This window comes from Carex rostrata, chromosome 25, assembly GCF_964058835.1.
Source record: "Carex rostrata chromosome 25, lpCarRost1.2, whole genome shotgun sequence".
NCBI lineage: Eukaryota > Viridiplantae > Streptophyta > Magnoliopsida > Poales > Cyperaceae > Carex > Carex rostrata.
This window is the reverse complement of record NC_135942.1, coordinates 5,881,019-6,128,534: the sequence shown is the minus strand read 5'-3', so window position 1 is coordinate 6,128,534 and position 247,516 is coordinate 5,881,019. Positions and strand designations below refer to the sequence as shown.

The 247,516-nt window shown below is 34.8% G+C and overlaps 18 protein-coding genes, 1 long non-coding RNA gene and 1 pseudogene across 36 annotated transcripts in view; 11 read left to right on the top strand and 9 right to left on the bottom strand.

Moving 5' to 3' along the window:
• The first annotated feature begins 12,586 nt into the window (after window positions 1-12,586).
• Window positions 12,587-14,576, top strand: LOC144543670 (uncharacterized). Its single transcript, XM_078292019.1, has 4 exons — window positions 12,587-12,776; window positions 13,482-14,199; window positions 14,343-14,408; window positions 14,505-14,576. The coding sequence occupies exons 1-2, from the start codon at window positions 12,724-12,726 to the stop codon at window positions 13,891-13,893; spliced, it is 465 nt and encodes a 154-aa protein (XP_078148145.1). The 5' UTR covers window positions 12,587-12,723; the 3' UTR covers window positions 13,894-14,199; window positions 14,343-14,408; window positions 14,505-14,576.
• A 14-nt stretch (window positions 14,577-14,590) lies between these two features.
• On the top strand, window positions 14,591-16,816 carry LOC144543671 (uncharacterized). Of its 2 annotated transcripts, XM_078292020.1 has the most exons (4): window positions 14,591-14,986; window positions 15,433-15,741; window positions 16,018-16,063; window positions 16,643-16,816. In XM_078292020.1, exons 1-4 carry the CDS (start codon window positions 14,957-14,959, stop codon window positions 16,663-16,665), a joined length of 408 nt encoding a protein of 135 aa, XP_078148146.1. In that variant the 5' UTR covers window positions 14,591-14,956; the 3' UTR covers window positions 16,666-16,816. The 2 variants fall into 2 exon arrangements, with proteins under 2 accessions (XP_078148146.1, XP_078148147.1); XM_078292021.1 differs by lacking the exon at window positions 16,018-16,063.
• Window positions 16,817-20,697: 3,881 nt separating this feature from the next.
• On the top strand, window positions 20,698-25,260 carry LOC144576084 (Thioredoxin superfamily protein). Its single transcript, XM_078326336.1, has 5 exons — window positions 20,698-21,081; window positions 21,427-21,500; window positions 22,474-22,548; window positions 22,996-23,022; window positions 24,855-25,260. Exons 1-5 carry the CDS (start codon window positions 20,807-20,809, stop codon window positions 24,926-24,928), a joined length of 525 nt encoding a protein of 174 aa, XP_078182462.1. The 5' UTR covers window positions 20,698-20,806; the 3' UTR covers window positions 24,929-25,260.
• Window positions 25,261-26,646: 1,386 nt separating this feature from the next.
• Window positions 26,647-34,126, bottom strand: LOC144576130 (RNI-like superfamily protein). 5 transcript variants are annotated; one of them, XM_078326404.1, is made up of 17 exons: window positions 33,971-34,126; window positions 32,684-32,783; window positions 32,531-32,596; window positions 32,063-32,176; window positions 31,595-31,668; window positions 31,283-31,376; window positions 30,952-30,994; window positions 30,687-30,749; window positions 30,088-30,302; window positions 29,615-29,735; window positions 29,170-29,270; window positions 28,920-29,033; window positions 28,454-28,627; window positions 27,969-28,115; window positions 27,449-27,597; window positions 26,860-27,036; window positions 26,647-26,806 (listed from the first exon to the last, which is right to left on the bottom strand). In XM_078326404.1, the coding sequence occupies exons 1-16, from the start codon at window positions 34,041-34,043 to the stop codon at window positions 26,873-26,875; spliced, it is 1,812 nt and encodes a 603-aa protein (XP_078182530.1). In that variant the 5' UTR covers window positions 34,044-34,126; the 3' UTR covers window positions 26,647-26,806; window positions 26,860-26,872. The 5 variants fall into 5 exon arrangements, 3 of the variants coding, with proteins under 3 accessions (XP_078182530.1, XP_078182529.1, XP_078182531.1); XR_013518603.1 differs by having other exon boundaries at window positions 26,647-27,036; window positions 27,449-27,610; XR_013518604.1 differs by having other exon boundaries at window positions 26,647-27,036; window positions 27,969-28,066.
• A 6,950-nt stretch (window positions 34,127-41,076) lies between these two features.
• On the bottom strand, window positions 41,077-44,916 carry LOC144576083 (heme oxygenase-like, multi-helical). Of its 2 annotated transcripts, XM_078326335.1 has the most exons (7): window positions 44,412-44,592; window positions 43,888-44,008; window positions 43,673-43,781; window positions 43,014-43,310; window positions 42,383-42,785; window positions 41,994-42,263; window positions 41,077-41,712 (listed from the first exon to the last, which is right to left on the bottom strand). In XM_078326335.1, the coding sequence occupies exons 1-7, from the start codon at window positions 44,440-44,442 to the stop codon at window positions 41,291-41,293; spliced, it is 1,653 nt and encodes a 550-aa protein (XP_078182461.1). In that variant the 5' UTR covers window positions 44,443-44,592; the 3' UTR covers window positions 41,077-41,290. The 2 variants fall into 2 exon arrangements, with proteins under 2 accessions (XP_078182461.1, XP_078182459.1); XM_078326333.1 differs by lacking the exon at window positions 43,888-44,008 and having other exon boundaries at window positions 44,412-44,916.
• Window positions 44,917-50,105: 5,189 nt separating this feature from the next.
• Window positions 50,106-52,894, top strand: LOC144576082 (hypothetical protein At1g04090-like). Its single transcript, XM_078326332.1, has 2 exons — window positions 50,106-50,416; window positions 51,070-52,894. The coding sequence occupies exons 1-2, from the start codon at window positions 50,293-50,295 to the stop codon at window positions 52,650-52,652; spliced, it is 1,707 nt and encodes a 568-aa protein (XP_078182458.1). The 5' UTR covers window positions 50,106-50,292; the 3' UTR covers window positions 52,653-52,894.
• Window positions 52,895-53,031: 137 nt separating this feature from the next.
• On the bottom strand, window positions 53,032-62,631 carry ABCC5 (multidrug resistance-associated protein 5). Its single transcript, XM_078326331.1, has 12 exons — window positions 60,138-62,631; window positions 59,132-59,452; window positions 58,969-59,055; window positions 58,304-58,768; window positions 57,523-57,789; window positions 56,851-57,015; window positions 55,329-55,623; window positions 54,926-55,140; window positions 54,445-54,750; window positions 54,295-54,358; window positions 53,961-54,200; window positions 53,032-53,427 (listed from the first exon to the last, which is right to left on the bottom strand). Exons 1-12 carry the CDS (start codon window positions 62,172-62,174, stop codon window positions 53,321-53,323), a joined length of 4,569 nt encoding a protein of 1,522 aa, XP_078182457.1. The 5' UTR covers window positions 62,175-62,631; the 3' UTR covers window positions 53,032-53,320.
• Window positions 62,632-85,891: 23,260 nt separating this feature from the next.
• On the bottom strand, window positions 85,892-112,616 carry ILA (putative protein kinase regulator ILITHYIA). Of its 2 annotated transcripts, none has more exons than XM_078326329.1 (60): window positions 112,296-112,616; window positions 110,791-111,155; window positions 110,278-110,412; window positions 109,603-109,984; window positions 109,132-109,278; window positions 108,534-108,718; window positions 108,310-108,436; window positions 108,118-108,191; window positions 107,675-107,751; window positions 107,535-107,571; window positions 106,933-107,099; window positions 106,325-106,508; window positions 105,728-105,805; window positions 105,318-105,437; window positions 105,150-105,209; window positions 104,733-104,855; window positions 104,347-104,446; window positions 104,095-104,276; window positions 102,597-102,899; window positions 102,105-102,221; window positions 101,748-101,849; window positions 101,506-101,655; window positions 100,952-101,116; window positions 100,399-100,575; window positions 99,824-99,946; window positions 99,662-99,742; window positions 99,197-99,313; window positions 98,691-98,863; window positions 98,318-98,395; window positions 98,090-98,237; window positions 97,605-97,727; window positions 97,219-97,275; window positions 97,012-97,122; window positions 96,365-96,556; window positions 95,689-95,862; window positions 95,204-95,314; window positions 95,050-95,119; window positions 94,887-94,965; window positions 94,330-94,603; window positions 93,828-93,950; window positions 93,101-93,214; window positions 92,908-93,014; window positions 92,778-92,829; window positions 92,379-92,485; window positions 92,000-92,059; window positions 91,793-91,907; window positions 91,415-91,525; window positions 91,199-91,336; window positions 90,788-90,910; window positions 90,440-90,511; window positions 90,098-90,210; window positions 89,578-89,736; window positions 89,279-89,375; window positions 88,745-88,927; window positions 88,186-88,380; window positions 87,406-87,579; window positions 86,955-87,087; window positions 86,536-86,614; window positions 86,257-86,295; window positions 85,892-86,133 (listed from the first exon to the last, which is right to left on the bottom strand). In XM_078326329.1, the coding sequence occupies exons 1-60, from the start codon at window positions 112,408-112,410 to the stop codon at window positions 86,130-86,132; spliced, it is 7,881 nt and encodes a 2,626-aa protein (XP_078182455.1). In that variant the 5' UTR covers window positions 112,411-112,616; the 3' UTR covers window positions 85,892-86,129. The 2 variants fall into 2 exon arrangements, with proteins under 2 accessions (XP_078182455.1, XP_078182456.1); XM_078326330.1 differs by having other exon boundaries at window positions 104,095-104,267.
• Window positions 112,617-121,860: 9,244 nt separating this feature from the next.
• GPAT9 (glycerol-3-phosphate acyltransferase 9) lies at window positions 121,861-127,751 on the top strand. Its single transcript, XM_078326723.1, has 12 exons — window positions 121,861-122,110; window positions 122,203-122,260; window positions 122,598-122,716; window positions 122,931-123,030; window positions 123,303-123,398; window positions 124,101-124,197; window positions 124,988-125,075; window positions 125,420-125,516; window positions 125,762-125,847; window positions 126,163-126,282; window positions 126,668-126,766; window positions 127,373-127,751. The coding sequence occupies exons 1-12, from the start codon at window positions 121,998-122,000 to the stop codon at window positions 127,416-127,418; spliced, it is 1,119 nt and encodes a 372-aa protein (XP_078182849.1). The 5' UTR covers window positions 121,861-121,997; the 3' UTR covers window positions 127,419-127,751.
• Window positions 127,752-127,924: 173 nt separating this feature from the next.
• LOC144543750 (NDR1/HIN1-like protein 12) lies at window positions 127,925-129,061 on the bottom strand. Its single transcript, XM_078292143.1, has 2 exons — window positions 128,622-129,061; window positions 127,925-128,437 (listed from the first exon to the last, which is right to left on the bottom strand). The coding sequence occupies exons 1-2, from the start codon at window positions 128,947-128,949 to the stop codon at window positions 128,088-128,090; spliced, it is 678 nt and encodes a 225-aa protein (XP_078148269.1). The 5' UTR covers window positions 128,950-129,061; the 3' UTR covers window positions 127,925-128,087.
• A 3,945-nt stretch (window positions 129,062-133,006) lies between these two features.
• Window positions 133,007-135,830, bottom strand: LOC144543572 (mediator of RNA polymerase II transcription subunit 15a-like). 2 transcript variants are annotated; one of them, XM_078291877.1, is made up of 4 exons: window positions 135,574-135,830; window positions 134,806-134,917; window positions 133,564-133,642; window positions 133,007-133,411 (listed from the first exon to the last, which is right to left on the bottom strand). In XM_078291877.1, the coding sequence occupies exons 1-4, from the start codon at window positions 135,687-135,689 to the stop codon at window positions 133,407-133,409; spliced, it is 312 nt and encodes a 103-aa protein (XP_078148003.1). In that variant the 5' UTR covers window positions 135,690-135,830; the 3' UTR covers window positions 133,007-133,406. The 2 variants fall into 2 exon arrangements, with proteins under 2 accessions (XP_078148003.1, XP_078148002.1); XM_078291876.1 differs by lacking the exon at window positions 133,564-133,642 and having other exon boundaries at window positions 133,007-133,223; window positions 133,321-133,411; window positions 135,574-135,828.
• A 6,572-nt stretch (window positions 135,831-142,402) lies between these two features.
• LOC144576355 (mediator of RNA polymerase II transcription subunit 15a-like) lies at window positions 142,403-146,971 on the top strand. The gene is made up of 7 exons (XM_078326722.1): window positions 142,403-142,663; window positions 143,054-143,165; window positions 143,668-143,770; window positions 144,257-145,141; window positions 145,391-145,458; window positions 145,780-145,854; window positions 146,172-146,971. Exons 1-7 carry the CDS (start codon window positions 142,545-142,547, stop codon window positions 146,859-146,861), a joined length of 2,052 nt encoding a protein of 683 aa, XP_078182848.1. The 5' UTR covers window positions 142,403-142,544; the 3' UTR covers window positions 146,862-146,971.
• A 6,633-nt stretch (window positions 146,972-153,604) lies between these two features.
• On the top strand, window positions 153,605-159,595 carry LOC144543881 (mediator of RNA polymerase II transcription subunit 15a-like). Its single transcript, XM_078292334.1, has 7 exons — window positions 153,605-153,772; window positions 154,217-154,328; window positions 155,340-155,442; window positions 156,744-157,691; window positions 157,943-158,010; window positions 158,117-158,191; window positions 158,515-159,595. The coding sequence occupies exons 1-7, from the start codon at window positions 153,636-153,638 to the stop codon at window positions 159,502-159,504; spliced, it is 2,433 nt and encodes an 810-aa protein (XP_078148460.1). The 5' UTR covers window positions 153,605-153,635; the 3' UTR covers window positions 159,505-159,595.
• A 7,886-nt stretch (window positions 159,596-167,481) lies between these two features.
• Window positions 167,482-217,652, top strand: LOC144576354 (mediator of RNA polymerase II transcription subunit 15a-like). Of its 6 annotated transcripts, XM_078326715.1 has the most exons (17): window positions 167,482-167,672; window positions 168,167-168,272; window positions 168,759-168,861; window positions 169,880-170,024; window positions 170,517-170,628; window positions 171,104-171,206; window positions 209,735-209,879; window positions 210,030-210,141; window positions 210,619-210,721; window positions 211,957-213,120; window positions 213,336-213,403; window positions 213,723-213,797; window positions 214,122-215,486; window positions 215,611-215,994; window positions 216,189-216,374; window positions 216,631-216,719; window positions 217,218-217,652. In XM_078326715.1, the coding sequence occupies exons 1-17, from the start codon at window positions 167,536-167,538 to the stop codon at window positions 217,435-217,437; spliced, it is 4,617 nt and encodes a 1,538-aa protein (XP_078182841.1). In that variant the 5' UTR covers window positions 167,482-167,535; the 3' UTR covers window positions 217,438-217,652. The 6 variants fall into 6 exon arrangements, with proteins under 6 accessions (XP_078182841.1, XP_078182844.1, XP_078182847.1 ...); XM_078326717.1 differs by lacking the exons at window positions 167,482-167,672; window positions 168,167-168,272; window positions 168,759-168,861 and adding an exon at window positions 169,191-169,207; XM_078326718.1 differs by lacking the exons at window positions 168,167-168,272; window positions 168,759-168,861; window positions 169,880-170,024 and having other exon boundaries at window positions 167,485-167,672.
• LOC144543573 (uncharacterized) lies at window positions 167,974-210,111 on the bottom strand. Its single transcript, XR_013508016.1, has 2 exons — window positions 210,000-210,111; window positions 167,974-168,136 (listed from the first exon to the last, which is right to left on the bottom strand). It is a non-coding gene; the product is annotated as an uncharacterized LOC144543573 (long non-coding RNA).
• On the bottom strand, window positions 173,351-176,274 carry LOC144576357 (uncharacterized). 5 transcript variants are annotated; one of them, XM_078326727.1, is made up of 5 exons: window positions 175,901-176,202; window positions 175,304-175,415; window positions 174,723-174,825; window positions 173,635-173,812; window positions 173,351-173,497 (listed from the first exon to the last, which is right to left on the bottom strand). In XM_078326727.1, exons 1-4 carry the CDS (start codon window positions 176,035-176,037, stop codon window positions 173,682-173,684), a joined length of 483 nt encoding a protein of 160 aa, XP_078182853.1. In that variant the 5' UTR covers window positions 176,038-176,202; the 3' UTR covers window positions 173,351-173,497; window positions 173,635-173,681. The 5 variants fall into 5 exon arrangements, with proteins under 5 accessions (XP_078182853.1, XP_078182851.1, XP_078182850.1 ...); XM_078326725.1 differs by lacking the exon at window positions 173,351-173,497 and adding an exon at window positions 176,209-176,274 and having other exon boundaries at window positions 173,573-173,812; window positions 175,901-176,042; XM_078326724.1 differs by lacking the exon at window positions 173,351-173,497 and having other exon boundaries at window positions 173,573-173,812.
• LOC144576358 (mediator of RNA polymerase II transcription subunit 15a-like) lies at window positions 180,309-182,880 on the top strand. Its single transcript, XM_078326730.1, has 4 exons — window positions 180,309-180,389; window positions 180,539-180,606; window positions 181,990-182,064; window positions 182,394-182,880. The coding sequence occupies exons 2-4, from the start codon at window positions 180,547-180,549 to the stop codon at window positions 182,673-182,675; spliced, it is 417 nt and encodes a 138-aa protein (XP_078182856.1). The 5' UTR covers window positions 180,309-180,389; window positions 180,539-180,546; the 3' UTR covers window positions 182,676-182,880.
• On the top strand, window positions 199,864-205,639 carry LOC144543880 (mediator of RNA polymerase II transcription subunit 15a-like). The gene is made up of 6 exons (XM_078292333.1): window positions 199,864-201,361; window positions 201,686-201,753; window positions 203,161-203,235; window positions 203,568-203,789; window positions 205,363-205,476; window positions 205,610-205,639. The coding sequence occupies exons 2-6, from the start codon at window positions 201,694-201,696 to the stop codon at window positions 205,637-205,639; spliced, it is 501 nt and encodes a 166-aa protein (XP_078148459.1). The 5' UTR covers window positions 199,864-201,361; window positions 201,686-201,693.
• A 1,081-nt stretch (window positions 217,653-218,733) lies between the features above and the next one.
• Window positions 218,734-222,974, bottom strand: LOC144543959 (putative indole-3-pyruvate monooxygenase YUCCA9 pseudogene; annotated as a pseudogene).
• A 21,597-nt stretch (window positions 222,975-244,571) lies between these two features.
• The window catches only part of LOC144576352 (NAD(P)-binding Rossmann-fold superfamily protein), a 6,360-nt gene continuing 3,415 nt past the window's right edge, over window positions 244,572-247,516 (top strand). Inside the window, exons 1-8 of the mRNA XM_078326713.1 lie at window positions 244,572-244,769; window positions 244,876-244,972; window positions 245,077-245,141; window positions 245,476-245,561; window positions 245,671-245,755; window positions 245,841-245,911; window positions 246,481-246,612; window positions 247,278-247,393. Of these exons, the coding sequence (XP_078182839.1) occupies window positions 244,676-244,769; window positions 244,876-244,972; window positions 245,077-245,141; window positions 245,476-245,561; window positions 245,671-245,755; window positions 245,841-245,911; window positions 246,481-246,612; window positions 247,278-247,393 (746 nt within the window). The 5' untranslated portion in view covers window positions 244,572-244,675. The remainder of the gene's footprint in view (window positions 244,770-244,875; window positions 244,973-245,076; window positions 245,142-245,475; window positions 245,562-245,670; window positions 245,756-245,840; window positions 245,912-246,480; window positions 246,613-247,277; window positions 247,394-247,516) is intronic.

The following is a 247,516-nucleotide window of genomic DNA, read 5'->3' as shown; positions in this document are numbered from 1 at the left end:
TTTTGATTTGAAGAATTTTGTGAAGAAAAACGGATTAAAATTCATAATAAATCCAGGAATTTAAAATTGAAATACATTACTAAATAATACAGTACCGTCGAGTCCATAGAAAAAGGTAACATAAAATTCATACAGCAACAACCAGTTCAAATATCAATTATACAAACCGTTACAGTTAAAACATAAAATACTACAACAACATACAATTGGGGTCTAAGCCTTGCGAGACGAGGAGCTTGCTCCCTTTTTTTCCTCAGCCCGACGGACGCACGCAGGACACTCCCACGTAGTGAGACGAGCGTCGTTCAGCAGATCTGCATGCGGGTCCATGCAATTGGGATGAACAACTTTGCCACATTTATAACAGAAGAACATATCCACCATATCTCCGTTCAGCTCACATAAGCAGCACTGTCCCCATCCAGGTGGAGGGACCCTGTCCACCCAGCCTTCCATCAGCATTTTTCTAATTGATGGATCAAGAGTGCTCAGAAATGCTTCTTTATTTTTGGGTGAAAATAATCTTTCCAAATTCCTCATCGCGTAGGCTTCAGCCGTCCAAAAATTATTAATGAGTGCTCTTTTTGCTTCGCGTTCGGTTTCAGTTCTTCCTCTATTTTTTCCAACTTTGGGTGCCATTATAACTAGGGTTTCAAGTGACAGCAATTGATTAGGAAGGCTAATTATGTGCGTAATTAAATACTAACTGTACAGTAATCAACGGCTAATTAGAAAATAATTAGAAAATATATAAAAAATAATTGAAATAAATATTTTAAAAATAATTAAAAGAAATATTTAAAAAATAATTACCAAAAATATTTAAAGAATAATTTAAAAAATATTTAAATTACCTGTAGCTGTAGTCGCCCAGAAAATCGCCCGAAATCGCCTGAAATCGCCTTGAGCGCTTTCTCCCTTCTTTTTGCCTTTGAGGTGGAAGGTAGACTGATGTTGGAGTGAGAAGAGAGAGAGAAAAAACGAATAAATAGGCATCCCTAGTGGACCGCCCGTGGCCCAGGCGGTCAGGACCCTAGCAAACCGCCCCTGTCACAGGCGGTCTGCTGGGAGTGTGGGTCGCAAATAGTGAAGAAATTGTAATTACTTGAATATAATTTCTTAGTTTGAATGTAATTACTTGAAGTATACTGTTAAGCTTTTAATTATATTGTTGAACTTTAATTGTATTGTTGAACTTTAATTGTATTGTTGAACTTTAATTGTATTGTTGAACTGTGTTATAATAATGAAATGCAAAGTGCAAACAACATAATACCAACATGAACATAAAATAAAAAAACGTAATGTCAACATAATACAGCAGTCCCATAGTCAAAATACTACAGTCAGAAATATATCACAATAAATAAAAACTCTACAATCATCATCTTCGTCTCCTTCCGGATAGAGACAACCTAGGAGCCACCGAGGACGTGCCAGCTCCACTCGGATCCACAGGATCTGCACCCTCTGCAGGCTCAGCTCGTACTCCCCACCGTCTAACTCTAGGCATACTACATTTGCCAAAACATATTAATCAAAACATACAATTTATATAAATTTTTTTTAATAAGAATTGAATGTATATAATCCCAAAATAATTGCATGTATATGATTTAAAAAAAAAAAAATTTGTTGAAAATAAATAAACTTTACAAAAAAAATGCATATACAACTCTGGGTTTACTTTTTGGGTGTATATGCAATTTTTTTACAAAATTAATTTTGCATGTATATGCATTTTTTTTGTAAAAAAAAAAAATTTACAAAAAACAAAATTAATTTTTAAACAAAAAAAATGCATATACATGCACATGCAATTTATTTACATGCAATTATTTTGGGTTTACTTTTTTTAGATTTATTGAAAATCACTGTTTTTGCATGGTCCACAATTTTGATATACATGCAATTCTTTGAAATTTTAAACCGCACAAAATTTTTGCAGACCTAAATTTTAAAAATAAAAAAATGAGATATACATGCAATTTACTTACAATAAAAAATATATATATGTCATTTTTAAACAAAATTACTTTTACTTCAAATTATTTTGTATTGATATATACATATTTTTCATGAACTATCACAAAAATAATTTTCAAAAAATAAATATGCATATTTTTAAATCATAAACCCAAAAAATAAATTCTTAAACCGTTCAACCATTTGAACCATAAATTTCAACCCTAAATTTAACTATAAACCCTAAATTTTACCCTAAATTTTACCATAAATTCACAATTGACAACTATAAACCCTAAATTGAACCATATGACATTCAAGCAATTTTACCATAAATCATAATCCTCAATTCGAGTAATTGAACCAATTCAAGCAATTGAAGCATCTAATTTAAGCAATCAACCAATTCAACCATCTAATTCAAGAATCCAATCGAACTAATTCGACCAATTCAATCAATTCAACTAATTACTCACATTTAACCCTAAACATCGAATCAAACCAAACCGAATCACATTACATCATTTAATCACATTTAAGTGAAACCCTAAACCCTAATCGAATCAAAAAGAAGAAAACTCACTTGTTCGATCGAGAGAGAAGCGAATCGAGGCGCGAGGCAGTGACGAGCGTGGTGCGAGGCAGAGAGGGGTCGACTCGGCAGGGCTTCTTTCTTCTTCTTTTTTCTCTTTTTTTCTGTTTTTTTCGGCAGAGAGGAGGGGGGGAAGAGGCAGAGAGGAGGGGGAGGGGCTCACGGGTTTAGGGTTTATTAGATGGGCAGTGGGGCGCCAGATGGGGGGGCGCCTCACGGGCTTTTTTGGGCCGCCCGAAGCCCAGGCGGTCAGGGCAGATTTGATAAAAATTTGGAGACAGGGGCATTTTTAAAATTTTGATTTGTTTTAGAGATATTAATAAAAATCGCCGCTCAAAATTCAAATGATGATCACGTTGTTTGGAAATGCCACACTTCTTTAAAATTTTTAATAAAATTGGCATAATGCACACTTGCACAGTGAAGAATATTGACACAGGAATAAAATTAAGAATATGAAAGATCAACATACCGCCACCCGATTTTTTTATTTATATCCAAAATTTAAATTAAATTTCAAAAAATATCCGGTGTCTCTGTTTTTCCAAAAATACTCAAACCGGAAATTTTTTTTCCGGAATTAACCTCTAAAACCGGAAATTTTTTTTCCGGAATCTTGATTCTAAAACAGGAATTTTTTTTCCGGTTTTAGAATCCAAATATATTTTTTCCGGTTTTCCAATTAAATGTTCGGATAAATTTTTTTCAAAATCGCAGTGAATTCGTTTATAAAAACCGCGAAGTGTCGTCTCTCGCTTTCACTCTCAGCTCTCTCATAGTAAGTTATTTAATTTATAATTATTTAAATTTATAATTATTTAAATTTAATATATTTAATTTTAAATTATTTAAATTTAATATATTTAATTTTAAATTATTTAAATTTAATATATTTAATTTAAATTATTTAAATTTAATATATTTAATTTTAAATTATTTAAATTTAATATATTTAATTTAAATTATTTAAATTTAATATATTTAATTTTAAATTATTTAAATTTATAAGTATTTAATTTTTAATTATTTAAAAATATAATTATTTAATTTTAAATTATTTAAATTTAGAATATTGTCCTATTAATTAAAAAAAATTCAAAATGGTATAGAATAATTTAAAAATTTCCAAAATAGTTTAGAATAATTTTAAAAATTCTAAAATGATTTAGAATTGTTTTAGGTACCTTTTTCCTTTTCGGATCCCTTACGGAGCTCTGACTGTCTGATCGATCGGCTCTTCGATTGAGGTTATTTTATTTTCTTTATGTTAATTTTAATTTTAATTATAATTAATTAGTTCATTCGAAAATAATTTTTTTATTTTTTATAATATTGTCCAAAAAATTTAGATTTTTTTAGAACCTTCCAAAATGGTTTAGAATAATTAAAAAAATTCCAAAATAGTTTAGAATGTTGCCCTATTAATTTATAAAATTCCAAAATGGTGTAGAATAATTTTAGAATATCCAAAATGGTCTAGAATATTTTTCAGAGACCGGACAATTTTTAATTACTTATATGTTGTTATTTTTGAAATTGCCAGACCAATCGAAACTTAAAATGACAACTATTTGTATCAAAAAATTTATTGGAGGGGAAATGCAATACAATGATGACGGGGTCTATTACAGTACCCGAGCTAAATACTCATTACCGCTAACCGTGAACCACAGTTTTGATTATCTTCGGAATGAGATTTATAAATTTGTTGGGTACAATTCTAGTCAAGCAAATCTGGAAATCCAAGCCAGGTTTAACATGTCCACCGATGGAAAATCTGGAAATCCAAGCAAATTTGTTGGGTACAATTAGTACCGGTAATGAACCAACAATCGTTAGAATTAGAACCGAACTATACCAGTCATATTCCTGAACCTCGTTCCCGACCCAGTACCAGTCGGAATCTTATGGATCCCGACCCAATACCAGTTAGATCCCGACCTAGCACCGGTCGGCACTCTGTGGATGTACCAATAAGACCCCGACCCAGTATCGGTAGCAACTATGTGGATCAACCAGTTATACCCCGAACCAGTACTAGTCGGAATCCTGTGGATCTCGACTCAATACCAGTCAGATCCCGACCTAGTACCGGTCGGCATTCTATGGATGTACCATTGAGACACCGACCCAGTTCTAGTGCGGTCCGCAGACAGGTACGTGATTATTCGCATGTACTTGTGGATGCAATTGATTCTGATAGTTTGGAGAGTGGAGATGAGATGCTCTCCGGTGAGTCATCGGGTTCCGACGATGATATTGGATAGCCCAACCAGTCATAACCACAGTCCCGTCAAACGCAATCCCATCAATCATTGTACCCGATAACTGGTCGGGAAAATATGACACATCCGGTTGACAGTTTCAATGACATATCCGGTTTTCGACATGCGGATGTCGATTTTTTTGGCAGATAAAAAAAACATTCGATAATCCATTGGCTAAGGGTGTAGTTTATGAGTCGAAAACGGCTCTAAGGATAGCAATCAATGAGTTTCATCTTGAAAAGAATTGTGAGTGCAAGGTTCTTAGAAGTGAACCTAGACGTTACGAGGTAGTGTGCAGAGATGTTTTTTGTAAATTTAAGATGCGCGCGAAGCAGAACGGTCTTTCAGAATCTTGGATTATTACCAAAAAAATTTGGACATTATTCTAAACCATTTAAAATTAAATAATTAAATAAATTATAAATAAAAATATAGGGGAGGGAGCAGCGTGGGGAAGAAGAGGACCCACGGGGTCTTTATGTAGGGTAATCCCGAGTCCGGAATTTTTTTTTTCGGATTTGGGAGCTAATTCCGGAAAAAAAATTTCCGGATTCTAAAACCGGAATTTTTTTTTCCGGTTTTAGAATCGAGATTCCGGAAAAAAAAATTCTGGTTTTTGAGGTTAATTCCGGAAAAAAATTTCCGATTTGGATATTTTTAGAAAAACAGAGACGAAACAGATATTTTTTTGAAATTTAATTTAAATTTTGGATATAAACAAAAAAATCGGTACCGCCAGACGCCAGTATATATGTGTTGAGATAAGCTTGATAATTAATTCAATCTTTATTTTATCAGTTCTATAGTACCAAATTGATAGAAAAGATTGTATCTTTTTCTATTAGTTCAAAACAGTAAACTGTTAGAAGAAGTTCAACTTTTTTTTTATCGGTTTACTTTTTAAAATTGATATAATAAGTGTCACATTTTTTTCTATCGGTTAAGAACTGGTAGAAGAAAATGATATTTTTTGTTTTTTTTAATGTAGAATTAATTGATTAAGTTTGTCAGCTTCTAATATCGGTTTTACACTTGAAATCGATACAATAAGATCATTTTGAATTATAACTTAAACTGAAATTTCTGCAATTCTTACTAAGTTCCCGCTCCTCACAAACACTCTCCCTCTTCATTGTCTGGATCGCCTTTTCTCTCAGATCTTGCATCTTCTCTTCTCCATCTGGTGTCCTATTTTATCCCATATATGATTCTCTCAACCTCTAGCTGCTTGATTAAAATATGTTGATTTGATTGCTAGATTTGTAACTTACAAGGATTAATTATTTGTCTAATAAGTTTGTTCTTTTGAAATAGTGTGGATTGTTGCATGTTGGCATAATGAAGGTAATTCTATATATGTTATATAATTTGTTAGTCGATTTGAGCACTGGTTTTATAACTTATAAGGATTATTTGTCTAATTACTTTTGTCTTTAAAATTAGTGTGGCATTGCTACTCGTTGGCATAATGAATGTATTTTTTATGTTGAAATTAATTTTATTACTTACAATTATTTTTCAGAAACTTCAATTGTAGTTTTGAGGTCCTAAACGATGTTTTTTTGCAAGTCTGACTACATCGACCATACAATGAAGGTAAATTTTGAATTAGCTTCAAAATCGACATATCCTCCTCACGAGTTTTTCGAAAAATGATCAAAATAGAGTTTCTTATCCAAAGTTATGATCAGTCAAAGTTACGACAGCTAGAAATTGAACCTCCTCTTTTATCGCGTTGACTACTAGCAATGGTCAAACCATTATTATATGACTTTTTTGTTCGTTAGAAAGCTGTAGTTTTGCAGTAGTGAGATCTTTGAATGGATCTTGGTTCTTAATAAGATTCTTACCATTGATATTTAAAAAAAAAAAAATTGGTTTTAGTACAAAACAGTTAGAAAGGGGTAGTTCCATTGTTAGCGTTTAGAATACGCTAGAAATTGTGTCTCTCTTCTATTGTGCTGACTACTAGCAGTGGTAAAACTATTATTATGTTTTTTTTCGTTAGAAAGCTATAATTTTGTATCTCACGCCGCAAGTTTTTTCAGCCCCGTCCATCTCCTTTCTTCCATTTCTCCGCCAGCAAGCCTCCTCAGTCTCGTTCTCGCCTCCCGCTCCCCCTTGGGGGAGCGAGGGATCCACACCGACACCCTGCCTTCTCCGCCTGCAACCCTGCCTTCTCATCTTTCTTTGCACTCCCACCACCGCGGCACCCTGCCTTCTCCGCCTACAACCCAAATAGAAAAAAAAAAAAAAAAAAAAAAAATGTCTCATTTCCTTTGGTCGCTAGCCAGTCAATATTGAAGGCTATCGGTGTCTACCACTAAAGGATATGGTTTGTTTATTTTGTTGTTTTAGTTGTTTGTGTTGTTAGATGTTGATGTTTTTTAGATGTTGATGTAGTTTGAATGATGTTTTGGATGTAGAATGATGGATGTATTTTAAGTTTTAATTAATAAAAATTATACTTGTCAGCCATTGTCAATGTTTCAAAAAAAAAAAAAAGCTACAATTTTGTAGTAGTGACATAAAGATTTTTTAATGGATGTTGGTTCTTAACAAAATATTTACTATAGATATTTCCAAAAAAAAAAAAAGATAACTTTATTAAAAGGAGGTTGGAGTATTTTTATTTTTTTTTGAAATTGCTTGGAGTCTTGTTAATATGTGTTTTTATGTGACGGGAGATTGAAAAATGGTGAAATCATTTGTTTAGTTTAATCAGTGTGCAAACACAATGCTCGATTCAGGTTCTCAATTCGGACCTGTTCGGCAATATAAAAATTTTGTGGGAATGAAAATTTTGATTTATCAAAACCAAAGTCATTTAATTCATGAAAATTTTTAGAATATAGATGTTCGAAAAATGCATAAAAAATTTGTAAAGATGTTGATTTTTTTTTCTTTTTATATAATATGTAATACTAGAATTAAACTATATTAAGTGTATTGATACTATTTATTGATTTTGATTAATATAGTTTGTACATATCAGATTATGAAACAAAATAATTGAGTGAATTGACAACACACTACTCAGTGAACTGAGCACACACTTAAATTTTAGTCTTGTGTTTATTCAATTACAATTTCTTATACTTTTAAATTTTGATTTGTTTAATTATTTTTAGTTTTGTGTTTGATAAATTATTATTGTACTGTTGGAATGTTATTTAACATTATTATTAGTCTTGTGTTTCAATTTTATATTTATATATTCTAAATTATTTTAGCTTAATCACAATTTAATGAATTTAATAATGGAACAAATGAGAACTTTGATTAATGAACAGTGAGAAGGGAATAGGAACAGATTATTGCTCCATTGTATTTAATCACAAATGAGAATCAGAATTTTAATAAATTATTGTTTGCAACTTTGACTCCATTGTGTTTAATTAATTTATTGCTCCAGCAAAGAGATCAAAATTTGGAGAAAAAAACGGAGGTGGAAGTTTTTTTTCCAAGACAAGAGATAGAAACAAAATTCACAAAATCTATTCTCCTTATTAAAGAGCTTAATGTCTAGATATTGTAAGAATCCTGATTTACTGTTTTTTTTTTTTGAAATGATGCTCAGCCGTTGAATTTCCAGATTACACATAGATGAATTTTTCAAATTATGAGCTTCAACACTTAAGTATGCACTGGTCGCGCCGCATATGATCACAGTGCTGCGCCGCATATGATCCCAATGCCCGTAGACCGCGCGCCGAACCCATGGAACGGGCCTCTGAACCACGCATGGCACCTGCGGACCGAGCCTGCGCACCCTTTTTCTTTTCTTTTTTCTGCTGAAGGCGGGATTCGAACCCAGTTGGGTTCTGTTGGTGCCAAAATTCTTACCATTACACTAGAGTTCACATGTGTTATCTTGTAGATAAATATAATATTTAACTTTTTTTCTCTACAAATTTGATTTAAATTATCTCTCCTCCTTATTAAGGAGCTTAATGATTTATACTACATAATTTGCTTCTGTTGCTGTGCACGGGCACGATTACTAGTATTACAAATGAAAATTAAAACTAGACAACGGAACACCTTACCAGAGAAAATACCCTTGATCTCATTTTTTTTCTCTAAGTTCCCATAGTATTTACTACAGCCGAACAGGTCCTTCAGGTTCCAACTTTGAGTAAAGAAAAGTGCATAGGAAGACGGACCAGAGAATTCGTTGTTTTTGAGATAACGTTGTTCGAGAATATTCAGAAATTTTGCTAAACAGTATTTCAAGCTGTTGGAGGAAAATTTATATCCAATGGAAGTTTCTTAACTAGACTTTAAAGTTGTTATTCTTATTAATTTGTTTTTGAATTTTGCACAATTCTTTCACCTAATTTTTTTTTCACCTTTTCAGCTCTTTCAAAACTCAATCCTCTTGAGACCTTTTCTTTTAAATTTACCTAAGGTTTTATATCAAAACATATATGTTATAAACTTTTGCAAATAATATATAATTAAGGACATGATTTTATTCTATTATTCAAAAAAAAAAAGTTCAACTTTATGACTCCTATTATGATTCTATGTATTCTACATAAATTTGACTCATTTTCAAGATGAGGCTAGAACATAATAGAGCAAAAAATTAAAATAAAATATTATTTCATAATTATTTAAATGTGAGTATAATTTAACAAAAAAAAATAGAAAAACATGTGCGTAAGTGCATTTTTATGTTAGGAGGGCAAGTGCACACCTCTACCATCACCTATCAATGTCATGTAATAACTAGTATTATACCCGTGCGTTGTAACGGGGGACATATTATAAGAAACAAATATATCAATGAAAATAATAATTATCTAAAAATTAAAACACATATTAATAGAAAATTTATATGATTCTGTATTTTTAATTAACTTTAATCGTGATCTCTGATAACAATTTGATGATATGATGATTTTTTATTTTTAAGTACCAATGATATCAAATAATAGCTCGATTCGAATATAATATCAAATATCATACAACAATTCAATATCAACATATAATATGATATCAAAAAACATAAATAAAAAGTGTTATCGTGTGTATGTATAGGATATATACACACACACATATTATAAGAAAAATATATATTCACACACACGTTCCAATTTATATTCTTCTTTGTTTCCAATTTAGAACACACACACACACACACACACATTGATATATTCTATATCGGAAATATATTCTAAATTGCCCACACCAATATGTATAGAAACAAAGAAAGAAAAATAAGGAAATAAAAAAAAAATTCCATTGTGATCCGTATAGAAACGAAGAAGTAAGGAAACAATAAATAAGAAAATGAAAGGTGGAGTCTTCTCAATTGAAGAGGAGAAATATGGAAACAAAAAAAGGAAACGGATAAATATATCGCTAAATTTCAGAATTTATTCAATTTTAATTGTAACGTATCATGTGGCAGCATATGTGGTGGGTATGTTTTTAACTAAATTTAGACTTCTATACATAAAACAGATGCATTTAATCAAAAGAAGACAAAATATGTAATTGGAGAGCTGAGATCAAATTTGAAGTTTCATCTCTCAATCGTAGCCGTTGGCAGATCGGACACCCAACGTGCTTAATAATAGAATAGAGATATATCTCTACAACAAAATTGTCATATGTTAAGGGAAATTTCATGTGTATTCCTAAAAAAAATATCGAAATTACGTTTTTTCTCTCTAAAATTCATAAGTCATATTTAGCCTTCTAAATTTAAAAAACTCACAAATTTACCAAATTTATCGACTTTTCAATTATAACTCATAATGTGCTCATTTTATTATTTATTAAAAATTAAAATTATGTAGTCTCTATAAGAATAATGTTCTATTTTCTAGCTTTAGGATAAATGGTTCATTTATCTATTGTGATGCATATGCATATGCTTGTGTGTGCATCACAAGTAAGAAAATGAACAATTTGCTCTAAAAATTATCCAATTAGAAGAATAAATACATATTTTTATATTTTAATAAAGGATGAAATAGGTAATTTATAAATTTAAAATGAGTTTTAATAGAAGAGTCATAAATTAAGTGAATTTGTGACTTTTTGAAATTTAGAAGGATAAATATGATAGTATGAATTTTAGATGAAAATACGTTTTATGAGTTTTTGAAGGGGGTATCATGAAATTCCTTAATTTAAACATTGCTTCAATTTTTCTGTTTGATATCAATAGGATTTGATCCACATTTATCTAGTAGAAAATTAATAAATATTTCACAATTCACATAAATTTGGTTGGCAATTTTTTTTACATAATTAATATGTTATTATTTAAGATTTAGTAGTATGAATTTCTATTTGAATAACTTAAAAACTAATACTTGTTAAGTTTAAATTGTCATTTATTTATAATGATTTATATTTAAACAGATAAAAGTTAACCTTTATTACTTTTGTATTCTTTTTTTTTTTATATATATGTTCGACAAGGTAGCCCGGATCTCTTAAAAGCAATTCAATATTTGAGTTTGAATCCGAACAGTCCGATCAGAATTCTAATTAATCCGGCTCAAATTAAAATTCATAGGATCTCTTTAATATTCGTATAAATTTTGATCGTACGGTTCAGATTTAGACTCAGACTTTTAAGTCACTTTAGAATATCAGAATTCTCAGGGGCGGACCCAGCATGTAACAGGGGAGCAATCGCTCCCTCCCTGAATTTTGAGTTTTAATGGCTTTGTTCCTCCTGGAAATTTTTTTGTCTCCATTTGAATGTTTAATTTGTTATTCAAATTAAATTTAGTGTTAAAATTAAAATAATTTTTTTAAATTATGATTAGTAATTATAATTATAAGTTAAAATATCAGAACATTATGACGTATAAGTCAAAATATTATTTATTTATCGATTACTCAATTAGTTAATAGATTTAAATCCGATTTTTCTTATTCGTCCTACGAAAATCTTGAATCCGCACGTGAAAATTCTGACAAGCCAAGCCGCACCGACTTGTTTTTGTCCATTTGTTTGTTTTGAACCGTAACTACGTACATGAATATGCTTGGAAATGTAAAAGCCCTGTAAATAAATTTCAACGCCTCATTCGTATCCTCTGCAATAACGGAACGTCCGTTAATAGATCTGGACTGTTCAATTGAGATCCACACTAATCTTAAAGAGTTCTTTGCATCATATATAGACGTACTGGATTGAATCTGATCTTGATCGGACGGTTGAGATGCATTAAAGTCAATAGATTCTCTCTGAAGTTAATGCAGAAGATGCGGACTCGTTGAACGCGCGCCTTCCCAAATTTGCAAACGCCAAGCAGAGCGGCGCGGCCGTATTGTTAGCCTCATCCATAAATGATAGAGAGAACAATAGAACTTTCCGGAACTTTTGCAAGACTACAATTTGACAGTTTTGGCAGTTTCCTCTCCAGTCCGCATGTTCTGCATACTTCCAGTTAACTCGGATTATGGCAGCTAGCGGAGTGGTCCGAAGCACCATATCTGCCCAACTAACTTTCTAACCGTGCGATATAATGCTTCTCAATTTCCAGAAAGTTTGAAAATCAAGTCCGTTAAGTGCTGTTGAACTCTCCAGTACTCTGATAAATGGAGACCTCTTTCGTCAGTCCCAAAGACATATATATGGCTAGCGTTACAGGCTTACAGCGTATGCAATTAGATGAAAGCCTTTCTGATAATACAAGTTCTAGGTGCATCCATCATTGAGCTTTTTTGCATGTTTTTTCAAGCATATATAAGCTAGTTTGATTTTTCTGTGTTCATCATATTGAGGTATATATGGGTCTTTTGATTTTGATTCTCTTCAAAAGATGAGGAAGCATTATATTCTTGCTCTCTCTCTCTCTCATATCATTATCATCTCTCTTATTCTGTTGCATACAGGGCTTCTTACATCTCTCTTGTACGTACTATATGGATTTAATCAGTCTAGACCTCGACATCGGCAGCCCAATGACACTTTCCATGTTAGTTCTCTCTCTCTCTCTCTCTCTCTTTCTCTCTCTATCTATCCATGCATGCATGTATGTAGAGAGATATTACTTTTACAGTTCTTTAGTTTCTTATCAACTTTTCTATTTTTTTATTTTTTTTATTTAAGAGAACAAATTTTTAAGATAGCTATCACACGCTCAGCTTTTTTTTAGCATATCGGTTTCCTATCAACTCTTTTATATATATTCCAGATCCTTCCTATTTATGGTAGGGGTGTCAACGAGCTGGCTCGGTCCGAGCTACATCCTAACTCAGCTTGTTAATTCTGGACCGAGCTACAGCCGAGCGAGCTGGACCTAGGACATCCGAGCTAAAACCTCAGCTTGAACTCGTGACAAGCCAGCTCGCTGGATCTGGCTAGATCTTGTTTTAAGAAGAAAATAAATTATACAAACTTTTTGGATCGAGCTGAACCGAACTAGACAGTATAAAATGCACACAAATTCATACAAATTGACAAATTGATGCCTAGCCGAGCTGGCGAGCAAGCTAGGTCCCAGCTTGAACTCGTTAATTATGAACCAAGTTAGTGGCAAGCTCGTTCGTTAACAGCTCAGTCCAGTAACGAGCGAGCGACTCAGGTGCGAGTCACGATCGAGCTATGAGCTTTTTTGCCACCCCTATTTACGGATAACTGCTGCTTTGCTGACAAGATGTCTACATGTGTGTATATATAGGCTAGATCAGTTAGAACCACTGGAGTTGATATGGGAAAAAGATCCCGTTGAAGAGCCACTCTGGGGCTCACCGGCATCAACTGTGACATCTCAGCTGGCAGCGCCACTGTTGGCACCAAACGAGGAGGAATCGATTCTCGTAGGTGAGGATGAGATGGCAGCATGGCTTCACTACCCAATTGACACGGCTGATACTAGAGTCGATACGAATAGACAAACAGTGGCAGGAACCGGTAATTTACCGCTGCCTGTGTTGCCAGATAAGGCTGTGGAGTCGGGTTGTCAGGTCGTGCAACCTGTCTTACCAGAGAAAGATGCAAATTCAGACTGTCAGCTGGGCCCCTTGGGACAGGTGAACTGTAAAAGCAAGGTAAAGGCCGGCTTTGAAGGACAACACATTGAGGTTTGTTGAATGCATATGCTTCAATATATTCTCCAAGATTTATTTAACTCACTAAATTGTTTGACTGATCCAAATATAAATGCCAAATTTTAATTCTGTTAAACAAGTCTGGCCAATTTAACCTAGTATTTGATTTGATATTAAATAAATCAAATCATCAGTAATTTTTTTCCTCAACAGCAAATTAAACAAGATTCTCTTATTCAATCAAAGTTATCAACAATTGGTTCCAATGAAAAGAGAAAAGATGCCTCTCCCCGATCAACATTGTCAAGAAAGTCACGCACAACTGAAGTTCACAATCTTTCTGAGCAGGTATATATATAAAATGAATTTCTTTCTGCTCAGAAATTATGCAGGAAATAGATCTCATGCTCCAATCTGTACTTAATTTGTTGTTTATATATATGTTGATGCAATTAGTAAATTTTGCATTTACTTGAATTAATTTGACACAGAAACGAAGAAGTAGGATAAATGAGAAGCTGAAGACATTACAAGGACTCGTACCGAGAACCAACAAGGTTATACCTGTGTGAAACTTTTCTGTTGTTAGGTACTATTCAATTTTTGTGTATGCAATTAAGCATCTATATATTTAATTTGCTGTCTTTTTTTAGTTGGATAAAGCGTCGATATTGGATGCAACAATTGTTCATGTGAAGTCCCTTCAGAAGCAAGTCAAGGTACTTCCTATAAATTTTGATTCGTTCAAATAGGTGTCGGTAGACAAATGCATGCTCTGTAGCACAATTATTTGAACAGATGAACCTCTAAAGTAAATGAGTAATTAACACAATTGACAGTATAAATATTATTGGTTTGGGGTCCAAGTTATATATATTGCTTAATTTGATCTTTAGTTAAAATTCTTCAAATTGGTTTGGTTCATTCTGATGCAACTTCAAATTATAATGGTGTATTAAGGTCTCAGATTAGTTGCTTGCTTTTTTTTTCTTCCAATTTTGGGAATTATCACTGGATACCCCAATTTTCATATCATTTTTGCCCTGATAGTACTTTATTCAGGCAATAATACGTGTGCGCGCACACACACTTGTATCGTGTATTTATGTGTGTCCGTCTGACATCAGAATTGGAGGTACGTCAAGTAGTATAGTTTGTTTGTTTTTGTTCCTCCAAAAATATGTTAGCCGGTACTCTTTCAAATTTGTTTGGTTCATTCTGATACAACTTCATACCGAATTGGTGTACTAAGGTCTCAGATTAGTTGCTTAATTTCTTTCAAATTTTGGAGTTAACCCTGGATGGCCAGATATTAATATCATTTTCGCCATGATAGTACTTAGATAAGGCTTTAATATACGTGCTTGCCCACACACATTCATTTCGTGTATTTTCGTGTGCACGCTCCTGTATTTACAATTCCCGACTCCCTCGAGGGAATTGTTGCCAACATCATGATTCAGCACACTAATTAAAACTTGGAACCGCCAGTACCTTGTTTTACTATGTACATTAATTTACAATATGCTAATTTTGACAGTAAATCTAACAAATCATACCTTCTTATATTTTTTGATGTAGATGTACTCCAGGAGATGTGCCATGAGGCCACCGATGTTTCCGATTGGACCACCATACATGCAATCCATGCCATCCATTCGTATGGGCATGGACCCGAATATGAGTGTTGGCATGAACATGGCCACGCGCATGCAACCGGGCATTGCCCCACTTGTATCTCCAATACCGTACCTGCACATCAATCAAACAATTCAAGCTCCAATGTTGCAAATGCCGCCTCAGCACATGGCAGCGGAGTTTTTTCCGTATTCGCATGCTGGTGATCCATATCATTTTCCCAGTATGGCACCAGGACAAGTGTCTCCTCAGGTAAAACCGTAAAACACAATTTTACCCTGTACGTAGGTGCCTTCTTCATATTTCGTTTCAGGGAATTGGAATTTGCATCGCATGGTAGTTCATATTCAGTGCTGAAGTTTTCAATATTAAATATAATATATACAATTTGGACTTTTAACTTTGATGGCAAAGCAAAGAAAAATAAAGTTAATGTTCTGGCCCTTTGTAATTTTCAGAACTTCGAAATTCTTTCAATGATGGTACAAAAACTTTTGTTTTTTGTTTTTTTTTTCTCATTTTTTGTAGCATAGTACTGCAAACAAGATGATGGCAAAAAGAAAGCAGTCTGAAAGTAAGCATAATTTAACCTGCTTTTTTATTTCCCTTGTGATAGTCAATTTTGTAGATGTTGGTTTCCTCTCCTATTTGGATGTGAATTTTCTGAATTATAGTTCTGTAGTAGAAATGTAAGAGCAGTCTTTGCTAAAATACAGATAAAAATGCACTAATTAGGCTTGGTACAGAGACGTACCAGAATGATAGTTGTTTTCTGAATAAATTATCAATAACATTTTTTTTCCTTGTGTTAAATTTTGACTATTTCAATGAGGATATGCATGTTAAACTGGGCCTAAACATTAACTTTTCTTCCTAAAAATTGAAAAATTGTATCAACAGAAACTTACCAGTACCGAATTGTTTGGTACATACCCCTTTCAAGTGGACCGTTCAATCAAAACTGAATGGTTCAGACGAAAAAACAGATCCCCAAAAGAAAAAAAAACAAAGTGTGATATGAACTGCATGATACTATGATCTTGATAATATAGCCCGTATAACTATGGTAGTAGCTGTGGATGCCATTGATGTTATGGCAGTAGATGCAGACCTGTATAAGCATTATCATAATGTATTCTTTCTGATTTTGTAGGTAGCAATGAGTGCTCAGTATAGTCATGCTCTTCATGACGTTTCTAAACCGGGTTATTTTGCATCGTGAGTAGCCTCCAAAAATGTGAGGCTTGAATTTTGTAGAATACAGGTAGTGCAGAGAGAAACCGGCTCTAGGAATAGTAGATTGCCGATCGAGAAGAACCAAGGCAGAGCTTAGTATTACATGTATTATATGTAAACATCATTACATATTATACTCTTTTTTGGCAAGGTTATCTATGTTTTATATTTTTCTTGTGGGACAATGCTACTATAATGTGTTATATGTAATGATGTTTAATTATGTTATGCGCACGGTTCCTTAGACTTGTACATGGATGCTGAAATTCTAAAGTACATACCTCTTCAACTTCTGACAGACTAGAGAGGATCTGAATCGAAGCAATGGTCTCCATTAGAACCAGTATCTGAAGAAGAAACAGTGTAGAACCCTGCATTGCAACCAATTTACTAAATTGGAGATTATTCTCGAATTTCTAATGGAAAGACTAAAGGGAACTGAACCGAGAGAAGAAGAGGAAGATCATAGGAGAAAACTAGTTTACCTTTGTCAGAACTCTTCTCTTAATCACTTGATACAGCTAAATTTCAACGAGAAGCACTCTCAATTGAGGAAGGCGGGAGGAAGACGATGAGGTTCCGTTCATAATTTTGCCTTGGTCAAATACCTTCTCTTTGCACATAATTTCGCCAGCTTCTATTTCTTTTTAAAATCACGTCGAAAAAAATCTCTGCGCTGCTACTCTCCTCTCCGATCGCCAGATCTTGTTAGAAGGGAATAATTTGGTCAACAAAGTCTATTGTTGTGTTGTTGTGCAGTCTCTCCTCTAGAGTTGGAAAAATGGCACGGCGGACCGGAACGGCACGGCACGTGTGACTATTCCATGCTGTGACTCGCGTGTCCCGTGGTGTAACCATTCGCATGCCGTGATCAGCTTTTAAAAAATTTGACACGGCACATCACGTGAAAGATCTGATCACGGCACGTCACGTAATCACGTAAGTCACGTGTAGTTAGGACTGTTAGATCAAATGGTGAATCTTGAATAAGCTAACTTAAATTATGAAAAACATAATTAAACGTAAGAAACATAACCAATTACGTTTGGACACAACATGCAAATGACTCGTGTGCCGTGACCATTCGCGTGCCATGACCATCCATCAACATTTTGGTCACGGCACAACATGTATCACTGTTCACTTAATCACGGCACAGCACGTTTTTTCCACTCTAATCTCCTCTTGTGACTTGTGAGCCCCTGAAGTGGTCAAGTATTTTTTTTTGAGTAAATTTTGTGAATTTGTATCCTCTTCATTAACTCAAAAAAGAATCTTTTGAACTAGTCTAGACCGTTCGATATGCTTTAAGATCCATGCGGACTAGATCCACACTAATATTAAAGGACCCCTGAATTATAGGTTGTGGTTGGATTGACTCCATTTAAAATGCTTAGATGCATTAACTCAAAAGAGGCTCTTTTGAGTTAATGCAGATGATGCAGACTCAAATTTTGCTGGAGGTGAATGAACTTTGCTATTTGTTACGAATTGGTCACTCAAATTTGATTTGTCTCTTGTTAGTTACTCAATTTTGTTATTTGTTTCAATAAAGTAACTCTATACTTTTATGTCCAAAATTTTAATGAAATATGATCATTTTGTTCAAAATATTAACGGGATATGTTTATTCCATTCAAAATACTAACAAAATGAGTATATTCCGTTAGTATTCTGATAGAAAAGTATAAATTAACTTGATTAAAACAAATAACGAAGATAAGTAACTAAAAATAAACAAATCAAACTTGAATGACTAATTAATTTGTGATAAATAACGAAATTTATCCTATTATTTATATTAAAGAGGTACTATGAATTATTACTAAGCTAACAGTCCGCATGTAAACTCAAATATTGAGTTGAGGATTCAGACTGACTAACGAGTCCGGATTTTCTGAAGTGACTCAAATTTTGAGTTTACATCGGAACTGTCTGATCAAAAATCCGGTCCAATTTAGTCCGGGATGAAATGTACGAGGTTTTTCGGGCCAAAAACAAATCTGACGGTCGGGATCTAAACTCGAATTTATTACCTTTAAGGGTAGCATCTAACAGAATTCACATCCTCTCAGGTTACTAGACTGAGTACAATTGAATCGGATGGTCTAAAATTGTTCTTTTTAACTTAGCACGAATCTCGAAGCTCAAATAGTACTGCCCCTCAGTCATCCGAACAAGAACCGGATAAAAATAAATCTGGACCGTCCTTTTCAATTGTTTTGAGTCAGGTACCTGGGAGGATACGGATCCATCTAACAGACCGAATTTTTTATTAATAGAAATAAAATAAAATAAATATTTAAAAAGAACACAACTTTAAAATTTTTGCGAAAACTAGGTAGATCGGGTTTTGTAAACCCGTCCCGCCGGACGGGACTACACAACCCGTCCCGATTAATCATCATTAAGCCTTAATCAACATCTCGAAAAAAAAAAAAAAAAAAAAAAAAAAAAATTCTGGACGGGTTTAAGCATCCCGTCCCGCTCCGTAAAAAAAAAAAAAAAAATGGACGGGTTCTCTTAGCCCGTCCCATCCGATTGTTGGAAATTAGATCAATAGTACTATAATCAACCATAGATAACCTTTTGTTGGAAATTTTGTAAACCACCAATTCCTGACTGATACTTTTCATTAGAAAATAATATATAATGCATAACTGGCTTCAATTCAATCAAACTTAACTTCAATTTAACTAAAGTACTAAACTAATAAGCATATATACCACTTAACTTACATAAGGTGATTTCAATTTGGTGCTTTTCTTAGCCCAAATAGCAGGGATAGCAGGGATAGCAGGGACTTTAGAGTGTAATATGGTTTAGATCATAAGGTTCTTTGTAAAGTTAATGGATTGGATTATAAAAAATAGCATACGGGGTGTCAGATGTTGGTAGAAGATAGGTTTTCTTCAACATAAGAAAAGTTACTTCATTCAGGAATTTCATCAAATAGGTTGTAAGCAATGTAATTATTACAAAAATAAACTTGTCCAATGGATCAGAGAAATTTTGACTTATGTTTGAAATTTCAAAACCTTTTCCACAAATTGCAACTGGGTCCACTGTAGTACGTAGAGACAATTAAAATGTTTTGAGTAAGATATATAATTATAACAAGTTTGCAGCTATTACCAAACTACAAGCACCTAATACATAATTACTGAATCGATTAATTATACCTCAGCCTTATTCCTTGTCAAGTATTCTGTAACCAATGGAAAGACGAGAGCGTATCCTCTTACAAATTACCACCACCTCTTTAAAGCGCTCATCGATGGGTTTGCGGATGTCCCCCAAGCTCCATGACTCTTCTTCATTTATCACGCAGCACTTGTCAGCAGATGAAGATCCTCTTTTTCTATTATTATATTCACCAAAAGCAAGTTGAAAGATAAAAGAGGCAACTCCTTTGTCTTCATACTTTTTAACTTTTCTGGTCCAACCCACCCATAAGCATGGTATTGTACCCTTTACAAATCATTTCATGCAACAACTCCTTTGCCATCACAATTTCACCTTTCTTGAACAACGCATATATAAGAATGTTGTAAATCACAACATCGGGCTCGCAGCCTTCGGAAATCATTTCATGCATCAACTCCTTTGCCATTGTGCCTTAGTCGCAGAGGGTGGTGGTACTGGTTTTGGTTTGTTGTTGATTCGGAAGGGTTGAAATTTGGAATTGGGGATGGCATAGCCGAAAAGACAGGTCACGGCGAGAAATTGACCGAATTTTTTATTAATAGAAATTGGAGCGGGACGGGATGCTTAAATCCGTCCAGGATATTTTTTTTTTTTTTTTTCGAAATGTTGGTTAAGGGTTAATGATGATTAATCGGGACAGATTGTGTAGTCCCGTCCGGCGGGACGGGTTTACAAAACCCGATCTACTTAGTTTTTGCAAAAATTTTAAAGTAGTGTTCTTTTTAAATATTTTTTTTATTTTATTTCTATTAATAAAAAATTCGGTCTAACAGACACCCCCAGATCCATCCATCGGATCCCATACCTCCTCTCCCTCTCCCGTCCTCCATATACCTCTCTCTCTCCGTAGGTCCCTCCCTCCCTCCCTCTTTCCATGGCGGAGAGTTTTTGCGCTTTGGCGCGTGCAAGGGCGTCTCTTTGCCCTCACGTCAAGCACGCACGGTTCAGCAACCACCTACGTCTTCCCTTCGTTTCCGTTCATCTCACCCGCCCATCTCGAATTCCGGGATCTCACGTTTCCCGAGGTCGAATACTAACCGTCCAATCGATGTCTTCCTCTTCGCAATCATTCGGTGCTAGAATGGAGGAGTCGGTGAAAAAAACGGTGTCAGAACACCCCGTCGTAATCTACTCCAAGACTTGGTGCTCGTGAGTTTCAAATTCTCTTGCTCTCTCACGATTTTCTTTCTAGCTCTACATATTTATAATTATCTACCTTTAGGACTTTGGGAAGTTGGTTCCCGGACTGTTGCTTGAGAAATTTGGCATCGTTTGGACTTTTTTTTAATTAATAAAAAGGATCTATAATTGATTGCAAATATGCAAGTTCTAGATTGCTAGGGTGTCCAATTGCAGAGCTGAAATTTCTGTATTTTGCCAGTAAATCGTGTTACTAGATAAGGGTTTGGCTACTCTATTAATTGAATTACCAAATTTGTAATGTTGTAGAGTTTAACACGAAGGTTAGAGTTTAATCTTAACTTTGAATTGAAGGTATTCATCAGAAGTGAAATCACTTTTCAAGCGTATTGGTGTGGAACCCCATGTGATTGAGCTGGACCAACTGGGTACAAATCTATTTAATTTTGCAATTTAATTTTACTTGACTTTTATAGTTTATCTTTATGGTGCCTTATGATCTTTGTTGGTGGAACTGTTATTTTGGATTTAATCAAAATAATGCAGACCAAATTAGCTAGCTTATACCAGATTGGAGTAATTGTTGTCTCCTTTAAATAGACAAAATGGTACCTATAAGAGGTGCATTTGAGATCCTGCAGATTACAGTGTGCCTGATGGAACCATTGTTGTGGGTTTAGTCAAAATAATCCACACCTAATGAGCTGATACTGTATTGGAGTAATAATGCGCAGATTACAATGCGCCTGATGGAACTATTTGGATTTAGTCAAAATAATTATCATTCCCTTACTAAATAAAGTGATACTTAGCTGGGCTATAAGATGTTCTATTATTAAATAGGTGAAGGCCTAGAATTACAATTTCTGGGAGTACTTGCTGTACTGTTTTATGAGACACGCATAGCAGCCTCAATGTCCAACGCAGCTTTTATCAGATTACCCCAAATTTTACAATTCACATTTTAGATATAGTTTATTATAGTATGCAATAAAATAGGAACCAAGCCATTCAATTACATGTACAATACAGAGAAATAGGCAGAGGAAATAAGACCCGACTGTGAAATGTTGCAGTACATACTGGCTCTTACATACTGGTTTATTATTTGGATAAAACAGTATCGAATATCTGATTCTCCAATCCCAAACAAACAGTGACAGTACAGAGTTAATGGAGTTGTTCATTTATAGATAGGAGCAATGAACATTTTCTCTCTGACAAATGTTGGGAAAAGAATAATAATGTGGTGACTAATACAATTTGTTTATTTTTAAAAAGTAACAACCTGACAAATAGTGAAGAAAAGGAAAAAAAAAAGATAAGAGGAATTTTACCTTCATTTGGTGTTTAGCATATTTTAAGCTGATGAGCCTTGCATGATTAATTTAAACTTCCCAGGTGCACAAGGCACACAGTTGCAAAGGGTTTTGGAAATGCTGACAGGACAATCCACTGTGCCTAATGTTTTCATTGGTAATTTCTTATTGTTAAGTTCTATATTTTGATATATGAAAAGTGTGCCGTACCAGGTGATCCCTTGGGGGTACTGGAACTGGACCTGACTGGCATGATTCTTGCTGATATGCCTTTAGCCATGCAATTAGGACTCACTTTAAGAAAATTATAGTGATGTATCCTTCAATTTGCATATTTTAATTGAGCTAATCAAGAAAAGATGTGTATTTGATTGTATAACAAGTGGTCTCTCAAAAGAAATGGAGACCAGTGATAATGAAAATCACTGTTTATCAAAAAGAAAAAAAAAACTGTCCTTTTTTATTTTCTTATAGTTATTGATTCAATCCCAGTCAGTTCAATTCTGGAATGATTATCGGCTTACATACCAAAAGGTCATTCATTGACTTACCACAATGATCACTTTTATTGTTTTATTAAATTATTGCTTAAAATTCTTTTCAGGTGGAAAGCATATAGGTGGTTGTTCAGGTAATTTTTCTCAGTTCCTCTGTTTAAAGGAGACTAATCCTATAACTGTGTCATAGAAGCACCATCTGCTTGTGCACTGCAAGCAGGGTAAATATAATAGTTCCGAATCAAATCTCCTTAAAAAGAAAGTGTGAGGCTATGGTACTATGCATAGTGCACTTTGCTCCGTACTATGAATCTATATCTTCATTTTCAAAGTCCAAATAGTCAATTCAAACCTGTCATCATGATCTCCATATGAAAATGTACTTGGTGGCCAAATTTTACATTTTTAGAATTTTTTTACTATCCTTCTAAGGGAAAAATTTAAGAGGGAAGATTTCCAATGTACCCATCAAAACTTTTGAAATAGCCAATTTATCCATCAAAACATGAAAATATCCTATTTACCCATTCAAACTGAACTTCTTTTCTTTTATCCCCATCTCTTCATAAATATATTATTTGTCTTTTATTAAAAATCAAGTTGACTAATTTACCCCCGTCTTCTTCTCTGATCTAATTAATTTAACTATTTTAATCGGAGAGAACTCATGAAGACAGAGGAGACAACAATTAATTTGACTTTGAATTTGCCAAAAAGAAACTCAATAGAAGAAACAAAACAGAGAGTAGACAACCTTTTCTTGTCTACCATCATTTCTCTGCGAGGAAACAAGAGTGTGTGCGTACGTGGGTTGGGGAGGGGGTTGTTCTGGATGAAGATAAATCAAAGAAATTGCATAGTGCTACTTCGTTCGATATAATTTCAGAAGCTTCTTCCTTCGTTAATAATCAATGGGCAAAATGGCAAAATAAAGTTAATCTTCAAGTAGCCTTTGACCCCAAGCACTAATTACTGTACTCTATGACCTTCTTCGTTGAACACAAAGATCAACTGGAACGGTTCCCTTCCAGAAGCAAGGTTCTTTCTCATTTCAGAATATCATTGTCTCAATAATTTAGTTGAAATTATATCTGATAATCTTACCCAATTCACATAAAAAAAGCAGCCAAAACACTAGAAAAGATCAGAGAGGGCTTTAGCCATAATGCTCATCCTAGGATCATTGCAATAATATCCATCGCCATTTTTTATACCGACAGGTTGGTTATAGGCTAGATGATAAGCAAGACTGCTCTCTGATTGAAATAGTCAAATCAATTAGCACATGGAGGATATCAGAGAGAAGGGTAAATTAGTCAACTTGATTTTTAATAAAAGACAAATAATATATTTATAAAGAGATGGGAATAAAAGAAAAGAAGTTCATGGGTAAATAGGATATTTTCATATTTTGGTGGGTAAATTGGCTATTTTAAAAGTTTTGATGGGTGCCGCGGAAATTTTCCCTTCTTTTAAATAGGTACAAAATCACTTTATCTAAATATTCTGAATCATCTGAAAGTAGTGATTTTGTACCTATCTAAAAAAAATAGTAAAAAAAAATTTAAAACATGTAAAAGTTGTCCTCCAAGTGCATTTTCAAATGGGGATCATGTTGAGCAGTTCAGATCGACTGTTTGGACTTCGAAAATGGAGAAATGCATTCATAGTACAGACAAAAGTGTGCTATGCATGGTACCATAGCCTCACTAAAAAGATTATTTTTAACTCATGGTGGCCTGCTGGAGTTCCCTTACGAATCGTAAGCTTTCGTTATTAGGTTAGCCATGCACTTCACATGTTTCTATCGATTCACATGGCATCATCAAATGATACTAGTCTTCGACAAGAATCCACAATGCACTAGAATGCTTTTGTGGACGCTTTAATATTTCAACTTAACAAATACAAAATCCATATCAAGAAGCATTTCTCTTACTGATGTAAATTTTGTAAAATGATGCAGATACAATAAAGCTACATCAGGATGGAGAACTAAAAAAATTGTTATCTGAGTTGAATATTTCTACAAAGAACTGATAAATTGAGGGCTCGAATCAGCATTAAAGCTACATAATCAGAGGAAGAGTTTAATTATGGGAAGCTATTGGAGTAATTGTTAATTGTCTTCTTTGTGCTTTTCTTTAGCATTTTGTAGTCTGCACTCTTGTTTTGTGTTAGGTCAGCACTTGCTTGATTATTTGACCTGGTTTAAAACATTTTCCGGTGAATTACCTTAACTAATATATTGCATCTCTGGTTTAAGGCTTATAGAATTTTAAGAACGCTGTTAGTTGTAATAAACTCTTGAAATGTCTGTAACCCTTTTTGATGTAAGATTTAAGAATATTTTAAAATCAAAGAGCACCTTATATCTGGATGACTTGAATTAGCTTTGCTGTGTGTGCATACTGGTACGGTTGTGCGATGGAAATGTCTCTGGATGGTATCGATAGTTTACAGAGTCCCGTAAATGACTTGTTTAGTGATATTGGTTTTTCACTAAACAAGTCATTTGGTTTGATTGTTTTTTACTTTATTTTAATTTTATAAGATTAAATCCAAATTATTTTAGAGTATAGTAAATCTAAATTAATTTAAAACAGAAATGTCATGTATACCTCCTGAAAACCTCGAAATTATATATTTTCCCTTCTAAACTTTATAGTATCGTATTTATCTTTCTAAATTTTAAAAATTCACAAATTTATTCAATTTATTATTTTTTTTCTTATAAAACTCATTTTAAATTTATGAAGTTTTCATTTTACTCTTTATTAATAAATAAAAAAAAATGTAGATATGAATGAAAAATGTTAGTTTTCTAATTGGCAGGATTGTCAAAACAAATAAAAATTAATTTCTCTACTTTCGAGTTTCGACGCATATATGGTGGCATTTAGGCATATTTTGTGTATCAAAAGTAGGAAAACAAACATTTGTCCTCGTAAACCAATCAATTAAATCAGTAAATCTGCCTTCTAAAAACAGTATTTTTTTACTATTTTTTTTTACCTAACATTTAGGCATATTTTTTTACTACAACGAATTCTCCCTTATTTATAGACAGACAAGTAACGAATATATTTGATATAATTTGAAAACAAATTCATTTTGATCATGCAGCTCCGACACATGCTTCACTCTTAGTCATGCATCGAACAATTTGAAAAGATAATAATTTAATTTTATCGGCGTTTAATCAGTCATCAAATAATTCAAACTGCACCAAATTTTAAGACAATCTATCTAAAGTCTTAAAAGCATCTCTACAATTTTGTTATTTTTTATTTTTTTATACATAATTATTATGTCCCTTGTCGTAGTTGTTAAACAAGATTGGTTATTATTATATCATTTCCAATTCTCTCACTGTTACAACAGGTGAAAACTAAATAGTATTCTCTTTAGGTTTCAGAGCTCTTTATCATTTCATCCATTCAATTCTATTATCACTCTAGTTATATACTTGTATTATAGCGGATGGTACTTGACTGAACCTGGCTGAAACGGACGGCCCAGATTTACTCTCAACCGGTGATTACTCGGGATGACATAGGGTGTAACAGGTCAGTTTAAAAATCTGGACTGAGAGTAAATCTGGACCATCTGTTTTGGTCAGGTTCAGTCAGGTACCTGGGAGGATGTGAATTCTATTATAGCCAAGACCTCCGGAGGTAACAGGTCAGCGCTACAAGGTACGTGTTAGTAATTTTGGCCCCTGAATCCCCTAAACCTAACAATTTTCCAACCATAGAAACAACAAGGAAAAATTTCTTTTAGTACAAAAATATGAGGTTCAGATGACAATGTTAGGTAAAAAGCCGAGGTAAAGTATTCCTTGAAACTCCCAAATATGTGGGTCCACTTCAAGGTTCAAGAAGAGAAGTTTACGTTCTTTATTTCTCGAAGTTCACGCTATTTTTAATATATATATAACTTACATTAGGGATTACATGACTTGTCTACACCAATGCCTTGTATCTAAGGATCATCATCATGAATAAACATCTCAGGATGGATTGGCCGACGTGACAAATTCACAACAGGGTTGCCCCTCTGCTGAAATTTTGCAATTTCTGATACCATTTCCGAGTGGAATAGCTTGGCATTATTTGTCAAATCAAGCAACTCAAGTTTTCCCCTCTCTGGACACAAGAAAAAAAAAGAAGAAGCAAATTAACTACCAGAAACCAATAAACCTTGATAAAATTAAAAGCGTACAACTGCAAGTCATGATGAATATAACAATGTTGATTGAGGTGCATGTGTTGAGCTAAAATCTGGTTTAGACTGATGTTAAAATAAAGAATTGGTGGTCCAGATTGATTCTGGGTCCTGATAGCCTTTCCTTTTCTTTTTGAATTACCAGTCTTGGATTTTATTTCATGCTGCTGCTCCCACTTGACCAAAAAACAAACATGACCCTAGAATCCTGACAAGGAGGCATCAAATAAAATCCAAGACTACTCCTAGCAACCAGGACAGCAAAACCAAGAAGAGAGAACAACATCACTAGTCTTAGAGAGATAATAATGAAACAACCCCAAAAATATGCACCTTTGAAGTGTGCATCCAGGGCATTGAAAATCACAGGAACAGATTGAGGAGGCATGATATTAAATGCTGCATTGATTGACACTAGATGTGGGGCCCGGCAAATTATCTCTGAGATGAAATTTGCTGCCTCAACCCTACCTCGGTTTTTACTGCCAAAGGTAGCTGAAATTCAAATTGAGTACTTGTAATAGTAGAATCATTCAGTAGGAACTCAGTTAAGATCCTTAATTTGGTCTATTAATACAGCTCAAAAACTAAGCTTGAGCAGTATAGGGACCGACTGTGTGATGTGCTATAAGAGAAATCAATGGGGCTTTCTGATCAGTTCTAGTTGTTTAAGCCTAAGTTAAGACCATGACTCCCACAAAAAAATTCAGTTAAAAAATAAAACAAGACAAGTGAAAAGTTCAGGTTTGTATAAATTTAACGATTGCAACTTTCCCAACCTTAGTACAAGTTGTACTATGGAAATCCTTCCAAAAAAAAAAAAAAAGGAGAAGAGAAGAGAGAAAATAGTTACCTGACATTGATATGAGAAAGAGAGACCTCTCGAGGCATATGTAGTATGAGATTCCTAAAGCCCGACTCCCCCAAAGAAATATCTTCAATTTTTAATTCCTTCACATGTGACTCTCCCATCAGTTTTGCCAAATTTTCAGCCACAGTACTGAATTTTGTAATAGACAGAAAATTTGGGTATATGAGGTAAAACACTTAGGGTCAATCCCAGTAAAACCCTGACATACTGAATATACTACAAGAAACTTTGATCTTTCGTTTCAAGAGGCAAGATGTCAAATTAATGGGTTTAGCAAAGGACACATATCTACAAAACTAGTTTCTGCCCCCCCCCCCCCCCCCCCCCCCCCCCCCCCCCCACCCACACACACACACACAAAAAAATTCAAAACAATAATTAGAAAATATGGCTCTATGATATTTAACGGTCTTTCACAGGTAAATATGTTGCCAATAACAAAAAGAAGTAATAGGAAGAAAAGGGACCTTCCAAGGCGGTTATCTGAAAGGGAGAGCTTGTTAAGGGGCTCTTTACAAACAGGAAGGCAGTGTCTGATTAGTTCATGAAACCCCTTCTCTGTTATAGTGCAACTCTCTAAAGACAGATCTGAAAGAGGCTTCTCTTTTCCAAAGGCCCACACAAAGAAAGGGATCAGATATCTGCACATGACATTTTACATGAGATCGCAAAAAGAAACAATTTGAGCAACAACAACCAAGCCTTTAGTCCCAAACAAAGAACCAATTTGAACAACATATTTAAATGTCTGAAGCCAAACTAACTGCACAACTTGCTAGCATTACAATCCTACCATACGTATGGCCAATTTTGATAATCGTTCAAATTAGATTTTTCTCATTTAATTGCTTAATCAAAGCTTAAAATTACAGCAAACTAGCTTTCCATTGTCCATATGCAAACTTCGTTGCAAAAAATTAAATAAACATGTACCTGATTCCCTCATCAGTGAGAGTGTTGTCGCTTAGATCCAAGCTTGTCAAATTAGGCATCTTTTGTAGCAAAAAACAAAGTTCTTCTGCATCAGTCTGCTCCAAACAGTTGCTCCTGATACATTATATACAAATTTATAAGCTTACCCTCAAAAGGTTACAGTGTTGGTAAAATAGGATTTATTTGCAAGGCTTGTGTTAAACACAATGTAAATATAAAGAAATATGATCATTCTTGTAGAAATTAGCACCTCAAATTCAAGGCAGAAATGGAATTCAAGCAAGTAGATGGTTCAGGCAGTGATGAAAAATTACTGGAAGTCCTGATCATATCTGATAGCCATCTCTTAATCTGCACCAATTCAAATTAACACAAATCAACCATTTACAAATAACATTGTGTAATTTTCATATCTTAAAATAAACCATATCCACATCAGTAGTCCGTATTATTTATACATATGATCATATATTAACCCAGATTAAACAGAAACCGCAAATTTCCTCACACCTCAATGGGCCATACGTTACCAGTACAACTCTAATTTTCATATCTTAAGATAAAACATCTCCTAGTCAGTAGTTTGTAGTATTTGTACATATGATAATATATTAATTCAGACAAATTTCCGCACACCTTAATGGGCCATATGTTACGACTACAACTCTTAACATGAAATACACTGAGAGACTCACATAGTTGTCTGACATCTCAAGTGAATGCAGTTTACATGATGATTGAAGTAGTGATTGGAAGATTGGTCCTGCACTAGCTTGCTGTAGCTTGGTATCCCGAAAACACACTAATTTCAAGTTCCTATTTAATAAGACAGGGACAAAATATAATGAATACACATAACCACTCAGAAACCATCATGCATCATCATCTCAATTTGATATTGTTTATGGAGCTTTGACCAGAATTCAAGTGTTTACGTCTCAATTTCTAAATAAAAAATAAATATATTGTAATGATCATTTGGCATAAATTATAGTATGCCAACCAATGATTATTTGTAGATTTACAATGTGAAACAGCACTAAGCCAAGGAATAATCGTTGCAAGTTTGATTTGTGGAAATAGTTAATTATTTGCAAGGGTTTGCAAATTTGAAAATTGCATGGGCTTATAAGCAAAGAGAAGAAAGGAATAACAAAAAAACAGTTACCTTCCTGATGACAATAGGGACAAGAGGCCAGAAGACCTGGTCTCGAAAAAGCGGGAAGAAATAAAATTCAAAGTTCGCAAGTTATGGGCAGATCCCTCAGTGCATATGCTGTCATAAACCTGGTTCATGGAACCAGGGGGAAGCTGGCAGTGAATGAACTGTAGACAGTGTAACGTGAGTCTGTTCTGGTTTATAAGCATGCATGCACCATCAATCTGTTCCATAAAAAATTGAACAAAAATAAGCTAACGGTTTACTTGGATAAGACACTTATTAAGTTGGATGTTTGAGCGTAAGTTGACTCTAAAATTTCATGTTAGTCAAGGGAAAAGTAGACAGCTTGGAGTTATTGAAGCAAAATTGCATGCTGGAAGCTTAGTTGCGTATCTAGTTTCTACTCAAAGCTCAACTTGGTCTGATTCTATTTTATAGCAGGACTTCCATGCACTGTGCCGGTCAGAAACGGTAGGAGTACGGAGTACCACTATAAGTTGATTCAAGACCTCTGTAAGAACAAAAGAAGCTGCACCGAGTACCATTCTTGATAAAAAAAAATGTCTACAAATTAAAATCTCTTTATTCTACAAATCAATGCTTGCCTGATTTTGTGCATTAATTCTTATGAACGTCAACCTTTCCAATTTGCAACCTATGAGCAGTTCCTGCAAATAGACATGTATTCAAATGTTAAAAATTTCAGTAAGTGCATCTCAACTGCCAGAACTGTTCTTTTCTTAATTCTTAAGATCTAATTTTAGAAAAGAAAAATGTAGATATATTTTGTTACAAAAAGAAGAAACATGATGGTAATTTATGTAATTATTTTAACTTCTAATTAACTTTCCAAGATTTAGAGGAACTTACAGCCATTTCCTGGACACAAAGCACATTATGTAGTCTCAGGTATCTACATGCATAAAACAGAAAATAATACATGCTGTTATAAACCTAACAATATATCAAATCTCAAATATGAACCGTGCGTGCTTCTGGTGCTTGGTGCTGCTAACATGATCTGGCCCTCCGATAGGAGACCAACAATTCTTGGGCACCATCTAACTGTATCAGGTCCTTAACTGGAGTTATACTGGTAGCACGGGCTGATAGATATGGGATGGTTAATACCAACCAGATCTTACTTCTTGTCATTCTCTTTCTTTTATGTAGCTTTTGGTTTTCTGTAACACTAGAATACCTAGAATGGGGCCCAAATCTGATGCAGTGGTATGACAATTTCTTCCAATCGTCAGAAAATCTCTGCTCATGACCAATGGCATCCATTATTTTATCTGCATACACAAAACACTAACCTTTATGATATTCCAACAGAAACTGGAACCAAAATTCTCTCCTTGTGGCTGGTACAGTGGTACTTAGACCTAGACATATTAGTTACTGGTCCTGAAGATGACATGTACAGAGCATCTGAGAAAGAAACACTACACAACCTCACAGGACCCTACAACTAAACCCAATACCAGCATAGTAATCTTAAATAATAAATTACCTGATACAGTCAGTTCACAAATACTACCAGAAAAGGTGGGAAGTGATGCTGTCTCTATGGCTTCCTCAAAGCACCTAATACAGGGAAAAGATAAAAGTTTTAATAATATTAATGACCATGACCATGACAATGATTACCACTATGACAATAACAACAGCAATGATCACAATCATCATCATCATAGTAAAAACATCATGACGTCAACACGAACAGCGACGATGATAAAACTTGTATTAATGTTGAATTTAATAACTATTGCTAAATGATTATCACAATAAAAATAATAGCATTAAATGATTATAACCAAAAAAGGGTATAATGAGTCTAATTATTTCCTCTTTCCAGTAAATGCATTATTGTGCAACTGGGGTAAATTGCAGGATAAGTATACTTGTTTTCTCATGCTACTTGTAATGTTAAAAGTCGAACTAAATTTGTGCGCAAAATAGTTTTCTCTTTTAGACGTACTCATTGAGATGCTTCTCACAGTACAGCTGATGCCAGTCTGGAGTTCTAGAATTGCATTGCTCAGTCCATCGCTTTTTATATAGCTTCTCCCATGCTTGGTCAAGGATCTTGTACCTAACAAAATAAACAAAATTTTGTTCAACAAATTTGAAAAAGGTTCAGCTTAAAAAAAGTCAACTTCCTAAATCCAAACTCCACCTCTCCGTGACAGTCACTTTTCCTACCCAAAAAACCCTGTATCATGCCTCATTCTTTTTCCATAGAGGAGACTGAAAAGGGGGATACCTCAAGAAATATTTTGAAAAACCAAGCATACGGAACTCAGTAGGATACTTTTAGAGTAAAATGATGAGGAGGAGGGGGAGGGGGGGGCTCACTCCATATGTTAAATTCCTTTCAGCAATCAAAATTCTGGAAGCTCTTTACTTAAAATCATCCTAACTAAAATTTAGTATTGAGTTACCTCACCTTCCTCGTTTTCTAGGATTGGAGTTGTCACGAGCCACAGGTTCCTCAGCACAGTTGCCTTTTAATCTGCAAATATGATGTCACACTATCTTTCAGTTGAAAAAACAACAAGGAAAAGAAATGTGAAAGAGATGGAAAGATTTTCTCCCTTACATTTCATGTAGGGTATGTAAGGCAAGAGGAGTCAAATCCATTACTAAGGTCTCGAGAAGATCAAATGGTAGCTCAAGCACATCTTGCAAATAATTACATCCTAACAAAATTATAAAAAAATGAAAAAGTAAGTTATAATAATAAAGTGATGGTACAACAGGACAAAGCTTTGTGGGGATAGAGCACTTGGAACGTAAAGTGGATAGCAAGGTGCTGGGCATTGTGGCAAGAAAGAAACCAGTGTCTTTCAGGGAAAATCGAGGTATGGAAATGCTGGCACTGGAAACTGTGGCTGACATCTCAGTATGGCCGTGTCACTGTTGATCAACCGAAGCTCTTTGATTGTAGGAGACTTTGATGTAGGCTAAGCGTTTTATTTTGTATCTTGGTTTGCTGTTTCTTTTTATTTATTGTAAAGACTGAACTTGTACCATTTTGTATAATTAATACAACCCATTAGATGGCACTTCGCCGTCTAACCTTCAAGAAAATATCAGAAACATATATAATCTGGAACGGAGACATCATTTATATGCCCCATAATACATAAGAAATGTTAGGTCACAGCACATGAAAATCTTCTTTATACCCCATTTTTCCAAATTTACTCCAACAATACACAAGTAATACTTGTTCCTAGGCAATTGACTCTCCATAGATAAGAAAATAAAAGGGTAGTAGTATAAGAGTACTTTGAATTAGATAAGGAGATGCACATTTACATTTTTTGTTTTTTCAAGAGGCGTGCAGGATATTCCCATTTGCAGAGTATGATTGATAACTTAAATATTTTGTGGGGGCAAAAAAGACTCATCCCACGCACAAATAGATTTAGAAAGAAAATAGACTGTCACCCAAGCACGATCATATCTGCTTCTATTGGTTCTACAGAAACAGGGTTCTGCTATCATAGTAGAACTTTCTGATTTGATCAGATAATCCAGATCAGTATTAGGAACACTGAATTACAGGAGCGTACGATCTGTGTGTTCATTTTAGATCGGATGAATTCAATTAGGATATGATCCCTTATTTGGGCATGTACAGCTGCAGAATTTCCAAGGCATAATTAGGTGGAACTGGGACCAAGGCATAATTTTTATTGAGATCAATTTACCAGAATTTCCAAGAATAGTAAAAACAGTGCCTTACTTTGCCAAAACCTTTTGGAATTAACCTAACTGTAGAACTGAGGACCTTTTCTTCACATAGGAGAGGGTTTTCTTCTCCTGCGTTAATTAAACCCTAAAAGCATTGAATAGAAAAAAGAACTGGAGAAGAACGCACCATATGCGATCGTGGAGGCTGTGGTTTTTATACACAGAGAGAGCAAAGACGGCGGAGCCTCTTCCGCCTCCATTTGGGAGAAACTGATATGACCTCCGGAGTAGAGCACAAAGATGCGCTCAGAGAGAAATTAAGACTGCTCCAGTAAATGTATAAGAGAGGGAGGGGAGGGGAAATTTATAAGAAGTTGCTCCAATAATGTTCACGGAAGTCGGAAGATGGGGAGGTGTTAGCTGTAACTTTTTAATTTCACTGATATTTTATCTAAAATTACTAGTTTACCCTCCTAGTTAGTTTTAGGCAGTAGAAAGGTATATTTTGCTTTTTTGTCCATCATAGGAAGCACCTCGTAATAAACACAAATTTCTGGAAAAAAAATCACAACCAAGTTAGGGGTATTCCGTATTCGGCTGCAGGTGCCGTTTTTTTAATTAATCGAAAATAAATAAATAAATAAAATATCGTTAAAGGATATTGTTTTGCAGAAAATTCGATAGCTAGGTAGAATGGGTTGGTTTATCCCGGCCTACGGGACTGAACAGTTTATTCTGTCCCATTAATTTAACTCCTAATTAAATAAATTTTAACTAAACGGAGGAGAAAATCAGGCACGGTAAAAAAAAAAATTCGTCCGACCGCAAAAAAAAAAAATTGGACGGAGTAGATTGCACCATCCAGGAGTGGAAAAAAAAATGATTCGAAGTGGTTCAATTGATGATTGTTATTAGAAGGCAGATTCATGTTTAGAAGACATATTCATTTTTAATTAATTTTCATAAGGTCAAACCCCTTTCAACAATTCAAATTTTCCAATAGAATAATCAACAGAGGTCAATAAGAATTTCATTGGTACCGATTACCAATTGAGGTCGGACAGGACAATCCACTCCGTCCCGGTTTTTTTTTTCTTTTTTGACAGTTGGACGGGAAAGTTTTTAACGTCCTGGTTTTTTCCTCTGTTTAGTTAAAGTTTATTTAATTAGGAGTTGGGATAGTGGGATGGGATAAACTGTCTCGTCCTGTAGGACGAGATAATCCAACCCGTTCTACTTAGATATCGAAATTACCGCAAAACTATCTTCTTTAACGATATTTTATTTATTTATTTTCTATTAATAAAAAAACGGGCTGTAGGTGTTCCCTTGGGAATTCACAGGAAAATTAAATTTACCTTATTTATTCTCATGAAGGTTTTGTTTGGCAGTAAAAAGAAAATTACTAAATTACTGTTCACATGGGAAAAAAATTTACTCAAACTGATTTTTTTTTCCACGTGAACAGTAATTTTTTATTCAAAATTTTTTATTCCTATTTCCAATAGGGCTGCCGAACAGGGCCGAAGTGTTTAGAGGTTTCACTATGTATTCCTATTTTCAAAACCATGTAGGTAACTTTTCTATTTTACAACAGATCAAAGCTAAAAAAAAAAAAAAAAAGCTCTACTCAGAGCTCTGTTTTATTTCCCAAATGCTGGAGGTGAGAAAATTAAACACATTCAAAAATGAATATTATTGAATACATTTCGAATAATAATTAAACACATTCAAAAATGAATACTATTGAATACATTTCGAATAATAATTAAACACATTAAAAAATAAATACAATGAAGAATAAATAATTATTTTAAATAGCATTTCAACATTAGAATAATAATTAAACAAAACATAATTTAAAAGTATAATAAAGACTAAAATTAATTAAAAAATAACAATTTAATAATACAAGAAATTATTAAACAAGCATAATTAAACTAGCAATACTTAATTGTAATAGATTAAGCTAATTTTAGATTAAGTTCCTATTATGACATCTAACATAATCATCCCACATAAGCCTAGCAATTTCATCTCTTTTTTTATTTCCTGCCTGACGTTAATTAGTAAGTCTTTCAACATCTTCGCTGTACTCTTCATCTCCATCTGGTACATCCACAATATCATTTGTAAGCAATGTTTGTTTTCTATTACGATATGGAGCTTGATCTTCGTAAGCAATAGTTATAGGAACATGTGTACCATCAATGACACCAATACAATCATGTATATTAAAAAGTAGTGAATAATTAAACTTACCTTAATTTAAAAAAAAAACATTAATTTGAGAATGATTGAAATTAAATTTACCTTAAAGAAATGAATAAACATTGTTCTGAATTTGATAAGTTGGGGCGTATGAAGTCGAGGGGGCATTATGATTTTTGCAGATAGTCAAGTAATAGCCTTAATTACAATATGAAAGTAACAGCTTATTGTATCACCCGACCGTTGGAATCGTTCTTGCACAATGCGATTGCTTGCATTTTTAGCAAGTGTGTATCAGAACATTACAACTTGTTCTTCAATCAACATTTGTCTATCCTGGAGCAACTCTTTGTCTCTCAATAGCTTGACAAATGTACAAAAAACAAAAGTCTCCATATGAAATTCTTGCTCACAGTGACACTCATGACCATCTAAGACTTCATTGACATACATCATTCCAGTTAAGATTGAAGTATGGAATGGAGTTGATTCCATTATATTTCTCTCTATATATGGCATGATGAGATTTTTATAATCCTCATCATCATTATTCATTTTCCATTGAAGAAGATGATCCATTATTTTGCTATGAAAAATGTGAATAAGCATTTGCTGCAATAGCTCTATATATAAACAATTTAGATTTTTTTTTTTTTGAAAAAAATGGTCATGATCACTCTTTTGTCACTCTGTAGTGTATAGTCAATCATGATATTACTTTTCATTGTGTGGTCAGTTCACCCATTTATCACTTTACAGTGTGTGGTCAGTTCACTTTGATATCACTTTTCAATGTGTGGTCAATTCACTCATTTTTCATTTTGCAGTGTGTTCAGTTCACTCTGATATCACTTTTCAATGTGTGGTCAATTCACTCATTTATCACTTTGCAGTGTGTGGTCAGTTCACTCTGATATCACTTTGCATTGTATAGTCAATTCACTCATTTAAATTTTTTAGAATATGATATATACAATTATACTGATCATGATTAGTATTAATACACTTAATATAGTTTAATATTATTATTACATCTTCTATAAAAAGAAAAATAAACAAACATCCTAACAAATTTTCCATGCATTTGCTGAACACCTACATTTACAAATTTCTTATGGGTTAAATAACTTTGGTTTTGACAAATTGAAATTCTCACTCCCACAAAATTCTCATGCTGCCGAACAGGCCCTAATATATTGTAAGGCTCAACTCATCCAAGTATACAATTGTAAGGCTTAAACTTACAACTATGTAATTCACAAAAATACAAAATTAGATGCAAAACTCAATATAGCAGCATGTCCATAGCCCCACTAGTACCTGTGGTACCAATATCACTACACCCACTAATACCCTCATTTGAAGTTTATAAATAGGTCCTTAAAGAGAAATAATAGGCGTTCATATTTATGTTTAGTCATGCAATCTAGTAATAAAAATTGACCTAATAAAAAGTAGCAGAGGATCATCAAGAGCTAGAAAAAAATCTGACAAGAAGGTATATGAAAGTTACATATCAGTTCCTGAAATTTTTGTTATTTTAACATTCAAAATATATGCTCAAGCATTATATATACACAATAACAACGAACAGTGGATAAAGACTTTAAATCAAAAATCAATCTTCTTTTTTTTCTTTTTTTTTTAATGGGATACCATGGTATAGTAAATTAATTAAGGAGTCTAACAAAGTTTTACATTGCCATAAAAAAAATCTGAAAGACAACTACATACAAACTACCTAAAAACTAAAGTCATATAATTAAAAAAAAAGTGTAGACATCTAACTACCAGCAAATAAAACAGTGCTCCTGCTCCATCATTTTGAGCCCGATTGATACCAGTGATTTTTGTATCTCGTCTGTATGTTATCCAAGAGGAGATGTGTCGATAAATTGGAGATAATGACAGTCTGGTCCCTCTACTTCTTATAAATTGGAAAAGGTGAAAGATCTAATCGTAACTTGTCTGATTGTTCTAGGTAACAAAATCAATTGAAAAGAAAAACTGAAATTGATGATAAAACCTACTACATGTTATGAATACTTCAACGTGTATGAATAAATACTTCAACTTGTATAAATAAATACTTGATATACTCCATTCCAATCAAGCACGCCTCCGCCGGGTTAGATCCATCATTGTTGATCGTCTCAAAATGAGTGCTAAATGGATCGATTTCAACTAATTTTGTTCTATGGATGCAATCAATTACTTTTGTGTCTATGTTCATCTTCATCATGAAGTAGCAAGTTAATTAGGAAAAAATAAAACTTTATTAATGGTGAATTACGCCAGTGCATACTAAGTACTAAGAAATGACAAAAAAGAAATTTTGAAAAAAAAAATAGAGGTGTATGAATGAATAATTGATGCCTTAGGTATGCATATTTCAACGTGTATGAATGAATACTTGATATCTTAACTATGAATACTTCAATGAAGTATGTTTTGTTTCTTTTAAATATATATTTTTTTTGTAACATTTCAATTACATGATTTGTAGAATTTGATAGATTATTTTTGTTTTAACAGTGAAACATGTGGCAACTATTTTTTATTTTCAAAAAATAAAATTGAACTTGAAAGCAATAAAACAATGTTCGATACTATTCAACTGCTCTCGTAAAATTAATTGAGGTATGCACATATGCTTGTAATTCTCTTGATACATGAACTATTTACACTTACATGACGAGGTATGAATACTTGCTCGATGAGGTATGAATATTTGTGCAACGGACAACTCGAAAGTATGTCATCATAGATCTTATTTGAAAGAGAAAATTGTGTAAAAGATGTTCGTGATTTTATATTTGCACAATTTCTTATAGATCATCAGAAATATTCGTTATATTGAACGGAGAAAAAAAAACACATCTAAAAACGTATAAAAGATGGGTGAGTAATATGTCCAGATATAATTTGGTAACACGGGTTCGATTCGGTGAGGTCAAAAATTCGTGATTCGATAATAATTCAGATATAATTTGAAAATGATTTGGAATTATCTAGATCAGAAATCTCAGTCATGCAAGAGAGTAAAACAAAAAACAAATATGTTATGAGAAAAATAAAAAATAAAAATCGCGAATAATTCGTAAAATTCGGAAAAAATTTGTAAATTCGCAAATTATTCGGATTTAATTTGGTCAAAATTTGGTCAACCAAATAATTCGATGTTCAATTCAGCATCACCCAAAAAAATGAATTATTTAGATTTAATTTTCGAATCCTTCGACTATGATACGCACCTTACGATGTTCATCTTTGTTAATCAATTCAAACCGTAACTAAATTGTCCACTGAAGAAATAAATTATTTTTCATTTTCACAAAGTATTAATAATCAACCTCCAATATCTTAGTTAAAAGAAAGCAGCTAACAGTCCTCTAACTCCAGTCCCCCAAAAATTCCCAGATATTTTCAACTAATTCTATAAACATCAATACTAAATCCTGTAAACATCAATACTAAATCATGTAAACTAATTCAACAAATCCTGTAAACATACAAACGTGTGAAAACTGTTAAAAACGCGTGAAAGCTGTTAAAAACGCGTGACAGCTGTTGGGGACCACCTTTTGTGAACATACACATAATATCCTGTAAACATACACATATTATCCTGTAAACATACACATATTATCCTATAAACATACACATATAATCCTATAAACATACATATTGTACTTAAAATTATAGCAGTTGAAATTATGACAGTTGTGGCAGTTAAAAACGCGTCAAAACTAAGCTAAAAAGGGAAGGCTTTTATACACAGAGATTTTTGGGGGACTGTAGCCCGGGGAACAGTACCTTTTCTCTATTTAAAATCTCCATTGTCCTGAAAATGAAAGCCTCTGTTAGTCTAGGCTGCAAACGAATCAAACCAAATTAAATTTACTTTAGTTTGGGTTTGTGTTTGAATAAAATTCGAACTGAATTGGTTTAATTTGTTTTACAACGAACTTCAATCGAACGAGTTAATTGTAAAAAAAATTCGAATCAAAGTCAATCGAGTCAAGAACCACAATTTTTTTTTTGGCAGCCCTACTGCCCTTAGTTATATTTTGAAAATTGGATAGCTTAAACTAAGCATTGCATTGGATCTTACCTGATCATATAAGGTATCTATTTGTACCTATTTGAAATGAAATCTTGATTTTGCACTGAGCCACTGATGTTGCTCTAATTTGAACGGTGCATGTTAAATTTGAGATTTGAACCTAAATAGTTAGCGAATCAATTTCGAACGAACTATACCCAATTTAGGGGTGGCAAGAGAGCTCGTAGCTTGTGGATCAATCATGACTCGCTCGCTAACAACTCGTTCGTTAATACCGAGCTATTAAAGAGTAAGCTCATCACAAGCTCGATCTAAAATTAACAAGTTTGAGCTGGGGCCTAGCTCGCTCGCGAGCTAGCGAGCTAGCTCGATCTAAGTATGAATTTGTGTGAATTTAGTATGCATGCATTTATTTTGTGAACTATGTTTGTATTAATTTGGAGATTTAGTATTTTAGTATGTATGAATTTAATTACAAACTTAATTTATGGTAGACTTTATATTATATTATCTAATACATTTGGGTTTTTGGCCCACAAACTTTCACGAGTTAGTTCGGCTCGCTCGTTGTCAAGACAAGCGAGCCACGAGCCACTTTTTCAATTTGGATCTGAATGTTGGCTCGCTCATGACTCGCTCGTTGCTAAAACGAGCGAGCCATGAGCTTGGTCTAGCTCGGACCGAGCCGCCCAGTTTGAGTTTGAATAAAATTCGAACCAAACTAGTTTAATTTGTTACATAATGAACTTCAATTGAACAAGTTAATTGCGATTTTTTTACAAATCAAAGTCAATTGAATCACGAACTACCATCTTTTTTTTGCAGCCCTATCAATATCTTGTCAGGTATTGCAGAGGATTACCTCACTTTACGGCTTGTGATTAAATCTCAACCGGTTTGGGATTCAAGTCACCATAAGGGACAGTATTATTGGGCTTTGAGATTTGTGCCAAGTTTAAAAGAACGGTCAAGATCTAGTAATTGTAAAAGATTCCATATGACCATACATCACTTGAGAAACCGGCTGTATTTCAATACAAAACCTTCAAAAATATTGCATGAAGACGACGATAGTACAAAAGTCAATAATTGACCTGCAGCTTTCATAAAAGCAGCCACAGCTCTCCCTTGAGCATTTTTTTTTCCTTCTTCTGTATACAAGAATTTCCAAAATCATCTTGCTTTATGAAAGAAAAAGATGAAAAACCAAAAGGAGGAAAGGATAAAAAATCACGACCCTAGAATGAAAGCATGTATCTCAGACCAGCTAGAGACTGTGTAGAGAACACCTGACAATCCCCTCCAGACTGGCATTTCGTCTCTGTCAACTTGCCTTTGTTTTTCTACCACACCAGGAAATAATGGTACAAAGGAGACACCAAAACTTTCACCGACTTTCCTGAGACTGGTACTGGAACCAACCACAATGCCTATATCAGCTAGAAGTAGACAGAGCAAATCTCCAACTGAGTCTCCTATGTACACTGACTTGTGGCCACTCATGGCTGTGCTACTCGCGCTGGTGAGGAGGCTCTTGAATTTCTCCACCTTGTCCAAGGGTGACTCCATATTTATCGAAATTTCTCCTGTGGAAAGAGATTCTTCATAGGAGAACTCATTCGAGTGTATGCTCAAGTGATCCAGACAACCCACTGGACAAAATATAAAAGGGTTAACCTTAATATAATTTTCCAAACAAACAAACAAGTACAATTATTAAAGGAGAAAACCCGAACATAGTAACAGAGAATGTGACTGGTCCAAATACTCGTAATTTTTTTTAAAGTACCCAATTACTCTTGATTTGGCATCTACAAAATTTGCCAGGTTCACCAGCAAAATTATTGCAGTAGGGATTTAAGAAGAAAAATGGACAAGCGAAACCAACCGGAACTATACCAATACAAAAATTTTACCCGAGGAACAAAGGTACCTGAAGAAAAAGCAGATCTGATAAGGTCGGCACACCAGCAGTAAGAGAGAATATGTACATCCAAGTCCCGCTCCTGTTTCAAATTCACAAGATTCTGGAAGAAGTTTCTACACCCGTCTTGAAGGATTAGACGCTCTCCTGCCTTCTTAATGTCTTCAACATTTATCCCTTTGAGCAGACCTGAATCTACAACTCTCGCATTGGCCCCTCTCTCAAACTCTGACAGTAGTTTTAATCCTTTGTGGAGCCCCTCAAACTGAAATTCCTTTGCTGGAATCCCCAAAAGAAAAACAAGAATTGAAAAAGGTGTTAGAATCATATGGAAAGACAAGAATCACTCCAATTCTTGCTTAAATTTTTTTATCACGTTTAAGCACTGAGTAGCAAACCTTTTTCAGAGGGTAATAGCTTTTCTATACACTGTTCATACTCTTCTGTATACAAACTAGAGAGGTCATTCCAAGAGGCTCTTGCATCTCCTGATGAGTTCCCAGGCTCACCCACAGAAAGATCAGTTTTTTGTGCAGTCAATATTGCAATCTCTGCCAGAATGGCTGATGAGTCAACAGTAGTGCATGTCAGGTCAAAGTCTGAGAAAATAACAAGCTTGCTTTTTGGCTTGAGATATTGAACCAAAGGAACAACTGACGGGTATATTCTCCGCTGTGCATAGAAGAAATCTACTTCGAGCTTCATGGCTCGCTGGTATAGCTTTCCTATTACATCAAGCTCTTCTCCAGTAAGTGAGATGCTCAGCTTGTCAAGTAGCTCTTCTATCTGCCTGGCCGAATCCTGTAACCAAAGTAGGTTGGCTGGTAGTTTTGTTATTGTTTCATCTAAAAATTCAAAATCCCACTAGGGTTTCACATACTCCAGCTGATGCGAACCATGACATTAACTATCTCATACTAACAGGAAAGCAGACAAATTTCTTGGTTTATTTTACCTTTTAAACTCAAGTGTTCAAAACTGGTAAATTACAAATTGCAGCATAGTGTAGAAACTAAATAATGATCAAACCTCAAAGTCTTTGGAGGAGTAGGTATCAATCCATTTCTTATGAGGATGGGGGTCATTCTCTTCCCTCTCTAGGAAAATCTTAAGCTCCTTGCCGAGGTGTGCATAAAGGCGCATGCAAGGGGTCATGGCACCAACAGTGTACGCTGCAATCTTTGTCATCTCAAATGGGGTTGCAATTTTGCCAGGGCCTTTACCATAATCCACCTTGCCAGATGCTGTGGCAATAAGAAAATCACAATATCTGGTCGTTGCAGGGTTTGCAACAGTCGTTTCTTTTGCCGGATCCACTCCCCATCCCTAAACCAGTGAAATATTCAAAGATATTGTTAAGGAAAAGAAACTATATAATCAAGAGAGATTATGTGAGAATCAAGAAAAAATATTCTTTCCACACTGCTGCCCAGAGCCTAGCGTTTAGATCCCAATGCAAGTGCAGGTTCTTCAAGGGAAACCTTAAAATCTAAAAAGAAAGTAAACTTGTGGGGGGGGGGTCATTCAGATGGTCAAGCTGAATCTAAACCTTATTTACATCCTCTTATGCTGTATATAAGTACAGGAAACGCCCTTTTCAGTCAAATAATGAGCCAACCCCATAAAAGAAGGAAACTTACGGAAGCAACAACAAAATAAATGGTGTTTTATATGAGGACGGAGCTTACTAGTAGGGTAGAATTGTGCATTTTGAGCTCATCAACTATAGCATTTTTCAGCTTGCTTATGGTTGCTTTGTCGTCGTCATCATCAGCACAGTCCTCTGCCATCTCATATCTACAATTTCCAAAAGGTAAAGAATGCTTATCAAGAACTGTAATTTCTGCTGTCTGCATTACATTCTTGTTTTTTCTTTATAATTTATTTTACGGTCATGCATTACATTCTTTTTTTTTCTTTATAATTTATTTTACGAATTGGTGATTTCCTCCGCCAACCTTTTATGTTTTTGTATCTTTTGTCAGGGAGTGGTGGTATGTCTCTAGCTATTTTTAGCCTATTTCCTTCTAAAAGAAAAAAATAAATAAATAGAAGTTCCAAAACAGATCTCCAACATGAATCTAAGCAACAGTGGCATAAAAAATATAAAATTCTTCGCTTTTAACAAAACAGTTCCGGTCACCTAATTACCATACTAAGTTTATCATTCAGTAAAGTACACTTTTATGGTGAACGTTAGGGTAAAGATTCTTCAAGATGCAATGGCTATTAAACTGACATATAAACCAAATTAACTTCTATCCGCCACTCATTGACTTGGAACAAACTAACTTAACTAAATCTGAATCAAACTTTTGACTGTTTAAGTACAATTACGACACCATCAACTAAGATCCCGGCTATAGACCGAATTATCCATCAACCTCACTCTAAAAGAAAGAAGCTACAGCATGCATCTAGACTTACGCGCGAGCGAATGCCTTAAGGAAGTACACATCCTGTTGAATATAATTCTTAAAAGTAGCTGTCTCCAAACCGCCTGAGGCGAGCGCAACCACGAACGGGCTTAGAATGGCAAAATTAGCCTCTTTCTTCTTGGCTTCATTCCAGAACCTTCTAGAAGGCGAGGCCTCCTCCGCCACAGCCATGTCCTTAGCACTCTTCTCCGATCGGATGGAACTATCGGATAGGAACAAGCGATTGGATCCGATAAAGCCTCTGGATCTTGGACAGGGTCTTGAAAATAGGAAATCAAAAGGGGCGATGCGGTTTAGAAGGGAGGGAGAGAAGAGTCGCATCAATGGAGTGGAAGAGGTAAAGAAAGATTCACTGGGGAGTATTTATAGAGGAAGAAAGAGTAGAGAATGGGTGAGAGCCCGGCGGCAAGACCAAGCACGCTTTCCCGTGAACTGTTTCTTTCTCTCGTGAGAATTTGTTACGGGTATAAATGTTTTGTTCAACCCGCTTTGAGGTAAATAAAAGGGGATTGTAGGGTCCTAAAATTTCAAATCCAACCTTTCATTTTCTTGAGTTGTACGAATTTCGATAGAAGTTGTTTTTTATGCACGAATCTCAAAACCAATGAAAGGTTGAATTTGGAATTTTAGTACCTTACAATCCCCTTAGGATCGTAGCAGATTTATTTCCCGCTTTAAGTAGATGTCCCTAAAAAGTTTCTTACGTCACGTGGGTCCCGCGCGTCAGTGAATTTAATAAAGGTATGAGGAGTAACTATCGGGTCGCGGTGGAGATCGGACCCAGCCGGCGATTTTGAGCCATTGAGTGAAATTCTCTCTTGCTCCTGGAGCACAAGATCGGGAAATTCGGGACCTACTATCATTGGACCAATGGGGGGGGTCTTTTCTGCTATTCGGAGAGTTTTAAAATTCGAAGAAGAGACTTCCGACTCCGTCCTTGCTTCCACGAGCCGACGTGGATTGACAGAGACCGTTAGATTGGATAACATTGTCGCGCCGACCGTTGTCCGAAGACGACTACTCTAATACGGAGCTCTCCGACTAAATTAGACTATTATTTCAATTAATTCGTATCCTCTGCATTACCTCAAAATGGAATCTTTTTGAGTTAATGAATCTTGACTATCCCATCTGTTTTGAGATTCGTGCAGACTAAATCTACACTAATATTAAAGAGTCCCTACCGGATTAACTCCGTTTAAAATCAAACGGTTGATATTCATTAACTCAAAAGATTCTTTTTTGAGTTAATGCAGAGGATACGCATTCTATTTCAATAGCGTTACTAACCAGGGACGGAGGTAGTAGCATCAAATGGGATCAATTGATCTCATTTATTTTCAAAATTTATATATGTATATGTGATTTTATGTATAGTTTAGATCAAAATGTTTTGAATACTGTAAAATTGACCTTCATTTAGAGTATAAAATTTTTATATGATTGATCTCTATTCACGTTTGACCCCAATAATTCAAACATCTGGCTCTGCCCCTGTTACTAACTGACTTACTGTTAGTGTTAAGTTGTTAACCCATCTAAATGCGATCATGGATATTTAATTATGAGATATTATTAAATGGTAACTACATGATTTTGGGGAATCGCATTTAAATTGTTATTCTTACATCAGTTATTGTTTTGCATGTCGGATGTCATATACTATTTTTAATTGGACATAGATGCATTTAAAAATCATATTCAATGGTATTTTTATATTACAAGACTGACGATGCTCATTTTGATAATTTTAACAATAAATTTAAAAATTCAAACCAAATTAAAATAAAAAATTGTTTTATAGATATGTTATTGAATATATAGATAGTCTGGTAATTAAATTTTATACAATTGAAATATTATTTGATGATGCATCAAAGAATATTAATTTTGAATCGTTGAAATGTTAAGTGATTTGTTGTACGGAGAAACGTATCTAAAATCTTATCATATTTTATAGACATGTTAGTGGATAATCTAAATCATGTCATTAGATTTCAATTTTTAATTTTCAATTTTATTTTTAAAATTATTAAAATTCTCAAAATAATGTATCGTCAAGTAATTCTCTCTTTATACTGTTATTTGTGTTTGCAACAATTACATCTAGTATTTGACAGTGTTGTAAATAACGGTATACACTCGTTGAATGGATATGATATTGTTAAATGATTAATCGGTATGCGGACAATTAAATTAAATTTTGCGGATAAGTTTACGTTTTCATTAAAATTATGTACATATACTTGTAATTATTAAAAATAATTAATTTAGCTCACCAATTTATCAAATAAATTTATTTTAACTTAGTTTCATTATTAATTAATAAAATTTTATGAAATTGTCATTTATAAAAACTCAAATAAGACACGACAAAGTATAATATTTATATCAAATAAATACAGAAAAAAAGAATAATCACAATAACTAACTTATTGACCGTGTAAACAGAAACAAACAATTTGTAACGCTTGGATTATCGCTGATAATTAATCGGTCAATTAGTCGGGCTACACAGTTATTTTTTACAACACTATTATTTGATTATAATTTAGATGGTTAATTTTTTAACAAGTTTATTGAACACGTTATTAGGATTATTTTTTTAAAATAGACCTAATACAAAACTATTTAATGAAACAAGCATTGCATGAGAGAAAATTACAAAAATAGACTCCACCGAAACACTACCTTAGTGGAGGGAAAAACTGTGTGCGCTTTTGCATATAACATTTTGACACTGTTCAACCCTCCACTGAAGCAGTGCCTCGGTAGAGTCTATTTTTGTAACTTTTACTAGCATGGTATTTGTTTCATGAAATGATTCTGTACCGGGAGAGGGGGGTTTCCGATGGGCATCGGACCAAATCCTGTTCGATGGGCTGTTAGAACCGTCGGATCTGCTTTAGGATTCGTGCCCACAATTTCACGTCTGCTTTAAAATCCGTATACACGAATCCTAAAGCAGATCTGACGGTTCCAAAAGCCCATCGAACAGGATTTGGTCCGATGCCATCGGACACCCCTCTCTCCCTTCTGTACCATGTCTAATTTTTTTTTTTTTTTTTTAAATTCCGTGATTAAGCCCTTCCAATTTTAAAATCTCAGGTAATACATCGGCTTCTATGCTGTTCTGAAAAGTTAACGTCGGTTTCAGTTTTCTAGTTGGATGATGAGGTAGGAGTCTAGAGTCTAGACTAAGAGTTTGTAAAGACACTTCTTACAATACCAAAAAAAAAGAAGAAAAAGTTGTACGTCGGCGAACGCTGATTCATTTCAATGCTCCATCGATATCGACCGAAAGCAGAGACGTCCTTTCTGGCATTCCGAAAGTAATGTAAATTTGTTTTTTTGTTTGTTTGTTTTTTTTTAATGAGCAGCTGTCAACTGGGAGATGTAAATTTGGAATTCGTATTCTTATATTATATTATAAGCAGAAATTGAATTGACTAGACAGTTAAGATTCATTAGCTTAAAATATTATTTTTTGAGTGAATCTATGGTACTATGCATATTACGATTTGTTACCGTGCTACGACTCTATATTCGAGTTTTCAAATCCTAACGGTCGATCCGAACCGTTCATCTTGTTCTCCATATTAATATGTGTTTGGAGACCAAATTTTACATTTTTCAAAATATTAAGATCTCTCTAAAAAAAAAAAAAGAAAGAACCTCCCAGACCCCAGGCGGTCTGGTCCCTAGTGGACTGTTCCTGGCCCAGGCAGTCTGCTAGGAGGGATGGGCCTGACAGTCGGGACATTTAAAAAAAAAAAATCAAACATAAGGACAATTTAAAAAAAATCTTTTTTTTTAGAGTATTAATAAAAATGACCGAAAAGATGATGATGTAACTTTAGCACTGCTGCATTGGAGATATGAATTTCTTTGGACACTTTCTTTTCATTTTTATTACATAATTTGTTGCATGTTTCTTGATAAAAGTCTTCATAATTTCTTCAGTCCAAGCACTCTATAATGTAATTCCATTTGACTTGAACCTACATATTTTACCAAGTATCTGATTTTACAATTTGTATTCTTGATAAAAGTCTTCATAATTTCTTCAGTCCAAGCACTCTATAATGTAATTCTATTTGACTTGAACCTACATATCTTTCAAGAAAATAGAAGAAATTGTAAAATTCAATAATTGTATGTTTTTGCAAATTAGTCAAATAGATGAAAAAGATTATTGCTTAAACAACAGGGTGGACCTGGCGGTCAGGACATTTAAAAAAAAATAATCAAATATGAAGACAGTTTTAAAAAAATCTTTTTTTTTTATAGTATTAATAAAAATGACCGAAAAGATGATGATGTAACTTTAGCACTGCTACATTGGAGATATGAATTTTGCTCAATAAAAATGGATTTTTTTTTCTTTGGACACTTTCTTTTCATTTTTATTACATAATTTATTGCATGTTCGTTGAATGGTGGAGAACTAGAGACTTTTATTTGTGTTCACACTGTTTGAAGAAAGAGAATGGAGATTTTTTTTTTCTATTTCGTTAAACACTCACATTTTCTTTATTTTGTTTTTTTTGTAAGTTTGTCCTTTTCAAGTTGCAAAGACTTTTTTTTTTCACATACTATGACTCAGAAATCAAAGCACACAATTGGAAATGAAGAGGCATTTGTGATTTTGATTTCAAAATTTTCCTTTCAGTCCACTTTAAGTTTACTATATATAAATATAGGGGCTATAGTGCATATAAAAAAGGAAAAATCAATTCTAAGTTCAATATCCGATAAAAGAATTTTAAAATCTTGGAGTGTGTTGTGTTAATGAGCATTATAAGTGTAGGGGTACTGATAAGTTAAATGAAAAAAAAAATATATTCATATTCATCTTATTAAATACGTTACAGATTGAATAAACGGATAAAAAGTGTTATTAAACAAATATATATGAGTCGTAAAAAAATTATTTATATCCATCATCTTCATCTTCATATAAAATCTTATCCATATCCATATATGATAACATGTAAGGAATAATTTTTACTCGTATTCGATCAGCTAAACGAAACAAAAAAAATCTTTCTCATAGCTATCTTATTGAATACGGTACATATCAGATAAATAGATAAAATGGTGTCACTAACACCCCTAATTAAGGGTTTCATCTAAAATTAAATAGAAAATATTTTGTCTACAAGAATTTTCTATAACCTATTTCAGATTGCCTAATATTAATTCATATGCATATCTATTGGAAAAAGATGGAAATCAAAATTAAAGAAGTTGAAACGAAAAAAAAACAAACAAAAAGCGAGCGTTTTTGCCTTCGTGAGAGAATTTTTTTTATAAACCATAATTAGAAAAAAAAAAATTATGAAATCAACATAATTACTTTTTTTTTTTTACAAAAATTATAAAAACCAAAATGTCATTTTAGTCCCTCTTTTTTTGGACCGAAATGACATTTGGTCCCAGCCGTTTTTACAGATTTTGAGATAAAAATATGTTAAAAGATTGTAAAAATACATGAGACCGAATTATCATTTCGATCTCAAAAAAAAAAAAAAAAATTCAGAACCAAAATAACATTTCAGTTCTTATAATTTTTGTAAAAAAAAATAGTAATATCTCATAAAAAAAATCTATTAATACTGGGTGCATGTCGGTAGCCATTGGTCGGACGCTTTCATCATTGCATTTCAACGATAAGAATCTTTCTCTCTTTTGGCTTTTTATGAAGTACCTTGTCTCTTTCTTTCTTTTAGCGCAATCATTCTTTCCCCATCCAACAAATATTAATCCATTGTTAATTGCTTAGATTCTAAAAATCTCAACTGCTTATCTGCTCAGGTAGTCAGATTAGCGGACTGTTGGATGATCAGATTTTTAGGCTCAGAGGAGAGATGGAGCTGCTAAATAGCTTTCGCTCCAGCAAAGCAAGAGAAAAAGAGAGAGAGAGAGAACCAGGCAACAATGCTCCCTCTGAACCCTTCTCTCTCCCTTCACCGATTCCTGAATGGCCTCAAGGTGAGATTTATTAGCTCGGAAATTTTAAATTCTAGAAGTTCTAATTTCACTTCTAGCTTGATTTATGATCTGCATGGTTGACATTCCCAAATTGCAATTTCTGTAAAATTTATCATTAATTTTATATTCATATTTTGTGAACATCATCTGTGCATATCGGATAGGCTATCTGAAACCCCAATTTGCAGGAAGAAGTTTTAAACCAGGGTAAAGCACTATAAAATTGATTCCATTTCACAGAGATTTTGTCTATAGCCTAGTAATGCTCGGTTTATAATTGAAATTTGAGTGCATTTGGATGTAGCTTAAAACTTTGCTAGAACTCGATGCGTGCTAATTGTTAATTATTATTGGAGTTCCTTTCACATGAAAAAATTGTTGCTCATTACATGATCTGGTAAAAAATTAAGCATCAACTGATAAAGGTTCTCGCAATAAGTATTTCTTGATTTTTATTCTTTCTCTACATTATATGTTTTAGTTCCTAATTTGTAGGGAATCATAAGTTAGAGGTGGAGACTTTTGAGTACTACAGTTTCTTATTTTTTTTAAATTTTTTTGTTAATATCTTGATTATTCTTTTCTTCAATCAAGAAATTGTTTCACTTTTTCTGAAAGTTCTGTTTTTGAGCCTTTCCATTTCACCATTTTAGGTGGAGACTTTGCGAAAGGAAAGATACAAGTAGGTGAAATAGAACTTGTTAAAATTGCAAATTTTCAAAAAATCTGGAGCTGCTCTCCACAAAATAGAAATGAAAATGGCGCGACCTTTTACAAACCAGTTGGAGTTCCAAATGGTTTCTCTCTCTTAGGCCATTATTGCCATCCTAACAACAAACCCCTGCATGGATTTGTTCTTGCTGCCAGAGAAAACCCCTCTGTGAAACCACTTGCAGATCCCCCTCTTCAAAAGCCAATAGGTTACACACATATCTGGAAGTCGAGTTCTTATATAGAAGAAACAGGAGAAGAGAATAATGTCTACTTCTGGGCACCTCTTCCACCTGAAGGGTACCAAGCCATGGGCTTTTTGATCACAAAAGGACCTGATAAGCCTTTGCTTGATGAAATTGCATGTCTTCGATCTGACCTAACTGACAGATCGGAAGTTCGAGGTTTAATTCTCAATATCCAACCTAGGTCAAGTGATGTTACATTTCATGTTTGGAACACGAGGCCTTCACACAGAGGCATGCAGGGTAAAGGCATACCGACAGGTGCATTTTTCTGTAGTGCTAATCAAGAATGCATAGATGATCTGCTTCCCGTTTGCTTGAAAAATGTTAATTTTGATCTACATGCAATGCCAAATTTGAAGCAAATGAATGCTCTTATACAAAATTATGGACCCATGGTATTTTTCCACCCAAAGGAGACATTTCTACCCTCTTCAGTCTCTTGGTTTTTCAAAAACGGTGCAGCACTCTACACAAAAGGAAATTCAATTGGAGAGCTCATTGATCCTGACGGGTCAAATTTACCAGTACATGGCCACAATGATGGACAATACTGGATTAATTTGCCCAATGATGACACAAAAAAGAGTGTATTATTTGGAAATTTAGATAGTGCTGAATTATATTGTCACGTAAAGCCGGCATTAGGTGGTACTTTTACAGACATTGCAATGTGGGTATTTTGTCCCTTCAATGGCCCGGGGACGCTAAAACTCGGCATGATGAATATCCCTTTGGGTAAAATTGGGCAACACATAGGAGATTGGGAGCACTTCACACTCAGAATAAATAATTTTGATGGTGCGCTTTGGAGCATATATTATTCCCAGCATAGCGGTGGAATCTGGGTCGACACACCGGAATTGGAGTTTGTTACTGGGAACAAGGCTGCTGTTTATTCCTCAAAATATGGTCATGCAAGTTATCCGCGTGCAGGCCTATACCTCCAAGGGTCCCAAAAGCTTGGAATTGGAATAAGAAATGATGCTGCAAGAAGCGATTTTGTTTTGGATTCAAGCATGAAGTACCAAATTGTCGCCGCAGAGTTTTTGGGTGATGATGTGGCTGAGCCTCATTGGTTACACTTCATGAGGGAGTGGGGTCCAACAGTCATATATAGGTCTAGGATAGAGGCAGATAGGATAGTTAGGCATTTGCCTTCTAAAATGAGGTGTTGTTTGGAGAACTTCTTGAATAAATTGCCTTGTGAGTTGTGCAAGGAAGAGGGGCCCACCGGTCCCAAGGAGAAGAATAATTGGTTTGGTGATGAAAGATGCTAATCTTGAGTTGTACCCTTTCCACGTAATGCCTTTGTTAATGTGATATCATACATATCTATTTTCTTTTTTGATTTTTTTTGTTTCAGCTGGAAGGCATTTCCAGCAGACTCCATATTCTTTGCAGTGCTTGATCATGTAATTAGAGTTGCTATGTAAATATTGAAAATTCTTGTATTGTATTGTAGTTGTTATTGTTGTTGAATTGAAAAGAATCCTTCTCGTTTTTAGTTACCCGTTTATCAGTTTTCTTCTTTTCTTTTATTACAAAGCAAAACATATGCCAGTTTATCAGAACATATGCCAGTATACCAGAACATATCCCCAATCCTCTACGGAGGTAAGCAGGTCATGGTAAGAACGTACAAGCAGGGAAAAATTAGAGATTATACACAACGCACCACACATTTTTCTTCATCTCAGTTTCTTTACAGGGTCTGAGCTAGCAGAAGGAAGTTAAACATAGGCTGCTAAACAGCCTCTTCTCTTTAATTAAAGAGTAGAAAGAAAGTGGAACTAAAGGAAAAAGAAAAATGTGATGACAGCTACTAACTTGGCTTCCTCTTTTTTTCAGCATGTATACATGTCCCTCGTTAAGCTCCTTCCGTTTGGAATACCTCAGAATAATCTGGGTATTGACTGCTCCTGTTTCTACAGCATACAGCCAACCTTCAAGCAAGAGAACTAGATCTCACCAAATACTCTGACACCAGCTTCAAAAATATGGAATTTCTATCTTCAAGCAGATTTTGCGGTGCATCATACTCTGCAATTCGCCCTGCAATCCAACAAAATATAATATATAATTGTATTGCAAAACAAACAGAAATGCAACAGGAGCCCCACCGTCTCTGTGATTCAAAATGAGCTCATACTAAGCATTACTCATGTGCTAAATGATAGAGATACTTTCAACAAATTAAATGCAACAAAACACATGTTTTTTTTCCTTTTTTCTGAAGCTATTTTTGTAGTAACAGAATGATACTTTGAAAACTAAACATGTGTTTGGCAATTTAAATGTAGAGTAGATATTATATTACTTTCAAGAATGGGTATTTGGTAGTCGCGAGTGAGGGCTAGCAATTAAATGAAGTAGTTTTGAATAAAAGGACCAAAATGTCCATACATACAAGTTTGTGAGTAGCAAGGGCACAATAGAGTTAAGACTTAGTCATAAAGCGGTTGCCAAATGGGGCTATACATAAGACCTAAAGGGTGTTTTAAAATCATTGGGCTCATGGTAGGCTAGATTATGGGCCCATTTAATGATGGATTAACAAATGAGGACCATTAATTAAAATGACATACCATCACTGAGCACCAATACTAAGTCACTGTCAATGACAGTGGGGATGCGGTGTGCAATTGTACAGACAGAGCAGTCCTTGAACTCGCTACGAATGATGCCTTGAATCAGATTATCTGTGGTAGTATCCACTGATGCTGTTGCCTCATCCAGTACCAAAATCTGTGCATGCTTAAGCAACGCTCGGCCTAGCGAGAGAAGCTGCCTCTGCCCAACACTCCAGTTCTCACCATTTTCCAAAACTTCAATGGAAGAGAGGCACAATGTGAGAAAGAGAGAAGAAAAATTCTACAATTTTTGAGTAAAAATAGTAGGCAATAAATTATGTTTTAGTACCTGGAGCATCCAGCTTTTTATCATGCTCCCTAATGACGTTTCCCAGCTGACATTTATCCAGTGCCTGTAGAGTCACTATATTATTTCCTCTGAATAAATCTTTCTAAAATTTCACAATGATCCAAAAAGATAGAAAAACAATAACCTTACCTGCCAAATCTCAGAGTCTGAGTGTTCCGAAAGAGGGTCAAGGTTAATTCGAATGGTACCCTCAAAAAGGGTTGGGTCTTGCGGTATGATGCTAAGCCTCGACCTGAGATCATGCAGTCCAATCATACCTATATCTATTCCATCAATCACAATTCTTCCTCTGAGAGGTTCAACCAGCCTAAAAAGTGCCTGGATAAGAGTTGACTTGCCACTCCCAGTTCGCCCTACTATTCCAACTTTTTTCCCACCAGGAAAGGTGCATGAGATACCGTGTAAGACAGTGGGTAGGTCTTCCCTGTACCTTACCTGCATTTTGCCATATTTGACAATTGAATTCAGATGCCCATGAAGAACATAGAATCAAAGTTTAAATGTTTAAGAAACTTAAGAACTTTTCTTTGCAACACTATCATAGATTAGTTCAAAGATAAGAAATGAGAACATTATGTAGAATATTTAGGGAAGAAATATTTCAGCTTACAGTTAGATCAATAATTTCAATCGTTCCACTTTGGGGCCAAGAAGAGGGGGGGCTGCAGTTCTCAATAATAAGTGGCGGTTCTGGAGGGATTTCACTGTATTGGTTTATCCTTTCAATAGCTATTACTTTGTTCTCGAGTTTACAAAAACTCAGAATCCATTTTGACAACCTATTGTTCAAGTTCAATGCAGTTGTCACAGCAAATCCAGCCAAACCTGTTGATTGCAAACATAATATATGAGCAACTTCAAAAAAATTATGTATGAATTTTAATAAAACACTAAGGAATTTTTAATAGGCAAACAAGATTCCCAAAACTGTCTTTTTCTCCATGAGGGTCACGACCATAAAAGGGAATTTTGGCAGTTTGCGCAATACTTAAGAAGAAGAAAAATACACATACTGGGATCAATAGTTCCCCGAGGAACGGTCACAAGAAAGACCATGCAAAATGCAAAAACAAGTGTTGACAATATCTCCATGCGCAAGCACAACCACTCAATGGCAGTGAAACTGTAGAAAAATGGGCGGTTGTAGCTATCTATAAGGTGCAGATTCTTCTTCATAAACCTCTTCTCTTGACCAAAAGCTCTAATTGCAGAAGCCCCCGCTATCGACTCCTCGAATAGGTTAATGATTGGAGATTTTTGAATGCTCACTATTCTTGCCAACTCTCTTGATGAATTCATGTAATATTTCTACATATAAATAAAAAATTCAAAATCGCACTTTTACGTAATAAATGGACAAACAAATGTATACAACTATATATCTATATTTATACACTTCCATATTCAAAAAATTTCACAATACCCAGAATTACCCTCAGTTGAACAGTGTGAATTTCTGGTGTTAAAAGAAAGAAAGAGTACTGACGTAAGACAAAACCGCCCATGGCTTGTGTTCTATCGTGCTTCTCTCTACCTTACCACCTTCTCCTGATGGCTGAGCTGTGGGTGGAAATTGCCCTCACAACTGTCAGCATCACTAATTTATGTAAGTAGACTTAACTTTCGAGATTGACTTGCATACATTTCTTAACATATCTACAAGTATATTCTACAACTTTATATCCAAGCTTAATTCCCTCTTTTAATATTTAGCTTTGCACCCAGCTTTTTGCTCCTTATTCCACCTAACTTACCTTCTTTTTATTCCTTGAGATAAAGACCCAGGAGCAATCATTTTCTTTTTCTTTTATATTCCCCTCATTTCGTAAGTTCACAATTAATATGCCTTTTTTGTCTCGAGAATATTTTAGAGACCTCGCATTCTTTCTTTGTACTTTTCTTAAAAATTAAGAAATGAGCATTAATTTTCTCCAGGAATGGGCAACAACTTCCCTCACAGCAAGTCAGAAATAAACATATAATAGGGGCAAAGTGTGCACTAATTAATCATTTACACTTGATGTAGTATTACTTTCAAAGCTTAGTGCATTTGCAATAATTACCCAGAAATATGTGGGTGTTAGTTGTATAGAAAATAAATGTTGGGTGTTATTCCCAATTATAGTGAATTAGTGCGCAAATTTGTTCAAAACCCTTAGCTGGATCTACCATGGTCCTAATTGGCATTTATTCATGTATTTTATTATTAAGTTTTCGACTTCAAAGGCAAATCATGGGTACACCAGGGAAAGAACAACATCTTCATATACCCCTTCAATATGAATTGTCAGTTGTACCTCTTTTGCTGTGAAAATGCATGTCCTCGCCTAATACAATTAAAAGATAATACTAAAATACCTATCTGGGGGATAGGCAAGGTAAGTTACCTCGTATGTACCAAATGGGTCAGATTCTGCTGATTGGTGGTACTAATATTGCTATGAGGTTATAATTAATTGAGACGCCTACCTTGCCAATTAAACATGAAACAAATAACAATAAATAACATTTTTTAAACTTATGTTGATAATTTACCTGAACGCAAATACTGATGACAACAACTGGGACAAAGACGAATACGACTTGCCATGTGGCATTCATCATGACAATAATTACGGAAAAAACTTGAATTGTTGTGGCAGAGAATCCACCCAGCCTAAATGGGATGTCAGTATCCACTATACTCTGGTCCACTGAAACCTGAATATTCAAATTATCATTATTGCTATCACTATTACTAATGTTACTATCAATGATGATTACAGTCATAAAAAACTAAAGAGTAAGGCTATGATACTATGCATAGCACACTTTGTTTCGTACTATGGATGCACATCTCCATTTTTAAAATCCAAACAGTCAATCCGTTCCGCTCAACATGGTCTTCATATGAAAAATGTGCTTGAATGTCAAATTTTACATTTTTTAGAATTTTTTTACTATTTTTTAAATTGGTACAAAATCACTTGATCTAAAGATTCTAGACCATTCGAAATTAGTGATTTTAAAAATAGTCAACGAATTAAAAAAATGAAAAATTTGGCCTCCGGGTACATTTTCATATGGAGATCACGATGAACGGTACAAATTGACTATTTAAACTTTGAAAATGAAGATATGGATCCATCATACGGACCAAAGTGCGCTGTACATAGTACCGTAGCCTCACTCAAAATAAATTAAAAGAATCAAGGAATAGCAGCATACTCGGTTGAGGATGCGACCAGCAGGGGTGGAATTGAAGAAGGACATGGGTGCTCTGAAGATGCTCATCTGCATTTTGAGGAACATCTTCTGAGCAGCTGCAAGACCAAATGTGGCAACAAGTATCGACCGAATAAAAACAAACCAGGAGCTACCAAAAGCCAATGCCATGTAAACGATCAGAGTAGTCATGCTGTCCACCTTAGGTGCATCCCCTTCCACTAGCGGGTTGGCCCACGTCATCCACCAGTTTCCTCCTAGTTGTAACACCTGCATAATCCAATAATATTGATACATATTAAATGATTTCTGTTCCAATGATCAACCTGTATATGCATTATCTGGGGTTTTAGTGCTTCTCAAGTGGTCCATTTGATTAGTTTATCATGTTCAGCCAGAAATTTCAATTTCAGTAACTATACTAGTATAGAGCAGTCTATTATGATACAAAATGGAATGGTGCTGTATTGTTCAAAAATCCACTTTACTAGTGAAGACCATCATCGAATATCTAATCACCTATACTAGTATATAGCAGTCCATTATGGTACGAAATGGAAGTGCTGTACTGGTAAAACCACTATACTAGTAAAGACCATCATGGAATGACCTATTTATGACTAATTGAGAATATCTAATACAATAGTAAAGACCCCTGGTGGCATTGTTCGATTCATTGCAATTAATTTTATCAATTTATTATTTACCATTTAATACAACATATCCATTTTTAACTTGTACTAGTATCATACAGATGTCTTAGTCAATCAAACAGCGTACATACCTGGAAAGCTGTCTGAGCCAGTATAATCAAGGGTATCAGCAACCCTCTGTATGCTGCCGCAATGTAAGACAGATAAACCTTGAAGCTGATCTTTCCCCGCAACCTCTCCTCATCGTTGCCCTGCTTCATTTGAGCTTTCATAGCTTTCTTCTTCTCCTTCTTCAACCTTTTTTCTTGAACGATCGATATCTCTTCTACCATGTGGTCCACGCTACTATTTCGTGAGGTGAGAGTCCTCTCCCGCATGCTGGTGATGCTAATGTTGTCATCATTGTTTTCTGCTTCAATAGAATGGTCTTCACTTATTGAGGCACTCTCACTGCTGTTTTCAGATGAGTCAGAAGTGCCCACATCCATACTCTCCATTGCATCATGGTGTGCGGCTATCAAGGCACTCAGATCAGTGCCTGCTTCTAGAATGTCCTCGTATTTCCCCTCTTGGATGATACAGCCATCCTTGAACACCTAGAAGCAATTTATTCCCATAATCAAGTTTGCTATGGACGATTGCTGGTTCATACCAAGCTTATACTGATAATGTAATTTTAAAAGACAAATTTGTATTGGTCCTTGTGCATTTATAACCATAGAGATAAAGAACTATAAATGCAATCAAGGGTGAACTAAAAGTACAATGCATACAAAAATAAAAAGGGAATACTTACAAGAATTAGATCAGATGCTGGGAGAAACTCAACTTGATGGGTCACAAAAATAACAGTCTTTTCTGCCAAGGCTGATGTTATATATTCCTGCACAATCATACTAACCACAATCAACAAAATTTAAATTTACAAAATACGAAAAATAAATAATTACTTTATTTACCCTAAATAATTCACTTCCAGTTTCTGCATCAACGGCACTAAATGGGTCATCCAGTAAATAAATATCAGCATCCTGATACAATGCTCTGGCCAATTGGATCCTCTGTTTCTGGCCCCCACTCAGGTTAATTCCCCTATCTCCTATTAGGGTCTGATCTCCATGTGAAAACAACTCCAAGTCTTTGAGCAAAGAGCATGCATGAAGCACACTATTATACTTCTCACGATCCATGGGAGATCCAAATAGTATGTTTGTTTCAATGTTACCAGATAGAATCCAGGCAGATTGCGGCACATAGGCAATTGAACCTGATATCTTGACCTGTAGAAATATAGTCAAAAGAACAAAAGTGAAATTATTTAAGATTTCCATCACAATTATAGTCTGTTTATACTGGACAGTCCGGTAGACAAGTAGATTCAATACTGATACCATTCTATACTTGCCCTGAAAATTTTGACCCCCTGTTTTGTCTTGCTATTTTAAATTATATTTTCTATTTGGCTTATAGAAGCCTTAATAATTTTTTTGCAAAACTAGTTACATAAATTTTCATTTCTTAAATTATTTATTTTTTCCAAAATGAATTTATTTTATTCTGGGTTTTAGTTGAGAAACTTGATCCAGTTATGACTTATTTTGCTTTAATAATTTATTTTATTCATTTCATTTTATCATATTTGTTGTTCTGATTCTCATACTAATTCAATCTGTGTTTTGTTTTACTACCATTTGTTTTATTTTAGTTTCTTATTCTAGGTGGTTTTCTTTTAATTCGGTTTCCGTTTTATTAGATTTGAGTTTTGAAAACCACTTTTTTACTATTATCTTTTTTATAATTATATTGGCAGAATAGAAAGTAACTGGGGCTGGAACACCAGTCTCTGGCCAATAAACCCCATTGCTCTCAACACTACCAGGTTAAATACCAGAATATAGCAGTCAAATTTGCAGCCATTTAAAATTTAAAAAAGAGAAAAAGAAGACTATCTAAAGAAATGCTTACATGGCCAGAAACTTTCGGCATTTCTCCTAGTATGCAAGAAAGAAAACTCGACTTGCCCGCACCAACAGCCCCACATACTGCAACTCGCATTCCCCTCTGAACCACCAACTGTATACCAGTCAGGTTAGAGCTTGAAGATAACGGGTCCCAAGTAAAAGACCCGTTTTCTATTTCTAGGGCATTAATAGTATCCCCAAGAGGAACTCTGCTATTTGCATCACTTCTTAACTCCTCTTCTTCCAAAAGTTTAGCAATTCGGTCGAGAGAAACCTTGGTCTGGGTGAGATTGGATACCAGATCTGGAAAATTCCTTAATGGATCTTGAAGGATCCGAAAAGTGGCCAGAGCTGATAGAACAGCACCAGCTGTCAGCTCATGCCCCATATAAATGGATGTCCCAAAAGTGGCAACTGAGACAAAAATGGGTGAACCCCAAAAGATGAAAGTGACCAAGGCTTGAGTGTACAATGATTTCCTTAGCCACCGAAATTCAACACTTCTCATTTCTTCTAGAATAGCCCGGAATTTTTCATCCCAGGCTTGTAATTTCAGAACTCTCATGTTCTTTAGGCATTCCGAGGTCCTTCGCATCCTCTCATCCTTGGCATCCATTAAACTATCCTGGAATTTCTCTTGAAGATTTGCTAACGGTACGGTTAGTAGAATTGACAGGATAGTTGCCAAAAAGGCAGCTATACATGCTACACCTACACATCGATACAAATTGAACATGGCAAGTGCAATCTGCAGGGGTAGGATCCAGGTGTCATGCATGTACCAAGCAAATTCCCCTATTCTTTGCACATCCACTGCCATGTAATTTACAATCTCACCACTTGTATGCTTCTGACGAGCAGAAACTGCCAGCCTAAGGCCCTTGCGGTAAACCATGGCGGTAAGAGCCGATTTAACATGCATGCCCATCACATCAACCCGGACATACCATTGCCTAGTGAAAAGTGTTTCGGATACTTTGGAGAGCAAGAAAATGAGAGCAAGCACGTACCCTTCATATTGAAACAGGGTTTCGCCACTCAGGTACGCAACGAAATAACTGATCAGGTATGGGCCAACATAGGTAGAAAGGGTACTTAACAAAACAAAAACAGCATTAAGGGCCACTTCTCTTTTGAAAGATTGGAGGATAACTAATACAAGGTTGGGCTGCCTAAACGGGTTCTCTGATTTCATTTTCTCCAATTCTGACATGACAATTTTATAAGAGGTTTTGGCACGGTCAGTTTTGGCTAACTTGGGTATATCATCCATTTCAAGTGGCCTCTTTGCACCCACTCGAAGTAACGGGTTCATCCAGCTAAGGGTAATGATGCTAAACAACCCAGCATAGGAAAATGGGGTTACTGTCTCACAACCTGGCACCTCTCTCTCTACTTGTCTTTCTCCCTCTTCCTCCTCTGCTCCTTCACTCAGTAACGGGTCTTGCATGCATAGTGGATCTGAATCAACCTCTATCCCTGTAACACCCCGAATTGAGGCGATAAAAAGGAATATGAGTGCGGGTCCTTCTGCAAAATTCGCAACCATCCGCGAATTTATATGGGAAGTTCTGTGCACAAGGGCCACAGTATCAACCAGGATTGTATAAAGACAGAGCAAAAAGGAAAGAAACCACCAAATTCTTATCAAAATTGGGACCTTTCTTAGAGCATTTATTCTGAAACGAAGAACCGTGAAAGAGAGCAAGGCCCAAGAGACCCCATGTACAGCTGCTATGTACAATGCCGAATAGTCAGCAGTGTGAAACTGCTGCTTCACAGCCTGTACCATCTCGTAGCCCAGTACAAGCACCTGAAGGAATAAGATGTAGGCGCAGTTGAAAACCAGGAGCTTGAACCAGACATGCACAGCAGTGACAGCACATGTGGGTCGGGGCTTGACCCGCTTAGCCAAGGCCACCACAAGGAGCAGCACAACAAAACCCAAGTCGCCAAAGATTGAAAGGTGCTGGTGGAGACGGAGGTGGCGAAGGGAACCAAAGACTGAGAAAGGCGATATGAGAAATTGAAGGAACTCCATTGGAAAGGTGGGATCTTTAATGGAGAAATTGGAATGCCTTCAAAGTGCATCTCACTCGACTGAAAATCAGAACTTAAATAGGAGGTGAGACAAAGACAAATACAAATACTGAAAATGGAATGAATAAATTCGGTTGAATGCCTGAAATCGGCAACGCAAGAAGCCAATAGGGATCGGCCTCCACCAAGCCCTATCACCGACCTCTTCGTAACGGTCGAGGTTGTTTCTCCCTTCTTAGAGCAAAGGGAGAGAGAAAGAGAGAGAGGGGGTTAGAGAAGAGAGAGGAGATGCGAACTTCAAATTGAGCACTTGTTTGGTAAGTACAAGAAGCCTTTCGTCTGAAGGTGAATAAATTAGCCTTGGCTCTATCGCATTTGCTCTGTTTGCTTCTGTGATGTGGCGCTTCACTCTCATGCAGGCTTGCCACCAAGTGTGCTGTGAGCTGTCTGACACCATCTTCTCGGAACGCAAAATTCCCGACTCCCATTTCCACGAGAACTGGAAGCCTCCATTTTTTGTCAACTGGTGGGTCTGGAATTCGCATCCTCTGAGATATCTCATATTTTTGCGTGACTTTTTGGAGAATCTCAACCGTTTAAATACATTCTACACGAATCTTAAAGCTCAAATAATACTAGCCCCCGCGCTATCCCCGAATAGACACCGGACACGTCGGTCACGCAAAATATGAGATATCTCACAGGATACGCATCTGTCCCTTCATTTTAGAAAACACTGAATTCCACGTTAAAAATAGGAATTGTTGGTACTTTACATCTTTAGTTCATTTTTTGTTGGAAGGACGGGAATTTGCAGATCTTGCATTCATTGTATTACACATTGCACAAAGCAATCGTTTCAGATTTTTAAATAAAGAAAACTATAGCATTCCTTTTTCTTTTTTTTTCTTTTTTTTTTTTGCTAATTAGTACACCATAGAAGCATTAACTATTTCATGAATTTCCATTTAAGAGTTATATTGAAAAGATTAAGGACTTGTGATGATAAAATAAACTAGTTAGCTGCACTAATAATTTGGAGTTGGCTACGTTGCTACGCATAGCACAGAGGACCTTCGTGCAACGGCTCAATATTTAAGTTTTCAAAATTCTAACGGTCGATCCGAACTGTTCAACATGATCTCCATATGAATATGTATTCGCAAACCAAATTTTACATTTTTTTAGAATTTTTTTACTATTTTTTTAGATAGATAGAAAATCACTTGATCTGAATGGTAATTCACATCAAGTAGTTTTCTACCTATATAAAAAAATAGTAAAAAAATTCTAAAAAATATAAAATTTGGCGATTACATATTGTTGAGTATTTTGTGTATAAGATTTTATGCTTAATTTTATACTCTTTTAACTTTAAAATTTATAAACCTTAATACTCAAATAATGGTTGATTGTAAACGTACAACACATCCTTGTAGTACTTAGGATATCGATCCACTGGGAAAATCGTTAAATACTAATCTTAGACTCTATTGATTCGTTTCAAAAAAATAAAGCAAGTAAAAGTTGATTAGGGGGGCTTGTTCTAAAATTCCTAATTGTTGGGTTTAATACCCGAAGAGAGGAGGTTTGTAACAATTAATCTAAAAACTGAAAAGTAAAAAGAGAGTTTTGGTTGCTTTCAAGAATTGAAAGTCTAGGGGCATTCGGTTTACAATCCCTTGCTAATCCTATCTACTCGGTTTGTTTACAATCCCTTGTTAGGTGTATTCTATTCTTTTGTATGCAAATACAATATATTTGGTATTATTTAGTGATGAAAACCAGATCGAATATGTATATAATTTATGTCTATCACATATTCATATGGAGATCATGTTGAACGGTTCGGATCGACCGTTAGAATTTTGAAACTCAAATATTGAGTCATTGCACGGAGGCCCCCCATGCTACGTATATAGCATATTAGTATTTTCCCTAATAATTTTGTTAATATTAGTAGAATTTGAAGCCTTGTTGCATTCTTCGTTGAAAAATGCAAAACATTTTGTCATAAACCAAATCGATTTTAATGTGCAAATAATAAAACTCAATCACCTTCTTTATGTGATTGAGCATTTTCTTTGTTTCCCTAATAAGTGCAACCTAGCTATGAACTATTGATAGACTCCATAAATCACATGCACTTTTTTTTTTTAATCTAACTTGTCCTTGATCTCTACCAAATAATTTTCTCACATCCTATTAAGATAGTGCATTATCATTAGCATGCAAGATGATATTTGTTTATGATTTAATTGCCTAATCAAAGAACTTGAGTTTTTGTATATTATAAGAGTAGGGTTTAAATGTCATGTTATTTTCGGACCCAATCATGCCTCGCATTGTTATTTTTGTTTTCAAAGTTAAGATAGTTGATATGAATTAATCAACGTGAACTTCGTATTGGAATGTGCCGGATACCAAATTTGTATTTTTTATAATTATTTTATTAAATAGGTACTAAATCATTGTTTTTTAGAAGATTCTAGATCATTCAGAAACATTGATTTTGTGCTCATCTAAAAGAATAGTAAAAAAAATCAAAATAACTATAAATTTTGGTCTCCAGTCACATTTTAACACAGAAATTATGTTAAGCGGTTCGGATCATCTATTTTGGAACTTTAAAATGAAGATAAAAATGTGAGGTTTGATTAGAGCATAAAAACAAAAAGGCATTTCAACCCTACTCATATTATAATGCATATTATTTATGCACGTTTACTAAAAATTTAGTTGCAATTTAGAATTCTAAATTAGAGATTATTAATGATCGTATATATTTCTTTTAATTGAGTTTTGACATTCATAATATCAGTAATAATTTCATTCTTTATATGTGGAGATCATTTTTTAATTAATTACTTTAAAAATATACAAATAATATATTAATTAACTACTTTACAGAAATTGAACTTATTAAACACAATCTCATTTTATAAAATTCATTTTTGCATTTTAGTAACAAAGCCTGAGATAATCTAATAACATTGCACACAAGTTCTCGACAATATACTAGGCACAAACTAGAGATATACACAATGGCAGAGCCACACTCAAGCAATTGCCTACTTCTGAAATTTGAAAAGCAATTTTCAGATTCGTATATGGTAGGTTTGAATCTGAGTTATGGCTACCTCCGGATTTGAATTTTTTCTACCATGAACGAGCATCAACTTTGCAAAATCAATTGCCCAAGTCGATGCGAATTTGGTCAAGTTTTTAATTTTCAGTAATAGTATGAAAGGAGGAGATGAAAAAGAATATGACAGTTAGACTAAAATAATTTTTTTTAAAGGAATAGGCCAAATTATTTTTCAAAAAAATCGGTTGAACTTTAATATAAAATATAAAATTATTTGTTGAGGTTCAATTGTTCAAAATAGCTTGAATCTAAAAAAAAAAAAGATGACTATGCTATGTTTTAAAGTAAAATTTAATACTTTATATTATTTTTTTTATCTTAAATTAATGTTGCGAAAAAATCGAGTTTTCGATATGATCCAAGTGATTCCAATCGATTGTGCATATGATGAAAATTAATAATAATATTTTAATAAATAATAATAATAACTTAAACTAAAACATATAATAAATTAATTATATTTTTTTCCTACGCCTCTGACAGATTTTTTTTAAAATAGAATTATTTTTAAAAAATTTAACGGAATAAGTATTATACACAGAGAAGCTATAAAAGAAGACTACCGATTTTAGAGATCAATAGAGGTAAAAAAAATCATTTTCTCTACCGATTTTAAGATCAATGAAGAAAAAAACTTCATATTTATCTAAAATCAACATTATCAGTAGAATCGGTAAAGTAAATAGTTTTTTGCATCATTGATTCTGGTAGAGCTTTTTTTTATAACTTTTTTACAAACAGTGTTTGTTCTTTGAAAAGATTAAAGACATTTTATTTAACAAAAAAATTAGATCCTCTGACACTAATCCATAAAAAGTTGATATCCGTTCCGTACAACAGATGTACACTGACTCAATTAAACAGAAAATTAAAAAAAAAAAAAAAATAATAATAATAATAATAAATAAAGGAAACGTGGTGACATCCAAAGCAGGCTAGCTCTTTATATCTTTATATAGGTGGAGTCCATTAGGCAGGTAGAGGCAGGTCTTGGTCCCTTGTGCGGTTGTGCCATGCATGGCCACATGTATATGATATCTCAGGCCGCACCTCATCAAGTTTACCCCTACCACCTACTTTCGTCTACATCCACCTCTCCATTATTAACGAAATGTACAAATCCACGGCAATTCCACAGGTTTTTTGTCTGGAAAGAAAGTAAACAGAAATTTGAATCCGTTCCGTAATGGACCGCGCACCTTCCAATTCTTGCTAGTTTTTTATTCGGTTCAAACTTAATTATTTCCTAACGAAATTGCATTTGGTAGGTGGTACACAAGCAAACTCTAACACCTTGTTTGGAAAAGAAGAGCAGAGAAATGGAAGGAATGGTGTTGTGTATTTTAGATATTGGATAATAGGTCAATTTAATGCACTTTTTAGTACATAATAATATATATCAGTTGCAAGCATACAACATATCTTTGTAGTAGTTTAGGTATCGATTCAAAGATAACGGAAAATATTACTTCTTACTAAATTAATTAATTCTAACTTTGGGCTGAGAGCCTGATCGGAAAATCAAGATTCCTTTTCTTGTAATGGGCTAGCAAGCCTAAGTCACCGCAATCATTAAGGATTTACACTCTACCCTCAATCGTCTCAACTCAGCTATTTTTCCTTCACTTCAATCTTTTCCGTCTCAGTCATCTCTCCCTCTTTCACACCATAATCATGCCAATGCCGCCTTTAATCCAGTTGCCTCGACTCCCTCGCTTACCCCTCTCCCAAGATCTTCTGCAATCATCTCCCAACTTCACAGATGTCATCCGGGACTCAATCCTATCACAATCCGTTTCACACCTCCCCCCTCTATGTCCTCCACCCAACTCCAAGAACCCTAAGAAAACGACCCAGCTTAACCAAAAGGCCAGCGCCAAATTAGACCACCTCCGCTCACTATCCAAGAAGGGAACCCTAGTTTGCTTCAAATGCGGTGAAATATGCCACTCTACTGCCACCTGCCGTAACTCCACCATTTTCTTTGCCTGCCACAAAGTCGGGCACCGCTCCTTCACCTGCCCAACTATTAGCCCTATAAAACCCCCCGTCTCCCCTAAAATTCACTCCATTACCCCCTCCTCCTATCAATCATCTTCAAGCTCCCTCTTTCCGTCTCACCATGCTTCCTCCCCCAAATCCCTCTCTCCTCACTGAAGCTAATACCCTCCCGGTTATGCGTTACTATGCCACACCGGGCACAATTAAGCTCCGCCAAATTTTATCCCATGGTCTGATCCTCCATGATATCAGTTTCCTATGCCCTTAGTTATGGCAGAAACTAATTAGAAACAAGGAAGCAAAAAAATTAATTTTTTAGTGGAAGGAGTAAAAAGGATAGATCACCATCACATCTACCTACCCTACATGCAAATAATGAAAATAAACAATTATTGAAAGTATCATTGAGCAGTTGAAAATTTTAAATGTACTAAGACAGCATATATTGATAGTATAATTAATAGTCTGATTGCATTTAATACAATTCTAAAAAAAATCCATTTGGAATACTAAAAGCTTTAGTCTTAAACAAAAAAACTAATAATGAAATATGGCCTTATGGAAAATTATCACCAAACTCGTTAGAAGGATCAATGTAGATTATACAACTAATTAGAAGATATCTTTGGCATAGTGACAAATGAACTATTCGGGTTCGGTGAGAAGATGTCAAAAATTTGAGATTTGGGAATAATTCGGGTATAATTCGAGAATAATTCAAAATTATCTAGACTAGAGATTTCAGTCTTGCAAGAGAACAAAAAAACAAAAAAATTATGGGAAAATTCGTGAATTATTCGGTCAAAGTTCGCGAATAATTCATTTGTCACTATAATCTTTGGTAAACGATTTTAGAAATTACACGATAAGAAGGAAGATCTGCGTCACAGAAGATCTCGCAATACAATATAGCGAAAGAGACAAACTATATAAAAAAAGTGTTTCTTCAATACATGATTTTTTTTTTTGTTTTGGAGCCTGATAATTGTATCCCAAATAAAATCTCTGAACGCGTCCCCCAAGTAGTTTAATATAAAAAACTTCCAATGTTATGTAACTTTCATTTCCAGCGCTAATATTCAAAAATTTAAAGCTCTGTTTATAACATTTTACAATACCACTCGCAAGCATTTAAACCTCTATCTGCAAGCATTAAAATTCAAAATATGTATAGTTTTAACTTCTATCAACTTTGTTTTCAAGCTAAAAACGGAAAGATTCCTTTCATCCACATTTTTTTAATTTTTTCTCTGATCATTCTCGTCCATTTTATCGATGATCCGTGATGAATTTTGCGAATCTAAAAATATGAATATTTTTTACCTGATTTTCTCTTTTAAATGAGATCCGTGAAGAATAACTTTCGAGTTATATTTGTGTTGTAATTTTTTTTATCACTTTAAATCTCTGTGACTTTCAGTTTTTTTTATTTTGCTTTAAAATAATTTAAACCTCTGTTTACAAGCATATAAACCTCACGTACAAGCATATAAATCTCATTAATAACACTTTAAATATCTAGAATAAAACATATAAACCTCATGTACAAATAATTTAAACCTCAACAATAACACTGCATTTACAAAGCATATAAACCTTATGTACAAACTCTTGAAAATTTTAATGGTTGTAGACTGAGATTTAAAACTTGAAAATTTAAAGTGCTCACGAGTTTTACTTAAAAAAAAAACAAATGACTTTAAAATTACTCAAAAGTATTTTGTTCGCGTGAAAGCGCAACGCAAGTTTCGGTACGCTTGGGGGCGTACCTTTTAAAACCGCGGTTACACCTTCCGATTAGGGTTGCAAGTGCACAACCCTATCGAGGAGTATAATCGGGTATCGATCCACAGGGACGGTTCCTTTATCTAGATATTTACTTATCTCGACTGTTCGCTTCTCAGAGTGTGCTTACAAAGTTCCAAATACAACTAATTGTACTTGTTTTAAACCTTGAATCCACTCACGTCTAGGATTGCAAGTGTACAATCCTATCCGTGTAGTAAAATAAGGTATCGATCCTCAGGGACGGTTAAACTCAATTCTAGACTTTCACAAATCCAAGTTAGGTACTAGAAGTTTGAAGAATTGGGTTTGATTTGTTTCAATTTCTAAATTTCAAAAGACAATTCAATTAAAGGTAAATGAAAGTGATTAAAAGGTTTGGTTTTGAATCAATTATAAAAGGTGTTCTTAGGGTTTCAGACTTCATCTCCAAACTTTCCCTTCTCTGGACCTATCATACAACTCGCATCATCTCTGATGCGACCTGTGTGATGCGACTCGCATCATCTCTGATGCGGGTCGCATGGCCCTCGAGCAGAGCTGACATGAGTTCGTATCTAAGTTGATTTCTTGTGCGAGGCTTCGACCTGTGGCTCTCGCCTACTGGTATCTAACCTAGATTGATTGTTTGGTTAACTAGAAGTATCTATAACCTCTCGATAATAGAAATTTCACCTCTCGGTTACTATCTACTTCAAGTGCTCAATTACAATTACAAGATACATCAAGGCCAAATTACTAGAAGAGATGCTATAGACATCTAACAGTAGACAATCAAGAATCAATCAAGAAATCACAATCAAGCAAACAATGAATACTCAAACAACAATCACACAAGTTCAACATTAGATCAAAACATCATTCAACTCAAAGAAAAGGTTTGGAGATTACATCTTAACCCTAAGAAACAGGGATCTACTCAAGCATAACAAAAGTAAACATGAAAGAGAGAGAGAATAAGCAAATCATGATGGAGCTCGAAGATCCAAAGTATATTGGAGAGGATCTTGAAATCTTCCCTTCTCTTCTTCTTCAATCAAGCTCCAATCTCCTTCTTCTCTCTTGATCTTCGCTCTTTTTGTGTTCTGGAATGTAGAGGGGGAAAAAGCTCCCCGAATTCTGGCACAAGACCTCCTTATATAGGCAACCGAGTTGACTTTGGGCTTGTCAGATTTAATTTGAACTGGACGGCAACAGTTGATGCGACTCGCATCAGGTGGATGCGACTCGCATCAGATGGTCTTCAAGAGAGAGCAGTGAGGGTCGCATCGCAGGTCGCTTTGGGCTTGGATGCGACTCGCACCAGATGAATGCGACTCGCATCGGAGCTTCCTGAAGTCTGCCAATTGCCTGATTTTGCCCAATTTCGCCTGATTCCTGCAAAGTAAGAACCAAAACTTAGCAGTACCATATTCTATGGATGTTCAATGTAAAAGGCACCCTTTGTTGGTTCAAAACATAGATTTTCGTATGGAAACAAGTCGAAATGATAGGTCTAATAATGTGATAACATCGACTAAAGACTAGAAGTGAGAAAAAGGGAGTTTTGGTACTTAATTTTCCTAAAGAATCAACTCAAGCAATCAAACAATGCAATAGAATAGTAAATGTGCAAGGAAAGGTATAAACTGTGTTTTGATTTGGGATAAAAGATGTTTCAAGGGTTTCAGACTTCATCTCTGATTTGCCTCTAGTGGTACGGGTCTTACCAAGTTGGTACGGCTAGGCCGCACCAACCTGGTCCGACCAAGCCGAGTGGGGCTTGGTACGGGTAGGCCGCACCACTCTTGTAAGACCCGTACCAATGTACCAGTACAGAGCTTACAAGTTCGAGTTGATGCATTTCTTGCTGGTACCTCGTGTTAAACTCTTCAGAAAGGTTCAATTGACCATACCTAAGGTTCCTAAACCTCAACTCTCGTGTGTTGGCTCAAGATCTAGGTTTTGGAGTCAATTCTTCACCTTCTAGGGTTTCTAGACCTCAACTCTCGTGTTTTGGTCCAGATCCTCTAGTTGATTGATTGGAGATCTAAGGTATCCTCTAATCTGTCAATTAGGGGAGAATTCAACCTTTCGGCTTCAATTCGAACAAGTCTACCTAAAGGGATTGGTTTGGTTGAGAGAAAGCAATGGTCACATGACCTTGTTAGGGTTGATCTACCACTATAGGCACACCATATGCAATCACAGAGAGACAAAGCAATCAAGACAAGCAAATTCACAATCAATTCAATCAAAAGAGTTCATACAAGATCCAAATCAAGAAAAGCAACACAAATCAAGAAAATCCATCTACAAACCCTAGAAACAATGATCTACTACTCACAAGTCATGGATCTGTCCAGAAATACAAATAAAGAGATAAAGAGAGGCATGATAGAACTAGATCGAAGATCGGATGTGGAGAAGAGGTTGATCCGTCGATTTTCGCCTCTTCCTCTTCCTTCTTCTTCTCTCCTTGCTCCTTTGCTCTCTTTCTCTGAGCTCTCAATCTGGAATGGAATGGAATCCCCGAAAATGGAGAGATCCCTCGCTTTAAATAGCCTCTGCCAAGATTTGAATTCTGTCAGGCGGCATCTATGTACGGCCCGTACCAAAGTGGTACGGCCAGGCCGTACAAGATGGGAAAGAGGCTGGATCGGCTAAGTCTGGTAAGGGCCGTACCAAATCTGGTAAGGGCCGTACCAAATCTGGTAAGGGCCGTACCAAGCCTGGTAAGGGTAGGCCGTACCAAGTCTGGTAAGGGCCGTACCAAGCCTGGTAAGGGCCGTACCAAGCCTGGTAAGGGCCGTACCAGGGAGTCCAAAAATGTCGTTTCTTCGTGTATTTTGCTCCAATCCTGTAGAAAACAAACAAACTCTCAGCAGTACCAAATTCTAAGGATATATAAATGAAATGCACATGATTTTGACAATTTAGAACGTGAATTTGGTACGAAATCAAGTCAAATATAGGCTAAATATGCGAGGTATCATATTTCTTCATGGATCTTATTTGAAAGGTAAAATCGAATAGAAAATGTTTGTATTTTTAGATTCGTAAAATTCATCACGGATCGTCGAGAAAATAAATTATAATGATCAGAGAAAAAATAAAAAAAAGAGTGAGTGAAAATAATCTTTTCTTTTTTGGCTTGAAGACAAAAGTATTTAAGAGTTAAAATTATCTAGAAATGATTTCAGACAGAGATTTACATGTTTGCGAGTAACATTTTAAAATGTTATAAACATACATTTAAATGTTTAGATATTAGTACTGAAAATGAAAGTTAGACAATATTGAAATTTTTTTCCATTAAACTACTTGAGAGACGCGCTCGAGTATGATAACTGGGGGTACCATAACATTTCTCTCTTCTTTTTTTTTGGGGTGTTACTTCAACACATGAATTGACATCTGAAAAACGACACAATATTGATAGACACATTTCACGGTAAACAGCCGTTGATTTTGACAGAATTCTTGTCCAGAAGGTTCTTATCAAACTGCACGAAAACGATGGGACTTGGGACCGTTGATAAAGTAATGTCATTACTTTTGGATTGTACGACAACAGGAAAATATTTTATTCATGAAAAAAAATAGACGTAGATTGAAAAATATAGAATATAGATCTCGCAGAAAATTAGATTAGAAATGGAACGGAATTCAATTTTAAATTGATTAATTGTGACAGCTACCATTCATTTTTTCTACTTAATTAAAAAACAATATTTGAATTTATTTGGATTTGACTCAACTCCTTGAGTCAGATCCACTTAGGATTGATGAAATATGACATACAAATTTCTCCCTTTTAAAGTTTAATATATATATATTGATAATCTGAACTATTGAGTCCGATCCATATATTTAGATCGCACTCATTGAACCAGATATTTCTATATTTATTGGAAATCAAATACTCTTTCCATTACGTATGAATTTAATAATTTTTATAGATAATTTTTTTCCCGAAAATAGCTACATCAAAAATTTGGGTTGCTTCTGATTAGAAAATGCAAGCACTTTCTTACATAATAACTTATTTTAAGAAAATATTATATTATTGAGAAAATGGTGAAATTTGTTAAATATTTGTGAAAACATATTTAGATTAGCATTATAAATGTAGCTGGTATTATGGGTGTCTTTTTTATCCTTACCTGTCTTTTTGAATACGGTACGGGTCGGATAAACGGATAAAAAAATGCCATTAACATTTCGATTTGTGCTTTTGATAAAATATTTTTTAAAATAAGAAAAAAAAATAATGAATACAAGTAATTTGTATTATAAAAATTTAGTAAAATACAAAATTCTATTGTATCTTGTATTATCTTCATACAAATATATATATATATATATATATATATATATATATATATATAGAGTACGGCTAACGCGCTTCCTCTAGCATATGGGCCGAAATACTTCCGGTGGAAATTTGAAATTTCAAAATCTAAAAAGTCGATCTGAACCGTTCATCTCCTTCTCCATATTAATATCTGCTTGGAGACCAAATTTTACATTTTTCTGAAATTTTTTACTATTTATTAAGCCACTTTGAAAATCGCTGATCCAACGGTGGCTTAACAAAACAGTAAAACCATTGGATCAGCGATTTTCAAAGTGGCTTAATAAATAGTAAAAAATTTCAGAAAAATGTAAAATTTGGTCTCCAAGCAGATATTAATATGGAGAAGAAGATGAACGGTTCAGATCGACTTTTTGGATTTTGAAATTTCAAATTTCCACCGGAAGCATTTCGGCCCATATGCTAGAGGAAGCGCGTTAGCCGTACTCTATATATATATATATATATATAATTTTATTTTTAAAAATTATCTTATACGAAAATGGGTAAGATAACGGAAAAAAAAATCATTACCCTTACCCTTACCCGATTAACTAAGAAAAGAAAAAATCTTACTCTTATCCGTGTTTTCAGATACGATATAGATCAGATAAACGAGTAAAAGGGTGCCATTGACACCCCTAGTTGGTATTATATTTTGTCATTTAAAATTAATCATGCATTTTTTAGAAGTAAGACGCAATACTTCTTAGTAAAAAAAAAAATCCATTAAGATCCACATGGGAATAGACTTGAAAAATCCAATTGTTTGTCTTAAAGGAAACATATTTACTCTCGATTTTCTTATTAATCGAAAATAAAATAAAATAAATATTGCGAAAGAGAATCATTTTGCTGGAAAATTGAAATATAGAAAAAACACGATTGGTTATCTCATCCCGGACGGTACAAAATTTTCTGTCCAAATTAGTGCCTCGCTAAGCAGACAAAAAAAAATTCCTGGACGGGATAGATTATCTCGTCCAGCACTGTAGCATTTTTTTTTTTTTGGTTTCATATAAGAGAATGAAAAAAAAAATGCTAGTGCTGGACAGGATGGTCTATCCCGTCCAGAGTTTTTTTTTTTAATTAGATCACTAATTAGAATTAAGATTAACGGGACGAAATTTGTCTGGACGGGATTAACCATTCCGTTTTTCCTAGATTTCGATTTTCCACTAAAACGATCTCCTTTCGCGATATTTTTTAATTTTATTTTTGATTAATAAAAAAATCGGTATTTACTGCCTCATGTCTTTCCAAAGCCGAAATTTGTATTCGCTACAGTACTTAAATTTTAAGGTAATGTAGAAAATTTGAACAGATCTATATTGACATGAATATTAATAGAATCCCATATATTACAGATTTTGGTCTGATTGACCCACATTATGATTTGACGGTCCTGATTCAAAACTCAAAATATGAAGTAATGCAGAGAATACAAACTTCCCCCAAGCCGAACCGATGTGCTAGCTAGTGTTTTTTGAAAAAAAAAAAAATTCTGTCCGTAGTATTGAGCAGCGTTTTTTTTTTTGTTTTGAAAATCAACTGGCAGAGGCTGCCAAGAATATATTCAAAGCTTAAAGGGTCCAATTAGATCCGATTACAAGTCCAATATAAACAAGATCCAACCAGAACATCCCTTGAACCCCTGAGAAAATACCAATAAGAAAATTACATCTCAACACTGCCTGTGTTGTAATTAAAAATATCCATTTAATTAGGCTGATTAATCGGTCAATTAGTCGGTAGCGGTAATCAAATTGTTACGTATTTTTCTGATTAATCGGCTGATTATTTTCCATTATGACTGATTATTTCCAATTATGCCCGATTAATTGCTTAGTGATACTCTGTCTGTCCAATAACCGCATACCGTTATTTACAACACTGGTATTGAATGTATCTTTTATAGCTAATTATTGTGCCCAAGCCAAGTGGGCAGAACTAAACAATGGAATATTATGAAATATTCTTCAGATATGTTTTCCACTTTTTTGGGAAGAATTATCACATGAACCATATTATGTTCCCCAAATTAACATTGTATATATTGCTTGCCAATTAGATTTGTGCAATTCATGATCAAACACAATGGTGCTCAATAGGCTACAATGATTCTAGTAGTGTGCACATTCTGAGCTCCACCATGTATGTAATAATTGCCTTTTAGACGGAGTAAAACATATTTTCTTTGTTGCTTGGAATTTAAAATGAAAATGGCTCTCCTCAAATATTCATGATACTCATACATTTTTTATTTTGAGATCAAACACATACCGCCATTTTTTTATTTTGAGAAATTTAAAAATTAATTTGTCAGAAACAAGATAAATTAGTTTTTTCTCAATAAATGAATGTGATTGAATTCATTGGAGAGAGACTAATGAGAACGCACAAATAGTTCAGTTCTATTAATTTTCACAAGTTACCACACCAAAAGCTACACAATGCAAAAAAAACAATGAGATATTGGTTTCTTCCCCAATAAAGGTTCAGGTGAAAGATATAAATGAACGAGATGAGATGATCATGGATTTCATATCCCATACCGCTACTTACATAAATTGACTGATTTGATCCCAGTAGTTCTCAGATTTTATGTGGTAAATACATGCTGCTATTTACAAAAACTGAGATCGAACTTTCAATTCGATTCCGGAGGATATTCTAACGGGACCGAATAACTCGGTTTGGTCAGCTCATATATAAAATAAAATAAAAGTAATCCATCTTGTTTCGCACAATGTAATTATTTAATTTTTTAAAATAAAAAAACAAGGGTCTGAATAGGAGCATAATCCGTATCACCCCAGGTACTAAGATGTAAGTTATAAATATGAACCGTTGTTTTAACATAGCACGAATGTCAAAACTAACTCCTGCCATGTGCCAGACTTTTTTATTTTTATCTATTTTTCAAGTTACGACTTGGATATTTAAAAAAAAAAACTCAAAAGTTTGATTATTTTTATTAAAATATATTGAAAAATGAATAAAAAATAAAAAAGTCGGCACATGTGGAAATACCTAAAAGCAAATTTAGATAGACTAAACTAAAAATCTCTTTAAACGGAGGGGAAGAAGTAGGTATTGAAAAAATCATGAATGATGACAAATATACCATGTTGATCTTTGTCTTTTGATAGATTCTATTTGCTTTTAATAATGCGGCCTAAAATGCCTAAAGCATGACATGACATCAAGACTCAAAGAGCAACACAAACATCAGACTCTTTTAATATAATATTTATCTTGAGATCTGTCGTTTACGTCATGATAGATGTAAATTCTGGTATTAACTTTTAACCTTTTTCTTAACTGGGGTGCCAGGTGCCTTAACAATTAAGTATTAATAAAAGTGGCAAATGTGTCAGATCAAGGTCTAACAAAGTGGGCATCTGATCAGCCACTTGTGTTTAAAAAGTAATGCGTAAAAATGCTGGAAGCCACCATGAGGTTTTCTTATCCTTAAAATAAGAGATTGTGCCTAAAAAACTAAAATAAAATAAAAGCGTTTCGCATGACCGCATCCCAACTATGAATTCGGATCCTCTCCGGTACCGGTACCGGATAAAGGAATCCTTTAGAATTAGTAGATCAGACCGTTCTTTTAACTTTGCACGAATCTTAAGGGAACTCTTATAGTCAAAGAGGCATCAAGTTACTTTTGATTCGGCTGAGATTAAATCTAGATCGTTCTGTTCCCTACAATTAAGTACGGTGCTTGAGTGGATACAAAATCGTACATAGACATTATATTAACTTAATATGTACGGATCTTAATGCAGATTGGCAACTCTTATAAAAAAAATTGACTAAATTTAGTCTGATGCTCATCAAACGATCCCGATTCCCGTCGACATGTATTAATAATTCTGCTTTTGATAAATACAAATTTCGTCTACCTTATATTAACTTTTTAGTAGACGTAAATTTATATATAATTAATAGTTAATGTAGACATTTCTATACAATACACCACGACTGTAATTTTTTTTTTTTTCAAAAAAGAAGACAATAAAGCCCGTTTCATTAAGCTGAAACTTAGAGTCTTACAACCATCAAAAAGCCATCTAGAGTAAACAAGAAAAAAACAAATACGGGAGATAGCACAGTCATGCAAACAACAAACCTAATCCAACAAGATATATAAAGACAGCAACAATAACTAAAACTAGCTAAGCCACATCAGGGCTGGGATAGAACAAAATAGAATAAAGTTTGGTGTTTTTTGGGTGAAGACCCTAAACCACAAGCTAGAAAGGGGACTACTCTCCAATCAGCCCAGTCACAATATTCTCTTCCTTAGGTGCAGCCACCTACAAAGGGACTTCATCAAGATCAGAAGGTAGCCACTCATTCACCTCCTTTTGGATTTCTTCTGATAGTTTCCCTGTCCAATATACCACCAGTGTAGGGGTGTCAATGGCACCCTTTTACCCGTTTATCCGACCCGTATCGTATCCGAAAACACGGGTAAGGGTAAGATTTTTTTTTCGTTAGCTAATCGGGTACGAGTAAGGGTAATGATTTTTTTTTCGTTATTTTAACCGTTTTCGTATAAGATAATTTAAATAAAATAAAATTATATATATAGATATATATTTGTATGAAGATGATACATGATACAATAAAGTTTTTGTATTTTATTAAATTTTCATAATACAAATTAGTTGTATTCAATATTTTTTTTCTTATTTTGAAAAATATTTTATCGAAAATACAAATCGAAATGTTAATGACACTTTTTTATCCGTTTACCCGACCCGTACCGTATTCGAAAATACAGGTAAGGGTAAAGATTTTTTTTTCGTTACCATAACGGGTACGGGTATGAAAATATCTCCACCGACCCATATCGTACCCGTTGACACCCCTACACCAGTGAAATAATAGTTAGTATCACTTGCCTACCAGAGTGTGTAATGGAGTCATTAAAGCACAAATCATTTTGATGTCTCCAAATACACCAAATAGTAGCACTAATCACTATAAAAAAATAAAAAAAATAAAAGTTCTAGTGGTTTTAATTAGGTAATGTAAAAGCAAAATGTACAACATCACTAAGAGATGTCCACTGAGACATGACAGTTTGACAACGGCCTAAGTAAAACCATACATGTTTAGCAAAATAACACTAAAAGAATAGGTGATAAGCATCCTCTTCTTGAGAGCAAAACTGACACGTGGTGTCTCCTTCTCAACCTCTAACATGCAATTTAAGTTTAGTAAGGATTTTATTTCTATGCACAAGCCACATGAATGCTCTGATTTTAGGAGGGAGAGGGAGTTTCCACCACAGGAGAGGTTTGTAAATTGAAACCCCTCTAAAGTTAAGAAACACATAAAGGGATTTAATAGTATAGATGCCAGAAGCCTCCCACTGCCATGTAAGGTGTTCTTGTCCATGAGTGAATGCAAATGTACTAACTACAACTAATAGTTGTAACCATTCCTGTAACAAGAGCCCAGTCAAATTCCTTCTAAAAGTGATACAGGCACCCTGTGTCAACACTACATCCTGCACTGTAACATATTGAGTTTGACAAATATCATATAATTAACTGGGGAAAGACTGTATTTAAAGGAGCAAGTGCAAAAACATCTTTTCCAGAAAGGGGAGATATGGATATTCAATAAAATATTAGCAAGGTAGATATCTTTCCACGTATGGGAGTATTGTGTATGTATTTTGAACTCTCCACCACCATTTGAGAAGCAAAGCACAATTCATCTGATGAAGGTCCAAAATTCCCATACCACCATATCACGACTGTAATTGAAGGATGTAGGGATGAAAACAGACTGGATTAGACCAGATTTGAATCTGGATCCCTTCCGTCCAAGTTTCAATGCTTTGGCACATCTCATCTGATCTTAAGACCATTAGACAAAATTTTATGATCTAAACCTTACCGAACACACTGCATGTGTGTCTTGAAAACCGAGCAGCGTCAGGATGACCAACAACTGTAAAGCTGGAATTAATTTAATCCAATCAAGGTTGTTAAATCAAGAATATATTCTTTGGAGTTAATAAATTAAACTCATCTGACATGTTTCCATTAACTTTGAAATAAAACATTCATCATAGTGAAAAGGTTTCAAGTAAAATTATCATGTCATGTCATTCAGTACAAAAATCTAAATAAGATTTATCATGACTCACGGTGGAAAGCTAAATATAATCTCATCATGGTTCCTAGTGGGGCATGACTTCTCACACAATGTACAATTATAACCCAAAAGATGAATTGTCTCCTTTGATGGGTGGTATCATTTCTCTGTTCTATATATAGATATTAACAAATGGTATCTTTTCCATTATTGTATGACTATGAGCAAGAAAAAAATATCTCATCAACTTTCTCATGAAGGGTTGTGAAAACAGATAATATCCGATCCGTATTCGAAAAATTAGATATAAATATCTGATATTCAAATATTCATGTAGATAAGATACTCAAATGGTTTTACGTTTCAATTATCCGTATCTGAATAGTAGATATATACATATAGTTTAATATATATTATGAAAATAATTATATTATTCATCAATATAATTAATTAGATAAATATTATGAACTTTAGTTCATTATGAAACGTCAATGTCATTCAATCAAATCAATTCCTTTGGAACATTGTAAACAAATATCTCGGAGAAATAATACTATATAAATTATTAGGTGGAGATGCCATTTCGAAAAAGTAAAGCTCGGACGATTAGCTAAATACTTTTATCCTTTTTTTCATTGAATGAAAATCATAAAAGAAGAGATGATATACACTAGAAGTGCATAGGAAAATTTTAATTAGAAAATAGATAATTTTAAAGTCTTTTAATAAATCTTTATTTATGTTATAATCAGAAATACTAAAATATCATAAGATATTAAGATTTACATTAATATACGGTAAATAAATTATAGATGTTAATTAATTTTATTGTACTTGTAAATATTTAGTCTAACATGGATTATTTTAAAATTTGGTAATGTCATGTGAATTGAAAACATAGTATATAAAGCTAAGTTATTTCCAATAATATAAGGGGTTTAGTGCAAAATAACTAGTTATTAGATTAAGGAAAAAAAAAAAGTGAATTCCTTTTAATAAGACCATTTTGCATGAAACATTTTGTTTAATGCCACCTAGTAACTCCACTCACCTTCTCTTTGCCGATTAACTATTTCCTCTTATTTGATCATGGTGAAAAGGACGGGTTAGAGAGAAAAAAGGGAGAAAATGAAGAGTGAATATCGGAAACAAAAAGAGAGAAAAATTAAAGTGGTATCAGAACAAATATAAATATATATTATTAATGGTATATTGCAGTTCTGACTTCGTGTTAAATAAATTTAGATTTTAAAGAAATATGTCTTTAGATGTAAATCAATACTCTTGAATTTTAACGATACGAAACATACGTGATGACTAGTTGATGATTATAATGTATATATATAGAGAGAGATAGGCTAATAAACAATTGATTGTTTCTAGTCTCCCATGCAGCCAAGTCATTTTTTGATTTTTAAAGTCCAAATAATTGATCCAAACCGTTTCATGTGATATCCATATTAAAATGTGATAGGAGACCAAATTATACATTTTTTTTTTTTTTTTTTTTACTTTTTATTAAGCCACTTTGAAAATCGTTGATCCAACGGTAGCTTCTAATTTTACTGTTTGGTTAAGCCACCGTTGGATCAGCGATTTTCAAAGTGGCTTAATAAATAGTAAAAAAATTTCAAAAAATGTAAAATTTGGTCTCCTAGCACATTTTAATATGGAGATTACATCTAACGGTTTGGATCGATCATTTGGACTTTAAAAATCAAAAAACGACTTGGTTGCATAGGAGGCTAGGAACAATCAATTGTTTATTAGCCTATATATATATATATATATATATATACTAGTATCATGCCCGTGCGTTGCAACGGAACATATTATAAGAGAAAATAAATCATAAAAAATGACATATTTTCATAAAAAAAAAATAAACTAAAAGAGAAAAAAGAAAACATATTAATCTCAACTATCTAAGTATTACATTGTCAAAAAGATAAAAAGTTCTAAAAAAAACATACAAGTAACAACTACTTACTTTAAAATATCCATGACTTCTAATTTATAACAGAAAAAGGTACCTATCAACCCGTCTTTTGCAACCTGATAAATAGGAAAAGGCAAGGTGCTTATTCGTGACTTTCTCCCTTACTAGCAAATATGGTGATGTCCTAGAAATTGAATGAAAATGAAACTACAGGAAAAGCAATGTAAAAACTAAATAAACCACAACTAAGATCCTAATTAAACTACTGAGGAATGAACTGCATTGCAGTCTCCCATCGTTTGTGCTTCCTGGCACCTTTCATGCATTAAGTAGGAAGTGCTTTGATTGGATTTTCATTGATGTCACCTTTTGCACCTGTTTCATCAGGGAAGAACCTAGCACTAAGTTGTCTGGGCATTAATATAAATAAAAGGCATATTTATTTGTATTTTTCTATTTTAAGAAAAATCATAACAATTTTCAAAGTTGACTTGCTCAGGACAGAGCAAAGGGAGATTATATAATAGTATGTGTACAGCTTAGATGAGATGGTATAATTAATAAAAATATTATATTAAAAGTTTCATTCATACAGAGAGGTTCAAAATTAAACCAACTAAAAAAGAAATTAAAAAAAAAAAGATAATACTAAAAATAAGAAATTTATCTGAAATTATGTTCATCAAGGATTGTTAATTTACCTTGATACAACTTACAATGTAATCACAGAAAATCATTAACAAGGTTATTTGCCGAGCTAATGTGATATCAGTTAATAGTTAGATCTAGATTAGCCTAGTTATGAGCTCAACTAAAAGTTTACTTGAATTGACTTATATGCAGTTATACTCATGAGGTTTTATTTTTCTCTTGAGCAACAAAAACACACTTGCAAGAGTTGATAAATAAAATAAAACTAATCAAATCTAAAGAATAAAGGAATAAAAGGATAATAAAATAACTGACATATTCTTTTATAATATCTAAAGGCGGGTTGTTTTATTTTATGATTTTCAATTTACCTTGATAAATGAAGGCGGATCATGATATTTTATAATATCTAAAAGAATAAAAGGATAATAAAATAAATTGTTAATTTACCTTGATAAATTTATGATTTTCAATTAATTTCTATTGTGATAATAGATATAGATAGTATAGATAAGTATAGAAATAAAATTGATAATATATATATTCTAGATTACTCACGATAATATTTATAGAAAGAAAGCAAGAGAAATAAGGAAGTGAGGAAAAAATTGATTTCCATTGTGATCTGTCTTATATAAATGGAAGGTGAAATCGGTTCAATTGAAGAGGGAGAAATAAGGAAAAAAATAAATATGGAAACAGAGAATTCTATCGCTAAATTTCTAAATATATTTAATTTTAATTGTAATGCATCGTGCGGCGGTACGTGTGGCGAGTATGTTTTTAGCTAAATTTAGACTTCTACACATTATTCAGATGCATTTAATCAAAAGAAGACAGACTATGGGATTGGAGGGTTGAGATTAAATCCGAAATTTCATCTTTCAATCATAACCGTTGGCAGATTAGACACCCAACATGCTTAATAATAGAATGGAGATATATATATATATATATATATATATATATATATATAGAGAGAGAGAGAGAGAGAGAGAGAGAGAGTGACTAATGTGTATTCAAATGTATATGGACCGAAATACATACGGTCCAAATTCGACTTTTCAAAATCCAAACGGTCGATCCGAACCATCCATCTATAACTTAATTATCTGACAATTATTTGTTTCGTCCTGTTTAATGTGAACGCGACAGTTTCAAGTGCATAACCCCAAAACGAGATAGGAAGATTGGTTTGGCTTCTCATCGATTGAACCATGTCTAACAAAGTTCAATTCCTCCTTTCCAAAACACCATTCCATTGAGGCGTCCTGGGGAGGGGTGAGTTGTGAAACAATTGCAGACTCCTTTAGATAATCTCCAAACTCGTTTGTGACTTAGGTATTTACCTCCTCGATCGGACCTCAAGATCTTGATCTTCTTATTGAGTTGGTTCTCCACTTCATTCTTGAACTCTTTTCACTTTTCAAAGGATTCCGATTTATGTCGCATCAAATACACATAACCGTATCTACTTAAATCATCAGTAAATGTTATGAAGTACTGATAACCGCCTCTAGCACAAGTGCTCATTGGTCCACACACATCAATATATATATATGTATTCAAATCCGTATTCTTAGATTATTCGCTCCATATCCGTATCCGTTTAAAAAAAATATAATAAAAGGCATAACTTAATACTATTAAAAAGTAAAAGGACTATTTTCTAAAAATTCAAGGATCAAATGGGTGCAATAAGAGTTCAAGGACCAACTTGATTAAAAAAAAAATAAGGACTAAACCTGAATTTTCCCTTTTATTTTCAAAACATAAAAGTTACTATTGCCATATTGCATTATAACTTCATATTTTTTTTTTCGAGTCATTTTATATATAGTTGAAAGATTGAAAAATAAAAGTTGATTGTTTAAGTGGTTTCAAAAATGCATTGATTTGTGAACATAAGCTCGTAAAATGCTACATGCACTCTACTTTTGATATGTTTCAAAGCATGAAAATAACACTAATTCGAACAAATTCATTTCTCTTTAATTGGATAGCATTATTTTGTTGATTCAACAACTTATAAGAATAGTATACTAACATGGTTATAATTAAACAACTTATATGTAAAAAGAAAAAGAAAAAGTAGCTCTTTGCCTCTTTCTATCCAATGTGTATATACCCATCATTTCTCTTTCATGTGTTTGGTGATTCTTTTTTAGGCATTACCTATCATTACGTAATTAATCATTTCTGTTTTTCATTAGACCTGAAAACGAGCTGGGTGCCACTTTCCATTTTGAAAATCTGAGAATATCGATCACGACATCAGGTACATTGTTTTGTAATAGCTGTGTCATAATTACGTGGCAGAAACATCTTTAACAATCAGAGCAAGGTCCCAATGCAAGATTTTGGGGTCCGGATGAGATGGACCTTTCAATAGTCCTTTAGGTTAGAGATTGAAACCTAAATCAATTGAAGCCTCTTATTTTCTTTTGGTCCCCGCACGCCAAGAAAAAGGGTTAACATGAAGACTTAACAATAAGCACGTTAAGCTGAACTGAAGAACACATGTAATTATCATTACTATGCTACAAGTACACATGTCATAATCATAATTTATAAGAAAGTCTAAACTATATAAAAACTGGAAAAAAAAAATGTTCGATTAAATTTCATTATGCATAATTTAAAAAAATTGACTTTATATTTTCTAGTTGCAACGTCACTTTAAGAGTGATATACGAGTCTTCCAAGTTCCAACCGACCATCAAAAGTCTTAGTGTTACTGTTAGGCTAACAAAGAATCCACATTGTCCATCCATTTATCCACAAACAATAGTGTTTATAGTGGTGCTATTCGGTCATGTAGAGTCTAGATACTATTATATTTGAACCTATATTCTAAAAGTGTTCAGATCCGAATTTCAATCCATATACTTTAGTTCAAACCAGCTTGAATTTGGATCCGAATACCACATCTAATAGTAGATATTTCGAATTCAATATTTCAGTTCCGAATAAATAGGTACCGATAACTTGTTTCTAAATTATTAGGTTCAGTCTGGATTCAAAGCGGATCCAAATTTGAAGTACATGTCACAACTAACAACATTTGAAAAACCCTTCACATTTAAATATAATTTCTTAAACATCTCATATAATATAAATTAAAAACTACTGCAAAATAAAAATTATACTATTGTGTTTGTTCATAAATAATACAATATAACATGTTATATAACAAACTAAAAATGATAACTCTAAATTAGAGTATACTATAGGAAGCTACAAATTTAAAACCTAATAAATATGCTAAAAGATACGTTGAAAGATTTTAACCTCTACGTTATCCCACAAAAATAGTTTTTTTAGGAAAAATATGAATCTAACCCATATTTAATTGATAATCGCAGTTAGAAAGATTCGTAGCTGCATGAGGATGACACAAAAATAGTCACATATCTGGTGCGTGAAACTGATTAGCTTATTAATAAAAACTTCTTATTTATATAAACTCGAGTATTTGTAACATCTTTATCATCAGCCATCATCTAATTTCAATTTAATAGCTAATAATTTGGGTATGTAATCCACCACCTCGAGACACTACACTTGAGTTGGTGAACAGCTTATTTTGCACAATCATATTCACACTTAAGAGTGCCTTGAAAATAAAGGGGACCATGAGATGAGCTATTTATCATTATGATAGGTGTGAATCGTGTGATCACACAAAAGCAACATAGGCATCGACCAAATAGAAGTGCGCACATTGCCAGCAAGTGATAAAAAACAACCGCTAGTTGTCTTAATTAAAAGCTACATTATCCAAAAATATAAATAGTCTAAAAAAAATGGACTACATACAAATTCAATTGGAACAAAAATGCGCAGGTAGCAAAAATGCGCACATAGCAATATGATAAATTCCTCAAAATAAAATTCATTTATCTATATTTAAAGAAGGTAATAAAAACGTACTTGCATGTTTAGTGGTAACCATCACCCATCACTTGTATTCTCACCTCACGAGGCATATGATAAATTCCTCAAAATAAAATTTATTTATCTATATTTAAAGAAGGTAATAAAAACGTACTTGCATGTTTAGTGTTAACCATCACCCATCACTTGTATTCTCACCTCACGAGGCAATCTTTTCATCATCACTGTTCTCACTTTCGTCACTGCATGTTTGACAGGTACTTTTATAATAAAATAGCTGCTTCCAAAATAATTTCTACCAGTAAGTGTGGTACAGGACGAGAGTACAGGTGACTTTTAACAGCAAAAGCAACTCTACATTGTGGGGCAGTAAATATTAGCTATACAGCACCATTTTATTACCAGATAAACCCTTTTATTATGATCCACATATATCAATTATCCGTGACAAAGCAGTACAGGATGAAAAGAAGAGCAAGTACCTCTCTTCCGGAAGCTTTGCAAGTCTCCTAGCATCCAAACCAGTTATATATTTTTGTGCTGCTTGAACATTGTCCGCTCCTACAATAAAAAAAGCTTGCACAATTAGATGACGCCATTAAAAAATAGAGATGCTTCTAATTTTGGATGGATCCCATTTGGCTATAGATTTTACTAAAAGCTGCACAACAATAATTAAATATGTGCTACTACATGCCATTATTTGGATCCTAATTGTCTAAAAATTATTGAATACTGGACCCTGATGGGTAATGATAGTTGTCTAAACCACATGCAACCAAAACAGGACCATTCCAGAAGATACACCACTCAGTCACCTTCCATATTTTCACAAGGCTCTTTATCAAGACTGCATCTAGTCATAATCAAGACCTTCTACTAGGACTTGGAAGAAAAGTACCTTTCGTTAGTTGGAATACATGCAAGGCACAACGTTCAGCTGATAAGCGAACTGGCATGCTACCATCTTTCAAACGCTCCGCAATTGCAGGGCCCAAGTACGATATGTTTGACATCAATGCCATTGGGTTTACCTAATTTTCAGTGACAATGATGGGAGTTAATATCTCGGAAATAGATGAACATTTATGACTACCCCTGCAAAACCTCAGAATATCCTTTATAGCACAAACCAAAATAGAAAACTATAGGACTCAGCCAAGCACCATCCAGAAAAGGTGTTCACTCTAAACCTGTACGTATTAAATTTGGAAAGAGTGACTCGAGGTAGTTTAATTTTTTTCTTCTAAGAAAATGGATTTTAGAAGGTACCTAGATATAGCACTATACTGAGCAGGGGCATTAACTTAAGAATTATCAACAGAGTTAAAATGAAATTTTTCGAAACGAACCTTCGCAACGGCTTTGATGCAGGACAGGGATCTCCTCCTCACTTCACTGGAGTCATCCTGTAAGGCTGAAACAAGAAGCTGGAGAAGCTGATGAGCATTAAGGCTTGCCTCTGACTGAACCCGATAAAGAAGAAGTCTTCCAATTGCCTTGGTAGCCGTTTCACGGATAGGGAACTTTTTATCATGCACATAAAATATTAAGAAGGTTAAAACCATATGAAATCAGTAAATCATATAAATATAGGAAATGGTCTTGTGCCTTAATAAATTACAAGAGTCTGGAGCCTGGATAAACTAGTACTAGTTATTCCTCTTGTTTGGTAATTTTCTCTTTTGGTGTTGGCTAGTTTTATATTTTATTACAGTGTTGGGACACCTACAGGGCAAATAATAATTAGGTTAACAGCAAGATAAATAAACGAGGCATAATTATTGAGGCTTTATTGAAGCAAAATTGTATCAAACTGGGGTTTCTTGGCACAATCAATTTTTTAGGCTACATTTACCAAGCAAGAGTACACTGCAAAGTGATTGTTAAATGACAGGTTAATTAGCTGTAATGGATAAAGCTAGGCTCACCAGCTGAAATTAAAAACCTTCATACAAATTATATATCGCACATGTGCAATAATTATAACTGATATAGAACCCAATGAAGAGAATTAACATATTGATATACTGGAGAACACAGCCTTCAAAGGAGCATGGCAATTGAATAGCAGAAACACAAATAGAATGCCCAACTAATGCTATTAAACAGGCAAACTGCAGCTAATGTACCTTGTCATCTTTCAAGGCGTCTTTAAGGCGGTCCATAAGAGAGGTGAAGAAAGGGGAGAGGCAAAGCTGGGAAGGGCGATGCATGGACATGGATGAGAAGGTCAAAATAGAGCCATGTCTAATGAACCAAGAAGAGGACATGCTGTTATCGATTAGTGTTTGCAGCAGTTCTGTGAACTCGCTCTCTTCCATATACTGCATCACAAGCTCCAAATTAGCATATTCAAGAAAAGCAAGCAGTGTCATTATTTAGTTGAGTGATAAGTGAATCAGAGGATCATCTAAGAAGGCTCTACAGAATATGTCAGGCTTGGTACCTACATACTCAAACTGTACTTGAATGTAATTTGTAGAATTTGGTGGCACAAGTTTTCAGTTCTTAATGTTGTCAGCATTGGCATATTTTTAGGTGGTACCAGAAACTACACCAATGCTAATTATTATCCACGCTGGGTTTACAACATCATCAATGAACAAATAATAATCCCAAATCTTTTCCCTGTTTCCTTCATTATTTTTCTCTCTTTTTTGACTGTGGGTGCTGGGGGAGGGGTTGGACCTGAGATAAAAGGCCAATGACTTTAGCAGCTGAAGAACGGGCATCATCATCCTCAAGCACCAAAATATCTCTGAGGAGAAGACAACCACGAGATCTGATGGCACCACTGACGCTCTTTCCTGCATGCTTTATCACACCTTTTAGGGCCGTCAATACAGCATCTCTAACACCACCATCAGATCCCTACAAATTAAGAGGAAGATTAGTTAAGTGTGTCAAGTAGTATAATACCAAATTATATATTCATATTAAAGATCTGAGGGCCAAGTACTTGCAAAAGTCACTAGACAAATAGTATGGTTATATTCTGTTTTTCTTCACCCATTATGAATCAATGTAGTGCACCAAATTTAATTCTTCTTGACAAAACCACAACCCCAATGAGAAGTTTGCAAATATGTTTCCAGTTGTCCACTGAGGATACTAGTGATTGGCTAAGAGAGATATTCAAACAAGGCAAGGGCTTTTAAGCATACAAACTGAGGATATTAACATGTTTATTCAAGTACGAAAATTGATTTTTTTTTAGTTAACCTGCAGCATGGCCAGAAGGTCACTAACAAGAGGATCAACCCGGGTGCTAAGTGCACTGAGCTTTCCCAGTGCATATGCAGAACTAGCACGAACCGCTCTAAAATGAAAAAATAAAGGGTTATTAATAATAACGCACACAATATGTTAGATGTCAGTGCTAGAATTGTCAGGCTTGCTAAGCTGTGCTGGTACAATATGTATCGTACAATACTATTTTTCTAAACAGTAATGTTGAAAATTAAAAAGAAAATAATAAAACTTCACAATATAAAGCAAGAGGGCCACAAAAGAAACAAAACCTAGTGCTGTCTTGTAGGCATCGCACAAAAGTAGTCTGAAGCTGGGGAAGGAAGGGCTTAAGTGCAATTCCTCCTTTTATAATCATGATAGAGAGAGTTGACAAGATTGCAGCTTTAACTTGCCAAGGGAATCTATCTCCAATTATCCTGATGAGAGGCCTACAAAAGAAATATTACAGATGTTGTAGTTTTACCTTCCAAACTTTATTGGGAGAGAAACATAAACAAATTGCATAGACTCCATTAAGGCCCTGTAAGTAGTGCATATGTTCTCTCTAAAATTGGATTCAATCCAAGTGAAACTAGAGCCCAGGAAAGAAGCCACTCCATTCAAGAATATATTCCCAAACAAAACTTTCCTAAATTTTTGTATGCTATACCACCAATTGGTAACTTTCAAGATAAACAACCTCGGTTCTTTCATAAGTTGATTTCTCAACACCTAGTCAGTTGAAACACTTGAACCAAGTTTTCAAAAACTGATGTAGATATATAAATGCACAACAAAAAGATAAAATACCCAGTAATGGGGACAACAAATTCTCTCAATGTTTTCTCACTTGTCACATCAATCAACTCTCCCAATCCCTGAGCTGCTTGTTCACGTGTCTCAGCGGAACCACTAATTAAACCCTGCAATTTCAACAAAAATAATACCAAACAAAGCTGAAATGCTAACCAGAATGCAGGCATGATCATAAGATAAACCAGGACAACATAAAGGCCCAAAATCAAATAAAGACAACAAAATATACAGCAAGTTCAAAAGAGCAGAGTGTTGCATCTGAATTTTAAGATATAACCGCATTCATTTCTTCAAATCTATTTTTAAAAGCAAAACACACTAGATCAAAGTTAATACCTGCAAGAAAACTGGAAGAATAGGCTGCAATGCTTTAGGCAGACAAAATCCTGGTATAAGAATGGATCCACCCTGTAAAAATTAATTGTAATTATCAGCACAAATATTAAATTAAAAAATCTGTAATATTTTTAGCAAAGCAGATATTTAACAAAATTGTTAACAAACAAGATATTATTGGTTTGACTATCCACAAGACATAATCACACCTTGGAAGTTATTAAAACTGAGATTATACTATTATCCAAATCATCACCAAAATCCGGTACATTATACTTCAATATAAGGCTTAGCGAGACAAATGTTACATATGGTTCTGGACAAACTAAAGCCTGAAACTAAAAGCACCTTTCTCTTCCGTCGCTCCTTATCTCTGGCAGTGGAGACTGCATCACGTACCACCTTGATATATGATGAAAGAAGTTCTTTAGGAACTGAGCCAATCACTTTGCTTAGTGCTTCCCATGCAGCCTAATTCACAAGCATACGAATTAATATCAACTATCTTGATAATCATCAAATTAGCTTTTGGGAAAAGGAAAAAAAAATACTATAGTGAATTTTAAATCTCTACAAACTAGTTTGTCAATTTTCAAATTGTGCACAGACATGCAGCTCGCAAATATGTTTTCAAAGAAACTTTCAATAGTTTCAGTCAACATGCATCGAGCTTTTTTACGAAAACAACTCTATAAATTTCCTGAACTTCAGAGGGGTGTGCTTTATATGAAATGAAACATGGAGAATAGGGATGATTACAGAAATAGTAGCTGAGTCATTGTCGCTTAGTAGAACAATAAGAGTAGAGATCATGTCGGAGGCTTCATCCACCAGATAGAGTTTACTATTTTTGAAGACATAACCTATAAGATAACATGAACCCCTTCTCATCAAAGCCTGCAAACATAAGTTAGCATTATGAGCTGAACAAAAAGAGGAGAGAAAAAGACAGAAAGAGAGAGAGAGAGAGATGACCTGAGTATCAGAAGTTCCTTTGAGCAACTCAGATAGTAAGATCTCTGTGCCTTCTTCATCAACAACAAGTGCAACTGTTTCAGCTGCTTTCTTAGCCAAACTTTGCACCTCCTAATATTGGAATTATATCAAATGTTAGCATAGAAATTATCTTCTGCTCTAAAATAAATTTGGATTCCCAAAAAAGCTATTCTCTCAGGTTTTTGGGAAATAAAGAGGCATAAGCTGATTTCTCCTTTTTTTTTTTTAAGGTTAGTGGCTTCAAAATTTCTCCTTAACACATGTTAAACTAGTGTATAATTTATCAAGGCAACAGGTTGAAATGTCACCTAATAAAACATGTCCTTAAAGAGAAGAATTTATAGCAAGAAAATTTACCTCATCTTCATCGGCCATAGCAATTAGTAAGGCTGGAAGAACGGTGCCAATATGAGGACTTAGACCTGGTCCAGCAACCTCTGCCAATGCTCCTAATGCATGTGCATTAAAAGCACTGAAAATGTAGAAAGTGTCAGAATCAGCATTGCATGAAATATTTAATTAGAAAGTAAAAATAAGAAATGGAACAATGAAGTGTGCACTAACGAGACGGGAGGTTGAACTAGCTTGGGTAATATATGTGGCAACACAACTGAAGTCCTGACGCTGAAAAAAAACATGGATAGAAACAATTAGAATTTCACTTGGGCCTCACCCATTCAGCCACTCAAACTATTGTTAGTACTATTCAAAACAATGTAGGTATAGTATATTAAAATGTAAAAATGAAGGATATTCAACAAAAAAATAAAAATGGAATCCACTGCAAAATACAAAAGTCAAATATGGTAATGTCACCTTCTATTCTAGCTAACAGCAATAAGCTGGACTACTTGGTAATAAAGCTTAGGTAACCAAATTTCATAATTCTCAGACCAACATTGAAATTCTAATAAGGTATAACCTAAGCTAAATTTAGAATAACCTTAATATCTGTTTAAGGCCATCAAGTGCCGTGTCAGAGGTCTCGTCATCTTCTAGAGCACGTAGCAATGTAGGAACAATTTCATCAATGGCTTGCATTCCAGCGCTCTGACAGAAATTTCAAAAAGAATGATATTCCAGACACAACATTAAAAAATATTGTACTTTGAAGAGACCGGGAATTTTTTTTTTGCTTACATGTCTAAATGGAAAACACAATCAAAATCAGTATAACCTTCCTAAAAAATTAAAGTGGGGATAGAATGAAAAATTATGCATGACTTAAACTCTATTAGGTGCACATGTAGAGATTTATGCAACTAATGAGGTTTGATGCAATGCAAAGTGTGCTCCACATAAAGTACTACAGAAGCAGCAGAACAGAATTGAAGAAAAGTACCTTATATAGAGTACTAAATGCTAAGCCAGCAGATTCGCGAACTTCTTGAGAGCTGTCATTTGTCGGGTTTAGTTTTCAAAGAAATATCAAAAAATAACAAAATTTAATCAATCTGAGGAAAAAAACAAACCTATCACAAAGAGCAGTACGAATAGTTGGAATAAGTTCATCCATAAAATGCAATAGCTGGTATTTACCAGCACTTGCCATCACCTCACTCAAACCAATGCACACACCCTGCAAATAAATTGAATGATAGTGAACTAACTGTAGTGAAATTTTGCGCTCATTTCTCTCTATTATTTTGTAACTAAGAGCCTTACCTGTCTCCTGCCAGCATTTGAATCCTTGAGGCCTCGTGATAAGATAGGAATAATTGATGGGAGGACTCTTTCTCCAAGCTTCCTGACCAGTTCACCAAGTGCTCTCCCGGCCACCTGAATATTTTTTAAAGGTCAAGCCATAAACAACATGTATACAACACTTAGGCCAAGGAAGTACCACATTTATGGATGACAAAAATTGGTTTCAATTTTATTTTGTAGGTTGCTTCAAAATTAATAAAACAGGTAGTAATGTACCACATTTTTTTTCAAAAAAAAGAAAAGAAAAAGAAAATATAGGTGTACTAACAACTAAGGTGGTATTAAAGCAATGTATGTGCTGAAACTCATACAGTCTTGATCAGTTCTGGTACTGTAATCGTTCATAGCGGCACAGTAGCATTCTTCCAACAGAATAGGCTAAACTACTTGGTCATCTCATAAGGCCGTTACATTCAGATCTCAACCAATCAAGACAGTGGTGCCATAATGCTTATAGAACAAGTAATTGTACATTTTTTAATGGCAGATCTTGCATATCGATAAACTGCCAACTGACTTATTCATGAAAGGTCACCCCTCAAATTAACCCGAGTTTCAGCAAAAAGTACAAACAATGCTTACATTACAGGAAGTTTTTATACTGGTTTTAAACCAACAGAAAAAAAAATGAGCACTTTTTAAGACAACGACAAAAGGAGAACAAAAAAAGCCAACAAAATAAAACCTGGCGTCGCTCGGATGAAGATGAGGCAAGAGAGGAGATAAGGGTGCTCATCAATACTGGCATTATTTCTTTCAAAGTCCTTGGTGTATTAGACACGATAGTTTTCCACACATGCATTGCCGCCTAAATAATCAGGCAGTACAAAAGAGTTAAAAGGATAAGCCAAAATATTGAGAGGGCTGTAGCTAAAATTACTGATGGACTGGGACAGGAAAGTAAAATATTTGGTGAAAATTTAGGCTCAAACTGTGTTTTCCAAGATATGTTATATCAGATTAAATTTATCACTCAGTACAGAGAGCTGATATCAGTAATATCCGTCCGCTATATTATTGTATCAGCAAAAAAATGCTATGATCATTCTTTTTTTTTTCTTTTCTTTTTGTAGCTTTATGTCTAAGCTTAGAAAAAGCTATTGTGCAAGTAAAGCGGGCTGTTTAAGGCACTTATAGAAAAGTATTAAAGAAAGTAACAAACAAAAGCTATACTACAACAAAATTACCTGGCGAACAGTCAAGCTGACATCAGAACGAACCATGTAAACGGCAGCAAGAACCTCATTACGCTTATCCCTACCAAGCTTTTCAATAATAGCACGGCCATGGGCCTCAGTACTTGATCCTTCATCATCACTACCACCTTCCAAAATAGCCTTGCCAGAGGTCCCAGCCACCTTGAAAAGGAGGTCACCTAAGAGTTCGATAGAGCTTTGACGAAGGCGCCAGTTGTCACTGAAAATGCCATCCTCTATTGCAGGAAGTAACAGAGGCAATGACCTGTTTTATATTCACAGTAGTATGAGAGGACATGTTACCAGTGATTTAGAATGAAGGACAGTGTTATTGAAAACAGAGACGTTTTCATACCAATCAGAATTCAGAATAATTATAGATTACACCTTTCAAAAAAAATTACTATATTGTGCTTCTAAGGACAGTCAGAAACATGCCTTTCCTCTACTTCAAGATATTACTTTTTAACATTAAGTGGGAAGACATGCTTCTCACTTTCTTTTCTACAACAGAAAAAAAGGAGAAGATAATTCAGAAAAATACTGACGTTGTTGCATAATGCTCCACAAAGACATGTCCAGCACAAAGGGCAGCATCACGGACACTCTCATTTTCATCGGAAAGCCCTGAAAAAATAAAACAAACCTATAAGGGACCCTTGAAATTAACATCTGAGAAAACGAAAATAAACAAAGACAATATTTGCTAACCATCCAATATAGCGGGCAGCACAACTTGCAAATAATCCTGGAACATGACTCCGAGAGACCTCGGCAAAAACTGTTTCCATTTAACTTTTGTCAGATATCTGGATTTACAATTAGGACAATGAAAAAGAATTGTAAGTTTACAATTTTTATTAACCTTGAAAAGTGTCAAATAACCATCACGAACAGATGCCTTTTGATGAGAGCAATTCTTAATGACCTCAGGAAGAATCCTTTCGAAGTATTCTTTTCCCAGAGCAGCCAATACCTAGGTTATCAAAACAATGTTAGTGTTCATGATTGTATGACCTTCAAAAATGCACATATATGGCATCTAATTTGAAGTACTCAGATGTTAACAATAACAACACTCATGTATAAGAAAATGAAAAATGAAACCCCACAGCAGCAGAGTCAAATTTCTCATTTCCCCAATCTTCAATTCAGTCGTGAACCTGACCTAAAGTATATTGCTTAATGAAAACCACAACCAGAGCAAAAACAGGACTCAGTTAGAAAAAAAATGAAACCCCAAGAAAATATATAACCCAAAAAAATGATAGGAGAAATATAGGACAATTGACTCAAACTCAGGCTTGAAATGAAACATAGGTAAAAACAAAATTTGGTTTTAGTATTAACCTCACTCAACCCTTGGGCAGCACCAGACCGCTCAACATTGCTGTTATCAGATTTCAGGGTTTCCATTAACCATGAAACAAGATCTGGGAAACTATCTTCGCCCATCCCCCTTATAAGAGATCCAATCGCTCTGGCAGCCACAGCTCGGACCTCCGGTATAGGATCCACCAAAACCTAAAATAAAATACATTCAGCTCAATGCAAAAACATATGAATAAAGGGAACACAACAGCACCCTTTAGGGTCTTGAAATGCAAAACAGTTAGTTGGATGATAGTATGCCAAATTTTGGTACTAGATATTAATACCTTTAATACGACAACACTTCTTGGAGAGGCTAGCATAAAACCAAGTTTCTTCTTAAGTCAAATCTCATTTATGCCCTTAATATATATTATAATGTGTCGGTCATCACAAAATATTCTTCCTTCAAATTTGAGGTCTTTTCTCAACTTTTATGTCAAAAGTTTGGAACCATACAGTACCAATTCACTAGAAGACAACAAGAAGCGTCACATGGACTGTTAACAAATTGCATTGCTTCTTGTCCTGTCCTCATGTATACTTCCTGTTATTTTACCCCCATTATTTACCCTTTCAATCATTTTATTGTCTTTTCTTTTGTGAGTAGCAGTATGCGAATCCATGACTTTCCAAATTTAATTTTTTAGCCTACCTTCTTCACTTCAGGAAGCAACAGGCCAATGTATGGTATCATGTCGTTGGGTTCAGTTACAAGTGAACACATGTTTCCAACAATCTGAGCAGCCTTCTTTTTTGCTTCAGCGCCTCTCTCTCTCAAACCTCTATGTACTATTGGCACCAATAAAGCAAGTGAAGGTGCATCTATCGAGTTGATAAATGTTGTCTGCAATACCCAGCAAAAGAAAAATTATGACATAGCACCTACTATGAAGGAAAAAAAGTCCATAAACCAATTTCAGATCTCTTCTGATTAGTTTTCAAGTTTTCTATAAGCATCTATCGAGTTGATAAAGGTTGTTGTAGTGTTTATTCGTGGGGTTGACAGTTTTACCACTGATGTGAATGATGGTTTTACCACCACTAAAATAAATTTTTGGCTAAAAGATTATCTAAATTAAAGTTGATATTTCTCAAAAATTTCATAATACAAGGGACTTGCAAATTCCTTTTCTGAGCAACTTTAAACATAAAGTTGATACTCTTAAAAGTTAATTTTCTAAACATAAAATTCCTTCGGAGAATTCAAACACCAAAAATCAGACCTGGCATGACATATCTCAGTGAGGCAAAAAAAAAAAAACAGAAATATTAAAAAATGGAGTGCTGAAATAAACGAACTTGAAGAAGGATATCAAGAGAAAGCTTGGTATATGCATTGGGATCATTGAGACTCATCAGCAGGGTAGGAACAAGCGTAGCTATTTCAGGGTTCTTTATCACACTACCAACCTGATAAAACAAACAAACATGTTCTCAGCATAACAGCAAAAGTGGTGCCATATCAAACTCAATGGAACTGGATTGAAACAAATTAGGATGTTTGACCTGCTGGAGAGCTGTTTGACCTGCTGTCTGAACCTTAGGATGTGTATCTGTCAAAACCTAAAATGATAGCAAGCATAAGAAGAGATAAATAAGTTGGAGGACCACCTTAACTGACCATTTCCAAAAGCTTATCCATTGAGAAAGAAAGGTTTACAATTTTAGATTACTAACACCCGCAATATGTGCATAATTGTCAGCAGAAGTTATATGAAATAGAAGGCCACGAGACAATTCAGATTTGAACTAAAGCAGATCACTTCATATAAAGCAAATTTTATTAACAAGTTGATCTAAATGATTAGCTTATTTTTTGAGATAAGATCTAAATGATTAGCTTATAATTCCAGGTCATTTTATATTATATTTTATTTATCATTAAAAAAAACCTCAGTTAATTTAGGAACAATCTTAGGCAGGCATTGAGAGAGCTGCTGAGGTGCACAATATGCCATGGCACCAAGCAGCTGTACACTGCTTTGCTTTGTTCTCCATGCTTTATCCTCGAGTCCCTGACAAGATATAAAAAAAGGAATCAAACCAATTATTGAAGACAAACCGACAATTTTGGATAACAGCAGACGAAATATATATTTAATACTTGTAAGAGGCAAAAGAAAGAAATAGGTTTATCTTAATCAAACAAGAGCTTGTGAATTTGTAACATGTTCAGTCAACACCTTATGTTCAACATAATAGAAAACTTCAAAACAACATAGAAAACAATTTTAATTTTGAACACTTATATTGGTTGCAAATGCAAGCATGATATTTGCTATATAACATATTTGCTTCACTAGGTATGTCAAAAATGCAAAACAAGCACAATACGGTTTGAAAAAAAAAATAACCATAAAAAAGGCAAATATAAAACCTTCAAAAGAGAGGGAAGGATGAGCTTGACTCCATAGCCAGTAAGCTGAGACATCATTGCACGAGCAGCACATTCAGCTGCCTCACGCACTGCCAGAACTTGATCGGAAAACGACACCAGAAGCAAAGGTAGCATTTGGATCACATACCTACAAAAGAATAAAACAAAATTCCAATCCAAAATTCAGCAAGTTTACCAAAATAAATAGTAGAAATTGTAGAAACTCACGGTTCAAACAATTTCCCGAGCTTATCACAAAGGCATTCAAATCCAAGTAAGGCTCCCTCGCGTGCTTTAGCCGAATTTCTGGACAAGAAATGTAATGACGTTACGATAAAACTAATTAGTCAATTCAAGCAAAAGCATATCTGGTGTATATCTTGAGTTTACTGGAAAAGAGATCAAAAAAGGAAAAGGAAGGATCTCAAATACAATTTCAGATCATCTGTATGATTTCTAATCTAGACTGATAAGTGGTAACCCTTTGTTATGGACCAGCCCAAACTGTTACCACTGCAGGCCAGCAACTATTCAGTTCTGTTAATGCCAATTTCAAAGAATGGAAAAACACATGTCGTGCTTAAAAGGGTCAAGAAAAAACCTGTCCGTAAGGCTCTGGCGTAAAACAGTCACAATGCCATACTTCTTGAGACAGGAAATACGAAACCCCTTAACAACACCAGCAAGTCCAAAAGCTGCTCCACGGCGTTCCCCATATTTTTCACTCTTCAGCATTTTCTCCACGAGTCTGTTTACCAGTTCTTGGCCTTCTTTCTGTTAATAGTAGCATAAATCTCAGTTAAATCAAAATACCAGACCAAAATTGATTCCATTGACTAGAAGAAAGAATCATAATTTAATTTGCTGTGCTAAACCAGTACCGACATGCACAGAGCTGTACCCATTAGCAACTATCCAAGAATGGGAACAGAACCAAAAAGGTCAAAATAGCTACTGCTAATGACTTTATGAACGAGCCAACATAATAACCCTTCAAGTGCAACATAAAAGCAGCATCCACAGAAAGAAAGTAAGAAAGATTCCAATGCTTTTTCTAAGAAAAATAGAGCTAGACATAATGAAATGAAACAAAAATGAGAAAAATACCTCTTTGGAAACCACAAGGGGAGATAAACAGTCTGATACAGCTCTCTGAACAGCCTCTGAGGGGGTGTTCAGAACATCCAACAACTTCTCGACAACATTGTGAACTTTAGGATCATCCTATCATTATTATAATCACCATTAACATACTGAACATAAATATTCTAGAAAGAAGCAGCAACCTTCCTTTATTTTGGGCTGTTCTGTCTTTGCTCTCGAGTCTATAAATGAGCCAAGGCTCTAGTCAAGGTCAACTTTTGAACCCACACATGTGACTAAAACCAACAAAGAGGTAGGCACCTTGCTTTCTTTTGCTTTGGCTTTGCCCAGTGTTCATTAATGGACTGAAACTCCATTGTTCTGGCCGAAAGCAGAGGCCCAAAGGAACTCAAAACGGTTCAAAATTAACTAGTACTGCATAAACCGGTTGCTAATCTAGTAAGCAAGATGAGATAAAGGAAACAGCACCTTAGCTAGATGTTTTGCAAGAGCACCAGTAAAAATTACAACGCCCTCTCTTACCAGGTCATACTTCTCTTCATCCGAGGACTACAAAAAGTACAACTTTTTAATAAAAACTTCCTAAAAGTTCAAAATGAGCAAATAACATAGCCTAGAGGAAAAAAGTACCTTTTTGTTCAAGTAACTTTCAAAAATAGGGAACAACAAGGGCACATTATCTTTGCCATGCTTGTCAATAATCAATATACCAGCATTTATCATCCTTGCACGGACATCCATGTTAGGATCCGCCTACATTTTACATGTCGATAATCATGAATTTTTCATGTATAGATACAAATTACTAGTGCCATGCATGCTAAAGTACATAAATTTTTCCACAAGATTGAAGTGTAGATGCTTAAGTTAGACCATATCCATGACTAAAGCACCTCAATTAGAAATTTAAAAGGAAGCCCAAGAAAAGACAGGACCAAACAGATCTCAAAAGGGACTCCATGTTATTGCCATGCAGACACTAGTCTCAACCGGTCAATCAAAAGGACTAGCACTAGAATGCTTGGACCAAGCTACCTCTGAAAATGTTTTTTTGTTTATACATGTGTGTCCTAAGTTGGGATGAAATTCCTTGAATGATTAAACCCTCAATACGCTCAACAATCAGTGGAGCACCTTAAACACCTACGAATTCTAAAGGAGACGAACAACATAATTAATATCAAAGAAATAAGGGAAAGGCTAACCAAGGCACGTGATATAAGAAAGGTCATCACAACAGGCAAATCTTTAGTTGTCAACACATCAGCAGCAGAAAGTAGAGCTAAGGCGACCCCTTGTCTCCCAAGCCAGCATGAATCAGTCAAGTCTAATCCATTACCAAGATCTCTAATGTACATCGAAAATAGAGTAGAAAGTGTCTCCTGCATTGATCCATAAAAAAAGAAGCAAATTTATAAATTGAAAAGAAAGAGAAAAAGGAAGATCAATAATTATGTGCCAATTGACCATGCTGGTATATTCCATAATACAGGTGAAAGTAGAGAAAACAATCTAGTTTTGATTTTATTGTCCTTGTGATATTTAGAAAGGATAATTTATTTTCTGAAAGAGCTAAGAGAGAAAGTTCTATGCAAGCCTTTTATGTCCATCAATACAAATTACTATGAATCAGAGTGAACTAAGGCAGTATTGGATGATATAGACATGTTTGCACAATGCTTCTGTTTTATATCACAAAACTCCAGTTAAGAAAATCAAATAGAAGATTTCAATAAAATGAAAAAGAAGAAGCCTTACTTGCATAGTGCTAGGGTGTTCATCCAAAACAGCAGCCAATGCCTCAGCAGCAGCAGCCCGAACATTGTAATTTGAATGGCACAGGCCATCAAAAATACCTGAATAATCTATCCCCATTTCAAAACCAAATTTGTCCCACAGCTCTTCTGCCAGTTGAGTTACCCCCTAGATGTATCACGCAAAGTACATTAGCAAAAGAAATATTGCTTGTACACAGTTCAAATTGAATGAATGAGCAAATTTTAAGGAATCAGAGCGAAACTATAATTGAACACTTACGTCTATAATATATAATATAAACAAAAAATGTACACCAGATTACAAGCAGGGTTTAGCTAGGATAACGGAAATAATAACTGAAGCACAAAAAAAATTCAGGCACAGCAAATTAAGCTCACAGTAAAAAGAGTCTCCCCAAAAAGGTAGGAGCCTTAGAGTGTAGCTAAAAACAACTCAGCACTAATGCAAGGATAAAATATTTGCCTAAAACTGAGCTCAGTCCTGTATAAACTAGAAAGAGAAAAAAAGAAATCAGCAGCCCAATCAGAAACTACCTTTTCTGGATCATGCAACGCAATCCAAAGGCTCGTTACCACTTGGAGGTTTTGTGGCTGAGATCGAACAGAGGAAATAGGAATGCATTTTATTGCATTCAAACAGGAGATCCTGACATGCAAATCCTTTGCGTAAACACCACCCAGAGCCTATATAAAGCACAAAACCAAGAGATTTGAATCAAATGTATCATTAACAAGAAAAAAGAACATGACCATAACAATTTACACAGTAAGCTTACAATTGCCAGCTCGTCACTCCGCAAACCTAAGCACAGTTCATTCAGCATAGGACTGATCAAAGGTTGATAAGAAGGGCTAACACTCAACACATGATAGAGGACCTGCGCAGAGAAGGATGAAATCAATTAGAAAGTAGTAACAAAAAGGAGCTTAGCAGTACTCCTGTACCATTTATGGTACAAAAATTCAGTACAGTGCACAAGGCTATAAATTAAATCTTCAATGGGTCAACATTTATATATATGGAAAATCTCAGTTCAAACTCCAAGTAGCACTGACAAGCCTATCCTGCCCGTCCATTTTATGGTACTACTAATAGTTTCAAATCAAAATATATAGGTACATTGTCTGCTTACTGTTAACATGCGTGGCCTGGGGAGAGGCAATACAGGATCCAAATGCAATGATAGAATTCGAAGAAGATCATCATGAAGCCCCGTCTTTTTGGATGAGAAGAGAATCTTCTCAATTATCTATTTTAGAAAATTGTGAAACCACTCAAACATGGCATAAAGAACATCATACTTAAATCAAAATATGGTAGAAAGACAAAGCTTTCAAACTTATGTTATTCATATCTTTCAAATGCGCCAAAACAAGCTTCAATGTTAGATAGTTGCCAGAAGAACTTAGCACCCACTTATAGCAAAAATTTGAACATAATTTGTCGGTAACTTCATCACTACATCATTTGAACACAAATAAGAGTTTCCCTTTTTATAACGAACAATAAAAAATTTAGATTGTTTGTGTGTATGATGATATTTTATAAGCAAATTCAGATACTATAGTTGCGTGAACACCAACCACTAGAAAAAATAAACATGAGATGTCTGTATCATTGTTACCGGGAAAATGAAAGTAAATGTATCTGCAGGAAGAGACCCAGACTTGCATGCAAGCGATAGCCCCGTAACTATCTGATCAAAAAGGCCAGGCGATGTTTTCTTTGCATGGTTTTCTCTTTCATTCACCGGTGCAAGGTCTAGTACCAAGATGGAGTCTTTGTTGGAGGTTATGCGTAGAGCAGCTGCAATCTCAGTTGCGTAATCACAGAGAGGAGGGGCTGTGCATCGAGCAAGATTTAGCATGGCTGAGAAGGCTGCATCACTGACTATTGGAGAAGACAGTAGCGGATCCACATATTTCACCTACAAAGAACGAAAAACAAAACGGTTGGAACAATTTCCAAGAAAAATAACGTAAATTATTGCGGCATACAAATAGGAATAAAGGGTTCTTTAGCAAGGATGTCAACACCATACCAGCAATGCCTAACAATACTACAGAACTACACTTGTTCATTTTTTTCGATGGTTTAACAGTGTTAGCAGTTTAGCGGACCTCAGGGGTTAGCAGTGGTAAGGTGGACAATAAGCCACACCATGGCATGTTTTATAAACAAAATATATTACAAATCTAAACACAATACCATACCAAAATATCAATTCCACAACATATTATCAAATCGCAAACACAATATAACATCAATTATACTCAATAAAACATAACATACGTCAAATTAACCAAAAGTACACTGCTTTTCTTACTTCAAACTTCAAGATCATATGAAAGGGTTTTTTATTTCTTTTCTTTTCTGTTCAAGTAGTGTAGATGCTTCCCGGAAGAAAAGGCCATTTACAAACAAAAAGAAAATACAATATGGGCCTGTAGTGAAGTCTGAGCCTTAAATATTTATCTAAATATGAAAGCCCGACATAAAAAACCAGCACAAGTAATGTCATGTCATGTTTTTTTGCTTTATCGTCAGCATTTCACAAATAAAATATACTGCAGTTAAGTTGCACATACCTTACCCCAGGCTTAAAAAAGTAATGTCATGTCATGTCATGTTTTTTGCTTTATCAGAAGATCCTTTAAGTTGCACATACCTTACCCCAGGCTTAAAAAAGTGCCTTAAGTCCACTATTTATCCTCGAAACATATTGGCTTGCGACCATATTCTAGTTTGGTCCTGTACTGTAGATAGTTGTACTGATAATATAGTATGCTAGGACCAATTACAGAGCAGGTACAAACAATACTATATGATATTGATAAACCTACTTTATGTGGCTATCTTATTAGCTAAATACAAAATATTTTCTTTTTCTTTTTCCTTTGTTCAATTTTGTCTTGGACAATTGTTAGCTTGTTACAAGGTATGGACCATCACATCCAATACTATTTCTTATAACCTACAATACAATTCAATTCAAGTGCACTGGCAATTTATCTATGCGATACCTACCAAAATCAAGAAGTGCAGATAACTTCTAATCCTCCATGGATACAATAAAAGCATAAATAATGATGATAATCAGTAAAGAGGACAAATTCACTCACCAGGGAAGGAAGCTGACCATGTGTGTAAACTGGATTGGCCACAGCCAACTCACCAAGAGTTTCAAGCATGAGAGTCAGATTATTTTGCACAGATCTGACCTTCTCTCTTACAATGGCTTCCTCTTTCAATTGGAGCCCACGGGCCTCCTCTTTTGCAGTTTTACCCTTGTCACCTGCAGCAGCTGTAAAGGACTTGATGTACTATAATTCCATTGAGGGTATATTTAAAAAGAAATGCTGTGAGGTTATTACCAGTCTTTTTTGCCAGTTTTCCCGTCTCTTTCCTCCCTGTTGCAGTAGCTTCTTTTCTGACTGCTTCCCTTTGCATAGAAGCACCACTTTTATTAGATTCCTTCAAAATAAGGAAAATGACAGATCAAAATATGCAAAACAGAAGATTGCAACAACACAGAATAGCAAGTACAAGAATTTTGTTAACACATGCTTCTAGAGTATTTTCTATTCCAGAGCATCCACAGCATTCTATATTTTGTTTTTAGATTTTGGCAGGTAGGGGCTGTTCAACAATTTAAATAAAACAATGCCGGGTCCTGAACGAAATTACAGATATCCATGATAACAATATATATAATTCAATGTCGACTAGTGGAAAGTTCAAATGTGGGAAAGAAATGTACCTCATCTTGATCGCCATACATACGAAAACGACCTTTCGCAAGGCGAGTGTTTTTTGCAGCGATGGTCTCGGCAATATAAACCCCTTGCTCAGTCGACAGCTCCCCTTCTGGTGTGTAAAATATCTGCATCAGCAAGCAATCAGTTGGGTCTTATTCAAGAATACAAGTGCAGTTTGGGTAAAGATTCCAATACAAGAAAGGCCAGGGTAAAAAAAATTCTGTAAGCGGAAGCACGAGGACAGCCAGGGTGCAGTGCAAAAATATGAAAGAAAGAAAAAAAAATGTCTGTAACCATCAGATGAAAGAATATTTTAACTAAGGTGATAACAATTTTGGTTCTCTTTTTCCTTTTTCTGAAGGTGGGGTATCACAGAACACATTCCCACTATGGAAGCTATATGATGTGAAAGAATTTACCTTGACATCATTCTCCGATAAACTATCATGTAAAAGGCGGTCCTGAAGTTCGCTAAATTGCTGAAAGACAATAAAGAGAACACAGATGAAATTTCACCTAATGCAGAATCAACATTTCTTGTCCTAACAAGCACAAACCCACCCACCTACATAGAAAGAGGTACTAACCTTCTCAAACTCTTGGAATGTATCATTAGGGGTTATTGACATCAGAGTTGCCAACGACCAACATGCTGCACGTTGTTCTAGGGTATTGGGGCTCAATAATCCCATATCTCCAAGTAATTCCTGAAAAAAATAAATGATATAGATGATTTATATCTGAAGCAGAGAGATTTTTAAAGGATCAAAACATCCAAGGTGACCAGAAAAAAGGAAGCCCGGTAAAAGTAGCAAAAAGGAATAGAATTAACTAAGATACATGTCAAGCCATTAAGGGCCACTAGAAGTGTCTCTGGTATACTTGCTCCAAACCATTGCAAGTACTACCAGGCAGTACTGTGTGATGTAATAAACCACGTAGCTTAAGTTAAATCAGTAAGACCCTATGCTGCCAAAGTAGAGAATGTAAATAGTACCTCAGAAATTAACTTGATGTTTTCGGCGACCAGCTCAAGTATATCATGGCCACGAGTATGCAAAGTTCTCTGAAGCCTCTGTTTTAATGTGCAAAATAATAAAAGAAAACACAAATTACCATTCATTTCTCCGTTTGCAGAAGGAAAACAGTACATAGTAAATATATGCAACAAGTTAGCATTTATGTTACTTTTAAGGTTGACTTATCTTGATGTTTTAGAATAATTGTGCTCCCACTTTTACTTAAGCATGTCAACAGCTAATAACATAAACAACTATGAAATAAATTCAAATGGATTGATTATCTATAAGAAACTAGAATGAATGAAATTTTGGTCCTTAAAGAGTGGTAGCAAATGACACACAAATATCTAAAATTAAAAGTATGGCCGCATTCAAACATGATATGATCCAATTAAACCCAATACCAATATAACTAGCATGACATATTTCCAAAGGCACTGAACAGGTAGTTTATCTAAAAATAAATAAATAGTATTGGCTGCTGTGATTCAAGAACTAATCCTTAAAAGAAATGCGCACTTAAGATGCTGGTTTCTGAAACAAATATCTGATAATGGAAAGAAATAATATACCTTCCAAACACCTTTTGGGTGACTTAAGCTGGTGATGCAAGGATGGTGTGAGCATAACATAACACAGGAATAAGAAGATTTGCTGGCTGCAACCGCATAAGGTGCAATCAAAAGTAAACATCTCACTAGTACCTCAGTAGATGGAATAAAAAGTAGCTGCGGGTCCCCTGAATTTTCTGACTCACTACAAAGAATGAAAAAAATAAGAGAACTCCACGATTAAGTAGATTAAGAGGGGACACTAAACTGGTGTAATGCAGATTACAGTACAGTTTGTGCCATATCTTATATCATTTGGGGTGTACTAGTTGGACATTGTCCATTCTTTTCTCTCCAGCTTCTTGATTAATCTTTTCAAATTTGCAAATTTATTGAGCCATTAATGATATTTTTTTCTAAATAACCGCATATTTATGAACTTTGACACCAACAAAAAGTTCAACAAACCTAAATAATGATAACTAACACAGTTCAAATGCAGATCATGCTCCAGAAAAGAAATAAAAATCCACATTTACAAAGCAAGCTATTTCCAATTCATATCATCCAATTAGGTCATTCCTTTATCACAAAATCCAATCAATCTTTGATCTTGATAAAAAAGTTACCTGATTTTAAGAAGTTCCATCTTTTCTCCAACTAAGGAGAGCCAACTCAAAAGCTCTGAAAGAAAATCTACTGCCAGGCCAGAAGAGGAAGAAATAATCCTTTTGGTTGCATTTTCTGTTACCTTCCTCACATCCCAACTCGGATGGCATAGCATATGAAGTACCAACTGTAATTGCAGAAATTACTAAAAGATTAGCAACTTTTATGTAGGACAGTAAATTACATTATGCACCACATGCACCAAGCCTAATTCTAACTTCTTTTGTTTGATGCCAAGTTCCGTACCCAAAAAAAAAAAATGTTAACTAAAACTCAGGACAGGTACGCGTATATGTACATATTGCATGCTAAAGATGGACTGAACAGTGTAATGCCTGGAACCGTTGCTTGGTTGGAGTCCACAAGGATTTCAACTAATTGTGGCTTTGTTCATTACTTCATTCAAAGTGGAAGTGAATAGAAGAATGACACCAACAAAGCTCAATGCAGCATAACAATACTAACAAGAGCACGAAAGAAATCAATTCTAGCTTTGGCTCCAGAATAACTGTGCTATCATCAGTCCCTAATGCTAAGTCTATACAAGATTAAGTTAACTCACCTGCAGCAATGGCTTGACAGACAAGTGCTCCTGAACTCTGCAATTGAAGATAAAAGAGTTATAAAGATAAGATTTGAAATGAGGTCTGTTTTGGTTTTACAAAAGAAGAATTTTAGGTAAGCACAAGAGAAGCGAAAGACCTGTAAAAATTATCCACAAGTAATACTTCAATAAGATCCACGCAGGTCATACAGTCTTCGCTTGATAGCTTCGAAACCTGGTACCATCACATGTATGTTTAGATATTTCCCAATTGAAGGTGAAAACAATTTCTCATTAGCATACTTGATTTTTTTGGGCTTCTGCATACATAATTTCAACACACTAATTCAACTGGTATAAAAACTCAGCTCCAAAATTGTAAAGAAGAAATAACGAATGAAAACAAAAATCAAAACAGTGCTGACTGGAGATCAAACTTGTCCAACCAGTACACATCTGCTCTGCTTGGAGCCAGCAAGGCCACTACCAGCACAAGAATGACTCCAAGTCCATTATTATCATCTATGGGCTTAGAGTTAAAGCCATTTACTACTGTAGAAAAGAATGCAAATTGGAAAATTGAAGTTAACTTAATAATTACCAGCTGAATTGATACAAGTGAAGATTCATTCTGAGCAATCACCGCCCAAATCTTCTCCTTCACCAGAGTACCCTCTGTAAAGTCAAATCCAGGAAAAAAAAAATAGAATAAATGAATGCACAGGTAAGAATACAAGCAAATATCAAAAGTAAGATGGTAACACTTTGTTGGAGAAGTTGAAGTAATGTGAACCTGCTTTTGAATCAACAGAAACAATCTTCCCTAACGCAAACAAAGCATAGATACCATCCAGCCTTTGTGATGCTTTGGTAAAGCCCATTTTAACCAACTGAACTAAGGAATCCACTAAAGAAGAAACCTGGGCAAAATGCAATTTAGTAAATTGCTCTAAATCTAAAAAGTACCGAGGAAATTGTATGTACAAAAAATATTAAAAATAAAATACTATATCTAACTCTAGTTAATGAATCAGTGTGCTTGCACATAGCTCGCAAACATCTAAGATGGCTCTTTCTTAGAATTTCCTTTTCCTTGAGGCCCGATGAAATAAAGGAGACTACATCAGGTTGAACAGCCTCAGCAGACGCAGAGACCCAAGAAGTCAAAGCCCCTAAAATTGCCACCTTTACTTCCTCAATTCCTGTAATTAAACATGATAAAAAGATGAGCATAAATTTGACAAGCAATCTGCTCCTAATAAATAGCCAAAATTGGGGGATAAAAAATGACATTACAAGATCCAGTTAAAAGGTTGATGATATTTGGACACATAATCATTTACAAACTGCTTATTTTTTCAGTATTCAGGTTCTGTAAGACATATATCATGTGCTTTCCTCAAATGTTCCCTTTAACAGTGAAGGGCAATTCTTTTTCCCTACTCCACCTATCGATATTTTAAGCAAACAAAAATGTTGTCAATTCAGACATTTATGGTAAAAGGTCTTTCAAAGAAACATTTGACAATAGAGACAAATTGAAGGTAAAACTGGTTGTTCAGAGGGATTATCTCTAATTAAGCCAAAATGAAAACAACACGAAAAAGGAAGGTACCATCATCTTTATAACAAGAGAGAAGGAAAGTAGTAATGATGGGAGCAATTTTGTTTAGCTGCTTTCCAGCTGGAGACTTTGAAAGCTCTTGTATACAATTAACCATCCCAATTCTTTGGTATGGTAGTTGTAGTTTCCCCTCTGATCCTAAAAGGCACAAAAAATAAATTGTTTCCAATGGATATATTAGATAAAGCTTACATATGCACCAATGGATTACAAATAACTAGAAAAATGGCACTAAAAATACATTTCAATTCATTTGGCCAATGAGAAGACTCTCTAATAATTTGGTTAAGAGTAGCAAATACCATATAGTGGCATAATGGGTTCAGAAAGCACGCCTGTACTATTTTTCATAGATGTGCAGTGAGCTGAGATTGAGGTCAAAGTTCTCTTAAACGAACCCAGAAACATAATTATAGAGAAGGATCCAAACCAAACAATATCATAGTAGGGAATAAATTGTACCTCCTATTATGGCCTTTATAGCATCAAACATTGATGGAAGAGTATCCGGATCACTGGATTTTTGACTTAAAAATCCAATAATGCTCAACGCCTTGGCCCTTCTATCTTCATCAGCATGCCTAGCTTGAGAAAGGACTACTGGAAAAAACTCCATAGCATACTTGCTAAGGTCAAGGTTGACACTTCTAAACAGAGAACCAATCGATTCCAATACAATCTCTGGGTTCCTTTTGAGCATCTTGATACAAGATGGTACTAATATAGTTTTGAAATCTTCATGCTCCATGTGCGTGAAAAGTGGATGGAAGGCCTCGCCTAGTGCTTGCGGGGGCCTCTCCTTTGCATTCAGTACCGATTTCATGTACATATCAAGGAATGTGGTCTGCGTAGAGAGAGAGAGAGACAGAGAGAGAGAGAGTAGAAGGAACGAGAGGGTGCTTGTAATTAGGCCCAGAATTTGCAAATAAATAAGCAGTAGCATTTGATCTTTAAATGCTATAACTGCCAGCTGATACGTGCTGGTAAATAACAGGATGTGTCAGGCCTTGAAAGATTTCATTTCCTTTTTGCATGAATTGTGAATTGGTACAGGCACAAGGACTGCTTTCTTGGTCTGAGTCAAAGCAAAATAGTAATCCTTGAAAATACTACAAGAAGAATGATGCCAAAGTCTACCTTGTTTTCAACAAAGAGAGAAGGAGAGGCCAGAGAGAATTCAAGTAAAGCTGTTATAAATGCGGGGCTATCTCTAGCAGAAATTCTTGATTCTTTCAGCTCCTCCACATAGAGCTTATAGGTTTTGCCAGATTGCTACAAATACAAGAAGTATAGAATTGTGCTATGTCAAAAGTAAAGAATTAGCAGTTATCAAATGATCAAGAATGGTATGAACCTTTTATGTCTTCTTGAGTATATAAAATTACAATGCAAAGTATCATGCACTATAGCAGCCATAACCAGTAACCAGTGAAGTACTAATTAAGTACCCGGAGACTGCTTGGATAACACCATTGTGATCCAACTCTTAATTTTTAGTTATGTTTACTTGTGATTCTCAAATCACCCAACTTTATTTACACAGCCAACCCTATTTTGCTTTTTTTCATAAACTAAGATGATTTTCTTTTATTATTTTGCACACTGCTTCAAAAAAAGAATCAGTGTTGATAAATTAAAAAGGGAAAGTACCTCGGACAAAATACGAGAGAACAGTCTTTTACATGACCGAATCGTGCCAAGCGAACCCTGCATGACAGCTTGGTAAAGCAATGCCTGAGCGGAAGCTAATCTCGAGAAACCCCCTTTAGAAACAGGCCATTTCATAAGGAGAGAAGACCATTTCAAAAGCCTGTAACACCCAAATGGGCTCTGACTTTTTGAGGACCTCTCCATTGACTGAACCAGAGAGGCGGCGAAAGATTTCATGAAGGCCGATTGATTTAGAGATTGCGTGACAAGGTCATCCACCGCCTTTGTTGATGGCCGGTCATCATATAAATTTACTGTTTGAAAAATTATTTCGACTAATGATGACGCTTCTTCAAGAGATAACTCTGGATACAATGACAAAAATCAAAAGTTCAGTGCTAATTTTACTAAAGTGCCATAGAATGTACCTAGATATACTGACAAGTACCAAGGCCAAGTCCTTATTTTATTTTATTTTTGTTTATGTATTTTTTCTTCTTGCTTTTGTTGTACTGAGTTGAGCCTTGAAAACCTCTTAGCCAAAAGTAGCTGAGACTGACTAATATAGATTGAGTCTAGTTACTGGTATGTACCACCTAGTATGTCCTTGTACCAACTCAGGGCGGATCCATGTTAAGTGAATGGGGGACAATTCATTTTCAAAGTGTTTGTAACTATACATGATTTTTTTTATATAGTTTTAGAGTAAAATGCTATAAATACTGTAAAATTGACCCTCATATGCAACATGAAATTTTTATATGATTGACCCCCATAAGTTGAAAGTCTGGCTCTGCCCCTGTACCAACTGACACAAAAGGTGCAACTATTGGCTGTTCACGGTCAATTCTACTATGAAAATTTTCATTTTACTGGTTCCTATGATTGGACCTCAAGAAAGAAATAACATGAGCAAATTGTCAACTATTTTTAGAGAACATATCAGAGAACATAAGAAAAGTTAACTTGTGCAACAAAAATAAATACTTCAGGGAACAGTACAAAAGAAAGAGGCCTGCTAACAATCGCCCCAGGCAAAAAAAGTCTTTCCCCAAAAGAAAATCTTGGTTGTGGAGAATAAAACTATCCAAATAAATAGGTAAAAAAATGAAATCAAGTCCAGTATCTTTTCTACCAATTGAGAACCACCAAGAATACTGACAGAACGAGATAAGCAATTGTACCATTTAATCCAAATATAAGTTGCTGAGGGAACATCTAGAATTGACTACATGCACATAAATTGCAAAAATACCATAACACTGTACAAAACTTCATAATTTATACATTATTTGCACAAAATTGTGCATCGTTTTAGTTAGCTACATAGCATTTCACTTATAGTAAGCTAAGCAGATGCATAAATTTTATAATTTACATGTGCTTTAACCAATCAGAACAGATATAAACTATTAAAACAAACTGTAAAATTTCTCTACTGTTTCTCAAGGTCGATCCATGACAATGGATGGCAAAATCAAAACTAAAGAATGAAGAAAAATGACCTGAACTCTTGACTAGAGGAAGAAGCTTCTGCTGAAAGAGAAAGATCCGCTGCTTAGTAGAGGAAGAGGAAACCTCCTCAGCGGCAGCTCGCAACACCTCCATTGGTTGCGCCATTCGCGGAGGAGAGAGAACCACAACTGTTTAAAGTCCCTCGATATGTAGTAATAATGTATAGATTTGAGGATTTTCGATTTTTTTTCTCTTTTTTTATATATATTTTCCTCGTCTCACTCTGGCTCGATGGGCGATGGCAACGGGGGGAGTAGGGGAGAACTAGGGCTTTGGTGAGAGTCGGGACTGATGAAACGAGGAGAGAATTTATTGGGACGAAAGTACCCCTTGCTGTTTGACAAAATAACGAGTTTGTCCTGAGCAACTTGAAAGAGAATGTTTTTGCTCCGGGCTCACTCTTGGGCCAAGTTTGGAGGCCTGCTGGGCTGACAGTCTGACACACCGGGCCACAAAGCTATTTTTCTTTTATAAATATCAGAAAACGAACTACGCCATACGGTCCTAAACTGGAGGGGAAGCGTATGCTCTTTGGAGTTTTTCCGTGCAGAGCTTTTAATCTAGTTCGTTTGTTTCGGATCAGACGGAACAAGATATACATATCAACTATTTTTGTTAGAGAAAGGCTGATGCAGGGATAATTGAAGAATTCCAAAAATGATAATCATAACAAGTCACGCATCAAAACATTAATAGTTTTTTAAGTGTTAATATCTTATCTTCTAAGTATTTATAACTACGAAGATATACATATCTAAGTATTTTTTACATATGACACTAAAAGTATTTTATAACTACAAAGGTATACATACCTAAGTATTTTTTACATATGACACTGAAAGTATTAATATTTAAGTACTAAAAGTATTTAGAAGAGGGTTCAAATGCCTCCATGTTTTTGTGCCTCCATCTCTCTCCATCATTTTCAAAGTTCAAACAGTCGATCCGAACCGCTCAACCTAACCTCCATACTAAAATATGTTTGGAGACCAAATTTTATATTTTTAGGAATTTTTTTACTATTTTTTTAGATAGGTACAAAATCAGTAAATCTGAACCATCTAAAAACAGTATTTTTGTACCTATCTAAAAAAATAGTAAAAAAATTTCTCAAAATATAAAATTTGGTCTCCAGACATATTTTAGTATGGAGGTTAGGTTGAGCGGTTCGAATCGACTGTTTGAACTTTGAAAATGACGGAGAGAGATGGAGGCATGACGGAGGCACAAAAACATGGAGGCATTTGAACCCTCCTCAAGTATTTATATCTATGCATTGAAGTATTTATTCCTATGAAATCAACTATTTTTGTTAGAGAAAGGTTGACATGAGAACGAGTGCGGAGATTGTAAAAATGAAACTATATAATTAGTGGAAACCATAAAGAAGTGATGCTACTGGAATTTTAGAATAATAATTAGTTGAGACTATATAATTAGTGGGACCATAATATATTATTTCTTTAAGTGCGGGTACTGTAGCACGGGTACTAAAATGATTATTCTATATATTAAACTATATAATATATATCTACTAGTTGGATACGGATAATTAAAATTTAAAACCATATCCGTATACGTATCTAATTTTCAAATACGGTCGAATAATATCCGATCCGTTTGCACCCCTAGGTTTGTATCTAAGCTTAATTTTGAGTTGTTTAAAATTGGAGTTTTAGTTTTCAGTTTGTGTTATGTTGTTGTCTGAAATTGACTATAAATAAGGATTTAAGAGCTTGAATTTTTTTTTAAATTTGAGGCATAAAGCAATTTTCAATTGTAAATAAGCGTGCCCGTCGTTGTTAATTTGCTTTTTTAGTTTAATTATGGGGAGAATTTCGTGTGTACTCTTTGAAAACTTCAAAATAAAATATATTTTTCTTTAAAATTTATAATTCATATTTAGGGCATATTCGACAACATGCATTCCCATTAAAATTTGTGGAAAGAATAAGTTCATAAGTAAATTTTTCCATGAAGTGTTTGATAGATCAAGGCTGTGCTCCACAAAACGGGAGTTAAAACGTATTAATGGAAAGGAAAGGAAGAGCTCTGTGGATACGGAGGGTTTTACTATCAAACACAAAAGAAAAAAATGTAGAAGGTTTTCAATGTACCTATACCCGTTTCTGCAATCTGTAAGTTAGTAATATGAGAGAAAACAAAAGGGAAATAACAGAAAAAGTAAGATCGTGAAGCCTAAATTTTGTACTCACTCATGGAGATGGTATGACGGGGCTGGGACCACGAGTCAGGTCGTTGAGCTGGCTTGCTGGTCCTTGAGGAGCCGGCTGATTCATCTTGAGATATCCACTTGATCGAATAGATATACTCTTGGGCAGCACGGCCCGCCCCTCAGCCGCATGGCGCAACAGCTGGTTCTCATTTAAAGGCTGTAACGGCAGCATGCTTGTCGGGCTGGTCTCTGGCACCGCCTCTGCACCAAGACTCATACGGTTGAAGTCATTGACCAATAAACTCACCTGCTTGTTGGAGGCCATGGCTAGATGGCTCGTCAGATCATCATTCGCCATATGAAGGAAGGCGTGCATTCTCGTGCCTCACCATTTGCACAAAAGTGTATAAGCCTTAATGCTTAGCTAATTGAAATAAACACCTTTTGCGTTTTACACTAATTGCTTCCATCTTTTAAAACTCTGGTCAAATCACCCTTGATTTTTGAAAAACTCTGATAAAAAGTAGCTAATCTAACCACCTTCCTATCAACTTAATCCTAGATATCCTTATTACGAGGGAACTTACTCATCTAATTGAAAATATAATTCAAAATTTACTTGTTTGCATACCTATCAGCGATGAAAATAAATCTGCTGTAATTCTTGGGGAATTACAGGACCCTGTAATCACAATCCAAACCGCTGGTCTTTCTCGAGATTTGTGCATGAAAACTTATTTTTTTTCGAGATCTGCACAAAAAAAATTTGAACAGTTGATATTGGAATTTCAGGGCCCTGTAATTCCTCCCGGGATTACAGCAGATTCGGACTCATCAGCGATCTCCTGATATTGGAGAGCAAGGCGAGCAAGGTAGAGGTGATTTTCTGTGGCATGCAGCAGGATCATCACCGCCATTTGTAGAGACTGGAGATGGGAAAGCCAGAGAGAGGAAGGGGAAGGGGGGGGGGGGAGGAATTGTATGAGTAGAACAGATCCCCACTGTTAGATGGGAGATGGGGAGAGGAGAGCTGTGGTTGCTCCAGATAGGGGTATGACAGTGATTCGATGGTGGATCTGAAGGGATCACCATTGACAGAGCTGATCAACTCGTTCTGCATTGTCGAGTTTACTCTGCTTTAGCTTCTTCTCTGTTTTCTCTCTGAAAAGGATGAAACTAAAAGTTAATCAAGTTGTTGAAAAACACTTAAGAGTAGCTCATCTGAAAAGTAAATAAAGAACCACGTATAGACTATTACGAACTTCTAACATAGCGGATGTCTCAGACAACTATACAAAGTTTACAGTAAATCAAGTTCAACACTGTAACATTTTGTTAATTCAGCTAAACTCTCATTGTAAGAAATATTTTGCGAAAATACTTCAAAATATATTGAAAATCATGAAAAAAAAATCACCTCTAATGACTTCAGTTTCAAGACTAGCATGTATATTGCCCAGCTATGAGCTCATTGATTGACTCGAGTTCAGAAGAGGAGGGGATAACCTTACTGAAATTTATAGTAAAATCGTTTGGTGCAAAAAAGGATTTAGAAGAACAGTACATCAAACCGCAAAATCGCATTTGATTACAAAAACAAATTGAAGGATGAACACAGCACTCCTTGATCAAGTTGCGAAACCTCAAAAACTTTGAATTGAAATCTGATTAGCCTAATGTAAATTCCTGATTCACTGTTCGCTCACCTTAGACAGAACGTATCAAGGCTCCGAGGAGAGAGACATTGAGATAGAGGGAGAGAGAAAGAGAGGCGAGAAATGGGGAAGAAATAATCAGGGTTTTTATAGGGAAGTGAGGAGGAAGCATGCTCATTTTGAAGGAGACCGCCAGTGTATTTTTCTTTGTTTTTTTTTTAATGAAGAAATTTATTCGAAGCAAAAAACTTCTAACAGAATGTGGTCCCCACTCGCCTACTAGGACTCGAGTTTTTCTGATCGTCTATATCCTTCTTTACAAAGCAATTATTATATTGAATAAGAAATTATTTCTAATATATACCCGCTTCACGCTTTTAACTCCCGTGTTGAAACAAATTGGCGCAGAAAGAACATTTGGTTTCCCTCAATTCAATTACAGAAATTATTCAATACTCCAGGTTCAAGTGAACCAAAGTTCAAAAGCATCAACGTATCAGCTTTGGTGTACGAAAACAGCTATAATCAACGAAAGATCAGAGACGAGCCCGCCAGTGACATTTAGTGATTTAGAGGGGGCCGTTTTGCGAATTCAGATCCAGTGAAGTAACCCAATCTTTGAGTTTTAAATCGGGACCGTCCGATTCGAATCCAAAATGCTATCCGAAGTGGAGTGCACATATTCCGAGATGTGAATTCGAATCCCGAAACAATCTCAATCGACGGATTTGAATCGAACGGTCTCGATCCAAAACCCAAAGATTGAATTACTTTGGGGGATCCGGACTCGCCGTTTTGCAGAGTAACAACTGTCATGCATTCTAAGCACCACATTCTCAGTCAGACTCGGTGGAGTACGTACACCAACACTAATATAAGCAGCTTCTATCACTATCAGATATGTGGTGTTGTAAGAAGTAAGAACAGTTGTAGATGGTAAATACCATAAGGCCAACTTGCAAGTGCGGTTACGAACCAGGTAGGTTATTTTTATTTTTTTTGCAAGATTTCTTTTGGTCAATAAGTTGACTAAAAATCAAACCGTAACTTCTCTCTCTTGATGCATAGACTATAAGACAGTAATTTGTCAAAATAGAGAATATATATATATATATATATAGGAATATGCTAGCATGCTATGCATAGCATAGAACCCCTCCATGCAACGGCTCGGATTTTGAGTTTTCAAAATTCTAACGGTCAATCCGAACCGTTCATCTTGTTCTCAATATTAATATGTGTTTGGAGACCAAATTTTACATTTTTTTGAATTTTTTTACTATTTCTTTAGATTTATTGAAAATCGCTGTTTTTTTATGGTCCAGATTTGCTGAAAACAGCGATTTTCAATAAATCTAAAGAAATAGTAAACAAATTCCAAAAAATGTAAAATTTGGTCTCCAGACACAAATTAATATGGAGAACAAGATGAACGGTTCGGATCGACTATTAGGATTTTGAAAACTCGAAATCCAAACCGTTGCATGGAGGAGTTCTATGCTATGCATAGCATGCTAGCATATTCCTATATATATATAGCATGTTAATTGGTAGTGTGGTCACGTATGTTGCTGATACATGTACAGTGTCGAGCCGTCAAGGCAGTCATGATCACTGATCAGAGAGGCCCATTTGAGGATGGCCACGGGGGCCCACAAAGTCAGATTCAAGAATGAAACGAAAAAAAAAAGTATTATTAAGGACTTGATCACTAAAATACTCAAAAAGTTTTGTAGAAACATAGAGTGAGTCTATGATACTATGCATATCACGGGTTGTTATCGTGCTACGGCTCTATATTCAAGTTTTCAAATTCTAACGGTCGATCCGAACTGTTCATCTTGTTCTCTATATTAATATGTGTTTGGAGACCAAATTTTACATTTTTTGAAATTTTTTTACTATTTTTTTAGATATTTAGAAAATCACTTTATCTGAAAATTCTGGACCATACAAAAACAGTGATTTTCAATAAATCTAAAAAAAAAATTTCAAAAAATGTAAAATTTGGTCTCCAAACACATATTAATATGGAGAACAAGATGAACGGTTCGGATCGACCATTAGAATTTAAAAACTCGAATATAGAGCCGTAGCACGGTGCCAAATCGTAATATGCATAGCACCATAGACTCACTAAGAAAGATATTTATATCTCGGAATTATTGAAAATCAGACCTCATTCCTTTTTATTGATTTTTCTTTTCTGCCAGTTAAAAAAATATTTTTTTTCCGGCATTTCTCTATTAATTGGACTGCAACAGCTATCAACAGTAATTAATTTGTAGATTTAAAAAATACTGCAAACGTGTAGGTGGTAACTGGTAATTCAGCGAGAGTTGATTAAAAAAAAGAAAAAAAAAGAAAAGAGAACGGTTATTGAACTAAAACTTCAAAGCCCAACATGAAGTAAAGATTTGCCATTGTCTATATTTGCACTACTGAAAACAATTGAGACAAGTGTTTTAAAATGCAGCCGCATGAACCGCATATGCTTATGCAGTCGGTAGCTGTGTTTAGAATGCCATGCAGTTTTGAGCATGTAGCCGCATATGCAGTCTGAGTATGCGGATATGTGGATTAAAAACATAATATGCAGTGCATGTAATTAAAAGTTCACATGCATTATGCGGAGTTTTACTATCCCATCCCAAATTATTATATTTTTTTTAAATACAATAAGGCACACTTTATGTTTGTTATGTGGAAATAAATTCAACTACATGAATATGAATATAGAGGAGGATTCCAATGCCTCATTTTTTTCATACCTCATCATACCTCATATTTTATATTTTTGTTTTCAAAGTCCAAATTGTCGATCCAAACCGTTCAACAAAATATTTATACTAAAATATGTATGGAGATGAAATTTTATATTTTTTGGATTTTTTTTGCTATTTTTTAAGATAGGTACAAAATCACTGTTTTTTAACCGTTAAAAAAACAGTGATTTTCTACCCATCTTAAAAAAATAGTAAAATTTTTTCAAAAATTATAAAATTTCATCCCTAACCATATTTTAGTATGGATATCTTGTTGAACAGTTCGGATCGACAATATAAACTTTGAATATGAAGAAAATGAAGATATAAAATATGAGGTATGATGAGGTATACAAAAAATGAGGTATTGGAACCCTCCTCATGAATATATATATATATAGAGAGAGAGAGAGACTAATGTGCATTCGTATGCATATGACCCGATATGCATACGGTCCAAATTTGAAATTTTAAAATTTGAAACGTCGATCCGAACCGTTCATCTTGTTCTCCATATTAATATGTGCTTGGAGACCAAATTTTACATTTTTCTAAATTTTTTTACTATGTATTAAGCCACTTTGAAAATTGCTGATCCAACGGTGGCTGCTGATTTTACTGTTTTGTTAAGCCACCGTTGGATCAACAATTTTCAAAGTGGCTTAATAAATAGTAAAAAAATTCAGAAAAATGTAAAATTTGGTCTCCAAGCACATATTAATATGGAGAACAATATGAACGGTTCGGATCGACGTTTCAAATTTTAAAATTTCAAATTTGGACCGTATGCATACGAATGCACATTAGTCTCTCTCTCTATCTATATATATATATATATATATAAATATATGAATTTTTATTTTAAAATCCGCATATGCGGTATGCAGTGGCCTTATGCATGCATGAACAGAACCGCATTTTAAAACACTGCTTTGAGACAGAAGCAATTAATTAAATTCACAATTGATAATGACAAGCTTGATTAATTAGTGAGATTGATAATTAAATGTTATCTGGCATGCCAATCATTACCAACTTGTAGCTATGTCTTACAAATCCTTTATACTTTGGTAGCTATGCCTTACATTCTAACAAAAGCAACCCACTGCTACAAGTTGGGATGGATTAAGGTTTAAAAATGGCAATTGCTTTCATTAATCTATTGCAAATTAAAAATAATTAATAAGGGAGAATTTCATATATACTCTTGAAAAACTTTGAAATTACGTATTTCCTCTCTAAAATTCATAATATCATATTTATCCCTCTAAATTTCAAAAACTCACATATTTAACTATTTAATTTATTGTCTTTTTTTAATAAAGTTTATTTTAAATTTATGATGTTCACATTTTACAATTTATTTAAGAAAGAAAAATATATAATTAGTATAAGAAAAATGTTGAGTCGAGGGATTTCTAAAAACAACTAATTTATTTTTCTGCGGACAGTTTCGCAAAAAAAAAAAAAAAAAAACATTTGTCACAATAAAACAATAAAATAAGTTGAACGCCTGATTGATAAAATGCGATAGGCACACAGCTTCTAAATCCAGCTATTTTGTTTGTTTATTTATTTATTTATTCGTGGAGGCTCTGGGTCGTTGTTGAGGAGGTTTCAGCAGAAACGGGTGCACCATTCCCCTTTTGAATATAATTAAACTTGAAATTTGTTTTTTAGTCCATTTTTCAAAGTTTTTAGTATACTGGTATTTAGTTTCTCTCAACTTGGGAAAAATTTGAAGTCCAGAACAAACATAATAATAAAAAAAAAATTTAACATGTCTCATGTTAAATTTCACACCGTATATTTTTACCTTTAGTATTCTATAATCAAACAATCATTCTCAAATTTATGTATACAAAAATATTCTGTTCATTTTAAATAACAAATTAAAAAATATATAATTTTTTTTCACTACAAAACCAATTATTCCTAGATAAGAGTAAGGCTACGGTGCTATGGGTTACATAGAAGGCTACGGTGCTATAGCTCAATATTAAAATGTGTTTGGAGATCAAATTTGTGTTTTTAAAATCATAATGGTCGATCCGAACTGTTTATCTTGTTCTCCATATTAATAATGGTCGATTCTGGCCCAGTCCATCAAAGGAGTTCCAAAACCAAATTATAAGTGAGTCTATGGTACTATGCATATCACGGGTTGTTACCGTGCTACGGCTCTATATTTGAGTTTTTAAATCGTAACGGTCGATCCGAACCGTTCATCTTGTTCTCCATATTAATATGTGTCTGGAGACCAAATTTTACATTTTTTGAAATTTTTTTACTATTTTTTTAGATATTTAGAAAATCACTTGATCTGAAAATTCTGGACCATCCAAAAACAATAATTTTCAATAAATCTAAAAAAATAGTAAAAATTTTTTAAAAAATGTAAAATTTGGTCTCCAAACACATATTAATATGGAGAACAAGATGAACGGTTCGGATCGACCGTTACGATTTAAAAACTCAAATATAGAGCCGTAGCACGGTAACAACCCGTGATATGCATAGTACCATAGACTCACTCCCAAATTATTCATGATCCAAATGACCAAATCTCATTTATAAGGACTTTGTTTACATGGTGCTTGTGAGCTCCATCTCGAATTGGATTGGTCTGAATTCGAATCGAACGATCCTGATCTGAACTCAAATATTGGGTTACTTTACGGAATCGGAACCGGAGTGGGGCCGGGTGCCTCGAGTTCTGGAAACGTCATCCACCCCTAAAATTAAAAATATATCCATAAAGACCCGGAAAAAAAAAATCTGCTGTGATTCTTTGTAATCGCAGGTTTTCTGCAATTCCAATCACAACCGTTCACTTATTGGAATTCTGGAATCTCAAAAGGAGATCCTTTTAACACGAATCTCGAAATATATGAACGGTTGTGATTGAAATCGCAGGGAGCCTGCTATCCTTTAGAATCGCAGCAGATTTATTTCCCAAAAAAATATGCATCTTATTCGATAATTGGAACCAAATAAAATTCTAGAGCAAAGGAAAATAGTGGAAAAGAAGATACAGCTTACAAGTATCCGACAAGCGGAGAGACCGAGGGTGTGTATGAGGGAGAGGGGACGGAAATGGCGGGAATAGAATCGACGAGCGCAGAGATCGATCTGGACCGTCCGAATCTTGAGGAGTACCTTCCTCCCGATTCAATCCACGGCCGCGATTCCCCCAAGAACCTCCATCTGTGAGTGCCAGGTTCCGATTCATAGTTTTATCTTTTACTGTTAATTCAGGTCATCTGATGCGTTTTTACTGTTAATTTAACTGGGGATTCAGGAGGGACCTGCTCGATATCTCCCCCACTTTAACCGAGGCCGCTGGTGCCATCGTTGATGTGAGTCTCTGACATCATTTCCTATTATTTTTTCCATCCACTTACCAGTTCAAATGGTTTCCTGCAGTTTTTTTTTTTTCTTCTTTTCTAAATCAGGTTTGTTAAAATTGTTTTTGCTTGCTTTGTAATAATTAAGCTTCAGTTAAATTTCTTACATGGGTTGTTGACATATTAGAAATTGGGTTAGTACCACTGTATCAGTGTCCTTCTGTGCAACCCAATTTTGTTTGCAAGAACAAGGCCTCTGGGGATGGTTTTTTTGCCCCAATAATGGAACTTGAAGTATGCTGTCTGATGGAAAAGAGTGAAATGTATTTATTTCTTTTTGTTCATCCAGGATTCCTTCACACGTTGCTTTAAATCAAATTCACCTGAACCATGGAATTGGAACATCTATCTGTTCCCTTTGTGGTGCTTGGGAGTTGTTGTAAGATATGGGATACTATTTCCATTGAGGTACCTGTTCTTTTCATCATTAATCTTACTTTAGATTCTAATAAAATTTCTCCCTTTGAGCAAAATTTCAGCAGCTCTGTAGTATCTGTCTTTACTCTTTATACAGGGGCATAAACAGAAATAAGGATATTGGCCTAATAAGGCTACATATTTTTTTTCTGTTTCCGTCTTTTAACATCTGAAGCAACAACATCCTTAACCCAATATTTTACAGGCTTTTCACGTTACTTCTTGGGTGGATTATTTTCTGGGCAGGCTTCATCCCTGCACATATCTTACTGAAAGGTCAAGACAAGTTGAGGCGTAAAATTGAGGTGAAGCTTTGAAATTACGTTCTCTTAAATCGGAAAATACTGGCATGTTTACATAGAAGATCAATATTCTCAGTGTAGTTACTATTTTCACATATTCAGCAATTTTTTAGTGCAAATGACAAACTCCTGCTTCGTCGAAAGTAGGAATAGATTACATTCTGTACAACATTTAATCCTCATCTACTAGGATGCTGAAAGTGTTACTCAATAATTCTCTTCTAAAGCAGATGTATTTTTCGTTTTTTGTGTGTTTATAATATTGAATTATACAGAGAAATCTGGTAGAGATGATGTGCAGTGTTTTTGTCGCTTCATGGACTGGGGTGGTGAAGTATCATGGTCCCCGTCCCAGCATGCGCCCTCATCAGGTTGTTCTTCGTTTTATGACTTTGGTTGGGTTTCATTTCAGCCTACCCCAACTTGTTAGGGACCAAAGGCTTTGTTGTTATTGTTGTTGTTGTATACCAATGCTGTACCTGTTAAATTCACCTCACTTCATTCTGAGCAAAAATAGTGAGGAATGAGGATATTCTGGGCATCTAATTAGGAAAAAGGGGAAGCAAGGGGGTAGAGGATATTTTGTCGTTTTTTAAGGTTTCTTAGTCTTGTTTTCCATATACTTTTGGGTTATGCTTGGCATTCCTCATTGTACAAGGCGTTATATCTGATAATTGAGGTTTTTAACTGAAATAAATGAACAGTTGTGTTCAGTGATTTCCTTATTTTTATTAAATTTTTCAGTTTTTCAGTTCGTTCCAGTTTGGCTAAGATACATGGTTGAATTAGTTTTTTGTTTTGGGTTCCATGTTTTATGATTGAAATTAGTGAATATTGCACTATGCTTGCAATGTTGCACAACAATATATGAATTAGCTAGTTAAATATCTGTTATTGCTTATAAAATAAGTTCATAATACTTGTATGGTTATCTTATTTGAACCAAACAAAATGAATTAAATTTTGGATTATTGGGTTTGATTTGTAGAATAATTTGGTTTGGTTCAGTTAACAGTTTTGCAACCCCATGATCAAATGGCAACATTTTGAAGGACCTTTGTTTTATTTTACAGGTTTTTGTTGCAAATCATACATCGATGATCGATTTCATAATTCTAGAGCAAATGACAGCATTTGCAGTCATTATGCAAAAACATCCTGGTTGGGTTGGTTAGTACTTCTCTCTGCCATAATTTTTTAATATATGCATCATTTATAATAATCTATGGTTGGTTGGGACTAACTTCTTGTTGTTATTGTTATAATCTACGGTTATTTACTTTGGTCCTCTGCACCCTTTGGGCCACTAAAAGAATGACAGAATTCTATCGGGTTAATAAACTAATGGCCTAGACAGATCTTAATGACATTTTACTGTTTACAAGGTTTTGCTACGTTGAAACTATTTAGGAAATAAGCAACAACAGTTTAGCTATTAGGTAGGCAATACAAGTGCTTACTCTCTTTTTTCCTGTAAGGGTTTTAGTTATAACCTTGTTAAAATAGATTGTTCATTCACTCTATAAATTCTTAATGAGGAAAAATAAATAAACATTTTCAACAAGCTTAATTTATATTTTGAATGTCATTCTTTTTCTCTATCATTTTCTACTACCTGTATATTGAAATGAGAAGGCAAGAACAAACAGTACAGAACATATACTTTTAATTTCTCAACAAATAGGTCTTTTTAACAAGTAATGAAAAAAAGCGAGGCGCCTTCCTGTCTATAAGTAATCATTGTACTGATTTTTTCAATATAAAAGTCAAGGGGACCAATTGGCTTCCTAAAAAATTCCTCCATTTTTTGACTAAGCAAGTCCTATTAGTATAAGATTAAAGATGTCAATATCAGAGAGATCAGAATATTATTTTGTAGAATTAATCCTAAATATTATCTAACTTTATTTTGTGCTATTGCAATCATATAGTTTGATCTTGTTGTTCTTTGTGGAAATAGGATTTATTCAGAAGACCATTCTAGAAAGTGTGGGTTGCATTTGGTTCAACCGTACTGAGGTTAAGGACCGTGAAATTGTAGCAAGAAAGTAAAGTTCTTTGCCATCATTATATTACTAGCTCAAAAAATGCATTTAGTTCATTGAGCTATTTGTCTCATCAGAACATTTTATTAGAACCTTATGAAAGCCCCAATTCAGTCGCAAAGCCCAACTAGTCTTAAGAGAGTTTTAAGTATGTAGAAAATTAATAAAATTTATTAGTAATTTGATAGAAAAAAAGAAGCTCTTGGTGTGGTTATGATATTTTACCAATATGCATCACCAAGGCAATTATAAATTTCCATGTCCTGTGTTGTCTGATTCCGGTTGTCCTTGGAGCTAGACACTATTGTTTTCTTGGGTTTGTTTATTCACTAACCTCCTTTATACAGGTTACGAGAGCATGTTCAAGGTGTAGACAACAACCCTCTCCTGATATTTCCTGAGGGAACTTGCGTTAATAATCAGTACACTGTCATGTTTAAGAAGGTTTGTTTTCTATCAAACTATTATCAAATCTGGATAAAAGCCTGTACCGTAATATGCTCATTGTTTGCAAAATTATCTAGCTTGTAAGAAATCCAAAAGTTCTTTAACTGAATATATGTTGGAGGTCTCTTTGCTTGCTGTTATATATTGTTTTTTAAAGTGTTCTTAATTTTAAGTTAGTGGTCTTGGAGCCATAGATTGGGTTGTAAAATAGGTTAGACTCTGATTGGTATATGCTATTGCAGGGTGCATTCGAGTTAGGCTGTGCTGTTTGCCCGATAGCAATAAAATATAACAAAATATTTGTGGATGCCTTCTGGAACAGCAAGAAGTAAGATCCATCTTTTTGTACTATTACTAAAATATGTATATTTCTTTGGAACTATAAGATATTAGGCTAGGAAGTCCTTAAAACTTCGAGATTTTGGCCCTAGATGTTTATTGTTACTATTCTTTGTTCTTTTCCCTTTTACTTATTCCAATTCAGTAGAGCTGTCAATGACCTTGTAACTTTGTCTTTCTCTATGACTACTCTTGGTTTAATTAATTTTGCCATAGGGAGATGCAAATGTAAAATGCTGGGGATATATATTAAAGACACTCAAGTTTATAATATTTGATGTAATTTTTTTTCTTTGACTAACAGGCAGTCATTTACTATGCACTTGTTGAGGTTGATGACATCATGGGCTGTGGTGTGTGATGTCTGGTACTTGGAGCCGCAGTACCTCCAACCTGGTGAAACTGCTATTGAATTTGCTGAAAGGTATTGGGCTTTTGTTCGGTATTCAATTTTGGCTTTTCGATATAGCATTTCAAAGTTTGTCAAAGGTTATTCTACAGAATGGAAAGATTTAGGCTTTTTTCGTTGGGGTAAGTTGGTTGTTGAAACACCCATCATCTATAGCACCCTTTTTCCAATCCCACTGGAGAATGTACCGTGCAGACCCCATTCTAGACAAATACCTACTTCATAAAAAAAGCTAAATTAGGGTGTAGGTCAATTTTTACTTGTGTTTCAGAGAAAGTACACCATATTTCCCTGTTTTTATTTATTTATTTAGGTGCACTTCTATTTTCCGGTATAATGAATAGTCAGATTAGCCCCATGAGATTTAGTATTTATTGTTTATTATTAAATGTTAATGTAGGGTCAGAGACATGATAGCTGCAAGGGCAGGTCTAAAGAAGGTGCCATGGGATGGTTATCTCAAGTATTTCCGTCCCAGTCCCAAGCTCACAGAAAAGAAGTATGCTTCATTTATTAAATTTATAATTTATAATATCGAGTTTAGCTTGTCTCCATTTTTCACAAAAAATTAACAAGTCCGCTTGGATGGGAAGTTCCCCTCTTATTTTCATCTATACCTTTTGAGGTGCAATACGGAACCTGGGATAAAACTCTTTTGTTGGGAAATCCAGATGGCATCATCAATATTTTTGTCTTCCTTTTTTGCTGATGTCATCTATATCGGTTCATGCTGGTAGAAGTTTTCACATGCCCGATGGGCTTGGTGTGTGTGCTTCCAAATTTGAATGTGTTTAAATCATATTGTCATCACCATTCAGCATGTGCACTCTTTTATCATAGTAAATCTTTCCTTGGTGATGAGATCCTTTTACTGTTGCATGCACTTCAAAACAACTCATGTAGTTACAAGTTAACAAAATCCAAAATCTTTTTTATTCATATTATCCAATGTTTGTTATTTCTCATTTTAATGCTTGTATCTGATTAGGACCAGAGCACTTTGATCTCATCATCTCACTTGTTATCGCATATTGGATGTTTGTTTTGTTAGTTGCAAAAGGGCAACAATTCTGTATTCGTGTTCTTATTTCATTGTATGTTTCAGGCAGCAGATATTTGCTGAAGATGTGCTGCGGCGGCTGGAGAAATAAATGCATCAACTTATGTAGGCTCTTCCGCATGTCTCTTTTTGGTAGATTTTTAAAACATTTTAGTTCCCTTCTCTGTATTGATGCAGCTATAGAATTTAGCTCGGTGCTAGCTTACTTTTGATGAATAATTTACATGTACCAATCTATTTATTATTGTTAGTAAATATTAGGCTCAGTAAATAAAATGCTTGTGTCCCACCCCCACCCTCCCTGGCAAAAAAAAAAAAAGTATTTTAGTTTATGTTGCTGTTGTATGCTCCTTTTTATTCGGCAGTAAGCCTATAAACATTCTATGCCCTATTTTAGTAATTTGAGCTGATCCACTGTTTTGTTTACAAGGCTTTGCATTGTGATTGTACTGAAGAATTCATTGTGAAAATGACATTTTTAACATGAGTAGCTATGCTTTTATTTGTCGTGTGGATTTGGGTTTGATTTCATGTTTGGAGTCACGTTGCATTTAGTAGAGAAAGAAGTGTGCCTATTTTAAGGAGAAGGATCATGCATGTGAAAATCAAATCAAATCAAATCAAATCATCAATGCAACAAGTACAAAAGGTTACAAAAGAATCAAGAGGAATGGGAGGATACAAGATGAATGCAATAATCACACATTAAGAATTTAAGATAGACAACAGCTGAAAACAGAACAATAACTCTCTTCAGAAATCAGAAATAGGCAGTGCATCTCTCGTTGATATATTGGCTCAAAACGTTGCCATCATTCCCGACTGTAAGGTCGCACTCTACATGCAACTTGTGTTGACGCGTGTCCCATATTTTCACCTGGAACTGGATTTTTGATGTTAGCTTTAGCACCAGTTTGACTTGTCCAGCAGCTACATCAGCAGAAAAACGGTTCCAGATTGGGTCTGTCGTGTTGGGGCCCATCTCGGTTAGTGTTCCAAGAATTACTGTTGTGTTCTTGGAAGGTTGGTAGAAGGGGTAGAGAACTGGAGCTGACGCGATCTGTTTGTCATTGTAAAGGACGGATGCATAGATTACATCGTAGTAGATCTCTGTTAGAATTGTTGAACAAACCATCATTTTCAATTGGCATTTGCAAACCCAATAATATTATGGGATGGTATTACAAAAATTAAATAAATAATGACAAATGCTGGGTGTTATTCAAATGAAGAAATTAATAATAACAAAGCAACTTAGTGTAGAAGAAGGGGTGTTTTTGATGAATTTTCGTACCAATTTTGTGATTTGAGTTCCGATCAGTGACGTTAAAGGTGAATGCGGAATTGACTGCTGGACTAGTTGATTGTGCCAGACCTGGAGCAGAAAAGGATTGGAGATAAAATCGGGGTCGGTGGGGCCGGAGGTTCAGCCAAAGAATAAACATGATAACAGCAACAATTAGTAGCAGACTGAGAAATAATGAACAGCAGCACTTGGCAAACCGGCTCGTCAGGCTCTCCTGGACTCGGTGTGCAATGTACCGCCTCCGGCTGGTCTGCTGGGGCTGATGGCGCTGCTGGGGCTGGTGAGTAGCATGCGATGGTTGGTACGAAGACGACATGTCATAGGGTAGATCTTTCGTTTATCTGGTACAAGATTTGAATTGGATGTAATGCAAGTGCAAACTTATAATAGGGGATTGCTTGGTTTAGATACTCTGGAAATTATAAATACCTGTATATTGAAACTGAGAGAAGGAAAGAATACAAATATTCTTTCTCGTTTCATCAAGTTTAGACTATTCTCAACCTTTTACTGGTAATGGACCCACTCTCAATTTGTTTTCATTTTCTCTACTACTTTTTTTTTTGTAAATTTCTTGATTCCAAGATAATTGTAATTTTGTGACAGGCGCACCTAGAGTTGCATACGGTCCATACGGACCAGGGCAAGTATCGAACGGTGGGGCCCACTACTTTATGGTTTCAGATTAACTCATAAACGGTGCCTATTCGGGATAGCGCAGGGGCGAGTAATATTTGTGCTTTGAGATTCGTGCTAAGTTAAAAGAACAGTCCGGATCCATTAATTGTAAAAGATTTTCTTTTACCTGAGAGGATCAGAATTCCGGACCAGGAGGCAATTTTCCCTTTTTTTAAAGGGAAGCAGCTAACAGTCCCCGGCCTTCAGTCCTCCGAAAATTTTCGGACTTTTTATACTAATTTTATAAACAAGTTCATTAAATCCGGTAATACTATGAAAACAATCCTATAAACAAGTTCAATGGATGTTCTGCAGATGAAAACGCGTGAATGCTGTTGAAAATGCATGGTCAACGAACAAAGTACAATTGAAGTACAATCGGCAGTTAAACTGGGGACCACCTTCTGTGAACATACACATATTATCCTGTGAACATACACATATTATCCTGTGAACATACATATATTATCATGTGAACATACAAATATTATTCTGTGAACATACATATTGTATTTGAAATTATGGCAGTTGAAAGCGCGTCGTTGTCGGTTATGATAGTTGAAAGCGCGTGGCCGAAAAAGTACTTCTTTCGTTACCGGCGGTTGAAAGCGCATCGGAACTAAGCTAAAAAGGGAAAAATTTTATACGCGGGGATTTTCGGGGGACTGTAGCTCGGAGGACGTTACCTTTTCTCTTTTTAAAGTAGGCAATCAACTAGGCGTTGCCCAGTGGAAAAGGAATTAAAATCCTCCTCGGTACTGTAAGTCTGTAATAGAGAATTTTTTACAATTACTGGATCAGGACCGTTCTTTTTAACTTGGCACGAATCTCAAAGCCCAATAATATTGCCCCCTACGCTAATCCGAATCCCAAAACTGCTGGGAGTTAATCTCAAACCGTAAAGTGCAAGGAATCTTTTATAGTAATGGAGAAAATACTTGTATGTGAAAAGGGATAAAATGGTAACTAGAGATGTTGATGACATCTACTAATCATTATTAATCAAAAAAAAAAAACTAATCATTTGATGTGAAAGCAACCATTTCTGGGGTTCTAATTTGTCAATATTTCTTTCATGTTCCTTTTATTAAGCAGTGGATATTTATTTTCATTCATAAACCTATAGGTTCCAATTTAAAAAAAAAAAATTATACTGGTCAATCTTATTCTTTTTTAATATGTTTCTGAAAATAATAGTATTTATTTTTTATTAAAAAAAATTAGTGTTATTAAAATAGCACTGCTATTGGTCAATTCTTATCATTTAAATGCAATAAAAAGTAACTCCTTTTGAATTAACATTATTCCGAATTATATAAATTCAAACAACATTTGTACTACTCTAAATCACCAGACTTGTCGTACTATTTGTGCATACTAACATAAGTAGCACTATTATCATATCCAAAAGCAAAGCGATATTTATATTTAAAAGACACTTCAATTTCAATATTAAAAAAAATCTTTTTTGGGTGGCACTGAGGAATTGTTGCAAAACTTGAACATGGGGTTATTCAGATTTCAGGTTGGCAATAGATGAGCTGATGACCACGGCTGAAGCCTGAAGGCATCCTTTTGAGTCCCCACCGAGAAATATTCTTGCTTCAACGGAACAAGGAAGGAGAAGAAGAAAGGAATTTTACTTGCATTAGAGATCGATGTTTCTCCAGCGAGAAATTAAAGAGTGTCACGCTGTTTTAGAGCATCTCCAAATGTTTTATGGCTATTGCTTATTTAGCAATTTTTGGAAATAATTACTTAATAAAAAATCCGTTGATGAGATGGAACTGTGGCTAAAATTTCACTGCTAAACTGAAGCACATGGATGGTCCGTTGATGCATGCTACTGTTCACGTACCTTGTTTTTGTTTACTGCTGCCTTTTTGGTTTGTTCTGTTGTTTTCTAATTAGTTCTATTTTTATTTTGATTGTTGTTGGCTGAATGGCTGTAGATTTATAATTGTTGTAGTTTGTACAGGAACGTTTTATATTTTAATACATGACTTTGGCAGTCTCTGCCAAATTTTCAAAAAAAGAAAAAAAATGTTGTGCTACCTTTATAAAATTTTATACTAAAGTAACTAAACGAATGCAACGATTATAAATGTATTTTCGAAGAATTAGATCATAAGATTATTTATCTCTTTGATTTTTGGATAAAATACATTATTAATTTATGAGCATGTAGAGGGCTTACATTGGATGTTATTTTATAACTTTGATGATATTTTGAATAATAAATGAGACCATAATTTATTAAAAACATCAATAAACACCAAGGTTCTAAATAGCGATTATAGCGGCATAGCAGGGAGACAAAAAAAAAAAGCTATTGCGAATAGCGTAGCTATAGCGGAAGCTATCACACATAGCGATTTTCCCTTTTCAAACTTTATATTATATATTTCTACTAATTATCAACATAATCAATATTAGAGAATTGATGTAACAACTAAATGATAACTAATCTAAATTTATACTTTTTATCAATTACGCAAATAAGAAGGAAAAAAAATCTAAAAATAACATAATTTAATAGTTTATACTTCATGGTATTACATATTATAATAGACAAATAGCAATTAATTTTATAAGGTAAATGGAGTCAATATACATATTTAAACATTTTATAATTATAATAATAATCAAAATCAGCTTTCAATTGAAACGAACGATAATAATTTTACAAATGAATACTATAAAAAGAGTAATCAAAATGAAGAATTAGTATTTGAATATTTCTCGATATAAAATGATAAAATAAATCACAAATAAAAATAGAAGCATATAGTTTGGTTTAGTATATTTATCGTAAATACCATATAGCATTAAAAATAAGAATAGAAGTACAGAAGTCCATATAAATTGCAAAAAAAAAAAAACCATGTACCATAGCGGTAGCTATAGCGGGTCTCATATAGCGGTAATAGCGGTCAGCTATTATAGCTATAGCGGTCGTAGCTGAGTTAGCGCAATTTTATCTCATAGCTTAGCGTTTATGGTCCGGAAAAGCTATAGCTAGCTATTTAGAACCCTGATAAACACACACAATATTTGAACAAATAAATTTATGAGCACCTAAAGGGCATATATTGGATGTTATTTGACAATTTTAGTGATATTTAAACCATGCATAATTCATTAAAAAAAATCAACAAACACATTATACGTAGGATGCATGTTTTAGAACAATTATAGTAGGACTGGCCTTTTTTTCTTCTTCCATCAACTATATAAATAAATAAATAACTAAATAAATAATGCCATGTCTAGATGGTACTAGCTGGGGCCCAATGTGAATTATATTACTAAATTTGAGTGGATGTGCATCTCCTTTTGGCTAAATGAATGAATGTGTAACAGTATTAGAAGTAATAGACATGCTTATTTGTTTGCTTTTCGGAAAGTCATACATTTGTAAACTTTCCAAGATAACCAAATCAGTATCCTTTCTCGCAAAAAGAAAGAAAAAAAGAATCTGAAATGGAATCAGCGGCTCAAAAATGGAATCAACGGCTCGCTCGTGCTTATAAGATCTTGGAGCTTGATATAAGAGCGAAGTTTAGGCTTAAATGTGAAATTGAATGAGAGTTGATCTCTTAAGGTGCTTGGTAAATTAGGTTGACACGGATGCGTAATTAAAGAATTCAGGTGAAAACTTGGCTCGTTGTGAACTTACAATTGCAAGTTGCAACTCACCTATGAATCCTATTTTGAGCCATAAAAAGAATAATTTAAAACCATGTTTCCTAGGAACACAACAATTTGCCAAAAACTCAAAACACGTTTTGTTTGCAAGGAAACAAAGGAAAATTAGCCAACAATTTTTAAATCCATATCTTACACTTCAGTTAGAACTCCTCCTCTTGTGCACACAATCTTCGCATATTTTGCACTTCCTTGTTTTCTCTACTGCATTGTATATACCATTTTTGTTGTCAAAAACATGCATTACTTGCATTAAGAAAAAATATTGATAAGAAACTACAACAGTGAAATGATTACTTGCCTTCTTGGTGGGGAAGAGGAGGATTCAATTCTGGCTGCGCTTTTGATTCCATAGAGAGCATCTTCAAAGAAATTTTTCTGAGATAATCAGACTGCGAAATAACAAAAAGTATAAGAAAGAAAAAGATCTTATCAGTTTTACACTTTTACTCATAAGGTAGCTAACAAAATATGCATATGCCAATATTTGTCTCATTACAATAAGTTTCAACTTTTGCATGTCAATGTGTGAATTATACTCAACTTGAAAAACTCTTCCTGCACTGCATTCTTTTACTAGTATTCTGCTTCTTTTCCAAAAATTCAAGAAAGAAATAAAACTTCTGCAATAGCCAATGATTAAAAACCTCAATTGATCAAAAGGCACACAATTTTCTCAGAATTTAGGTTTAGGGAACAAAGGGGGGTGACATCGGGAAACTCATAGTTCTGGGTTTGATGGTCGCCTTACGGGACACTGGACTTATGCATGTTTACATACCGCACAAATGACGGTTAAGGAAAATGAATATATAGTCTAAGATTTTTTACGAAACACAGGAATAATATCATTGCTTCTTAGCAACAGAAGATATTCCCACCAGCGATGAACAGCCTCTTGCTTAACAACTGAGCAAGACTTAGCTACGAGATGGAAGCTATTCCATGCTACTGGGAAAATTACTAGCACAACTGTGACGATAGCCAAATTCGGTCATTTCGTCGACTATGCTTTTCACTGCCTCTCTATCCTTTCTTTTGGTCACTTCTTTAAGGAAGCCTTGAATTCTCACGAACCTTTGCTCGGTGGCTTATTTGGCTTCCACTGCTGATGCCCTACGTCCGGCGCCTTGAAAACCATTATGCTTTCATAGTAAGTTCCAGCTTCGTCATGTCCACTGGAAGGAAGGCCTTCACTCAAGCCAACAACAACCTCTGCTTAAGTAGTCTACCTTGAAGCAGCTTCAAAGAACATTTCTTTACCTGAGAGAGAAAGAAGAGAGGCCCGCACGGTACCTTTGCGTATTGCTTACACCTTGAGCCCGCCCTTGGCACTGACCTTTGAGACATACCAAGTGTAGCACTTTATACCTGACCTTCTAATGTCACTCTGCCTCAAAAAGATCTATCTATGGCACTTCTGCTTATGGGCTTGAAAGCTATTGGTCGATCTCGTGTTGAGCCTTAAACACCTACCTTTAGCACCATTACCCGCCCAGACCATGTCAAAATAATATACTACAAGTTCTGAAAACATCGATTGTTTTAATTATTTGCAACTTAAGCGTAGCAGCTTATTGAGGCTCTTCTAACAATTTTGACAAGGGTTTGTGAAAAGCTTCGAAAGGATTTAACTACAGACAAAAATCAGGAGTAAAATTTCAACATATACTACCTTCCCATATTAACACCGTGAAATTCCACCTCACTTAACTATGAAACAAACAAAATACATAACACTTAAGACAAAATGATCACAGAACTTAGAAGCAGGAAAAGAAATTACCTGACTAAATGCACTGTTATAGATCTTTTCCTCAAACCGACTTGCAATTTTTTGAAGCTCAATTAATCCCTCTGGGACTGGCACGGGGAGATGCCTCTTTAACGTTTCCATTCTAAAATAATAATTTAAAAAAATAATCAATTGAGTATAACTTTGGTATAAAAATATAAAATAGCGTTTCAATTCTGTCAGTTGAAAATTTATGAAGCATCCAAATTAAACTCTCAAGCAGAAACTTAACAATCTACGAAGATGCTTACTGAAACTAGGTTGGAAGAAAGTTTGCATATCCTAGATCACGCAAGATCGATTCGATTGGGTTCGTATGAAGATTGAATCGATCAAATCAAATTCAAGCTAGATTGATTTTTAACCCGAACTCAGCTCGATTAGACCTTTAAAGATAGAACTAAGCTAAACTCAATCAAGGTTTTCTACAACTCCGATTCAAACATACTTTCCTACTAGAAAAAAAATTTAAAACATGGGCAGCAATTGTGAAACATCAAAATATAACGTGATCAATTAATCCGATTGAATACAGTTGGCCAAGAGACATTGCCTTTACAAATTTTAAGCCTTTTGTAAACTGGTTTTCTCTAAGTATCATCTTTATCAAGGTTAAAAGTTCACAATAATAGAAAACTATACACGCACGGGATAAAAATCACCCGCAATCACAGATAAAATTTAAATAAATAGAGAACGCAAACTGTATAATCTAATCTAATCTAATCTCATCAAAACGACATGATGGATAAATCTCACATCTTGTTCACAATTCTCTGGCGACCTTCTTCGGAAAGTTCCGATCTCCAATCAGGGTGAGCGTTAGGATCAGCTCCCGCTCCAGAACCCGAACCCGAAGCAAAACCCCCTTCCATCGCTGTCAATTTCGGGTCGATAAACGGTCGGAGATGTTTCTATGAGAATTTTCGGGCCAATTTTCAGATGGAGTGATAGTGAGGGTTTAGAGAGAATGGGCAGCCGCTCTCTCAGGTTACCGGACTGAGTACAATTGAATCGGATGGTCCAAAATTGTTCTTTTAACTTGGAACGAATCTCAAAGCAAAAATAATACAGCAAGAGCCGGATGAAATTAAATCCGGACCGTCCTTTTTAATTGTGTTGAGTCAGGTACCTGAGAGACCAATCAACTTGCGTGAGCGATTGTAACTTTGTAAGAAAGGTGGTAAAGTTACCCTTCATTTTTTTTTTTTAGTTTCTTCTTTTTTCTTTTTAGTGTAGTACAGCTCCATCACCACTTTGCAGCGTAATATTTGCAAGGAGCAAGAAGTCTTTCTGCCAATACTCAATTAAACAAGGAGGAATTTCATGTGTATCCCTGAAAAAAATTCAAAATTGCGTATTTTCTCTCTAAAAGTCATAATATCATATGAGGATCCAATTACATTCTTTTTTGGTGGCACAAAATTACACCCTATATTTTCAAATTTCAAACAGTTCATCCAAACCGTTCAACATGATAGATATGTTAAAATTTACTTGCAGATGAAATTTTACATTTTTCTGAATTTTTTTACTATTTGTTAAAATGAGTACAAAAATTCAATGATATGAAAATGACGATTTTGTAAAATACTTAATAAATAATAAAAAAATTCAAACAAAATATAAAATTTGATCTGCAAGCACATTTTAATATATCCATCATGTTGAACTGTTTAGAATATGAAAACTTTGAAAATGGAGAGTGTCATTTAGTGTCACCAAAAAATAGTGTAATTGAATCCCTCCTCATATCATATTTACCCTTCTAAATTTAAAAAACTAAAAAATTTAAAATTACGTAGATTGATCATTATAATAATAATTACATTACTGCTATTATTGTTTATGATGGTAATTATAATTAAATGAATATGATGATGATTATGGTTACAATCAGCATCATCATCATTTATAACTCTCTATCTTTGATGTTTTTTTCTTCTAATTTTCATCATATTGTAATTACAATTATTATCAATAATGTTGTTATTATGATTATTATTTTTAATAATATTATTAGAGGAGTTAGACTAGATTGTTTATGAAACATTTAGGGCATGTTTGTTGGTCGCATGATAACACGGGACGAGATTTGGCGGAGATGAAAATCCACTTTTGAAAAAGTGAGAACTCATAGATACGGGTACGCATAGGATTTATTATGAGAATTGTTGAAATGAGTATTCGGTTATACCGCGGAATTAGTTGTAAAAAATCTTGATTTATTTTAAAAAATGTATTTCTATTTAAAATAAGAAAACAAAAAGTTGTACACAAAATATTTAGACTAATATGTTGTACAAAAGTAGTTGTAATTTGTAAAAAAGAAAAAGAAAAAGAAAGAGAAATTATGTCCGGTTAAGTCAAATGGTTAGTTCCACATGAGTTAATTAAATAAGTTTGAACTACTTATATATACAATCTCTCTTTAATTTTGTAATCTAAGAAAGTAGAAAGACTCCAAAACGGAATTCGCATGGAAACAATGGAGAGAGTCCACTTGACAAGTTGGCAGCCACCAAAAATAAAAATAAAAATAACAGAGAAGAGAAGAGAGGAGAGAGAGTTTGTTGGGAAATAACAGAGAACCGGTAGATCAACCAATCCGACCGCTAATTTTGTAAATACTTATATATGTGAGATGTGAGTAGAATTATAAAATTAAGCATATTTTTACATAGTGAAAATTTCGTATACATATTAAATAAGTACTATAAAAATAAATTTATAGATTATTAAAAGTACAAGAATTATATATTTTTGGAGCGTACAAATTATCCTTATAATTCATTCAAAATAAAACATCGTAAGAACACTTTCTTTTACATTAAAGATGTTTTATAATTTTACACTTTATTTTTAAAATTGAATAAATAACACCACATAAATTCTTCATTCTTTGTGATGAAACAAATCTCCAATGAGCTATATTCAAAATATATAATTGCTTAAAAAGCTGGATCATGACGATTGTCTGATCATGTTCTTCTTCTTCTTTTTTTTTTTTTTTTGAAATGTCATGACAGAAGCTGTCAGGTGGTACTTGTATTTAACTACATGCTCAAACAGTACGCTTACAATGTCCATCATACAAATTAGAGAGCATGCTCTCACTTAATTCACATCTCATCTGTATAATTAAAACGAAAATAAATTAACAACTTCTTAACAGAACTGCAGCCAAAAATTACACTCATTTACAATCTTGTTCACCAGAATCTCGGAGGAAAAACTCCTCTAAAGACTCTTTCGTTTCGTTATTTCCAAATGGCCCAAGTTGTACATATGAACCAAGAAATCCAGCACTTCTCTTTGATCCCATTTCGACTTAAATTGCCATTTCTGTGCACTGATAAAATATCCAAATCTGTTGAATAATTGCACCCTCAGCCTCCAAACCTTTAGATTAATAATAAAAGACATAATTGCTTACCTGGACGGGTTCAATGAGTTATCAAGTCTGATTATGTTCAAACACACAATTGCTTAAATGATACACTACAAACACAAAAGACTGCACCGAACTATTCAATCACTGTCTGCTACAACCTTTTCGCACAACCTTTTTCCTCAAAAGAATAAATGGGTAGTTGCCGTGACCATTAATTAGTCTAAATTCACTAAATAAAAAGGTAAACTGGGTTTTGGATGGTTCATCAATTTTCCAAATAAATCGGCCGGGTTTACATACTTGGTCTTTTTATATGAACCGAACTGGATTAGAGTATGGATCTGGTTTATTCCGGTCTAGCCGTCCCGTCCAGTTTAATTTTAATTACAGTGCGTGATATTATTACTAGCATCGTACCCATGCGTTGCAACAAAAACATATTATTTTATTATAAAATATTATAAAATGAAGAAGATCAAGTGTTTCATTATTTCATTATTTGCGTGACCTTTTTGAAAATCAACCGTTCAAATACGTGCTGCACAAATCTCAAAGCAATAATAATACTGATACGATACGGATACGGCGATACGGCAATTTTCAAAAATGAAGGATTGAATAGCCGAAATATTGTGCGCGTGGAATGATTTTCACGAAGTCTGATAGAATTTTTTTTTCCACGCGCACAGTAAACGGATGAACATGCCCTAAATGGAAAGAAGCGAGAGGGAGAAGTAAAGTGGGGTCCACAAAAATATTTTGTCATTTGATTTAAAATTTCACAGAACCATATTTTATGTTTTCAAACTTTATTTGTTATTTTAAAAATATATAAATACTTACAGATCTATAAATTCTAATCAATAACAATTGTTTTATCTTTATTCAAAATAAAATAAAGTTATTATAAAAATATTTTTATTTGTCTCTAATTATATTTTCTCCAGAAAAGTAGAGAAGAAATAGTTTCCGTGTTTCTAACTTTGAAATTCTTTCATATTTCTCTATTTTCCATTTAACCAAATAAAATCTAATTTAATTAATCCTAAACTCCAAATTAAAAATTAAAATAATCACTTTACCCTTTTCCTTAACTCCAGTTTTTCTCTTTTAAGTAAGAAATGTATGTTTGTAATAATATAATGCAGCACAAAGATATATACTCAATTCAACAATGAGAAATGTATTGTAAATCAGTGTTTTAAAATGCGGTTTTGTTCATGTATGCAGAAGACCACTGCATATCACATATGTAGTATGTGGCTACATATGCGGATTTGTATGTCGAAGTATATATGCGGTTTTACTATGCTTTGTTAAAAAAATATAGATAAAATAAAACTAATCTATCTCTATCTCTAATCTCCTCCACCGCTGTCACACCCCCGATCCGGAGGTGCGACGAACTTACCGTGTCTATTTACCAAACAATATACGTAACACAAGGCATGGATCTTTTTATGCATTGCCAATAGCATCCATTATTTTTTTGCCACATCCCAATTTATTTACAATAATCATCTGACATTTTTATAGTGGATGATGCTAGAGATATATTCTCTGCACCCTGTCAGATACAATAAACCCAAATTCCATACCTTTAGGTGGCCCTGCTGTCAATTATGACCCAGAAGCGTTTCTCTGACTTAGCATAATAAACCTGTAACCCACAAGGGGAAACGAGTGAGAAATAATAAATTATTTCTCAGTGCTGATTGCCACTCAGATTATTGGATTCGAAGGAAATCCATATTCAGAATGAAATCACCGCACGAGAAATTATCAGTTCAGTTCTATAATGACGAATGCAAATGCTCAATAACAGTATCCAATTGAACAACAAAAAATATATAAATAAATCAGAACTCTAAGAATCTTATCAGAATAAATGGTTTGGGTCAAAATCTCTTAATACTTCAAGTATGGTAACATTTGGGACCTAATCTTTATAACCACTAAGTCTAGTAACTTTTGGCTTCTTAACTTTACAATTTCTAGTCTGGTCACACTGATAGATACTATAACATGTATCTGTCGTGTCAGGGCTTATACCATTCTAACTATCCCGACATCTGATTAACGGAAACAATACGGAATCAATATCACAATACTGTCATTATCGGAAAGAAAATCAATGATAAAACAATTACCACAGTTCATTAGTCTTACAGTCACAATTCACATTTATTCAATATCCCATATCCAACCGGTACTGGATTCAGTTGGGGCCATTCACCATATGCGCATAAGGGTTCTGAAGTAAAGTCTAGTAGCTAGCTAGACTTTACGTATAATAATCCTTTTTCTCCACTATATGGAGGTTCAAGGATTACAGTATTTCATATTCATTCAATTCAGTCACTGTGGTCTTAATCAATCATTTACAATAAAAATCAAGCAATCGATAAACAATATCAACATGACAGTCAACGGACTTACCTGTAATTCAGTTTCAGTTGTATTGGGCTATGCATATGATGCAATAGTTCAATCAATGCAGTCAATCAAATATTCAAAATGCACAGCGAGTTACAATTTAATTCCTAGTTATGAATCTCAGACTAATCCAATAACCTCGCACCTGATATCGTAGGGCAATATGTGAAATCTATAGCAATATGTTCTTCCTGATCATTCTGTCTCATCAATCTTTGTCATAATTATGCCTACATCAGAATAATATATTTTCTGATTAATATTTATAATCATTTTATTAATCCTTTTTATTTTAAGTACGGATTAAGGTCAAGTCCAATCAACTAATTTCATGTCCAACAATCCAATGTCAATCAATCATTTAAGTATAAAATCTCAAACTTAAGTTTAGTCCAAATAATTCAAATCCAATAGTCAAGCTCAATTTAATTTTTTTTTTCTTATTTACTAATCAATGTCAAAGACCTATAGTTCAAATCAATTTTCATTCTCACATTTTCAACCGGCTTTTATATCCGTAACCATAATAAACTACTACCAATAGACACTGATTTTCATAATATATCCACATCACTAATCCACTTAGCAATTCATTAAAAAGGGATAAAGATACAAGTTAAAAGAATAATGATACCCTAGTTTGAGATTGGTACCGAAAGGTACAGATTAAAATTTGAGATCTAAACGAAAATTCAACAATTCAATTACCATAATAATTATTAAATTTAGATCTAATTGAAGAACTCATGGATAATAATGGACCTCAAGCATTCAATTAAAACACAATATTAAAACATACCTAGCTAGTGCCAACGTTTCACTTCCAAGAAGAAACAAAGATTGGTACAGCAATCCAATTTCAAAGTTTATTTGAAGATATATATTCGCCTCTGTTGTCTCATGGACAGAGTAAAGAAAAATATAAATGAAAATACAAAGTTTAAAAGAAAGAGAGAGAGACCATTAATTAAGGGATATATTAAGGTGAGGGTGTTTCACTGAGTATAGGCCGCGTGGCCTTAGTGCCACATCATGCTTATTATTATTATTTTTTTCAAACATTACAAATTAGTCCAACAACTTAAACAAAATTGTACATTACTCCTTTACATGTATTTATATGTCTCATATCACTTCTAACCTTCAAATATTTGTTCCTTAGTCTTTCAAAAATTTCAACATGTGACATTCACTTTTTATAAATCAATTGCATATTCAGAGAATTCGTATTTAGTAAATATATATTTTATTTAATAACATAATCAAGTATTTTATCTATTACCTTCAGTTATAAATTTCAAATCACTATTTTACGATATGTTACAACTGCAAAATAATTTTTAAGACTTTTTTCAAGTCCACATAGATAATATATGTGTCTGTATATTTAAAACTGTATAAACTTGACTACATGAGATTCTTTATGCAGAAGACCACTGCATAAGCATATACGTGACATTTCAAAGCACTGACTGTAATTATGTAGTACTCATTTCAACTAACGAGATATATCGTAGATAGATTCTAAAAAAGTAAAGGGAGAGTGGATCCCATTCCTTGAGAAAGATACAAAGGTCACTTTAATTTTTAATTAGCTAGATAAGACTATTCTTTTTAAATTAAAAAGATAAAATATGTTTTAATGAAAATATTAAAAATAAAAGATATTTTAATGGGTATAGAAGCAATTTACCCAATTATAAAACTATAAAAGGCAGGTTTAATGTTCGTTGAACATTATAATAAGACGGAGCATTTCTCAAGTCATCGCATCACTTCCTTGTAAAATCGTCGTAACTCCCCGAGTCGGTGTGTCTCTTCCGATTGTAGGATCTTTTTTCGGCTAAAAGCTTCAAAACCTCTCTTCCGATTGTGGATTAGCGACGCAGACTTCCCCACTATGGGCTCTAATTCGAACGTTGGGCAAAGCGGCGCTGGTGTTGGATCCGAGTCGAACGCTAACCTTGATTGGCGATCGTTACTGCCGCTGGACACTCGACAAAGAATCGTGAACAGTTTGTGAGATTATTTTCATCGATCCTTTATCTAGGATTTTGAATTCAATTTTAGGTGGATTTTGGCTGGGAAGTTCTTGATTTTTCATATTGTATCTTGATTCTTGAAAGTAGTTTCTCCATATATTTATTTTGGTTTTGTAAAACTGTTTGAACCATTTGTGTATTTCTTGTTACTTCAACTGTCTTTTTTTTTTTTTTTTATAGAATCACTGCATATATTTGCCAGAATCTTATATGAGCATTTGACTGGGTATTATCAATTTACCAATTGATAAAATTAGAAACATTACCGGTAAAATGAAAAATTGAGATTTCTATATCTGTGCATTTAGTTTTTGTAACATCAATATCAGTTCGTTACCTAGTTGATTAAATGGTTTTGTGATTTTAGAATGGACACATTAAAGAGGCATCTTCCTGTGCCAGTACCAGAGGGAATAAACGAGCTTCAAAAAATTGCAGTTCGGTTTGAGGAAAAGATCTATAATGCTTCCACTAGTCAGGTACTTCTTCTGTTACTATTTTTTAATTATTTTGTTGTTAAATATAATATAATTACTGTAAACATTGCATAAGGAGGCAGCATGTCAGAGTATTAGTATATAAAAGTAGCATCTGTTGATATTGTACTACTGTTGTTTGTTAATCTTGTGAATTTTTTGACCCTAATTACAATTGAAGACCTTCATTAAGTTGCTATACCGAAGTTGCATCTATTAAAGACCTTTAGCCTGATTTTAAGAAATTGACATCTAACATTTGGCTGTGACACCTAACTCCAGATAAGTGGGCAGTAGATCCTGTTTTTTACGAATTGAATAATAAGAAATTATGAAAAATACGCGCAGAAAATAATTTAAAAGTTTAAAATAACCTAATAACTTTTAAATTGAAAACTTATTGTGTTGGAATTGATGTAGTCACTAGTCGTTTGTGTATCATCATTAGTTTTAATTGGAACTGATGTCTTATATCTTTATGTCTATTTTTGTGGTTTTCTCTTAGCCTGATTATCTTAGAAAAATTTCTCTAAAAATGCTTTCCATGGGAAATAAGACGCAGCCCGGATTAAATCCTTCCCTTCCCAACCAAAATCCGATGGACCCAGGTATTAACATAATCTCTTTATCAAATCAAGGCACTTTCTATTTAGTTTTATGAGTAAGCAGAGAAATGTCTTTTAGGGATTTTTATTCAATTGTAATGCTTTGTAGAAATCATTTGATCTTTTTAACTGCAAATTTAATGTTGAAAATGCATTCATGTCCACCAAAGCATAGAAGTAGATAAAAAGATGCTGAAGTAGATGGTATAAGAAGTAAAGAAAGCAAATGACATTCAAATACAATCCCAAAGCACATTTAAAGGTTCCCTTGGAGAGTCTTGATTAATCTATTATTGTGAAAGTGCTGAAATTGTTTCTCCACTGACAAATGCATATAATGGTAAACACATACAAGATAATAAGAATCAGGTCACAGTCAGATCAGATGTGATTTGAACAATTTTTTAAGAGCTTTCTTTTAGCTGAAAATTCTGTATTGTTAATTTATTCTTTATGATCAAGCTTCTTGCCATGTAAATTATGAAACAGGTGAGGGGATGACGTCACAACAGCCAAGCTTGAACCCTGGCCAATCTCTTGGCATGCCGCAAGTAATGAACCAACCTCCTGCTTCGAGGCAACAACAACCACTCTTACAGGGTTTGCATAATATGCCTACAGCTGTCCCTGGTGGACCTAGTGGGCCCAACTGGTTCCCTCCCTACGAAAATGTATTCAAGCAAGAGACGGCAACAGCCGCAACAGGTCACGCCACAAAAGCAGCTGCTGCAGGAGGTTCTGGGATGATGTCAGCAGCGCCAACAGCTGGGTTGCAGCAGAGTCTGCTGAACTCAGTTCAGCAAAAACCAATGGGCCAAGGTGGGTCATTTCAACAGCAGCCACTCATGCGGCAACAGCCGCAACCCACCATGCAGAATCCCACCATGCCCATGCAATGGACAAATAATGTGACCGACTTACAGCAGCAGCGGTTGCAAATGCAGCAAAACCAGTTGCAACAGAGCCAGATGCAGCAGAACCAGTTGCAATCAAATCAGATGCAGCAGAAGCATGTGCTGTACCAGCAGATGATGCTTGGCCAACAACAAAATCAATTGCTGGGAAGCAGGGGTGCAGGCAACATGAATAACATGCAGCAGAGGCATATGCAAATGCAAAGACAGGCAGACCTGCTGCAACAACAACAACGACAACAATCGCAGCAACGACAGCATCTGCTGTCCCAGCTCCAATCACAACAGCAACAGCCGAGCATGATGCAGCAGAGGGGGATGCAGATGCCACAGCAGCAGATGCAGGGATCCCCAGCCCTTCTCCAAACGCAGAACAGCAATGCAATTGATCCACAGAGGCAGCAGCAACAGCAACAACCACAACAACAACAGAGAGTACTCCAGGATGTTGCTTCCAGCCGTAAGTTGTGCACCCCTTTATTATATTTAGTTCATTTTTAGTAGTGATCATGGTTAGTATTTGAATTTTCTAGTACACAAGGATATAAAAATTATGTAAAGCCTTTAGCGTTTATTATAACCCTTTTGTGGATAGTGTCTCTAGGTTTTAACAAATAGGATTTCTCAGACCAATTGATCGTGGTTAGTATATCAATTTGGCATTCTCTTCTAGAATTGCTAACAAATTGTGCTTTCTTTTAATGTTCAGATGCATCAATGGATTCCACAGCTCAGACTGGGCATCCGGGAGATTGGCAGGACGAGATATACCAAAGGGTACTTTCTTTTACTTCCATCTGCTAGATTGAATTGGCTATATTCTTAAAGTGTCACTTATGAGCACCTTTTCTTTATGAATCCTGTTTCAAAGATCTAAAGCAAATTTGTTGTTCAGGATATTAAACTTGTAGGTTTCTCTCAGAAGTAGTCAATTATGCTGGTATCGAACTGATCAGTAATATGTTGTATATGAAATCCTATGTCAATGCTAGACTTGTTTGGATGTTTCTGCTACTCATTTGCCTTATTTTGCATTTTGAAGATTTGTTTTTGTTCTGATGAAATTTGGTATCTTTTTCTTCTGTTCCTTCCATATAGTTAAAATATCTGAAGGACACTTACTTGGCCGAGCTGAGAGAGATCCATCAGAAGCTTTCAATTAAGATTAGTCAAGTATGCATTTTCAAACTCTTTTCATTTCTTGTTCTAAATTGTCTCTGGGCCTCCTATATACCAACTCATACTGTTAACCTGGCAATTTTGGGACTGAATTAGGAAGAACTTGTTTTGTACTCTTTTTGTGTTTTCAGAAATCTTTTGGTCTGATATTGTCTGATTCCTCAACAAAGCCAATTCACGGCTGATAGTAAACTGAACCAATAATGGTGTGAAGATTAACTGGTTTGGTATCAAGTTTTTACCTGTTGGATTGCATAAAGACTTGCACGACTAGTAATCAATTTCTCTCTCTCTTTTTCTCTGTGGTACAGATGGACAGTATAGTACCGCCAAATGCTAAAGGAGGGGAACAGATTGAGAGAATGAAGCACTTTAAGATGGTTCTGGAGCGCATGATGACAGTGCTGCAGCTCGGCAAGGACAAAATGCAGATTGGCTTGAAAGACAAGTTATCTCTTTACGAAAAGCAGATCCTTAGTATTCTCCAGAATCACAAGAAGGCACCTCAGCAACAACCCCAGGCTGGGGCTCCTTCTGACCAACCTCATTTCCCCGGTCTCCAACAATCACAACCTAGCTTGCAGTCTCAGCAACTGCCACAGCAGCAGCAACCACAACAGATGAACCCTCCCCAGATGGTTGGCTCTCGTGCTGCTATAGGCTCAAGCAACATGTCACACACTGTCACCGTGGCTGGGATGCAAACAAATATGAGTTCTGCACAGGTTCTCAAGCCGCAACAGCAACACCAGGAGCAACAAATTCAGCCACAGCAGCAAATGATGCAGCATCGTGTGATTCAGCAGCAATTGAACACCAGTGCCATGCCTCAGTCAAATAACATTGGCGTGCCAAATGCTATGCAGCAGGGCATCCAGAATACATTACAGTCGGATCAGCTTCGGGCCAGCGGCGCGGGGTCCTCCCTGCAGAACACTATGAAAACAAGGAAGTGCAAAATATGCAAAGATTGTGTGCACAAGAGAAGGAATTCTAACTGAGGTGTAAGATGTTGAAGAAGATTTCACTTATATAATGGAGGAACAGCTTTTGTACTCTCTTTGCCTTGTACCTGAATTTGAATTCGGGAAAAAAGAAAGAAAGATTCACAGCTGAATCTGTAAATACCAGTCAGAAATACACTAGTGCTGGTGGGTTCAGATATATATCACCCATGTGTCCCAAATTAGTAAAATTGTTGCTTTAGTTTATATAAACATAACTAGATGATATTAAAATTGTTGGCTAATTTTCCTTGTGTTTTGAGTTTTTGATTAGTTGTGGTGTTCCTCGGAAACGTGGTTTTCAATTATTGTTTTATGGCTAGAATAAGATTCATAGTCAAGTCACAACTTGCAAATGTAAGTTCCTATTGACCGAAGTTTCAACAGAATTCTTGGATTAGGCATCCGTGTCAACCTAAGTTACCAAGCACCTTAACAGGTAACTGCCATTCAATTTCCACAATTAAGCCTAAACTTTGCTCTTATATCGAGCTCCAAGATCTTATAAGTATGATAGGGACTGTTTCTTTCTGTTGTTCAGTTTTGCTTTTGATCTAAATTATAATATAGAAGATGGTGATTAGCTCAACTATATAAAACTTATTCTCCTTTTAATATTTGTCATTGAAGAGCATCACCGTACATTTGCAAATCCTGATATGATTTACAATTTTAATTTGAAGATGCGAAATCTGATATGACCTTTACAATTTTAATTACAAAGATTTGGAGCAATTAAATTTAACAATCTTCATAATTAACAATTTGTTTGAAAATGTTGCATTCAATTTTATAAGTATTAATTTTCGAAATGCAATTCTAGCAACTGTAAAATTATTTATTAAAAAGTTTTAGTTCCTTTATCACATCAACGAAATTGAAAATTTGGGAATCAAAACATTCTAATTGATATGAGAAAATACTAAATTATTGATATGAAAAATAAAAATAATTTTTACAATTGCAAAAAAATGAATATGCTCTACGATCAGGGGTGAAAACGGAGTGGATAATCATCCGGATCCGAATCGGATATAAATTGACTAGGCAAAGCTGATCCGGATACGGATTCGGATAGTAACAGCAGTTCATAAACGGAGCGATAACATATCCGCGACCCATTTCTCCTCTCAGCGCCACGCCAACTTTTCTCATTATTTTCTTGGGGGAATTTCACGTATACCCCTCAAAAACTTCAAAATTACATATTCCCCCCTCTAAAGTTTGAAATTACATATTCCCCCCTCTAAATTTCAAATACTCACAAATTTACTCATTTTATTGTCTTTTATATTAAAACTCATTCTAAATTTATAAAATACCAATTTTACCCTTTTATTAAAAGCATATAAAGCCCATCAAACTCAAAATTGAACATGAACAATTTTTCTACCGTCCAAACAGCATATAAAGCCCATCAGCACGAATCTTGATGCGAACACGCACGTATATTGATGTGACGTGCACATATCTTAATGCATGCACACCAATCAATATTGCTTTAAGATCCGTGCATGCTAGATCAACACGAAATTGAAGCACTATGCACAGATCTTAATGCGATGCACACGGATCAAACGGTAGAGGAACCCTTCAGATTTAAATTTGAGTTTGATGGGCTTTATATGCTTTTAATAAAGGATAAAATGAGTATTTTAAGATTTTGGAATGAGTTTTAATATAAAATACAATAAAATGGGTAAATTTGTGAGTTTTTGAAGTTTAGAGGGGGAAATATGTAATTTCAAACTTTAGAGGGGGAAATACGTAATTTTGAAGTTTTTGAGGGGTATACGTGAAATTCCCCCTATTTTGTTTGCTTTATAGCACTAAGCACTTATATAGTGATGCATCCGCTTCTCTCCTTCGATTGTGGGACTTAATCACTCTCCATTCGGACACCTTTTTATTTGATATTTGAATAATTGGGCCGGAGCCCATCTTGCCGCAGCAGCTTCGTTGCTTTTGTTTATAACTTTATATTAAGTTTATAATATAATAAATAAAAGCTTCTTTTAAATGAATGGAACCTTACGTGTTGAGGTTTATTTGACAACTCAATGCGACAAACTTTCCATCGGAGGATGATGCATTAAAAAAATAAAACCAAATTGATTGAAACTTTGAATCAGTAATAGGCATTATTCATTTATTTTGATATTTTAAATGTATTAATTAATATTTATATCTTAAAATTTATATGATTCAATTATCCGATAATTATTCGTGTTATATCCGTATTCGAATTCGTATCCGTAGATTATCCGTTCCGTATCCGTATCCGTTTAAGGTGGATTTGGTTTTGAATTTTGATATACGTTTAATATCCGTATCCGTATTCGTATCCACTCATTATCCGACGGATGCAGATATGGTATTAGCATTATCCGCTACGTATCCGCTCCGTTTTCACCCCTATCTACGATGTATTAAATCCAAAACTAAAACCCAATAATGTAGTTGCCGAAAAAAGAATATGCTCTACGATGTATTAAACCCAAACCTAAAACCCAATAATGTAGTTGTTCGGCAAGCTCAGCTTAAGCTTTCTTAGAGTTCTTTAGTGCTCTAAGAAGTCTTAAGCTTACCGAACAAGTGCTCCTTTTGTCCATTTTTCTTAACTCTTAAGCTTGTCCAAGCTTTATAGCCATAATTTCATATGACTTATATTTGGTCAAGTTTAAAGCTTTCTTAAGAAAATTACTTTTTTAACTTTATTGCTGAACGGATTAGGGGTGTCAATGACACTTGTTTATCCTACCCGTATTGTATTCGATAAGACGGGTATGAGTATGATTTTTTTTCGTTAACTTATTGGGTATGAGTATGAGTAAGGATTTTTTTTTTCGTTAGATAAACGGGTATGAGTACGGGTAAATGTTATTTCGTATCCGTTGAGTAACATGTAATTATATAAAATGAATTATATCATAAGAAGAATATTATGCTTAACATTTTACTTTTTTATTTGAATGTTTTATTATTTAGTTAAGGAATTAAATTTGTTAGAAGAGATATTTGTGATTTTGATTTTTTTTACTTAATAAAAAACTATTATTTAGAATTAATTGCATATTTATATTTTAATTTTATATTAGTAATTATTATTGCATATGTATGACATGATAAGTTTTGATGGTTTATTTGTAAAAATAATAAAACTATTATATTTGTATTATTCGTTATTCGCCCACTACCATTTTGTTACCTGCTAATTTTAACGAGTATGGGTAGGGTAGAGTAAGGCAAATTCTTAACTGGTATGGGTAGGGTATGGGTAAGATCAATTCTTAGTGGGTATGAGTATGAAAATGATTCCACCCTACCCGTATCGTACCCATTGACACCCCTAGAACGGATGCTCATTAATGTAGCTTAACATTTAAGATTCATATAGTTGCAGAACATCATCTATAAACTTAAATCTTCTCAGACTTCCTTACTATTAATCCGGACAAACAACTCCTTAGACAAGATTAAACATCTCTTCTTAGCACTAAATTTTAATCCTCTCCCCCCATTCCTCAAGATGTTAGCCTCCTTAAGGACTTTAATCGCATATTAATTTTGGAAATTATCACTCTCAAGCCCAACTCCTCCTGAATTCCCATCCTCTGAGATATCTCAAATACGCATTGCACGAATCTCAAAGTACAAATAACATTGCCCTCCCTATGCTATCTCCGAATAGGCACCGTACACGTTGGTCACACCAAAGTTGAGATATCTCTGAGGATACACACTCACATAAGAGAGGAGAACATACCCTTTGTTGTAAATTTGTATACTCTGCATTAACTCAACTTTTGAGTTAATGCAAAATAAATCCAGACCGTCTGATCCGTGTTGGCACGGATGTTAAAAATGTTATGTGCATTTCATCTTAGACTGGATTGATCCGGATTCTGATCAGACGGTTGAGATGCATTAAATAAAAGCTGAGTTAATGCAGAAGATGTAGACTCCTTTGTTGTTGGGTTCAGTTAGGTGAAGATTGCACGAATCTTGACGCAAAACCGGATAATGTAGATGTCCGTTGAACTAGACTTGGTTCGATAGCATCATGAACATCCCACTTCCGGAGTTGTTATCGTAACACATATTTAAATGTCTGAGCATAACTGTTCTTTTAATTTATTATTACTAATAATTGTGTTTTTAATTGATTTAATTAAAAGTAGGTATATTTATGATATAGTTATATTTAGATGAAAATATAATTAGTTTTGAAGTTTTAATAGAGAGATATGTAATTGAAGTAGGTATGATGGATATAATCTAAGGTTGTGGAGTAAGAGGTGGAGTAAATCCCTTACTCCACGCTTAAGGAGCCAAACGAGGAGTAACATAGGTGGTTTAAGATGGAGTAAGATTTGAGCTAAACCGGAGTAACTTACACCACATAGAGAGGTGGTTTAGCTTACTCCACCAAACATGATTAACTTACTCCGGTTTAACTTGGAGTAAGAAATTTAATCCGGTTTAACTTTACTCCACAACCAAACATGACCTAAATTTCTTATTAAAATATGAGGGAGGAGAATATACGTATATACAATAATATATATTTTACTTGTACTAAGTTTTCATAATTAATCTTACTACTTTACTTAATAAGTACTCCTTAACGCTGATTAAATATATTTAATCATTTACTCTTAAAAAAACTGTCGAACAATCTTATATATCTTATTTTTCTATCTAAATTTGAAATTCTTTTCTATTTCTCCATTTTATGTTTAACCAAATAAAATCTTATGTAATTAATTTTCAACTCCAAATTAAATGACCACTCTACTTTTTCCTTAATTCCTGGTTTTCTCTTTTAATTAAGAAAATATGTTTCTAATAATGTAGTGCGGCATATAAATATACTCATTTCAACAAAAAGAAAAGAATAATTATATGAATCCTCCCACTTCCATCCCCCATCATCCCTCCATCTTTTAAACAGATTTTAGATGTGAGTTTTTTTTTTCCTTTTTCAATGTCATCAATATTTCTCACGATATATGAGGAATTCTGCGAATCTAAAACCACGAACGTATTCTACGCAATTTTATCTTTCAAATGAGATTCATGATGACATACTTTCAGGCTCATCGTCACACAAGTATTTATACCTTATCGTGCAAGTATTTATACCTATACTTGTAAGTATTTATCCCCAATCGTAGATCCCGCATCTCCGCATGTCCCCATCACCCCCATCTCTTAAACAGATTTTAACTTCCATAAACTAACTTAACTAACTAGTTTAATTAAATTTATTCAAAACACTGTGTTCTTCCAAATTTAATTAAATTTATAGGTATAAATATTTGGAAGATAATAAATTAATAATTGCAAACTAAGATATTAATACTTGCATGTCTAACTTGATATGACTGTATGGGAGGACTACTCAAACTACATAGGGAGAATAATCATACACGTTTTTAGAGTGATTTTTTTTCAATGTCATCCACATTTCTCACGATCTATGAGAAATTTTGTGAATCTAAAACCATGAAAGTATTATACGCAATTTTATCTTTCAAATGAGATCTATGATGACATACTTTCGGACTCATCGTCACACAAGTATTTATACCTCATCGTGCAAGTATTTATACCTATACTTGTAAGTATTTATCCCCAACCATGGATCCCGCATCAACCTTTCCCAATCGTCCTTGCGTCAACCTTTCTCTAACAAAAATAGTCGACCACATAGGTATAAATACTTGATATTAATACTTTTAAATGTCAGCAGTGTCATATGTGAAAATATTAGGTATAAATACTTAGATGACGAGCTATAAATACTTGTGTAACGACAAGCTCGAAAGTATGTCATCATAGATCTCATTTGAAAGCTAAAATTGCATAGAAGACGTTCGTGATTTTAGATTCGCAAAATTCCTTGTAGATCATGAGAAATATGAATGAAATTGAACAGATAAAATTGGAGGCATAATGAAGGAATAAGAGTAGGGAGGCAATTATCAGGGCCCAAAAGTAAGAATGTGTCATATCTCTTGAGAACGATTAAAAGGTCAGTTTAATTTTTAGTTAATTATATTGGACTATTATAGTTAAAAAAACTTAAAATTAAATCGGAAAAAATAAGAAAAAAATAAGATATATTGGAGTCCAACTAGTATAATATTGGTGTCATATGACTACTAATTTAAACTGTTCAAACCGATTTATTTTATGAGTGATGCATTTACATGCAAAAAAAATTATATTTTTGAGTTATTTTAGTAAAAATATTGAAAAATGAATATATTAAAATTAACTTAAAAACTCATGCATTTGACTGCTTGATTTGATACTATATAAATTCGGAATATTATAATTTTGCATGTAAACACACAACTAATGAAATAGATTGGTTTGAACGTTTTGGATTCACCGTTTGAAGTCGATTCGATAGATTTTAGAGTTGGTGTTATATTAGCTCAAATGACACTAATGTTATACTAGCCAGACTCGATATATTAAAAATTTGACGAAAAATAAGAAATAAAAGAAAATTTAATGGGTACAGAAGCAATTTGCCCAGTTATAAAAGGGAGATTCGTTCGTTGAAAACAAAGAATCACTTTCTCACTCTACAAGTCCATCGCAAACAAGAATCAAGAATCGTCGCAACTCCCACGGTGAGTCTCTTCCGATTCTAGCGTTATTTCAGCTAAAACCTAAACGCCATTAACACGGGTGGCCTGAGTCTCAGCTCCGTATCTGGTCTCAGACTGACTGTGGAACGACGCACACTTCCCGACTATGGACTCTAATCGGAACGCTGCGCAAGGAGGTCCTGCTACGGGCCCAAGTTCTGGTGTTGTACCCGATTTGAACACTAATCTTGATTGGCGATGGCAACTGAGGCCGGACGCTCGACAAAGAATCGTGAACAAAATGTGAGATTATTTTCATCGATCCTTTCTCTAGGATTTTGAATTCAATTTTAGGTATATTTTGGCCGGGAAGAAGTTTTTGATTGAGAGTTGTAAATATCAGGTCGGAATGTTGAAAGCAGATTCTCCATATATTTATTTTGGCCATGTAAAGCTGTTTGAACCATTTGTGTATTTCTAGTTACTATTTTTTTTTTCAATTTCTTTCATTTTTCTTTTAAGGGGTGATCTTCATCAACTGTCTTATTTTTGATACAATTAATCATTGCATATATTTGCCAGCATCTTATATGTGCATTTGACTGGGTATTATCAATGTACCAATTGATAAAATTAGAAATATTGCACGTAAAATGAAAATTTGAGATAGCTATATCTGTGCATTTAGTTTTTGTAACCTCAATATCAGTTCGTTACCTAGTTGATTAAATGGTTTTGTGATTTTAGAATGGACACATTAAAGAGGCATCGTCCTTTGCCAGTACCGGAAGGAATAAACGAGCTTCAAAAAATTGCAGTTCGGTTTGAGGAAAGGATCTACAGTGCTGCTACTAGTCAGGTATATTCTATTACTATTTACTAGTTATTTTGTTGATAATCATTATATAATCCTTTAAACGTTGTATATGGAGGCGGCATGTCAGAGTATTATTATATAAAGGTAGTATCTGTTGATATTGACTACTGTTGTTTTGTGAATTTTTTACCCTAATTACACTTGAAGACTTTAAGTTGCCATACCCAAGTTGCATCTATTGCGGATGTTTAGCCTTTTTGTAAGAAATTGACATCTAACATTTAGCTGTGACGCCTAACTCTTACACCTTGTTTGGATGGAGAGTAGAGGGAGGGAGGGAATGGAAAGGAACAAAAAATTTCCGTTGAATCGTGTTTGGTTGATAAAATTATGTCGGAGGTGAATAGTACAGGAGGTGAAAGGTTTAACCTTGTATTATTATAATTAATAGAATCGGTTTCCATCACAAATTGGGGTGTAACGGATGAAAAAAAATTTTGTTACAAATATTTTTAGAAAAAATGACACAAATGTCCAATCCTATATCTTACATATATAATTCTCATACAAGATTTTTTCCTCAAACCTACAACAGTTACCGAATTTCTCATTAACCTCCTAAATTGTAATCAACTAAACAAAAAATAAGACGGAATGGAAAGTTAAATTTATTTTCTCCCATTAGTCATCCAAACACAAAGAGATTAAATATGTTAATCTTCCTTTCTATTCCATTCCGATCCCTTCTATTCTTTACCTCCCATTCCTTCCTCTACTCTCCATCCAAATAGGGTGTTAGAGAAGTGAACACTAGGATGTTGGTTTTTATGATTTGAATAATAAGAAATCATGACAAATATGTGCAGAAAATAATTTAAAAGTTAAAATTAACCAATAACATATAAATTGAAAATTTATTGTGTTGGAACTGATCTAGTAGTTTGTGTATCATCATTAGTTTTAATTGGAACTGTTACATTACACCATTGGTGTAATTATTAATGGAATCTGGGAGCTTGACTAATATCTTTTCTATTTTTGTGGTTTTCTCAGTTTGATTATCTTACAAGAATTTCTCAAAAAATGCTTTCCCTGGAAAATAAGATGCAGCCTGGATTAAATCCTTCCCTTCCCAACCAAAATCGGATGGACCCAGGTATTAACATAATCTCTTTATCAAAATAAGGTACTTTCTATTTAGTTTTATGAGTAAATGTACATCCTATTAACTTGTTTGTTCTATAACATTTGAAATGAGCATATGGGTGATACAAAATATATTTCTTGAATTACTAGCAGCAAGCAAATTATTGCTAAAAGGTCAAGTATTGTGGCTTTGAATACATAATTTGGATAATGACTTTTTTTCAGCATATACTTGTTTGTGTGTATTATTATATGTTGAGGAGTCCAGTTACAAAATTTCTGATGACACTTCATGTCAAAAAATTTGGTTGCAACAATGATTTAATTATTGAAGTTCCAAATGATAAAACTTAAGAGTTGATTAGGTTCTTTGTCATGAGCAATGCATACACATAACTAAATGCATGAGATCATTTCATAAAGATCAATGTGTTGAAAAATCTACAGCTGGTTGCAACCGATTCCATGCATTGATCTTTTCACCTCTTGATCTTGTATCAAATGGATTCCAAAATCTATAATTTTTCTTTCAGAAAGTATTCATGAAAGAAATCAATTGTTCAGGAACTTGAAATATGAACTGTTAATTCTACAAAAGGTGCTGTCATGATATGTCAAAAAAGAGTCATAACTGGATCCCTTTTCTTATGAGATGGGTTGTACGAGCAAATAGTACGAGCAAATAGTTGAAGAGCTTGTTGTATCACATTAATTTTTATGAAACTTTAGATATTTGCTTAGTTTTTTTTTAAAGGGTTGAAAATTATAAGCGTGCATTTGCATTTACCTAATTGCTTCTTTTGTATGTATTATTGTTTCTTCAACATTTGTAATATTACGAATATTTCAGCAGCTTTTATTTCCCTTTTTAATTAGCAGAGAAAATGCCCTTTGCGGACTTTTATTGTATTGTAATTGTAATGCTTTGTAGAAATCATTTGATCTTTATAACTGCAAATTTAACAGGTAGTGGACATGCATTAACCTCCACTGAGCATAGAAGTAGATAAAAAGATGCCGAAGTAGATGGTAAAAGAAGTAAAGAAAACAAATGGAATACAAATACAATCCCAAAAAGCACACTGAAAGGTTCCTTGGAGAGTCCTGATTAATCTATTATTGTTAAAAAATGTTGATACTGTTTCTCAACTGACAAATGCATATAATGGTCAACGGATACGAGACAATAAGAATCACGTCACTGTCAGATGTTATTTGAAAAACTTTTAAGAGCTTCCTTTTAGCTGATAAGTCTGTATTGCTAATTTGTTCTAGATAATTGAGCTCCTTGCCATGTAAATTATGAAACAGGTCAGGGGATGTTATCACAACAGCCAAGCTTGAACCCTGGCCAATCTCTTGGCATGCCGCAAGTAATGAACCAACCTCCTGCTTCGAGGAAACAGCTACCAATCTTACATGGTTCGCATAATATGCCTACAGCTGCACCTGGTGGACCTAGTGGGGCAACCATCACCCCAATGTCAGGGCCATCCATAAGCAACAGCAACCCTATGTCAGGACCTAGTGGGCTCACTGGTTCCCTCCCGACGGATATGTATTCAAACACCCAGAGACGGCAACTGCCGCAACAGCACATGCTGCAAAATCAAATGCTGTATCACCAACGGCAGCAGCAGAACCAGATGCAGATGACTTCAGCACTTGCAGGAGGATCTAAGATGATGTTAGCAGCGGCAACACGTGGTATGCAGCAGAGTCAGCTGAACTCAATCCAGCAACAACCAGTAGGCCAAGGTGGGTCATTTCAACAGCACCCATTCATGCGGCAACAACCACAACCCACCATGCAGAATCCCACAATGTCTATGCAGCTGACAAATAATGTGACTGACTTACAGCAGCAACAGTTGCAAATGCAGCCATACCAGATGCAACAGAGGCAGTTGCAACCTAATCAGATGCAGCAGAACCAGCAGATGATGCTTGGCCAACAGTTGCAACGACAGCATCTGCTGTCCCAGCTCCAATCGCAACAGCAGCAATTGCCACAACAGCAACAGCCGAGCACGATGCAGCAGAGGGGGATGCAGAGGCCACAGCAGCAGCAATTGCCACAACAGCAACAGCCTAGCATGATGCAGCAGAGGGAAATGCAGATGCCACGGCAGCAAATGCAGGGATCCCCAGCCCTTCTCCAAATGCAGAACAACAATGCAATTGATCCACAGATGCAGCAGCGACAACAGTTCATCCCACAACAACAACAGAGAGTACTCCAGGATGTTGCTTCCAGCCGTAAGCTGTGCACCCCTTTATTATATTTATTACAGTTTTAGATGTGATCATGGTTAGTATTTGAATTTTCTAGTACACAAGCATTTAGAAATTATGTAAAGCCTTTAAAGTTTATCATAATGCTTTTGTGGATGGTGTCTCTTGGTTTTAGCAAAATTGGATTGCTCAGACAAACTAATCATGGTTAATATTTCAATTTGGTCTTTTTTTTTAGAATTGCTGACAAAATTGTGCTTCCTGTTAATCTTCAGCTGCATCAATTGATTCCACAGCTCAGACAGGGCATCTAGGAGATTGGCAGGAGGAGATCTACCAAAGGGTACTTCTTCTACTTCTGCTACTCATATGCCTTGTTTTGCATTTTGAAGATTTGCTTTTATGTTCTGATGAAATTTTTATCTTTGTCTTTTGTTCCTTCCATATAGTTAAAATATCTGAAGGACACTTACTTTGCTGATCTGAGAGAGATTCATCAGAGGCTTTTAATTAATCTTAGTCAAGTATGCCTTTTCAAATTCTTTTGATTTTTTGTACTATATTGTCTCTGGGCCTCTTATATACCAACTCATACTGGTAGTTAACCTGGCAATTTTGGCACTGAACCTAGGAAGAACTTGTTCCGTACTCTTTATAGTTTTTCAGTAGTCTTTATACCTGATATTGTTTGGTTCCTCAACAAAAGCCCAATTCAGGACCGACAGTAGATTGGCCCAATAATGGTATGAAGAGTAACTGGTTTGGTTTCGAGCTTTTACCCGTTGGACTGCAGAAAGACCAGGCACCGCTAGTAACCAATTTCTCTCTCTTTTTCTCTGTGGTACAGGTTGATAGTACAGTACCTCCAAATGCTAGAGGGGAGCAGATTGAGAAATTGGAGAACATTAAGATAGGTCTGGAGCACTTGATGTCAGTGCTGCAGCTCAGCAAGCACAACATTCAGATTGGTTTGAAAGACAAGTTATCTCTTTACGAGAAGCGGATCCTTAGTATTCTCCAGATCAATGAGGCACGTCAGCAACAACCCCTGACTGGGGTTCCGTCTCAGCAACAACTCCAGGCTGGGGCTTCTTGTGACCAAACTCATTTACCCGGTCTCCAACAATCACAACCTAGCTTGCATTCTCAGCAACTGCCACAGCAGCAACAACCACAACAGATGGATAGCCAGAACCAGCTCCAGCAGCAATTGAACACTAGTGCCATGCCTCAGTCAAATAACATTGGCTTGCCAAATGCTTTGCAGCAGGGCATTCAAAATACGTTACAGTCAGATCAGCTTCAGGCCAGCAGCACGGGATTTGGATCTTTACAGCAGGGAGCCATGGGTTCCTCCATGCAGAACATGAACCCTCCCCAGATGATTGGCTCTGGTGCTGCTATAGGCTCAAGCAACATGTCACATACTGTCCCCATGTCTGGGATGCAAACAAATATGAGTTCTACACAGGTTCCCAAGCCGCAACAGCAACACCAGGAGCAACAGATTCAGCCACAGCAGCAAATGATGCAGCATCGTGTGATTCAGCAGCAACCCCTGTTACAGTCTCAGCAAACACAACAGATTGATAGCCAGAACCAACTCCAGCAGCAATTGAACCCCAGTGCCATGCCTCAGTCAAATAACATTGGCGTGCCAAATGCTATGCAGCAGGGCATTCAAAATACATTACAATCGGATCAGCTTCGGGCCAGCAGCACAGGATTGGGATCTTTACAGCAGGGTGCCATGGGCTCCTCCCTGCAGAACACTAGGAAAACAAGGAAGTGCAAAATATGCGAAGATTGTGTGCACAAGAGAAGGAATCCTAACTGAGATGTAACATATTGACAAAGTCTTCACTTATTGAAGGATCATTTTTTGTACTCTCTTTGCCTTGTACCTGAATTTGAATTTCGGCGAAAAAGAAGAAAGATGCACAACTGAATATGTAAATCCTTGTCAGTAGTACTCGAGTGTGGGTGAGTTCAGATATATATCATGCATGTGCCTCATATTAGTGGCATTGTTGCTTTAGTTTCTATAAATATAACTAGATGACATTGAAATTGTTGGCTAATTTTCTTTCTGTTTCTTTGCAAACAAATTGTTTTTGAGTTGCTGATAAGTTGTAGTGTTCCTAGTAAACATATATTTCAATTATTCATTCTGGCTAGAAACATGATATATAGTCGAATTGCAACTTGCAAATGTAAAGTTCATATTGAGCCAAGTTTTCACCCGAATTCTTCAATTAAGCATCCCTGTCAACCTAATTTTCCGTGAATGAAATCTGTTGTTATTCTCTTCCTGTAGACAGTAACCCTGCTTTTCCGAATCCAACCGTTTAATTTTTTTCGGGAACAAATCTCGAAGTAATTTTTTTCAAAACTTTTATGTGCACGCATCTCAAAATAATTCTATGACTGGATTTGAAAAAGCAAGGATAGCAGGATCATTATTCATGCACGAGAATAACAGCAGATTTTGATCCAATTTTCCAAGCACCTTAAGGGATGAACTGCCATTCAATTTCACAATTAAGCCTAAAGTTCGCTCTTATAACGAGCTCCAAGGTCATATAAGATAATTAGATGATGGTGAATAGCTCAACTATATTAAACTTATTCTCTTGTACAATATTCATTGGGTTTAGGCTTGGATGTTATACATAACTGGAGCATATTTATTTCTGCAATTGTAAAAACTAAATATATTTTTTATATCAATATTTTGATAGATTTATTTCATATCAATTTTAGAATAAGTATATCTCTGTTTTGCTTTCTGCCTCATTCCCGTAATTTCAATTCCGTTGATGTGGTAAACAATTTATTTTTAAGAGACGTCTCTCGATCGTCTGTTGTGTCAATCGATCTAGTTGATCTGTCAAGAGCTGATTGTGTTTTGGGGACAGCTGAATGAAGAATTAACTAACTCAAACAGCTGAGCAAGGAAGGAGTTCAGAACAGAGTGAGCAGTGTGGATGATCGAACATCCAGAGACAATGCAGTTCCGGGTCACAACCTATCAAAACTAATAATATAGGGCTCTAACAGACGGGAACTCAACAGAGAAACAAGCGGGCTCCGATCCATTACAGAAGGCAATAGTAATGGAGATAGACTAATGAAAGCAGGGTGAATCTAGGATTTTCGTTAGGAAGCTGATAATTGTACCTCAAACAAAGTACTCGTCCACGTCCTCCAATCTTCTAAAATGTCGGTGACAAAAAAAAATTAAGTTTTACTTCATACAGCGCAATAACAGTACCAATCTTTCTTTGTTGTATAGAATTTCGTTGCATGAAGTAAAAAATATTCTGTTAAATTTTTTTAACAAAAGCACAACCAAATGCAGCGAAACAATCGTATAATTTAAACATATAAAGGAAAGCGTTTAATCAACTGCATTCAAGTGTTTAACTTTCATTGTAAATGAGTTAAATTTTCATTTTTTAAAATAAAAACGAATCTCCGAATTTGTCCACGAGCAAAAATTTACAGCTCTAAATTTGAACCAATCCCCAAGCGCGTCCCCGAGCACGAAATTTACAACTCTAAATTTGTACTAATCTTCGAGGGCGTCTCCCAGCACATTTTTTTTTTCATTTGTGCAGAATGTGCCAAGAACAGTTACTGTGAACAAGTAAAACATGTAAACCAATATGTACTGGCAAGCAAACAACATAAACAAAGCATTAAAAATTCTCTGATTAATATCAATACATGTGAATTGTTTCAGGTTCTAAGACATGCTTAACACCAAGATTAATACTTGTGAACAAACATTGAAAAATCTGTGTTTACAAACACATTTTAAAACATATAAACATGTGTTTACAAACATTGAAAAATCTGTATTTACAAACATATAAATATGTATTTACAAACATATAAACCTGTGTTTACAAACACATTTTAAAGTTTATTCTTCAAAGACATTTTAAAGCATATAAACCTATGTTTACAAACATTGAAAAATCTTCATTTAATAAATTAATTGTTCAAAATAAAGACTATTTTTTTAGTTATTAAATATCAAAAGTTGCTAATTTGCATAATTAAAATTAACATGTGCATATAAACATGTGTTTACAAACACATTTTAAAGCATATAAACCTGTTTTTACAAACATATAAACCTGTGTTTACAAAAATATTTTAAAGCTTATTCTTCAAACACATTTTAAAGCATATAAACTTGTGTTTACAAACATTGAAAAATCTTCATTTAATAGATTAATTGTTCAAAATGAAAACTATTTTTTTTAGTTATTAAATATCAAAAGCTGTTAATTTGCATAATTAAAATTTGAACAAATCCCCCACCGCATCCCCGGGCTAACTGGGTTTAAATTGTACTTTAAAGTACACTAAAGTACTTTAAAATACTTATAACTAGTTTAACTAGTTAAAGTACTTAATTAGTTAGAAAATGATTAGAGAACCGTTAACAATCTGGGGGACTAATTCAGAGATTGGTGATTACAACTGTTTATAACAAACTGTCTACGAAATTAAAACACAGTACAAAAGTATGCAAAGCTAACGTTTAAAACAATCAAATTAAAACTGCAATGCATTACAACAACAATTCGTTAATTAATGGCAAATTAATAAATTACCATTATGAGCGGATGGTTAAACCCAGTTAAACCAGTTCGGGGACGGGCTCGGGTTTGGTGGCTCGGTGTACAGGAACATTTCTCTTTTCGTTATGGGGACAAAAAAATATCGAATTGGATTTAAATCTATTAACTAATTGAGTACTTGATAAATAAACAATGCTTTGACTTATTCAAAACAATGGCTCAGACAATTAGAGAAGGAGATAAGACACAGAAGAAGATAGATTTGTAAAGTTGATTTTTATTCATTTCTCTAATACAATTGTTACAATGCTTTTAGGCTGTTTAAATATAAATCTAAACCCTATAATTTACATTCTATTCAGAGCAGCAATTATGTGATTGTCTCAGACAGAGGATATATTTCTTGAGGAGTAAGTTGTAATTAATTTGGTGAGCTGTCAATTGTCCTTATGTGCTGAATCATTGGCGTTGTCCATTATTTCCTTAACACCCCCCCCCCCCCCCGCAAGCTGATGGGGTAGAAGACACCGTCAGCTTGTAGCGAAGAAAAAGAAATCGAGGAGTAGCTAGAGCTTTGGTCATGACATCTCCCAATTTGGTCTCGAGAACATATGAAGCTGATGTGAAGCTGTTGAGAAGTGACACGCTCTCGTACAAAATGAAAATCCAATTCAACATGCTTAGTCCGAGCATGGAACATTGGATTTGAAGTGAGAAATGTTGCACCAATGTTGTCACACCATAGCGTAGGGCTGGAAGGGAGAGAGACCTACAGCTCGGTAAGAATGTATTGTACCCAAATTAACTCAGCACTGGTGATAGCAAGGCTTCGATACTCAGCTTCTGTGCTGGAGCGAGAGACTGTCGGCTGTTTTTTTGAACTCCACGAGATGAGATTGAGGCCTAAAAAGATGCAGAACCCAGAAGTTGAGCGACAATCATCAGGGCAACCGGCCCAATCAGCATCACAATAGGCATGTAGAGTGAGAGACTCAGCTGGTTTGAATGTGAGACCATGAGTAATGGAGCCATTGAGGTAGTGCAAGATTCGCTTGACTGCTGACCAATGAGAGGTAGTCAGGTTGTGCATGAACTGAGATGCTTTATTGACTGCGAATGCTATGTCAGGTCTCGTGATTGTCGCATATTGAAGAGCACCTACAACGGAGCGATAGAGATGAGCATCGTCCATTGGATCACCATCATGCTTGGAGATAGGAGTATTGGTGGCCATAGGGGAGGAGCAAGACTTGGCATCCCTCATGTGAGCACGAGCAAGAAGGTTGCGGATGTATGAAGCTTGAGATAAATGTAAGCCATGGGATGTGGTGGTGACTTTAATGCCAAGAAAATAGTTGAGGGGGCTAAGGTCTTTGATGGCAAACTTGGTTTGAAGGTGATAGATGGGAGAAGAGAGTGAAGTGGAGTGGTTCCCAGTGATAATAATATCGTCGACATAGACTAGTAAGACAATGGTTTGACTATAAGTGTGAAGCAGAAAAAGAGACGAGTCATGGTGAGAGGCTTGGAATCCATAGTCAAGAAGAGCAGTACTCAAGGTATGGAACCAAGTCCGAGGTGACTGTTTGAGACCATAAAGAGATTTAGAGAGAATACATACATACGTGTTGAGGATAATTAGGGTCAACAAAGCCCGGGGGCTGCTGCATATAGACGGTCTCCTTTAATTGGCTATGGAGGAAGGCATTTTGGACATCCAATTGCCGAATTGACCAGCCATAGGTGAGAGCTAAAGAGAGAACAATGCGAATCGTGGTGGCGCGGACAACCGAACTGAATGTCTCGAAGTAATCAATGCCTTCCTGTTGATTGAACCCTTTTGCAACTAAGCGAGTTTTGAAGTGATCAATTGAACCATCTGGATGATGCTTGAGTTTATACACCCACTTACAACCAATTATGTTCTGATTTGGTGGAGGGGGACAAGGGTCCAGGTTTGATTCTTTGCGAGAGCATCAATTTCTTGTGCCATGGCTGCACGCCAGTGAGGAGAGGGTTGTGCTTGATTGAAGGTGAGTGGTTCTGTGATGTTTGAAGAACTGGAGAGGAGTGCCACATGGTCAGGGAAGATGCGGGGTTTTCGTGTGTGGTCTTTGTTTCTTGTCACCATATGGTGCGATGAGGCAACAGGTGCTGTTGATCGGTTTGGAGAAGAAGGGGGCAAAGTTGAGGTAGAGTCAGGGTTAACGGGTTGGGGAGATGGAGCTGCGAAGGTGAGGGGTTCAGGTCTGTTAGGTGAAGGGTTCAAATCTGTTAGGGGAAGGGTGCTGGTAGGTGGGCTGTGATAAGATTGGTTAGGTGATGAATATTGGGCCGAATTAGAGGAATTATTGGAGGGTGTAATTTGGGTCGAAGAAGAGGCAGTAGATAAAGGTGTAAAAGCTGCTGAATTATTATTTGTAGTTGGGCCCAAAGAAGATGTGCTGGGTATTAAGAGAGGTAGCCATGATGAAAAATTGGAGGATGAGTCAGGATGAGGTCCAGGCCGAGAAGTATTTGTAGAGAGTTGAAATGGAAAAACACTCTCATAAAAAATAACGTGTTTGGAAAGAGAAATTCGATTGGTTGCCACATGGAGACACTTATATCCCTTTTGCGAAACACCATAGCCTAGAAAAATGCAAGGCATGCTTTGTTTTTGGAGCTTGTGTTTGTTGTATAGTTTGAGGAGGAGAAAACATTGACATACAATAGTGCGAAGCATTGTATAGTCGGGTTGGTGGTGAAAGAGGAGAAAATAAGGAGACGGTTGATGGTTAGCTTTAGGCAAGCGGTTGATGAGATAAACAATGCTGGCAAAGGTTTTATCCTATAAATGTAACGGAAGAGAGGCATGGTTTATAGTGGCAAGAGAAAGCTCAATGAAAGAGAGGAGGGAGCTAGGTAATCATGAAAATTCAAATAATTGCGGATAATGCTAAAAATATATATATTATGTCATGTTTGTACTTTGTTTTTGGAAAGGCATATGTTAAGCATAAACAAAGGTTTGCAAATAGATAAACTAAGAGGTGGCAAATTAAAGATTGTTTTTGCTTGTATACTCATTCCCATGCCATAGCTAGCTTAGACTTTTGAGGAGAAAACGCCAAATTACTATCATATCCTCCCTGTTTTTAATTGTTTTAAATTAAGCAAATAACAGAAGAAAATGAAATCCAAAATGAAAGAAGAGAGGCAGGAGTGGAACTAGAAAATTTTAATAGGTGTGTCTGAAAATTAAAATGTATAATTATGGTGAGTGAAATTTGAACTTAAGACCTCTCAATCACAAAATAGAGCTTTAACCACTAGACTATAACTAAACATTTGTTATTTATTGAGACTGGATAGACTATATAAAAAATTTTAAAAAAGAAAAAATTTAATTAAATATCTAAACGTATAATTAAAATTTTGAAATCATAGGCATGGCTTAGTCACCTTTGACTAAGTCTTAGATCCGGCTCTGGAGAGAGGTTAGTGTTAGCGTATGTGAAAATGTTATTGATTGTGGCAAAACTTTGAATTCACATCCCTCAGGTTACCTGACTGAGTACAATTGAATCGGACGATTTGAAATTGGAATTTTTAACTTGACACAAATCTCAAAGCATAAATAACATTGCCCCCAAACGCCATTCTGAGCCGGCACCGGCCGAAATTAAATTCGGACCGTCCATTTCAATTGTGTTAAGTCAAGTACCTGGGAGGATACGGATCCCCAAAACTTAGAGCGTTTCAGAAAAAGTTATGTAGAGAGAAGGGAGAACGGAAGAGGAGACCGATTCTGACCGGATCAAGTCATCTATTTTGGAATGTTAAAAATCAGAAAATGGAGGTGAATTCCCTTTAAAATGTTAATATTTTTTTCACTCCTAAATTAAAATGTAGAGAATGTTACATATTCTCTGCACCTCAGTATCGAATCAGGGGGGCAGCCACCTTTTCTGGATTTCAAGTTTTAGTGGTGATCTATCGGTACCGATCAACTTTGCCCCTCTCTGAAAATTTTTTTGCCCCCCCTCTGGATATTTGATTTGTAATTCGGGTAAAATTTAGTGTCAAAATCAAAATAAATTTCTTGAATTAAGATTGATAATTAGAATTATAAGTCAGAGCATTGAAAAATATAAGTCAAAGTATTATTTTTTTTATCGAGTACTCAATTAGTTGATGAATTTAAATTTAATAAGTTATTTAAATCCAATTCGATATTTTTTTACCCCTCTGACAAAAATTCTGAGTCCGCCACTGATCGTGATAGTGTTGTACTTGTATTCAGTAGTTTATTTCATTGAAATGGTTCTAGTACAAAATAAAAATATTATATATTTTAAAATTGATGGACTTTTTTTCTAAAAATATCAGTACTTTTTGCTCTCACTCCGTCGAGTTATAAGAATTAAGATTCAGATAAAAGAAGCGTGATCTTAATCGTTAAGAAACCACATTCCGTGGCATGAAGATAGGTTCAAATCTTCCATGTGTCGGCCTGTTATTGGCTAATTCAAAACCGTTCATCAAAAGCCTTTCGGACAAATATTAAAGTATCATCTCCTTTATCTCTTTCAAATGGAGATGATACAGATTTTAATTGGCTGTGTCAAATATTAAATGTTAATTGGCTAATTTAAATGGTAAAAGGTCTTTGCTAGTGGTCGAGTGGTAGGATTCCAAATATTTAAAGTATCATCTCCTTTATCTCTTTCAAATGGAGATACTTAAGATTTTCTTATACAATTCTAAACAATCTAAGCCATTCATTATAAATCCTACGTTTAGTATCATTTTCTCCAATAAATTGCTAGTGTCCTTTCACTAAAACTGGAGAGGATCCTAGCTAAATTGTCAATGAAGTGGCTTCACTTGTGATTAATACGGCTAAAGTCAAACTCCACTCGGCTCAACTCGTATCCTCTGCGTGAACTCAAAAAAGAATATTTGAGTTAATGCATATGAACCGTCCAATATACTTCAAGATCTGTGCGGACTAAATCCACACCAATATTAAAGGATCCCTGAATTATAATCTATGGCCAAATTTGCTCCGTTTAAAATTAGACGGCAGATGCTATTTTGAGTTAATGCAGACGATGCTATTTTGAGCCAAGCCCTACCGCCTACCGGGACCCTATTTATTAGCCTCGCTTGAATGCCTCCAACTTAATATTCTCTCTCCTAAATCCTAATTACACTTAAGACCCGGTATTTCCTTCAGTCGCGTACTTCAAGAAGAAGACTCGGTGAGCCTCTTTCAATTCTAGCGTTCTATGAATTCTAGTTGGAACGCTTCCCAAAGCGGCGGTGCTACGGGCTCGAGTTCTGGTGTTGGATCCGATTCGAACGCTAACCCTGATTGGCGATCGCAACTGCAGCCGGACGCTCGACAAAGAATCGTCAACAAAATGTGAGATTATTTTCATCGATCCTTTCTCTACGATTTTGAATTCAATTTTAGGTTGATTTTGGCCGGGAAGAAGTTTTTGATTGGGTGTTGTAAATAAGCAAGGAGTAATGCCCCCAGAACCAATATTCTATAATTATGTTGGTACCAATCATATTGTATAAGATCTGGTCGGATTCTTGAAAGCAGTTTCCTCCATCCTTTATTGTATATTAATTTTGGTTCCGTAAAACTGTTTGAACCATTTGTGTATTTCTAGTTTTTTTTTTTTATTTCTTTCTTTTTCTATAAAGGGTTGATCTTCAAGTGTCTTATTTTTGATACAATCATTGCATATATTTGCCAGCTTCTTATATGAGTATTTGACAGGGTATTATCAATTTACCAATTAATTAATTAGGAACATTGCTGGTATATTGAAATATATCTGTGCATTTAGTTTTGTAACCTCAATATGAGTCTGTTACCTAGTTGATTAAATGGTTTTGTGATTTTAGGATGGACATGATAAAGAGGCATCTTCCCATGTCAGTGGGAATAAACGAGCTTCAAAAAATTGCAGTTCGTTTTGAGGAAAAGATCTACAGTGCTGCTACTAGTCAGGTATATTCTGTTACTATTTACTAGTTATTTTGTTGTTAATCATTATATAATCCTTTAAACATTGTATGAGGAGGCGGCATGTCAGAGTATTTTTATGTAAAGGTAGTATCTGTTGATATTGACTACTGTTGGTTTGTGAATTGGTTACCCTAATTACAGTTGAAGACTTTAAGATGCTATACCTAAGTTGCATCTATTGAAGACGTTTAGCCTTTTTGTAAGAAATTGACATCTAACATATGGCTGTGAGTCTGTGACACCTAACTCTAGAGAAGTGAACACTAGGATCTTGGTTTTTACGATTTGAATAATAAGAAATTATGACAAATATGTGCAGAAAATAATTTAGAAGTTAAAATTAATCAATAACATATAAATTGAAATTTTTTTGTGTTGGAACTGATCTAGTAGTTTGTGTATCATCATTAGTTTTAATTAGAACGGATGTCTGATATCTTCCTTTCTATTTTTGTGGTTTTCTCTCAGCGTGATTATCTTAGAAAAATTTCTCTAAAAATGCTTTCCATGGAAAATAAGACTCAGCCTGGATTAAATCCTTCCCTTCCCAACCAAAATTGGATGGACCCAGGTATTAACATAATCTCTTTATCAAAATAAGGTACTTTCTATTTAGTTTTATGAGTAAATGTACTTCCTATTAACTTGTTTGTTCTGTAACATTTGAAATGAGCATATGGGTGATACAAAATATATTTCTTGAATTACTAGCATCAAGCAAATTATTGCTAAAAAGTCTAGTAGTGTGGCTTTGAATACATAATTTGGATAATGACTGTTTTCAGCATATACTTGTTTGTGCATATTATTATATGTTGAGGAGCATGGTTCTGAAACTCGGAATCGGAATCAGAATTGGGTTTTTGACCGTGGAATCGGAATTGGATGAATCGGCCTGAATCAGAAGAATCGGATTGGTAACTCGGATTTTTTTGGCAGAAGCTTATTTTGTAGCCAAAATGTAGAAAACAATTGGTAAAAAAAATAATTTGTAAAAAAACTATGTTAAGACAAAATATTACACTCAAAATATCTACTAATTACATAATGTAATACAAGCATTACAAATAAAACACACTTTTTAAACATAGTTACGTGTATTTAAACATATTAGCTTTGTTATCAATTATGTAATATTTTATTGTTTGTGCATTTTTTTTTGGTTTGTCAATGCAGTCAGTTCATTATATAAATAGATAAAATAAATTATCTATTGGCGAAAAGCTCCACATTCCTTTCAGTCGTTTTTTTTTTTTTGCAATGCACTTATCAACCACCAGAATTTGGAATGTATAGTAATTCCCTGGTGGTTTTTGCATTTTATTGGTTTCCCTGGTGGTTTTTGGTTCCAAATGATTAAATTTAACTGTTGATCTGGTTCTTTGTCATGAGCAATACACATAACTAAATGCATGAGATCATTTAATACAAGGTCAAGGTGTTGAAAAATCTACAGAAGGTTGCTAATAGGGGTGTATTTTTAAAAAAAAAAAAACTAATAGGGGTGTATTGAGTTTTATTTGGCCTCTTACTAGACCCCCGACTTTGACTGTGTGTAGTGAGTTTTATTTTCATTGGTTTTCGTACAGGAGCGACTATGGACTCTAATTGGAACGCTCCCCAAAGCAGTGGTGCTACGGGCCCGAGTTCTAGTGTTGGACCCGATTCGAACGCTAACCCTGATTGGCGATCGCAACTGCAGCCAGACGCTCGACAAAGAATCGTCAACAAAATGTGAGATTATTTTCATCGATCCTTTCTCTACGATTTTGAATTCAATTTTAGGTTGATTTCGGCCGGGAAGAAGTTTATGATTGAGAGCTGTAAATAAGCAAGGAGTAATGCCCCCAAAACCAATATTCTATAATCATATTGGTACCAATCATATTGTATAAGATCTGGTTGGATTCTTGAAAACAGTTTCCTCCATCCTTTATTGCATATTAATTTTGGTTGCTTAAAACTGTTTGAACCATTTGTGTATTTCTAGTTATTTTTTTATTTCTTTCTTTTTCTATAAAGGAATGATCTTCAAGTGTCTTATTTTTGATACAATCATTGCATATATTTGCCAGCTTCTTATATGAGCATTTGACTGGGTATTATCAATTTACAAATTGATAAATTAGGAACATTGCCGGAAAAATGAAATATATCTGTGCATTTAATTTTGTAACCTCGATATGAGTTTGTTACCTAGTTGATTTAATAGTTTTGTGATTTTAGAATGGACACATTAAATAGGCATCTTCCTGTGCCAGTACCAGAGGGAATAAACGAGTGTCAAAATATTGCAGTTCGGTTTGAGGAAAAGATCTATAGTGCTGCTACTAGTCAGGTACCTTTTCTTTACTATTTTTTAATTATTTTGTTGTTAATCATTATATAATTCGTTTAAACATTGTATAAGGAGGCGGCGTGTCAGAGTATTATTATATAGAAGTAGTATATGTTGATATTGTACTACTTTTGTTTGATGATCCTGCGAGTATTTTTACCCTAATTGCAATTAAAGACCTGAAGTTGCATCTATTGAAGACTTTTAGCCTGCTTTTAAGAAATTGACATCTAACATTTGGCTGTGACTCCTAACTACAGAGAAGTGAACATAAGGATCCTGGGTTTTACGAATTGAATAATAAGAAATTATGACAAATATGTGCAGAAAATAATTTAAAGTTAAAATTAACCAATAACTTGTAAATTGAGAACTTATTGTGTTGGAACTGATGTAGTAGTTTGTGTACCATCATAAATTTTAATTGAAACTGATGCCTACTATCTTTCTTTCTATTTTTGTGGTTATTCCTCAGCCTGATTATCTTAGAAAAATTTCTCTAAAAATGCTTTCCATGGAAAATAAGACGCAGCCCGGATTAAATCCTTCCCTTCCCAACCAAAATTGGATGGACCCAGGTATTAACATAATCTCTTTATCAACAAAGGTACTTTCTATTTAGTTTAATGAGTAAATGCACTTCCCTATCAACTTTTTTGTTCTGTAACATTTGAAATGAGCGGATGAGTGATACAATTTCTTGAATTGCTGGCATCAAGCAAATTATTGCTAAAAACAAGAATTGTGGTTTTGATTTTTGAATACATAATTTGGATAATGCTTTTTTTCAGCATACATTTGCTTGTGCATATTATTATATGTTGCGGAGTCCACTTACAAAATTTCGGATGACACTTCATGTTAAAAACTTTGGTTGCAATAATGATTTAATTTTTGAAGTACCAAATGATAAAAATGTAACTGTTGATCTGGTTCTTTGTCATGAGCAATGCATACACAACTAAATGCATGAAATATTAATACAAGATCAAGGTGTTGAAAAATCTACAGCTGGTTGCAACCAATCCTTTGCATCGATCTTTTCACCTCTTGATCTTGTATGAAATGGATTCGGAAACTTATAATTTTTTTTTTGAGCAAATACTCGTGAGAAGAAATCAACTGTTTAGGAACTTGAAATTTGAATTATTAATCCTACAAAAGTTGTTGTCATGATATGTCAAAAAAGAGAGTTGTAATTGGACCCCCTTCTCTTATAAGATGAGTTGTATTGTATGAGCAAATATTTGAAAGCTTGTTGTATCACATTAATTTTTTGATAAAACTTGAGATATTGGCTTAGCCTTTTTAAAGGGTAAAAAATTGTGAGTGTGCATTTGCAGTTACCTAATTACTTTTCTTTGTGGGTATAATTGTTTCATGTCAGGACCTAGTGGAACTACTGGGCCTGGTGGGCCCACTGGTTCCCTCCCTACGGATATGTATTCAAACACCCAGAGACAGCAACAGCTCACGCCACAAAATCAAATGCTGTATCACCAACAGCAGCTAGTGATGCGCCACAAGCTGCAACAGCAACAACAGCAACAACAGCAGCAGCAACAGAGTCTGTTGCAGCAGACCCAGATGCAGATGTCTTCAGCACTCGCAGGAGGATCTGGGATGATGTCAGCAGCGCTGATAGGTGGGATGCAGCAGAGTCAACAGAACTCAGTCCAGCAACCTGTGCATAACACTAGGAAATCAAGGAAGTGCAGAATATGCGAAGATTGTGTGCACAAGAGAAGGAATCCTTACTGAGGTGTAAGATATTGATGAAAAATTCACTCAAGGATCATTTTTTGTACTCTTTGCCTTGTAACTTAATTTGAATTTCGGGGAAAAAAAGGAAGATGCACAGCTAAATCTGTGAATACTAGTTGGTAATACACAAGTGCGGGGGAGGTCAGATATATATATTAGTGGCATTGTTTCTTTAGTTTCTATATAACTTAACTAGATGATTTAAAAATTATTGGTAAATTTGTTTGAAAATGTTGCATTCAATTTTACAAGTACTAATTTTCGAAACGCAATGCTAGCAACTGTAAAATTATTAGTTCTTTTATCATATCAACGAAATTGAAGTTTTGGGAATCAAAACATTCTAATTGATGCGAGAATATACTAAATGAGGGGAGTTCAAATGCCTCCATTTTTTGTATCTTTACCATGTCTCTATTTTTAAAATGCTAATAACTCAAAATTTAAATCATAAATTTCAAAATAAAACCATTAGATGTGATGTATACTATTTTATCTATGTGCTCAAAATTTTTTTATCACATTTCGGTTTTCTTTTTATGTGAATCAATAAGTTGAAAAATCAACGTCAATAAATTATCAACAATAGTACATTTTTACAAACTCTTGATGACAACCAAAACGAATTTGAAATATCATAATTTTTTACACGTGCATAGAGAAAATAATGTAGATCACATCCAACGATTTTATTTTAATTTTTTAAGTTTTAAATTTTGAGTTATTAAAGTTATTAAAAATGAAGGCATTTGAACCTCTAATTTTAAATCACAACCAAACACCACCCTACAGCCAAACAACTACATTACTCGGTTTAGGCTTGGGTATATAATACATCTTAAGAGCATATTCATTTTTGCAATTGTAAAATTTGATTTCATTTTACATATCAATGATTTAGTATATTCTCATATCAATTAGAATGTTTTGATTCCCAAAACTTCAATTTCGTTGATGTGATAAAAGAACTAATAATTTTACAGCTGCTAGCATTGCATTTCGAAAATTAGTACTTGTAAAATTGAATGCAACATTTCCAAACAAATTAGCCAACAATTTTTAAATCATCTAGTTAAGTTATATAGAAACTAAAGCAACAATACCACTAATATGGGGCGCATGGGTGATATATATATCTGACCTCCCCCACACTTGTGTACTACTAAATAGTATTCACAGATTTAGCTGTGCATCATCCTTTTTTCCCCCGAAATTCAAATTAAGGTACAAGGCAAAGAGTACAAAAATTGATCCTTCATTAAGTGAATTCTTCATCAATATCTTACACCTCAGTTAGGATTCCTTCTCTCGTGCACACAATCTTCGCATATTCTGCACTTCCTTGTTTTCATAGTGTTATGCACAGGCTGTTGCTGGACTGAGTTCAGTTGACTCTGCTGCAACCCACCTGTCAGCGCTGCTGATTAAACCGAACCCAATGAACACCCTTAGTTAGATTGAACTATACGGTTTGGATATTAATGCATGTTCACTACCCATTAAAATTTGCAGTTATAAAGATCATATGATTTCTACAAAGCATTACAACTCAAAAAAATCCCTAAAAGACATTTATCTGCTAACTCAAAAGGGAAATCAAAGCTGCAGACATATTGTTTAATATTACATATGTTGATGAAACAATAATACCAACAAAGAAAAAAAAAATTGGTAACTACAATACAAGCAATCTCACAATTTTCGACCCTTTAAAAATGCTAAGCAAATATCTTTAAGTTTATCAAAAAGTTAATGTGATACAACAAGCGTTTCAATTATTTGCTCGTACAACCCATCTTATAAGAGAAGGGGTCCAATTACGACTCTCTTTTTGACATTATCATTTCATACAAGATCAAGAGGTAAAAGATCAATGCATGGAACTGGTTGCAACCTGCTGTAGATTTTTCAACACCTTGACCTTGTAAAATGATCTCATGCATTTAGTTGTGTATGCATTGCTCATGACAAAGAACCAGATCAGCAGTTAAATTTTCTCATTTGGAACTTCGACAAATTAAATCATTATTGCAACCAAATTTTTTGACATGACGTGTCATTAGAAATTTTGTAAGTGGACTCCTCAACATATAACAATATGCACAAACAAGTATATGCTGAAAAAAATCATTATCCAAATTATGTATTCAAAGCCACAATACTTGACTTTTTAGCAATAATTTGCTTGATGCCAGTAATTCAAGAAATGTATTTTGTATCACCCATCTGCCATTTCAAATGTTACAGAACAAACAAGTTGATAGGAAGTGCATTTACTCATAAAACTAAATAGAAAGTACCTTATTTGGATAAAGAGATTATGTTAATACCTGGGTCCATCCGATTTTGGTTGGGAAGGGAAGGATTTAATCCAGGCTGCCCCTTATTTTCCATGGAAAGCATTTTTAGAGAAATTTTTCTAAGATAATCAGGCTGAGAGAAAAGCACAAAAATAGAAAGAAAGATATTAGACATCAGTTCCAATTAAAACTAATGATGATACACAAACTACTAGATCAGTTCCAACACAATAAATTTTCAATATATATGTTATTTGTTAATTTTAACTTCTAAATTATTTTCTGCACATATTTGTCATGATTTCTTATTATTCAAATCGTAAAAACCAAGATCCTAGTGTTCACTTCTCTAGAGTTAGGTGTCACAGCCATATGTTAGATGTCAATTTCTTAACAAAAGGCTAAACGTCTTCAATAGATGCAACTTAGGTATAGCAACTTAAAGTCTTCAAGTGTAATTAGGGTAAAAAAATCACAAAACAACAGTAGTCAATATCAACAGATACTACCTTTATATAAAAATACTCTGACATGCTGTCTCCTTATACAATGTTGAATGGATTATATAATGATTAACAACAAAATAACTAGTAAATAGTAATAGACTATACCTGACTAGTAGCAGCACTGTAGATCTTTTCCTCAAACCGAACTGCAATTTTTTGAAGCTCATTTATTCCCTCTGGTACTGGCACAGGAAGATGCCTCTTTAATGTGTTCATTCTAAAATCACGAAACCATTTAATCAACTAGGTAACGAACTGATATTGAGGTTACAAAAACTAAATGCACAGATATAGCTACCTCAAATTTTCATTTTACGTGCAATATTTCTAATTTTATCAATTGGTAAATTGATAATACCCAGTCAAATACTCATATAAGAAGCTGGCAAATATATGCCATAATTGTATAAAAAATAAGACACTTGAAGATCATCCCTTTATAGAAAAAGAAAGAAATAAAATAAAATAAAACCTAGAAATACACCAATGCTTCAAACAGTTTTACACAACGAAAATTAATATACAATAAAGAATGGAGGAAACTGATTTCAAGAATCCTACCAGATCTTATACAATATGATTGGTACCAATATAATTACAGAATATTGGTTTTGGGACCCAATCGAAAACTTCTTCCCGGCCAAAATCCACCTAAAATTGAATTAAAAATCGTAGAGAAAGGATCGATGAAAATAATCTCACATTTTGTTGACGATTCTTTGTCGAGCATCCGGCTGCAGTTGCGATCGCCAATCAGGGTTAGCGTTCGAATCGGATCCAACACCAGAACTCGGGCCCGTAGCACCGCCGCTTTGGGGAGCGTTCCAATTAGAGTCCATAGTCGCTCCTGTACGAAAACCAATGAAAACAAAACTCAATACACACAGTCAGAGTCGGGGGTCTAGAAAGAGGCCAGATACGGAGCGAGGGGGTGGCCAATTGAGGCTGAGACCACCCGCTATTAGCAGCGTTTAGGTTTTGGGCGAAAGAATGCTAGAATTGAAAGAGACTCACCTTCGAGTTATGCCGATTATTCCTTCTACTGTGTTTGCGTCGGACTTTATTCCTCAGGAAGTATGCGAAAGGAAAGGAAGCGTGCGACCGAAGGAAATACGGGAAAGTATGCGGAGTTTTTCCGTGCGGAGAGAGCTTTTAATCTGATCCGTTAGTTTCGAATCGGACGGATCAGATCAGATCTTGTCCGAATTTTAAAAAAACTCAAAATTTGGTGAACCCTTAATCCAGTCCGTCCGATCCGAAACGAACGGACCAAATTAAAAGCTCCGAACGAAAAAGATAGCGTTCCAGGAAATACCGGGTCTTTTAGTGTAATTTTCAACAAACCTACCTTTTTTGAGGTATATTATATGTGCTTGATGACCGAAAGAGTGATTTAGAGAGAGTAAAATATTCTCTTCACTTTTTTTACGATCAACTCCCAGCCGCCTTGTGCGGGAAGCAGTATTATTAGATTTTGAGATTCGTGCCAAGTTAAAAGGAACGGTCCAGATCCGATAATTCTAAAAGATTACCTATTACGGTACCGGAGTGGATTTGGATTCCTATCAAGGAAATAAATCTGCTGTTATTCCAATTGAATAACAGGTTCCTGTTATTTTGATCCCGACTATTCAATTTTCTTAAATGCGTGTTTGGATGTCACAGGATTATGGAATGGAAATATGAATGAGAATGAGAATTTACTTTTGAAAAAATGGGAACCCACGGGTATGGAATGCACGGAATTAATTATGAAAATATGAGAAAATGAGTGTTCGTTTGTATCATGGGATTAATTGTGGAAAATATTTATTTATTTTGAAATATGTATATTTATTTAATTGTTTTAGTTTAGATTTGAGCATTGTCCCACTATTGGTATCAAAATAAAAGAGATCTCTTTATATAATTCTAAGTGCGATGACAGATAATGCAGATGAGTGTTCGGTTGATATGTTGATATTAGTGTTCCGTTGTGCCACGAGATTAATTGTGAGAAATCTTAATTTATTTCAAAAATATGTATTTTTATATAAATTTCTCATCTATTTTAAATTTCTCATTTATTTCAATTTCTCATTTAATATGAAAATCATGTTGACATTAGCCAATTTTTTTAAAATTTTAGTATAATTTATGAAAAAAGTAGTAGTGGTCCGGATCTCTATATTTTGTTTAGTCCCAGAACTAATAATATATATAACAATAGATGGTTATATGATATCTCTTTGGATGACATACGATAGATACTTGAAAAGTTGAAATGATAATTAATTAAATTAAATAGAAGGCCACGTGGTTGGCATAGGCTAGTGGTTTGCTAACGAGTACCTCAGGCCGAATCGGGCAAAACTCGTGACAGGCGACGGGTAGAATGGGTAGAACGGACACGTGTACACGTTTTTTTTTTTGAAAAACCGTTTCAAACCCGTGCCCGTTTCAAACCCGTGTCCGTCTCGGGTTCGGGGGTCGGACGGTCCAGGTTCATGGGTAGGTGAGTTTTTTTTCTGTTTTTTTTTCTTTGTAAATCAATAAATTATAAATCCAAATTCATTTGACATGGTTGTATATTTGAACTCAATAATTTTTGTTATAATAAAATATAAATTAAAATTACTAATTATTTTAAAACAATGTTGCTTAAATCAATTACTTTAAATTGCATAAATTTAATTAATATATGTATGTATAGGGGTGGCCTACGCTACTCCATGGAGTAAAATACGTTTGTACTCCACGCCGTATTTTTATTTTGAAAATTCAAACGACTGATCCGAACCGTTAGATGTGATCTCCATATTGAAATGTGCTTGGAGACCAAATTTTTTTATTATTTATTAAGCATTTTTCAAAATTTCTGTTTTGCTGTGAACAGTAAAAAATAGTAAAATTTTCTGGACCATCAGATTAGCAATTTTAAAAAATATTTAATAAATAGTAAAAAAATTCCAAAAAATATAAAATTTGGTCTCCAAGCACATTTCAATATGGAGATCACATCTAACGGTTCGGATCAGTCGTTTGAATTTTCAAAATGAAAATATGGTGGCGTGGAGCACCAAATCATTTTACTCCATGAAGTAGCGTAGCCCATCCCTGTATATATAATATAATTACATATAACTATATATAACTTAGGTTTTTGTACAATTATATAATATAATATAATTATAAAAAAGCTAAATTATTCTGTATGCAAACTAAAAAATTCTACCATTAATAATTATACTACAAAAACCTAAATTATACTAAACAAAATACCGATCGTTGTACATCTACCGTTGAACGAAAACTTAAACTGAATTTTTTGAGACACTAAACGATGTTTTTTTGAAATTATGATGCTTCGAATACCTGGGGATTAACCCCCGGGTTATATTTGGATCTGTCTCGTTTCCCCCTTTCCGAAAAGTTCTCATACGCCCAAATCTGACTTTCTTAGCCAAAGTTATAGCTCTTTAAAGTTTTTTCGAAAGCTGAACTTTGAAAATTCATAACTAATTGTAGAAAAATCCAAAGAAATTGAAATTTGTGTCAATTCTGTGTATTTTTGAATGCTCTACATGTTGGTGTAATCACTTTTGCAGTTTGGTCCTTGTATCAGTCCAAACTTATTTATTTACCAGCAGAAGTCAAATTTGATATACATATACATATACATATATTCAGTGTTTTAAAATGCGGCCGCATGCGCCGCATAGGCTATGTATATATGTATAATATATATATATGAGTTAGGCTGGGGTGCTATGGATAACATAGAGGCCTCTATGCTACGGCTCAATATTCGAGTTTTCAAAATCCAAACGGTCGATCCGAACCGTTCATCTTATTCTCCATATTAATATCTGCTTGGAGACCAAATTTTACATTTTTATGAATTTTTTTACTATTTATTAAGTATTTTACAAAATTGTTGATCCAACGGTGGCTGCACAAAACAGTAAAATCGTTGGATTAGCGATTTTCAAAGTGGCTTAATAAATAGTAAAAAAATTCAGAAAATTATAAAATTTGGTCTCCAAGCAGATATTAATATGGAGAATAAGATGAACGGTTCGGATCGACCGTTTGGATTTTGAAAACTCGAATATTGAGCCGTAGCATAGAGGCCACTATGCTATCCATAGCACCCCAGCCTAACTATATATATATATATATATATAGAGAGAGAGAGAGAGAGAGAGAGTGTGGCTAATATGCATTCGGTTGCATATGGACCGAAGTGCTACCGGTCCAAATTTGATTTTTCAAAATCCAAACGGTCAATCTGAACCGTTCATCTTGTTCTCCATATTAATATGTGCTTGGAGACCAAATTTTATATTTTTCTGAATTTTTTTACTATTTATTAAGTATTTTACAAAATTGTTGATCCAACGGTGGCTGCACAAAACAGTAAAATCAGCAGCCACCGTTAGATCAATAATTTTGTAAAATACTTAATAAATAGTAAAAAAATTCAGAAAAATATAAAATTTGGTCTCCAAGCACATATTAATATGGAGAACAAGATGAACGGTTCAGATTGACCGTTTGGATTTTGAAAAATCAAATTTGGACCGGTAGCACTTCGGTCCATATGCAACCGAATGCATCCACTCTATATATATATATGTTGTGGTTAATTTGCTGCCGCGTTTTATTTATTTTGTGATGTCCAAACAACAAATTCAAACCTTAGATGTTTAATCTATACTATAATCTACTTGGAGACCAAATTTTACATTTTTTAGAATTTTTTTTACTATTTATTAAGCTGGTTTGAAAACCGCTGATTTTCAATTGAACAGGCTAAAGGAAATTGAATGGCCGGAATCGAAATAACAGGAACCTGATATTCAATTGAAATAACAACAGATTTATTTCCTTGCATCCCACCCCCAATTATAGGGAATCTTTTAGAATTATCGGATCTGGACCGTTCCTTTTAACTTGGCACGAATCTCAAAATCTAATAATACTGCTTCCCGCACAAGGCGGCTGGGAGTTGATCGTAAAAAAAGTGAAGAGAATATTTTACTCTCTCTAAATCACTCTTTCGATCATCAAGCACATATAATATACCCCAAAAAAGGTAGGTTTGTTGAAAATTACACTAAAAGACCCGGTATTTCCTTCGGTCGCATACTTCCTGAGGAATAAAGTCCGACGCAAACACAGTAGAAGGAAGAATCGGCACAAGTCGAAGGTGAGTCTCTTTCAATTCTAGCATTCTTTCCCCCAAAACCTAAACGCTGCTAATAGCGGGTGGTCTGAGCCTCAGCTGGCCACCCCCTCGCTCCGTTTCTGGTCTCTTTCTAGAATCGCTGACTAATTGTGCTTTCTTTTCATCTTCAGCTACATCAATGGATTCCACTGCTCAGACTGGGAATCCGGGAGATTGGCAGGAGGAGATGTACCAAAGGGTACTTATTTTACTTTCATCTGATAGATTGAATTGGCTATAACCTTAAATTGTCATTTATGAGCACCTTTTTCTTTATGAATCATGTTTCAAAGATCTAAAGCAAATTTATTGTTCAGGATAATTAAACTTGTAGGTTTGTATGTATCAGAACTAGTCAGTTTTACTGGTAATGACAGGGGCGGATCCAGGAATTCCGTCAGGGTAGGGCACTAAACGGGTTTGAATAGTTAATTAGATTCAGATCCATTAACTAAGCGGGTACTAAATAAAAAAAAATCACCATGATAAAAGGCAAAATAACAAGGTAAATTGGTCTTATGTTTACCAGTATAAGTTTATTGCATTGAATTTTGAGGTGAAAAATTCTCGATAGAGCCTGAATGAAACTCTAAACCCCTAGATCCCAAGCCATAATTAGGGGAACTCAAAAAAATAAATATAATTGCCTATGCTGGAAGCCTGGAACCCTTGTGTTGCAAAAAAGCGGAAACCTAGCAGAAACCTTTGTACCAGTTCCAAATAATCAACATTTACCCAAGTGCGAATCAAGAAGTTTATTAATTATTCGAATTCCTGATAAAGCACTAAAACCGAGTAAATTCAATTGATATAGCACTAAAGTGTGAAATTCAAGGATTCAAGCAATAATTCACCAAACCATTTTAATTCTACATGACTTGCAAATATTAATTCAATTGATTAATTAAAACTAGAAATCGAGATCTTACAAATGAAGTCGATTTTTTTGGTTTTACTCTCTGGTCCCAGCAGCGAAAAGTAGCAAATGAAAAGGGCGGAGGTGCGTGCGTGCTGGCGCGTTTCTCTCTGTCACTCTCCAGCGACGACAGAAGCAAATAAGAATAGAAGAGACGTCTTTGTTTTTTTGCTCTCTGACTCGGAACAGAAGCAAATAGAAAGTCTTATTTTATTTCTTTGTTGTGTACAAAACAGCGGATACCAAAGTCTTATTTTACTTGTGTGATTGTGTTGCTACATTTTAAATTTTTTTTATCACGTTTCATTTCTCTAGCGAACAAAACAGCGGAGCGGACCAGCAGCGGAGCATGGGCTTTGCTATGTAAATATTTTTGGGCCCAGGGGTAGGCACAATAATGATTCAGGGGTAGGCACTTGGGTTAATTTATATTGGGTCAAAAAAAAATATTTCAAATCCAGGGGTAGGCAAGTGCCTTCCCCTGGACCTTTATGGATCGCCCCTGACTGGTATCGATCTGATCAGTAATTTGATGGATGTAAAATCCTATGTCAATAGTAGACTTGTTTGGGTGCTTCTACTCGTATGCCTTGTTTTGCATTTTGAAGATTTTCTTTTGTGCTCTGATGAAATTTGGTATCTTTTTCTTCTGTTCCTTCTATGTAGTTAAAATATCTGGAGGATACTTACTTTGCTGATCTGAGAGAGATCCATCAGAAGCTTTCAATGAAGCTTAGTCAAGTATGCTTTTTCCAATTATTTTGATTTATTGTACTAAATTGTCTCTGGGCCTCTTATAAATTATACACCTACTCATACTGGTAGTTAACCTGGCTATTTTGGTACTGAATTAGGAAGAACTTGTTGTGTACTCTTTTTTGTTTTTTCAGAAGTCTTTTGACCTGATTTTTTTTTTGGTTCCTCAATAAAGCCCAATTCACTACCGACTGTAGGTTGGCCCAATAATGGTGTGAAGAGTAACTGGTTTGGTATCAAGTTTTTACCTGTCGAACTGCAGAATGACCAGGCACGGCTAGTAACCAATTTCTCTCTTTTTGTCTGTGGTGCAGCTGGATAGTTTAGTAGCACCGAATGCTAGAGGTGGGGAGCAGATTGAGAAAATGAAGCACTTTAAGATGGTTCTGGAGCGCATGATGGCAGTGCTGCAGCTTGGCAAGCACAGCATGCAGATTGGCTTGAAAGACAAGTTATCTCTTTACGAAAAGCAGATCCAGAGTATTCTCCAGTATCACAAGAAGGCACCTCAGCAACAACCTGTGCATAACACTATGAAAACAAGGAAGTGCAGAATATGCGAAGATTGTGTGCACAAGAGAAGGAATGCTAACTGAGGTGCAAGATATTTATGAAGAATTCACTTAATGAAGGATCAATTTTTGTACTCTGCCTTGTACCTTAATTCGAATTTCGGGGAAAAAAAGGAAGATGCACAGCTAAATCCGTGAATACTATTTAATAATACACAAGTGCGGGGGAGGTCAGATATATATATCACCCATGCGCCCCCCATATTAGTGGTATTGTTGCTTTAGTTTACTAGATGATTTCAAAATTGTTGGCTAATTTGTTTAAAAATGTTGCATTCAATTTTACAAGTACTAATTTTCAAAATGCAATGCTAGCAACTGTAAAATTATTAGTTCTTTTATCACATCAACGAAATTGAAGTTTTGGGAATCAAAACATTATAATTGATATGAGAATATACTAAATTATTGATATGAAAAATAAAATCAAATTTAACAATTGCAAAAATGAAGATGCTCTTAAGATGTAATATATACCCAAGCCTAAACCGAGTAATGTAGTTGTTCGGCTGTAGGGTGTTGTTTGGTTGTGATTTAAAATTAATAAGGTCTAACTTGGTTATTTCAATTTAGTGTCGAAGTTATAACTTAAGTTATTTCTTGTTTGGTTAGAGTTTATGGTTTAAATTATGGTCAACTAAAGTTATTCATATTACATTTCATAGAATTTTTTTTTATTTAGTGATTTATGATAAAATCAATTTATCAACATTTAATGTAAGTTTTTAATTAATAATTTTTGATAAAATTGATCTATATAATATTTTATTATTTAATTTTGTTACTAATTTATATCTTTAAAATAATTTAAAAGGTATTAAAAATTATAAATGGAATAAAATTAATAATTTTGTATATTTTATGATATTAACTACATGATGCATTTCATGTATATATTTATATGTTATATTTTTGGATTATATTATCTGCTATCAATTTATTCATTTCGTCTGGAGTTTAATATGTGTAGTGAACTAGTGATAGGTGGAAATTTAAAGAATGTGCATTAACAAATTAGCTAATTTAAAAAAAATATATCAGAATAATGTTGACATGATATAAATTTGGTCAAATTTGATGCGAAATATGACTAAAATAATAAAATATACATCAAAGTACAATTTAATTAGATTTGAAATTCAAACGATTAAGATTAAATTCTTCTATTCTACAAAACTAAAGTTAGGAATGAATTCCTTATTTAGACAGATATAAATTTATTGTAATTTGAGAAACGCATAATTAACAAGTTTGATAGACCATATTTAGACATTTAAATTATATTATAGTTGATATTTGCAAGCTTAAGCCACAAGTATTGACAAAACGTTAAACCACCTTAATAGGTGACTTAACTTTTTACATTTTAGGCCGGTCTAGAGATCGACTTATGCCATTTTAGTACAGCTCAATTAAATCACGTTTGACGGCTTAGCTGAGACCTAAACCCTTTATTCCATAGTTTAGGCCTCAACCGAACATGACTCTAGCGAGCCTCCTTGGACTTCTTTTTTTCCGAACAAACAACTCCTTATATAAGATTAAACCTTTCCTTGGCATTACATTTTAGGGAAAATTTTCGGTGTGTCCATCCAAAAATTACTAGTTGAAAATTTGACGGAGAATTATATTGAAGAATTGTTATCACATCTCTTAAATTAAATCAATTAAATTCAAATAAATCTATTCTTGTAAAATAATTAAGAAAAACTTACACAGAGGAGGATCAACAATGAAGGGAATAGCAGTAGCAACAACAACAATTATAAAAGAGAACCAAAACGGACACTATAAATTGTAGCAATCGACAATTGGTAAGGATAATGACTGGGAGGGGTTCGATATCACACGAAGGAAGGAGGAAGTTGCAAAAGGAAAGAAAGTAGAGACAGGTTATAAATTAAGGGAAAATTTATGGTGTAGTCATGTAAAGTTTTAAAATAGCTAAATTCTTAATAAAAATATCTTACTATCCAATATTCTTATAGAAATTTAATATTTTTTCTTTTATCGTCATTTATTCATTAAATTGTTATTTAGACAAATATACCACTCTTCTTAAATGAAGATATCTCTTTAAATTAGTAACATGATTAAATTGAATAAGAAAAATAAGACGTTTCATATTCTTCATCTTTGCATATATATTCCTTCAACTTCATATTCTTCATATTAATAGGTATTTCTGTGTCGCTGGTTTTGATAATACTCTATTTTTGCATCGGACTCAATGGTCCTGATTTGAAAATCTTCTATTAAAAAAAACACTACGATTGGAGCATTGAGTTCGATGCAACTTTTAAATCGGGACTATTAGTTAGAAATTTGGTCGCTTCATTACATCCCGTAAATAAATCTGCTATTACTTCAATGGTATAACACAGTGTTGTAAAAATCAGTCTTAACGGCCGTTTCATTGTTAATGGCGATCAAACCATTACGAATACACTTAATGGATACCTGTTTGCAAATAAAACGACAGTTTTATCGTTTAATCGTCTGTTTATTTCTATTTATTTATGTTTATTCCAATTTATTCTAGTGAATATTTATTTTTTACATTGACTTTTTTTTCTGTAATAGTGTGTGATAATAAGTTTATAATAAGTTTTATAAATCATGTATTATAGTTTTATTTGTAGTTGGATATATATTCAATATCTGTTATATATATATATATATATATATATATATATATATATTTTTAAGAAGTGCGGTGATTAGTGCTAAATCTGGCCATGATAGTCTATAACGGCCAGAGGACGTGATTAACCATCACGTTTTCTCTATATCTCGATAAAATGCAAAAGCGTTCTCTAATCTTGATATTTACTTAATATATTTCCCATTAATAAAAATTTCGGAGGACATATACCCCAAAAAAAGGTAGGTTTGTTGAAAATTACAATCGCAACAAACTTGAAGGAAGAATCGGCATAACTCGACGGTGAGTTTCTTTCAATTCTACCATTCTTTCCCCCAAAACCTAAACGTGTCACGATTCAAGTGATTAAAGGAGAAGATAAGAAGTAGTTTAAGTTGAAGGAGCATGGGCCAGAAAAATGAGTCTTTTATGGGCTGAATTGAATTGCTAATAGAAAGTGGATATGGGCTGCGCTTCATAAAAGAAGCTGCTGGAAGTTATTTACATTACCTTTTGCTTAACTATAGTTACTTTTTACTATATACTTTTGTTAGAAGGATCTAGATGTACTATACATATATTAGAAAAGAAAATATCTGTAACTATTATCCAAGCAGAAAATTACCAATTGTTCCTTCTTTTCTTCTTCTTTGTTACTTTCTTCTTCTTTCATCTTTTTCTTCTTTTCAATCCGTTCCAGTTGCTTAGATTGCCATATAGAACTTATAAAAGTACTCAAGTTTCATATTGGGTTGTGACAAGTTGGTATCAGAGCCCGATTCATGGCTGAAGGGATGCATACTCGATCTAAACAAATGGAGGAGCAGATGAAGCAGATGAAAGAAACAATAGACAAGTTGCAAGCTGATTTTGTTGAGAAGTTACACGTGCATAGAGAGGAGATGCAAAACCATCTACACCAACAGCAACTATTGATACAAGCTCAAATCAACCAACAACAAAGCAAGATAGATCAACAAGTTGGAGTTAACAAAGCTCAGTTTGATCAGATTTCAATCATGTTGAGTCAAATGATGGGAAAAATGAATGGAGAAGAGACCAATACACATAACATGGTACATAATAGTGCTACAAGCCCTAATATCACTATTCCTTTTACTTATAATTTCCAAACTGCACAAGTTGGAACAGCTACTAGCACACCACAAATCCTAACTAGTGTCTCATCCTCTTCACAAATTCAAATCCCACCTCCAAACACCCATACAAATATACCAGAAGCAACCATACCCATTACTTCCATAACTATACCTGTTAACCCAGTACAAGCACAAGGAGAGAATACTTTACCAGAAATACCCCTTATAAACCCTTATTTTTATCCAAATCAATCTCAATACAAATTTACACCTCACCCAACCTTTCCTCATATAAAAATTCCAATTTTACCCCCACCAGGACCAAATATCCAAACTATCCCTTTAAACTTGCAAAACAACCCTCATCCAATACCTAATTTTCAAAATGGCTTTCATAACAATCAAAATTTCAGACCTACACCGAACATTCCCATACCAAAGATTGATTTCCCTCTATTTACCGGCTCTAATCCAAGAGGATGGCTTAATAGATGCGAGAGGTTCTTTCAATTGAATCCCATGGCTGAAAATTTGAAGGTGCTAGTGGCCTCCTTACACATGCAGGGGCAATCTGATACTTGGGCTCAAGGGGTAGTAAGACCTGAAATGCAATGGGAAGAATTTGTTAGAAGAGTTATTGACAGGTTTGAGAGCAAGTCAACCTTGGGTGTTGTTCGCTTACAAAGGTATGCTACAAAGTCTCAGGTACAGCTAGCTGTACCAGTTTAAACCTTGAATCAACTCTCGTCTAAGATTGCAAGTGCACAATCCTATCTGTATAGTATAATAAGGTATCGATCCTCAGGGACGGTTTAATTCGATTCTAAATTCCTACAAATCCGAGTTAGGTACTAGAAGTGAAAGGTTTGGTTTGAATTCGTTTCAATTTCTCAATTCAATAACAAAAGATTGCAAAGGAAAATAAATGTTTGTTTCAGTCAAGTTTAAAAGGATGTTTCCAGGGTTTCAGATTTCATCCTCAGCTTTGCCTCTCTAGACCCTCACTCGACTCGCATCATCTCTGATGCGACCCTAGTGATGCGACCCGCATGGTCTCCCATGCGACTCGTATGGCCCTCGAGTGAATGCAACATTGCACCTGTTTCTGAGTTATTCGATTGTGCAAGGTTCTACTGACCCTACCTACGATTCCTGAGCCTCAACTCTCGTTTATTAGCACCAGAAACCTAGTAAGGAATTGCAATTTCACCTTCTTAGATCTACAACTTTCAACTCTCGTTTATTCGTGTTCAATCTAAGTCAATTGATCGGTTTGCTAAAGGTATCCACTATCTCTCAATAAATGGAAATCTCACCTTTCGGTTCAATTGATCTATCTTTTCAGATTTCTAACCTACCTCATGTGCTTGATTAAATTGCAAGAAGGATCAAGTCAAGATATTAGATGAGATGCAAGAAACACTCAACAATAGACAATCAAGATTCAAACAATCAAAATCAAGCAATGGAAGAATAATACTCAATCAATTGATCACAAGAACAACTCAAATTCAAATGCAATACATACAATCAAAGCTTTAGACTACATCAACCCTAGAAATAAAGAAAGATCTACTCAAGCATCATAAAAGAAAAGATAAGAGATGAGATAAGAGATAGGATCATGATGAAACCGAATCAAGCAAGGATCTTCCCTCATTCCTCTCTTTCTTGATCAATACTCCAATTCTTGAGGTTTTGAATCTTCAAATTCGGAACCCCCTCCCTGGTAGCAGGGGTGGTCTATTTATAGACATTTCAAAACGAGTGCTTCAATTCTGGGCCTTAATTGGGCCTTTGCTGTCTGCTCTGGAAGCTCGCGATGCGACCAGCGTCAGGTCTGATGCTACCCGCATCGACTCTGATGAGGGTCGCGTCAGATGTGATGAGGGTCGCGTGCAGAGTCTCAGAATTCAGTAACTTCCCTGATTTCGCCCGTTTTCTGCAAAATAAGAATGAAATCGCAGCAGTACCACATTCTATGGATATTCAATGTAAAATACGCGATTTGGTGGTTTAAAACGCAGATTTTGGTACAAGAATTGGTCGGAACAATAGATCAAATATGGAGATATCAGGTGTAGTTGGTGAGTTTAACAAGCTAAGGCAATGGTCTAATGTGGAGAGTTATAGGTGCAAATTTGAGGAACTAAAGCTGCTAATGCTACGGCACAATCCTATTCTTGATAAGGCTTACTTTGTTACTAGTTATCTCAGTGGGTTAAATGAGGATTTGAGGTTGGCCGTAATGAGCAACAAACCTAGAACTTTAGAGGAAGCATATGAGATTTCTCTTTACCAAGAGTTAATTCAAGAAAACAGGAAGAACAAGATGCAACCTAAACCTAACCATAGTTTCCACAAACCTGTACAGACATCAAAATCAAACAACACTCATGTGCAAAATCAGCAACAAGGAAAATTAGAAAACAAGTGCTACAGATGCCATAACCCATGGGTTCTGGGACACAAATGTAGAGAGAAGGTAGTACATACCATTACAGGAGAAGAAGTGGTTGATCAAGAAGCTTGGCCAGTTGACACAGATGATGAGGTAGAAGTTGAGATGCAAAACTTGTTACTTCAATCTTCTAAAAATGATAATAATCAAGAGGATGTGAGGATTTCATTACATGCGATTGGAGAAGCTAGAAGTTTGGATCTGATTCGAATTCAAGGGAAGGTAAATGGAGTACCAGTTACTGCTTTGGTGGATTCTGGTAGTACGCACAGTTTTGTGGATCCAAAAGTAGTTGAAAAGGCTGGTTTGAAGATTAGTGAAACGAAACCCATGGAAATCACAGTTGCTAATGGTAGTAACATGTTTTGTGATAAGAAGTGTGATGGGTTCACTTGGGTGATGCAAGGGCAAGAGTTTCAATATGACCTCAAAATCATGGAAATTGGCACGTATGAAATGTTACTTGGAGGGGACTGGATGAAGAAAGTGGGACCCGTATTATTAGATATGGGGTCGTCGACATTAACCATGGTCAGGGATAGAAAGAAGGTGGTGTTTCAAGGGTTGAAGGACAAAGGTAATGTACATGTAGTGAATAACACTTAAGTTGTGGAGCTTTTACCCGATGAACAGTGCATGTTGATTCAAGATTTCCCTTGTGATGGAGAGGAGAAGGCAATGATGTTGCCGGCACCCTTGATAGCACTTGTTGAGAATTATCCTGAAATCTTTCAAGAACCCAAACAATTGCCTCCAAAGCGATCTCATGACCATGCAATTCCACTTAAGGAAGGGGCAGAACCTATCAATTTGAGACCATATAGATATTCATATGAGCAAAAAAGAGAAATTGAGAAAATAGTTGATGAGTTGTTGGCAGCCTCAGTCATAAGACCTAGTTCTAGCCCTTTTGCTAGCCCCGCTTTGTTGGTGAAAAAGAAGGACGGATCTTGGAGATTGTGCATCGACTATAGGAAGCTAAACAACTTCACTATAAAAAATAAGTACCCTATACCCTTGATCGATGAGCTGTTAGAAGAGTTGAATGGAGCTGAAATTTTCTCTAAAATTGACTTAAGGGCTGGTTATCACCAAATTAGGGTTAAAGAGGAAGATATTCCAAAAACGGCTTTTCATGTACACCATGGTCATTTTGAATTCAAGGTTATGCCATTCGGCCTCACAAATGCTCCAGCCTCTTTTCAAAATCTAATGAATGATATATTCAAGGCTGAATTGAGAAAGTTTGTGTTGGTGTTCTTTGATGATATATTGGTGTATAGCAAGAGTTTGGCTGATCACTTGGGGCACTTAGAACAAGTGTTTAAGAAGATGAGGCAACACCAATTGTATGCCAAGAGGTCCAAATGTGCATTCGGTGTGGCTAGAATTGAGTATTTGAGTCACATTATAACAAAAGACGGGGTTGCAACAGATCCTAGCAAGGTAGAGGTTATGCTTAATTGGCCAATTCCTAAAAACCAGGAGGAGTTGAGAGGTTTTCTTGGGTTAACCGGTTACTACCGACGATTCATACAAAACTATGGGGCAAAATGCAAACCTTTGACCGAACAGTTGGGAAAAAGGGGATTCCAATGGACCGAACAAGCACAAAATGCATTTGAAAAGCTGAAGAGAGCCATGATTTCTGCTCCAGTTTTGGCATTGCCGAATTTCTCTCAACCTTTCACGATTGAGGCTGATGCTTGTGACTATGGAGTAGGTGCAGTTCTGTCTCAAGATGGTCGACCCATATCATACCTTAGCAAAGCTCTGGGATCAAAAAACCTGGGAAAATCAACATACGAAAAAGAATTATTAGCAATCTTGATGGCAGTAGATAAGTGGAAACACTATTTACAAGGGCATCCATTTGTAATAAAAACTGATCATCAAAGTCTTAAATATTTGCTTGAACAAAGGCTGAACCACCAATTGCAACACAAGGCTCTAACTAAATTTTTGGGACTGGAATATAGCATTCAATACAAGAAGGGTAAGCATAATGTGGTGGCTGATGCATTATCGAGGAGAGGAGGAAAATTAGAGGAATTAAAAACCCAAGTTTATGCAACCAACATCACTCAAGTACAACCAGTTTGGGAGGAAGAGGTAAGAAAGAGCTATGTGGGAGATGACTTGGCTAGTAAACTGTTACAGGAAGACCAAAACAGTTAAGAAATTGATGAGGTTTGGCAAGTACAAGACGGCTTAATCAAAAAAAAAAAGAAGTTATATGTGGGGAAAAGTGCAAAAGTAAGAAGGAAAATCATGGAGGAGCTTCACAACTCAGCAATAGGGGGTCACTCTGGCATGCATGCGACCTACCAAAGAGTAAAACGAGTCTTATATTGGCCAGGTATGAAGCGAGAGATTTGTGGGTTTGTGAAAGAGTGTGACAACTGTCAGAAAAATAAAGGGGAAAATGTGGCAAAACCCGGACTGTTACAACCCTTACCAATACCAAACAAGCTGTGGTCATGTATTGCAATGGATTTTGTGGAAGGATTGCCAAAATCTGAGGGCAAAAATGTGATTTTGGTAGTAGTTGATAGACTATCAAAATATGCACATTTCATAGGGATGTCACATCCTTATAATGCTCAAACTGTAGCTAGATTATTTGTGGACAATGTATTGAAGCTGCATGGACTTCCGCAATTAATTGTGTCGGATAGAGACAAAATTTTTACTAGTCAGTTTTGGAAGGAACTCTTCAAACACATGGGTACCACATTGAACTACTCTACAGCTTATCATCCTCAAACCGATGGACAGTGTGAAAGAGTCAATCAATGTTTGGAAACTTATTTGAGATGCATAGCAAATGAACAGCCAAAAAAATGGCATCACTGGTTATCTATGGCTGAATTATGGTATAACACTAGCTTTCACTCTGCCCTTAAGTGTACCCCTTTTGAAGCGTTATATGGCTACTCACCTCCTCACATTGAATTGGGGTCTCCTCCAGTTAGTTCACTTGAGCCAATTGATGTGTATTTGAAAGAGAGAGCTAATATGTTGCAAAGGTTAAAAGACCAGTTAACAAAGGCACTAGCTCGGATGAAATTCTTTGCAGATAAAGGTAGAAGTGAAAGAAAGTTAGAGGTTGGTGACTGGGTTTACCTGAAATTACAGCCGTATAGGCAAACTTCAGTTGCTATACGGAAATGTTTGAAGCTGAGCTCGAAATATTACGGTCCCTTCTTGATTTTGGAGAAGATCGGTGAAGCTGCATACAAGTTGCAATTACTCGAGGGAAGCCAAATACATCCTGTCTTTCACGTTTCTCAGCTGAAGAAGAGGTCGGGCATGCAATTGGCGAGCCCAGAGTTACCCTTGGTGGGTCCTAACGGGGAGTTCAAGGCAGAACCAGTTTCGGTGTTAGATCGTAGAATTGTCAACCGACATGGTACCCCTGTGGCTCAACTTCTAATTAGGTGGTCCAACTTGCCTGACAAAGAATCAACTTGGGAAGATTATCAATTTATAAAGAAAAAGTTCCCAGCTTTTGAAATTGGAGTTACTCCTCGAGGTCGAGGAGGAATTGAAGAGGAGGGCACTGTCACGATTCAAGTGATTAAAGGAGAAGATAAGAAGTAGTTTAAGTTGAAGGAGCATGGGCCAGAAAAATGAGTCTTTTATGGGCTGAATTGAATTGCTAATAGAAAGTGGATATGGGCTGCGCTTCATAAAAGAAGCTGCTGGAAGTTATTTACATTACCTTTTGCTTAACTATAGTTACTTTTTACTATATACTTTTGTTAGAAGGATCTAGACGTACTATACACTAGATGCGTAGTTGCGGCTACGCCGCAATAGTTTTTTATGTATGATGATGTATATAGGTGAATTTTAGTGGTATATGTCCTATTAATTTGTCCCATGTGAAGTTGTTTAAAATTTCAATTTTGATTGGAATATGTTGAAATTAATTTTTGTGGGAAGCTTCACTTTGCTTAGGTGATGATGATTGAGGTAATGAAGAAAAAAAAATCGTTCATATAATAATGTGAGGACAACAAATCCAAAACAGTTTATATCCACATAGGTGAACTTGTATGAACTATACTGTAAAGTTGGAAGTGTTGTTCAGATGGAGACCCATGTTTTCAACGGGATAGTTCAGTTATTCTTCTTTTTTGCTCTGTTGTTGTCAGTGCTGCATAAATGGGAGAATACATTAGGTTGATTCAGTCAACCGGATTTGATTCAAAGTTGAATTAACAAATAATTGGCAGGCATAGAAATTGAGTCTAAACTCATATTTCTCAATCTACCAATTTAGTGTGTATTAACCCGTATACAGCTGCAAAAAAAAAACCAGTGATTTGATGCCCAAGTTATTAATACTTAAAATAGTGCGAGCAATCCTTAAAATAGTTATTAATACTGGGGACTATTATCTGCTAGCTTGATTCAATCGTAATCCGAAGTAAAAATAATATTGTATCAATAACTATGAATAACTATTAATTATAATGTAAGTACTCTTCATAAACATAATCAGTATTCTATGGTGGTCTAAGAAACTAAACAGTTTGTATATATCAGAAGTACTTTGATGTAAATAAGAACTAATTCAACTACATAGGTGAAAGTACCTTGATGTATGTTGTTGTGGTGTACTTAGGAGAAATGATTTCTGAAACTTGTCCTTCAGATACAGTTGGGTAATTGAACTTGTACAATGAGATACAATTTCTTCATTTCAATCTTGCATGAATCTCACCCCATGCATCTAAGGCAGAGCCAATTAAACAATGAATATCTTGGTGCTGAAAAGATAATTTTGCTTGTTCTCTTTTCTGCCTGTATAAAATTTTTTGGAGAAGTGAAAGAGTGAGGCTATGGTAATATGCATATTATGTATTGACCTGTGCTACGGATTCATATTTCTATTTGTCTAAGTTCAAACTTTCTGATAGTTAATTCAAAAAATAATAGTTCAGAAAAATGGAAGGTACCTGGAGAGTGCTCACGGTTTCATTTATGATGTGACCAATAGCAAGGTTATTGATAGTTGAGTGCTGAATTACTCTTTCCTAATCTATTATAAATAAACCTCTTAACGCAATTCCCTGGTAATTACAAAATTTATGATGCCATGAAACAGAGATCGTATTAGTGAAACAGTAAGGAAATAAGCTTTCTTTGTTAGAGATAAATAAAACAGGAAGAAATTCATTGATACCCCTGCAAGTATATCAAAAATTTTAAAAGCAAGACATATAAAGCATAACCTTCTACAAAAAGATAAGTATCACATTTAATTTTTCTGTTCTAGATTCTAGAGTAAGACATGAAAATACCCAACTAAAATAAAATAAATTCGAGTCCTGATCAGGAATTAATATGCCATAAGATTTTGAAATTGACTTGGTGATATCGGATGAGTGGATAGTTCAGATCCCCACACCCACCAGATTTCTGGTTAGTTTCACCCCAAGACAGCAGCGAGAACTGCAAATTATCTTAGTTAATTGCAACGCAATTTGCACATTTGAGTTTAGTTCAGCAAACAAAAGGGATTTCAAATGGTATCAGTGCACAGTTACGTATCACACTGTCAACTGACACACAAAGCACTTCAGTATTCAACTTCTTAAAATCTGAATGGCGGTCACTGAAAGCAGTAATCTTTGTAAAGCGACAATAAGTCAATAACAGTATTTACCTGTCGACATTGACAAATAAAAGCAATGCAAATATATTATTATAAACACAGAAGGATTGATGTAACCACTTACCAGTAGAGCAGACAAACCTGAAGTCAAGTGGGTAGGAGAACCAAATCATGTATTTCTTTCCGATATAGTCAGACAACTTGACCTGAAATTTTAAATTTAGGGAATAAGTCTCTGCATCTACTAGTGTTTCACTGTCAAGCAATTCTTGAAAATTTATAATTTTGTCCATTAGACTTTGTAATTTTCCCATGCATCAATGCTTTCCAGCCCCTCTTATAAACAAAATTACACTACATATTATCCAGTCCCCCATTTAAAAAAATACCAAGTTTCTTGCTCCGCCACTGTTTATTGGAATTCTATTAGCTATAGTAATTGGCAAACAATTTTAAGTTTTGGGACTTATTTGTACTTTTTATTGAACTAAGCATGCATTACTATGCTTAACATTAAGTATGCATGCAAGTGGAGACATCATGTTCCTTCGGTAAAATTTCATATTTGCGGTATAGGAATCAGTCTTCAAATGCAGGAAGTAACATTGTCATTTTTGGGAAATAGGAGAGTTAGGATTTTTGGAAGCATGCATTCGGTGACTTGGGGGTGAATTAATACAATATATTTTTTTAAATATCTGAATGATAAATATGTGCAGATGAATGTCAAATGGAGTGATAAGCATGGTTCCGGAAATCGGAATCGGAATCGGAATCGGAATCGAAATCGGATTTTTGATCGCCGAGTCAGAATCGGATGAATCGGCCGTAATCGGAAGAATCGGATCGGTAACTCGGGTATTTTTGACAGAAGTCTTGTTTTGTAACCAAAAAATAAGAAAAAATTGATAAAAATAATTTGTAAAAAAGCTGACAAAATATTACACTAAAATAAAGGAGAAATTGTTTTTATGCCACTCCAAAACTTGAAAATTAGAAAATTGCCACCCAAAAAAATAAAATTAGTTATTTGCCACTCTAAAATCATTCAATTTATAAATTTGCCACAATTATACATCTCATATACATATTTGATTAAAATTATTCTGAAAAATATTGTATAAAAAATATATTTTGATATTTCCAAAATTACCCTTCAATTTGATCAAATTCCTGTCTCCAGTCCCCTTCCCTTCCCAGTCACCTTCGCCTCTCTTTCACCCTTCTCTTCACCTCTTTCACCCTAAACCCGACAGTACCTAAACCCCTTCCTCCGCCAGAACCGTAAACCCGATTCCGCCCCCCTTCTCTGCCAGGCCGACGTCACCTCTCCTCCGTCGAACCTCCTGCCGATCCGCCACTAGTTCTTGCTCTCTACGACTCATTTTCTTGCTCTCTACAACTTCAGTTCTTGCTCTCTACGACTCATTTTATGAATTGGGTGTCCAGTTCTCCTCTGACCAGGTAGGGAACAACATCATAGAATTTTTTTACTGCATGCTTTTGTTACCGGGAACAACATCATAGAATTTATGAATTGGGTGTTCATTATTTGAGCTTGGATTTCAAAATAATAACATTAAAAATTTATTACCGGAAACAATTACTTTCACTGAAATATATTAACATATAGTCAAAACAATTATTTTACTTTCAGTGGCAACTTCTAGTCAAATTATTATTATTTTTTTGTTTTTGAGTCAAAATCTATTCACTGTTAGGCGAGTTGCATTGCTTGTATCCAAGGTGTTTGATGAAAAGCCATAATGAGATGTCGAAATATCTTGGAGATACAATGAACGTGAGATGGTTTTGTGATGAAAATACCAAGCTGTGTTTGATAAATGCCTGATGGGTAGTGCAGCATTGCTTCCTACAGTTGGTGGTGGTGCGTGACAGATGCTTGATGGAATGCCAGTTTTGTCAGTGCTGGTTATGCTGGTGCATGAATTCTATGAATCATGTGGAATTGGAGTTTCTTGTTTAATAAATGCAATTTGATTTTCTTGTTTAATAGTTGCAATTGAAGTTTCAAATTGTATGCAGGCTTACATAGAAGCAGAGAATATGAGGCTGGAGAGTGACCCTTCTCAATTCTCTGACAAAGAAATTGTAATAAGCATAGAATACAAGTACTGTCCCAATCTTACCATTATCGATGAACTACTTTTGCTAAATGTGTCAATGAACTACTTTTGCTAAATGCTCCTTTTCATTGTCTTTTTTTTCATAGCTAAGAATACATTTTATTCTACTTAATTAATGTAGGTACATAGAGAGTGTTCAATTGTCCCTCTCCTTGATAAGGAACATCGTAGCATAATAAGGAAGCTACGGGACATCAATCAAGAAATTAGCAGTTTAAATGAAGTGAAGTTAAAGGAGAAAGCTCGTGCTTTTCATGTTTATTAGTTACATTGTTTCAGTATGAACTTGTACTTTGCAATGCTTGTAAGAACTGCTTGGTCTCAATCGTGGATTTCGAAAGATGCTTGTAAGAGCTTATGAAATTACAACAAGAAAAAATTGACTAGCTGCAACAATTTTTTTACATTGCCTTGTCAATCACAGCTTATGAAATTAGCTCAAATTACAACAAGAAAAAATTGACTAGCTACAACAATTTTTTTTTTTTACATTGAAGCTGTAATATAAATGTGAAATAATGATACTAACATTAAAACATAAAAGGTAGCTAAAATTAAACAAGGTGACTAAAATTAAAACATAACCCTAAAAGTCTAATAGAACCCTAAAATTATAACATCCAAACATCAACGCTACTTGCATATCATTACAATTAAAACATCATCACCAAGACAATGATAGCAACGAGAAATTTGATTTGCTCCACTAATTTAACAAGGCGAGAGTTGTGTTTCTTCCATTCTCTCATCTCAACATCATATCGAGCTTCATTTCTACGAACGTCTGATACCACATGCTCGACATCACTCCGTTGTTTCAGGGACAAAACTGTCATTTGCACAGTATTTTCAGATTTTCAGACGTCCCAACTTTGAAATTGCCTAGAAAATAGTAGAAAAACCCAAATGATGAAAAATTTGACTCTAAACCATTTGTTTTTCTGTGTTTTATTTAACTGTTTAAACAGATTTTTGGTTTGGTCTTCAGATTAGTCTGCACTGACTGATCTGTCAAAAGGGGTTATTTCATGCATTTTTGGTACCAGTAGAGGTTTTTTCATGCATTTTCACTGAGTCCAAGCATAACTCTCTTCTCACTTCAATTATGCACTTAGGTCCTTTGTAAAAATCATAATATGTCAAAAAGAAAAGTAAATTTCATAATAGCCCCACCAAATATACTAAATGAAACCAGCAAGTATTGATAGTACTGATACATTCCGGTAAGTGCAGAATGTCATTTCAGTTTGAACAAAATTTCATACATCCCCACTCCATAGAGATTCCATGAAATAAAACAATATACAAAAAAAAATGCATTAGAGAACTATGTAGATATGTAATTTATTGAAACATCCTTGGAAAATATGTGCCACCCATTTCAGATTGGGCAATCCGGATTGAATTTTAGTCCCTGACTCACTGACAACCAAATTTGGACAAATCCAATCTGTTCATCTGATCTGAAAAAATTTTTTGCTGGACAAATTTTGAATTTCAACTGATTAATTGGAACTGGCCTACAATCCAGTTTGCTTCGTAGATGGATTTATAAATAGAAAAAAGGTATGCAAAGTCAATCAGAAACCATCCAAGTTCAGTCAGAAACCTAGAATAGAATCGCTAATATCAAAGAAATCACTGATTATCCTCTTCGAACCAATACCAAATTTTGTACCGTTTGAACCAATACTAGAAAAAGATAACAAACCGTTGTGTTTTTTTGGCATTTGTAAAACACTTTGTTTCGATTCAATGGAGTTTGGCTCACGAGCTTGATCACTTTGTGGCCACAGTTGAGGCACGGCACCATCGGCGACGGAGAGGAGCGACTTGGCTGGGCCGAAGTTGTGGAGATCTCAGGAGGACGTCATGTGATTCTCCACCAGTGGTCGATGGTGATGCATGGTGTTCGGCGGAGGAGAGGTGACGTCGGCCTGGCGGAGAAGGGGGGCGGAATCGGGTTTAGGGTTCTGGCGGAGGAAGGGGTTTAGGTTCTGTCGGGTTTAGGGTGAAAGAGAGACAAAGGTGACTGGGAAGGGAAGGGGACTGGAGACAGGAATTTGATCCCTTCAATTGAAGGGTAATTTTGGAAATATCAAAATATGTTTTTTATACAATACTTTTCAGAATAATTTTAATTAAATATGTATATGAGATGTATAATTGTGACAAATTTATAAATTGAATGATTTTAGAGTGGCAAATAACTAATTTGATTTTTTTGGGTGGCAATTTTCTAATTTTCAAGTTTTGGAGTGGCATAAAAACAATTTCCCCTAAAATAAAATAGTAAAATTGAATAAAACATTTAGCAAACATGAGGAGGGGCGGATTGTAAAATTTGAATGGGACTCCTGCGCCAATTGAGACCCCCAATTAACGAACGATTTGCAAATTACGACCTATTAAAATAAATACTGTTATGACCTGAAAAATTTAAACATATAATTAACGATCGATTTTGCAAATTACGACTAATTAAAATTTTATTAATTAGATAATAATTGATCAATGTACTAACTAAGTATACATCACAAATAAAATTATTTTTAATTTTTTTTCTAAATAGGATCGAAACGTGTATTTGAAATAAATATTAAATCTATAATTAAATGATGAATTATTATGATGTGATTCTAATTAGAATTTTACGAGTTATAAAATTTCAAATTTAGTCGGTTAGGTTGGTTAATAAATAATTAATTGGATATATATAATTTAATATTGAATTAATCGGATTATAAATTAAAACGATAAAGTTCGAATAGTTCATAACGAATTTTCAAATTAATTTCAATTGAAATCCAATTAACTCACTCAATTCATATCAATTAGAACCTCTATAATATTCTGGAATTGTTTCATCCGTTGGATATGCATCTAGCACGAAAATTGGAACCATTTGATCCATTCGATTGAGCAAGGAGGGAAGGGAATTAACTCTATTTAATCAAAAATTCGGGTCCAGCCCTCTTTCACTTTCCTCTCCAGTCCACCCCCCCTCCGTCCCTCTTTCACTTGTAGCGTAACCCCACCCCCCCAAACCCTCCGCCCCCTCTTCCTCTTACAGTGCCTGCTCCGCACCTTCTTCACTGCCGATTAAAATTCCTTCTCCTTCTCCTGCGCCTGCGCCTTCTTCAATCACTTCTCCTGCGACAGCACAGCTTCAATCACTTCTCGACCTACGACAACACAGCCATCGGCTGAGACTCGGTCCAGGTTAGTGAGAATCGGCTCAACTCGGTGTAACTCGGTTTGAATCGGCCGGAAAATCGAAAAATCGGCCGAGTCAAGCACTGTTCATCCGAGTTTTGCCGAAAAACTCGCACGGGCGAGAAACTCGGGTGAAACTCGGATCGGACACGGCCGATTCCGAGTTGACTCGTAATCGGCCGATTTCTGGAACCATGGTGATAAGGTTTTCATAATAATAGCAAATAAAATTGCATACCTTAGTTGACAAATTTCAATCACTAAAATGAATAACAATTACAGTCCAAGAAATCCTGATGCTATCAAACTGACAGAATAAATATTTGCCAAGGAAATATTGTAGCTATCACCAATAGGTTAAATATGGATCATAATATACACAGTTTAGGAATCACAATCTTGTACTGTCATTTTTTGAAAATAAAAAAGTAAGAATTGTTGGAAAAACACATTAGGTGGCTTGGGAGTGAATTAGTACAAATAATTTATTGCCAGTAACCAAATTGTACTGGTATTTACATATGATATGGCAAGATTCAAATCAATAATCTCATTAATTAAAAGAACTTTGACTAATCATCACTTGTCAGAAAAAATACATTAATTAAAAAAGTACACATACATTTATGAATTCCTGGTCGAAACTCAAAAGCTTCTTCAGCTTCAAATCTGGAGCTGTGGTAGCGACCAAACTCAGAGCACTCTGAATAATCATATATCAGTATCTCACTAAACCCAGGTAAAATTAACAACAATGAAGAAATTAATAGCTACATATTAGTAAATCAAACAAATACCTTGCCGGAGGCATTGGCGACGAAGGTTCTCTTGGAGATTTCTCAAGAGGAAGAGATAAGAGGAGACATGAAGCGCAAACCCTTAACGAACAATTGAAGCTATTGGAAGCTAGGGTATTGGAATAGAGAGATTGACACGGCTGTCTTGGAGGGAGAAAGAGAGCTCGGCAGGAGAGCATGCAAGATGAAGCACAGATAGCCACCATTTGTGTGGTAGGAGTCGTCGGAGAAAGCTAGAGAACAAAGGCGGAGCTTTTCCTTTTGTATTGCTGCGGTGGAGCTTCGTTGTCTTCAAATTGCTAAGAAGAAAAATGGAGAAGAGATGACAAAACAGAGAAAGAAGGAGAAATGGTGAGCGATGTCCCAAGCAAAGCGCGCCCGCGGCCTGTAAAGAAGGAGAAAGGGAGGGGAAGAACTAAACGAAGAGAAGGTCAGCAGCAAGAAGAGATTGGAAAAGTTGGGACCAATGTCATCGGGGTACGGGAAACGTAGAAAGAGCGGGGAGCTCGCGGCAAACGCTGCGAAGAACACGTAGCGGAGGGGTAGCACGTGGCGGGCATCAAGAATGAGAGAACGACGCCTGGCAGAAGAGGCAAATTCGTGAGGCACACCAACTTAATTTTTTCTGATGACGGGAGATGACATAAGGTGAAAATAAGCAGATGCGCGCATCTTTCATCAGACGGCAACGAATGGGGATGTCACTGTTCATTGCTGATGTAACACCCCATTCTCCTTTAAGATATTATAATATATTAGAAAAGAAAATATCTGTAACTATTATCCAAGCAGAAAATTACCAATTGTTCCTTCTTTTCTTCTTCTTTGTTACTTTCTTCTTCTTTCTTCTTTTTCTTCTTTTCAATCCGTTCCAGTTGCTTAGATTGCCAAATAGAACTTATAAAAGTACTCAAGTTTCATATTGGGTTGTGACAAAACGCTGCTAATAGCGGGTGGTCTGAGCCTCAGCTGGCCACCCCCTCGCTCCGTTTCTGGCCTCTTTCTAGAATCGCTGACTAATTGTGCTTTCTTTTCATCTTCAGCTGCATCAATGGATTCCACAGCTCAGACTGCGAATCCGGGAGATTGGCAGGAGGAGATCTACCAAAGGGTACTTATTTTACTTTCATCTGATAGATTGAATTGGCTGTGATCTTAATTGTCATTTATGAGCACCTTTTCTTTATGAATCATGTTTCAAAGATCTAAAGCAAATTTATTGTTCAGGATAATTAAACTTGTAGGTTTGTATGTATCAGAACTAGACAGTTTTATTGGTATCAGGGGTGGAACCAGGAATTCCGTCAGGGTAGGGCACTAAACAGGTTCGAATAGTTAATTAGATTCAGATCCATTAACTAAGCGGCTACTAAATAAAAAACAATCACCATGATAAAGGGCAAAATAACAAGGTAAATTGGTGTTGTCTTATGTTTACCAGTATAAATTTATTGCATTGAATTTTGAGGTGAAAAATTCTTGATAGAGCCTGAATGAAACTCTAAACCCCTGGATCCCAAACCATAATTAGGGGAACTCAAAAAAAAATAAAAATAATAATTGCCTATGCTGGAAGCCTGTAACCCTTGTGTTGCAAAAAAGCAGAAACCTTTGTACCAGTTCCAAACAATCAACATTTACCCAAATGCGAATCAAGAAGTTTATTAATTATTCGAATTCCTGATAAAGCACTAAAACCGAGTAAATTCAATTGATATAGCACTAAAGTGTGAAATTCAAGGATTCAAGCAATAATTCACCAAACCATTTTAATTCTACATGACTTATGCAAATATTAATTCAATTGATTAATTAAAACTAGAAATCGAGATCTTACAAATGAAGTCGATTTTTTTGGTTTTACTCTCTGGTCCCAGCAGCGAAAAGTAGCAAATGAAGAGGGCGGAGGTGCGTGCGTGCTGGCACGTAACTCTCTGTCACTCTCCAGCGACGACAGAAGCAAATAAGAATCGAAGCAAATAAGAATAGAAGAGACGGTCTTTGTGTTTGCTCTCTGACTCGGAACAGAAGCAAATAGAAAGTCTTATTTTATTTCTTTGTTGTGTACAAAACAGCGGATGCCAAGTAGTGGATGCCAAAGTCTTATTTTACTTGTGTGATTGTGTTGCTACATTTTAAAATTTTTTTATCACATTTCATTTCTCTAGCGAACAAAACAGCGGAGCGGACCAGCAGCAGAGCATGGGCTTTGCTATGTAAATATTTTTGGGCCCAGGGGTAGGCACAATAATGATTCAGGGGTAGGTACTTGGGCTAATTTGTATTGGGTCAAAAAAAAAAATTCAAATCCAGGGGTAGGCAAGTGCCTTCCCCTGGACCTTTATGGATCGCCCCTGACTGGTATCGATCTGATCAGTAATATGATGGATGTAAAATCCTATGTCAATACTAGACTTGTTTGGGTGCTTCTACTCATATGCCTTGTTTTTTATTTTGAAGATTTGCTTTTGTGCTCTGATGAAATTTGGTATCTTTTTCTTCTGTTCCTTCTATGTAGTTAAAATATCTGAAGGATACTTACTTTGCTGACCTGAGAGAGATCCATCAGAAGCTTTCAATGATGCTTAGTCAAGTATGTTTTTTCCAATTATTTTGATTTATTGTACTAAATTGTCTCTGGGCCTCTTATGAATTATACACCTACTCATACTGGTAGTTAACCTGGCTATTTTGGTACTGAATTAGGAAGAACTTGTTGTGTACTCTTTTTTGTTTTTTCAGAAGTCTTTTGACCTGATTTTTTTCTTTGGTTCCTCAATAAAGCCCAATTCACTACCGACAGTAGGTTGGCCCAATAATGGTGTTAAGAGTAACCGGTTTGGTATCAAGTTTTTACCTGTCAGACTGCAGAATGACCAGGCACGGCTAGTAACCAATTTCTCTCTGTTTTTGTCTGTGGTGCAGCTGGATAGTTTAGTAGCGCCGAATGCTAGGCGTGGGGATCCGATTGAGAAAATGAAGCAGTATAAGATGGTTCTGGAGAGCATGATGGCAGTGCTGCAGCTTGGCAAGCACAGCATGCAGATAGGCTTGAAAGACAAGTTATCTCTTTACGAAAAGCAGATCCAGAGTGTTGTCCAGAATTACAAGAAGGCACCTCAGCGTAGGGGTTTAATGGGCGGGCGGGTACGGGTATACCCGGGATGGGTACGGGTATGGGTACGGGTATACCCGGGACGGGTACGGGTACGTCTCGGGTACGGGTATGACGGGTACTAGGGTATACGGGTACGGGTATGTCGGGTATTTTTTTTCAAAAACCATACCCTACCCGTCCTATACCCGTACCCGTGTACCCTTGACGGGTAGGGCGGGTGTAACATTTCGCAAAATATGTATATGGAATTTATAATTGAAAATAATGTATGAAATGTCTGAATATGTTTTAAGTAAAATAAATTGGATTTTAGTGTGAAATATATAATTTTATTTAGCAGACATGATAATTAAGTTGCTTTCTTGAAAAATATGTTGTTAATTTGAAATTCTAAAATGTTTGAATATGCTAAAGTAAAACAAATTAATAGATACAATTAAGGATTTAACACCTAGTAATACTTATAATTAAGGGTGCACAAAAAATTCGAAATTCGTGATTCGATTCGAGTTCGATTCGGAAAAGTTCAAAAAAAATTCGATTCGAAAGTAATTCGGTTCGAAATTAATTCAAACTAGTTCGATTCGAAATTAATTCGAATTCGAATTCGAACCCAGACAAATTCGAATCGATAGGTTCGCGAATCTAAACAGGCCCAATTCCATTCGGCTGTTTCTCTCCAATTAGTCTTTATTCTATTTATCTATCTGGCAAGCGAATGGTAATAGAGATCATGATTTTGTCAATTGCAGAGGAAATATTGTAGAAAAGTATGACCTTGCTTTTCTCGATAAACAACAGCTTTCACGTGTGACCTCTTGGCTGTTTTTCTGATCCTATGTGGCACCGAGACTATGAAAAATTATAGACCTAGAGGAACATAATAAATAACTTTGACCTCATGACATGGTTGGTTGGTATTAGTCACAGACGATCATAAACTTAAAAAGAGAGGTCCACCCCGTTTAACCTTCTTCCTCCTTTGTTTGTCCTCGTAAACTTTAAAAGAGAGCTCCACCAGAGGAGGTGACGGAGGACGCCTGAGATGATGAATCTACGGCCGGTTAACACTAGTTGGAATTGCTCTCAATTTCGAACTAATTTCGAATCAAATCGAACTAGTTCGAATTATTTCGAATCAAATTCGAACTAACCTTTTAAGTTTGAAATTGATTCAATTTCGAACTGGATTCGGTTCGAAATAATTTCGAATTCGAATTCGAACTAGGCTCAATTCGATTTGGTTCGGTTTGTTTGCAGCCCTACTTATAATCTTCTTATTTGTATTTGGACTATTTTGCAAAGCTTGGAAATATGAAGGTTAAATATGAAAAATGCAAACTTTATATACAAATGGCACAAGTCCACGCGTTGGTCACTGGATGAAACATACACCTACTTGAATCTCACTTAACTAGTTAAATTAGTAAAATGAATTTTATTTACTTTGACTAGTGGGACCCACATGACCTTATTTCTTGTTTTTTTTTTTTCTATTTCCTTCTCTCTTCTTCTGAAAGCCCCATATCTCTTTCTTTTCTTTTAAAATTCCACCGTGTACCTCTAGAAGGTTCCCATTTTATTTTCTTTCCTTTTATGAAGCTTTCTTTGCCTCCTCTTTTTATTGTGCAAATTGAATTGGTTGCCGAACAACCTTATGATTCAAGCATGTTGGATGTTGCTCTCTCTTTCCTTGAACATGTTGCACATCTATTGGTATATTTCTCTTGTTCTTTCTTCAATTATATGAAGAATTAGGTTATTTGTAAATTAATGAGTAAGAAAGCCTATTTTATTGTGAAACATGTTAACAAAGCTTACTTGAATGTTGAAATTTGTGAAATTTTAGTATTTCGTTTTTCTCCTGTTGAATCCCTAGAGGGCTTGAAACCGAACTGTCATTAATACTGATGTACTGTGTTGGTTTATCAGGGGTTGGTTTGTAAGAAAGTATAAAATGAAATGGAAAAATTTGTAAAATTCCTATGGTTGGGTAATATCCCTTTGTCAGAGGGGTCAAATTGAAAAGAAAAGGAAAACTTTTTAAAAACTCGGCTGGAAGTATCCCGATCAATGAAATTTGAATTAATTAATGGACCTTTAATTGGATGAAGGGAAATGTGATAAGTAATAAATATTTGAACTATTGGACTTGACTTTCGGGCTTAGCTCATAAAAGATAAAAATTGCTTGAACTGAATTTGAACATAAATGGACTTGGAAATTTATTCGATTCGATTAAAAGAAATGATTAAGGGTATAAGTAAATGATTAAAAAAAAATATATATATATCATTAATTAGTAAGGGTACTTTTGTTAATTAAATATTGACTAATAACCCAAACTTCAAATGAAGTAAATTGTTTTGTTGCACTAAATGATTATAAGTATTGATCATTATATATTATAATGATATAGGCATAATTAAGAAAGAGACTGATGATACAGAGTGTTCAGGAAGAATGGACTGCTAGCGACCTCACCTGTTGCCCTACGATATCAGGTGCGAGGTTATTGGATTAGTCTGAGATTCATAACTAGGAATTAAATCGTAACTCGTTGTGCATTTTGAATATTTGATTGACTGCATTGATTGAACTGTTGCATCATATGCATAGTCCAATACAACTGAAACTGAATTACAGGTAAGTCCGTTGACTGTCATGTTGATATTGTTTATCGATTGGTTGATTCTTATTGCAAATGATTGATTGAGACCACAGTGATTGAATTGAATGAATATTGAATACTGAAATCTTTGAACCTCCATACAGCGGAGAAAAAAGATTATTATACGTAAAGTCTAGTTAGCTACTAGACTTTACTCCAGGACCCTTATGCGCATATGGTGAATGGCCCCAACTGAATCCAATACCGGTTGGATAGGGGATATTGAATAAATGTGAATTGTGACTGTAAGACTAATGAACTGTGGTAACTGTCTTATCATTGATTTTCTTTCCGATAATGACAGTATTGTGATATTGATTTCGTATTGTTTTTGTTAATCAGGTGTCAGGATATTTAGAATGGTATAAACCCTGACACGACAGATGGATGTATGATATCTTTCAGTGCTACCAGACTAGATATTGTAAAATTAAGAAACCATACGTTACCAGACTTTTTTCTGTGATAGTGTGTGATAATAAGTGTTATAAATCATGTATTGTAGTTTTATTTGTAGTTGGACATACATTCAATATCTTATATATATATATAGAGTTAGGCTGGGGTGCTATGGATAGCATAGTGGCCTCTATGCTACGGCTCAATATTTGAGTTTTCAAAATCGAAACGGTCGATCCGAACCGTTCATCTTATTCTCCATATTAATATATGCTTGGAGACCAAATTTTATAATTTTCTGAATTTTTTTACTATTTATTAAGCCACTTTGAAAATCGCTAATCCAACGGTTTTACTGTTTTGTGCAGCCACCGTTGGATCAACAATTTTGTAAAATACTTAATAAATAGTAAAAAAATTCAGAAAAATGTAAAATTTGGTCTCCAAGCAGATATTAATATGGAGAATAAGATGAACGGTTCAGATCGACCGTTTTGATTTTGAAAACTCAAATATTGAGCCGTAGCATAGAGGCCACTATGCTATCCATAGCACCCCAGCCTAACTCTATATATATACATATATATAGTGTGACTAATATGCATTCGGTAGCACTTCACCCGAAGTGCTACCGATTCATTTTCCGATTTTTAAAGTCCAAATGATCGATCCAAACCGTTAGATGTCATCTCCATATTAAAATGTGCTTGGAGACCAAATTTTACATTTTTTTGGAATTTCTTTACTATTTATTAAGCCACTTTGAAAATCGCTGATCCAACGGTAACTTCTGATTTTTACTGTTTGGTAAGCCACCGTTAGATCAGCGATTTTCAAAGTGGCTTAATAAATAGTAAACAAAATTCCAAAAAATATAAAATTTGGTCTCCAAGCACATTTTAATATGGAGATGACATCTAACGGTTTGGATCGATCATTTGAATTTTAAAAATCAAAAAATGAATTGGTAGCACTTCGGCCGAAGTGCTACCGAATGCATATTAGTCACACTCTATATATATATATATATATTTCTTACTTACTTTGAAATTGATTAATTCCTCTGTTATTTATATACCATATATTTTTCTTACTAATTACTGATGTATTTTTTTTAATTAGTACGACATATTCATTTATGAAACTAAGTTGTTATCGTAAACTAAATTTAGTGATTTTATGTTGGAATGTTTCATTTTTTTTTTCAAATAATATGTTATTAATATTTGAAAATTTTTAATTCTTGAATTTTTTTTATTAAATAAATGTGTTACTTACACATGTAAAGTGAGTATGCATTAAGAAAAAATAAATGTAGTGTCATGTTATAATAGTGGAACAAAGTTAAATTAAGTTTATTTGATAAGTTTAATGAGTTAAATAAATTATTTTTAATAAATTATGATATATTATACATAAATTTAATAAAAACGTAAAATTATCCGCTTAATTCCAATTAATCGACCTCATACCCTGTCTGTCTGACGACCACATACCGTTATTTACAACACTGGTATAGCATGTTCTCCCAATTTTCAATGACAGTTTTTCATGCGCGAATCTAAACTAAGAATCCTTTTCAGACATGAATCTTAAGAAAATTGAATGGTCGGGATCAAAATAACAGGAACATGTTATTCAATTGCAATAACAACATATTTATTTCCTCGCATCCCACCCCCTAGTGTATTGAAATAGCCCACCCGGATCGGATTTGGACTGGACCGCCTGTGGTCCTTATCCGACCGGACCATATCTTTGGCCGGGTTTGGAACGGGTACACGGGTAACCCAAATAGGGGTTAAAACGGACCGAGATCAGTTTTTTGGAAAAAAAAACCCGTGATAACCTGGACCGTGCCAAACTCGTATCCACCCGGACCGTGCCAAACCCGTATCCATCCGGATCGGACCGCCTACCCACTGAACCCCCCGTTCGAACCACCTATCCGCCTATCCATACCCGCCTACCCCCACCTGAAAACTCAATTTTTTTTAAAAAAAAATGTTTTTTATTTTTAAATAATTCATATTTTTTTAAAGTAATTGGTTTAAGAAATTATTTATTTATATTTTATTATTTTAAAACAATTGATTTAAACGACATTGTTTTAAAATAATTTGTAATTTTGATTTATATTTTATTATAACAAAAATTATTGATTTCAAATATGCAATCATGTCAAATAAATTTTGATTTATATTTTATTTGTTTAAAAAGAAAAAAAAAAGGAAAAAGAAAAAAAAAACCCGATCCGGATTAGACCGGATCCGTACCCGCCCGAACCAATCTGCGGACCCGTGCTACCCGGAGTTGAGCCGGACCAGGTAAGGATTTTTGAAAATAAACCCGTGCCAACCCCTGCCTATGCGGGTTTGACCCATACCCGTCCAGTCCGGCACGTTTTCAATACACTACCACCCCCAATTATAGGAATCAGATCCTCCCCGGTACCGTAATAGAGAATCTTTCAGAATTATCAGATCTGGACCGTTCCTTTTAACTTGGCACGAATCTCAAAATCCAATAATACTGCTTCCTGCACTAGGCGGCTGGAAGTTAATCTAAAGAGAATATTTTACAATCTGTAAATCACTCATTCGGACATCAAGCATATATACCCCAAAAAAGGTAGGTTTGTTGAAAATTACACTAAAAGACCCGGTATTTCCTTCAATCGCATACTTCCTTAAGAATAGAAGTCCAACGCAAACAAACTAGAAGGAAGAGTCGGCAATAAATCGAAGGTGAGTCTCTTTCAGTTCTACCATTCTTTCGCCCAAAACCTAAACGCTGCTAATAGGGGTGGTCTGAGCTGAGCCTCAACGGGCCACCCCCTCGCTCCGTATCTGGCCTCTTTCTAGAACCCCCCGACGACTCTGACTTTCATTGGTTTTCGTACAGGAGCGACTATGGACTCTAATTGGAACGCTCCCCAAAGCGGCGGTGCTACGGGCCCGAGTTCTGGTGTTGGACCCGATTCGAACGCTAACCCTGATTGGCGATCGCAACTGCAGCCGGAAGCTCGACAAAGAATCGTCAACAAAATGTGAGATTATTTTCATCCATCCTTTCTCTACGATTTTTAATTCAATTTTGAAGAAGTTTTTGATTGGGACCTGTAAATAAGCAAGGAGTAATGCCCCCAAAACCAATATGAGTCTGTTACCTAGTTGATTAAATGGTTTTGTGATTTTAGAATGGACACATTAAAGAGACATCTTCCTGTGCCAGTACCAGAGGGAATAAATGAGCTTCAAAAAATTGCAGTTCGTTTTGAGGAAAAGATCTACAGTGCTGCTACTAGTCAGGTATATTCTGTTACTATTTACTAGTTATTTTGTTGTTAATCATTTTATAATCCTTTAAACATTGTATAAGGAGGCGGGATGTCCGAGTATTATTATATAAAGGTAGTATCTGTTGATATTGACTACTGTTGTTTTGTGAATTTTTTACCCTAATTACACTTGAAGACTTTAAGTTGCTATACCTAAGTTGCATCTATTGAAGACGTTTAGCCTTTTTGTAAGAAATTGACATCTAACGTATGGCTGTGACACCTAACTCTAGAGAAGTGAAAACTAGGATCTTGGTTTTTACGATTTGAATAATAAGAAATCATGACAACTATGTGCAGAAAATAATTTAGAAGTTAAAATTAACCAATAACATATAAATTGAAAATTTATTGTGTTGGAACTGATCTAGTAGTTTGTGTATCATCATTAGTTTAATTGGAACTGATGTCTAATATCTTTCTCTCTATTTTTGTGGTTTTCTCTCAGCCTGATTATCTTAGAAAAATTTCTCTAAAAATGCTATCCATGGAAAATAAGACGCAGCCTGGATTAAATCCTTCCCTTCCCAACCAAAATCGGATGGACCCAGGTATTAACTTGTTTTATGAGTAAATGTACTTCCTATTAACTTGTTTGTTCTGTAACATTTGAAATGAGCAGATGGGTGATACAAAATATGTTTATTGAATTACTGGCATCAAGCAAATTATTGCTAAAAAGTCAAGTATTGTGGCTTTGAATACATAATTTAGATAATCACTTTTTTCAGCATATACTTGTTTGTGCATATTATATATGTTGAGTCCACTTACAAAATTTCTGTTGACACTTCATGTTAAAAAATTTGGTTGCAATAATGATTTAATTTTCAAAGTTCCAAATGATTAAATTTAACTGTTGATCTGGTTCTTTGTCATGAGCAATGCATACACATAACTAAATGCATGAGATCATTTTACAAGGTCAAGGTGTTGAAAAATCTACAGCAGGTTGCAACCAGTTCCATGCATTTATTTTTTTGTCCTCTTGATCTTGTATGAAATGGATTTTTTTTTTACCAAATACTCGTAAGAAAAAATCAACTGGTCAGGAACTTGAAATTTGAATTACTAATTGTAAAGAAGGTGCTGTGATGATATGTCAAAAAAGAGAGTCGTAATTGGACCCCTTCTCTTATAAGATGGGTTGTACAAGTAAATAATTGAAAAGCTTGTTGTATCACATTAACTTTTTGACAACTTAAAGATATTTTCTTAGCATTTTAAAGGGTCAAAAATTGTGAGATTGCTTGTATTTGCAGTTACCAAGTTTCTTTTCTTTGTTGGTATCATTGTTTCATCAACATATATAATATTAGAAAATATGTCTGCAGCTTTTATTTCCCTTTTGAGTTAGCAGATAGATGCCTTTTAGGGATTTGTATTGAATTGTAATGCTTTGTAGAAATCATATGATCTTTATAACTGCAAATTTTAATGGGTAGTGAACATGCATTAATTTCCACCAGGCATAGAAGTAGATAAAAAGATGCTAAAGTAGATGGTATAAGAAGTAAAGAAAGCAAATGAAATACAACTACAATCCCAAAGCACACTTAAAGGTTCCCTTGGAGAGGCTTGATTAAATCTATTATTGTGAAAATACTGGAACTGTTTCTCTACTGACAAATGCATATAATGGTAAACGGACACGGGATAATATTAATCAGGTCACAGTCAGTGATGTGATTTGAACAACCTTTTAAGAGCTACCTTTAGGTGATAAGTTTGTATTGTTAATTTGTTATTTATAATCGACTTCCTTGCCGTTTAAATTATGAAACAGGTGTGGGGATGACATCGCAGCAGCCAAGCTCGAACCCTGGCCAATCTCTTGGGGGCATGCCACAAGTAATGAACCAACCTCCTGCTTCAAGGCAACAGCAACCACTCTTACAGGGTTCGCCCAACATGCCCACAGCTGGCCCTGGCGGACCTAGTGGGGCAACCATCACCCCAATGTCAGGGCCATCCATAAGCAACAGCAACCCCATGTCAGGACCTACTGGAACTACTGGGCCCACTGGCTCCCTCACTACGGATATGTATTCAAACACCCAGAGACGGCAACAGCCGCAACAGCTCACGCCACAAAATCAAATGCTGTATCACCAACAGCAGCTAGTGATGCGCCACAAGCTGCAACAGCAACAGCAACAGCAGCAGCAGCAGCAGCAGCAGCAGCAGAGTCTGTTGCAGCAGACCCAGATGCCGATGTCTTCAGCACTTTCAGGAGGATCTGGGATGATGTCAGCAGCGCCAACAGGTGGGATGCAGCAGAGTCAGCTGAACTCAGTCCAGCAACAGCCAGTGGGCCAAGGTGGGTCATTTCAACAGCAGCCACTCATGCGGCAACAGCCGCAGTCCACCATGCAGAATCCCACCATGTCTATGCAACAGACAAATAATGTGACTGACTTACAGCAGCAGCGGTTGCAAATGCAGCAAAATCAGATGCAACAGAGCCAGATGCAGCAGAGCCAGATGCAGCAGAATCAAATGCAGCAGAACCAGTTGCAACCGAATCAGATGCAGCAGAACCAGATGCTGAACCAGCAGATGATGCTTGGCCAACAACAAAATCAATTGCTGGGAAGCGGGGGTGTAGGCAACATGAATAACATGCAGAGGCAGTTGCAAATGCAAAGGCAGGCAGGACTGCTGCAACAACAGCAGCAGCAGCAGCAGCAACAACAACCGCAGCAACAACAGAATCTGCTGTCCCAGCTCCAGTCACAGCAGCAACAATTGCCCCAACAGCAACAGCCGAGCTTGATGCAGCAGAGGGAGATGCAAATGTCACAGCAGCGGATGCAGGGATCCTCAGCTCTTCTCCAAACACAGAATGGCAATGCAATTGATCCACAGAGGCAGCAGCAACAGCAGTTCATCCCACAACAGCAACAACCACAGCAACAACAGAGAGTACACCAGGATGTTGCTTCCAGCCGTAAGCTGTGCACCCCTTTATTATATTTCATTTTTAGATGTGATCATGGTTCGTATTTGAACTTTCTAGTTCACAAGGATAATAACCCATTTATGGATAGTTTCTCTAGGTTTTAACAAAATAGGGTTGCTCAGACCAATTGATCATGGTTAGTATTTCAATTTGGTATCCTCTTCTAGAATTGCTGACTAATTGTTCTTTTTTTTCATCTTCAGCTGCATCAATGGATTCCACAGCTCAGACAGGGAATCCGGGAGATTGGCAGGAGGAGATGTACCAAAGGGTACTTATTTTACTTTAATCTGTTTGGTTGAATTGGCTATAATCTTAAATTGTCATTTATGAGCACCTTTTCTTTATGAATCATGTTTCAAACATCTAAAGCAAATTTATTGTTCGGGATAATTGAACTTGTAGGTTTGTATGTATCAGAACTAGTCAGTTTTACTGGTATTGATCTGATCACTAATATGATGGATGTAAAATCCTATGTCAATACTAGACTTGTTTGGGTGCTTCTTATGCCTCGTTTTGCATTTTGAAGATTTGCTTTTGTGCTCTAATGAAATTTGGTATATTTTTCGTCTGTTCCTTCTATGTAGTTAAAATATCTGAAGGATACTTACTTTGCCGATCTGAGAGAGATCCATCAGAAGCTTTCAATGAAGCTTAGTCAAGTATGCTTTTTCCAATTATTTTGATTTATTGTACTAAATTGTCTCTGGGCCTCTTATACACCAACTCATACTGGTAGTTAACCTGGCTATTTTGGTACTGAATTAGGAAGAACTTGTTGTGTACTCTTTTTTGTTTTTTCAGAAGTCTTTGGACCTGATTTTTTTTTTGGTTCCTCAATAAAGCCCAATTCACTACTGACAGTAGGTTGGCCCAATAATGGTGTGAAGAGTAACTGGTTTGGTATCGAGTTTTTATCTGTCGGACTGCAGAATGACTAGGCACGGCTAGTAACCAATTTCTCTCTCTTTTTGTCTGTGGTGCAGCTGGATAGTATAGTAGCTCCAAATGCTAGAGGTGGGGAGCAGATTGAGAAAATGAAGCACTTTAAGATGGTTCTGGAGCGCATGATGGCAGTGCTGCAGCTTGGCAAGCACAGCATGCAGATTGGCTTGAAAGACAAGTTATCTCTTTACGAAAAGCAGATCCAGAGTATTCTCCAGAATCACAAGAAGGCACCTCAGCAACAACCCCAGGCTGGGGCTCCTTCTGACCAACCTCATTACCCCGGTCTCCAACAATCACAACCTGGGTTGCAGTCTCAGCAACTGCCACAGCAGCATCAACCACAACAGATGGATAGCCAGAACCAGCTCCAGCAGCAACTGAACCCCAGTGCCATGCCTCAGTCAAATAACATGGGCATGCCAAATTCTATGCCGCAGGGCATTCAGAGTACATTGCAGTCGGATCAGCATCAGGCCAACGGCACTGGATTTGGATCTTTACAGCAGGGAGCTATGGGCTCCTCCATGCAGAACGCCATGAACCCTCCCCAGATGGTTGGTTCTGGTGCTGCTATAGGCTCAAGCAACATGTCACACACTGTCACCATGGGCGGGATGCAAACGAACATGAGTTCTGCACAGGTTCTCAAGCCACAACAGCAACACCAGGAGCAACAGATTCAGCCACAGCAGCGAATGATGCCGTCCCAGCAACAGATTCAACAACGTCAAATGCAGCACCGTTTAATGCAGCAGAAGCAGCAGCTGTTGCAGCAGCAACTCCCGTTGCAACAAAAGCAGCAGCAACCACCGCAGAACCAGATGCAGCAACTTGGTCAGCCAAGTGACCCGTCTGATCTTAAGTCCCGGCAAAGTGCAGCCGGCATGAAACCTGGTTCTATGTTACAACAGCACTACACTGGCATGGGCCCGCGTAACAGCTACTACCATTCTCAGCTTAAACCAGGTTCCAATCTACCTATTTCTTCACCACAGAATATACAATCATCATCTTCCCCTCAGATCTCCCACCCATCTTCTCAAGTTGACCAGGGGCTTATCCCTCCAACCCAGCTGAAAAGTGGGACCCCTCTTCAGGCTGCTGCATCTCCATTCGTTCCCTCTCCATCCCCTACCCCATCTCCCATGATAGAGGACACAAAGCTGGGTGCTGGGTTGATGCATAACTCTGCTGCTTCCCAAGTAGTTCAGCCACTACCTACAAATAGTGCACAGCCTGGCCAAATGGGTCAGCTTCCGGCAGGATCGCTTGCTGTTGGTACACCAGGGATATCTGCTTCCCCATTGCTCGCTGAATTCACCAGTCCTGAACCAGGCCAGGGTACTAACCTGTCAATTCAAGTTCCTGAGTCTGAGAAGCCAATTGAGAAGCTTGCTCGACTGGTTACTTTTTCTTGACCCTTTTAACATTCAATTTTTTTTTTTTTTTTTTCTGGTTACCATTATGTTCAATGTTACCTAAAAGAAATTTTCAAAGTTAGTCTGATGATCTAATTTGTGCATGCAGATGAGAACAATGCCTCACAACCAGCTAAGTGCGGCAGTGAAAGACATAGCTTCGGTAGTGAGCATGGTAGATAGGATAGCAGGGTCAGCACCAGGAAATGGATCCCGGGCAGCAATAGGGGATGACTTGGTTGCTATGACCAAGTGTAGGCTCCAGGCCAAGAACTTGGTCCATCCTGAGGGGGTTGCAGGAACATCTGGTGGGGCTTCACCCCCAGCCAAGAAGATGAAGCGTGACACCAGTGCCATGCCTCTTATTAGTAACAACAATGATGGATTATCCCTTGACGCTGTCAGTTTCACTGATAACTTTAAGGCTAGCGGCCCAGATGCATCCGAGATGCAATCCACTGCCACGTCCGGAACCAAGGGGCTTAAGAGCGATGTATGTTATGGGAATATTATTCTCTCTCCCCCTCATTATGATTTCAGTTGTACTAATACTGTGGCTTGTTCTTGAATAACCACTTTTATGGTATACTATGTTAAAGGTCTGAATTATGGCTCAATCTTGAGAATAACTCATCCTTAAAAAAGTGACGCATTTGACAAGTTATAACAACGTGAGTTCTTATGTAGATGCACCATGCACTGCTTGAGGAGTTACGTGAGATAAACTTCAGGCTGATAGATACAGAGCTGACCTTGAATGAAGAGGATGCTGACTCTACAGCTGAAGCTGGTGAAAGCATTCTTGTTAAATGCACTTACAAGGCCATCGCGCTCAGCCCTGGGCTCCGGGCACACTTCACCTCTTCCCAGCTGGTTAGACTTGTTAATTTTTTAGTTTTTTTTGTCTATTGATGATGACAAAGGTTAAATGCTTAAGCCAAAAGTTTGCAACTTTGGTCAACTGATGTCCACTTGGCAAATTGTACTGGTGTCCTTGATGGTTTTCATTTGATCCAAGTCAAAATGCACTGGTGCCCTTAGCCCAAATAAGAAGGGAGAAGAGACACCAACCTTTCCGTATTGCCTCTGAGGCTGCATAACTGAATATTTATATTCTTATTTGATTCAGAGCCCGATATTGCCTCTGAGGCTGCTTGTTCCTGCTGGGTATCCCAAATGCTCTCCTGTCATCTTGGACAAACTTCTGGATGAGCAAAGGTCTGAACACACTTTTTGAATTTTTTAAATTAGAAAATTTTCTTAGATGTGATAAGAAACATGTACATATTTGTCTATCTTTTTTGGCCACAAAATATCTAGTACATCGCTCTCCTCGTAAATTATTTCTTTGAGAAGAGAAATCTGATGACTCTGTCTGTCTATATATCATTGCTTCTGGTCGAGCAAAAGTTTCCACAAGGATTGTTAGCAGAAATGTGTTTTTAGGGGCATATATACTTCAATATTTCCCATGTTTCAAGGCCTATTATGTTAGATTTCTCTTGCTTTGAGAGTAAGACAATATTTTGAGTGTGTTTAACTGATAAGAGATTTCACTGAACCTGTTTGATACAACCATTCTGGTACAGTACCAATGTATATGATTCACACCTTTAAAAAAGATTAGGTCAATCTTGATGAGCTGCTCTTCTCACCAAAATGGAAATTATTTTGTGGATATCTCTTTAATCCTTTGAAAATCGGTGCATCCAACAGAGATATAGATGACTTCTCGACCAGGGCTCGATCAAAGTTTAACATCTCTATTAGGGGCCTGTTGCAGCCAATGTCTTTGAAGGAGATTGCACATACATGGGACACCTGTGCCCGGAAGGTCATACAGGAATATGCTGCTCAGTTTGGGGGTGGGAGCTTCAGCTCCAGAATTATCAAGTGGCAGACTGTCAACCCTGAAGACCCGTATGTTATTGTATGATGATATGTTTTTGTGTATATGACTGCCTCAAAAAGATATTACCATTTAACTTTTCTTGATTTTTTTTTCCTATTAGAGTAAGGGGATGCATATATTAGGAGGTGCTGGTGGGTAGATGGGTTTTGTAGCAGGGTCGATGGGTTGTCATTATGTCTGTAGAGTAAGGAGATGCATATATAATGTTGATGGTTGCTTCTTTTTCTTTGCATTGTTGCGCAGTTTGTTTGTGTTAACTTTTTAAAGTACCCCAGATTGTGGTTTTTAAACAGCAGCACAGCTTAGATAGTGCCTCTGGCAAGTAGAAATTTCCTAAAAGAATTTGTATAGTGATGGTTAATAGAGGTTATTGATATCAAGAATCATGTACTTCGGAATCTTAAATTTTGTATTGTAACCATACAAGATCCAATTTGACCACAAAATTTACTGTGTTAAGCGGCCCAATCAAGTCTATTAAATATTTTTGAGAGGCTGATAATGGCAGACAAAGAACATGCCCTTCATTTCTTGTCAGTGTAACTAGCACTAGAAATACAAGATTATAGCACACAAATAAACGAAGTATATCAAGAATCAAGGTGGTTGGTGAGCTTTCAAAATATATTATATCGGTTTTAAACGACAAATTTAAGCGGTTGAAATCCATCTAGTTCACAAGTGATGAATTTACATGCAAATATTTCAAGTTTTTGAATTATTTTAGTATAAAGTCAAGTGGTCAAAATTAGAAGGTTTATAAATAAATTTTAGTGCATTCATTTTTTTAACACTTTTTAACCACTTGACTTTATACAAAATTAATTCGAAATTCTAAAAAATTTACATGTAAATTCATCACTCGTGAAGTAAATTGGTTTCAACGGTTTGGATTTATTGTTTCAAGCTAATCTAATAGGTTTTGGAGTTAAGTAAGAACACCCTAGTTCTACTCCATTGTTCTTATTATTTAATGTTTTTTTTTTTGTTAATACAATGCTGGACAGTTTATTATCTATAGGTTAGCGAACTAGGCTTTATAACTAACCTACAATTATTTATTATTTTCTGTGGTTGATGTTATTTGTTTTAATAGAGTTCATAAAAAAATTGTCTTGGACTAATAAATGGAATCACAAACAAAAGAATTCTGGAAAAAAAAAACAAGTCATTGTAATGATCTTCTTTGCTCGGAAATTAAATATAGCATTCAAATTAACCTATTATTATTTTTCTTTTTACATGCGCCAAAATAGACAGATCCTTGACTGAAATTTTTTGCTTTAAAGCTCAGGTGCAAAACCAGAGCTACCAAACATGCAACTCATGTTTATCTACTCTACATGTTAAAGTTAATTCTCTTCAGAAAAAAAATAAATAAGTAAACCAGTAAAGTACTCCCCAGAAGATTACACCTCACATTCTACAGTAAAAACAAAATAGCATCCTGATCAGTAATCAACGCAAAAAAAAAAAAACAAAGATTAGGAAGAACACAGATACTCTCAAATATTTGATATTTGATATTTGTTTTTCTAGGTTTCAGAGGTGCATCTTCTATGACATGCAATGATATGTTTATCCTGCTTTGTTTCCGCTGTCCATATTCGGCTGATATCTTGGGCTATACAAATTGCATCGTGAGATGCACCAGCAAGGCCTCTCTTTGTAAACCCAACTGAATAGAGCCCACATTTACCTTTCCAACCATTTGGAAATGCCATTTTCGGAAATCCATCTTTTGTAAAGAAGTCGCATTCCTGTAATATACAAAAAGTGTCTCACTTAGTTGTTGGAGACGATATGATATAATCATGTGGAGGGTTTAAAATGTCTTCATTTTTTGTGTGTCTCCGTCATGTTTCTATTTTTTAAAATTTAAAAGTTAAAATAAAACTATTAGATATGATCTAGATCATTTTATCTATATTTTCATAAAAGATTATGATATTTCAATTTTATTTTAGTTGTCATCAAGAGCTTGTAAAAAACGTACTAATGTAGATAATTTCTAGACGTTGATTTTTCAACTTATTGATTTACATAAAAAAAAATTGAAATGTGATATTTTTTTTATGAGCATATGGAGAAAATAACATAGATCACATTTAACGGTTTTATTTTGACTTTTAAGTTTTAAATTTTGAGTTATTAAAGCTTTAAAAAATGAAGGCATGGTGGAGGCACAAAAAATGGAGGCATTTGAACACTCCTCTATAATCATTTAGGAGAATCTGTTGAGTTAATGCATCTCAACCATTCGATATGTTGTAAAATTTGTGCAGATTAGATCCGCACTAATATTAAAGGACCCTCTATATTATAGGCAGGAGATGAATTGGTTTCGTTTAAAACCAAATAGTTGAGATTTATTAACTCAAAAGATTTCATTTTAGTTTAATGCATAGGATACACATTTAGGGGTGAATGAGTAACATTCTAACCAACTCGCCTGACTAAAAAACAATAGATTTGAATATTATTTGATTAGGTACATATTGGATTTTAATTAACCATACACATATATCGTTTATAGATTTAAGACGATATAAGATAATTAAATTTGCATTTCTCATATTTGTTTGGAAGAGCTCTAAATTATGTTTTGAATAGACATAATTTTGAAAAGAATTATATTTATGTATTGTTTAATTTGCTGAATTCATACATCTTTCTTATTTTTCATAAATATTATATTTATTTATTAAACTAATATTGTTGTTTAATGAATAAACTTCTAATTGTAATTAGTTAAAATATGTTGTGTTGGAATGTATAGAATGCTATTACCTAAATATTATATTTTTCTAATACTTATTAGAAACTTTAATTACATTATTATTTGTTGATTGTATTATTTATATTTTCATTATTAATAATAAGTAGTTGTGTTTTTTTACACATATCAACATATGATATTTTTTTCTCAATGAAACCTTTCAAATTCGCAAAATCTGACCACCTAAAAAAGTATGGGTTTTTAACGAACTTCTAGTTATAGTTGTTGGCTATGGATATATATATATATATATATATATATTTTTTTTTTTTTTTTTTTTTTTTTGTAAACCCAACGGTCAGTAACTACCAACCATCAATCTAATATTATTTAATAGTGCAAGGTTGATTTGGTATGCATGTGAATACAACTAAAGAGTTTATCTATATGCCTCATGCATGCATCAATGCATGTGTAATCAAGTAAAATATTCTGTCAAACATCTCTTCTTCACAAAAAGTTCTATTGCCCATTTGCAATTGTTTAGTTCAAATTCTTTTTAGACAATTAATTACTCAAGTTAGTGTTGTGACTGTTGTCTACATGTATAACAAAGGTGGTTTTGGGTGCAAAAGAAAAATAAAACAAGTCTTAGGGTTTCGCAAAGACAACTATTCAACTATTCAAACAAATACATATAAACTACAAGAATGAGATAGTATGCGCGAGGGTAAAAAGTGACTATCCGCGAGGGTATGCCTAGGGGTGTTCATCGGTTCAGTTCGGTTGAAACCGAACCAAACTTGGCAAACCGAAGTTATAATTCGGTTTTAAAAATAGAACCGAACCGAACCAAATTAGCATTGCAACCGAACTGAAGTTTTATTTCGATTTGTTCAGTTCAAACCGAAATATATTAAATTTTTTTTATTTAAAACAATTGATTTATAATAAACCGAAGTATATTAAGAAATAAACCGGAGTATTAAGAAATAAACTAAGATATTTAGAAATAAACCAAGTATTTAAAGCAATTGATTAAGAAATAAACTAGAGTATTAAAAAATAAACCGGGGTGATTCCGATCAAATTCATATTATATGAAAGTTCGGTCGGTTCGGTTATTTCGGTTTTGAAATTTTTCAAACCGAACCGAACCGAAGTTATAATTCGGTTTTGAAAAGCCAACCGAAACGATCCAATAAACTGAAATAACCGAACCGTTTAAACCGAACTAATTCGGTTCGGTCCAAAACCGATTAAACCGAACCGTTTGAACACCCCTAGGTATGCCGACAATATCCACGGATACTGTCCCATTTTTGTAGTCAATTGGATCTCAAAGTTGAATATATAGTTTTTTTATTTTTTAGATATGAAGTTGAATATTTCTAATGATGATTTAACTAAAGGACCATTTGTTTCATCTTAATTTGGAATAATTTATGCATATTCCTAACTGATAGAGGATAGTTATCAATGCATAAACCCACAAATATTCATCTAAGAAAAAAAAAATTCAATTTAATGTATTTTCTAAAGTAGATAAATTAAATCAAAAAACTTTTTTTCCACTTACCTTCAACCAAGAAGGAACATTGCTTCTGTAACCAGTTGCAAGAATCACTGCATCAGCATCAACAACCCGACCATCTACGAGATGGGCCCCACGACAAGTAAACCTCTGAATACCGGGGACCACCTTGATCTCGCCTGTTTTGATCTTTCTAAGTGTACCGATGTCCAAAACGGGGGTCTTCCCCTCTCTGTTTTTGAGCTCTAATGGCCCCATTATGGGTCTCTTGATGCCATACTTGTTCAAATCTCCTAGCAGAATTCTAGCCAGAGAAACTAAGATTTTATCGACAGCCCGCACAGGTAACCACCGCATCATTGCTACCGACATCTCGAAGGTTGATATTCCAAGAATTTCACGTGGCAGTACATGCACCTATTAAGATAATGATTTACCATAAGAAGTATTTCTTGTAACTATACTGTTATTGTACTTGTATAAAATACATTCAAAAATAAAATATTTTCAAGTTTGAACTTAAAAAAATATATATATATTTAACAATAAAGTATGTTAATTCATCACAAATTTCCTACTAAGAATCTATCCACTATTTTCTATCTGTGAACTAAAGAAAAAGGAAAATTGATAGCAAGGTCTTACAGAATCTCGAACGACCATAGTCGGGTACGCATTGTGGTGACACAAATCAAAGCACACTTCCATGCCAGAGTTACCAGAACCTACAACCAAGACCTGCTTTCCCTGATACATGTCTCCGGATTTGTAATCCGCAGCATGTATCACCGATCCATCGAACTCCTCCATACCCGTTATCTCTGGTACATAGCAATCTGCATTTTCTCCAGTGGCAACAACCAACCACTGACAAATATACTCCACCTCCACTGGCTTATTTTTATTACCATTTACCGCACGTACCCGCCACATACCGCACGTGTCATCATACTTTGCACACTGCACGGTGACATTAAATTGTGGGTTTATGTCAAAATGTTTTGCATATGATACCATGTACTGTATGAACTGGGACTTGGTAGGATACTCAGGAAAATGAGAGGGGAAGGGCATTTTGGGCAATTGGCAAAATTGCTTAGGCAGGTGGAGTTTGAGTCGGTCGTAGGTACGTTTCTGCCAGAGAGAGGCGATGCAATCGGTACGTTCGAGTATGACAAAAGGCACACCGTAGTCTCTTAGACAGGCTGCCACAGCCAGGCCAGACGGACCTGCGCCCACGATCAACGGTCCGTTCACCCATTTGCTGCGCCGCTTGAATAGCCCTTCAAGGTCGGATGAATGTGCCATGGATTAATTGTATGTATCACTAATTGGCTTCAAGGGGAGATGTGTGACGTGTGTGTGTGTGTGAGAGAGAGAGAAGTGTTATCGTATAAATAGAGCGCGAGAGAGATACATTCCTAGCTACATGTGGCTGGGGAGGCGGGGTATTGAATTGGTGGTATCTTATTCAAATAAGGGTAGCCGTCTTGTGCATTGTTTTATCTATTTGGGTTCTTCTGGAGCACAATCTGTGTGGTGATTTGTACAACATCACTAACTATTTGGGTTCTTCAAGTAAATCTGTGGCTGGGTGTGTGTGTGTGTTAGTTAGGAAGGCTTTTGGACATTTAATTTAGTTTGTCGAAACTCCAAATTCATGTATAATCATATGTCATTATCATTTGTTGTAATCATAGTCACAAGATTCGCGAATTAAATCTGAATAATTCGATTTTTTTGTGATGCCGAACTGAATGCCGAATTATTCGCTAATTTTACGAATTTTTCCTGAATTTTTCAAATTTTTCGCGAATTTTTTCCATAACATTTTTTATTTTTGATTTTCTCTCTCTCTTGAAGGACTGAGATCTCTGATCCGGATAATTCCGAATCATTTCCAAATCATTCCCAAATTATTCCCGAATCACGAATTTTTGATCTCCTGAACCGAATCCAAATAATTCATTTGTCACTATGGCTGGCTGTAATATGGAGTTGATGCCACAGAAGAACTGTATTTCATTCACTTAAGGGAATTGTACTTTGTAATTTGTATATACAAGTAACTAGTTTGGAGAATGATTGTATCATGTCAAAGTTTCAACTAACTATTATACAGTCATTAATACTTGTTAGTCAGATTGGGAGATGAGTATGTATAATATTCCGAACTGAAATTTGGTTTGTTTCCTTCTATGGTTCTCAAATTTGGTTTCTTTCTTTTCAACATGCCACCTAGTAGCCAACTAGCAATCATTGAAGCTCCCCTGGCTCCTGGTTTGCACTCAGAAAATAAATTAATTTAAACAAGTATAATTACTATTAGCAAACACACCAAACCAGGGGTGGCAACCAACTGGCTGAGTCCGAGCTAGGTCCTAGCTCAGCTTGTTAATTCTTAACCGAACTACAGCTGAGCGAGCGATCTAGGACATATGTGCTAAAACCTCAGCTTGAAATCGTGACAAGCCAACCCAAGCTAGTTCACGAGCCGACGAGCTAACTCGTTGTGTTTGATTGGATCTTATTTTAAGAAGAAAATAATTTCTGCTAACTTTTTAGATCGAGTTGAACCAAGCTGGACTGAGTTAGACAGTATAGAATGCACACAAATTCATACAAATTGACAAATTAATGTCTAGCTTAAACTCGTTAATTTTAAATCGGGCAAACTGACTCGTTAACAGTTTGATCCAGCAACAAATGAGCTATTAACAAATAAATCAACTGCGAGAGTCACGATGGAACCACGGGCTACGAGCTATTTTTTTGCCACACCTACCAGCAGCTGCTGAATTTGTTCGATTAATTTTAAATCGAGCTACTGACGAGCTGACTCGTTAACAGCTTGATCCAGCAACAAATGAGTTGTTAACAAACAAATCAATTGCGAGTGACGATCGACCCACGGACTACGAGCTTTTTTTTGCCGCACCTACCAGCAGGCAGCAGCTGCTGAATTTGTTCGATTAACGAATTTACCGCGGTAAATTTGGGACCTATTAGGCGATAGTTTTGTTTTAAATTACTTGTGAAAGAAAGAAAAGGGTGGATAGAAAGGTGTACTTGGTGACATTCTCCGTGAGTAGCTAGCTACTAGGTAGCATGCATGCCATACCTGAAACCTGATACCCCCCATACCCCTCGCCAGTCGCCACTCAATCAACTTACGGGAGCATACGCACCATCACACGATACTTGATTTCGATGACTTCATGCCTTCGTCGCCTTACCCCTTTTCTAAATTTTTTTCTAAAATACACTTAAATGATCCGTGCACCGTGCTCCACTGCTCTGTGTTTCTTCTCCATGCATCTTGATATATGTTCCAAATTAACATGAGTATTTCATTGTTTTCAATTTAGTCACTAAGAAAAGTTTGTAAACTCAAAATTCGATTTTTTTTTTTTATAAATACTAACTAGTTTGATAATTTAATATTTATTTTTTTATTACAAAATTATGTTTTTTTGAAAATCTTGATGACTGGACTCCTGATCATTCCAGCCACTATGGGCTTGTCTGTCGGATTATCATTATGGTCAGGATCCGATATTACATTCCCTTTTTTTTCACGAGAATAAAAATATAATATGGATTATATATATGATCTTTAGATTTGCTGAATTTATTCGAGTGACAGAACATGCACATCTTGTTTGGGGATTTTTTTTTTTTTTTTTAAATTGAATCAAATTTAAATATTTTAACAAAATAAGCATGCTGAAGTTTATTTTTATGAAAAACAGCTCCACTGGTTCTATGGATCGGTGGTGAATCGGTGGAGGCAAAAAAATAAGCATAGTAAATATAGCAGCTGTCTCCACCGATCCATCGGTGGAGCTTTTTTTTCATAAAAACTAAGTCTAGCTTATTTGTTTCATTGAAATATTTAAATTTGTTTCTATTTAAAAAAAAAAATCTCTTGTTTGTGTACTGATTACAAATTTATTCTAGAAATGTCGAATAATTAATGGTTACTTTTAGATATTATTTTAACAATTTTGTCAAAATAATTTCACAAGGCGAGGTGGCAATTGCAAAATAAGAAATACAGTATTCATAATTGTCAATGATCAGCTCGTCCATTAATTAGCGAGCGTCATGTTTATCACAAGTGCCAATCCTTAATTATGTGTGATAATATTGTCTAAACAAATTAAATAAATTTCGTAATTAGCTTGTTTGATTTTGATTTTGATTTTGATCAAGTTTAAGTTTAACTCAACTCATGCATTTATTACTCAACATGATATGAACCGTTGAACATTATTTTAATATTAAAATATGCTTGGATAACAAATTTTATAATTTTTAAAAAAAATTACTAATTATATAGAGAGGTACAAAATAAGTAGACATCTACTAGCTGCTTCACAACTAGTATGATCATTAGTATTACTTGCTTTTGGTTTTATCAAATTAGTCTTGTATGAAAACTATTGTTTCTAATAGAAACAGGTGGATTACTCCACTTTTATCAAAAAAATATAGAGAGGTACAAAATCACTATTTTTGAATGGTCTAGAATCTTCTAGAACAGTGATTTTGTATCTATCTTAAAAAATAGTTAAAAGAATTCAAAAAATAGAAAATTTTGTATCCAAGCACATTTTAATATGAATATCATATTGAGCGATTCAGATCGACTGTTTAAATTTTGAAAATAAAAATAACGATATTAGACATGATGGGACACAAAACCAATAGATCATTTTAACCCTGCTCTAAACTCATTGTGAAAATTAAAAATATGAATAAAATATATTAAAATATTAGAACGGATATCACAATTTTAAATTGGTGGATGTTGAAAATTTTAGAATGTGGACTGTTGTGAGGCATTTGAGTCATTTTATTTTTCTTTTTTTAAAAAAGGTCGAAGTCCGATTTTATTTAATTAACTGAAACATGTTAAGTTACATAAAGTGTTTAAGAGTAAACAAAACTCTTTCATAAGCAAAATAGCATACAATGCATCAATAGATAGATTACATCAATAAAAAAGGGTTTAGAGATCAACTTGGGATATAAAACATACAATGCATTGCATTTTAATTTAGATAATTCATTTTTAACCAGTGTTCTAAATAGCTAGTTATAGCTTTTTCGAACCCTAAAAGCTATGGCGCTATAAACGATATATAACTAGCTACTTAATTATTTTCTTCCGGCACATAATTATTAATTTTGCGTGGTTGTAAAAAGATTTTCCAACAAGTGCTACAATTTGATGTTTTTCAACATTTGTTCAAGACGGACGTTGATTCTTCTTCTTATCCGAAATTCTTGTAAATACCATAATAATAAAAAAAAACACTTTAAATTTGGAAATTTTCACATTTATTCAAAGGTTTAAATAGGGTTTATCGCGTCATAACGGAACGAACGAAAAAATGGCGCTATGCCCATATAGCACCGCTATAACGTGGAATAACGTGGAATAGCGCGCTATAGCGCCGATAGCGCAATAGTTTTTATAGTCTAAAAACGCTATAGCGTGCTATTTAGAACCTTGCATTTATCTGAGCTGCACAGTTAATCTACGGTCCATTTATATAGAGCTGCAGATTAGCTTAGAGGTCCTCAAAACTTAAATATATTCAATATTACAGTACATTTTTTGTGCGTTTGGATGACCTCTAAACCAATCTGCAGTCCCTCATAAATAGGCCGCAGATTGAGTGTGTAGCCGGGATAAATATAGAAATCTCTCAAATCTAAAGTGTTTTAGTTTCTTTCTTTTTGTGCTACAAATAAAAATTTCGGTCTTCTGACTTAGTGGGATTTCCTCTCGATCGTCTTTGTACAAGTTTAAAAAAAAATAGTTCTCGTATTTATATAAATATATCTCCTATCTTTCTAAGAAGGATTAAATTCCTCTCGATCGTCTTTGTACACTTGTTTGGATTTCATAAATTGAGCGTGTATAGTTTTTTGAATTTCATAAATTCATCGTGTATACTTCTCTGGGGAAATTTTTTATTCATAGAAATTGAAAAAAAGGTAGAGAGAGAAACAGAAAGAGTACAGTATTTGTTATATTGATAGAAAGATCGGTACAGATTCTACCGATCTAAAAAATCAGAACACTTAGGATAGGCAGAATTCCTACCCATCCTAACTCTTTTTGGATTTTCTGTGACACCGTCTTCAAAACAGGAATAGCAACAGATCAATTCTTGATCTTCTCAGGCACCGTCTTCACAGAAGATCCGAGATAAGTTAGGATGGGTAGGAATTCTGCCTATCCTAAGTGTTTTGATTTTTTAGATCGGTAGAATCTGTACCGATCTTTCTATCAATATAACAAATACTGTACTCTTTCTGTTTCTCTCTCTATCTTTTTCTGAATTTCTATGAATAAAATATTTCCCTTCTCTGGATTTCATAAACAGTACATAAATTCCACTTATTTCATAAATTGACCGTGCATACTTCTCTGGATTCTTGCCAATACTTCGTCTCCAGTTCGGACTTCAATCATTCAAAAAACGACCAACTCCTTTAAATAGAGCTATGAAGTATTGGATTATAATTAAAATTTAAGGGGATGATGGAAATATAAAGTTAATTAATGTATTAATCAGAATATTGAGCGCGGGAATTATTAAGTGTAAGATTATTGTTGTAGTTAACTTTTGAGCTACGAATCAAAAGTCTAATCTTACATCTCAACTTAAACTTAATCTTATTTTCTTATTTGAAGGGTCTGATAGGTTCCACTATGGTTTCCATGGAGGCTGTACATGATTCAATCCATATGGATGGAACATGGATAGCTTTGGTGGATGACACAGCCAGTTCCAGCTCCTCCGTATCCTCTGCCAATTAGTTTTAGAGGGTCTTTTTTGAATATTGGCATATATATGGAATTTTTGGTGTTGTTATAGGCTGTTATGCTTTTTTTTGTTGATTACTTGCTTTGGTTATGCTATGATGCAGTAGATTTATACATATTGTTTTGTTTTGTTGATGTACTGATATCAGTCGATTGGTACCAGTTGGATATCGTATGGTTTTCTGTTATATGAAAATCGGTGGCTATGCTTTCAAAAAAAAAAAAAGTGTTGGACTGTTTTGTAGGCTATATCTCCAGCTTTCCTGAAAACGGAGAGGAGCCGGATATCATTTCTTTTTTCTTTTTGTGTTTTCCCATCCAGCCACCGCTCAATTTTCTTCACACGGCAAAGAGATCAACAAAAGCCAAGCCAACTCATCATACCGTACCTTTCTCTCACTTTGAGACAGTCAGAAAGGTATGGGGATCATATACCAATAGTGAATTTCAAATGAGTCGGATCGGGTCGGTCTGGTCCGGACTTGGCCGGTCAACGGATTAGCATGGTCTGGGTGTTAGAAATTTATTTTATAAAACTCAAAATTTATATAAATAAATATTATTTTTACTAATAACGTTTTTAAACTTTATAAATTATGGAGCTATTAATTTCTGTAACTCATTCATTCTTTTAATTGCCATTATTTGAAACATAACGTTCATTTCTTTGATATACTGTTTTCATTTTTATTGCAATGAATAGCTATTTATTTCATTTCATTTCTTTGTTCCGTTTGATTAATTACTTTCCGTTCACATATTTGAAATAGCTATAATTTGAACGTTATTTTATTTAATATGTAATAATGATAAAAGAATGAATAGAAAGTTCATGAATACAAGTTTGTCTATAAATAATACATAATACTTGAAGAGTTGATTATCCAATGATTGATCTACTCTCTTCTTCCTGTTAGCTCCATATTTCATAAATTTAATTTGTATTCTCCCACAAACAAATATTTTCTTTATAGAAAACATATTATTCTGCTATCGTTGTTGAAAGAAGCTACATCAACCTCTACCACGGTTGCGCCCGAAGGTAGAGGAATACCGGCGTAACTTGGGGCAAGCTTAACCGATTATTCCTGCACTTAGGACGGAAAGTTGCCTTAGGTCTGCATTTTGTAGCTCCGGGTAATAAAGTTTTAATTATATTCTTGATTATATTTTTAATATAATTGTTATTTATTTTATTGATCAAAATTCAGATTTAAAATTAGTTGGTTAGTTCATATTTTTTCCAACACTGGGTCCAGTGGGTCTAATTTAGAGGAGCTGGTTCAAATCCGTGCTAGACCTATGGTCCAAATTCACATAGTCCGGTCCGGTCCTGATCTTTTATTTTTTTTATTTTTTTGAAATAGTGGATTGTTTTTGGCCGAAACTAGACTGTGCTAGTTTAGTCCGGTCCGGGTCCGATTCTTCACGGTCTAGTCCGAGTTTGGTCCGGTTTGAATTTAGCCGGGTCTGAATTAGTGCGGGTTGGATTTGAGCGAGTCTAGTAGAAAAATAAGTTCAAATCCTTGCTTGATCCATCTCTTGAATTAATTCAGTCCGGTCCACGGTTCGAACGGTTCGGATCTGGACCGGACGGATCTTTTAATACACTTGATAACAACTAAAATACATATAATTAAATCGCGCGCCGTATGTTGTTTCTCTCTGACACATATCTTCTTGCAAGAAGTAAAAGAGAAGTAGGTATGATAAACAATATTACAACTGGATTCAATGATTCAACATTAATAAGCGACAATTGCATGCGCCACAGATATCCTACGTATTATCCGTATTATAATATGGTAATGAAGCAGAGGTCAAAAAAGAAAGAAAAAAAGACAGAGAAGCCGCTCTGTCCGTAGACAAACTGAGAGCAGTCATGAGTTCTAACTCGAGAATTTATCCCCATCGATCTTTGCTCTCTTTTCTGGAGAGACTTTAGTTTAGATTCCATGACAAGTTGACAACTCACATGTCACAACGCGTTTGCAAATTGTAAAGGCCTAGTACGTTTGGATGCACTAGAGAATAACTAGAATAACTACTGTTGAAAATAGTATATTAAAAATAACTAGAATAACTATTATTCGAGAATAGCGCTAACTCAAAGTTATTCGGAATGTTATTTGAATTGAACATTTAGAATAACAAGAACAGAGATTGAACATTTGAAAAAGTACGTTTGTTATTCCAACTTTTTGTAGGAATAGCGAGAACAGCGCTATTCTCGCTGTTCCTGAGTATATTTGGATGGATCGGAACAGCACTATTCTCGCTGTTCTCGTTATTCTCGCTACATCCAAACATAATATATAGATACTTTAGATAGCCGGTTCTTGTAAGAGCTTATGTTTGTTAATTTGATTATTTGTATAAACAATTACAAATACATTTATATGTGCGGATCGATGGTAGTATGTTTTTGTAATATTATGAAATTATCACCAGGTAATTGCAATTGGTTTGCAAAACATATAATAAAAAGGGAGAATTTCATCAACATTTTATTATTTTACTTTCTATCAAGAGCAAAGCTTGTGTGTGTTATGCTCGCCAAGAGCTCAAAAATTCTATCAGATTGGCTTTAAATGACAAATTAAAACTGTTAAAACTGATACACTTTTCGAGTAATGTGTGTATATAAAATTTTATAATTTATTTAGTACAAAATTAAGTAGTAAAAAAATGATAATAAAAATAAATGTATTAAAATAACTTGTAAATTTTCAAAAATAAAAATTATCGCTTGAATTTATACTAAATTAATTCAAACTTTTTAAAATTTTACATACACACACATCACTTATAAACTAAATAGTTTGTATTCATTATTAATTAACACACTAGCTTTGTATTCCATCCAATGTTCTAAATAGCGTTTATCGCGTCATAGCGGGGAGCCTCCAAAAAAAGCTATAGCGAATAGCGAAAGCTATGCCACATAGCGTTTTTTATTTTTATAAAAATTATATTATATATTTGTACTAAATATGAACATTATTTAGTCTCATAGAACAATAAATAATACCAAACTGATTAAAAAATTATAATATTCATATTGAACCAATACAAAGTCTAAATTGCGACTCAAAATATCCATAGTAATACTAATATCATAAACTATCGATCTTTTTCTATTCAAAATATCTTCAATATCATAACATAGTTTATCTTTTTTTATTTAAATTTCAAAATAACCTAGAAATTGAAAAGAAAAAAAATTCATACTGATTCTTGAAGAAATTCTTGTTAGTCCCTAAAATTTTCATAATTTAGCAATTATTTATTTGATTTATCATCAGTTAAAAAAAAACCAAGGACAAAATAAAAATTTTATTATAGCGGATCTAAATTTGATATAATGTAATATTCATCAAAATTAAACAATATCTTCATCATTTATTTATTTTAAAGCCCATATAAATTGAAAAAAAAAACAGCTCATGTTGCATAGCGCGCTTTCCCTATAGCCAATAAATGTAGTGTCCCAAGCAAGACTCATGCTAAGCTAATTTCTTCCTTTCCTCTAATAGAATATGACTTGTGACTGTCCTATGGCTTGATAATATGTATCACTTTCTTCTTCTCTATTCCTTCTTACTGCATATTACTTCTGACTGGAAAAGAATAGGTATGACTTTGAACTACTACTTTGAAATGACTTCATGTGAGCAATTAGTAAGGCTATCTCAACTATTTGCGCTACACGCTATGTGCTATAGCGGACCGCTATTACCGTTATAGCGTCCGTAGCTCAAATAGCGTGTGTTAATGCTATAGCTTAGCGTTTAGAGTCCAAAAACGCTATAGCGTGCTATTTAAAACACTGTTATTTCCATCAAATATAGCACAAAAAATTTGCTAATGCGTCCGTCTTTAAATGAATTAAACTGCTTCAAAAGGCTACCATACACTAATTAATTAGTTTGTTCTTTGTAGAATTTGATTTCAAAAATAATTTAAATAATTTCATAAAAATAAATAAGTTTACATCTAAAAAAGAAAATTAATTATTACGTTGTAAATATACTCGTTAGCACTGATCTTCGAAAAAAAAAATTGATCTCAAAAGATCGCCATTTTTGTAAACAAAAACAAGACTAAGCGGAATTCAGATCCAGTGAAGTAATCCAATTTGTGAGTTTTAAATGCAGACTGTTTGGCCGCGTTACTGTTTTCATGGAAAAAAAAAATTCAGTTCAACTGGATTTTTTTTTCCACAGAAACAATAAAAAGCAGTTCAAATTTTCACTTTTCTTATACCCACACTCATTCCCATCGGTGCGAACAGACCTAAAAGATAAAGCATATAGTCTTAACCCGACGGAGTCAGAGCAATAAAGTACTGTTATATTTTTAGCACAAAAGTCAATCAATTTTAAAATATATAATATTTTTATTTTATACTAGAACCATTTCAATGAAATAAAATACTGGATACAACATACTAGTACAACACTGTCACGATCATACATTTTGAATCTAAAATCTCTTCTATTAAATAAAATCACACATTTCTATTTGCACCTCCGCTTACCACCTCTTTTAATTACTGAGGTGCAGAGGATATGTAACCTTCTCTACATTTTAATTTAGGAGTAAAAAAGAATTGTTAATATTTTAAAGGGCGTTCATCTCCATTTTCTTTCATTTTCGCTTATCCCCTTTCTGATTTTAACATTTCCTAAACAGGTGACTCGATCCGGTCAGAATCGGTCTCACCTTCCGTTCTCCCTTCTCTTCGCGTAACTCCTAGTGTGGGAAAAATGGCACGGCGGAGCCGGCTCCGTCACGGAACGGCACGGCACGTGTTACTGTTCCGTGCCGTGACTCGCGTGTCGCGTGCCGTGACCACCCCTTAACATTTTGGTCACGGCACGGCACGCGAAAGATCCGGACACGGCACGACACGTAATCACGCGAGTCACGTGTAATTAGGACCGTTAGATCTTAATCAAAAGGTGAATCTTGAAGAAACTAACTTAAATTATGAAAAAAATAGTTAAACGTGAGAAATGTGATTAGTTACGTTTGGACACGGCATGTGAATAGTCACGGCACGCGAGTCACGGCGTGACTCGCGTGCCGTGCCCATTCGCGTGCCGTGACCACCCCTTAACATTTTGGTCACGGCACGGCACGGGTCACTGTTCACTTGGTCACGGCGTGTTAGTCACGGTATGGCAAGTTTTTTCCACTCTAGTAACTCCTTCTAAAACGCTCTAAGTTTTGCAGATCCGTATCCTCCCAGGTACCTGACTCAACAGAATTGAAAGGGACGGTTCAAATTTAATTTCAGTCAGTATCGGCTCGGGACGGTCCAGATTTAATCTCCGTGTAACTCCTTCTGAAACGTCCTAAGTTTTGCGGATCTGTATCCTCCCAGGTACCTGACTCAACACAATTAAAATGGACGGTCCAGATTTAATTTCAGTCGGTGCCGGCTCGGGAATGGGGATGGCGTTAGGGAGCAGTATTATTTGTGCTTTGAGATTCGTGCCAAGTTAAAAATTCTAATTTCAGACCATCGGATTCAATTGTACTCAGTCAGGTAACCTGAGGGGATGTGAATTCAAGTTTTAATTGCCACCATCAATAACCTTTTCACATACGCTAACACTAACCTCTCTCCTTTTATTTCGGATTCCATTTTTTCTGTGATTTGCTTAATTTAAAACAGTTAAAAACAGGGAGGATATGATAGAAATTTGGCGTTTTCTCCTCAGAAGTCTAAGCTAAGCTACGGCATGGGAATGAGTATACGAGCAAAAGCAATCTTTAATTTGCAAACCTTTGTTTATGCTTAACATATGCCTTTCCAAAAGCAAAGTACAAACATGACATAATATATATTTTTTAGCATTATCAGCAAAGCCTTTTAAGTTAAATTAATTAATGAATAAGCAGTGTTCAAATGCACCCAAATTTTTGTGCACCTAAATGCACCCTATCTTTTTTCTCCGTTTTCAAAGTCCGAATAGTCAATCCGAACCGTTAGATGCGATCTATATATTAAGATGTGCTTGGAGACCAAATTTTACATTTTTTGGAATTTTTTTACTATTTATTAAGCCACTTTGAAAATCGCTGATCCAATGGTCCAAAAAATATAAAATCAGCGATTTTCAAAGTGGCTTAATAAATAGTAAAAAAATTCCAAAAAATGTAAAATTTGGTCTCCAACCACATCTTAATATATAGATCGCATCTAACGGTTCGGATTGAGTATTCGGACTTTGAAAACGGAGAAAAATGATTTAAAATATAGGGTGCATTTGGGTGCATAAAAATTTGGGTGCATTTGAACCCTCCTCTTAATGAATATGTCTCTCATTTGAATTTTCATGATTACCTAGCTCCCTCCTCTCTACCTTCCTTGAAGATCACTTCCTATACTTTAAGAGCATGTTCAGCGAAATACTGTGTGCGTGAGAAAAAAAAATCACTCTGAGTCTATTTTTCTTCTTCACGCGCACAGTGTTTTAACAGCTCAATCAATTTCAATCTCGTTCCCGTTCTTATTCCCTTCTTGGCACCAAATAGGCACTATTAGTCTCCAAATTAAGGAAGACAAGAAAAAAGAACAAATAGTAGAGAAATTTAAAGAGTTCATATACTTTTTGAAGTACCATTTTTGACAAATCACAAAAAAGCTTAATAACATAAAGACATTTTATAGACAATAATTAAGATTTATGCTGGATCACAAGATTCAGTATACCACGTACTACACGAATATTCGAGTAACCACGAAGGTAACAATAATTATTGTCGAGAATAAGTCGATATAAAAATTACTATTTCTGAGAATAACACTATTATCGGAAGTATCCACGAAAATATCAACGCTGTTAAATACTTCTATCCTCGCAGACACTGACTAATTATTTATTTATAATTTTATTTCCTTTAATTAAGAAATTTTAAATTCATTTAGTAAATACGAACGAATAATCATACTTCTTTACCATGGAATAAAACTTGAGTGAGGCTATGGTACTTTGCAATGCACGAATTGTTTTGTGTATTGGATTAATATTTTTATTTTTAAAGTTTAAATAGTCGATCTGAATCGTTCAATATTATTATCATATAAAAATATACTTGGACACCAAATTTTTTATTTTTTGAAATTTTTTTAACCATTTTTTGAGACAATTAGAAAGTCACTTGATCTAAAAATTATGAACCAGCCGAAAGTAGTGATTTTCTACCTACCAAAAAAAAAAAATTTGATCTTCAAGTATATTTTCATATGATAATAATGTTGAACGGTTCGGATTGACTGTTTTAATTTTATAAATGAAAATATGAATCAAATCCACAGAACGATCCGCACATTACAAAGTACCGTAGTCAATAAACAATTGTTTTTTATTTTATTTTCCTCAGTGGTCTCCTATATTATATATAGCCATTTCATTGCTTTAACTTTAGTAGACAAAAAAAAAAAAAAAACTGTGCATTGATCACCGACTTGTAGAATATATGAAATGCACCGTCACAGTGTATGACCTTGATACTTTTAAAAAGTGGGACACCATGTTTATATATGGTATATATGTGGAAAAAAATCTCATTGATAGTATATTCTATTGTACATGCGTGGGAACTTGATATGAAAAAGTTGAAGAGTAGGGACCAACATCAATTCCTTGTAGTTTCGCTTTCGCACAGATTTTAATTATATGAATAAACTGGCTTAAACATCTAAAGGCTATGTATCTAGAATTCTAGATAAATATGCCTAAAAAGAGACATCAAAATTAAAGCTTCCCAATCATTGCTCATAAAAATTGCAATTGGCATGCATGATACCAAACTTCCAGTGCAAGCTACAGAAGATCTTTATTATATATCATTGTGATGTTTGTTTACAAGAAATGATATGAAAATCATTAAGTCATAGGTTTTATATATATGCTTCTTCATCTTAAAATAATAAGTCACTTGGAAAAGGCAGATAAGCAAAATCTCTATAAAGTTTCACAAAAAAAGTTTTAGCTATTATCTCTTCTTATTTATTATAAACGAATGATTCATAGTTCTTCATACACACATATTTATTTGTAAGAAATTTCATATGATTAATTGTGTTATTCTATAATATACAAGATTTAGAGTTTTAAAAAAAATTATTTATGTTCAAATTTTATTTCGCCGTGAATTTTTTTTATTATAGAATACTATATATCATTGTAAAGATTAAATTTATTTTAAAATATATGTTATTTTTTTAAGCGAAGTCCGTGGAACAATCGTAATAGTTATAATACTAAATTAGCGCAAACTTAATAAAAAAAGTGTGGCAAGAATTGGTCACCTTAAATAATTTAACCACGAAATATAACGAGTTTGAAATTTTAACTTGAAGGAAAATAAGCTAAATATGAGATGATATAAAAAGTATACATTCCTTATATGTCATAGCAACAATATATTGAGAAAATGGGGTTGGAAAAATATCATATAGACCCAGTTAGATAAGGTTTATATATATATATATAGGAATATGCTAGCATGTTATGCGTAGCATAGAGGGCCTCCATGCAACGACTCAATATTCGACTTTTCAAAATCCTAATGGCCAATCCGAACTGTTCATCTTGTTCTTCATATTAATATGTGTTTGAAGACCAAATTTTATATTTTTTGGAATTTTTTTACTATTTTTTAAGATTTATTGAAAATCGTTGTTTTTCAGCAAATCTGGAACATAAAAAACAGCGATTTTCAATAAATCTAAAAAAATAGTAAAAACATTCCAAAAATGTAAAATTTGGTCTCTAAACACATATTAATATGGAGAACAAGATGAACGGTTCGGATCGACCGTTAGTATTATGAAAAGTCGAATATTGAGCCGTTGCACAGAGGCCCTCTATGCTACGCATAGCATGCTAGCAGGTTCCATATATATATAGAGAAAGAGAGAGAGACTAATCTGCATTCGAATGTGTATGGGCCGAAATACATACGGTTCAAATTCGATTTTTCAAAATCCAAATGACCGATCCAAACCGTTCATCTTGTTCTCCATATTAATATGTGCTTGAAGACCAAATTTTACATTTTTCTGAATTTTTTTACTATTTATTAAGTATTTTACAAAATTGTTGATCCAACGGTGGCTTAACAAAACAGTAAAATTAGCAGCCACCGTTGGATCAACAATTTTGTAAAATACTTAATAAATAGTAAAACAATTCAGAAAAATGTAAAATTTGATCTCCAAGCGCATATTAATATGGAGAACAAGATGAACGATTTGGATCGACCGTTTGAATTTTAAAAAGTCAAATTTGGACCGTGTGTATTTTGACCCATATACATTCGAATGCACATTAGTCACTCTATTATATATATATAGGGACTGTCTAATTTGCTGCCGGCAGCACTTCGGCGAGGTGCTTATTACGAAGTCATATTAACATATTTGATATTCAAACAACAAATCTAAACCATTAGATGTTCAATCTATATTAAAATCTACTTAGAGACCAAATTTTACATTTTTTGGAATTTTTTTACTATTTATTAAGCTGGTTTGAAAACCACTGTTTTCAGTAAATTTCTGCAGCATTGAAAATAGCGGTTTTCAAACCAGCTTAATAAAGAGTTAGGCTACTATGACATTGGTGTTATTTGAAATTAAATAACACCAACTTTTAAACCCTTAGATCTGCCTTGAGATTCGTAATATCCGCTTTTACTGTTCAAGCACTTTATTTTGTACGAATCTCAAGGCAGATCTAAGGGTTTAAAAGTTGGTGTTATTTAATTTCAAATAACACCAATGTCATAGTAGCCTAGCCCCTTAATAAATAGTAAAAAAATTTCAAAAAATGTAAAATTTGGTCTCCAAGTAGATTTTAATATAGATTGAACATCTAACGGTTTGGATTTGTTGTTTGAATATCACATAATAAAATATAGCCCCGTAAGCACCTCGGTCGAAGTGCTTCCGGTAGCAAATTAGCCAGACTATATATATATATATATATATATATAGAGGAGGGATCCGATTACACCCTTTTTTGTGACACCGAATTACATTATTCATTTTTAAAGTTTACAAAGTCCAAACAGTCGATCCAAACCGTTCAACTTGTTGGATATGTTAAAATGTGCTTGCAGATCAAATTTTACATTTTTTGGAATTTTTTTACTATTTATTAAGTATTTAACAAAATCGCTATATTCAAACCGTTGAATTTTTGTACCCATCTTAATAAATAGTAAAAAAATTCAGAAAAATGTAAAATTTGATCTGCAAGCACATTTTAACATATCCAACAAGTTGAACGGTTTGGATTGACTGTTTGGACTTTGTAAACATAGAGTGTAATCCGGTGTCACCAAAAAATGGTTTAATCGGATCCCTCCTCATATATATATATAGAGAGAGAGAGAGAGAGAGTTGGGCTACAGTACTTTGCGAAGTAAACCGAGTGTTTTACTTCATATCTATATCTTCAATTTCAAAGTTCAAAATATCAATCCGAATCATTTAAGTTGATCTCCATATTAAATTGTGCTTGGAGACTAAATTTTACATTTTTTGAAATTTTACTAAGTTGATCTCCATATTATATATATTACCATTTTACATTTGTTGATCCGCCACCTAACCACCTTGATGCATCACTAAGCCAGATTTGTTTGATTGAAAATCCAAATTAACCAGTCCTGGCAATTTATTGACCGTAATGTTGTAATTTTATATAAGCTGGACCAAACTAGCCAATCATGAAAAATTCTGGAATTAAACTAATTAATGCCTTTTAGAGCCAATTAAAAGATCTTAATTGAGCTTACCAGATTAAAACAGAAGCTGAATTAACAGTGCTCTGACAGATCCAGTGAAGTACTGGTACACCAAAAGAATCTCACAACTTTTCACATCTTGCTCTGCAATACATGGACAATGTCAAGTTGACAATGACAGCTTTAGAAAAGGAGCCAACTGATACCTCAATTGTTAAATTCATTTGTTAGCTTGGTTGAAATAACATTGCAAAAATTTACATATTTGACAGTTCTTTTTGAATTGTGCAGTCAGATTAGGGGTGGCAAAAAAACTCGTCGCTCGATCGTGATTCGCACCTGACTCGCTCGTTAACAGCTCATTGTTATTAGACTGAGCTGTTAACGAGCCAGCTCGCCTCTAATTCGGTCCCGAATTAACGAGTTCAAGCTGGGATTTGGCTTGTTCGACAGCTCGCAAACTAGTTCGGCTAGGCATCAATTTGTGAATTTGTATGGATTTGTGTGCATTTTATTTTGTCTAGCTCAGTTAAAAAAGTTTGTATAATTTATTTTCTTCTTAAAACAAGATCCTGTCAAATCCAACAAGCCAACTTGTCAGCTCGTGACGATTTCAAGTTAAGATTTCAGCTCGGACCTCTAAAGTTAGCTCGCTCGTGACTCGGATGAGTCAGCTCGTAACGAGTTCAAGTTAGACCCAGCTCGTTGCGACCCCAAGTCAGACCAAATTAATAACAAATAACAATAATGTATAAATATTAAATAATCAGTCTGAATCGTCCGGATATGAATAAATAGTTCCAATCTGTTTGGAACCAAGGCGAAATTTTATACGGGAGAACTGGACAGGAGCCTATGTTAACAGCCAGGCCCATTTCTAAATTCTGGCCCTGTTAAATATGAATTCAGACCGTCCGATTAGAATCTGCACGGATATTAAAGAGATACATAAATTCTAATCTATATCGAATTGGTTCTGATTCTGATCCGACGGTTCGGATCCAAACTCATGTTTGAGTTACCGTAAAGGATCTGGACCCGTTAGATGTGAGTAGGGGTGGCAACGAGCTGGCTCGGTCTGAGCTAGTCTGAGCTAGCTAGGTTCTAGCTCAGCTTATTAATTCTGGACAGAGCTACAGCCGAGCAAGCTGGACCTAGGGCATCCGAGTTAAAACCTCAGCTTGAAATCATGACAAGCCAACCCGAGCTAGCTCGCTGGGTCCAATTGGATCTTGTTTCAAGAATAAAATAAATTCTTTAAATTTTTTGGATCGAGCTGAACCGAGCTAGATAGTATAAAATGCACACAAATTCCATACAAATTCACAAATTGATACCTAGCCGAGTTAGCTCATGAACTGGCGAGCAAGCTAAGCTTGAGCTTGTGGCGAGCTGGCTCATTAACAGCTCGATTCAGTAACGAACGAGCTGTTAGCGAGCGAATCAGGTACGAGTCACAATCCAACCACAAACTATGACGAGCTTTTTTGCCACCCCTAGTTCATGTGAGGTTGATTTTCCGAGAAATACATAGCAGCATAGGTTGGATTGTTCAAATGCAAGGCACAAATTATTGGGAAACGTCTGATATATTTATCACGACGTTATATAATTAAATCCATTTTTCCAGGACCACTTAACTGATTCATTCCGCTCAAATGCATTGAGTAGTTAAGTTAGTTGTCTGGTAACATTATAGAATTAATAAATTAATTGAGTGCATGTCAATTGATGTAAAAATATTATAGAAAGAACCTTATCTATTTATTTCCAATTGAAATCCTGGACCAAATAAATAGATTCAGTTTATGTGACCGTTACTTGGCAGTTGGGTTGATTCTAGAACCCATGTTCTCTGCATGTGCCTTGATCCTTCTCAACAATTAATATCTGAATATATATAAATTCGTTGGGGCGGGTACGGAACAATAAGCACATTATTGGGCAAACCTCCGCACATCCAAAAAGGTTTAGAACCTGTTCGGCAGTAATTCCGAAAGTACTGTTTACGTGGAAAAAAAAAATTCACTCAGAGTATTTTTGTTTTTCACGTGAACAGTAAAATCTAGTACAAAATTTTCATTTTCTATATTCATTTCTATTCTTTACTGGACTGCTGAACAGGCTCTAAGACTTCACGAAAATTAGTCCACGCACATAGTATTTCGGCCATTAAAAAATTCCCATTTCCATTCCCTTTAGACGGCCGAACTGGCTCTAAGATCATTGAAAGAGTAGGATTGTGTACAAAGTATATTTATTATGTTTTTATTTTAAATATCTGATATCATGATTGCTAAGATTTTAATAATAAATTAAAATTGATATATCACTTTTTCATTAGCACATAAAATTGCAGAATTTTAATTTGATAGGCATAAAAAATCTTGAAAAATTACTGATTTGGAAAATTTATGCACGTTATGATATTTATTATCTCAATTCTTGTCAAGACGAAATCGATCTTTTTTTTTGAGAGAGAGATACATCATATATATAGAGAGAGATAGAGGAGGGTTCAAATGCTTCTATTTTTTTGATACATCATATATAGAGAGATAGAGGAGGGTTCAAATGCTTCTATTTTTTTATCTTTATTTTGCTTCTATTTTTAAAAACTTAAAAAACTCGAAATTTAAGACTTAAAAGTCAAAATAAAAACATTGAATATGATCTACATCATTTTATCTATTCACATGTAAAAAATTATGACATTTTAATTTTGTTTTAGTTGTCATCAAGAGCTTGTAAAAAACATACTAATGTGGGTAATTTCTAGACATTGATTTTTCAACTTATTGATTCACATAAAAACAAAATTGAAATGTGACACTTTTTTATGAGCGCATAGAGAAAATAATATATATCACATCCAACGGTTTTATTTTGACTCTTAAGTTTTAAATTTTGAGTTATTAAAGTTTTGAAAAATAGAGGCATGGTGGAGGCACAAAAATGGAAGAATTTGAACCAGTGTAGTAATATTTGGTCTATTCGGCCGAATATTTGGTCGAATATTCCTATTCGGTTACAATCCGAATAAAAATCTATATTCAGTCCGAATATACAGTTTAGATCATATTACTAGTTTAGAGTATATTAACAATGATAAAAATACCGGTTTAGATTATATTAATAGTGGTTTATACCACATATTTCTGGTTTAGAGTATATTAACACTTTAACAGTGATAAAATACCGGTTAGAGTATATTAACAGTGGTTTATACCACATTACCGTATATTTGCTTTTATATATATGAATTTTCATTTAAAATCGCATATAAAAGTCTGTATAAAAATCCGTATATGCAGTCACATACCACATATGTAATATATGGTGCCTTTCCATATACTGCATATAAATCGAATATTAAAATACTTATTTGAACCCTCCCATATAGATATATATGATTATATGAACCCCATGAAATATGAAATGAGGCCAGGTACATGCAAGATCTAAGTCAGATTAGCAGTGACTCCCTTCATAGTTCATACTATTTGTTTTTTCTAGCTAGGTTCATTGTTTCCCTTGGCACCTTTTTTTTCTCAGCCTTTTCAGTCCATTGCATTTTATCATCTAGGGCACTGTGAATGCTACATAAAATATATTTTATTCCTGCAAATTAAAGTTCATAGTCGGATATGCCAAAGGCAAGATTGAGGCATTTCATATATAAAAATAATAATGCATATGCATTTCTTTCTAGCAATTTTATATTGGCTTAAATAATTAAGGTAGAATCCATTTGTTAATCATATATTTTCTTGACCCTTTTTAATTCTCTAGCTGGTACCACAATTTCAGGTAGTACAAGAAAACCAGTTCCTATTTCCGCATTATATATTGAAGGCCGATTCAAAAATCTGGTAGCTACAAATAGCGGACAGAAATCAACTGCATATATATATATATATATAGTGGATAGTGAGTCAGACTGGTCATGTGTCCGGTGTCCCAATTGTTGCCAATCATTGTTAGATTATTTTACTTTGCTATCTTGTTTCACCAGTATATATATATGACTATAACTATATATATATCACATTCTCAGATGTATGAAGTAGGAACACGTCGTAATGTGCAGTAATATTCAGTCGAATATTTCTATTCGGTTGTAATTTGAATAGAAAATATATATTCGGTCTAAATATATAGTTTAGAGCATATTATCAGTTTAGAGTATATTAACAATGATAAAAAATACCGATTTAGAGTATATTAACAGTGGTTTATATCACATATATATTATCAGTTTAGAGTATATTAACAGTGATAAAAATATCGGTTTAAAGTATATTAACAGTGATTTATACCATATATTACTATATACTTGTTTATATATATATGAATTCTCATTTAAAATCTGCATATATAAGTCTGCATAAAAATCCGCATATGCAGCTATATACTGCATATAAACCGAATATTAAAACACTGCGTCGTATTGTATAGCGAGGCAATGGCAAGTCTGAAAAAAAAATCCTATAAATCGGAAATTTTTTTTTTACAAACATCTTACAAGTCGAGATGCTTTTCAGTTTTTGATAATTTTGGAATTTAATATGCGACTCTCAAATCAATTAAGTGAATGAATATATAGACACACGCAATTTATTATAAATACAGTCTACCAAATATATTTACATAATATTTCACATATTTTTCAATTTGCCACGTATAATGTGTTAAGTGTAAATGAAATAGATTAAAAAAAATAATTCACAAATAACACACGTGTCAATTCACAAATAAAAAACGTAGAAACGTAAAAAAAAATAAAAATAAAAATTACACACGTGTCAGTTGCTTACTTTGCCATCACAAATAACATACATACACATGATCCAGACTATATACACCTATACCCCTTTTGTTTCAATCACTGTTGTAAATAACGGTATGCGGTCGTCGGACGGACAGAGTACCGCCAAGCGATTAATTATAAATTATTGGAAATAATCGATCATAATAAAAAATAATTGGCCGATTACTCAAAAAAATTCATAACGATTTGATCACCGCCAATGACTAATCAACCGATTAATCAACCTAAACGGATGTTTTTTACAACACTGGTTTCAATACAACAAGGACTAAATTATAAAATGATTTCACGGAACCTACTTTGGGCATTTCCTAGATTTGGGCTGCTATATAATATGATAGCTATTGTTGAAACATTTTGGGCTCGTAAAAATTGTAGCCCATATTTGTATATTGGGCCACCTGATCCAATTAGATGGGTTCTAGTTGCGGGCCCAAAATGTTCATGCACTCTCCTTCTCTCTCACCTAGTTCGCCCCGGAAATCCCTAGCAAAGAAAGAGCAAAAGTAGGAAAAACGAAGAAAGCCCCTTCTTTTCTGTCTCTCGTTAGCTCCGATCGGAAAGATGCAATCAACGATACGAAACACCGGTCGCCGTTTGCTCGACCAATCGTCGCCTCTCTCCTCCGCCAAATCCATCTACCCTCTCTCTACATCTGGTATTCTCTCTCTCTCTCTCTCTCAATTTCCTGCAGCATTTAGTCTTAGAGATTCAATCGTTCTCCAATTTAGTGTACAGAGGGATAAATTTTAGTTTATTTTCAGGCTATGGGCTGGATCAGACTAGATATGTGTCGAATATCCCAGTCAAAGGGGGTGGGCATATTATAAGAAAGGGCACTGGGGGCCGCTCGTCGGTGAGGTACATCTGTCCTTGAATCCCTCAACCAAATCATTCTTTCTGGAACTATTTTTTTAATTTGTTAGATTTTGAATGTGAGATGCTGAGTTTTGTTTCCTGAATAGTGGGATCGTTGCTACTGTGTTTGGAGCTACTGGTTTCCTTGGTCGATACGTTGTGCAACAGCTGGGTGAGCTTCTCAGTCTTTGCTTTTTGTGAATTTATATCATTTCTTCTGCTCAATATGTCAATTTACTTTGTACATTGGTTCAGTTAACAGTTTTAGCTATGTCAGTGGAAGCTGTCCTCAAGTTAGTAAACAAAAATGGCAAGATACCCTTTTGTGACTTGGAAGAAGTCTTTTGTAATAGAAACAACCACTAATTGATTTGTATCTGAGTGTGCTAATATTTAAAAAAAAATTCGTCCTTTCAGATATATTCTTAGAGGTACAATATGTAAATTCAATTAATAGATGAATAGATAAGTACATACTTACATAAGACAATTTACGGTTGGTGCAGCTAAAATGGGTACTCAAGTGCTTGTTCCTTTCCGTGGATCCGAGGATTCGCATCGGCATTTGAAGCTCATGGGTGACCTTGGCCAGGTATGATTTTCATATTGCTATAGCTAAACAATAGGTTTAAAAAAATTAGAGTAATAGAATTGATTTGTAGATTTCAGCTGGTTGATATATAATCTTTTGTTTCATACAGATTGTACCAATGAAGTATAACCCAAGGGATGAAAGCTCAATCAAGGCGGTCATGGCCAAATCCAATGTTGTTATCAATCTCATTGGTTCGTCTCTCTTTCTCAAAGACACGGGTACATACATGCATGCAGACAACAGTTTAACATAGATTTTTCTTTATAACATTCACAGGACGAGAATACGAAACAAGAAACTACAGCTTTGAGGAGGTGAACCATGGCATGGCCGAACAACTTGCCCTGGTTTGTATTTTATTTTCTTTAAGCATTTCATTTAGTTGTTATTCCATCTGAAAATAATATGACTAGATTTACTAAAAAAAATAATATGACTAAAAGCAATTAGGTTTTAGACCCACTCTAAACTAGGTCTAGCTCTCCAAAGCTGTTATTTTCTTACTAATAGACCTCAGGCTTTCCCAAAGGCTTCGAAATATCGAGTTATTTGTTCACTTTATATATGTTTTGAAAAGTTAAAATGAAGACCATGGATCGTTACTTTTCTCATTTCTTTTCTTTCAGAAAATGCTGGTTGTATTACTTCTGTTTTGAACTCTGGGTTATATACATTGATATTATGGATAACAAAATAATATTTGTCTAAAATTCATGCATATTTAAAAAAAAAAATTACCTTTAATGGCAATAATGGTAACGGGAATGGCAATTAATGCATGATGATGATGATATGAAATCAATGAATAAAAGAAAGATCTAAATAGTGCAAGGAATAAATCAATGAACTTGTACTGATTTCATATTGCAAATGTAATTATCTTCTTGATTCATATTGTCTATTGTAAATTCTGTAGATAGCAAAAGAGCATGGAGGTATTATGAGATTTGTGCAAATGTCATGCCTTGGTGCCTCTCCTTCATCTCCTTCTAGGATGTTACGTGCTAAGGCTGCTGCTGAGGAGTCTGTCTTAAGAGAATTCCCCACGGTGATTACCTTTTGTGTTTATTTGATTAAGTTAAATTTGTTGGGGTTCTTAACTTTTCTAGTACAACATGTACCATTGCTATTGTTAAAATATTATATTACATGATTTGGTGACAAATGAAGGTGGAACTTAGTGCCATTCTTTAATTAAGTTAAATTTATTTGGGTGCTCAGATTGTTTAGTACAAGGCATATCAGAGCTATTGTTAAAACATTATATTACATGACTTGATGATTAACATGAAACTTAGTCCATTTGTACATAACTTTTCTATTATTATTTTGGATGAAGAGAGCTAGAAGTGCCTAGTGAAGCTCTGACGTGTAGAAAAACTAGTAAGGAATTATTTTCTGCAAATTAGTGTTGTTCCAGAGAGCGAGAGCGAGGGCTTGGAAGAGGGCGGAGAGGGAGAGAGCTGGGGAGAGGTAGAGGGGGAGGGGGATCAAACATCCCAAAGAACCCTTTCAGTCATTGCCTTTATTCTTGTTTTTCTTATCAACTATGATATATTCCAGACATTAATTCCTGTAAATTCTTTTGTGTAGAAGAATAGTTATTTGGACTTAAAAGGTAAATGATGAGAATTTTTTTTTTTTTCTCTGACAAATAGTACAAAGTAAATTGCATAACATCTCTTTATGTACTTTTGTGTATGTATATGTTAGGCAACAATCATGAAGCCAGGCACTTTGATTGGTACAGAAGATAGGATATTGAACACATGGGCCCGCTTTGCCAAGAGCTATGGCTTTCTCCCTCTCATTGGCGGTGGCTCTACGAAGTATAATCCAAATTTTAAAGATACATTTTCTTTCTGTAAAGCTGAAATTGCATTATTTCAAATAAAGTCCTGCTTTGTTGAGAAACTGAAAAGGAATCTTGTAGTTCAGTTCGATCATTAGGG

Bases quoted from the DNA above. Each gene is read 5' to 3' on its own strand.
- LOC144576355 (XM_078326722.1), top strand. From the start codon at position 142,545: ATGGGCTCTAATTCGAACGTTGGGCAAAGCGGCGCTGGTGTTGGATCC. The intron at 142,664-143,053 runs GTGAGATTATTT...TTGTGATTTTAG, and splicing joins CAAAGAATCGTGAACAGTTT to AATGGACACATTAAAGAGGC. The intron at 145,459-145,779 runs GTACTTTCTTTT...CCTTCCATATAG, and splicing joins AGGACGAGATATACCAAAGG to TTAAAATATCTGAAGGACAC.
- LOC144543671 (XM_078292021.1), top strand. From the start codon at position 14,957: ATGTGTGTCCGTCTGACATCAGAATTGGAG. The intron at 14,987-15,432 runs GTACGTCAAGTA...TTTTTGATGTAG, and splicing joins GTCTGACATCAGAATTGGAG to ATGTACTCCAGGAGATGTGC. The intron at 15,742-16,642 runs GTAAAACCGTAA...CTGATTTTGTAG, and splicing joins CAGGACAAGTGTCTCCTCAG to GTAGCAATGAGTGCTCAGTA.
- LOC144576082 (XM_078326332.1), top strand. From the start codon at position 50,293: ATGGAGCTGCTAAATAGCTTTCGCTCCAGCAAAGCAAGAGAAAAAGAG. The intron at 50,417-51,069 runs GTGAGATTTATT...TCACCATTTTAG, and splicing joins GATTCCTGAATGGCCTCAAG to GTGGAGACTTTGCGAAAGGA.
- LOC144576358 (XM_078326730.1), top strand. From the start codon at position 180,547: ATGGATTCCACTGCTCAGACTGGGAATCCGGGAGATTGGCAGGAGGAG. The intron at 180,607-181,989 runs GTACTTATTTTA...CCTTCTATGTAG, and splicing joins AGGAGGAGATGTACCAAAGG to TTAAAATATCTGGAGGATAC. The intron at 182,065-182,393 runs GTATGCTTTTTC...TCTGTGGTGCAG, and splicing joins TTTCAATGAAGCTTAGTCAA to CTGGATAGTTTAGTAGCACC.
- LOC144576084 (XM_078326336.1), top strand. From the start codon at position 20,807: ATGGCGGAGAGTTTTTGCGCTTTGGCGCGTGCAAGGGCGTCTCTTTGC. The intron at 21,501-22,473 runs GTACAAATCTAT...TAAACTTCCCAG, and splicing joins GATTGAGCTGGACCAACTGG to GTGCACAAGGCACACAGTTG. The intron at 23,023-24,854 runs GTAATTTTTCTC...AAAATGATGCAG, and splicing joins GCATATAGGTGGTTGTTCAG to ATACAATAAAGCTACATCAG.
- GPAT9 (XM_078326723.1), top strand. From the start codon at position 121,998: ATGGCGGGAATAGAATCGACGAGCGCAGAGATCGATCTGGACCGTCCG. The intron at 123,031-123,302 runs GTGAAGCTTTGA...TGAATTATACAG, and splicing joins AGTTGAGGCGTAAAATTGAG to AGAAATCTGGTAGAGATGAT. The intron at 126,767-127,372 runs GTATGCTTCATT...TGTATGTTTCAG, and splicing joins CCCAAGCTCACAGAAAAGAA to GCAGCAGATATTTGCTGAAG.
- LOC144576357 (XM_078326725.1), bottom strand. From the start codon at position 176,037: ATGGACTCTAATTGGAACGCTCCCCAAAGCGGCGGTGCTACGGGCCCG. The intron at 175,416-175,900 runs GTGAGATTATTT...TCGTGATTTTAG, and splicing joins CAAAGAATCGTCAACAAAAT to AATGAACACATTAAAGAGGC. The intron at 173,813-174,722 runs GTATTAACATAA...CGGTTTAATCAG, and splicing joins CCAAAATCGGATGGACCCAG to CAGCGCTGACAGGTGGGTTG.
- LOC144576083 (XM_078326333.1), bottom strand. From the start codon at position 44,743: ATGCGACTCTTCTCTCCCTCCCTTCTAAACCGCATCGCCCCTTTTGAT. The intron at 43,782-44,411 runs GTAAGTCTAGAT...TGGAAATTGTAG, and splicing joins CTTAAGGCATTCGCTCGCGC to ATATGAGATGGCAGAGGACT. The intron at 42,786-43,013 runs GTTTGATCATTA...CTTTGGTTACAG, and splicing joins ACTCCTCCAAAGACTTTGAG to GATTCGGCCAGGCAGATAGA.
- LOC144543881 (XM_078292334.1), top strand. From the start codon at position 153,636: ATGGACTCTAATCGGAACGCTGCGCAAGGAGGTCCTGCTACGGGCCCA. The intron at 155,443-156,743 runs GTATTAACATAA...ATTATGAAACAG, and splicing joins CCAAAATCGGATGGACCCAG to GTCAGGGGATGTTATCACAA. The intron at 158,011-158,116 runs GTACTTCTTCTA...CCTTCCATATAG, and splicing joins AGGAGGAGATCTACCAAAGG to TTAAAATATCTGAAGGACAC.
- LOC144543880 (XM_078292333.1), top strand. From the start codon at position 201,694: ATGGATTCCACAGCTCAGACTGCGAATCCGGGAGATTGGCAGGAGGAG. The intron at 203,236-203,567 runs GTATGTTTTTTC...TCTGTGGTGCAG, and splicing joins TTTCAATGATGCTTAGTCAA to CTGGATAGTTTAGTAGCGCC. The intron at 203,790-205,362 runs GTACGGGTATAC...CCTTTTATGAAG, and splicing joins GGGGTTTAATGGGCGGGCGG to CTTTCTTTGCCTCCTCTTTT.
- LOC144543572 (XM_078291876.1), bottom strand. From the start codon at position 135,689: ATGGAAGGGGGTTTTGCTTCGGGTTCGGGTTCTGGAGCGGGAGCTGAT. The intron at 134,918-135,573 runs GTGAGATTTATC...TTATTATTTTAG, and splicing joins CAGAGAATTGTGAACAAGAT to AATGGAAACGTTAAAGAGGC. The intron at 133,224-133,320 runs GCAAGTAATCAT...TATACAATGCAG, and splicing joins TCCTCTTCCCCACCAAGAAG to TAGAGAAAACAAGGAAGTGC.
- LOC144576130 (XM_078326403.1), bottom strand. From the start codon at position 34,043: ATGGAGGCGGAAGAGGCTCCGCCGTCTTTGCTCTCTCTGTGTATAAAA. The intron at 30,303-30,686 runs GCAAGCATTGAT...TTTATGGAACAG, and splicing joins GAATTAATGCACAAAATCAG to ATTGATGGTGCATGCATGCT. The intron at 27,037-27,448 runs GTGCATATTTTT...TCTTGTGTCCAG, and splicing joins CCTGGATGCACACTTCAAAG to AGAGGGGAAAACTTGAGTTG.
- LOC144576354 (XM_078326715.1), top strand. From the start codon at position 167,536: ATGAATTCTAGTTGGAACGCTTCCCAAAGCGGCGGTGCTACGGGCTCG. The intron at 168,273-168,758 runs GTATATTCTGTT...GTTTTCTCTCAG, and splicing joins ACAGTGCTGCTACTAGTCAG to CGTGATTATCTTAGAAAAAT. The intron at 168,862-169,879 runs GTATTAACATAA...GTTTTCGTACAG, and splicing joins CCAAAATTGGATGGACCCAG to GAGCGACTATGGACTCTAAT.
- LOC144543750 (XM_078292143.1), bottom strand. From the start codon at position 128,949: ATGTCGTCTTCGTACCAACCATCGCATGCTACTCACCAGCCCCAGCAG. The intron at 128,438-128,621 runs GTACGAAAATTC...CAATTCTAACAG, and splicing joins GAACTCAAATCACAAAATTG to AGATCTACTACGATGTAATC.
- ABCC5 (XM_078326331.1), bottom strand. From the start codon at position 62,174: ATGGAGTTCCTTCAATTTCTCATATCGCCTTTCTCAGTCTTTGGTTCC. The intron at 59,056-59,131 runs GTAAATAAAGTA...ATGATTGTGCAG, and splicing joins CTGGAAGTGAATTATTTAGG to GAATATATAACATCAGCCTT. The intron at 55,624-56,850 runs GTAAATTATCAA...ATTTATATGTAG, and splicing joins TCATCAGTATTTGCGTTCAG to AAATATTACATGAATTCATC.
- LOC144543670 (XM_078292019.1), top strand. From the start codon at position 12,724: ATGGATTTAATCAGTCTAGACCTCGACATCGGCAGCCCAATGACACTT. The intron at 12,777-13,481 runs GTTAGTTCTCTC...GTGTATATATAG, and splicing joins AGCCCAATGACACTTTCCAT to GCTAGATCAGTTAGAACCAC.
- ILA (XM_078326329.1), bottom strand. From the start codon at position 112,410: ATGGCGCAACCAATGGAGGTGTTGCGAGCTGCCGCTGAGGAGGTTTCC. The intron at 99,743-99,823 runs GTACTTTTTTCC...TACTTTTTGTAG, and splicing joins AAAGTTACTTGAACAAAAAG to TCCTCGGATGAAGAGAAGTA. The intron at 88,928-89,278 runs GTTAACTAAAAA...CTTAATTTGTAG, and splicing joins ACCTTCTGGCCATGCTGCAG to GGATCTGATGGTGGTGTTAG.